Below are 288,358 nucleotides of genomic sequence, written 5' to 3' on the forward strand. Positions count from 1 at the left end.
GGGGACATTTTCCATGAAGAGCAGATGTTTAACAAAAACATTCTTTTAAATTCCATTCCTATACAAACCTTACTTTGCAGGACGCTTAGCTACGCACATACAAACATGGAGCTTTTTTTTCCAGCTTGCTCTTAAAGAATGGCATAGTCACAGGTTTAACTTCCACTCTTAGACCGACACAAATTGCTTTATCATTACTATTTTATTTTTACAATCATTCCAACCTAAAATTTCCTCTCAGCAGTGTGGCTTTTTATTAGCCTTTTGAAAACATCGGGTCAGAAAATTCAAACTATAAAGCAGCCATTACTTGATTATTGATGCTAACCCTTTGATAGGTCTGGGGAAGTCAGGTATATTATGTCTGGGCCTTTGAACATTTTTCCTTTTCATTTCAGCAAGCAATAACATCAGAGACATCAAGCTAATCCTTTCAGTTTCTAATCAGTGTTGCGGATACATTTGTTTCGGAGACTGAGCCTCTCTGCAGCTATTGAGAATTTCAAGTTGAAACGTTAATGATTATAAAAATGTCACTGAGATGACATAGTGCCCCTTTCTGCTGCCTACAGTTTTGCAGGAAAACAAAGTTACTGGAAGTAGCACTTGTTCATTCGCAGAGGCAATCAGCACTGGTGCAGGCACGTTCCGCAGCAGAGCAGGGAATCTTGGCATACAGGGGGATTTCCTGAGCTAGGCAAACCCTCGGGGAGCGCAGAGACCCGCCAGGAGCTGGCAGTTCTGGCGAGGGAGGGCGTGCAGGGAGGACGCCTCTCGGAAGGAGGGGCATTCCAATGGCCAAGTGGGAGGCTTGAAGTACACATAACCCAGCAACCGGGCACCGTTCTGTGACCTTTGGCACAGGTCAAGAGCACTCATCCTACCTGACCCTCAAGGCAGAATGGTGGGCGCTCATCTGAGAGCAAAGGCTGCAACTCTGGCTGGGGGGTCTGCACCATCCACCCCCGCAGCGGCCAATGCTTCCACCCAGATGGAGCTGCTGAAGGGAGAGGCTGCAGAACAGACCTCAGACTTGCAGTAAGTGCCTGGGCCTTTCTCCTGGGGCAGGGCCAGGCAGCAGACCTGCCTGCAAAAGGTGTGCCCAGGTGGGGGACTTCCTGCAGCAGGTGGCTGAGCCACAGGAGGCGGTGAGAAGGCCACGTCACATCAGGGAGGCTGAGAAGGAGTGAGATAGCTGGTTCCTAGAGCAGTCTGAGTGGACCCACAGCCCATGGCCAAACAGCCAAAAACTCCCCCACTGGCACACACAGAAGGGAGGGGGACCAATAATGCAGAAGAATGGATGGCTGCAACAGCAAGAACCAGGAGGAAGAGACTTCCCCCAAAGCCTAAGGTGCCCTTGCAGAACCGCTTCACTGCTCTGCAGACTGAAGAGGAAAGACCCATCACACCAGGAGAGATGCTGGAGCTGAGTAAGGCAGCCCGATCTGCTCCCCATATAACAACCAGCACAACTAAGAAAAGGCAATGGGTGACAGTAGTAGGCAACTCCCTTCTGAGATGTATAGAGACACCCATTTGCCAACCTGATGCACTCTCTAGAGAGGTGCGTTGCTTACCAGGGGCTCTTATCAGGGATGTCACTGAGAGACTACCAAGCCTCGTACAGTCCAGTGACTGTTATCCCCTGCTGTTGTTTCACGTGGCACCAGTGGTACAGCCAGGAGCAGCCTGAGGAGCATCAAGAAGGAGTACAGAGCCCTGGGAGCGGTGGTAAGGGACTCTGGAGTGCAGGTAGCTTTTTCACCAATCCTCCCGGTCAAAAAGAAGGGGTTTGAAAGGGCCAGTCTGAATCTGGTGAATCAACAAATGGTTACAGGACTGGTGCCACAGCCAGAGGTTTGGTTACTTAGACCATGGGACTCGCTTTGAGAAACCTGGTCTGCTGGGGGCTGATGAGGTCCATCTGTCAGAGAAGGGGAAGAGCATCTTCAGCCATAGGCTCACGAAGCTGGTGAAGAGGGCTTTAAACTAAAGTTGCCAGGGGAGGGGAACCTCAGTCCATCCCACTCCTACCAGTTTGATGCCAGTGTCAGCAATAGATGCCCAGAGCCTGGAGAAGGATCACAGGGCAGCAGGAGAGCACCTGAAAAGGAGTACAGAGGAATTCCAGCCACTCCAGCCAGTAACTCAGCTTCGTCGAGGGCCCAACTTAAATGCCTCTATGCAAATGAACATAGCATGGGGAACAAACAAGAGGAGTTACAGACGTGTGCACACCTGCAGGGCTATGATGGTACTGGCATCATGGAGATGTAGTGAGATGGCTTGTATGACTGGAGTGTTGGAATGGAAGGACACAGGCTCTTTAGGAAGGACAGGCAGGGGAGATGAGGAGGGGGTGTCGCCCTCGATGTCAATGATCAGATGGAGTGCATGGAGCTCTGCATGGGGATGGATGAGGAGCTGACCGAGAGCTCATGGGTCAGGATTAAAGGGAGGGCAGGGACAGGTTTCAAAGTTAAATGCAGAGTTATGGAAATGTAGATCCCAAAACCCATTATAAAATCCAGCATTTTCATCTGTAATCTGTGTTGCTAAAAATATTTTTTTTTGAAAGTTTTATTAATCACCTCAGCCATCAAAACCAGCAGCAAAACTTTCTTTACAATTCTAATACAAATTAATAGAGGGAACGCCTGCAAGGACTTGTTAAGGTGATTTATATCCATCCAGCAAAACCAATATCGCACCATCACACTTTTTTATAAAAAATTGCCATGCACCACTATGCGACCTAGAAGAATGTCCAGCAAAAGCTGAAAAAATAGTGAGGGTTATCTGCCATATCACAGCTCATTTTGATATATCAAGATTGGTTAAATTCTTAAACTAAATCTCATGCTTCAGAGTTTAGAAACTTTTAAAAGTTTCTAACAGCATTAATTGATATACTTCTAAATAACCAAGTCCTCTTCGTATCATTCATTTCATTATATTTCGTGAACCAGTGGTGTTGAAACTCATTATTTATGAAAGTGCAAGTCACATACAATTCTATTAAAATCAATGGGCATTGGTGTTTCATTCCCTTCCACTCTACGCTATACACACTGTACAGCAGAAACTGTTTTCATTTTGCCTCTTCTCTTTCTAGATGGGTGGTGTGTTCATTTGGTCACCAGATTTGGACTTTCCCATCATGTCTATAAAAAGACTTCAGACTTCTTCAGACTTTTAATGGTTGGACTGGATGATCTTAAAGGTCTTTTCCAACCTAAACGGTTCTATGATTCTATGATTCTCAACAGAATACTCGTTTTTATTTCCCAGCTTTTCTTGCAGTAATTGCAAATGAATATGGGTGCACAAATCTGAGAATCATATTGATTCTGTGCGGTGACGTTTGTCATTGGCAGAAGTTTGCTGTGGATCTAATCACAAGTTCTTCTTCTCTAAGTAGAGGCAGGGCCCATTTCCCAAGCCTCCTTGGAAAAGCACAAGACACACAGGCTGGATCTTTCTGGATTCATGCTTGGATCTCTCACTTTTCTGACTTAAACACAGACCTTGTATTTCTCCTGAGGTGGCTACTGTTGGATAGCTTTTTATGCCAGTACCTTGTTCCTGCATTCCTGAAACAGTATATTTCAATTAGGTAAATATATGCATATATTGACCAACTTTGTTCCTAGACCGTTTTGAGGATATTATTTACAGCCTTTCATTGTTTCAGCTTATGAATTCCAGCCTTTTAAAATATTTGCCTTTTTTTGATTAATACGGAATTTCAGTATTAACATGTAGTTTATTCTTTTCTAAACACAGAAAAACTTCTTCAACAATCTCTATTAACTAAAGTTTCCAAAATAATGTTTACTTTCTCATCTTTGCAGTGAAATTAAAAGCCAGTACTAACACAAGCGATAGTTTGCCAATAAATGCAAACTACTTTGGCCTTTCCTGGTCCTTCTAAGACAGCTGACTCCTAGAATAAATGACAGTAGCATTTTCAAAGATGCTAAATTATTCTGATCCTACTGAAGCAGATACTGTCTGGCATGAAGGATCCTGGAACTGGTGAATCTGAACAGACAGGAATAACTGAGTGAGCAGAATTCACTGTTAAAACTGTGATAAAGAGCTTAAGATAAAAGGAGAGATTTATATTGAAATAGAAGCTTACAGTAGCAGATCAGTTTAATTTACTCTGCCACATAGTAAGCAAAAAGGCATGTAAAAGGTGGGTAGACAGATTTGACTTGTAAATCAATATTCTGTTGATCTCTGGCCACAAAACAATACATCTCTGCAGTGCAGGGCAAAAGTAAAGGGGAATTTAATGTCAAATCAGTTAACCACAATCTGAAATTGAAAAAGCATGCAGTATTGATAATGACTGTTAGCACAAGTTCCTCTTATTAAGTGATATCATCCAGTTCATTCATTGCAATGTATTAATTACACAGTGCAGTCAGCTTGATCTCCTAGGCTAATCAACTGCAGCAGTGTCTCCACCATTCTGTTTAGTGCTACATTTTCTTAGCTCAGTGTGAACTTCTTAGAGAAAATTAATTTCAGCTATCTACTATAAGCTCTCTTTATCTACACAACTCACATTTTGGAGGGAACACAACTGTTCGTGAAATAACTGTAGGCACAATACCATCGTTATGTTAATCTACTTCAAAATTCCATTTGGAAACCATCTTTATTTGTCATGTCTCCAGACAACAATCAGTAGACTTTAAAACACGTATACATTCAGTGTTTTGTTTTGTTGTTTGGTTTGGTTTTTTTTTTTTTTTAACAAAAAAGGTGTGCAGCAAAGGGGAGGATAGTAAAAAGGGGAAAAGGGGAGGAAACAGGTAATTAAGCTCTTCCAAGAGCAGGATATTTTTTCAGGACCAGATATGGACACAGCATGTATATTAAATTGATAATGGCAACTATTAAAAAAACACTATGAAATGGTACTAAAAGAATAACTGTTTGAAATTATAGCAATATTCCAATACACTAACATTATTCTTACTTCTGGGTATCCCCTCAAGTAGTTGAAAACTGATCCCTCATTTAACAAAATTCACACCTAGCCAGTTCTCTCCTGATCCTTTGTAGTTTTACCACAAATTGCTCACATGACTAGTTCAAGTACTTTTTTTGTTCCATATCAGAGCACAAACAAGACTTCTCAGTATTCCTCATGAAACGGGGGGAGACAAACAGATACACTGACCACCTTGGACTGGGATTTATCCCACTTAATTTCAGGCAGCTACCTGAGCTACCTGATCAAGTATCACTGAGGTTCCAATACAACCATGAGACACGGGGTCGCCTCCCCATGCAGCCATAAATCAGACCTCATGATATCAGTTCAGTGCAAGGGAGACCCTCTCTAGAGCCACATCCACTTGGATGAATTTGGAACAAAACACCTTCACTGCATCACAGCCACTGCTCTAAACCTAAGCCAGGTAACATCAAGACTCTTGAGGAGGTGGGACACCTCAGGAGATGTCTGCTGTGAAGCTAGTCACTCAAGGCTGTCCCTGTAAACACATAGAAAAGGGCATATTTTAGGGTGTGGTTCATCTGTTCTATTTTAGCTGCCTACTTTAGGATGAGGCAAGCTAAATCTCAGAAGCTCCTGCTTCTCTCCACTGACTACAAAAGCAGGTTCAACAAACAACTTAGGTGTAAACAGCTGTATAAGAAATATGTATTTGGTCAGATAAAGGCACTGCCTCCTCCTTTCACCACCTCCTCATGTGTCATCCTGCACCTGACTGCAACTTCTCAAGAGAAGTTTTTCCCTATCATGTCCTCTTCTTTTTATTAAAGGACCAGTTATTTAACTGCCACCTTTGTCATTACTGATCCTTAACACCTCTTGAAATAGACAGGACAGGGGAAAAAAAAATATTATTTCACACTGGCTAGGAATTCAGGAAGACTTTTTGTATCAGTTAAATGTGTTTCATGTTTCAAAACTCCTCCAGATGCATCAGTTAGATGAGTCTTTAGAGATTAATGAAAAGTTCTTAACCCACAACTAACTTGTTGTTTACATATATAATCCATTTTGAGGAATAAACGTGAAACAGAGCCACAGATAGGATACTTGAAATTTGCAGTGGAAGACCACTGGAAAGGAAAAAAAAGAAAACAGACAATGTAAGCACATAAAAGGGCAGTACTGTCAATTAGAAATCATTTTTTAATGCACAATGCTTTCAATGTAAATAAAAGAGTCACACGACAAAGGCATACTGGATCAGCTAGTAAAGAGGATATGTACATATATGTAGCTTCATGGAGAGAGGTGGAGAAAAAGGATTGTTGAGCTTTCATCATGATCTGCCATTATTAAGTGGACAGAATTATTTTAAGATACTTACCAATTTTGGCAAAACTCTTCCTGAATGAATCACTGCACTAGAAATCAGGGAAGAACTATTTAATCAAGGTCACTAGCCCAAATGCAGGTAAAACCCCAAATCAGTAATTTCTAAACTGAAGCATATTGATTAGCCAAAAATGAAGTTAATTAGTTGTGAATTAATTACTACTGAAATGAAATTAATGCTACTGAGTGCCTGCAAGACAGGAATATTCTTAAGTACATCTTGCTAGCACAGTGATAACATGAGCCTATTCCCACTTCAGAGGCACTTACAGCTGAGCTCTGCAGGGCATCCTTTTTTTACCCAGTTGCCTTCATCAAAGGAGATGCTGAATGTATGAATACCTCCTCCAAAGTGCCAGAGAAAATGTTACCGGGTGGGTTCTGGAGTCAAAGAGTGACAGAATTAATGAGAGAGACAGAAAAATGCATTAGACAAGTAATCAGGTTACTCAGCCAGCTCTCAGCAGAGACAATGCCAAATGAACTGTTTTACACCAACTCTTGGGTGGATAGTCTGTAGTGATTAGCTCATCAGTGGTTACAGGCAACGTAGTCTTCAAAGCAGCTACACCCATACCTCTGCCAAAGGGACTTTTGAGTCAGACATACACAGGGGATGATCTGGTCACAGAAGAAACAGCCAGAACAAACAGTTCAAATTAAAAACCTTGTCCAACATTTCAGTTTTAGACTAAATCTCATTGTTTTTATTACTTCCAGTTTTTTTCCTTTGGGGTCACACTGTGAGCTGAAGACATCAAAAAATGTGGATGGTTCAAATGTTCAATAAAACTAAATGATGGACAGTAGATTTCTGTTCTCCCAACTGCGTACCAAACTATTAAAACATTTGGGGTTAGATTCTAGGCTGCTGTAAATCTGAATAGCTCTACTTAATCCCATAGAGGTGTACCCACTTACACCTGTAAAACAATCTGACCTTCTTCAGTGATGAGAGTTTGCCTGCATATCATTCAGGTCAGAAGCACTTGCCTGTATTTTCTTGGTTTCTGCCTTTTAATGGCTGCACTTTGCCCTTTTAGCCAGAGGGAGTTAGCAAATGAACTCAGAGAAATATTTTTTTTTTTTTTTAATATGAATCATGTTTATGTCCCATCAGTCCAGCAACACTTCCTTTTACACTAATGGGCCATTAAAATCTGTGTTAGAGGATCACTAATCTTTCAAGAGGTTAGCACATAGCTCATCCAATTCTAACACTTCCATGACAGAAGTGGGAATTTGGGAACAAAGCATTTTTTATTAAGAAGAGAAGGAAATGCACATGCAAAGAGAAATGCATTGTCAAGACTTGGGAGTGCCCATGTTGTTATTTCAGATATTTATACTGGAATAAAAGCTTTCACTCTGACCCCATTCTTTCCACTGTTTTGCCCTGCAATGACATCAGTCTTCTGACATGATTACAGTCTTAAAAATGCACAGTATTATAAGGTCAAAGATGGGGCAGAGAAGCAAATGTTAATAGCAGTGACCCATCACAACAGCACCTTGTAAGAGGCATCTGCTGTGTATCTGCCAGTCAATGGGCATGCACAGAGGGAGGCCCACTTTGGCAGAATCAGAAAAGCCCAGGTCATCAAGTGATGCCTGGCAGACTTAGGTAGCAAAGCTAGTGCTCAGACACTGCAGCCTGAGTCTTAGCCACCAGGGAGAAAAATCTCTCTAGTGCAAACACAAAGCTCAGAGAGGTTATACAGTCCAAGTGTCCAACAAGGGGAATGCACGTGCCTTCAGCAGTTACAGCAGCGTGCAGTGAGAAAATTGAATCCTCTGCAGAGATAAATGTGGAATGCACCCTTGCCTTCAGCAGAAGAAAGGGAGTTTTGGTCTCCTGACCTCTCTTTGTGTTAACACCTGTTTGTGCCCTCAGTGACCTCAGCACACATATTTATCAACAGCCAGTGAAAAGCCAGCCTCCAGGTCACAGCATCCCACATCAAGTCATAGGCACTGAAACCTTCTTTCTCAATAGCAATCATTGCTGCTTCAGCTACATCTCATCCTTTGAGATGGACCTTTACATTCTAGCCCATCTGTGAGACTAACTGGAATTATTCACAATATACAAAAGGGTTTGGGACACCCAGCCATGCAGCACATAATATAAGAAAATTGAAAATCAAATAGGCTTACCAACAACTCCCTGCTCTCTTCAGTAACCTGTCAGCACCGCTACACTGCAGCGACAGCAACAGGAAATAATGGGATGCTGTCTGCTCTGTGCAGTGCTGGGACCCAATAAAATAGTACTTCCTTTGTGGTACCAGAGAAGCTACCTAGACCACAGAGATGAATTCTCTAAAGGGCCTGCAAAACATTAGAAGCCTCTTTCTGAGACATTTGGAAAAACACCGAAAAATAATTTAGTGATCTCCTGCTGCCTGTAGCTGACACACAACTTGGTGAGCTCTGCAGACCTACGTAGAACAGAAGCATCTGTATGTTTCCTGCAACTGCTATTGCAGCCTGCCTGTACCACTGTAGAAAAGTAACAAAACACACACTGAATAGGAAAATTGACTGTGGTGGTTATGGAGATTAATGTATTATACATGGTATTCTCCCATAAACTTTCATCTCACACATTATCCCTTAGTAGATCATGGTTTTCGCAGTGGTCCAGTCATTACTCAAAGTTCTTTGTAAAATCACGTCCAGTAATCTGCTCTGATTAGCATATCAAGAGTGTTCAAAATAGGAATGGTTTTGACTGGATGGTGAGCTCTCCTCCTCAGTTCCCAAACTACCTGAGTGCAACTTATTGCAGACACTCATCAGTAGTAACTGGATCCCAAAACTCTCTGTAATTTTATGGCACGGACTGATTTATGCAGAAGCAAAATAAACCTCTTTCTGTTATAGAATAGAGACAAAAAACATCACTTCAAAAGCTCCTGCATGCACTTTCTATATGGGCATGGCAGTGAACAGTGAGGTAGAAAGGAGCATCTGTCCTGCTGCCATCTCTCAGTTTTGATGGGTAAGGAAATTCGAAATACAAGAACAGTAAATAGATCAAAAGTCCCAGAAACTCATGAAGAAGAAAGGATGAGAAGATTTATCTCGGAGAAAGAAAGAAGCAAGATGGGGTTATAATAAAGCCTATAAAATCAAAGTGGGATAAAAGAGGGTGGATTATGCTTTCTGGTTCAGAGAACAGTGTCTTCAAACCTGTGGAGAGCACATCTTTCCTCACCGTGCAGCCAGGACACCCGAGAGAAGAGACCAGGGCTTCAGAGACCCCTTTTTATCCGTGTGTAGGACATAGCAACAGCACACTGCCTCCACCTCCAAGTAAAACCACAAGTCATTCTTTCTGCAAAGGGACATTAAATGAATACACATTCATATTGGGAACCAGTCCTTTGAAGTAGTTGCCCAGTTGCTGTGGCTACATTATATTGCTGCTGAACAGCTCTAGTGAATCTTTGCCAGGTGCCCAAAACAAGGAAAAGAATTTGAAAAAAGCACCAACAAAATAAAATAAAATAAACCTTCAACACTGAGCAGGTGCCAAAGCATTTTTTCTATCTTTTCATAAGAGACAAACAAGACTACTTTGCAAACAGAAACACCTTCCGTTTCTTGGTTTCTGCAAAAATATTCTCCACAAAGCAAGCAGAAACTTCAGCCATTTCTTATCAGTAACTGGAGCTGGCTAAATCATTCAAAGAACACCTGTTTTAAAAGCATCCTACACCATACTGTAGATTTCAGTGAAAAAAGTATTAAAAAATTCAGTAACAGCTAGATGTCTAAGACATTATAAAGCTAAGGAGAAACCTATGAGGGGAGACAACTGGCTGCGGTTTAATACTGTAGTTAATTTTGTCAAACCAGCTGGCCACTTTGTTTGACACACATTCTACTAGATATTGAGGCACAGCCTTCCCAGCATTCAGATGAATATAGTTCTGATAAGTATCAAAGGATTATTTAAGTGTATTTAACTCTAGCTGGCATTACTGTTGGAAGACTTTATGTTCACTGCATCCCTATGACTGCAACAATGATAAATCATTTGACTATCTGTTCCTCATTAAGCAATGGTTCAAATGCTATTCTTGCTCCTAGACTTCAAACACTACCAAAAATTTTAGGAAATTAATGCCAAAAAACCTTTAAAAATGGGATGGGGGGGATGGAGGAGGGGGAAGCAACCTAGGTGTAATCTGTCTAGAATAAAGACAGATGTGGTGACAGATGTGGTGAGCGGGTAACAGTTTACAGTATCAATTGTCTGTCAAGTGTAAATCTATATGCGCTATGTTCAGACTGCAGTTAAGGAAATTTAAGATTAACTATTAAGAATACACTTGTAACTGCAAGAGTAGCTTTTAGTGAAATATAAGCATCAAGAGACCCTCTTTCCTCCCCACAAAGAAAGAAATCATGACCCTTATATTACATTTGAGATGGTTTAGAATGCCTAAAGCAGTTTTTCTGTGAATTCAGCAAATGGACTAAAGGAGACCCACAGCTGCTTCAAGCCCAGACATCACTATTTACTCACCTACCTCACCTATTGGGACTGTTGCGGAAGAGGCTGGGCCTGTATTTGATGTACTGGCACAATACAGAAAATATTCCAGTTTACAAAAAGTCATTAGATGTTTATCAGAAGCATGTGACAAGCAGACTTGAGATGCATGCAATAAATTAGCAGTCATTACATATGAATGGAGTTAAAGCCAGAACAAACTATATGATCACCCAATTCAACCTCCTATATAATGCTTCCTATAATTCTTCTTCCAATTATTTACCTGAAAGAAACACATCCACCAAGAAAGCATCCAGACTAATATCCAAAAAGACGAAGAACCCACCACTCCTCATGGCAGTTTGCCCCAGCCACTCACCTCTTCTGTGGTCAGAAACACAAACCTTTAAATGAAGCTGTCTTTCATTCACAGCCTCTGGTTCTTGCCTCTTCCCTGAATCACTGATGTTGATCATCCTCTGAAGGTGCTTCCTTGTCACTGTTTGTTTTGAAACCATGAGTTACATCCTGTCATCACCTGCTTAACTCCTGCCACGTGTTTGAAATTGGAATTTAACAGTGAACACAGGTGTTCAGTTTTGCTCAAGAGCAAGCCACTGGGAGACAGACCTTCAGAGCTCTGGGCAAACGCACCATCAGGGCTCCCTGAGGGAAGGAGCTCTGAAATCCTTAAGCTGTGACCAGCAGCGCTGAAGGCTGTGCCTGGAGTTTTGTTTGTGTGGCTCCCTAAGACTGGGCAACTGCTGCACTACCAGTCAGTTGCCCGAATCAAGGCTGTTCTGTGGAACTCATCACTTGACAAATACTTAGGTGTTTCTACTGAAACCAAACAGCATAAGGCTTCAGCCGTGTTCCACAGTGTACAAGTTGAAGCTTTTCTTCTTTGCCAGCATTGGCTCAAAGCTTCTTGGCAGCAAGTAAATTCAGTTTGGCATTTTCCCCAAAGACAAAAGACTGGAGCCAAACAACAGTCAGAGTAGCAATGGAAGGAGAATGAGAGAGAAGGGACGAAGCCGAGACAGAATCAAGGACAGAAACCTGGAGAGCCATACTCACTGCTTTGGACGTGGAGGAGCAGATGAATATGGTGATATCAGAAAATTCTCCTTTCAGGAAGCATTACAACTCCAAGGCCTTTCCAACAGTAAGAAAAGGAAGGTGGTTAACGATTTTCATAGCTCTGGCACAAGTTAAGTAAACAGTTGTGCCATGGCTCTTATCCCACCCATGGCTGACAACTGCTGTAAGCTACTACCTACTTTGACTGTATTCAGAGGTACTCCTAGCAATTGAAACGTGTATGGTGTTGATGTTCACCCCAAAGAAGAATCCATACAGGGCTCCAAGCTGTGTCCCACTGGAATATAAAGACAGGCCCTTGCCCTAGGAAAGTTTCAAACACAAAAACAGATTAATTACTTCCCAGGTCTTCCCAAGCCTGAAAAGAAACTCTGAGGTCATCAGATGTATCCCCTCCTATTACAAACATCAGAAAACACTTTTCATATTTGAGGACCATCTCTGGACCAAAAGCAGTTTTGTTCCTTCTCTTTCTCCCCCAATATATTTATATATAGCACTCCCAGGTCCTCTAATCTCTTGTTTTACTGGAATAAAAAATATGCTGGTTTAGTAACTTAAAAATTTTGCTGTCTCTGCTGAAGTACTTCCCTCAGTGACTCCTACTATCTTTTTTGTCTTATTCAGTTTATTCTGTGATCAATTTACATATGATAGTCAATCTCCTTCTCAGCTGCTTGAACCTGTGGTTCACTTTTGCAAAGAATACACCAGGTAGTATATGATACTGTACGGTTACAAAAAAAGAAGACACACTGCCCTTGAGCACCATGCAATGTCATTCAGAGAGATAATAAAAACAAATGGGAACCTACCTTCTCCACAAAATGAGAGTTGTTTTAAAATTAATCTGTGATGAAGTTTCAGTCATATCAACTCAAGCACACTCACACTTCCCAGTTTTGACTTTGCCAGCTAACTTTTCTAGTGACTCTTTACATGCTGGGTCACTGATAAGACTAAAGTCATCTCAACTTAGTAGGTGTGCACACAGATGAAGTACATAGGGGCATACTGACTGTGGTGAGGGATGTTAATAATAGTATGCATTCATAAAAAGAACACAAAGCATTGTGGCTCTCTAGCCTAACTTCTAAAGGTGCCACCTAATGGCAAAAACATCCAGAGCAGAAAATCTTCCTGTAGATCTCCCAAGAACAACATTCTTCTCTTTCCTTTTTCTTGAATTACAGGAATAAAATGACCCCATGACAATAAAGGTTTCAAAGAAGTAAAAAGCTGCATAAGTGAATTTTCCAAAAGAAACTAAGATGCCTAAATTTCACATAATTTCATTTGAAACGATCTTCCTGTTATCTTTTGAAAAATCTTACCCATTATCAGTCTACCCAAAGCTGTACAGCAAGGAAATACCTGAACTGTTCCTTAACTTAGGCCTCAAATATAAACTATTTTTCACACCGTGAAGAGAGATACTGCTCTTAAAGTAATCCACTAGCTTTCCTGTGAATTCTCTCACTTTTATAAGGGAGCCCAACTGGCAGAGTACATATGTTCCTGTTGAAGATGTCCCTTATGGGACATCTGCTCTCTCTAGTTGACGTTACCTCCGCTGTCACAAGATCTATACACTATCTCAGTAACCTGTGTGTGTAGTTACACAGAATTTTTTGTTACTATTAAGCCAGACAGGTGGCTACAAAAAAAACCCTGAAGTTAATTACTCATTTTCTATTTTTATAACTTGTGGTTCTGACTCACCTGCCCCCAAAAGCAAAGGCCCTTAGGCTAAAGCCCAAGGGACTTCTACAAGCTGCTGCCAGTTTATACCCACTGCAGACTGGACATATGCCTTGCACATCCTTTGTCTGGAACAGGTTCTTTGATTTGAAGAGACACAGGAAAGGGTTTCCTGGAAACAACACACACTCTCTGCACTCCTTTTTCTTGCTATGAATAAACAAAAGGCTTGCTAAAGAGCAGTAGCATGATGCAACTAAGGAAAACATCTTCGCTTCAAATGGAAAAAATTATTTCCTGTGGTGGACACCAAGCGCTCTCATTTGTGTTATGTTCTGCAGGAAAACACTGACTGTGCCTAGACTTGAACATTATATAGGAAGAACTCTGACTTTCAAAATAACTCCTTTATTAAGACTGATTAAATCCTGAGAAGTTATTTTAAACACTTTGGCCAGAGAGGCAAAATTATTTGAGACTAGGTCATGTTTTTGAGAAGCAGATGCCTGCTGGAGCTGACTAAACCTCATTCATTTCTTCAGCAAGACCTAGAGCAAGCTAAAGGGGACACAACACCTTGTGCCACAGATGAAGAAGAGGAAAGAAATCACAGACCCATCCTTGGCTGGAGCCATCCTGCTTCCTCAGCCTGGGAGAAAGCCCACAGGGAAGTTGGGTCTCACCTGGCTGTGGATCACTTGATGAATGCCCAGTACCACACAGAGAATGTTCTGAGTGCAGGAACTTCAGCTGTGTCACATTAAGGTATGGGACACTTGACAACACCAGTACTTGTCTAGAACAGCAAATCCTAAAATCAATCACGTGCTTCCAGGCACACAAGATGTCTGGTATCTAATTTCCACTGAGACACCACAGTACTGGTGGCGTACTGAGTTTGGACACTCAAAACATACCAAGGAGTTCCTTAATTTTAGTTTGTCACGTCAGTAATCTTTCAGTTACCACAGGCACATTAGACAGCTATGAACAGAAAGCAAAGGGTTTGATCCATCCTGACCTGATGTCCTTGAATTGTTCTGTATTGGGGCACCTCCTGCTCCGGGTAAAACCCCTACAAAGATCCCTATTAACTAGCAGCTGCACGCAAAGAAATATTGCAAAGGGGAGCGACACCACTGTCACCGAACCTTCAGGAAGAGCAGTCCCCCACCTTTCTGTAAACACGAAGTCTATAAAGGGCTTCAGGCCTTAAAAGCCAGGCCTTACTACAACATGTCTTTTACAATAGCAAAACTCTGAGTTACTAGATAAAACAGTACAAGAATAGAGGGGATATAAACAACCCTTACCTCCCATCAATAACATCCTTTCCTCCAGGGTTCTCTCAGCTCAGCAGCTTCCCCTCTTGCAACAACTGACACAGTTGGCCATCTTCAAAACCCACAGAGAATATGTCTTTCCTCCCATCATGTCTGAGGTCTAGCTCCATGCTTAATGTTTGTCCCCTCTGCAAGCTCTCCATCACCGTTATATTGCCTGAAGAGGGAAAGTGGCTTCCCAGGGCTCCTGCAGATTGTGCTAACTGAGCGTGATGCCCTGACCATGCTCAGTTGCTCTCGGGGAAGAACTTCTCCCACCTGGGACTTCATCTGGTTTGGAGAGCAGCATCCAGGACCAGGTAAATGAGTAGATTTCCTCTCTTTCCCCTAGCTACATCCTGGAAAAAAAAAAAAAAAATGAAAAAAGGAGAGTGGCAGTGAAGCAATGTATTGGGTTTACATAGCAAGGTGTGGGCAGTGGGGGAGCTGCAGGGGCCTCTGTGTGGAGAGGCTGGGGCTGCCCGGTGCCACAGAGAAACGGTCCCAGCTGGCTCCAACAGACCCACTGCAGGGCACAGCTGAGCCCGCAGCCAAGATGGCGTTACCTCTGGGAAAACGTGTTTAAACTGCATGGTGGTGTGAGGAGAAAAAGTGTGAGAAACAACTGTATGATGAGCAGGGTCAGAGAAGAAAGGGGTGGAGAAGGTGCTCCAGGGTGCTCCAGGTGCTGGAGTGGAGATTCCTCTGCAGTCCAGAGAGACACCACGGTGGAGCTGATATCCACACTGAAGCTCAGGGAGAGACCACGGTGGAGCAGGTATTCTGCATCACTTTTTGAAGGCTGCATATGCAGGGTAATTGTAGCAAATTCTGAGCAGCCACTTCTTTTAATGGAGTTAAGTGTTTTGCATTGGTCAATGGTTTTCATTAAGACCAGCTCTAGTTCAGCATAAAACAGGCAAAGTGTTAGCCTGAACCATAACAGAAACAGATAGAATAACTAAAGATGGCATAAGTATGTATGACAAAGGGTCCCTTATATCGCTCACAGTCTGCTGGGATGATACACGTCACTGAACTTCACCCTTCCATGCTTATAGCTGAGTTATGCTCAACACTCACTTCATAGACAGTAGAGAAAAAAAAGCTCTTCTAAGATATGATTCATTTCATCCTAAAACAATGTCTGAAGCAGGTCAAATGAATGATCCCTAAAAGCACCTGTTTCTCTCCATTGGCTAAAAAGGAAGCCTAACTCAGAAGGTGAGAAATTTGCCTTGCACGTACTGAAAAGAGATAAGGTGAGTCTCAACTCTAACGACTGCTTGGTCCATTCTGTGCTGGTTTACCAGTACTTCTAACAGATGTATAATGCAATACATTCAGCATCTCTAGTACAACCCACAAAATGAGCATTTGTACTACACTAGGTCATAAAAGGTGTGGTCCACTGAAATGTTTTGCAAAAACGAAACAGACTTCAGAGTTTATCATGTGACTCACAAACACTCAATGGCCTGTGAAGAAGACCTGCACACCTATTGAGGCATTTAGTACAAGTAGGATATTAAAATATGAAAATATTGATCAGTAAGGGAAAATACATTCAGAAGTCAAACAAGGACTGAGTAACCCCAGCTTGGTACCGCAGAAATACAAGACATCAGCTTCGCAGACAGTACCACAATTGAAACTGAGTGATCAGGCATTCCTAATGTGATTAAGTGACCCGAGTTCACGGTTTTTGAAAAGTAATTGAGTTGAGTCAAAACATGATTTGAGTGGTTTTGGTACCTTATGCATCACAGGTCAGTAAATCATCACTCATGAGAGGTACCTTAACCCTGAACTGTATGGGATTTGAATCGGGTTTCAACTCTGAGGAAGGACTTTGTTTCAAAATGAATTCAAAACTCTCTGCACTGTTTCCGTCCTTAGAATCTACCATGACCTGGGGAAGTTACCAAGATATTATTAAGATACCAGCATTGTCTTATCATCATTTACTTAGATTTATGATTTTCTAAGAATTTCATAGACTCATAGAACCATAGAATACCAAGTTGGAAGGGACTTCAAGGATCATCTGGTCCGAACTTTCTTGGCAAAAGCACAGTCTAGACAAGATGGCCCAGCACCCTGTCCAGCTGAATCTTAAAATTGTCCAATGTTGGGGAATCCACCACTTCCCTGGGGAGATTATTCCAATGGCTCATTGTTCTCATTGTGAAAATTTGAATTTTTTTTTAAAAAAAACACTTTATAATAAATTATTGGGAAAAATCTTTAGTAAATTTTGGGTTTGATGCAATATATGGTATTATTTAAATCAAAAAATTCCAAATAGGAAAAATATGCATCTGTATGTGAATCTATAGGGAATTCCATGGCTAATGGATGTTTTCTAGGAGAAAACAGGTAGGGCAGTGAAATGTTTTCCTTTGATGGCCTCAGGTGAGTGTTGCCAGAGACAGAGCACAGAATGTCCCAGCTGTGCACTTGACAACAAACAACCTCATGGTGAGGTCTGCATGGAGCCCATGTAACCACAGGCTGACCTCTGCCTCCCACCTCATCCCACTGACCCAAGGACATGGCTCTTGGCTCACACCCCACGTGTTTTCACACTGCTCTGTGATTGGCTGGTTTCCATGTTTTGAAAGCATCATACCCACATGATCTCAGAGCAGCCTCTAATTGCCTCCCCACTTCCTTCCCGTAAGGAAGACACAGGTACACTTTCTATAAGTTTCTCTCTAAAGATATCTGTATTTTTACCTATAGACATGTGTAAAGACCTAGAAATTGAATGCAATAAAGACAATAAGGAAAAGGCCCAGGAGGTTTCCCCAAAAAGACCACACAAAGCAGAAGAACCATCCAATGGCTGATGAATGAGAAGATTTTATTTCAAGATCAGTTTCAGAGCGAGAGGGAGGGTGGCACGGAGCTCCCCTTGTCCACGGCTGTGGGGAGCCTCCAGCTGCCTGTGGGACCATGGGGCAGTGCAGACTGGGGCTGCGTGTGCTTCCTTGTCCTTAGGTCAATGGCTTTGTCGAAAGCCGCCGAAATCTCTGGCTGAGTGGCTGCAGAGGGAGGGGACGGGAGCGCGCCATGGTCTGGTCCTGTCCCTGTCTGGGCCTGTGGCTGTAAAAAGCAGGAAAACAAGCCAAGGGGCAGCCAGCCTGGCTCAGCATGGGCAACCCCTGCCCGGGGCTCTACCAGGCTCTAAACACCTTAACTTTGTGTCAGTGTCCATGCAGGAGGTAGCAAATCTCCCTGACTGTGGCCGAGGACAGGACTGCACCATGGTCTGGTCCTGTCCCTGTCTGGGCCTGCGGCTGTAAAAGGCAGGAAAACAAGCCAAGGGGCAGCCAGCCTGGCTCAGCATGGGCAACCCCTGCCCAGGGCTCTGCCAGGCTCTAAACACCTTAACTTTGTGTCAGCGTCCCTGCAGAAGGTCACGAATCTCCCTGACTGTGGCCGAAGACAGGACTGTGCTATGGTCTGGTCTGGTCCTGTCCCTGTCTGGGCCTGCAGCTGTAAAAGGCAGGAAAACAAGCCAAGGGGCAGCCAGCCTGGCTCAGCAACCCCTGCCCGGGGCTCTGCCAGGCTCTAAACACCTTAACTTTGTGTCAGCATCCCTGCAGAAGGTCGTGAATCTCCCTGACTGTGGCCGAGGACAGGACTGCGCCATGGTCTGGTCCTGTCCTTGCGTGAGCCTCCGGCCCTGGAAGACAAAGGAGGAGCAGCCGCCATCTGTTGCGCCATGGGCAACCCCTGCCTCCCTGCCTGGGCCCTGCAGCCCTGCCCGCCCCTCCCTGCCCTCCTCCCTGCCCTCTCGCCTCGGCCCTCGCTCACCCGCCCGCTCGCCTCCAGTCTGGGCCGGCTCACCGCGCAGCCCCTTCTACACCCGTCCTGGGCGGCCATGTCACCAGCCCCTGTGACATGGCCGCCACCAACGTTCTGCCCGCTGTGACACCACCACCGCAGCCTGGGGGGAGCCAGGGCTGACGGAAGGCCCAGCTCTGGGCCGCCCAGGGAGAAAGTGCCATCGCTCTTCAGCCTTGTTACATGCAGCGGGATGGACAAACCCCATACCTCCAGCACACTGGGAAAACAGCCAACATGGCGAGCCCGCTGTCACTCCTGCCTGTGTGGGGACAGCCTCTCACTTCGGGCTGCGGTCACCTCACAGCCCCTCAGCGTCCTGTCCCGCCCCACCTCCCCTGGGCCTCCTCCTTGCTGTCAGGGCCAGGGCAGGGCGAGGTGGAGCTCAGCATGAGGGCGCAGACAAGTAAACGTGGTGTCTAAACACCCGGGAGCTGTTCAGGGGTTTAACACACTGACCTAGCGCCACTTGGGCTGTCTTACAGCCCAGTACCCTATGGATACACGTGAAGCTGGCAGACAGGACACGGGACCTGGGAACAATGCCCTGAATGCTCATTTTAGTCCCAGCTGTAACACCTAGAAGTCCGCTGGCTCCATGCAGGGACAGCTGGCTCGCCCCCGGCTGCGGGAGCAGGGCTCCGGTGTCTGGAAGCAGGCTCCGCAGTGTCCCTGCAGGTGCTGCGAGGGGCCTCGCCCGGCCTGCAGCCGCTGCAGCAGGGCAGGGCAGGGCTGGCGTGGACGCCGCACCGCGCTGCTCTGCTCTGCCTGGGGGTCTCAGGCACCCCACGGCCTCCCAAATGGCACTGGGTACTCATCTGCTAGGAGCAGAACACCCTGTACAGATCAATTCATGTGCTTGAAGTGAGGTCAGTAGTGCACTTCAGATATCCTAAGGGTCCTGATCCAAAAAGGCCGCTTCAGAGACCTCCCATGGATCCTGTGTCATACATGGCAGCTCTGTGTGGACGTCTTGGGGAGTCTGCAATATGGTTCTACATAAATGTTTAGACTTTTTGAACGCTTTCCTACATTTAGACTTCTAAATTTGGTTGTAAATAATATGCTGCTGACAGGTGTCACGAGAGACTTGATTCTGTGCTCTGGTGGTTGCGACCATCTGAACTGTTTCGGAACGGTGTCAGAATGGGGTGAACCCACTCCTGGAAGTGCTGGTTTCCTGTGGTACTTTAGCACTAGCTATGACCCTGTATTCTCCGAGTAGAGCATTTTATCTCACAAGTTATAAGTGTATGAATGGATGTTGAATTGCTTATTACAGAATTCCTGTATTTTAGTAAATCCTGAAAACAGAGTGACTGTATTGGATTATATTCAGTATGGATCGTATTCAGTTAAAGGACAATGACAAAATGTTGTTCAGTACACAGTCCTACAAATTGGTTTTTTGCATGGTACTCATCCCTATCCAAAGCTAGTGTACCTGTTTTCTTCTTTGGTATTTCTGTGATGACTGTCAAAATTATACAACTTCATAGACTTTATAATCACCTTACAAGGTAAGACAGTACTAATTTTAGTCCCAGGGACAGATGGGATCTTTAGGCACAGAAAGTTAAAAGTGTCTGCAAATTTGGGGTGCCCAGTCTGAGAATCTTAAGGACTGGTTTTGCAGGTCTCCTAACACAGTATTTTCACTCATCTTACACTGACTTGGATTTTGTAACATTTTTTTACCAACAAAATCCTTAAGGACTGGTATTTGTCTCCTTTCACCACAGGCAATTACACTACAGATACATTTATAGAGATTTCTGTCTCTATAGATAGGTAGACAATTAAGTCAGTGGAGAGTAATCAGTACTTCTATGGCAGATGACCCCTTCAATTAAGATAAATAGCAACATTAAATGTTCCTGTTTCTCTCCATTGACTGTAACAGGAGTCTAATGTAACCAGTCCTAAGAAGAAAGGATGCCTCTTTAGCATCACAGCCTGGTGGTTGTGAAGCAAATTTCGTTCCCTCACTGCATGAACTTTTCCACTTCCCAAAGCTTTGATCCTGTAGGCTACCGTTTCACACACTCACACAAGAGAAGGAAGTTCTGAATGTCACCAGGGCTATTTATGAAGTCTGCATGAGATATTTGTTGGATGACACATACAAACAGTAGCCTCAAAAGCCTTTTTTTTTTTTTGTAATTTATCATTCTGTATTCTGCCCTAACATGACTCTGAGTACCAAATAGTAAAAATACATCAGTACCATCTTTATAGCTCTCCTGGGTTCTTGTACCGTGATGCAACACCCTTTATTAGGATAAAATCTGAGCAGGAAGGGAACATGTCACGACTTTAATATGAACAGATTTCCTCTCTGCTTTATTCTGAAAAACTGTGCTTTCACACAGCAGCAAGGTGAATGGAAAGGTCAATAAAAATAAGCAATAGATTGCTTCTCAGACTTGCCAAAGCTACTGTTCTCCCCTTATCATGCCCTTGCCTTAAGAGAACTTTCCAGGAACCTATTCCAGGTTTTCGAAGCCAGATTCCACACACAGAGATTTAACAGAAAATGTAAGGTGTATGTCAATGTGTTTTAGCTAGTACCTTTGGTCCCAGAAGATTTGACTTTTTTTTCTATGATCTCTTTTCAAACATCACCATTTCGATTATCTAAATCCAAGTTCCTTAGATTGTCTTACACATGTCAAACAAACACTTTTTTTTTTTTCCCCCAGTATATATAATATGTTATTCCTCAGGCACCAAGCAAGTCTAGGACCCCTTCTTCCTTTTACATGGCACAGAGTATGTTACTGTTCATGGTGCAGGTCTTACCTGTTCCCACCTCTCCCATGTATCTTGGCAGAGAGGTCCCTGCATAGCCTGCTTCCCTGCTGCCTGGCATCTGTTCCCTTGCACAGGCACATCAGGCTAGCAATCACAGTCTGTACCCTCTAGCAAAAGAAAGCCTCATCCCAAACAGCATTTAAGCTAAATACAAAAGAGATTTAGAGATGGTGCATAGGAAATAATATCATTCCCATATTACAGAAGTCCACTTTTTTAATGCACCCTACTTGGGCGCATCTTGACATGGGTCACAAAAATTTCTTGTGAAACCCATTAGGTGCTAAAGCCTTCTGTCCTGGAGTGAGCCACTTTGCAACATTTCCAATTAAGATCTTACCATCTAATTAATGTACAACATCAGTAGCACAAAATAGTCCTCTTCACCATCATTACAAACACTTTGTGACCAATTACTTGCAATTCATTTCATGCAGGCTTATGAGAGGATGTTGGCAGATATATTTGGTAGTCGACCTTGATATGGAGGCTGAAGACACCAAAAATGATGGGAAGGAACGGGGGAAAGGGGAATAGAGAGATAAGCATCAAGTGAGAAAGAAAGGTGTGAAAACAGGTAGTATGTAAACCAAGGAAGAAATTAGGGTCATTCTTTTTTCATACCCTTGCCCCACAAATGCATTTCCTTCTTTGTAGGACAATGTAAGACAGTCCATGAAAAGCTTCTAGCAATAGAAATAATTAATAATTTCTACTTTCCTAGTATCTAGTTCCCTATTATTCACTGTTCCACCCTATTCCCTACTGAGCTGGCACATCACTGCAGGCCAGAATTATATAGGCAATCAGAAAGATTGTATTGTCCCTCTATTCATTAAACTCTTTTGGGATACTTAAATTCTCTTTCATTGAGTTTCTTACTCTTTCCTGCCAGAAGGTTCTAACTTATTAAGGGGAAAACCAAGACAGCACAATGCTAATTCATTGCATTAGTAAGTGTCATCCAAATATCATTTCTTCTTCTCTAGCAATTAATCTGTGCCACTGAAATACTCCTGAAAGTTTTTCTCCCGGTTTTAATATAAGTAGTGTTTGAAAGGGCACTACTATATAACAAAAGAAATACCTGATTAACACCCAGTGGTGTATTGCAGTGTCCCAGTTTCCAGTAAGGAATTAATCCTGTTGTTCCTACTGCTTCTGTGTTATCTGGCACCATGAATAACTATCCTTCTGTAAAGTGACTGTTCTGACTAATCAGAATTCTCCAGTCAACAATTTTGGTTAAGTAAGTAAATCTATAGATATCGTGACCTCTTTTTAATATGTTCAATAATTTCAACAGTATTTCCAGATTCATATGTTGTGTAGAAATCAGCTTTGTGGTTATAAAGACTGCAAGAGGAAGGCAGACTTTCCTGTGACTCTCATTTCCATTTCTCCAGAGCAAACTGTTTGCTCAGTGGCATTGTAAAGAACGTAAGTGATGAAGGTCAGGTGAGATGGAGAGGAGAGAATGCAACTGATTAGTTCTGGCATCGTGGCTTCCAATGCAAAGCTTTTTTAAGAAGATCCAACTGGTTTCATTTCACTATAGAAATAAGATGTTTTTGCCTTTTGATCTATATTATTGGCTGAGAAAGCATAAATGACCACAGAGCTATATGTATTCTATCTTACTCTTCAATATTTCATTTCAGAGTAATATCTTTGTTAGTTTTTCAGCATTACTGAAAATCCCCCAAAAACATCTGAAATGGATATTGTTGGTTTTCTTTATTTGTTTAGTTGCTTAGAATTTGACTAATTCGTTAGTCATACATCTTGCTAGAGCACTATCACAGATTTTTAAAGCAAGCAGTTCTACCTGACACAATACCAATGCTAAGAAAACCATCTCACTGGAAGTCATTCAATATTTGGTCAGAGTGATTTCAGTTATTGGGATGCATTCATTCTGATGATGACTTCTTTGTAAATACAACCTGGAGAGCAACTTTGCAGAAAAAAAGCAAAACAGAAATCAAGTTTCTTAGTTAATCAAAGGGCTAAGCTTCTACTAAGGAAGGGACTGGGATCAGCTGATGAAATAAGCCGGCATTCACAGAACTTACTCAGCTCTAACGTCTCTGTAATGTCTCTCCCACCATCTCACAGCTGGATCCAGTGCCCATCACTGAGGTTCAAGGTACGGCATTAATTAATTTGTGTTTTCACAGTCCTTATTGCAAGCACTCTGTCTTTCATTAACAGCTCTTCTAACTCAGCATTGACATAGTTTCTGCTCTTATATACATGGTTAAGGTATCTCATAAGCTTTACAAATCTTGATGGGTCTTTTCAGGAATCCAGTAACACGTGGTGTCCTTCAAGGGTCTGTACTGGGGATACTGGTGGATGAAAAATTGGACATGAGCTGGCAATGTGCACTCATGGCCCAGAAAGCCAACCGTACCCTGGGCTGCATCAAAAGCAGCATGGCCAGCAGGTCAAGGGAGGTGATTCTGCCCCTCTACTCTGCTCTGGTGAGACCCCACCTGCAGTGCTGCGTCCAGCTCTGGGGCCCTCAGCACAAGAAGGACACGGACCTGTTGGAGCGGGTCCAGAGGAGGGCCACAAAAATAATCTGAGGGCTGGAGCACCTCTCCTACAAGATCAGCCTCAGAGAATTGGGGTTGTTCAGCCAGGAGAACAGAAGGCTCAGGGGAGACCTTATTGTGGCCCTTCAATACATAAAAAGGAGCTTATAAGAAAGATGCAGAGAGGCTTTTTACCAAGGCCTGTAGTGACAGGCCAAGGGGCAATGGTTTTAAACTGAAAAGAGGGTAGGTTTAGATTGGACCTAAAGATGAAATGTCCTATGATGAGGGTGGTGAGACACTGGAACAGGTTGCCCAGAGAGATGCCCTTTCACTGGAAATGTTGAAAGTCAGGTTGGACGGGGCTTTGAGCAACCTGATCTAGTGAAAGATGTCCCTGCCCATGGCAGGGGGATTGGACTAGATGGTTTTTGAAGGTCCCTTCCAACCCAAATCATCCTATGATTCTATGACATGAAATCTAGGGCTTGATCACGTTTTATGGATGCAGCTGTGCAATGCAAAGCACAGTGTGTCAGTGCTAACCTGGCCTGTCTTTGAGCACATGGGATGTGACCACATCTCTATGTGGAGATCCATTGTATTGGGTCTGTCTGAGATGGAGTTCATCTTCCCAATAGCAGCCCTCAGAATGCTGTGCTTTTTGTTGTTAGCTAGAAGGGTGTTGATAACACACGAGTGTTTTGGCTACTGCTGAGCAGTGCTCGCACAGCATAAAGGCTGTCTCTCCGACTTTTCCCCCCCACCTCACGAGTAGGCTGGGGGTGGGCAAGATCTCGGGAGGGGACATAGCTAGGAGAGCTGACCCAAACTGACCAAAGGGATATTCCATACCATATGACGTTGTCTCAGCAATAAAAGCTAAGAGAAAGGAGGAGGAAGGGGGAACATTGGTTATTTATGTTTGTCTTCCGGAGCAACTGCTATGTGTACCGAAGCCCTGCTTCCCAGGAAGTGGCTGGACATTGCCTGCTGATGAGTAGTAGTGAATAAAATCTTTGTTCCCGTTTTTTTGCTTCCGCTCACAGCCTTTGCTTTTGCTTTTTTTTTTTTAATTAAACTGCCTTTATCTTGACCCACAAGGATTTTGGTTTTTTTTTTAATTTTTTCCATCTCATTTTCTCCCCACCTGTCCTGCTGAGAAGGGAAGTGATAGAGCGACTTGGTGGCACCTGGCATCCAGCCACGGTCAAACCCAACTCATTCATTTAGAACTTTTAGTACAAAATTGTACATAATGCTGTCTAGCTTCCTCTCAGAAGATGTAAATGTCACTGCTGCCACAGGCGGAATGGATTTAGTCTTGAAAGTCCTAAGCAATAGTTTCTAGAGAAAGCCTATGCTTTCTTGGATGCTCAAACTAGGAGTCCTTCTGCTCATCTCAGTGTGAGGGTTTGACCTGGCAGAAGTGGGAAGTTTTGAGGACACACATTCTGAACCAAGTTTCACACAAAGTTAAAAAAAGTTCCAGAATATGAAAGGGAAAGGTTAGAGCTGTGCCTACTACAGAAATCTGGATTACTGTTCATACTGTAATAACTCTTTCAGTAACAAAATAGAACTCTGGCCCTTCCATTGATATTTGAGCTTTGGTTACCACTAGGCAAAACCCATGGACATTCCAGGTCCTGCCCGGAACTTACTTGCCTATCTCAGACAAAGTGAAGCAGCTTCACTAAAGTAGCTGGTTGAGTGCCCTATCCAGGAATACCTCTAATAGGTAAGCAACTGCTACAGTTCCCTCACATGGAGGAATAAACTGAAGCTGGAAGTGTTTTACACATGCCAGATGAGTACAATAATCTCATAATCATTGAATAAAAGTATGTTGAGCAGTTCTTCAGTCATGTTTTGTGAGAGAAATTTGAGTGAGGCACTTAACTTCAGGAGATGTTTTAAGATTTTAAGTCCATTTCTTCAGTGCGGAGAAAGTTTCCTAAATCCTTGGGGAAGAAGGGTATAGTTTAAAACACACTCCCCTCTTTAGGGGAGCGGAAATCACATTCTTGCTTTCCATAGGCAGGTTCCTGATCAGATAGGCTTTTGCAGATCCCTTTTCCACCAATCACTACATCTGAGTATTGATCTTCAATGGAGATCTACCAAATATATGGAAAATACAAACATGGCAACTGAAATTCATAACTACTGGAGTCACAGACTGAATAGAGACATTGGTTCACAGCTGTTCACAATTTTCCTGTCACTTCTCCCTTCTGCCCCACAGATGCCAACCAACCTTTCCTTTCACACAGTCTGTTTTTTCTCTGGTATACAAATTATATCCACATCAAGTGTTCCTAGCTGGAATTTAGCTTGATATTTGCTGTGTTTCTCCTAGAGAAAGGCTTGTTCCTCTGAAAGCTTGTCTGCTTTTAGCTGTATACATACATACGTATATACACACAAGCTAGGCAAATAAAAATATTGCTTATTCCCACAAACTTTGTTTCTCTTTTGTATGAGTATCCATATACCTAATCTAGGATTTTGCTAAGTATTCCTGTGCAAAAATGTATGTGCTGCATCCTCTTTTTGCTAGAGAATTGAAACAAAGGCTATATTACTTTACGCAGTGGTGTTTCCAGATCATGGTTCTCAGAGTGATTAATTTTCAAGCTGACCCCGTATCAGGGTGTATTTTTGTTTCCTTGGAGTTCTGGTTTCTGCACAAAGGGAAACTGTGGTGCAGACAGGAACCCTCTGTGCTCTGGATGCTCTGTGGATTTAGCATGAGGGTGACTGTCCTGGTTTCGGCTGGGATAGAGTTAATTTTCTTCCTAGTAGCAGGCACAGTGCTGTGTTTTGGATTTAGTAGGAGAAGAATGTTGATAACACACTGATGGTTTAGTTGTTGCTAAGTACTGCTTATGCTAGTCAAGGACTTTTCAGCTTCCCATGCTCTGCCAGGTACACAAGAAACTGGGAGGGGGCACAGCCAGAACAGTGGATCCAAACTGACCAAAGGGCTATTCCATACCATATGACATCATGCTCAGTATATAAACTGGGGGGGGTTGGCCAGGGAGCAGCAATCACTGCTCGGGAACTGTCTGGGTATCGGTCGTCGGGTGGTGAGCAATTGCATTGTGCATCACTTGCTTTGTATATCATTATTATTATTATCATTATTATACTGTTACTATTAGCATTACTATTTTACTTTATTTCAATTATTAAACTGTTCTTATCTCAACCCAGGAGTGTTTCTCACTCTTACTCCTCCGATTCTCTCCCCCATCCCATCGGGGTAGGGGGAGTGAGCGAGCGGCTGCGTGGTGCTTAGTTGCTGGCTGGGGCCATGGCTGGACCCATGAATTTATACATTGACATAGTTTTGTTTTCTGTTTTGTTCTCAAATAATTTCCTACTAAGTCCCAGGATTTGATCTGTTGGGTTCTTCTGTTTGTTTGGTTGGTTGTTTTGCCATCTGGTAGGTACTGAGCACATTTTTTCATTGATCTATCTCTCATAACCTCAAGTCTCACTCATGTAGCATTAATGGTCACCTCGGAGCCTGTCATTTTGTACACGAAGCTGACAGTCTTTCTCCTCACATGCAGCACTTGACATTTATCTAGACTGAATTTCATCTTTCATTTTATTGCTCACTCAGTCTCATAAGTTCCCTATGTAGTTTTTCATAGTGATCTCCTGTCTTTTTTATTTTGAATCACTTCATATCACCAACAGACTTTATCACCTCAGAGCTCACTCTCTTTTCCAGGTCACTTATGAATATGCTGTCTGGAGAACAAATGTATGCTGTATAGAGAAGAGCTCTTAGTGGAAGGCACTGTGAACGCTTCAACACTTTGACTTTAGTACAAAAGCATCCACCTGAGAATTTTGTGGTAGAAGTGCCTGTCAAATGCTAATGGATGGACGACTTTGCAAGCCCTCATTTGGATGTTCCCTATGGAGACAGGTGCAGCAGACTGCAACAATCCAGGCAAGAGAAAGGGTTTCCAGATAGACACATCAGAGGAGATAAGGAAATAGTAATTCCCACATAATGTGGGAAGGATTGATCAATATTATGACTGCGTACAGCTATATTTAAATGCTGTGCCCATAATTTGTTAGGGTTAGGAAGATTCTCTGGCCACTACTCTAAAGGCCAGAGTCATATGCATTGCCATCTTGTTCCAGATGTTTGTTTGAAAGTAGGTTTTTCCATTCTTTGAACTGTTTTCATTGGGGATTAGTTTGGGTTTGGTGTTGTTATCCTGCTATCCCATTGCTTTAAATCAGGTAATACAAATCTGGAAGTAAAATGCATGTGTCATACTGAAATGGAGTTATTATTGCATGGAATTATTATAAAAGGGCATCTTCCTTATCATCAGGGAGATGAAATGTCTTTGAAAAGAAATCAGTCATCAGCTAAATGTGTAATTCAAAGCAGAGCTGCACCAGCTAACAGGGCAAACGTAAACTTTGTCTCTGTAAGCAAGACAGTAGCAAATAAGAAGGTGATTTTTCCTCTCTGTCTGGAGATGACAGGACTACTCAGGAAAGACCACTAATGTCTTCATTTAAAAACATATGCTGGAAAATTGGAAGGTATCAGAGGTCACAAGAATGTTATGAAAACCTACATCATAGTAAAAGAAGAAACTCATGTTAAAAAAAAAAAAGACTAAGAAGTAATTTGAAAATGACAATATGCAGAATCTAAAAAAAATCAAAACTAGAATTGATGCTTGAAGTGAAATAATTGACTGTTGGGTCAGATGGATGTGATGGATTCTATTACTTCAGATATTTCAGTTGTGAGTAGGTATTTTTGTACAAGGACAATCTAACTGAAAGAGAAGTTACATTCCTGTTATGCAAGCTGTTTTGTAGTTGATACTGCCTTTGTCATGCTTTGGGCTTTAAAATGTACAAATATATAAACTCAGCTTCAGACATAGGAGTAATTGTATACAAACTAACGTTTATGGAGAGAAGTTCAACTGGTCAGAATATATATTGATTAAAATTATTTTTAGCAGCAAAAAGATAATTATACTGCATATACGGGCTCTATAAAGTGGCAAGGTATTCACAGTCCTTTGTTTCTACGTCTCTGTGGTCAAACTGCAAAATCATCTTCTCATAATAGCGTGAAGCTCTCTACCCATTTCAATCACCTGTTTGAGAAATGGTTGCACATTAGTATGAGCCTTTATGCCAGAATTTTAATATCTAAGAATAATTTTCTGCACAGTGTTAACTGTCAGGTATACTCCAAGTCAGAAATACCTTGGGCACAACAGAGAAGCAATGATTAGTGGGGCTTTCTTACTTCTGCTCTCAACTCAAGCACTAGTATTTTCATCTTCTGATCAGATGGCAAGATACAGTTGTTACTGAAGAACTAGATTTGAAGGACTGCAATTGGTCTTAGTGTAATGACTTATCTAATTAGTAACTGAGAACTTCATCTCCTATTATCCTTTACTTTTTCAGTATTCCATAGACATAAATAATCCTCTTCCTGATGGCTGAGTTTGAACCCAGCAGTCCCAGAACCAACACTGCAGTATCTTTCCCAGTGATCTGATGTAAAAGACTTGTTCCACCTAAATGCTTTATCATTGTAGCTTTAAATATTTTGGTACAATTTCATAATTTTATAATTAGTCCATTAACTCTTGTGTTGTATGATATATTTCTCTTGAGAAGACTTTTATCCCGAGGGATTTTGATATTTGTGTTAATAGAACAGAAGCATTATGCGTAAGTTTTTCCTTGATCTTTAGAATTTCACTGAGAAGTGCCATTTGGGAATGCATTGATTAGTTTTAATCACAGAGTTGGATCATTAAATAACATGTATCTAGCATAAACAATTATTTTACCCCTTGACTATTTTATGCAGGTCTTGAATAAAGAATAATTTCACACTAAAAAATAATTAGGACACCAAAGGTAATGTATTTACCACACAAAGACAACTGACTACATTTTTCATTGCTGCTATTAGTACCTGCAACAACACTTCAGCTCTTATTTTTGCTTGTGAGTTTTAATGTATGTAATATCTACTGTGCTAGGTCATCACCATGGCTCTCCTTTTGATACCACAAAGCAATCATGCACATGATTAAAGCTCTGTGCTTCATGCTTCAGGACATCCAAGGGCTTTCACTGTTACACGTATTACAGTACTACGTTTCAGTGATTCCATTTACTTGCAGGCTTAGGTGTTGCCAAATCACAGCCTTTTTTCCTATATGCAATAAATATTGACATCCTCTGTCAGTTATTCCCAACAAGTCATGCAGCTAGTAGTAGTAAAAATAAGATCCAAAATACATATAACAATGTGATTCCATGGGAGAATATTGGTGTTTAAAAAACACCCCTCAAGCTCAGTGTGCATCAATAAACAGAATGAAATTTCCATGTGATTTGCTAGGAAACAATTTAAGTCACAATTTTCAGGGAGGTTTATTTTTATGATGAGGGTAAACTTGATTAAAGAAAGTAACTCTGTGATTAAAAGTGCTTAAAAATGACTGATTGGATGTTTTGCCCCAGAATCCGTGCTGTGGAGTGGTGTCTTAGTGAAGCACTATGAATGAATTCAGTTTTCTAGAGGTAGGTATCTGGTGCCATTTGAAATGCCTTTGGTATCGTGCTAGGCCTTCACATGCTACTGCAGAAGGGCACAGCTCTTCTACAAGTCCTGAATGGTACCAGTCAGCACCAATGGATTCTCTAGAACATCTCCAATCTTACATTTTGATAACTGAATCATACCACATATGGTCCAAATAATTAAAAAATATGGTGTGACATCCAGAGCACCTTCTGCATCACTACCATTTCTGTGCTGCTGAGCTGTTAAGAGCATGAGGTCAGCTGAGTGCCAAGGAGAGCCTCACACCTCTTCGACAAACTCCTCCAGCCTTTGTAGCCCTGCCTGCTCCCAGGCGTACAGAAGAGATGCTCCATTGATTACTCTGTCAATGGGGCAAGGTGCAGCTTTGGGAGTTAAAGAATCACACAGAATGATCCAACCCATAGAATCATAGAATAGTTTGGGTTGGAAGGAACCTTCAAAGACCATCTAGTCCAATCCCCCTGCCATGGGCAGAGACATCTTTCACTAGATCAGGTTGCTCAAAACCCCATCCAACCTGATTTTCAACATTTCCAATGACGGGGCATCCACAACTTTTCTGGGCAACCTGTTCCAGTGTCTCACCACCCTCATCATAGGACATTTCATCTTTAGGTCCAATCTAAACCTACCCTCTTTTCAGTTTAAAACCATTGCCCCTTGGCCTGTCACTACAGGCCTTGGTAAAAAGCCTCTCTGCATCTTTCTTATAAGCTCCTTTTTATGTATTGAAGGGCCACAATAAGGTCTCCCCTGAGCCTTCTGTTCTCCTGGCTGAACAACCCCAATTCTCTGAGGCTGATCTCGTAGGAGAGGTGCTCCAGCCCTCAGATTATTTTTGTGGCCCTCCTCTGGACCCGCTCCAACAGGTCCGTGTCCTTCTTGTGCTGAGGGCTCCAGAGCTGGACGCAGCACTGCAGGTGGGGTCTCACCAGAGCAGAGTAGAGGGGCAGAATCACCTCCCTTGACCTGCTGGCCATGCTGCTTTTGATGCAGCCCAGGGTACGGTTGGCTTTCTGGGCCATGAGTGCACATTGCCAGCTCATGTCCAGCTTTTCATCCACCAGTATCCCCAAGTCCTTCTCCTCGGGGCTGCTCTCAATCCCTTCATCCCTACAGCCTGTATTGATACTGGGGGGTTGCCCCGACCCAGGTGCAGGACCTTGCATTTGGCCTTGGCATGTACTGGACTGCAGAGAAAATGCTCTGCTGCCATCACTGCTCGCTAGTGATTATGCTTAACAAGAGAGCAAACTAGATAGATGAACTGAAAAAAAATGGACACAGTTAAATAGATGGTAACAAGCTATAGCGATATTTTAATTTAAAAATGCCTAGAAAATAAACTATTGGACTTAGATATTTACTTGTCTTCATTGTTCATCTTACTATTTTTTTTTTCATAATTTTGTAATATATATTGGCTCAGTATAAAGATTATGTATCTGCAAAACACTGTGCATCACCTGATTACCTGTTCATGAACTTGGAAAAGGATAATTTTTTCTCCTCACTGGAAGTCTTTTGGATTTGAAAAGATAATAGTTAAAATTCTGTACATGCTCTCTCTTCCCTTTCTGCAGCAGTGGCAATGAAGAAATTGTTCTGTAAAACACCTTCCACTATTTAAGAAACTTGTCTTTTGCACTTCACTTGATAACTTTTCCTTTCCTATGTAATCCTTGTTCTTTTGCTTGTAAAGCATGATAATGTAAAATTATTCAAGTAATTACAAAAACAGCATCTTTATTTTCTACGTCCTGTCTTATTTTTGTATTTTAGAGGTAATAGGGTACCTTTTTAAATATAGCTAAGTTAATGGATAAAATCTGTAGTAACTTATGTTATGAACTACATTTGATATGTTTCTGGGAAATGCTTTAGCCACGATGTTGTTGCAAAAAAGGAAAGCTAGTACTTCCTCTTCTCCTTTTGTATGAATACAGTGATCATTGGGTTTGATGCTGTGCATGACTCTGTAGGTCCTCTTGAGATGAGCTAAAGGCACCCCCACTGGGCTGGGCCACTTACGAGTATGGATTGTGGGAATGCCTGCTTTCTGGAAAGGGTTTCTTAATGAGTTGGAAGCCAAATCTTTCAGCACCCACAGAAGATTGACGTGTGTCTGGTCTTGCCCAGGATGAGAACACAAAGCATCTGCCAAACCCTACTGTTAAGACAGATGGGATTAGGGTCTGCATTTCTGCACTTGAATGTCTAAACTCCACCCAACCCTGGGGAGGTGTCCAAATCTTTCGTAGATTTGAGCATTAATATTCCCATATATCAGTTCCAACTGAAAAATGATCAGATTCTTCTCTTAGAACCCCCATATTCCATCAGAACCCCCTGAAACCAGTGGCCAAAAATTGTGCATGGGGTACAATACTGGCCTGATGCAATTCATAAAAAATGACAACAGGGATGGATTTCTGACAGCAGTGAGGCAGCCCAAAAGCTTGGATCTTGACAGTGACATCAATCAACCATGAAAAAAATGGAAGTTACCGGTTTTTACCACATAGCAAATCTAAAAGAGCACCTGGTAGATTTTCAGAGGAATTTGGAGTTGGCGTAGCTCTTTGCAAATAATCCATTTTTAGTCACTACAACTTTTTTTTTTTTGGTGGAATAGCACTCTAAATACATTTTCAAAACCTTCATATTCTTTAAGACAACTATATTAGTTCAACCTTTTAAAATTTACTTTTTTCTTAGCCAATTGCAGACAGCAGACCTCTAGCAAATCTATTGACTGCACCTTTGGTTTAGGCTGGTGCTATTTGTTGATGCTCAGTCAAGACAGGTAGAAAAATATTCAGCATCATTCATGAATTTTGATAATTCCCATTTAATACGCAGCATCTTAAATCCAATGCATAAGAAAGTGAGAAAAACAACTAAAATGAATAGACAAATCACCTGGCCCAATCTCTAAGAATAAACAATGATAAAGTTTCAAAAATATCTTGAAAGTCTACTGAAACATGGCTTTTTATATGCCACTGTATAAAGGCCTTTGCATACTTACGGTAACATAAAACAATAATAACTTACAAACTACAATGAAAAAATGCACTGTGGCATTATAGGTTGTAATCGTAAATGTTAAAATTCATACTTTCTCTTCACATAACAGTACCATATATATCTGAAGAAGAAGAAGTATTTATTTATACTATTTTTTAACATTTTTCTTAGTAGACATTGCTCAAAATTATTTTTTTCTTCATTTATTTTTCACCCCAATATTTTCTGGGGTTTTTGTTGGGTTTTTTTAATGTTGGTTTACACCATCGGTGTTATAATATTCTGAGAAGTTGGGACACAGAGCAAAGCACTATTAAAACCTTTTAGTAAGATTTCCCTCTTTTATGCCACAGTGACTCATTAGCATTCCCATTCAGCAAAACAATTAAGTGGGTGCCTAAACTTAGGCTTGTAAGGGGCTTCAATTTGAAGATGGATGCTGCAGAGTTTAAAATAAAGCTCAAGACATTTTTCAGATTCGGGGCCTCATTAGTTTCACCATATTTGAGGTATGCTGTATCAAAGCGCCACACAAGAGCACCCAGCAGCAGTGTAATCACAGCCACCTGAGAAGTCTGTAAATAATGGCAATGCTTTTTATTAGTCCAAATAGTATAGCTGGAAAAGTAGGAAAGATGAAGAAGGGCCTTTACATACAATCCTTTACGACTTGCCAGTGTTGCAGAATTTCTGCCTCCCTTGAGTGGGTAAGTAGTGAGAAAACTAAAGGTGACTTGGATATCATTTAATGGGATGGAAGCTCCTACAGCCCAGGAGCTAATGTTAGCTGAGTAATATGTATGAATTCCTTTTACAAGCGACATTTGGCTTTTCTTTGCCTATGCAGAAAGTTTCAAAATTTGTACTATAAAATTGTCTTATGCTTCTTGTAGAATTTATACTACTATGAATGCAATTTTGCATTCAATGATAAGATGCTTTGCAACTGAGGTAATTTGTAAGATCTGTTATAAAGCTACAAACAGAAACAGATTTTAGTATCTTTCCTATTTCTGTTTTGCTGCAAATAAAGTGAATTTTGCCATCTCTAACCTTTGGTAGTGTCTTCCTGCTGTCATCCATAAAGCAAAGACAGCTGCACAGGACAGTTCCATATTCTCTAACAATACAGATTACCAATTCATTGTATAAAAGACTGAAAAATAACCCCCAACAACTAACAAGTCACAATAAACCCTAGCAGCAAGATGAGCTTTGGAAAAATCTCACTTACACATTAAGGACTGGGATTGTAACTATTTATACATCATCTATCTTGACTTCTAAGAGACACCTGTGTACTGAATCTGAGGGAGAGCACAATTAACATTATTAAATTGCACATTGTTGAAGCTTTATATGATACATAGGCAACTTTATAAAAAATTGTTGAACGTAGAGGACTAGAATTTAAAAGTCTTCTAGGCACTAGCTCTTCTACTGATGTGCCTTCTCATCCATTTATCACCTTTGAAGTTGCATGTACCAGCCCTTAAAGTGGCTGTCCTGAACTCTGCCTAACTCACAGAGCCCTGAGAATTTAATAAATAATATATCCAAAGTAGATTCCTATCTTTGGATAGCAAGTGTTTGATAGATGAATATGACTTGATTAGGAAAGGACTAGAGCACACGAGGCTAAGAATTAGGTGCCCCAATACCTTTAAAAATCTGTCCCCTGCAGTATATGTGTATTTAAATTCAGATACTTGCTTATATACTGTCTGAGACTGGGACAGTGATGGTTTTGCTAAGCATGGCAATGCCATTTCCAAAAAACCCAGTCATGCTAAACTGTATAGAAGGAGGGAGTAAGGAACCTCTACTTCATGAACAGCAATTCAGTTTTAGTTTCTTACATTGTTCTATTTTTCATTATACATCCCATTTGATACTAAATCTGAGCTACTTCTAAATAGAAATATTTTCTAAAAGACTGGTTCCATCCACTAAGTTTTTTATCCCATTTCAGGGCAGGAGTTGGGTCTAACTATCTTCTGCAGTCCTTTTGCCCTATTTTTTTGGACGCCTACCCTGTCTTCAAAGAATTTTCACTTCAGTTTTGCATACTAATAGCAGATGAATTGATTCATGAACTAAATCAACCATCTGACTCAAAAGAGAGCCAAATTCTTCACCCTTTTAAATCTTGAATAAAAAACTAAGTGTGCGGCAAATTTCTCCATGGAAAATACTGCAAAAGCTATGTTGTGAGAAAGAAGGAAAGAACATTTATGTTCAGTGGGTCTTCCAGAGTTTGCAATGACATCCTCTTTCTGTGCTAGTGGGAAAAGCTTGAGATGATACTATATATTAAATTTTGAAGAGTTCCTGCTGGATCATGCTGCTGCTCTGTGACTTATCAATCAAGAACACAATAGGTCATAATTTTTAAGAAATTGTCATGATGGGAGAACTTCTCACTTTGGTATTTATTAATGGCTTTTCTTCTGAATATGGAAGCATGCATATACATTTAATATTCTTTGCTCCAATTCAAACTGTTTCACTATTTGCTCAATTCAGACACGAATAAGGGCAGAAATAAATGTAATCCCAAAGTCCCAAAACCAGGTATCAATTCACTGTAACTAAAACTGGAACACACTGCAGATCTTATAACTTCCAGTCTGATTACTAGACTATTAGGCACAATTTCCCATTATGTAATTAATTTAATCTTGCTTCGTATTTCCCAAAAAGAGAGTAAGAACATTTTTGACAAAGAGCATTTCACATTTACACATACTAGGAATTACCATAGGAATGAATCACACTATGATTAGGATTAGGTTTTGTCTAAAGCTCCAGGCACAGCAGATAAAAGGCTGTAGTTGTAATACTTGCTGCTATGCAATATGAAAGATTTATTTCATGCCACAATAGTCCTTACCTCTTACACAATAAGCACCATCTCCTGATCATACTGCCTCACCCTCCTATAGCCATGAAATAATTTAACACAGCGGTATTCTCTTGTCCCCATCATTCTGTGGGATTATACCCTGTGTAATTCCAATTAATTGTTCTTTTGGTTTGGGTTTGGTTTAGAATCTGTTTTAAACCTTGATATTCTCATTACTCATGAATCATCCAGTGCTTTCTGTTTGCTCCTGAATTCTTAGCTTCAGTATATTGGGTGGCAATGAGTTACACTGGTAGCTCCCTTTCCTATGTACTTTTTTTTAGTATCAGCTTTATTGTTCACACGTCTGCAGCTATGCTTGCTTTGGCATCTCTGAAAGTCCTGCATATTTGGAGTCAAACTCTGAAAATTCTCACCAGAGCATGAGATTAGGAATCTACAGGTTGGGGACTGAATAAATTATACACATGAGCATTATATTCTTCTCCTGTACATAATAATGCTACAAGCATAAGAGAGAAAGTAGCTTATTAATGTCATCTGAAGTCTAAGAGTTTCAAGAGATAGTCCAATCTCGTATCATATTCTAGTCCTCTTTTATGTTGAACAGACTGTCTTCTCTGATGTAATGCTGCCAATCTGCCCTTTCCATTTTCTCTTACGGCCAGACTAATTTTTATGTATTTCATGCCCTTTGGGTCTAAATCTGCTTAGTAGTACTCAGAAGCCAAGTTTCTAGGTGCCTTTGAAATGCTAGAGAAGAGAAAGCTGGACAGATTGTCCAGGGTTCCATTTACCTTGTATCTATTTTAAAAGAACATTAAATCAAAGATTTAAAGCACCCTTGTTAATTACTACTTGCTATAGTTAATTATAGGACAAGATGGCAAAGTAGCCTACTGAGTCATTTGGATAGACCTTGCAAAGATTTGATCTTCTGCGATGCTATGTCTTGAATTTCAAGTTGAACAGAAAATTCAAATCTATGATCTGCATTAGTTAAACACTGCAGCCTTTGGGTTCAGGACTAATACCTGTGTACACAGGATAATCATCTCCAGCCTTCTAAGAATTTTGTGAATGCTAACTAGTTACTGTTTATATAACTTTTCAGAAACACACAGTGCTATGCGACTGGCCAGTTATAGGATAGAAGACCCAATAGCTACAGTATGGGTTATGGAAACAGAGAATTTAATTCCCTACTTTATCACATACTCTCTGTGTGATACAAAGCAAGTTATCTCATCTCAGTAATGGCATCTGTACTGAACCTAAGCTGCCTGGTCACAGCAATGTCACATGCTCATATACTCTGGAGACCTGGTTCCAGGCATCTACCTTGTCCTTGTAAGCAACCAGAATGAGGACTTACTAAAAATCCCACCTTCCTTGTAAATGGTAAATCAGTCCCTTCTAAGATGAATCTTGGGCTCTCTTGCATGCACGATATTAGTCCTGTGACGTCACTGCAAAGGCAGGCAAGAAATACGAAAATGGCCAGACACCTGCTGCTGGGGTGGATCTGCTGTCACTGCAGATAAAGGTGCCTTTGGATGCACTTTACAATGCGGAAGGTACTAGAGATTTTCCTACTGTGTGCAGCAGCTGGCTTACCCTAAACCTGTCCCGTGGTGGAGTCACCATCCCTGGAAGCGTTCAAAAAATGGGTAGACGTGGCACTTTGGGACATGGTTTAGTCTAGTCTACCCTTGATTGGTTTAGTGTGGACTTGGTAGTGTAGGTTAATGGTTGGACTGGATGATCTTAAAGGTCTTTTCCAACCTAAACAGTTCTATGATTCTATGATTCTATAACATGGTCAATTGGTGAATCTGCTTTCAAAAAACAGTGTACACGGACCCTATGTTTTCCAGTTCTCCTTCTGCAAAACGACGGCGGATTATAATTAATAATGCCTAACAGAGGTGTTACGGAGATGAACGTGTTTTGAAAATGGCTCAGATACTATTTTAGATGGGGACTATAAGTATATGTTACTGATTGTAATTGCATCAGTTCCATGTAGTATATTACATAAAATACACTAAAGGCATGATAATTCATTATTATTTTTAGTACTAATAAAAAATAACTATAGACAATTATCTGTAAATATCAATATTTGCATAATGATCCAAGAGGAAATCTAATACTTCTGAAATGCATCCAGATGGTGTCATTTCTAAAACATTCAGATAATAATCCTTATAGTTGGTAGAATCAGATCTCCAGCTTCTATATGTATGTTCTCCAGTACTTACAACCCTAAAAACATAAACACCAAAATCATAATCTTGATTACAAAAAGAATATACTAAACTGTCTTTTTGCATTCACTTGGACAGCTGGGGTCCAGCTGGGTTCATCCATGAAAGCCTTTCCATATGCAAAAAGATTAGGTCTTAGAGTAATAAAAGATGAATCACTGATAATTCCATGAACTAAAGACAGGAGAGGATGGCTACAAGGTCTTAATGTTAAGTTGGTGATGGGCATCTGGCTGATCAGATAATAAATCCACAAAAACAAAGTTTGCAAGGCCCTGCTCTTTAGCAAATATTTAATTTATCAATGTTAACCTTACATAGGGGCCTATTACTAATCACATTAGTTCAACTGACTATGAACTAGCCACACAATTTTGGCTAAGGGAATGGTAATGCACTGTGCTGAATATGGTTGCTCTATTATCCAAGGATTAATTGCCTAATTGACAGAACACTGAAAAGAGCAAAAAACCCATCCTTTTGGTTTGGTTGGGATTTGGATTAAATACTAAAAATATATGTATTGAAGAAATGGGTTATATATGATTTTGTTTTGGTCCATAATTAAATTGAATTTTGTATTTCTTCCTCTGTAGATCACTGCTGATATTTTATAGCAGGATACCAAAGAACTACTTTTATTCTATGTTTTTTAGAGCAGAGCTCATTTTGCAGCAGACGACACATGAAGAAAGAGCTGGACCATGTAAAGGCAATCAAATATAACCACAACACAGGAGTTTTCAGTTGTCTAGGGATAGCTTTTTTCCTTTAATCTAAAGTAAGTGATATACATTATGAGCCTTCTAATGAAGATGAAAACATAACGATCCCCAGTATAAAACCAAGTTGCTTTTCAATTACATTAAAGCTCATTATAAATTCATCTCTTCTACAACATGTTTTACAGAAATCAAAAAGCTTCATGAGAAAGCTTTATGGGAACATGATGATGGCACAGTGTTCTGATTCTGAATCACATCCTTTTCTTTAATGAATCAAATATAGAGTGGAAAATACGAAGTAAAATACCGAGAAAAAATTAAGGCACTAAAAATAAGTTCAGCTAAGTACTAAATAGGAGTAAAATGAATCAAACCTTTAAATGTCATCTTATTAAGTAGCTGAATGCCATGCAACAACTGCCTTAACCAAAAAGAGTAGAGAAAATATCAGAAAGGGCAAGCATGGAGATCTCAATATTTGGAAAGCTTGCCCTTTGTACCTTTTACACTGCAAACGTGAGGGATGAAGGGGCAACACTCAAAGGCTAAGAATACAGTCTCTCAGCACATAAAGAGCAAAGGGATAATGAGAATGCAAAAGATGACAGCACTTGGATAAAAGCCAGTCATACAAAGATATCAGCACAGAATAATAGAAGAGACTGGCAGACATCCCAAATCAATTAAGGAAGATTACTACAGCATAGGCCAATATACTTGCCTTCAGAAAGCCTAAGATGTGTATAACAAAGTTCCAGCATAGCTACAAAAAAGGGAATAAAATGTGAATTTGGGGATGTAGGAGGAAAATTAAGGCAATGTTAACTATAAATCAAAGGAAGCCACAAATGTATTGTGATTTCATTAAATCTGTTTGACACCTCAGTATGACCTACACAGGGTCTCAAATCACTGATTGTAGACTGTACCTAAGACAGTAATTCAGTGGGTGTGGAACATACTGAGACACTTCATCCTGCAACCAGGTAGACTGTCACTTGAGGTTCAGTACTCCTGGAAAGATACAAATTGGTCTAAGCTCCCAAGACCTTAATCTAGTCAAAGTGTGAGGTATTCTTACCAAACCAGGCATGTCTAACATGATGGATTTCCATTTTTTAAATGAATAATGTTTAATGGAGACTAACAAAAAAAACCTACAAATAAACTCCTGCTCATAAATCAGTTCTGGTTGTAAATAAGCACAAGGCCATTTCCATCACTCCCTCAGGAAGGGAAAAATTATCACCTTGGGTACCTTAAAACTCAGGATGAAAGTGAAGTAACCCATAAATGCTGTGCATGGTAGTTCAATATACGTTAATAATTGGTTATTTGGGCTACAGCTAATAATCACTTACTTGGACTACAGCTGATGGCTGGCAATCACATTGAGACTGTATCTGAAAATACACATCAATTGACAGGAAGTAAAGCTATTAAAATCATCTACTGTTCAACTTTTATGAATAACAAACTAACATTCCTGATTCAGTTCTTTAAACCACAGCTCCTTCCACTGCAATTACGGACTGAATTCCAAGCTAAGAAAGTACATCTTCCTTGGATTCAATTTCTTCATGTTCTCAAATATGTAATATAAGAACAGTGCTTCTCATTTTTCATCTAAATATATGTTTACACTATTTAAAGTCTAACAGACTTAGAAGGGAATTGTCAGGCAAACAGAAATTGTCCCTTATGCTTAATTTGCTTTTTCTTCTGTGCCTTCTGCAACAGAATTTAGAAGAATGCATTATTATTCCTTCTGTAGCGAGCTATTATCCTTATTTTGTTTATGAAAACACTAAGAAAATACGATACAAAAATGGTCAGACTGTAAATCATAGATTGGCTACCTCCCTCACAGTCACAAAGCTAGGTTACTGGACCTGAGTTCCTTTTCATCACTGACTAGATCTGACGATGAACATAAAATAGGGTCTCTCTCTTCTGCAAATATATTAGAAGACAGTGTGTGTGTGCAGGTGCGTACACAAATTACTCTAACAGTAAATAACCAGTACTGTGTGGATAGGTAGAAGTGTCAGCTGTAAGAATACAGTCAAGATAAGCACGTAACTTCCCATACAGAATCTTACACCAACACCGTTTTCAATTACTTAAATAAATTCATTCTCTGTTAAAACTGTGAGGCTTCATCAGAAAACATTGTTTAAATGCTTTCGTAAAATCTGCAGTAAACCTCTTTTATCTCTTTTTATCCAAGAAAGAGCCTGACCATTTTGCCCTCTACAAATTGTTCTTTTCAGATCTCAGTGACTCAGCTGATTTTGTTCCAGATTAGTTTACTTTGAGAACTGACTGAAGACCACAGCAGCAGATTCTGTAGTCCTGAAGTTTTAAGCAAGGATATGTCTTTCATAGGTAAATGTTTGTAGGTTTCTTTATTGGAGTCTTTTTAGATTTGCACCACCACCATGATGCGCTCAGTCTAAAACAGCTGTCTGTTTATAGCAGTCAGTGTGTGGCATGTCACTTTTTGGACATGTGGATTTGCACAGGGTAAATTCAGATGTCAGACTGCTAAAGAAAATTCATTCCCACTTCCACTGACTTTTGATATAGGGCAGCTGCCATTATAGCCATACAAACAGCAGATCTCTCCAAAACATCTAACACAGTGAGTAATCCCACAGTCCTTATTTAAACTGAGGGTGGGGAATGCTGTAATGCAAATATGCCTAATCATGTGCTGAACTGGTCAGTGTTAATGGAATGACTAAAAAGTTCATGGTCCATTTCTCCTCTCCCTTCCCAAGCAAATTTGCAACAGCAATAGACATACAATTGTAATGCCTGGATATCTACTTTGGCTGCAGATGATGCAACTCTTCTGAAAATCATGTTTCCAAAATTAGTAGGCAATTTTGGAAACACAGGTCTAAATCCGTTTTCTGGTGTCCTGCAGTAAACTAAATCAAGTCAGGCTTAGAATTCATGTCTCCAAAGCCCATTTCCAATATGTTAGATGTTAATGCCCTGCCTAGGAAGGTCACCAAATTCTCATACACTGTTCAGTGGGTTCATAACAGCTAATAAGAAACTACATGATCTACCCCTGCTTAATGGAAGTTTCCATTGCGATACAGCCAGAGTGAGCCTACAGCAGAGCCTCTAATGCCTGATCCTGCTGACTTCCACCATCGTGGGCAGCTTCTGAGCAAGCAAAGTGCAGATGAAAGGAAGTTAGGAAGGGAAGGAAATGATAGCTAATGCTGTTTGGTGAGACTGAAATACTTCTTGTTGCTCATACAATATCCCTAGGACTGACACCAGGAGGACACATGAAAGATGCCTTGTAAGTTTAATGTAAACTGTGTCTGAGGAACAGTGAATGAAGAGGTACAATCACCTCCTGCCAGACACTGCAGTCCCTGACATGTTTTAAGTGACAATATCGCAGAAACAGTTTTTAGTGCTTAGTCAAGGCCCTTTTCCTCATACACAAGTCTGTAACATCAACATGCAAAGTCATTGCCCTACGTGCAATGGTACAGTGCAGCTTTGCCAGGAAGAATCAGGGAGAAAATTTTATTAGACATTTTAGCTTAATGAGTTAAACACTGACTTGGACTGCCATTTGTTACCTGGTAGTTTTGTGTGATGTGACATTGGACAAATAATTTTAACCTGTGTTTTCCCTATCTCTACCGTGTAAATGTTAACAAACACCTAGCTAGCTTCCAGAGAAAGGCTCTGATGATTGGGCCATTTTTGTAAAAACTTTTGAAAATGCAATGTCCTTACTCACTCCAGAGGAATGCTGAACAAAGGACCAGAGCTGAGGCACACACAGGCTTACAGGGCTGCCATGCAAGCTCTGTTGCCTGCCACAGAACCAAGAAAGGCTAAAAGTTTCTCAGGGAGAGCTGGTAAAACCACCTATTATTAATTTGCCCTCCTTTCCTACTATAAGACTCTCTTTTCAAACTTTAACTGTTTGAACTGAAATGCAACATTCCCAGTGCCTGCCTCAGGCTCATGTCTTTTCATTGCCAGAGAATAACTATTATACTGCTATTAAGATTACCATGCCAAGCTTTCAAAAGGCATTCTGTGCAACCTTAATTTGGTCCCTTGTGCATATCTATTATGAAGCCAACTAACAAATAACATGATTGGAGACTATTTTTTTCTCAGAGCGTCTCTGCCTCATTCAGCGCCCAAAATGGAAGTCATCGCAGAAGGCAGGATTCACCTGCCCTGCCTTCAGATATCTGCAGCCCTGATGTCTACACCTGAACTAGTTAGTCACTTTGGGCTTCCCTTAGCATCACTGAAAAAAGAAACAGGCACTTCCAGGGTGCAACTCAGCTTATTCTTAGATAAGACATCTAAAACACATGAACCCTGTTCAAAAACTGCCAATTTTTGTCTATGTTACAGACATATCTATGGTTAGATGCAGGATTTTATTTGGCAGAATATATACTGTGGTGCGTTGACACTGGCTGGATGCCAAGTGCCCACCAAAGCCGCTCTACCACTCCCCTCCTCAGCTGGACAGGGGAAAGAAAATATAATGAAAGGCTCATGGGTTGGGATAAGGACAGGAGGAGAACATTCACCAATTACCATCATGGGCAAAACAGACTTAACTTGGGGAAAATCAGTTTAATTTAATACCAGTCAAATCACAGTAGGATAATGAGAAATAAAAACAAAATCTTAAAACACCTTCCCCCCACCCCTCCCTTCTTCCCAGGTTCAACTTCACTCCCAGTTTTCTCTACCTCCTCCCCCTGAGTGGCACAGGGGGACAGGGAATGGGGGTTGTGGTCAGTTCACCACACGTTGTCTCTGCCGCTCCTTCCTCCTCAGGGAAGGACTCCTCACGCTCTTCCTCTGCTCCAGCATGGACTCCTCTCTCTCCACGCGTCCACAGCTCCTGCCAGGAGCCTGCTCCAGCGCGGGCTTCCCATGGGGTCACAGCCTCCTTCGGGCACATCCACCTGCTCTGGCGTGGGGTCCTCCCCGGGCTGCAGGTGGATATCTGCTCCACCGTGGACCTCCATGGGTGCAGGGGCACAGCCTGCCTCACCATGGTCTGCACCACAGGCTGCGAGGGAATCTCTGCTCCGGTGCCTGGAGCACCTCCTCCCCTCCTTCTTCACTGACCTTGGTGTCTGCAGGGCTGTTGCTCTCACATATTCTCATTCCTCTCTCCAGCTGCAATTGCACCAGTTTTTTTTTCCCCCTTCTTAAATACATTATCCCAGAGGCGCTCCCAGTGTCACTGATGGGCTCGGCCTTGGCCAGCAGTGGGTGCATCTTGGAGCCAGCTGGCATTGGCTCTATCGGACACGGGGGAAGCTTCTAGCAGCTTCTCACAGAAGCCACCCCTGTAGCCCCCCTGCTACCAAAACCTTGCCATGCAAACCCAATACATATACCAGGCATTTAATTTGGGTGCTACAGTGTAGTACGACATCATCCCCTTTCTCAAATGGGATCTGAGTGCAGAAAGGTTAAGGTAGATAGTTTCCACTGGTTTTAGATACTAAGATTTATAATGCTTAGCATTATATAGTACTACACATATTCAAGAAACAACTTCTGTTAACTTCAAATATAATTATGTGTGCTCTGCACTTCTTCAAGTCAGACCCTACTGTCTCCAGCTGGGCATCCAGAAAATGAGAAACATAGCACTAGAGACCAGCTGTGAGAAGTCTGGTTTACGTCATCTGTGTAGCAACACAAACAGGCGGGTGTAGAAACCCTTTCACGACACTCAGCTCCCTTAGGGATTCAGTTTTCTTTCCCATCCACCTCCTGCCCCACTCACTTCATAACTTTCAACTCTGGAACAAATGAAGTAAAGGTTCTACAGACTATCTCCCTTTGTACTGTAAAATCATGATTCATCTCCTCCATTATGTGTACTGAATCCTCTGAAAAAACTAGTTTGCACACCTAATAATTAAAGTGTATGTCCTACATATGTAAAAGGAGGCTGAATTAAGGTTCACAAAGCATTTTATTTCTGCAATTTTCTAATTCCTGATTGCTGTGATTGTTCAGGTTGAAATTCATCTGGTGTCTGCATCAGATTTAGCCTTCTAAGTTTTGTTTACCCTTCTAAGTTTTGTTTTCTAAGTCTAAGTTTAGAGCAGATTATTCCTACACTTGTTAATACAGTACATCAGTACTTTGAAATGCCCACAATGACTGTAGGTGTGCACAAATCTTTCTTTTGTTTGTCTTTTTTCAGTGCATGTTTTTACCTTGTTCTGCTGTTCCAGAGGTTCTCTGGAGAGACCTTGGTATTTAATTTAGAAAGCACTTCTGAATGAAAATGGAGCTAGATGAATGACAAAATATATTTTATTGTACATGCCACTTCCTAGGAATGCATTGAATTAGTATGCTTTGTTGGGTTCTCCCCCAGGAGGCTGATTTAGTCTAATGATAGTGCAAGGTCATTAGCACAGTATCAGCATAAATTCTGCTTAACCAATGCCAGGTGGTTAACTAGTTTATGTTAATGTGTTGTGTGCACAAAACTGTGAACTCAACTCCTCCATATGACAATGTGATCCGAAGAAAGAGTTGGGCAGCCTGAATGTATTCCCACTAATTTGGAACCAGAGATAAATCATTCTCACTGCTACCCCTAAGATAAGCTGAAGACTCTCATGCATTGCCATCTAAAGCGGATTGAAAAGAATTTTTTCTTAACAAGCTGATTTACAAACCACATATATTTAAAAGAAACAAATTAAAATATGCTTAATGTACTTTCTCCAATACTTACAAATCAACTCCATTTGAAAATCTGGCTGCTTATATACTGTACTCTGTTGTATATGGGTTCTATTTTCAATATCATGTACAATTACCTTCCCTGAAAAAAATGAACTATAAGCACAGAGTACATTTTAAGTTATACAAGGCTGAGCGCACGGTTCTGCATCTGGGTCAGGGCAACCCCCCCGTATCAATACAGGCTGGGGGATGAAGGGATTGAGAGCAGCCCCGAGGAGAAGGACTTGGAGATACTGGTGGATGAAAAATTGGACATGAGCTGGCAATGTGCACTCATGGCCCAGAAAGCCAACCGTACCCTGGGCTGCAGGTCGAGGGAGGTGATTCTGCCCCTCTACTCTGCTCTGGTGAGACCCCACCTGCAGTGCTGCGTCCAGCTCTGGGGTCCTCAGCACAAGAAGGACATGGACCTGCTGGAGCGGGTCCAGAGGAGGGCCACAAAAATGATCCGAGGGCTGGAGCACCTCTCCTACGAGGCCAGGCTGAGAGAGTTGGGGTTGTTCAGCCAGAAGAACAGAAGGCTCAGGGGAGAACTTATTGCGGCCCTTCAATACATAAAAAGGAGCTTATAAGAAAGATGCAGAGAGGCTTTTTACCAAGGCCTGTAGTGACAGGCCAAGGGGCAATGGTTTTAAACTGAAAAGAGGGTAGGTTTAGATTGGACCTAAGGATGAAATGTCCTATGATGAGGGTGGTGAGACACTGGAACAGGTTGCCCAGAAAAGTTGTGGATGCCCCATCATTGGAAATGTTGAAAATCAGGTTGGATGGGGCTTTGAGCAACCTGATCTAGTGAAAGATGTCCCTGCCCATGGCAGGGGGATCGGACTAGATGGTCTTTGAAGGTCCATTCCAACCCAAACCATTGTATAATTTTATGATTCTATGATACAAGCTTTGGGAGGCAGAGTTTTGAGCCTCAGTGTTTTGCATTTCTGACCCTTAGGTTCTGGACTTTTCCACTTAACAGTGTCCAGTTATTGATTCTCAAATTACTGAAAAGGCCTCATTTTGCTATACCTGTGAAATATAAGCATGTCAAGAGGAAGTATGACAAGTTTGCTTTCCAAGCACAAAACCACACACAGTACTAAGATGGTCAGCAATGGAAAAGTGGTTCTCCATTGTGCGTTGTACATTTTTTACTGCAAGCCAGAAATTTCCTTATTTGTAAAATGGTGTTGGAAAATTTTTGAGTGGGAAAGAAGAACAGAAAAAAATGAGGCTGAGGTTTTTGGATAATTGATTTAGTAAGTATCTGCATTGCACATGTGCAAGCAGACCTCAAAGAGGAATGATATTACCCATGAAGAAAAGAAAAAAAAAAAAAAGTGCAGTCATGGCTCAGCAGTTTTGAAACACTGTTGACAAGATGAGTAAGTGGTGTTCTGTAAAACGGAAGACAAAGGATGAAAGGCAAGCTGTAACTCAGGAGGATGCAACTCAGAAGGAGAAGGAAAAATTTTACATAACTAGAAGGTTCAGTCCTTATAAAATCCTGAAAATATTACAATAAACTTCTGATGATCTAGATGGCTGAATAGAAGATTTTGTATAGGACGCATGTATATGATGGCTGCTCAGAACTTCAACTCTCAGGAAGTTGAAGGGGAATCTTTAATCAACAAAGGAAGACATTCGATCTCTTACATATCTTCTTAACTGAGCACTAACTGCAAAATACTAGATGACAAGAAGTTCATGTGCCATCTTTGTGGTGCCAAGACACAGGTTACTGCTCTGAGGGTTCAGCATCGAGGTGCATTTCAGTCTTTACAACATTGCTCAGATGATACGTTCACAAGTTGTTCACAAGATAATAATTTACAGAATTTGGGAGTGTTCCCATGCTGAAAATGTGCTGGAGAAGGAAAATGCTCAAATTAAGAGAAGGAAAATGCTTCCTGTTCTAGAGGAGAGAACACAGAATAGTACAGAGGAAATATCTGGGCAGGATAACTCACAGAGGAACCTACAGCATACTGTTCTCTGTCTTACTAAAACTGGATGCTTTATTTCTTAAGTAGTAGCTACAATGTACAGACAGAAAACATGAATTATCATAAGAAATTTCAGTCTGAAACCTCTGATCCTAGAGATCTCAGGCTACCAGTAATAAAACATTCCTAGAATTTCTCTAAAATTCTAGGTCACAGTTTTCTAACTCAAGTATATTATATCCAAGACAAACAAAATCTGACCTCATTTTGACAGGTGCAAAGGAATTGATCACAGGAATAACAAGAGTGGTTGGGTAGAAGTTACTGTGGCCTGAGGACAGCTGTTTTGCAAAGTTCAGAGCAGTAGGTTCAGATTACTTGTATCCAAGTATTTTAAGATCCTGATAAACCGTTACTGTTCATACACAGTACAAGATCCAGAGGGGAAAAAATAGTCCTTAATCACTTGAGTTACTTAACATTGATGGTGGGCAATTCTCTGTCTCAAGATACTGTTAAATTGAGTTTCTTCCTATTCTAAAATCAAGTTTTGATCCTTTTTTTCTAAAAGATACCATGCTAACTCTTGAGAAATCAAAGCAGGAGGTCAGAGAGCAAAACACTTTGGCTTATTTATGCAAGACGTCAAACTATATCAGGTCAGAAAGGTCTGTTCTATCCTTTATGAACCTGGGAACTGGGATACAGAAGAAATGTACTCTTTTTTGAAGGTATAATTTTCTTATTAAGAAAAACTTATGAGAAAGCATAGCCCATTATTTTTAAACCTGAATTTAACTCTAAATGCTTGTTCTACTGGTATCAATGGGGGAAAAAATCCTACTTAGCCTCAGGGGGCAACATTTCTTCTTTCATTGTGATTTATATTCATTTTTTGAAAGCATGACTCTGAATATTGCATGCACACTCTATGTCAATTGGCCCTGTCACTAGGTACCAGTGGGAGAGTCTGAGTGATATAGCAGTTTCTCAAAATGTAATAAATGAATGTGTTCAGCTTGGGACATCCTTTTCTTCTCCCTCCCTATGTGTGTGTCAGTGGTGCAATATTTGTCTCTTAACACTTGCAGTGGAGAACTAGCCAAAAGTTACATGCAGCCAGCAAAAGTCATTTAAGAGTTGGGAAGGGAAGCAGGTGTATGTTGAAAGGGAGAAGGGTACAGCATCCTGTAGCAGTGAAGACACAAGAGGGAAAACCAGAAGACTGAATAAATCAAAGCTGCCTGCAACTGTTCTCAAGAATGAGCCAGACAAGCCAGCACGCACAGCTGGCTGCTGGAGGAGGACGAACAGCAGCACCAGTTGCAGGTCTGTGGCCCAGATCTAATGCTCAGAGTGTTTTAACATGAGTTCCCATGAAACAATGCCAAGTTTGTAGTGATATCAGGCAGCAGCGCTTGGGCTTGTGTTTGATAATCTCAACACCTAAAGTGATCGGTTTCACTGGGGATTTTCTCTGCATGTTGTTGAACTGCTGCCTGTAACTCAGTAAATCTGGGCCACGGATCACTGTGCTGCACTTTTCTTGGTGTCTTGGAGCCTCTGGGGTATGGTGATTATCTTAGCAACACATGACTCTGTCCCTCTTTTCTAATTCCAGACATATAATGGCTTTAGTCTACCTTTTCCTTGCATTCTTTTGGTCTGCCATCATGGTTACATTCATTTAATTAAGACGTGTATTTTAGCAATTGTGAGATGTTTCTCCATCCTACTGTATGCACCTCTGCTCATTCTCAAATCATTCACAGATTATAAACTGGGGGATGGGGTCATTGCCATCACTTGCCTGTCCTCCTGTATAACAGAAATCACAGTGCTGCCCTGAATTAATCCCTGGAGGTACTTTTTTTAAGTTGTCATTTTCCAATAATCTGCAGAACCACTTAGAAATTTCATCTGTGGCTTGTACTACAGTACATATGAACATGCTTTTCTCTGTCACCTTTACAAACCTTTTCAAAGTGATCAATAGACCCCAAGAGTTCCTAAGTACAGTTTGAAACCACTTGACTGGTTTGAGGAAAACATCAAATCTTGCCTTTCAAATTTTCAGTGATGAAGAATATACAACTTTGATACTTTCATGGCTTCCCACACTGAAAAGTATGCCTTTTATTTCTAATCTTAATCTGTACCACTCCAACTTTCTCCTTGATATGTCATTGTCCACTAGACAGAATACTCTTCTAGAATCAATATCCTACCTCTGCGAGGTAGCTGTGACACCTCTGAGTTTCTCCTTAACAAGCTAAATGACTCGTGATTTTTAAGCTTCACCTGAATGGCATGTCTCTCAACCTCTAACCAATCCTGTGGTTTTCCTCTCAGTGTTTTTCATTTTATCATGGTCCTTTTTCAGACTATATTCACAGAAACTTGATGCAGCAGCCTAATAATAACAGAAGAAAGCATAATGCCCCTACTCTAACTGATATTCCCCTCTATAAATAAATAAATATCCAAGGATCCCAGTGATAATGCACAAAGATCTTGGGTTTTGCTACTCAATCACCATATTTCCAATGTTCTGAGGGGTGGACACACAGCACATCTGTACCCATGGACAAAGTGTATGACACTAGAGCATCTCCCAGCCAAAAACAGAGAAGGCTATAACCCATTGACTTCCTTGATAATCCACCCCCATAATTTTTTCTGCATCAGTGCTTTCTAGGATTAACTACTTTATCCAGTAACTCTAAATGTATTTGTTCCCTATGCTCTCTCTATAGTCAGTGGAGAGAAAATGGACCTTCCAGAAAACAATTTATCCCATCCCAGCACAACTGCCTAAAACTGCTGGGCTACAGTGCCCTCTGATGGGTGTCCAATTCTCTCCACAAACAATGAGAACCGATGTGACTGGCTTAGACCAGGCACTTTCAGAAGACTAAAATGAGGTGGGTGCCACAGGCACTAGGTAGTGCTGCCATTGGCTATTTTAAACCATAAGCTATGCCAGGATTCAGCTTTACAGTTCTACCCCATATCTACATGTCTATCTCCATGTAACACCATTACTATAAATCAGCCTATTAATCCCCCAAGGTTTTTGTCATCTGCAAATGTCATGAGTAATGACTGCATTTTTCCCAGGCCATTGTTGGAAATGCAAATCAACACAGAAGCAAAAATTAGCTTAAGTGGGTCTCTCTTGCAAAGAATCCATTTAATAATGTTTTCCTTTTTATTAAACATTTTTAAACTTGTCATTTAATGAGTTTTGAAAACATTTAGTATGCATGACTTTCATTTCATATGATTTAAATTGTGTGATACCAAGTCAAATGCCTTATGAAAGCTGTAATTTGATGCTATTCTGTTTGTCAACCAGATTTCCAAGTTAGCATGATAAGATTTTCCAGGTTGATTAGCATTAATGATATTATTTTTCTTTTGATTTGTATTAATTGAGCCTCATATGAACTGTTACATTATTTTATCAGGATCTCAGTCAGGTTGACAGATTTGTAATTACCTAGGTCATCACACTTCTACATCAGTAAGTTTTTTATTTTTATGCAGTAACCATGATTTGCTGTAGGTCTTCATATAGAAATCATCTGATGTTTTAAATTATCCCAAATCCTTAGAATACAGATTAGCCAATGTACTAGAATGATCTCCAGAAAGTGAAGATCCAGTGATCTGCTTATAGAACTGTCTGAGCATAATCCAAACTTCTCAGCCTTTCACATGGGGTTCTGTGACACCTTATTGTAAAGATACTGTTTTGTTTTGTAGTGTGTTTAGTGCTTTTTAAAGTGAATTCAGAAGGTGTAGCAACAGTCATTGAAATGCAGGCTTTTTTACAAAGGTCTACCAATGCATGCCAGTCTTGCTGCTCTATCCCAAAATCTTTCTGTACACCTGCACATCAAATGGAAAAATCTGGGATTTTTTGATACTGGGACTAAAATAAATATCTGATAATTGATAGAGCTAGGCCTCTGTTTGGAACTCCACAGTAATATTCCCTGGCTGTTTTCTGACCTGAGAAAAAGACTCATCCCTTCTGCTACAAAAATATTTTTGGCTTTAGAACAAAGATGGCAGCATTCCATGCTTTGCACAGGGAGGAACAGAAATGTACCGTGAGTGTGTGACAGGAGTTACACACAGTTCCTCTTGATCAAAGCCATTGGTGGTGCAATCCACTTGCCTGTTTTCATGACACTCTGATTTATGAGGCCCCATGCTGTTTTGCTTGAGAGTTCTCTAAGCAGCAAGTACGTCTGCTGCAGAAACAGGGATTTTATCTTATGTGCCACAGCAGTATGTACTCTTTTTAAAACGAAAAAACAAAAAATGCAGAGAAAACCTCAGTTCTGTGCCCTGGTCTGCTTGAGGAAGTTTAAACTTAGTCTGTATCAAGTCAGGGAGTACATCAGCCAAACAGCTGTGGAGTGTTTTAGGCCGAAGCCTGTTTCCACTCTTGTGTCAAAGCTAGACCTGTGCAGCCTGGGAGGCATCGGGCCAGAAAGACACCACATAACTCTAGCTCCAGACCCAGCTCTTGAGAAGATGTATGAAGTTTATATGAGAAAATGTATAGGGGTAAAGCTGGGCACAGAAAGAGGAACAGCCTTGGAAACTGTGCCCTTTCTTGACTGAATTCTCTAACTGCTCAGATACCATCAAAACAGCTTTTGTCTGACTTCTGGGTGGAGGATAATCTGTCCTTCCTTCCCCTCCTCCCCCAGCACCTTAAAACAGCCACTGCACGCCTCCACAGGGAAGCAACTACGGGTTCTAGCTCCCTAAGTCTGAGAGAGAACGAGGGCCTGAGGGCACTGAGAAAGGAAAGACTTCAACAAGGGGTTGCAGTAAAGGTCAGGGTATTGACCACCTCCTTTTATCCTAAAAGGTGCCTGTACTCAGAAGAGAGCTAGGTAGAAGCAATCCTATTGATGCCTTCTGCCAGTTCCTTGTAATTGGAAAGAGGCAGTCACATTGACTGGATGAACAGAAGACATCTTCAGAGCTCCCTCTATCTTCATTTGCTGTATGTCCTCCATTTGACCTTCTGCTTCTGTTAGGATGATTGGCTTGGCCACGTTCCCTCTGTTTGCCCAGTTTCTCCCTGGAAATGGGCACCTAAAATACAGGCACATCTGCTCACAAATGAAGCACTGTTGGAGCCTTTCCATGATCTACCACATGGGAGCAGGATTAGGTTCACTGTCGGTTTGGGGGAACATCAAAAGGATAAAGAACCATGAATTATGCGTAACAGAACTGCACCCCACTGGTTCCTTAAGACATACAAGATGTTTCAGTCCCATTGTCATCCTAACGTGCTCTTGGAGAAAATGTTTCATAAAGGCAGAGGCAGTCCTCCGAGTGTCCGATATTCCCGATAACACCGCTGTACCGACATTCTTTTTGTACTAGTGAGGTGGTGTTTCATGTCGTTAAAGGTCCGGCAGCATGTTACAATTTGTTAGAGTGGCTAAGACTATATGAAATGCCTTAAGAAATAAACTGAGTAGGTAAGAAGTTATTAGAGAACTGTTAAAACCTGCTAGCTTTTTGTACGCCTTCAATTATTTTCCTTGCAGCTAATGGAAGGGGGGAAAAAAAGAAAGAAAAGAGTATTAAAACAGCAATCTAATCACAGTCCTCACATACCTTTGGTTTAGACCTAAACTCTTCCAAGCAATAATACAATCTTTTAATACCAGACCCAACTTAATGAGGCTCTAAATTAGCAGGAATTAACTTTTTATGAAAAGCTCTGGACGGGGCTTGGCATGACGGAAGAGCCCGTATATTTCTCCCAGGGACAACTGCGGGTTTTCTTCAGCCACCGCGTTTTTCACCAGTTGTCCCACGCAGCCTCCTCGCCCGCCCTGGTGCAGCTCAGCGATTCGAGCCCCTCCAGCCCAGGGCACAACCTGCTGCGGCCCGAGGTGGCGGACACGCGGGTGCGCGGCCCCTCTGCTGGCGGGGAGCCCGGGGCACCCGGCTGCCCCCCGGGCCCTCCCGCCGGAGCCCCGCGCTCCCGGCTGGGCAGGCTCCCGCCGCCGCGGGGCCGGCCCCCCTCGCACCACCCCTCCTGCCCGGGCTGCAGACGGCGCGGCCGGCAGCTGAGGGAGGGCGCGGGCACGGCTCCCTGCCTCCCCCCGCCGGCCGCTGCCGCCCGCCTCCCTCCCTGCCTGCCTGCCTCCCCGCCGGGCCGCCCCTTCCCCGGGCCGCCTCTCCCCCCGGCCCCGCCGCGGAGCGCGGGGCGCTCCCGCCGCTCCAGACGCCAGCGGCGGCTCCTGCCGAGCGGAGCGAGCGGCGCGGCTGCGGCAGCGGCAGCCCCCCGCCTGCGACGCGGGGCACGGCGCTGCCGGCCGAGGGGCGGGGGCGGCCGGCCGGCCCGACCCAGCCCGGGGCTTTCTCACCTTTGCCGCGTTTGGCCGGCCCCAGAGGCGCAGCAGAAAGTTCGGCGTGCAGGAAGTTTGGGGGCAGCTGGGAGAGTAACTGCGACTGCTCTTTCGGGTGGTGTGGGTTTTTTTTTGGTTTTGGAGAGGGTTTGTGCCTTTTTTTTCCCTCTGCATGCAACTCCCCCAAACAGTCAAGCAACCCGCAACAACAACAAACACAAAGGCCGGGAGAGGGGAGAGGACACGAGCGAGGGAAGCACCCTTGGTGGGGAGAGCCGGCTTTCTTTGCAGAGACACGGTCCCGTTCACAGCGGATCCCAATGCAACTGCTCATCCTCCTCCTCCTCTACGCTGTCGTCTGTGCGAACTTTTGCAGCCGTCAGGGCACCACTGCCCCAGCCCAGGGCGGATCTATAAAAGCCTTGCGGTCCTCGAATATCAGGCGAGATGGTAAGTGTCCCTCTGTCTTCTTTATTCCCAAGGGCTGCATTTGCAGAGGAAGCCCCGAGCCCGGAGCGCGCCCCGGGGACTGCCGCCCCCCCTTCCCCGGGAGCGGGGGAGCCACGTCCCCAGAGGCCGGCGGGGTCAGCCGGGGCGCGGCAGCCGGTCCCCGGAGGCCGGCGGGGGTCAGCCCGGCGGCGTGCGGCCAGGTGGCGGGAGGGAGCTGCGGGCGGAGGGGGCGGCTCTGCCCGGCGGCTGCTCCTCCGGGCGGTCGCAAGGCTTCCCCGTCCCCTCCGGCCTGCGGGCGGCACCTCGCCCGGCCCCGGCTGCCGCGGAGGGCCCCGCCCGGCGCCCCTCGGCACCCCCGGTCCGTGTGTCCCCCCGGTCCGTGTGTCCCCCCGGTCCGTGTGTCCCCGCCGTCCGTGTGTCCCCCCGGTCCGTGTGTCCCCCCGTGTGCCGACGCCGGGGCCCCGCTGGGGCCGTGTGGGGCGGGCGAGGCGGGCACGCGGGCAGCGGCCCTTGGGCCTCAGGGCGGGGCGCGGGCGGCGCCGCCGTCGCCTGAGGGGAGCTCGGCGGGAGCGCGGCCCCTCTCCAGGCCCCGCTGCGGCCTTTCGGCCCGTGTGGCTCCCGTAGCGGCCCTCGGGGTGCCGGGCTCCCAGCGGAGGGCTGCCTTGGCGGGAGGGTCTGGCCCCAGGGCTCCGCAGTGCCCCGCGAGGACTGGCCTCGGCCCCTGCGCCGGCCGCAGCGGGGAGCCCAGTGATGGCGAGCACCAAGCAGGGCGGCTGCGGCCTTTCGGACACGGCCCGCCTGGTAGGGAGGGTGGTTTCGGTCTTAGTGTTTGAACTCTGGCGTGTTTCCCGCTGCGAGCCGCCGGCAGAGGATATCCTCGACAGCTGAGGAGCTGTCGAGGGTCTGCAGTGCAGCTGCGTGGAACGCAAGTGCCTCAAGCGAGCTGTCAGCCATGTGCTGCGGCCCCGTGGTGAATGAATGCGGAGGCTGCATAAAAACAGCACCACTGAAATTCACCTTTGGAATCCACTTGTTCGTGATTAAAGATAAAGAAAACCAGGTCTTTTCGTTTGGGAAGGATGATGAGCTTCTCACTGGGGAACAGCCTGTTGCGTTCCAACTTCATGCAGGAGGACCTGCTTTTGCACGTCGCAGTGTACCTTCTTGCGGAGCAAAATGTAAGATGTTCTCCCTGAAAATGAACAGAGTTAAGTTCTGCAAGTTAACGTCTTTTAGTTGCCAGAATTTATATATTTTATAAACCCTTTTTAAAAACCCGGTCACTTGAGCCGTTTCCAAGATTGTACTCTGTATTTGCCAGTGTTTATTTTTCAGCATGCATACAATGTGTGTAATGGGTATACAGTTTTGTTTCAACTTTGGAGCCATATTGAACTTAGTAGTATGCCTTTCCTAGTGACTGAAAGAAGGCATAGAGAAGGTGAAAAGGCTTTTTCTTAGAACTGAGGTAGCGAGTTTGGAAACAAGACAGAATTGCAGCTCCTTCTGTCTCAGAAGTCAGATTTAATCTAAGAATAAATGTATGTGTTTGTAATAAAAGCATCCATCCGTTATTTCTGTTTCATCCTTTAAAACTATTGTGTAGTGTATTAAGCTTCATGACTTGTTAGCCTGCCATCTTAAACTCATAGAAGAACTGAGACCATCTCTGAACTAAGCTAAGCCAGCTTCCTCCCAAGTCAAACTCCAAACAAGGTTTTTTCATGGAAAACTGCAGTGATTTACTTAGAACTTCAGAATGTGTTTTACTCTGATCTTCTCTGTAGAGTCAGTGAAGAAATCAGTAACCCCGAATATAAATAAAGTTTTCAGCTTACTGGCAGTGTGACGGGTGTTTTACTCCACAAAAGTCTTCCTGTGGTGAAATTGCTTCTTGGAGTGATGAAGAGAACAAGCCTATGTGAAATCATTAGTTAATTCCTCTTTTCCTAGTTGTCGTCATTTAATGTTGTGATTAATCTTTGTACCTTTAAAATTACCTTCCACAGCTTGTAGTGGCTCAAACTTTCTGGGTACTGGGGTGGACTGGTACTGGGGCTGTTTGAAAGCGACAGATCTATATGAAGTGACATGCTGCCTGTGACCCTCCCTGGGTCATATGCTAGTCAGACCTGCAGCCTACAGACGCAGGCTGAAACACACCCACGCCGAAGTCAGACATCTCTGCAGTCCTTTAGCTGATGTTATCCATGTACTGAGGAGGTAACACATTTTTAGGAAGACCGCATGCAGACCCCTACCACGCTGCAGCCTTGCTCTCTCCTTGTGCTTGGGAATTCTCTTGCTTTTTCTCTGCAAAGGACGGTATGTTCTGGTATGGCCGGTGGAGCTGGACATCAGGTCACATGGTCTAAAGCACATGAGCTGCTGATGGGCCTGATTTTACTCAAATGAACCAAACTGTTGCTTGAGTTTGTTGACTAAAGGTCTGTATTTGTGCAGCCAAAGGTTATGAGCTGTATTCCAAATGTTGCATGCATGTGACGAGCTCACAAGCAAAGTGTTTAGACCATAGTTGGCTGTAGGCCACTAGAAGTATTTCTGTCTTTCATAATTTTCAGTGGTGTTTGTGTCTTGTTTTGGTCTGAAGCGCTGATACGGAATAGCATTAAAGACATGTGGGTTGCATTGCTGAGTGAGACAGTATTTTTTGCTTTGTAAATATTTGCAGACATGATAATGGGGAATAGGATCTAAGAGCACACAATACACTGGGGGTAATATGTTCCAACAGTCTCTCTCAAAACGCACAGCAGGGATAAAAACTAATTTAATAATATGTCCTGGGTTGATGATCATAATTATTATGTTGTGGAATTAAGAGAGATACTGAAGGGGAAGCAAGGTCTGTTCAGCTCTTTAAAAAAATATTGTACCTTGGCAAGTCCAAGACCACCTGCACATTTTAGTAAAAAAGAAAACAATCCTTTGGATTCCAGTTTTCTGTTACCTCTGAGCAGGATTAACTGGTGATACTGCATACACAGAGCTTTAATATTGAGGCCTGGTCTTGCTTCTGGCCAACACAAACCTTTGCACTGTGCGTGATTTGAGATTGTCTTTCTTCTTTTAGGCTAGAAGAGGTTGGCTTGTTTGTAATTGCTGCTACTTAAGACTGAGGTTGCTCTGGGAAGAAATCTATAGATGAGATGAAGGGCAGCACATACCAGAAAAGTGCTATTTAATGACTACCAAACCTAACCGGACTGCACTTCCTGCTGAAGTTACTAAGAATATAAATAACCTGCTTACAAGACATCCTCTTGTCCTAGTGGAAGGACAGGCATTGATGACTCAGATGTCCAGTGTAGCACTAATCAATTTTTAAAGTAGTCTGGAGATGCCAGTTACATTTATAGGATATGTAGTGGTATTTACTTAAAGTGTTCATTAATGCCATTACCTGTTAAATCCTTTGAAGTTTGTCAGAATAACACACAGAGGGCTTCCAGATGCTTCCATTGTTCTCTTTGCCTCAGTTTCCCACTTTGCAGTATGCAAGTTTTGTTTCTGCTATTTTGGTTGTTTATGTGTACTTGGAGATGAAAAGTGGAGATGAAAAGTGCTGAGTAGTATTTACCGTATGGTGTCTAACTGAAACATCAGTTGCTCGTTCTTAGCTGTTACTGAACAAACATCTGTGTGAATGCTCAGTCTAGGAAAGTATGCCTAGTCTGTGTGCTCAGACTAAGCATCACTATACATATTTTAAACTTTAAAATACAAAGTTGAAAGAAAAGGCAGAACATGCAACATAGTGTCAAATCATTTCAGTATGTAAACAACTGAAAGCCATAGAATTAGTATCTTCTGATGTATATTTGAAACCATAACATCAGACGACTTGAGATAAGTTTCTGGGCTCTTATGGTTTTCATTTTGAATACAAAAAATCAGGAATTTCCAAACTTGAGTTTGCTTGTGCACCACCAAAATACAAAGATAAATTGTACTTTACCATTCTGGGGAACTGGCAACAGCTTTTGGCTTTTTGATGGCCTGTCCAAAGGGATGTGGGTCATTAACTCTACCCTCCCCTTCCCTGTGTTGGCCTGTGCCTAAGCACCAGGAAAAGCATCTGATGATTTGGGCAGTATTCTCTCACGAAATAGGTGTTAACTTTCTGCTCTTGGGAAAAGACATAATTGGGTTTTTTTTCATACCACGCTGAAATGGCTCTTGTATCACTAGTGGTATAGGAAGCTCAGTTTTGGAATGCACTTACTGAGTTCTTTTATATTAGGCTTGCGTATGTGTTTTTTTAAAGGACTCTGCTAACATAAAATTGTGTCAACTGGAAAATAGCTAAAATAAATTTGTTTTTATAAGCTTTATTTTCCTGATTGTTTTTTTAGGTTTTGTAAAAAAAAAAAAAATGTGTATTTCAGGCTTCATCAGATTTAAAAAAAACCACCTTAGTAGTTTACCTGTAGTAATGCACTTTGGTCTACAATTGTTTAACTTTGATGATGTCTCTTATCTTTATAATTAACTGTTTGGACTGAAGCATCAAAGGATGTTGCATGAGAATTCCAAGCCTGACTCAGCAGCAAGCAGCATGGAGGAAGTCTCCAAAGGAGCTTTGAAACATATTTTATCAGGCAGATGTATATCGTATAGTGGAAGTCACTTCACTTACAAACTCTCCAGCCAGTCTCTCAACGCTTCTTGTTTCTTTTTTTTTTAAATGTATTTGTATAAAATGTAATTAGGCCAGCCAATTCTTAAAAGGCTTGCAGAGAAAACTTGATAATTTTATTGCTTTGATTCTTGGAAACTGAACACTGCTGAAAATTCTAAAATAATGTTTTTTTTCATTGTGATCCCACAGAGAGGTGGTGTTTTATAAAACATCCTTGGAATAGGCATAAATAGGAAACTCACAGGGAATCATTAGTGCAATAACATTCTTCATGTCCTTAACTTTGAGCATCTTTATAATTCGATTAAAGTCAAGGGGCTGAGTCCTACAGGATTGTGCGATAACAAAGCTGGAATAGCTTACATGTAAGTGAGACAATGCTGAGTAAAACTAACTATATCTTACGATGAAGCAAGAGTACAAGTATTTGCAAAATTTGTTAAATATTCTGTTAAAATAAAAAAAAACCCATATGTATCATAGGCATGAATAATATGTACATGTATACACAGAATAAATATATATTGTATCTTTTACATATTATCTAGTGTAGGATATTGTATATGCACATATATAATACATAAATCAGAGGACGCAAGTGCAGGAAAATGAGAATAAACACACTTAATATAATTGTTTCCAAATTAGCATTAAAATCATAAAAATATTGTACCCAGGGAATATTTTTTAGAATACTAAAAAGAAACTCCCAGGTTTAATGTAACTTTTTGAAGTCCTAGTTGAACAATGAACTGTTAGACAAATACTTGAGCCTGACTTTTCGAGGTAGTTAAGATCCTCTTTACATGATATTGTTAGCTATGTGATTTATGGAATTTGGGTTGAAAGCAACAGTTATGTTTAAAAATGTTTGTCAGTTTTCCAGGTTGCGAGTGGAAGTTCTGAAAGTAATTTACATGTTATTAAAATTTTTATTAAGTAAAAAGGAATTTATAGGGAAGAGGATTATTGAAGGCAGAAATTCTTTCAACAAATAATATACAAATTCACTACATTACATTTCTGGCTCTCTTTTAGACTGTGTGTAAATATTACATAAAAGGAACAGATCTGCAAAATGTTATTTATACAGCAAGAAACTCCTTTGGGGAACAGTAAATTAGAAGGAGAGGGAATGGCTTTCATTTCTTACCTCTAATAATAGTATATATACAAAAGGTGCAGCAGAAGTTTGGATGTTTTATACTCCAGTCTTTTCATATGGATAGTCTTGCTTAAATTAAAATGTATCTGCAGCAAATTACAGACTGATCTCTTTAACAGCAAATAAAATATCTTACAGGACTATCTCTGAACACAGGAGAAATAGGCAGCTGCCTGCAATATCAGAGGCCAAAATGACTTCAAAATGTCCATCTCCTTGTTGCCTCCGGAGCAATAATGATCACCTCCGGAGGTTCCTTCCAGCCTCAACCATTCTGTAACGGGATCTACTGCAGCTGATGGAGGGGTGGCGATGGGTGGAACACATCCTACCTCAGAAGCAGTGGTTGCCTTCCCCGTCCTGTCCGTTCCGCTTTCCCTCTTTCCCACTCTTACCCCTTTTCCCATAGGGAGCAGTAGCAGGATCATGAAGTCTGGTTCTCCCACAGCTCTGGGCCCAGTTGTGTCCTTTCTCCTTGCTTTCCTCCTCCATTCCTCATGTAGCAACATCCAGTTTTGCCTATCCAGCTGAGAAACCTTGAGTTAACTCTCAATGTTCATAGCGTGTTCCCCACCCTAGAGAAGGGCTGTCTGCCCCTGCCTGCTCTGGCTTTTGTGGACCTGCAGGGATTTGACACTAGGATATTAAATGAGTCCTAAGGAATACCATGAAGGCTCTGTATTGGTGTTCTCTGTAGTAAGAATTCGCCCGCTAATGCAGGAAAATTGAGTAGTGCTCCTTTTAGTTAGTTGATTAAAGCTGTATTCAAGAATTGCCTCCAAAAATCCTGCTATTATATTTATGAGGTTGATTATACTACATTTTGGATAAAAGAGACCACTTATATCACTGCTTCTGGTGAGGATCTCTTGGCTAAAATACTGAATTGTGTTAGGTTACTTGGCAGTTTGTTTCAAATTAATTTCCTGTTTACAAAGCTAAGGAAATATCCTGTTTACAATGTCAAACTGGCTATATTTTCTTTTGGGAGTTTGGGTTTGGCTCTAATATTTTTGGTAGTGAAGAAATCCTACATGATCTCAAGCTTCCTATTGTACTTGAGTAATCTTCGTTTCATGCTTCCTTTTTGATCTGTGTCCCACGCTGCGAAGGCCAAGATCCCATATTTCTGCTTTGGCAGTCAGAGCTCTGCAGACTTGGAGATGGTGCAGGAGGACACACTTACCTTCTGGACAAACTTCCTGCCAATGTATTTTAGCCCTGCTGCGCATTGTGACTTGATGATGTTAGGCTCTGTAGAAATATTTATTAAACATTAGGTCCATGAAAAACTTGAAAAGTAGCTGTCTTGTTCTTTGTTGCACTGAAATCAATGACAAAAATTCCATCAGCTCTTACTGCAGCAGGGTCTGGCTCACAGTTTACATGAATTAATACAGGATATAAGAAAAGGCTTAGGAATTCGGTGATGAGTTTGTTATAGAATTACGGAATCATTTACGTTGGAAAAGACCTTTAAGATCATCAAGTCCAACCGTAAACCTAAGACTGACATGTCCACCACTAAACCATGTCCTTAAACAACACATCTGCACGTCTTTTAAATACCTCCAGGGATGGGGACTCAACCATTTCCCTGGACAGCCTGTTCCAATGCTTGAGAACACTTTCAATGAAGAAGTATTTCCTGATATCCAATCTAAACCTCCCCTGGAGCAACTTGAGGCCATTTCCTCTTGTCCCATCGCTTGTTACTTGGGAGAAGAGACCAACGCCCACCTCACTACACCCTCCTTTCAGGTAGTTGTAGAGAGCGATAAGGTCTCCCCTCAGCCTCCTTTTCTCCAGGCTAAACAACCCCAGTTCCCTCAGCCGCTCCTCATAAGGCCTGTGCTCCAGACCCTTCACCAGCTTTGTTGCCCTTCTCTGAACACGCTCCAGCACCTCAATGTCTTTCTTGTACCGAGGGGCTAAGCTTTACAATACTCACAGTTAAGGTATTCTGTTAGCGTCCATGCACTGAAAAAAAACCCAAATCAGGGTAACTGATGTAGTCACAGATTGTGTAGCAAAAGTTCAGAGCAAAACCTCATGGGTTCAATGTATCGAGCTGCGTTTTCTCCTATACTGACAATCTTCTGTGTCATCCACAGGGTATGCTACAATAGACTTTAGCTGCACTACATTCCTAAACAAGAGATTAAGGAAACCTGTCAGTATTTTTCAATATCTTGCATTGTTTCTGTTTGTTTTTTAGTTTTAAAGAGGCTCCAAGTGTAACATGGGTGGGATTTTGTTATTGTTTCTTCTTGGATCAGTTGCAGAAGATTGTTCTCATAGTTGTATTTCTAATCTAACGTGACTCACAGTAAAAGTGGATTGAGGATAAAGCAGAGACCCAGACTGGTTAGAGAGAAGGAATAAAAATAGTTACACAGAATGTTGATTACCAGAAGTACTCTGGAATTTGGAAACCTTTATGTACCATTGTGCCCTTAATTCTTCAACCAGGAATTTGCTTGAAAGATAAATCCTTTGCTTTAGCAAACCAGTGACAGATGTGTTGCATGAAAATGGCAAGTAGGTGGTAATAATGCCTTTAGATTCTGTGTGCAAATGGACCAACAGAGCTTCTTAATCCCAATGTCTCAGCAGAGATAAACACTGATAGGAATGATTTCACTAACACATCCAGATGTCAGTATAAGGGTTTAAGACCTTATCACAGAAGCCTACAGAGAATTGCTACTTTGAAATCAATAGAAAGCCCCAAAGTTAGGGTACTTTTTCTTTTCCTGGATCAGGTTGTAAGCCTGTTCTCTTGCTGCTGTAAGTTGCCTTCACGATGCTGTGTTAGGTTGCTGAATGTTTGGAAGTCAGCACAGGGGGATGCTGGTTTGCTTCACTGCTGTCCATATGGTGTGACCTGGGGCTCCCAAACCCCCATGCCTGCATGTATTGCCATTGTTCTGGTAGGGTGGCTATGTAGTTGTGAGAAAGGGAAAGATGTTCTTTGCTCCTTCCATCCTCATAATGGCAGAGGACAGTTGCCTGGGTAGACCTGGTTTTATTTTTGTTTCTAATTAACATTTGTCAGCCAGGAGAGCTTAATGACATGGTATGCGTTTCTCACCGATTCCCATCGTTCATTAGATCTTGGAAAGTGGAAGCCAAAGTTAACCTCTTCTTCTAAGCAAGAGATAAAATTCTTGCATCATATAGTAGCAATGTGGCTGCTCCTAGTATATATGTGTTCTGCTTTTACGTAATTAGCACCTCCAAAGTCAGTTCTCTGATGGTGCACACCACTTTTACTGCACAGTGCACTGAGAGTATCTTGAGTGGTGCCTCTGAGAAATGGACGCAGAGACAACCCCACCTTTGCATTACCCTTGAGTGATGCCGAGGTGTCTTGGGTCTGTCCTTAGACCTGCATGGCAGAGCCAGGTTTTGATGTTACATCGCCATCCCCATACATACAGCCTGCCTCCCAACAGACTTCAAGACATGAGTAATTCCCTTGGCCAGATGTCAACATGGAAACAAGCATCACTCCAGAAAAGCAACTTGTTTGCACCACAGAGGAACCTCATGCCATGCTCTAGTGCACATCTGAGGACTGGTCCTGGACCTGTGTTGTTCCCACAGTGGCAAGCAGAGGAGGATGAGAAATGGGCCAGTGTGGCTGTTCAGCCTGCTCTTTTCCCAGTCCCCTAACTGGTCACAGCACATGTAGTAGGCCTTCACTGGGCAGTGCTCATGCATCTGATGACATTTTTCTGTGGACAGTAACACTATATGGTAATACCTTCTGTTTCACTGTAGGGGTCAAGCCCTGGCAGCTTGGAGAGGCAGAAGTGCCACTCATAGCAGTCATTACATGTGGGCAAAGACTGGAGATCCTTACCAGGGTGCAGCCATCCTTCAAATGCTGTGGCTTTGCTGCCTGTGCTGTCCCACCTCCTGTCTACTTTCCTGCTCAGAGTTGCCATCGTTTCTGCAGGCTCAGAGCTGTGTGACATACTGAGGTAAAATAACAGGGCGCGTGGACAACCATTTTTGACGAACAGAGACTCATACAAAGCAACAGTGTGATGTCCTGCATAGAAATCAAATATCTTGGCTCTCACGTGTTTGCCTGAAAATAACTCCTGTGGCGTGGGAGTTAAATAGCAGTCTCCCATCCAAAGAAACCCCAGAACAAAACAGGGAAAGCTGTCATCCTGTTTTTGTTTCTTTGCACGCTCCTTGGAGTTGGTTTCATCTAGTGCATAAGGAAATAGAGGAAGGCCATGAAGAAGAAATCATGATGACTTGATATGTCAGTTCAGTTTATTTTTTTGAAGAATGACTTTAAAGGCTTTTTTATCAATACATGCAGGATATTTTTCAAGGCTTGCAGGTGCTACCTTTTATTTTTGTACAAGGATCTTGTCTCAGGATTTCTCTCCACAGCCTTACAATGACAATGCCGTTCCCTGATGCCACTGCTATGCTTTGTGCCATCATTAACTTTTACGGGACCTAAAGTCAAGCCTTGTCAGGCAGACTGCTTTTCAGCTTACCTTAGGCAAGCCATTAAGGAAAAAAAGTGTCACCTGGGTTTTTTTTAGCAGAAGAGAGACAGAGACAGAATGTATTCCTATATATGCTTTTGCAATGAAGTGATTGCAAATTTAAGTACACATCGTTGTAGTTTTGACAGTGTATTTCTAGCACTTCATTTCAAGAAGGTCTTCAAAGTTGATTGACCAAACCAGAACAGAAATACCCAGAGCTGCCTTGTTTCTTTCTAGAGAGGATAGCCAGCCTGGTCACCTAATGTGGCTTCTGCTTCCCTTCTCTTTCTGTGGGTAGGAGACAAGCGTTTCCTTTACTTATTTATTATAAATCAGTAGTGTCAATTTTTTATTTTTATTTTACATTTACTGTGGCTAAAGCAAAGGCTAAACTTAAGAGACAAACCAGCATGAACTTCACAGTATTATCATTATTTTGTTGGCTTGAAGCTTTTGCCAGTTTAAAATTTCTTAGAATTACCAGATAAAATAGAGGATCCGATGCCAGCGTGTGAATCCAGGCAGTTCTGTAAATTGGTTTTGACAGAGGTTCTTACCCGTGCAGCAGCAGCTGGCACAGCTTTTCAGAGAGCGTGAGTGAGCTGCTGAAAGAGCTGACTAGAAGAAATCCAGGGAGTTCCCACAGCTGAACTTCTGTAAGAAAGCTACATGCCACATCCAAGAGACAGTGTGCTTACTTATGATGGATACTGAGAAAGAGTTCATACCCGTGATGATTGCTGAATGATTTCACATGGTGTGCCCATTTTTTTTCCTGCACATATGCACCATTTCTGTTAAAAAGTTGGTAAATTTTGACTTCTCGATGCTGACATCTGAGGCTGATGCTGACTACTGAAGTACCTGCTCCATGTCTTGCTGATGGACATGGAAGGGCATCGCCTTGTTCCAGTGTGTGCTGGATGGGGGTCCCTCCTGCCTCCTCCCCTCTGCCTGAAGAACAGAAGCCACAGCTTAGCCTGTCCCAGCAAACAATCTGATATATTGCCAAATGTGACTTTTTGCAGTTTCTCCATGTGGTACTGCAGCTTTTGCTAAGAGAAACAGATGATGTGTTCAGTCTCTGTATTCCTGACTGAGCTGCATGGAAGAGCCAGTCCATGTGCACCTCATGTGAGGCATATCTTCTGTGTCATTTTGTGTCAATGTGTGCCATTTTCACTTCCTGCAGAAGATGGACGCTGGGTGTAGATCCTGTCCTCACCTTACTCCCAAGACTGGGAATAATGTGGTTTTAAATATTGTGTGATTGTGCTCAAATTTGTACAAAAATAATTTACTGTAATTGTGACCTTATTAATGTAGTGTGATTTCAGCTGCTCTTCACCTCTTACTAATGACTGGTAAATAAAATGCTAATCTATCTGGTGTTCAGATGACTTAATTAGCACCTAATTTCCGCACTACACTGAATCTAATCTGACCATTTTTAGACATCTTTGCTGAGAGGAATCAAACTGTAATGAAGCTGTTAATGCTACTGTAGTTTGAGTGAGGTCCTTGTTTCCAGTATTAACTGGTATTACTAGATTCATACTCTATGGATTCATATTTGACTTTGAGAATAGAAGAGAAGGAATAGAACTGGTTGAACTATGTAGAAAACAATTACGGCTTTTCTCCCCTGTGGCTGGCCAGGAAGAAAGGAATATTGAAGAAAACCTGAGGGGCAGCATCTTCATGTGTGCTTTCCTCTAGATCTGGTAGCTGGAGACCATTCTGTATGCAAAGAACTGTATGCTTGAGGAATCTTGAGAGAAAACAGTTTCTAGCATTGTGTCTCATAAATCCATCATGATCACTCAGTACACACTGGGGCAGCAGCTGATACCATCTAACTTTAAGCATGTAAATTATGAGTTATTCTTTTATAAGCTGTGTTATCCTCTAGTGGTTACTGTCTCTCCCTGTGATTATTCTGGCAACTTGAAAACTCATATGTAATAACTACAGTTCAGGAAGCTTCGGTTGCCCTCCCTGTGCGGAAATCCTCTGCCGCAAAGGTGGTTCAGGCTTGCATTCATGCTGCCACTGATGGGGGTGTTAAGTGGAGGTCTTGTGGCTTCTTTGGACAGGTTTCTCGTTTCCAGTGCTCTCAAGGATCTAGTTTTGAGAGCATAACCATATTCTGTAACCTTTTCCTGCATCCTCTTTTTCTAAGAGAGAAACAGTGGTGCCTGGTCTGTGTGATTCTGTGTGTGCATGTATCTGTGTGTGTAGCAGCTAGTCTATCTATGGAAAAGTAATCAAATGCCTTGCAGTATTACTTGATTCTAGTGTAATTATCTGTGTTTCCATAGAGCATTCTAAAGATAATATGCAGCCTCTATGCTGTAACATTTGTGTTTCCTTCCTTCTGCTCTTCTGCCAGAATAATTTCAGAATAATCCTTTTCTACTTGCGTCTGCTTTGAAAAGAATCCCTGCTATGGACCAAATGACATTATCAGCCAGTGAGAAGGTTTCTGTGTCACTTATAGTTAGGATTTCTCTCCGGTAAGTGCAAAGTGTTATAAATTTATTTAGTTCCACTATCCCTGGTTGTATGCATGGGATCTAAGCTGATGCTCATCTCAGATTATGTGGGACCTAACTCCAATTCATGTGTCCAAATGATACAATTTTGTTAACAGGCCCTACGTATCTTCTATATAAACTCTATACACGACTTTTTATTGTTCTGATAGACATGGAAGAGCAGATCACGCTTTTTTGCTTCTACAGTTTTGGAGCTGTCTGGACATAAAACTTTTATACTGCAGTAATAAATGTGTTGTTCTCATCTATAATCGTGTTCTATATTTCAATGCAAATCTTTCTAATCCTATGTTGTTTTGAAGAATTGATGTCATATGATCTTGATGAAATTAATAGCATTGTGAAGGTCTATTTACTTTTTGTATTGCTTACATCTATTGCATTGCAAACTGAATGCTGGTGGGGCTGCTTTGCTCGGAGACTATTCTGCAGAAGTCTTCATAAAATCTGCAAATTTTTCTATGTGATTAGTTTTTGAGGGAGTTTTTTCTTAGATGTAGGGCTCAGTTGTGTAAGAAAAGCATTTTTAATCAAAAATGCATGCTTTCTAGTTTGAAAAAGAAACCCATTTGAAATCATGACAGCTTATTTGAAGATGTGAGCAAAATGTAATACTTTGCAAGATATAACGTGTGGTATTGGATAACTGTAAAATGCTGTTTCATTGAGAGCTGTCAAATTCTACTACATGAAATATTGCTGTTTTCTTAATTATGTATGGAATTGAAGAACTATTTTTATCTCTTGAGGTCGGCTCAAGTTTTGCAACCATACCACAGTAGGATGTAGTTCATTAAATACCTGTATTTTCTATATTTACAGTAGATTGAATGCTGGTATTGGCATTTTTTTCAAAATCTGAGACTTCAATTGCTGCTGTACAGAAATTTAACTTTCATTGTTCTTGGTTTCAATTTACCTGGAAGTGTACAGTGAATATTCTTTTTTTCATTTTGTTTAGTTCACTTAAAATTGAGAAATCAGTTTTGGCTTACCAAAACCCACAAAACAAACAGAACACAAACAGAATGATTCGTTTTCTCTTTCAGTCCATAAGTAAAAAACAACTACAAGTGTATGAAGTCATCATTGCAGAGAAAAACAAAATACAAATAGGAACATACCTGCACAGGTGCTTTCAAAAAGATTTAAATTTTCACTTCATTTTATTTTGGAGCCCGTGAATCATTTCAGAAATATGGCTGCTATTGTGTGAATAGGAACAATGGGACTTCATTAATAGGCAGTATTTCCTTTATTTACCAAGTCAGACTTGAATGCAAAACATGTTATGGTACTTATTTTTCTGATGCTTTCAACACAATTAAGGTAATTTTATTTAACTAAGAGCTATTTAAAATGCTGGAATATGCACATTTTAATTGAATTTTTATTTCTATCCAAATGCAGCTTGATGCAAATCTCAGTCAAAACAATCATTTTCTTTATTATGAATATGTTTTCTGACATCTTAAAAAAATCATAAAATTCAGGATATGCAATAAATATATGGTGACACAAAGTAGCTTTGAATATTATTAGATGTAGTTAATCTTCCTGGGGAGCAGAAAGAATTACCTGATCTTGTGCTAAGTTATATTTATTTACAGACTAATATGTTCTTATTGTTTGTGTCTTTAAATATTCTTTTGAAACAAAGAAGTCTGAAAAGTAAAAATGAAAACTCAGATTAAAATTAAAGATATAAAACTAGGTTTCCCACTAGTAGCTTTAAATCCCAGCTGAAATCTCAGATGTGGATCAATCCGTCTTCCCAACTCCACAGTAGATCAGAAAACATCATGAAACCAGTCTCTTTATCTCAGGTCCTGGATGCAGGCCTTTGAAAAGTGTGTGTGTATATGTACATACGTACATCTGTATGTACGTACTGTTTGCCTTGTGCTTAAGGGATTCTTTTACATTTAGATTCAGTCTACCTTATTGTGTGTTTAAATGAGGCAGAAATGTAACTGATAGAGAAAAAAGTTCATTTTACCAAACTTTGGTGGTTTGAAAAATGGGGCATTTGTTAAAGCTTCCCTTATAATTGAGGGGGAGAGAAAAGCACTTGCAGAAAACCATTCATCCCATTTGTTTTAGATGTCTGGCTTCAGGTGGGATGAATTACCTTCTGCATGTGCCTTGTTTTTGCACTCAATACAGAGCAAGTCTGGGGCCACTAGGTCAGAGCATAGCAAGCTCAGAGAAGTACCTAAAAATACTCCAGTTTTTATCGCTGTCTGAGAAATGTGAGTTGGGTCTTCTTGCTCTCTTCAAATTGCTGCATCTTTAGGATGAGATTAAAGATTTCTTTAGAGTGATGAACAATGGCATTATACTAGTTATTTCTGACTAGCAAGTGATATCAGTATGTCACTCTGGGAGTGTAAGCTTCAAGAATAACATTCTCTACCACTGCTTGTGGAAGTTTTACACTGCTGTTGGAATAAGAGCAGGTTTAAGATTAGATTTGGCTTCCCTTTTTTTTCAGGAGCACAGGCGGTTATTAAATAGACTTAGACCAGCACATATTTGTGCAATATCTTGGGTAGCATTTTTTATATGTACACAGGTCAACTGAGATTATGTACCACCCCTGCCAGCTGTTTTAGACCTCATAATGGCACTAGGCTCTGACTCATGGAGAATGAATTTGTCACAGTTTTCTCGCAGGGACTGAAATCACTGCCTGTAAGGAAGCAGCTCTCGGCAACGCCTGGTTGAAGGTACACAGTCATGAAAGTTGAGTCAGAGGTTGCTGCAGAGTTGGAAGCACTAGGGGGAAAAGGGGTTGGTTGAATGTCAACTCCCAAACTGCCAAGAACATCATTAATCTTATTGTGGTAGCGTTCCTAGGAAGATACCTTTGGGTGCGGGCTGGCTATATGAACGTGTAAGTGCAAACATTAATCTGCACTTTTTGAGCCCATTACCTGTCTACTTTCTGAATCTTTGCAGTTGTGTTCATCTCACTGCTCAGCTGAAGCCTCTTTCCCTTCTCCCTCTCTTGCCGCATCCTGACTGAACCCAGACATAATGCTGACTGAGAGACCTGTGCCTGCAGATCTCCTCCCTGGCCCTGTAGCTGTAGTGCATGTGGTCGCTGACTTCTACATGTCTTCCAGCACCTCAAACTGCGTAATGGGAGATGTTAGATGGCTGTATACCAGTCACATATTGTAAGATACTGTTTTCCCCTGTTGATCAGCAGATGTAAAAGCAAAGAAAAAATAATCCGACACGTATTTAGAATGTTTTAAAATGTATTTTCTTGCTTAAAATAAACCTATCTAAATGCAGATATAAAATGTCTAAATTTTACTGTGTTAAGGCCTAAACTTTATTTAATATATTGAATTCAAATAAAATGTAATTCTTTGGACAGCAGAGGTAATGCAACCTGATCTCTTAAGGCTTTGTACCTCATTGGTAGGCTGTGCTGTGAAATGTGAGCTGCATTTGAAACTCTTCCCAGTGTTAAGGCATACAGTAATGTTCTCCCTCTGGATTGCCAGCAGACCAATGAGGATGAGGCTCATGCTGCTTCCCTACTCCCAGGGAGGCATTAATACAGTCTCTCTCCTCTCTGTTTCCCTGCCTGTCTTCAGAAAACTAACAGAAGTATAATACCTTTGAGGCTTTTATCCTCAATTTAGCCAACAGGTTTAATAGTTATTAGCGAAGCTCACAAATGGGAATAAAGGCATAGAGCAAATTCACACTGGTGATGTTATTGAGTGCTGAAGTATTGAAAAATAGATTTTGTGTATACCTAGAAGTCCATTTATGGAAGCACTACAACATGGAATCAGGCCTAATTGCTGCCAAGCTCTCATCCCACTGGAGCGTGGGATAAAGCCAGCAGTAACTTCAATGGGAATAGAGTATTGAGAGCTTTCAGAAATCCCTATCCAGTCATATTTTTATTTGTCAGAGAGTTATGAGTATTTCATATAGTAGAATGTAAATACATAAAGGAAGAAAGTCAGAGTCATAGGAAGTAGGTAATTTCTCTTCTTGAAAAAGAAGAGAAAAGGAATATCTCTTCTTGAAAATTGTAATAGTCAGAAGAAGTCAATGAAAGCAAGAGTCCTGAGAGATTCTGTGCCATTAAGAATGGACATAAGGTGTGTATATCTAACTTGCCAGTAAGGTAGTTAATGTGTAATTCCTGTCTGAAAGTAGAACATATGCATAACACATATCCTAGATATGTGTTATGAGATCACAGACTGCATGGGAGAAGTAGAGAGGTAAATCACATTTTGGATATTACACCGGGATTTATATCTCTGTAGGAACACCATGAGTCTATAAGGTTTGTTTAGCATTATGGAATGGCTCTGAATCCAAAACAATTGCAACTAGAAACTGAGTATTTTCTGGACATCCAAATACTGTTACTGGTTCACACATACTGCATTTACAATACAAATAAAACACCATAGCTCAGTGTGCACCATTTCGTCCTTTTCAAGAAAAGATCCCAGCACATTCCTATGCAGCCCTTTACATCATTTCCTTCCAACCACTGGTGTTAAAAAAAGTATTTGCAAGCTTGGACTTTTGTGCCCACAAGTAACTTGTAGTTTAAATGGTATAATTATTAATCAGTTTTCTTTTTAAAGTTAATCTTGAAAAGCTTTAGATTCTGATACACTGAAAATCCAAACCTGAGGAAATGCAGACATGTCCAGTGGGGACTTTAAGTCTTGCTTCTTTGGCTTACAGGTGTGAGGCATCTTTTATTTCGGTAAACAAACTGCACAAAAAATGATGTAAGAGCTAGTGAATATAAATGCAGAGGTGAGAGGGTGTATAAATAACACAGTACAGAAAAGCTCAGATGGGATTCTTTCTTTGACCCTCTTTGAGAATAGATGATGGAACCCAATTTAACTGAAAACCGGTGTTTCTGTAGAGGTCTTGTAAGGATTTATCTACACAATAAATTCACTTGTGAAAGTTCAAGTGGTAGAAGTCCTGATTTAGAATATTTCTAAAGGGTATTTGATTGCATCTAATGTGAGACAAATGGTTTAATAAGTTTAGAGCAATGCTAAAACACTTCTGGATTTGACCATAGGCCCTGGAAGATAATGACATTGTTACCATTGTTTCCAGTGTGCAGAACTTGGCCCTGAATGAAATTGAATAGAAACTATCATTAAATGAACTGAATGTTTCTAGGGCTATGAATCCAAATAGAATTTTAAAAATCTATAATCAAAAAGATGTTTTCTTTTGTTGTCTAATATTTTATTTTATGTTACATATTGATAAACTGACCCTTGCTAATAGGCAGATGTTCCAAGTTGGTTTGTTTCCTGTTCCCTTCTGGAATGCAGAACTAGCATGCTGGTGTCGAGTTTTAGCACATGAATGCTATACTGCTGTACAAGCTGTGGCAGCATATTAACAGTGGTTAAAAACTAACAGAGAGGACACATAAATTAGGGTTTGGGTGCTAAGTTATTAAAATGCTTTTCTGAGTGACAGTAAGTTGTTTTGTGAGCTGTGAACCAGCAAAGATTGGTTTCTTAAGGGTTTTTAATCTCTATGGTGAGAGCCAGTATGGATTATCTGATGCCTGATAAGAGTGCTCCCATTCTGCAACTTTGTTCTGAGTGGTGTCATTAACAGAATTCATTTTTCTAGCTGGCCTCCTGTTTTCTCTTAACTTGTAGAAATACTATATCTTGCAACCTCTCTTCCTATCTTAGATTGGTTCCAATTAGCTCCAAGGTTAAAAATCCAGTAGTGGGGATTGACAAGCAGACATGTAGACTTAGTGTGTTCACATAGGAAACCAACTCTAAAACTCTGTTTGCTTGTAAATGTGCTGACTCGATATAAGATCACTTTGTATATTGAATGTTATTGTGCATGCTTCACGTACAGTCTAAGTATTAAATTATAGCTCACCAAGTACAAGTCTCACATTCTTAAAAATACTACAACAGTTTGATGAAAAATGTATATGAAGAATATATATGAAGAATTTATGTGCAAACAGTTTAAAGGCCAGTCTCATGCCTGTATAAAGGACTAGCTCTGTCTATTTACCATGGTCCTTTGCAGATAGTGGAGATAATGTTGGTATCTTTGAAATATCAGGCATATGCAACCCATTTGGGGTGGTTAAAGCTTTGAACCTCTTGGATTTTATGTTGGCTTAAGTGGACGAAAGTAGGCAAGACCATTTGACTCTCATGATTTACTGGGTATTAAATACTTAGCAGAATTCTCCATCAGAGTGTGTCCCACCTGCCAACACCCATTTTTGAACCTCTTCTTTTCAAGAGCCTTACTTTTTGGCCCTGAATCAAGGCAACACTCAAACATGTACTTCCATCCCACTGACTCCAGTAGCATTAAGCTTCTTTGTGTCCATGCATGTACATTGTAAACAAAGGTCTGGTTGCAAAAGTTATATGAACCAGTTGCCTAAAGGTGAAAATCTGCTTCCAAGACACACTGTCAAATCTTCATACTTGGGAGATCACAGAGTGTGCTGCTACGTGCCAGCAACTGGAGCTAAGGGGGCTCTTGGCAAAAGTTTTGTGTGGCTGCAGGGTGGAACATGACCGATATCTGCATTTGTTCAGAAAAACCTAATATGTTTGGCATTATTAATCTTTGGGGTTTTTTTTTCTATTGAGAGGTGCATTGTGATCTAAGAATGAATAAGGCTAACATAAATTGTACAATAAAAGAAGCATGAATACTTTTTTAGGGTGGAAAGACTTTGAGGAATCTTTCTCTTACACTGAGGCCTACTTACGCTCCATCTGTATATTATCATTATTCCCATTGTGGTTGCTGATCACCGTGTGGATGTTGAGTTGAAAGACTGATCTCACCATCTGTCTCAGCTCTGAACGAAGGCTCCATTTTTTGAGTCTTCAAGACCTTTCTCTTTTTTCATGCCACTGTAGCTTGAATGATTTCAGCAGAAGTAAGATGCTACAGAGGAATGGCCTGATACGTTAGGCCTGTAATGCTGACAGTGGCCTTTCAAAGAATGCCATTGTGGTGGACTTAAACGGTATTTTTATAAATACAGGTTTATTTATCCCAGGGTAGTTACTCTGCAAGAGGAATTCCTGCAGAACTTGTAAGCAAGTTTTAGACCAGAAGAAACCACTAGATTTGGTCTGGCATTCTTCATTAAGCAGACCATAATGTTTCTCCACATGATTACTTCATTGTAGTGACACATTTCCGATTAGAGCAAATTTTTGTTTCATTACTTAAAAATCCTAAACACTTGAACTTGCTAGAATCCGTTGTTAAGTTATTCCACTGGTTCAGAGTTTAATTTGATCTCATTTTAAGTCTGAATTTGTCTAGACTTGTCTTTGAACTGTAGCAGCTTGCTGTGCCTCAAAAATAAATATTTGCAATAATGGCAATGGGAACAGAAGATGTGTACTGGCTGAGAAAATTTTCAATATGTGAATTTACTCTACTGTGAAAGATTACTCGCAGCTTTTTAAGGCAATAAGCCAAGCTTGTTTTTTATGTCAGTTTTATACAGCTTTGTCACCTATGTGGCTGACGAGAATTCAGATTTTTCAAGATAACTTTGTACTTTATTAATAAACTTTAAAATATGATGTAACATGAAATCAAATACCCCTGCTATACCTATGTGAGGTATATATCCCAGGATGATTTCCAGACTCAGAGCAGCGTATGATCTGCTGGTGAGAAGCATAATCATAACACAGCTACTTCGCCAAAAGTACATACTTCGCTTTATATCTTGGACCCTCCAGTGAAGGTTGTTAACTATGAACAAAATTTTTCCTCTTGCCACTTTGCTGGGTCTGTTCCTTTCCATTTGGGAGAACTGTGGAATGATCTATTTTCCAGCTGGTAAAAGGGGTACCTGTATCTCCTGTCTTCCATCTGCTAAGGTGTGCTGTGTTCCCTCCAACTTCTGCTCCCCTCTGTCCTCCTTACTGCTGAAGAAAATCTCACATAAAACTTTGGAAGTGTGGACCTTTATGATTCATGCTTATCAGTCTCCAGAAACCTGGATTGCTGTGGGACAGTAGCAGATCTACTGTTGTTTAAGCCATGGGTTCTGGAGGACATGATTTTATGTGTAAAGCCTTTTTTCCTTTTCTCCTATCATGAACAGAACTCTGTAAGTTTATTTTGGGGAGTATCTGCATAGGACCTCTCTCTCCAGTGTGGTCATCCTCCGGGTTTGGTGTGCCTTCATGAGTCATGGTTAGCCCCACGTGTAACCACTCTGTGAGCCATTGGCTCTTGCTTAACAGAAGCTTGGGGTTGTGGTATAGAATCATAGGATCATAGAATCTTTCAGGTTGGAAGAGACCTTTAAGATCATCAAGTCCAACTATTAACCTAACACTACCAAGTCCACCACTAAACCAATTAAGGGTAGAGTAATAATTAATTTCATGTTTCCCGGCTTGGTGGCTGCATTATTTTTTAATGAAAGTAAAACTAGGAATCATTAAGGTTGGAAAGGAACTCTAAGATCATCAGTGCAACCATCAGCCCAACACCACCATGTCCACTAAACCATGTCCCAGAGTGCTACGTCTACACGTTTTTTGAATGCTTCCAGGGATGGTGACTCCACCACCTCTCTGGGCAGCCTGTTCCAATGCTTGACCACCCTTTCCGTGAAGAAATTCTTCCTACTATCCAATCTAAACCTCCCCTGGCGCAGCTTGATCCCATTTCCTCTCGTCCTATCGCTAACTACTTGGGAGAAGAGCCCAACACCCACCTCACTACAACCTCCTTTCAGGGAGTTGTAGAGAGCGATAAGGTCTCCCCTCAGCCTCCTCTTCTCCAGACTAAACAACCCCAGTTCCCTCAGCCGCTCCTCATAAACCTGTGCTCTAGACCCTTCACCAGCTTTGTTGCCCTTCTCTGGACACGCTCCAGCACCTCAATGTCTTTCTTGTAGTGAGGGGCCCAAAACTGGACACAGTATTCCAGGTGTGGCCTCACCAGTGCCGAGTACAGGGGGACGATCACTTCCCTAGTCCTGCTGGCCACCCGATTCTTGATACAAGCCAGGATGTTGTTCTTGAAGAAGGACATTATGAACTTAACTGGAAATTGTATTAATGTATTGTTTTAATGAAGCTTTCAAAGAACAAGAAAATACTTCAGAAAGGTTGAGACTCCTGCAGATTCTGGGAAGAGTGAATATCAAATAGTTTCTCAAAAAAAGAGTAGATTGTGGAGGTGGCAAGCTTTCTGGTGGGAGAGTATTTCCAGTGTTGCCTAACATGCCAGTGACATGGTGAAGCTTTTGGCAGAGAACTGTCTGTATGCAATGTTAAATATGCTGGAAAATACTAGCATGTGTTATCAATTAGTGGTTACAGGAGAAATGCTGATAACATAATATGCCAGAAAGGATGAAAAATAGAAAGTGAGATCATCTTGTTTACAGGGAGATTAAGTGGAATGCAGACTTGCAGAGGGTTCAAAGGCACATACATGCATGGGTGTTCCCTGAAGCTGCATTACAGCTGGTTTGTTTTTTTTTTTTGTCCTCGTTGAAGAATGTCCCACTGAAGTGGAGCAGAGTTGGTGACACCTTTGGATTCATCTCATTTAATCATTAAAGCAGTGTCTGTGTGAAGCTGGTCATCTGGGTTCTGTCTGTAGGCAATGAACAATGACAGGCTCATCCCGACAAGGCTTTACCCCACTTCAGACTCATGTTAAGGCAAGGTGATATTAATCCCCTCTGATCTCCTATTTTTTTTGGCTAACCTTCTGACTGTCCTGTAGGACTGGTTTTGCACAACAGCAGTTTGCATCTCCTTAACTATTAGCATTTCAGAGCACGCTAGCTGTTTCTTAATTTCCATTCAGTGAAAAACTTTGGTTAGGGCATTTCCTTGATCGATGACTTGTCTTCTTCTTGTTTTCCTTATTTTATTTGCCCTAGTCCCTGGGGAGTGTATATTAGTTGACATTACTTTTTCTACTTTATTTCTGTCTTTTTGTAAATTAATATGCTAGGTCATGTGTTGCTCTGAAGAGCTTGTAGCACTTCCTAAATGTTGCACAACTGGGACCAAAAATGGCCAAGATGGAGGAGAGCATGGAAAAGTGAAAGCTACCACGAGCTGTCAATTTCTGTGTTTGTGTCTTGTTGCTAGAGAGAAGTTAATAAACTTAATATATCATAGAAAAGTCTGAGAAAGGACAGAGAGTAGAGGCTGCATGAGAAATGAAGAAGAAATGGGAATCAAAAATATTTACTGAGAGCCTGCTTCCCCCCAAAAAAATAAGATTAATGAGATTAAATTTGCCTTTCCTTGTAATTTAGCAGAAGTGACTCCAGTGCCTTAACTTGCACAGCACAGGCCAGAGAAAATCATGCAGCAAAAGTGGGTTAATGTGAGCGGTAGCTGAGGCTGCACAGTGGAATGCAGGGACTCCAGTAGGTATGATCATGAGTGACCTCACTGCTTTTTTCCTTTAAAAGTTCTGGCTCCTCGTCGTGCAGTCTGGCAGCTTCCTCAAATAGATGATATTTTTTGTGTGGCAATGGGTAAGTATATGAGAGACAGGTATTGTGAAATAAAATTTGGTATTGTGAAATAAAATTTATCTGTGTTTGGTGCAATGCTTACTTGAGGTTAAACCAACAGTGAAGCTGCCTGGAAAAACTATAATGTCTTCTTTGTATATTAGCATAAAATTAAGCTTTCTGTGTATGTCACGTGTATTTTAGAAATATTTTGAGAGAGTTTAAAAAAGTCTAGTGTCATTTTTTATGTATTCCCAGTTGCAAAACCAACAGCATTAAGCTGAATGAATAATAGGCAGGGGAAAAATGAAACACCATCATCACTTTCCATAATTCATTATTGTCATTTCATTAATCAGATGAATCAGTTGAGAAATGTCAACTGGACAGTTCTCTTCTGTTTTAATGTTGTCATGCAGATACTGAAATATAAGATAGGAGTGAAGCAGTGGACAAAGCACATGTCAATATAATGTTTAGACTTCAACATCATGGATTTTTTCTTTTTTAATATTACATATTTATACAAAAGCTGATCTTAGAAATTTTATAGATGTCTTGGGAAAAAATGAACCAGTTCTATTTTCTGTATTGTTATGCACTATAAATAGGTTGGACTAATTTATGAGTTATAGTAAATAAGTTAATGACCCTTTTCATTGATAAAGCATAAAGAAGTTGTACTAATAATAACTAAGCAAATAAACAGGAGTGGTTTTTGAGACCACATGATGAAAAGAGCAACCCTTGGATTAGGCAGTTCAGCAACTGGAGCCTTTTTTTACTTAATATCATCATCATCATCATCATCATCATCATCATCATCATCATCATCATGGTTTTTTGTTTTGTGTTTTTTTTCTTCCAACTGTCTCTAATTTAGGTGTCCCTTTTACTACATTCAGTTTATCTCTGCCCTTGTCGTCACTGTCCTCATGCATTCTTTGTGTCCATTCCTCACCCACTCCTGTGTTTCTCTTTCCTTTACTTCCTCACAAGAGCTACATTGCAATGTCAATGGATGAAACAGAGTTGGATAAAAGTAAGTCTTTTATCTTTTTTTCCCAAGGAGAATGAACTGACCTTTCATTTAGAGGTGTCTTAGTTGCTGGTCTACTACCATTCTGTAGTATGGATATATTTCTTTCCAAGTACTAATGGTAATAGCAAGTGGCAACATTGTGCAGAAGGTCCCAGAGGTCAGCAGGCAATGAGCTGGGGAGGGAGGAACAGCCTGTGCTGCAGCTGGGCTTGGCAAGAGAGAAGCAGCATCGGGAACAGAGCAGGAGCGTAGGGGAGCTCCTTTACATACAGTGCACAGGAGATGTATGTTAGACCTGTCTATCAGCAGCTTGAGATGCCAGCTCCAGTCATTGTCAGGGCTGGGGGGATCTCTGCTGGCCAGAGGATTTGCTTCTACCCCCTGTTTCGTACAGTCTAATACTTGTGTGCTAGGAAATTTCACTGAAGGTAGGTTTGGTTTCAAATACTCCAAGTTCACTAAGTGGCTGCTGCAGCAACACTCGTTCTGTGAGTGATAGATGTGCCTTTTGACATCAGTCAGTGACACTGCAGCCATTCAATTCTCTTCTTTCCTTTTGCATACAGGAGGGGAAATTTCAGTGTCTCAGGGATGAATGCGAACATTTCTCTGTCTTATCCTTATTGATTTCCTGTTATAACTTGTGGCATAATAGTGATAATAGCTTGAGCACACTGTTTTTCTGAGCAATAAACCATGTGATAAACTACTGGTCCTTTTGTCTCTTAATTTGCCCTGTTGGCAGTCACATTAAGCCTTTTTACATAGCACAGTGATAGTTTTATTACTTTGTTCAATTAAAACAGCAGACAACCTGAATGAAGGATGGAGGTACTAATGTAGTTCACATCTGATGCCCAGCAAATCTGATGTCCAGAACTGGATATTGATTCTTCCACACACAGCATCAGCTTTGGGTCTGTGCTTGGTCATTCCAGCCCTTGTGACTACAGAGGAAACCCAGACATTTAATTTAGACTGGATAGGTAGCTTCAGATGGCTCATCCCAGCAAGTGAGCCCATTTCTCCTTGACTGCAGGGACTGCATTTGTGTCTACCCAATGTAATTTTGGACTACCTTGATTATGCATTGCCGCCAGCGTAAGTACAGAGCTCAGGATAGGTGGGTAGGCTTGCTCAAGGAGCTGGGTAAATGCTTTGGTAGTTAGTTCATCCTAAGTTTTATGCTGCTGCACCTGTACTGTTAAGCTACCAGATTTAGGTAGTTTAAAGATAATGCAGTGGTTTCCATGAACTGCTGTTGCTGCAGACCGTAGTATGGTCACGTCGACGTTCTTCAGTCTCTGAGATGACATCCATCTGGAAAATACTGCATATGCAATATCTCATCTCTGGAAGTTTGTGACACCTGGCTTGTATCCATATAAACTTAATATCGTGTCTTTGTACTTTGTAAAAGCTGAGTAGAATTGGCTATGTCATCAGTTATTCCATCTCAGCCTCAAGGCTGTACTGTTTTAATATGGTATTTTAATACAGAGGTTTTTTTTTAAAATGTCGGGTCGCTGTACTAGAAGCTGTAACAGCTACCTTTTTGTATAAGTTCCTAAAGAAATAGGGTTTTTAATAAATATTTTTCTTTTGGGTTTGTTAAATGAGACCAATTGATGATATGTAGCATATTTCATGTTTAAGACATATAAAACATTGCCCAATTAGTTGCCTCAAACTGGTTGCAAGTTGGTGACTGCAGGACGAGAACGGAGGCCAAATGCCTTGCCCAGGGCCATAAAAGGGGTCAGTGCCTAATACAAAGTAGTTCCTGGCTTTCCTGCTGCAGTCTCTTGCATGCAGAGAGGTTATTTTCAGTTGTGCAAAGGCTGCAATAACAGAAGTGTTGGACAAAAGAATATAAAAATCAGAGGAAATCTAGAGACACTTTCTCTGCTACACTCTTCCAACTTTCAGTAATCAATACTATAGAGACTTGCTAAACCATAGTTTGCATCCAAAGCATCATATTTTACTGCTTGTGATGAATCCATCCTCTACAAATGTCTAATCCTTTTTTGAACTCTTAAACCATTAGCCTCTTCTATATCCTGCAACAGGGAGCTCCATGAGGTAATTACATGCTGTATGGAAACTATTTCATTTTGCTGGCTGTAAATGTGCTGCTTGTATTCCACAATAGCCATTTTCTTCACTGGAATGCAGCTTCCATCCTGTCCCTGTGCAGAGGGTGTGAGGTGTTGGAGAGCAGGGCTTGGGGTGCCTGGCTGTGCTTGTGCACATGGTGACCATCCTTCTGCCTCTCATAGGCCAAATGGTACACGACTGGAGTGGCTGGTCTCGCTACTTGAGATTCCCTGGCTATAAGAAAGTAAAGGAATATCCTTTTCATTTTAATGTCAACCTAACCATTTCTTGGCCTGCTTGCTTTCAGCAGAAAAAGCTGTCAGTGGCACTTTTGCTCACTTTCTGGAAAGAAACTATTCAATGAAGTGTCTGACCTTCTCCACAACCTCTGTGTTGCAAACATGCCGTTCCCTTTTCAGGCTAGGAATGAAAAAGCATTTAATCCTTAAAACCATCAGACAGTTATTTCAGTTAGTTTTAATTAACCCCCCCTAAACCTACTTACTCCTGCTAATTAAGAAAGAGAAAATTAAAATCACATATAAACAATCTTTAATACACAACCAATTGTACTTTTTATGGTGGATAGCGATAGTACACAAGTTGAGGATTAATATCCGTTGAGATCTGAATAGTTTCTATTGTTTCTTTTTAATACCAGATTATGGTGTGTGTGTCTGGTATTGTGTTTTAATGCTGGACTGGTTTCTTTCCTTTAGCCGCCACGAGAGAAACAAGCGGGGAGGGGGCTGCGTTCTTTGTTAAACCCACTGTGACTTTGGTGCGTACCGCAGAGCCGATGCAGGTCCTTGTGTCCTAATGGATCCCTCCAGCAGGAGATGGACCTTGCAAATACGGCAGTGTCATCTCTGCAGGACAGTGGCTTCCCAGGTCTGCCAGCATTGCTCCGAATTGCTCAACAGCACTAAAATAAAATTTTCAAGGTCTTTCCTTGTTGTTCACTTTCTAGGTGGAGTTCCCTTTTGTCTGAGGATGACATTTTTCCTCATTCCTCTTGATTGCTCATTGGAGACCTTCCCCCATGCCTTCCCACAGCAGCTACACACAATAGCGTGTCTATGCAGCTCAGCTCGTGCTTTTCAGGATACAAGATTTCCCTTTTCTGTCCTCCTTACAGAAATGGGAGGGAAGGTGGCAGGTGCTTCATCTCTTTACTCTGCCGCGCAGCTAGCCAGCTGTTTGTGGAGAACATTTCACCTTTTGAAAAGATCTAACAGTGGAGGGAAAAATGTCATCATGAGACCTTTCAAGTGTTTTTGGACCACCACTGGGCTAACAGATGAGGATCTACAATTCTATAGGTATAAAATGCCTGCTGAAAACTCATGTAACTTTTAATAGAAAATAAGAAAAAAATGTATGTCATATTTGGACCATAGTCTACACTAAAAAGGTGCATACCTGTTGTATTTCATATGTGATAGGTCAAAACACTAATAGAAAGTTTAACACTGTCTAATAAATCCTATGGCTTTTTAGGGTAATTCCTCTTAAACTCCTAACTTTTCTATAAATCCTAGATGTGGAATACCTTTTCTGTAGGACTCCTCTCCTACAGCCTGGCTTGCTTTGTAGTATTTTTGTTATGGTGCACTGATTATCCACGGTGCTACTTCATGGCACATCCCCCAGTGACTTTTTCCCTACCCCAAAGACTAAATTCTGCCTTAAGATGATGATTCTTAATGAGATAATTGATGATCTTGTCCTGGGATGGAGCTTGGCCTCAGGAGGTACTGCTTTGTCAAGCTCCCAGCTGGGAGGAGCAGCTTGGGTGTTGGCGAGGGATGGCTCCACACCCACCAGAAATAGCAGCAAAGGCCCAGGAATGTTGTTTGTGTCTGTAAAACTCCTTGTGCTTAAGACACACAGGGCCACCCTGGAAGAAGTAAACCAGATAAACAAAATAGCTAACTCCTGCTGTGCCTTGGGAAGCCAAGATGCTTCAGCGGCTTCTGTTGCCTCACTGAGGACCTGGGAATTAAGGCAGCGTGTTCCTTGAGGCAGCGTGGGGAGGCAGGGAAGGGTTGGGACTGTCCAAGATGCCAGATTTTGTGGTTGTGACCATCTCTCTGCACTGGGAGCCAGGGGGATGTGATGAACCACTCGTCCTCCTCCTGACCACCCAAACAGAGGTGGGCACCCAAGTGCATGGGGAGCAGTGGGGTGCGTCGGCACCGCTCCTCTCCTCTGCAGCATCTCAGGAATAGCAGAGTCTTGCTGTAGTCGTGTGCTGTGGAGTAAAACCTCTTGTTTTTCTTTTTTGGCATGAAGCATTGAAGTACAGAAGGTTGTTTATACAGGTAAGGCCCTGAATAATTTATATTTTATGCTGGAAATAAAGTATGCCAGCATTGTTTGAGCATTTGTGTCCTACCGCCGATAACAGTAACTGTCGCTGCTGTTTCTTTCCCTGCAGTGCTGAAGGGGTTGGGATTTTCTGGTGCCAAACCATGCAATTCAGGCAGACTTTCTGTCTGTCACAACAGTAGTCTTTTTCTTGTGCCCAAACAATGTTTGACATGACCAAACTTCATTTATATATTCAAGTTTTTATGAAGTGGCATCTTTGAAGAAAACTGTTTTGAGTGTCTCAAGACATTGAATCACTGCAGACAGCAGCCATGCACTCCAGCAAGGGAGTCTGCCAGTCCTTCATTTCCAGCACAACATTCAGAGAAATGCTGGTGCAGCGAGTGAAATGCAGCTGTTCAAGGAGATGCGCCCAGGAGGCTGCTAGCTACGTCGCAGCATTCAAAGCTTCCCCGGTGATGGTACTTTATCTTTCTTGTGCAGTAATACAGCAGAGCTAAAAAATGACTGCATAACTGCGTGTCAGGTGATTTTTTTGTTTGTTTTGTTTTTTCTTCTGGATACAAATTAAGCAGCATAAATTTGTCTTCTCAGAGTAATAAAGGGCCTGTGATAGTTTAAATTTACAGCTTGAAGAATTTTAATGGAAAGCAAATACTGCAGTAACCTGATCTCTAAAGGAGGAATCCTTCACACTGACTTCCCTCATTTTCTGCTTTTTTACCTAGGTGAGGTTATTTTTCCTTAGTCCTAGTTCATGTACAGATTTGAATCTGCTTTTAAAAGAGCAGTGAAGCAGTCTTGAACACCTCCTCCTGCCTCCTTGTTGATTTTAGTACTAACTTTTCAGTCAGTTTCACTTAAGTATATGGCATTTTCTGTAATCAGAAGTGCTCTCTAAACCTTAGCTCGATCACTTTTCTTGCATGGCTGCAACGAAGGTGGGGAATCATTTCAGAAACAAAAATGAAGGTAAAAAGTCTCCTGGCCAATATGCAGGTCATAGAAAGCCTGTGACTGCTAGAGTTCAGGTTGGTGTCAGAGCAGGGCTTTGATGTCAGGAGTACTACACTCATGTGTTGAGCATGAGATCTACACAGCTGACCCTTGTCTTACACTTTGCAGTAGCTAAACCTGCTCCTCATGCATTTGCAGCGCAGAGCTGCGGCCTCTCTGCCTTGCTAGGACTCTGTTGGTCAAATGCAGCTTGATCTGCAGTCTCTGCACCTAGCTCTCCCTGCTCAAGGACTAAGCAGAGAGGCTCTAGGGTTGTGCTGCAGTTGCCCTCTCTTCATACAAGACACCTTCCCCAGCAGCAGTTTTGCTCCATAAGCAAAGCCCTCCCCTTCTGCAAGCTATCAGGTGGCAACTTGCAATTAGCATCTCTTTTGCGACCCAGAAACACCAGGTTCATTCACATCCGTGATCTGTATGTTTTTATAAAAGAAACAAACAAAAAGGAATAATGCAGCTCTCCCTGGATAATAATTTTCTCCTACTTGTTCGAGTCCCAACTTGTGTAAGGAGAAAACATCAGAATAACTGAAAAGTGTTCAAAAGCAGCATTCTTGAAGTGTTATTTGAGTCAGAACTACCTTATATATGTGGAATATACTTTGCCTTTAGATATTTTTTTTCGGCAAGTTTTATAACTTAAAATAAAGTGATTAATTAAACAAAAGAACTTTGCAATTAATGGCTTGATCTGTTTATTTCTGATAGCTGCTTTCAAGGTTTTAGAACTGCAGTGCTCATCCTCTCACCCTGTGGTTTTATTCACAAGATGAAATTAGAAAGCATCTGTCTCTGAAGCTTTTTGGTCTGTTTTTTTCCTCAACTCTTAGTTGGTTTCAACTTGGAATGAATTATTCAGTGAACCAAAAATATTTAAATAAACTGTCAAGAAAGATAGATTATCTCTGTATTTGCAGAAGAGACTAGTGCTATCAGAATCTGTTTTAGCACTTCTTATTCTAGGTGCTTAACCAGTGTCTTCCATTTAACTTGTGACTAATAAACCACTTTAGGTATTTGACTTGTTTTAACACTTTGACAACAAGCATGTACTGTTTCAATTATTTGGTGTAAGTAAAACAGTATTAATATTTTATGTTTTAATAGATACAATTATTTTCAATTTGACTTTAAATAGGTTTATTAGAGACAGATGCATTCAAATGCAATAGCATCACTTAAACAAATAGTGCTTAGGTTTTATTTGGTCTCTTCTTAATTGATCCTTACCCACCTGTAGTTGGCCAAGAGGCATTCTGGAGAGCCAGGGTCCATCAATTTCTGTTTTTTAGGCCACAGACAGCTGAAGCTTGTGCAGAGGCATGAGATCCCTAAGCACTCATTCAGTTGCCAGTGATCTTTTTTTTCACCAAGCAGGCTTTTTTATTTAGATCTGGTCTTCACTGGAGACTTTCCTAGAATGAGATTAGGGGGGCAATAGATGGAAACCATGTGTTCTTGGCTGTCTGCCCCATGCATGTCCATGTTACCATCTCCTGCATTATTTGCAGTATCCACACATAACTTCAGCCAACCTTTATGAGGCTTTAAAATTGTTCTGTTTCAGGGATTCTGTAGCAACTTCACTTTTTCTTATGGCACATGAAAACTACTCCTCTGAAACTATGTATTCTACAAAGTCGTCTGCATGAGTGCTTGTTCAAGGTAGCTTTTTACCCTTTCTTCTGCATTTGTGGGCATAGAAAAGAGAGTTTCTCTGTCTTGTGGTCTACATTCTGGATGCCCCCATGTCTTTTGCCATTTCTTCCTCTTTTGTTTTGTACTATGTGGCATTCTTTCTTCTGCAATACGTTGCTGAGGAGCCCAGATGTTTGTCAGGAATGGTTGTGTTGTCAGAGTCCCTGCAAAACAGCTGAGCTGGGAAAACAATAGTTGAATAAGTTGGATGGGTTGAGCAAACATTTAATGAGGATCAAGGGAGCAGAGGAGTGAGGCTATAAGGAGCTCCTAAAGTACTGCATTTCCCCTCTGGCTCTCATCTCCATAGCTTTGCTTGGTACAAAAGAGCTGAAGCTGTCTGCCTTCTAGCATTTGAACAGAGCAAATTATAGCAGCTGATTCTTATCCCTGACACAGTCTGCGTATGCTCTCCTGTCAGCATAGAAGTGCCACAAACATGCTGCAGTGGAGCAAGGAGAGCAATCCCCTGACACAGGAACAACACAGGCCAGGAATCCAGTAGCTTTGTCACATCCCCACCACAGACCCCACCATGAAATTCAGAGTGCGAGCTCCCATTCACTACTACGGGAATTCCTGACCTCAGCTGAAGCCAGGGTTTGGCCTGAACTGATGCAGACCATTTTTAGAATCATAGAATCATAGCATGCTTTGGGTTGGAAGGGACCTTTAGAGGCCATCTAGCCCAACCCCCCTGCAGTGAGCAGGGACAGCTTTAACCAGATCAGGTTGCTCAGAGCCCCGTCCAACCTCACCTTGAATGTTGCCAGGGATGGGGCCTCCACTGCCTCTCTGGGCAACCTGTTCCAGTGCTTCACCACCCTCATTGTAAAAAATTTCTTTCTTATGTCTAGTCTAAATCTATTCTTCTTTAGTTTAAATCCATTATTCCTTGTCCTGTCACAACGGGCCTTGCTAAAAAGATTGCCCCAATCCTTCCTATAGGCCCCCTTTAAGTACTGAAAGGACTTTATTTTAGCTTTGTTTTGGCAGCTGTTTTGGAGCTTGCAATTGTCTTGAACTAGGAAAGAAGGTACATGAAAAATGACACACTGGTTGGAATTTATGTCATCCAACTTTATTCATTTAAAAGTAAACACATCCCATTCCAAGATGCAGAGCGTGAATTTGCCAGGGCAGCCTCTCTTTGCTGGCTACAGAAAAAGCCTTGAGGTGACAGAGTTTCCTCTGCTTTAGATCACTATACTTGGATGAACCCCACCTTGGGTAACATAACATGTATTTATTTTCTACTTCTTTGGAGGAGAGAGGAGAGAAAATTTACTCTGTGGGTTCAAGCTGGTACCTGTCTTGGACTCGGTGGGCAGAGAGGGCAGGAGTGGTCCGTTCCCCTCTGGGAGAGTTTTGGGCCAGAGGTGGTTGCATGACACAAACCAGACAGTTCAGTCTTTCTGATCAGAAAGCATCAGCAACCAAGTTAAGTGTCAGCTTCACCTTCTTTTTCTGGAATTTGTTACTTAGAAATCCTGGGTCTTTGCAACAGCCTGCATTCCTCTCTATCTCTATGTTGACTTCATTGTGGCTTTTCTTGTTGAGAAACTTTATTGATGATCTTTCCGTTTCCAAACCTATGAGCAAACAGTGGCCAAAATATCTGTGTCAAATCTTGTTTAGCCGCAAAACTGCCAGCTTTCTCATCCTGGTTGATCTGGAAGCTCCAACGTTTCCACCTCTGTCATACGTCCCGGCTGCCACGCCGGCTGCTGAGGTCTCTGCTGGGGTCTGTGCCAGACCCAAACCTCGCTGGTGGTTGGCAGCTTCTCCTCTGACACATGGAGCCAATCTCTGCCTCCAGACTCAAGCCCAGCGAGACTGAGAATGAGGAGAGCTCAGCTCAAGGGCAAGGGGTGAATTTCCTTTGCCTGGAGGAGGTTTTTTGGGATTTTTTTTACAAGCAGCATACCACTTGCATCTTTCAGTCCCTGGATGATACCGGATAGTTGCAGTAAGTGAAACTACAGAAGTGGCCAGAGTTACGAGAAGCCTGTATAAAGCAAAACAGTATCGAGTTGTGGTACTTTGCCAGAATGCGTTAGGCACAGATTTTATAAAGCCTTCTTGTCTGCTAAGCCGATGTAAAAGATGAAAGGGGGGGTGACTGCAAGGTCAGGTACCAGGCTGGAGGTTTATTCCAGCTGAGAGGCAGCAATTACAGCCTGTCTGTAGGCAGAAAGGAGTGCCAGGCCATTCAAAAGCTTTATGAACAACCTCAGCTTGTTCTCAGAAGAATATATGTTAAGACTTCTGTTTATTTTTCATTACGTTCATGAAATGAGAGATTCATCACATCTCAGTAAATAGTTGTAGCAAGTAGAGTGTCTTTGGGTCTTCTTGCTTAAATATATAGAGCTAAATATGTATATAGAATCATAGAATCATAGAATCGTTTAGGTTGGAAAAGACCTTTAAGATCATCCAGTCCAACCATTAACCTAACATTACCAAGTCCACACTAAACCAATCAAGGGTAGACTAGACTAAACCATTCCCAAAGTGCCACGTCTACCCGTTTTTTGAATGCTTCCAGGGATGGTGACTCCACCACCTCTCTGGGCAGCCTGTTCCAATGCTTGACCACCCTTTCCGTGAAGAAATTCTTCCTAATTTCCAACCTAAACCTCCCCTGGCGCAGCTTGAGCCCATTTCCTCTTGTCCTATTGCTAACTACTTGGGAGAAGAGCCCAGCACCCACCTCACTACAACCTCCTTTCAGGGAGTTGTAGAGAGCGATAAGGTCTCCCCTCAGCCTCCTCTTCCCCAGACTAAACAACCCCAGTTCCCTCAGCCGCTCCTCATAAGACTTGTGCTCCAGACTCTTCCCCAGCTTTGTTGCCCTTCTCTGAACACTCTGAACACATATATACAGATATAAGAAAGCTGGCACTGATGCAAGGCACTTTCCAGTCCTCTGATAACCTGATCATTGGGCTCTCTCTCAGCCTGAGATGGCTGTGCTAGTCTTACAGGCCTCTTCTTTCACACTTAGGGTCAAGTAAGTGACCTTTATTCATATGAACAACTCTTACTGTAAGGGAGTGGCCTCCTTGACATCATGTGAACTGAGAGTATTTGGAGGAAACAACAGAGGAAACTGCAGGATTGTATTGGTGCCATTGACATCCATTACCTACAGTACAAAAATACTGGTGTTGGTAGCAGACTGGATCAGGGGTCATAGTCCGTTGTTCAGACATTTTTTCACGTTAGCAGTTGGGAGAGGAAACATTGCAGAGAGGAGACACAGTAAAGCAACCTTGGATAAACAGGGAACAGTGAAACTGACTTGAGGTGTAAGGGTCACTTTTGAGGACCATGCACTCCCTTTTTGTTGAGTGGCTGGTGTACCCCACCTCCCTCCATGGCTTTCCTTAACGTAGTTATGGAGTGGTTGCTGAATGACCCATGTTTCTAAGAAGTCAGAGCTGCAAATGCTCCTGTAGGGCTGGTCCATTCCTCATGGAGTGGCCCAAGTGATTGCTCTGGGACACCCACCAGCCAGCCCTAGGTGTCTGCTGTGCTTTGGGGTCCCTTTGTGATGGGTGCCAGATCACTCTCCTGGTCAGACTGGGATCCGTCTGTCTCTGGAGATTATAAAATTAAGCATCTAGCCTAGGGAAAACTTCTGTAAACTTCCTCCACACTCAATGGAAAGAGCTACCTGCCTCTGTAGGGCAGTTCATCCACTCGTACAGGTGGTACCTCTGGTAGGTGGTGTGAACTGTCACTGGGCATTTCTGGTGCTCTGGTGACAGCAAGGGAAGCTTCAGCTTGATTTCATAGGACTAGGGCTGGGTCTCAATTCTCTGTAAAATGACAAGAATAAAGCTGGGTTCTGGCAAGGATGTGAGAGTATGGCTGTATGGGTGGTGTAGAGCAATGATTTAGATACTTCCTTGCACAGCCATATTTAAGAGCTGCTGGTTCCAGAGGTACATAAACAGGTTCCTTTCCTTTGGATTTCACCAAGTGCTAAGTGAACCAATGTTAAAACATATTCAGTTTTCTTTCATTTTTGAACACCGGTAAGATTTTCATTGTTTAAGGAATTAAATGTTTAAAAGATTTTATTTGTAACTTAGTCTGTTAATAAGGAAGGGGGAGAGATGTTATCGTTAAGTTTTGTTTGCTTCAAGATCTTTTTGTCCCATTTTTATATAGGAAATATTCAAAAGTGCCTTACTATTTTTGTAGTAACTATTAATGTTACTTTAATGGTTAGCTGTGCACAAGAAGAAATTGCACCTACTGTGCAAAATTGTTATTCTGAAGCAAAATCCCAGTGTACTTAGTAACTAATTTGTGGAATTTACACATTTAGAAGGCTGTTTATTTACATGTTATTTTATAAAAAGAAATATTTCCCACTTACTAGAATAAAAAACCCCTAACTTGTTTTTATCATGAGGAAAAGAGGAGTTAAAGGTTATAAATATACATTTATAGCAAAGCTATGTTAGATATGGGGTAGTAAAAATTGACTGTCTTATTGGAGTCTGAAATTCTATAGCTGCATGTAAAAATGTGTGCTAGAACTTGGATATCTGGCTAATGCAGTGGATTTTCAAAAGCATTGTGATTGTTCAAAAAATCTAAATGTTTGAAATATTTTAAATATCTGCATTATATTATAGTGGAAATAACTTGCATTTTATAACTGAGACTCTGCCAATGTCTCCTCTGCAAGTGTTCTGTTTTACATTCCCAAACACATGCCAGACTTCAACCACAATACCAATGTTCTTTTATCCTTAACATGTAGTCACGCTATTCAAATATGTACATAACTTTTAAAAATGAGCTAGCTTGTGCCATAGCTTTTGACACTTCAGACAGAGTACCCATCTCAGTCAGCATTTAGGCAGTAGACTGTAAATAAGGTGAGACCTTTTTGTTCTCTCATAGTGTAGATTTAGCCATTATAAGGCAAAAGATGCCAGACATAGACTGGAAATCAAAATATGGTTCCATATTAATTGCCTGTGAGTTCTTTCTCCTTCCTCATCAAAAACTTCAGGAGGCTTGAATTCCTGATATGAGTTCCTCTTTCTCATCTTAAACTGATAATTATGGGGGAATCAGGGGAGCGCTAGTTCTGTAATAATAGTTTGCTCTAAATTTTATGCAGATGGCAAATAAAACCCAGAGGAGGTTTGAAGCTGGTAAATACTAGGTCTGAATAAGAAAAGTGGAAGAGTCTGATGGCTGCTTGGAAAAGAACATTTTAAACCTCTGCTTCCCCTACAACTTCCATTGGAATTCTTATTGGCCAATTCTCTGTGCAATGTTATTAATGAGAGCTATTTTGGGGACTGTTGGAGGATTTTCTTCTCTCATTAGTATAAAACAATGCCATATGATGTGGTAATAGCCCTCTTGTAGCACAGACCTGAATCTTCTGTTGCAATAGTAATCCCTTGCCTTACAGGAGTTCTGTGAGGATACGTGCATTAAAGATTTTACAATACTATGGTAGTGCTGGGCACAGGAATACCATGGATACGTGCTTACAGAAACCTATTGGGGCTGAAATTTCAGGTCAGGATGTTCTTGTTCAGTTGTTGCTCTTATATGGACTATGTTCCTGCACAGATATTATTATAAAATGCATTAAATACATAATTAGATATTCAGCTTTTTGGTGGATTTGGAGGTGGTGGGATTTTGTCCTTTTGAAGAAGTTGAGTCCATCTGGGTTGTACAGCAAGTAGCTTGGAGGCATTCATATCCCTGGGCTAGGATTCTCTTACTTTTTCCTCATTCTTAATATACTAAAAGGGATTTTGTATAGATCAACTTACTCTGAAGGTGGTGGGTTTCTTTCTGAATATCCATAGTCAGTTTTTAAAAGGCCATTCCTATGCACCCACTAACATGTTTTTCTTTCTTCTGGAGCAGGGTGATTTTTGTCTTCTCTACTGGGAATATGGGGCACTCCTGGTACAAAGGCAGGGTGAGCCAAAATTCTCAGACCACACTCCTATCCCTCACCCAGTCATTTAGAAAACCTCATCAGGGATAAGTTTCTTAGGATTGAATTAATAGCAAATGGAATCCAGTTTGGCTTGTAGGAAGCCTCACACAAAGCAAATATTTTCTGGGCTGTTCCTACTTTTTCCTGCCAGAATATCTGCTGAATCCACCAAAATTAGTCTCTTTACCAGGCCTCCATGCTTTGTTTGATGTCAGATCTTCTAAAGAGAAAGTTAAAATTTATTTTCCTGTAGTTTTGTATAATGACCTAACTACAACAGTCCTTTAAAAACAAATAACGGTGTTTGGTGCCAAGAGTAAATGTACCTTTTAGGTTGAGATAATCTCAGTGCCTGGCATATGGGGTATTGTCGCTGTGTAACAGAGTGCATTGCAACAGGCCCAGGCTGGTTTTATGCCATCAAAGTAACTTGACTGATACATTCATCTGCAAGGTTTTGGTGTGAACTAAGCAAATTATAGTAGAAGGTCATGAAATCCAGCAGCTGTAAGTTAGGCTTCTGTTTGAAGCTTGAGAGCAGATGAAGCAGTTGAAGCAAGCAAAAGCATTCCTATGTTGTAGTTTCTCATGTCATTGATCTTAGTTTAGCTGGTAATTGCTTTTAATGCACTGAAGATCCCCTCATTTTTTTCTTCAGTCTCATATAATGTTCAATATTACAGTGTTCATCTCCCAAAATTTCACTGGTACTTTTGCGGGGCATCGTAGCTGAGCATCGTATTGAACTAGTATATCATTTCCTCATTGATGATATTTTTTAGAAAGTGAAGCTGTTATGTGAAAGAAGGTAATTCGGTTTTCTCTGATCACAATCACAAAACATTTAGCAATTTTAAAAATGTCTTGAAACCAATAGAAATTATGGCTTTTATTTTAGAAGAAGCTTTTGCAATGTTAAAGGGACAATGCCAGCTTGAAGTCTCTGTTTCAGTAAGGTGGTTCACCTTTTACTGCTGGTAGCAATACACGTTTTAATCCTGTAGGAATGTGGTTTGTAAGTTGGTTACATTCTGCAAATAGACTGAAGGAATCAAAGAAAAGGATCAGTCCCCAGTCACAGGTCTGGTCACTGGTTCCTGCACAGGAGAATAATGTTTCTGTGCTCATGTTCCTGCTACAATAGAGAGAAGGTCAATAGGGTGCAAAATTTCTCAATAAGAAAAAGTAAAAGCTGTTTTGCTGAAGTGTGTGAAACAAGCTGACAGGAAAATGTACCCAGGTTTTATTAGACCTCCTCAACTTCAAATATACCTACAAACAGACCTTCTAGTTTTACTATGCCAACTGACTGCTTCTGGGCTCTGATTTGTATACTACATGACATGTCTGGAGGAGTTACAAGCTCTTGAAATGCGAATGGTTTGGTCTTTGTTATGTGTGTATGTATTGAGGGGTGGAGGTAATGAAATTGCAGGTTGACCTTTCGATGTAGCAGCCCTAGCAATTGCTGCTATAATAATCATCCTCCTTTCAATTCCATGGGAGAATGGAAATTACAGTTCTACAGATTGCTTCTAATTTTATGTGTGAGCTTGTTTAGAGCCATGTATCACTAAAGAGTGTGTTGTCTCCTCATTGTGGCTTTTAAACAGCCTGTACCATGCCATGCCCACTGTATTTGATGGTGTATAAAGCTGGATGCAGCCTGACCAGATCAAGCCATCATCACATGTGCATCCTTGCATCAGCCAAACCGAGTTGCTCCACTCCTCTGCCCACAACAAGAGGTGGTGGTGAACACTGCTGCTTTTCCCAGTGGGGATGAGCACTGGCCAGGTATGGAGTGGGGCTGCCTTCTGTAAGGATTGTTCCCTACCACCCTCAAAAGCACTGTGGTGACCTGAAATTAATTAGCTGTTGCTGACATGATGTGGCTCTGTGTTGTTCAAAGGCACGATGGTACCTTTAGGGGCACAGGTATCTTTAGGAACAGTTTCTGACCTGGCGTGGTTTTGATTTGGTTTAGTTTGGTTTGGTTTGATTGGGTTTTTGTGTTTGTTTGGTTTTCATGTTTGGAGTATGGAGAGAGGGTGTGCTGGTTGGTTATGGTGACAAGAGAAGTCGGTGTCCCTCTGTGGCACTAATTCAAGAGATACCTTTTATGCACATACCGGGTTTAATGTCTTAGCACCTTGCCTGAATCAGTGAACTGGTCTTCTCCAGAGGTGTATAACCTCAGTGAGCACAATCCAGGGCTTTTTGCAAAGTCCTTATTCAAGCAATAGCCCCATGACCTTTCTGTGAACTTTTTGCCCAAGTGAAGTTGTGTTAAAACAGCATAATGACTCCAGGAAGGGTCAGAGCGCCGGTGGGCACGCATGGGGGGCAACGGGGTTGAAGGAGGGCTTGGGGCTGTGCTGTGACTGGGACTGCACTGTATGAAAACGTGAAGGCAGAATCTTTAATGTGATGGGATTAGGGAACAGAAGGATGTGAGTGGATTTTAGGAGGGGTCAAAGATGGGGTCAGAGAGTCAGCCATGGGAGACAACTTCCAGCAGAAGTTAGCAGTAGGATAGAAAAAAAGTAATGAATATTTTATAAGATTGAAAGTTATGGGAGTGGTGCTGCATCATGGGCAAGGCATAGCAGTGCTGACGTTACCATGTGCTTCACCTCAGAGGCCTCAACCTGAATGATTATGGGCATTGAATTATCTTTGTGCTCCTAGAATTGATCGCAGCGGATCCAGGAGATAGCGTATTTGGATGGTATCAGGAGAAAGGTTGCATCGCTACCCATGCATGTTGCCAGTTTAAATACAGGCAAAAGCAGTTAGTCAACTTTTGCGGGGTTTTTTTTTTTTTAAGTTTCAGGTTATTTTTCTTCTCTCAGCTTCTCACAGTGTTCATCTATCTATATCCACCTTAAGACTCCTGAATTCAAAAGAGCAGAAGTGGGCTTTGTGTCCCTGGTATGTAATGAGCGTGTTTGTAACAGAGATGGCCATTTCTAAGAGGAATCCTAGGGAATAGTTCTTCCCATACCCTAAAAAAACAAAAGCAAATTCATACCAAAAAAAAAAAAGGAATGTACAGAGGGATGTACAGGAGTCAGAAGATCAGAGTGAAATTTGGCTCCAGTGACATTACTGGTAAAACTTTTTGGATTACCACGGAGCCAGGGTTGCAGCTTTGGATTTCATTTCCATCACTGCCATTAAATGTGCTGCCAGTTCCCCCTGTGTAAAATGAACACCGTGACACTTTCCCATCATTGTACCGTGCTGCAGGGGTCACTGGAAGGAAAGTCCACACTAAATCTGGGTACTTACTTGGTTTACAAAGTATTGTTTTATTACTGGCTTATCATGGGGTAGAAAGTGTGGGGAGGTTTCCCAGCTGTTTCCAGACACCTCCTGTGTACGCTCTCCCCTTCCTGACAGCTGAGGCCACGTCACCCTGTCTGCCATACCGGTTGTCCTGCCAAACAAGACCGATAGCCACAAAGTGCTCAACATCTTCAGTGTGTGGCATTAATTCCCCATCTGTCTGGCATCTTGCAGCTTTTAGAGATGGGAAGCTTCCCCGCAGGGTAGAAAATATTCCCTGGAGCTGTGGATCCTAGGGGATTAGGGGGGCTAATATGAGACCCCTAGCTGGAGAGGTTATTTACATCTCAGGCAGGCCTTTTGATTTGTTACAGAAATGCATGGTTTTTGAAGTGGCTTTTCTGATGTAGCTTGTCTTCATTTATGTTGTTCTAAGTTATTGTCCCTCAAAGTTTTTGAAGCAGCTGTTTATCATTGTGGAAATATATCTCCAGTTGAGAAGAGCAGATGGGAGCCTCACTTCAGACTTCATGGGGAATTAGCTTTGTGAACCTGTCTTATAAGCAAGCTGGATTTAGGACCTGGAGTTTTCCTTTGCTTTGGAAACAATATTGTGCGTTCAGCTGGAGTACTACCCTGTCTAGAAGGAGTAAGGCTAGCACAGTAATTTCTATACATGGGTGTGGTTATCATACAGTGGGTGCATAGAATCTGTGCATCAAATACATTTTCTCTGATTTTCAGTGACCAACATGTTCTCTCTTGCGTCAGTTAAGTTACTAACTACATTTTAATATGAATTCTGATGTCTCTTCTGCCTAATATTGTGTATGTCTATGCATATAGGTATATTTGCAGATATCTGTGAAAAATTGCATTATAATTTTGCATTGATAAAGGACATAGTAAAGTAAAATTAACCTGGAAAATTGACTTGAGAGGGCAGGAGACTGCTAGTAAAAGTTATTAACAGTCTATTGGTAGAGAAAAAATTTATGCCTCTTCTTATTTATAGGATTCTTGCTATTTACAGGATTCAGTTAAAGCACTAGTGGTGCTTAAACAACATGATGTGTCAAAGAGGAGAGTACATAAGGAAGGAACATGCAGGACTGGAAGAGGCTTGCCAGATTGGCAGCTCTGTCCCTGCAGTCTCCCTGCATGCGTGGTTGCACTGCAGGGTGGCTGCAGCTGTGCACATGCCAGAGAAGCTGGGCATCGCACCTGGGCAGGGAGGCGGCGCCCTCGCACCTGGAGCGGGAAGGTGGGGAATTAGGTGGCATAGGACCGTGATACTAGGAACAAGGCATTTCATCACTAATGCTGTTAGGAGGCATTTGTGGAGATGCGCTTGTGCAGAGTGATCTTGGCAGCTGGGTCCATTCTGTGCTATTCCAGAGAGGGCCGCCCCCCGTCCCTCCACCTTAAAGACCACCCGCTCCTCTAACAGCGTCTGCCTATCTTCACCCACCCTACACAAGCACCTGCCTTCCCCACCACCCCAGGGCAGCAGCAACCTACTCCTACCTTTTCCCTACTTAGGTAGGCTTCTCACCCCACTGGCAACCAAGGATTACTCCCTCCCTCCCCCAGAAATAGCAACCTCTTCCCATCTGCTCCCTCTGAGCCAGCCAGCAGAGCCCGGAGGCCCGCGAGCCAGCGCGGGAGGAGGCGTTTGGCTGCTCAGCCAGCCATTCTTTGTGCTGCCCAGGGAAAAGGCAGCAGGATGAATGGAGGCACTGGGTTTGACTCGCCGGCTGCCAACTGGGCCATGCTGCTTTAGCACATTCCAGCCATGAATAGTGTAAAATGATATACCAGGAGTACAGATGTGGTTTGCTCGCTGGCGCTTTGCTTCCCAACATTCCTGGTACATGCAGCATGGACATCACTCCTTTATTCTTTCCCTTTGATTGAAAAATGATGAATAAGGGATAACTGCTTTTCTGCTGTGTAGGGACTTGGGTCAATTCTCTTTCTCAGCTGAAGAACAGAGGTTGTGGTACAACTTCCAGGCAGTTAGAAATGCACAGTAATGCCTGTCTGTAAAGGCATCTGCTACTCTACTTGTGTAGACTGCTTGTGTATATGCAAGCATGTATGCATTTTTTGCTGTTGTGCTCCTAAAATGCCATGTATTTTCACACTGTAGGAAGCAAAGTGTGAGGATACTAGGAAAAACAGAATCAGAGTCACAGAATCACAGAATAGTTGAGGTCAGAAGGCACCTCTGGAGATCATCTAGTCCAACCTCCCTGCTCAAAGCAGGGTCAACTAAGCAGGTTTCCCAGGGCTATGCCCAGCTGGATTTTTAGTATCTCCAAGAATAAGACTCCACAACCTCTGTGAGCAATTTGTTCCAGTGTTTGACCATCCTTAAGAATAAAAACCATTTTTTATTATGTTTAAGTGACCTTCCATGCATTTCAACTTGTGCCCATTGCCTCTTTTACTCTCTCACAGCCTCTCCTCATATGACAGATGCTTCAAAACTTTAATCATCTTTGTGGCCCTTTGCTGCACTGTCTCCAATATGTCCGTGTCTCCCTTGTACTAAGAAGCCCAGAACTGGACACGGCACTCAAGGTGTGGCCTCACCAGTTCTGAGCAGAGGGGAAAGGTCACCTCCCTAGACCTGCGGGCAATGCAACCCAGGAGGCTGTTGGCCTTCTTTGCCACAGGGACACATTTCTGGCTCATGTTCAACTTGGTGTTCACCAGAACCCCCTTGTCTGCAGAGCTGCTTTCATAGAATCATAGAATCGTTTAGGTTGGAAAAGACCTTTAAGATCATCCAGTCCAACCATTATTTTTTTTTTCCCCCCAAAATGTAAAGGGGTTATTTTATTATTGATTCAGAGGTTAGACAAGGCACCATTGGATCTAAAAAGAAATGCAAAAAACCCAATTAAGTGTTATTTTTGCAGTCAATTAAGAAAGTCTCTTTTGCATTTCTTCAGAATTGTGCGAATTCCAGCTTGGCCAAGATAACAGAAAAGCCACCCCATTACCAAGTAAGGCAGGCTTGGACTAGAGCCGCAGCCCCTCTGTTCAGCAGCAGAGAACAAGTCTATGGGGCCGGATGGGATCCACCTGAGAGTATTGAGGGAGCTGGCAGAGGAGCTTGCAAAGCCACTTTCCATCATCTATCAGCAGTCCTGGTTAACAGGGGAGGTCCCTGATGAGTGGAGGCTTGCCAGCGTGACGCCCATCTACAAGAAGGGCCGGAAGGAGGATCTGGGGAACTACAGGCCTGTCAGCCTGACCTCAGTGCCAGGAAAGATTATGGAGCGGTTCATATTGAGTGCGCACAACAGGCATGTGCAGGTCAACCAGGGGATCAGGCCCAGTCAGCATGGGTTCATGAAAGGCAGGTCCTGCTCGACCAACCTGATCTCCTTCTATGACCTGGTGACCTGCCTGGTGGATTTCCAGCTGGTTGATCCCAGCCTATCCTGGTGCTTGGGGTTATTCCTTTGCAGGTGCAAGACTTGGCATTTCCCTTTGTTGAACTTCATGAGGTCCTTGTCAGCCTGTTTCTCCGTCCTCTTGAGGTCCCTCTGAATGGCAGCACACCCATCTGGTATATCAGCCACTCCTCCCAATTTTGTATCATCTGCAAACTTGCTGAGGGTGCACTCCATCCCATTGTCCACGTAATTAATGAGGATGCTAAACAGTATTTAATAGGTCTCAGTATCAACCTATGGGGTGCACCACTAGTGACTGGCCTTCCAGCTGCATTTCATGCCACTGACCACAACACTCTGAGCCTGACAGTTTTCAGTCCATCTTGCTTTCCACTTATCTAGTCTATACTTCGTAAGTTTGTCAATACAAAATGCAATGAATACCTCAGTTGTTTCCATGTCCTTTGTCACCAGGTCCCCATTCCCATTCAGCAGCAGGCTTGCATTTTCCCTAGTCTTCCTTTTGCTGCAGATACACTTGTGGAAGCTCTTGTTGTTGCCCATCACATCCCTCACCAGATTAAACTCCAGATGGGCTTTGGTTTTCCCAACCCCATCCCTGCATGCTCATACTGTTTCTACATTTCTCCTGTCCCTGCTTCCACCTCTTGTATGCTTCTTTTTTATGTTTGAGTTCAGTCAGCAGCTCCTTACTCATCCATGAAGGCTGCCTGCCACCCATGCTTGACTTCCTGCTTTTAGGGATGGACTAATCTTGAGCTTGGAGGAGGTGATGCTTGAAAATCAACCAGCTCTTGGACCCCTCTTTGCTCCAGGATGGTATCCCATAGGGTTCTTCCAAACAGATCCCCAAACAGGCCAAAGTCTGCTTTCTTGGAAGGCCAGGGCTGTGATCCTACTGTTTGCCTTGTTCCATCCTCTCAGGAACCTGAACTCCGCTATTCTGTGGTCCTGCAGCCACGGCTGCCCCCAGCCTTCACATCCCTTATCAGTCCTTCCTTGTTTATGAATATTAGGTCCAGCAGAGCTGGACACAACTGGAAAAGCCTCAAACACGGGAGTTTTAAAGCCTACCTGTGAAATGAGTTAAACTTTCTTGAGCCATTGGTAGCTTTTATTTATTATATTCATTTTTTTTTCTCTCTTGAATGAAAGTTCACATTGCCGTTCCCCACAAATCTTGGTCCAGGAAGTTTGTACTGTGACCTGCTCTGCTTTTGTAGGTGCCATTGTATGATCACTCCTTCTCTGATCCACTGTTATCCTATAATTCTATGCAGTGGCAGAGCCACAATATAGTTACTCCTGGCCAAAATTTTTAAGAACATTTGGAGACAATGGAGCTTTGAATGTGGAACATGCAAGCACCATTCTTTCTGAAAAGCCTTTTTAAAGACATGCCAAAATTAAGGACATAATGAAAATAGTATTTTTGTTCCCTCACATTTCAGGGAGGTTAGGTTGGTTCTGTTGACTTTTGTGTGTGCTTGTCATGCAGATCTCATTCTGGTCTTTTACCTGTAATAGAATGGGCATATGCCGCCTTGAAATTTGGCTTTGGGAAGAGGCGTTGGTACAGAAATGCCTCAAGTCTTGTGTCTGATGTTGCTTTTACCAGGTTTAGTTCCACTTTCTTTCCTAGAGCTGCATTCTCTGCCAAGGACAAGTTGGTGCTTGGCTTTTAGGTTTTTCAGAAAATGCTGGTGGTGATATAATCAGTTCCTTACTGTCAGTGTGTCAATTCTCAGTTGGCTAGCACAGTAATAGATTAAAAACTTAAGTGGGTGGAAAACCAGCTTTAATTAATTAAGATGGCTCATAATTATTTCTAATGTTACTGTTCTCTGAGGACATAGATAGTCACCCATGAATATGCTGCATTAGTTTGAAAAAGACTAATTTCTCCAAAATGGAAAGAAGTTTTTATATAAAAAGTTAACCAGTAACAGCCTATTTAGATATTTCTGTATATTCCTTTTATCACAAGTGGGTGTTGTTAGCATGGTACATAAATGATGGGTTTCACTAAATAACATAATCCAGCCTTTTTCTGCATCTGCCTGAATTCAGGGATCTCAGTTGAGTGGCCTAGGTGTAGCTGGGGACAATATTTGCCCCAGGATACATTCAGGTAAGTAAATTTTTTATTGATAAGAAGCTGTGTAGACCATAGTGCAACACTAAACGTTTATTTTATTCAGTATCATCCCTTTTCCCCAGGGCATTTTTATAACTATCCAAACTTTTGATCACAGTCTTTGTACATGATCAAATTCACTTTCTGTCTCTAGAGGCTACAGAGACTAAAAATCTGATATCTCTTAGAAAATTAAGCTTCAGCATTTATCTTTAGTTATCTCTTTCTAGATCTGTGGCACTCCCTTTGGTGAGTACTTGCCAGGAATGCTTTTCATGGGTATTTATAGCACTATTTCATTTGTAAACTAAATCTTTTTTGATAGACTTTGGCTTTTGGGCTCATTTTTATTCCATATCTCTATTTGGGTCATACAAGACCTCTGACATGCAGTAATCCACTGGAATGAGAGAAGAAGGTTCAGTTTACTGTAGGTTTACACAAGGCTTGGGGCTTTATGCAAGTTTTGGGATATAATTCAAACAACTTTTTTCAGTGTCATTATTGTTCAAGCCTTCCAGATCTTTCATAATGTATTCTGGTAATTCTTGGCTTCATAATATATTGATCATATAAATTATCTGACTAAGCAAACCATCAGGATGAAAATGAAGATTAAGTGCGTGAAATATTGGAAGTGCGTCAGTGGGAATGTTTCTTTAAGCTGTGTATGTAGATCATAAGTCTCAAAACAGGAGGAGAAAGAAATAACTGACAGCTCATCTATCTATGCATACTCCCTTGTGTCAAGGCCTCTGATCCAGAACATTGGGTTGCTCAGATAATAGTTTTAGTCAACAAAGGCTGACCAGTAAGGGAGTTCAAAGTTTGTTTTGTAAGTTGTGTTGTCCTTTTGATGATCTGCTTTCTGTTGTGTACATGATGCCTGATGTGACTTTCCAAATGTGGGCAATTTCCCAGCACTAGTTACTTGGAAATGTTCTTATCTTGAAGAAATAAATAGGAATGTTAGATGTTGCTTGTACATCATACCTGAGGACCTCCCCCTGTCCATCCTACTGACCAAGACTATATCCCTCTCTCACCCAAAAGCAAGCATATGCTTTCTCGCTTTCCTGTGAGAAAATATCAGCAAATGTATAAGAGTCCACTACATAACTGCAAATTTATCTTCTTTCAGAGTCCTAAGCTTTAGTCAAAGTAATGACTTCACAAAATTCCTAGTGTTTGTCATCCCATTTCTATGTAGTTGTAAGCCCTGGGAAGTCTCTCTAGCTGATAGCCTCATCCCATTCATTTGGCCTTTTTTTTTAATTTTATTTTTCACCTCTTGACTTGAATTTGAGCAGATCTAGGCCAAAAAGATTGTTTTACATGGTAATTTGGTAAATAACGCTACTTAATAACCTGAATAACTTAAGGGGTGAAAGAGGTGAGCCTGTTTTTTGTTTTCTTCCTTCAGCTGATTCATGTTGTTTTTCATTCCTCTTTCCCTATTTCATTATCCTCCCTTCTTCATTTCTGAACTTGCGATAGTTACAATAAATATGCAAAAAAGAGCCCCTCATTGCAAATGCTGCTGAGATTGCAGCTGTCTTAGAAATACCTGTGGTAACTTTCAAGCAGCTGCAATATTCGGCATGCTGTGCTGTGCTCTGTGTTATGATAGCTACCCTGCTATCAATACTGAGATAGGTAATTTAAAGATAGCTCAAATATGGTCCCTTGAACTCTAGTGACTGGAGTGTTGACTGTGAATAAGTACTCTGATTACACTGTGAATAAGTATTCTATATAATATATGGGGTATACCCAATGAGATAATGGAAAATGGAAAAGGAAGACTGCTTTTCTTGGTTTGCAAGTATTCAGTTTGAATGCAGGAAATGAAAAAGGTGAGGACGATTATGGGAGGGAGGGGCAGGACACCATCATGATAAGGATCACTGTGCTTGTTTCTTCTTGTGATAGGGCAGCATTAAAATTCTGAGCATCACAGCAGCACGCGTGGCATTGGTGCCTTCCAGGAGCAAGCAAATACAATTTAACAGCGCCTACATTTGTCAGCAGATCGTGCCGTTGGGAAGGAAGGGGGAGTCCACATGAAAGCTATTTGCATTTCTGCACTGTCTTAGGGTTCCAGAATAGCGTATTGTCCGCAATTATTTCCTTTAGAGTCGATCCAGTGAACTTTCCTCCACTTTTGCCATCCCACATCTGTTTTGTTAGACAGCTGTAACTGGTTTAGAGTCATCATAATAAAAAAGAAACCTTTTTTTCTTTCAAAGCAATCTGTAGTTTGGCAGGGAATGAAATGGCCACTTCAGCACTGGTGACAGAAAAGTCTGCCTTTAATTGACAGAAATAGCTTTCTCCAGAATCTCGTTCAGGCACAGTATCTGAGAATATGTATGCCCTGGAATACCCTGGGGGTTAGCATGCAGCATAGAAATACCATTTAATCTTTTATACTTCGTAGTTGTCTTTTCTGTGTTTCTCTGTGAATTCTCCTCCCTCTTCTGCTGTAATACTTCATTCAAGTTCATGTATTGCTATGCTGCAATGCTGTATTGCAATTTCTCTTTCTTTCCTTAATCTTTTGCAATAAAGCACTTGATTTTTTTTAGAAATTATTTGAGTTTCTCTGCTAGTATTTTTTCCGGGACTATTTTCTCCTATTATGAACAAAAACTCTGTGGAATAGGGTGCTTTTACAAACCAAGAAATTCCAGAGGCTCACATCTGACCTGCAGCAACTTCAGGTCTACTGAAATAACTTTGGGGAGCAAAATGTTACTTGACGAAGTAAACAGAGTCAGCACAGACACTGAATGCTCTCTTCCTACTCTCAAACCAATGCAGAAAACAGAGGCAAAACACATTTCACCATTTTTGTCATTCATCGTGAAATATTTTTCAAACCTCTAGTGCCTTCTGAAGCTGCACTCAGCCCTTAGTAAGAGACAGCGTGGAGTCACCTCTGGGCAGTGAGGATGGCAAATTTCTGCAGCAATCTTCCTCTACAGCCATTCTTCCTCCTTCTCTTTTTTCCACAAGTTAACATCAAATTATTCAGCAGGGAATTTACAAGCCATAAAACTGCGTTATTCAGTTATGAAGTAACAACCTCATCACCATGACTGGAGCAAGTGCTCATAAAAGCCAGAGTCAGATTTATAAGCAGAGGAATTGCCAGCTATGTCTAACATATGGTTCACAGTGACAGACTTGCCGGTTTCTGTCACCCAATAAGGTAAAATTCTGGTTAGGTATATTGTCAATAGTCTTTCTTTGTAAATGATTAAGCAGGTTAAAAACAAAGTCAGGCATTTCATATGGACCACTTAGGTTGGGGAGAAAGCATTGTTCCCTTGGATGTGTTTTTCTACATTGCAAAGGAACTTTGAGGTTCTTTGTAGTTTTTCCTGAAAACAGCCCTGATGCAGAAAGTTGCTATTCTTTCATGTCACACTGGTCACTGTCCCATGGGTAGTTTAACAATTTTCTCCTCTTTTGACACTCCTTCAACACAACACCCAAGTGGTATGTTCACACTGTGGGTATAGTAGAGGAGTAGCGACTCGGCTGGTCTGCCTTTGAAAGGGCCAGATGCACATTGCTTTGCTTTTTGGGTAATTGTTGTCTCTATTTTTTGAAAGACAGAGGCCACATTTCCCTTTTTCTGTTTCTTCAGGAGCTCACCAGATCTACACGATCTTTCAAAACTAATTACCAGTGGCTCAGAAAGTTCATTTATTCCCCTCTCACTTGAGGCTGTATTTCATAGCATGTATTAGTGGCCTGCAAAATATTAATGAAGACATTAAGCTGTTTTTTTCCTTGCAGGAGTATGAAAAAGGGTGAAAGACACTGAGATCCCATATATCACCCACACATATATATAGCTGGAGAGTAATCACACTGATTATTTTTAATATTTTAGGAACTGCTCTGAGGCAGAAAAATTGTTAGTCTGGAGCCCATTATTATGAACAAGCTGTAACAGAGATGTTGAGAGGTCTTTCACATTACTTCAGAACAGCTGTTGCCCATTAACCGTGCCAGGACCCTCTAATATTGCAGAAGGTTTTAAAAGGCATTTAAAGATCATTAAAAGATTAGGCATTTAAAGATCATTTAGAAGGCGTTGAAACTCACCTGCATGACCCTGGAGACCTTGCTAGGTCCATGGCTGTCTGCATGGATACTTCTTCTGTTTTACACATTAGCCCTATACTGTTTCAGTAGTCATGAAATTATGATGTCTGTAATTTAAAACATTGAGACTTCATGTTAATATTGGTATAATTCCTATCATTACATCTGGTTACATGAAATCCCTTAGCTCATGGAGGAGTGGGATGTTGTCTCATTCTTTGCTGAAGTGATGATCTGGTGACGCAAGTCAGCAGCAGTTTAGACAGAGACCGTATCCATATCTGCTCCTGTTTACTGTGATTTCCCGTCTGTTTATTCTCTATTATTTGCAATTATTTATCTCAAAATTAAGGAAATACAAATTTGGCTGTGCCGATTTTGTAACAATGTTGTTCAAAGTCCAATTCCAGACCATTACGAAAATCATGTAATTGTGAGCGTAACATTGTACAGCACAAGATTACAAACAAGAATATTTCCAGGAAAAACACTCAATACGTAATGAACTTAGCAAAGTTAATAGTTCCTGACATTAATGTTTGGCTGAAGGTCAGAGTGACATGAGTCTGGTTTGAGTGAGGGATGTTTTGTGTTTCGTCAGACGCCTGGTGTGGCACCAGCACGTTGATGCTGCTTGTGTGTTTGTGTACTGCTAATAATTTAATTCTGAGGTTGCACAGAGCGTTGCAGTGTGGGAGTGATGCTGAATTATGTTTCAAAATGAAACAAGATGTGGAACATAAAAGGGGGAGTGGAAGCAACTCTTCAGCAGGGGGCTTCAGAGGCGGGAGCTGCGAGACAAGGACAGGGCAGTGCTCTGTACTTCTCAGGAGCGTTGTGAGACCATTGCCCATGGTCACTTGGAAGTCGTCTGGGTATTTGTTTTGTACTCCTCTTGATGAATGCTTGAAAAAAATGGCACAACAGTCTCTTCTTCTAACTGCTTCTAACCTTCCCTCCAAGGAATGCCTTTTGAATAGTGATCTCACAAAGATGCTTTAACACATAAAAGTTATGGTATTTAAAAAAAAAAAAAAAAAAAGAACAACTGTGTGAAAACATATTAAGGCAGTGACATGCGTAAAAAATATCATGTTAAGTCAAAAACATTCCTTACCAATTCAACATGAAAATGTGGTGATATTTGAAGGAGCTGAAACATTACTTTGATGCTTAGGAGTATCCCGTAAGTGCTATGATAGCCCTGGAAACAAGAAAATGTTGCTGAACATCTGAAGAGAAATGGCAAGCTGTACACCTTTCATTGTACATTATAACTTAGCAATTTTTATTTAAGAAAGGATGACAAAGTCTTTTGTAACCCTGTTGGGCAGTATTATCACTCAGTGGTTCCAAATTACTCCAGTAGTCTGTGTGGGCTTTGTGATTATTAATCATTGATTAGGATTAATTAGGATTGTACAATTCCATAGATATCGTAGCACTCCAGCGAAGGGCAGAATAAATACATAAGGAGGTCGTTGGCGCAAAGCGGATCTGTGGCAGGTACATGGCGGGCATTTGCAAGGGTGGAAGCTAAAGCTTGTTGCCTTTTGTACAAATTAATGAATGTGGTGTGGGCATGGGCCCTGCTGGGTGTGAGTATAATAAAGGGTAATGATGCATGCTATTAGAAACTGAAATTAATTAAGCATAGACAGACTTCTATGTCTGCTGCAGCAGACTGCTGTGGGCTTGGGTGTGCCCTGTCCTGTGGGGTGCGTGTGATCTTCCTGAGCCACACCAGCATCGGTGGGACTGCAGGGAAGGCTGCAGGCACTACCAGCAGACCCTCTTTCCAAGAAAATTGGCAGGATCCTTGGAACTGGGAGCTCAAATTCCTCTTTCCCCCATCCAAAATTCCAGGTAGATGCTGAACACATATCTCACTAATTCAAGCATTTGGCTCTGTCATTAATTTTTTAAAATGTTTATGGCATATGTTTATGGCATTTGTTTATTTTTGTTAGTCTCTCAAAGCACTTACCTAAAAGATGATTCTATGGTATAAATTTTCTATTGATTTTGTTGTGGCCTCCATTTCAAATAAGACAATTCCTACTTATTTCTTCCTGTAAAAATTGCTCAGAAGTCAGTTTTATGCTGGCACATCAGAAAATGAGACCAGTTGTACTTCAGAACAACACTTCAAAGATTTTATTGATTTTTGTTTTTTCAGAGGAATGTTTCATCAAGGGCTTTCACTGAAGTTCTTTCTTCAACACTTCTTGTGATATACAGCGCTCTAAAAAGGCAAAATGTTGTCTTCTTAAGTGATTGACCTTCTAGGACAAAGACATCAGTGACTGAAGAGTTTCAAAACCAGAATAAGTTGAGACTGAAATATATTAGCTAGTAATGCAGATTTTTCTGCTTATAGCATTTAGAAGTACACCCTTGCAGGGAGCAAAATATAAAAGCAGTTTTCAGTTAAAGATGTCTTCTCCGAGAGTATCTGTGTTCACCTTCTCTTTTCTCTGTATGTGTGGATGTGTGCACATTTTAATCAATTTTAATAGAGAAATCTGAATGTCATGATGTGATAAGCATTCCATGTTGGTCCTATTTTTTAAAAACAAAACTCAGGTAATTATTTTGTGAGATTATTTTATCAGGTGTAATTAATATAATGTGTAAATTTTATACAAAATTACACTCATGAGTATGTGGAAGTGCTCTCAGTGTCCTATGTGTTTATGGGTAGAGAGAAGGGTGGGAGGGAGCAAAGAAGGTTGAGAGGAACAAACGGTGTACTGTGAGATACAAGATAAAGGTTTTACTGTGAGTCTTTCAGGGTCTGGCTGTATTACTAGAGATGAGCCATGACACAGCTATGCACTTTTCCCAGAGGAGTGCTGATAAACCCTTGTGTCACACCAAAGCAGAGGGGGTCCATGGTAGAGATGGATCAGGGAAGCTCCTTGAGAAACATTTATAGTGCTCTTAAAAAAAATCTGTAGGATTATTAATCATATCCATCTGCCTTTAAAGCTAGAGTCAATTCACTACCATGGCCTGGAGTTTATGCTTTTAATTCTGTGCTTGGAGTGAGAGCTCACATGCTGACCACCCTGCCTCTGGGGAGGACCGGCAGCCGCCGCTGCTCAGCACGCTCCAGGGCTGGCACACCACCGCCCATGCAGTGGGATGTGTTTTGGGAGGAAGGATCGGCTCAGCTCAGCTCCACCCACAGTCCCATTGAGCAGCCTTAGGAATAGCATCTCTTACGAAGACCTCATTCATCTCTCTTTTTTTTTTTTTTAAGATTAATGACTGTGCTACACTTTGACAGCTTGAGATGAGTTTTTCCAAGATGGATATCTGTCCTAAGCCATACTATTTTAATTATTTTGTTTGGGAAAATGGTGACCAGAAAATTTCAGGCATTTCTGGGAATAAAACAGGGGAAGAAAATGTTTGTTTTCTGATCTTGATAAATGTGTTGACTTTGTTTGAGTGGCTGTAATTCCTCTATGTTTTGATGGAGACCTGAAATTTGTCAGGGGATGGTTGGTGGAGGGGATGAGAGATTGAATTTACGGTAAGAAAGTGCTTTTTGATGTGCTCCTCCTACATTTGTCTGAGTGAGAAGTTGTGTGTTTGTCCATGCTCAGTGGATACTCCACGGAGCTCCTGCGAGTGCAGCCACATGGAGCATGTCCTGGTGGAGGCTGAAGAAGACTTTCCCTGCGGTTGCACCAGAGCCTCCATGGACCAGCCCAGGGAATATAGGGTAGCGTGTGCTTTCCATGACATCCCTGCTGACTGAGTGGTGTAGCAGGTTGCCGATTTGTGTAAAGGAGGCAGCATATTGACCAGTGCACACGAGGAGGAAGGGACTGCTCAGGAGGGAGACCTACACTCTGCTCCTCCATCTCAAAGCATCTCAAAGGGTGATGTGCATCCTGGTTTCAGGTATGTTGTCTCTGGCACATCAGCTGGAGTGTGCATCCATACATTGTTGGCTACTGCAGCACTGGGGGTCTCTGGTTCACGCCTCTCAGATTCCTGACTCCTGGGTTGTACCCACAATACCCAAACTTGGCAGCATAAAGTTGGAAATCACATTCCTGACATTAAACCCAGCCAGCAGTGGTCACTATCAGCAGGGGTCTTCTTTTCGTGTGTGCCCCGTTTGGATCTGTTTCTGACCTGTGTAAGTGCTTAGTGATTTTATCTGCAGCTGGATGTTCGAGGGCGAGGCAACTGATATACAGCCCTGGAGAGACATTTTAGATGAACTAGGCACTTTGTCTCATGAAACTGAAATGTATGCAGATGGCGTTTTTTCTTACATAAAGGGTGGTCACATGGTGTGGGGGCTGGCAGTCCCATTCATCCTTGTTAAAAAAGGGACAATCAGCCAAGGTTTGTTGTGGTCCCACAGCAGCACCAAATGGTGGCAGGGGAAAAAAAAAAATCAATTCCTACTCTTTTTAACCTTTTTTCCTCTTAAGCTGTGCTGGTTTGGGGAGGGTTTGGGTAAGGAACAAGGAGAAAGAAATACCTGCAATATCCAAACTTGCGCTAATAGCTGAGAACAAGCAGTCAAACCTTCTGGTTTTTGAAAAGGAGGCAGAAACAACACATTTCTACAAAATCAGGTGAAGTTGTCAGTATTGTCAAATCTTGCAGCCTGTAACAGCTAACGTCAAGTCTGTAGGAGGCATGAGCGCTGTGTTTCTGATTTCAAGTTAGCCGAGGGGTAGAAAAGAAGGCAAAACATGGGGTCTTGTCCAGAAGAAAAGGAAGAATAGTGAATCTTTCAAAAATATTTTCCCCCACAGTTAGGAGGGACCAAAGTGCTCCCAAGCCAGTTTAGCTCTCTGCCTCTCAGTAAAAATTAATACAAACCATTCGCTTCAAGTCATGTACGAGAAGTCCCCGTTAACTCCAGAGCGGGCAGCGTATTGACCGCAGGGCAGGCAGACCAGGAGGCTGATCCCTTTTTTCTTAAATCCGACTTGTTGTCATAGAGGCAATGTTAAATTCCAGGAGCTGGTTAAAACTTGTGGCAGGCAGTCCCCAAGATCCTCAGCGCTGTTGGTGAGACCTGGTACCGTCACTGTCGTTGTCTGGACCGAGATACCCAGCTATGGCAAGGGACACTGCAGTTAGGAAGTCACCACAGGTTGTTGGACCTTGCCCAAGTGTGAGCAGGTCCTCAGTGGACGGGGGCAGGTGGTCTCCAGAGTCCCTGGCAAGAAGCTGGAGAAAGGAATAGCACCATACCCTTGCCTGCTGGCTCCTACTCCAAGGTGGGCATTAGCATACCAAAGGATGGGCCTCCTAAAGTGAGACAATTCAGCTGTCCCTGCCAGCAGATAAGCATCTTAATTAATCCTGAATCCACTGAATGTAAATGGAGCCTGTGTCACAGGTTTAGTGAGACATCTTACTTTCAGGCAGCTAAAGACATGACCCTCTTCAGCATGTTCATGTCTGTGCTGGTTTTGGCTGGGATAGAGTTAATTTTTTCCACAGTAGGTTGTGTGGGGCTATGGTTTGGATTTGTGCTGGAAATGGTGTTGATAATACAGAGATGTTTTAGTACTGCTGAGCAGTGCTTACACAGAGGCAAAGCCTTTTCTGCTTCTCACCTCAACCCACCAGCGAGTAGGCTGGGGGTGCACAAGAAGTTGGGAGGGGACACAGCTGGGACAGCTGACCCCAACTGACCAAAGGGATATTCCATACCATATGATGTCATGCTTGGCATATAAAGCTACGGGAAGAACCCAGCCCATGAGTTTTCTCACTTTTACTCTTCTGATTCTCTCCCCCATCGCATTGGGAGGGAGGGAGGGGGCAGCTGTGTGGTGCTTAGCTGCCAGCTGGGGTTAAACCACAACACCATCCCAATCCTGAATTTGTTCAGGTCACATTCCCCAAAGAAAAAACAGTCTTATCCTCTGCCATCAATACAGTTGGGCATCTTCTTTGTCCTGACAGCTGCATGAATGAATAAGAAGAGAACATTACCCCAAGCAGATGGAGTCCAACACAAGCAATGGCAGGCTAAATTTACAGACTGTTGAGAGCAGCCCTGCAGAGAAGGACTTGGGGGTACTGGTGGATGAAAAGCTGGACGCAAGCCAATGAGGTGCGCTTGCAGCCCAGAAGGCCAACCACATCCTGGGCTGCATCAAAAGCAGCGTGGCCAGCAGGTCAAGGGAGGTGATTCTGCCCCTCTGCTCTGCTCAGACCTCACCTGCAGTGCTGTGTCCAGTTCTGGGGCCCTCAGCACAGGAAGGACATGGACCTGTTGGATCAGGTCCAGAGGAGGGCCACAAAAATGATCTGAGGGCTGGAGCACCTCTCCTATGAAGAAAGGCTGAGAGAGTTGGGGTTGTTCAGCCTGGAGAAGAGAAGGCTCAGGGGATACTTTATTGTGGCCCTTCAATATATATGGGGGGCTTATAAGACGGAGAGAGACTTTTACCGAGGCCTGTAGTGACAGGGCAAGGGGCAATGGTTTTAAACTGAAAGAGGGTGGATTTAGATTGGATGTAAGAAAGAAATTTTTTACAATGAGGGTGGTGAGATGCTGGAATAGGTTGCCTATAGAAGTTGTGGATGCCCCATCATTGGAAGTGTTCGAGGTCAGGTTGAATGGGGCTTTGAGCAACCTGATCTAGTGAAAGATGTCCCTGCCCATGGCAGGGGGATCGGACTAGATGATCTTTGTGGGTCCTTTCCAACCCAAACTCTTCTATGATTCTAAAAGAAGTTAGCATGATAACCAGCAGCTGGAGTGACCCGACCAGTTTAAGTTTTCATAGGTATTATATGCAGGAAAATGTAAGGAAGTATAAATAAGCTCCTCAGGGGCTGATAGGAAGGTGCCTCTTTGAAAGTTAGATATCAAACTAACTATGGTGGTCATAGACTGCAGGTCATAGGTCATGATGACTATAGTCATCAACAGTTTGATAGCATGTAAGAAATTATGACTGAGCCATAATAAATTATACATGCTTTGAAAGTCAGGACAAGTATCTTATATTTGATGTGGCAGAGCAGAGTGGGTCAGTAAGTGACATATAGACATGGTCATATGGTCAAAGGCATATGCCTTGGAAATTATTTCTGCAGGAGGTTTCGGGATGGATATGAATGGTGCACAAGTCCATGTGATACAGGTAGAGATGACAGCTTAGGCTGCATTTCAGCTGTACAGATGGCTGTGAAAGTCTGTATCCTGTTATCCAGAGAGAATCGATATGGCTTATGCATGGCATAACAAATACAGGATCTGGAGTGAGAAAATGCTGCCAGCACTATAGGCCAGAGACATGGTAACAGGACCACAGTAAATGAGATGGAAGGGACTACCTGTTTCTTTTTTCTCCATGTCAGTATATATTTTGTCATAGACATCTGACTTTAGTGGATACAGCGAAGCTCAGCATTTGTCAGCTATTAATTGAAGTGAATTATCCCAGGTTCGGAGTAAGCTTTGATGTCTCGCTACCTGGCAGTGACAGTTTCTTAATGGCTGCTCTTGGGTTACGTGAAAAAGTACACAGAGAAGCATGTGAACATTGTGAGAAGGTCAGGTTTGGTGATTTACTCCGTTTTCTTTCTGTTTAGTATTGCAGAATATCAGTGTTTTCAGTCCTCAGAAATGTGATGCTTGTACAAGGTTTGTGGCTGTCACATAGGTAAGGAGCTTGGGACTCTGTTAGCTTGGCACACTGTCGACTCTGCAACTTACTCCTGACCAAGGGAAAGCTGGCAAACAAGGAATTTCAGACTCTTGCCCCTGAAAACTATGAGCATGGCCTTTTAAAATAAATGATTGTCACATGTTTGGTTTTAAGGCACCTCTAAAGGACTTACATGAGTAATAAAACTTAAAGTCATTTTTATTAGAGTTCTACCTTTGGAACAAAGCAAGGCTTCTATAAAGGTCATATTTGTTCCTGAAATCAGAAAACCGAATCCCCTTCTTAGGGGTGTTTCTTACCTTGGAAAATCTTTTTCTTGTGCTGTAGCTCTTAATAATTCTTTTAAAGATGCTCTTTTTTTGCTGACTATAGTGTATCAGAGCTCTCTGACCTGAAGCCAACATACTGTTCAGCTCCACTATGGAGTCTTGTTTGCTTTGTGTGCATGTGGACGTGGGTGTGCAGGACCGCATACTTCCGCCAAGATGGCTTTGTCAGCTTAGTGTCCTGACCTGGGCTCTAGACCTCAGGACCCAGAGCAAACCAAATGAGTCGTGAGTGGCAGAGTGCCATCATGCCTTGGTCCATCGCAGGGCTGGCAGAACTATATGCAGGCCTTGCACAAGCAGGGCACAAGCTACAGTTACAGTATAGCCCATTACTTTGGGTTTTGACAACTGAATGCACACAACCTTATCTTTGCTAGGACAGATAATTCTGAGAGGGGAGGGAGTGAATTTTGCATATATTATTCATGCTTGTTAGAAAACAAAGAGAATGCTATGACGCTTGTCTTCTCCCAGGCGTTTAGGTCCTTGTGTAACTTCAGAGACGTGAGTGGTTGCACCAAGTGCTGTTGAGGGACTTCAGATCCCTTCTGCAAATGGCAGGAACTCTCTTCACCTCAGTCTCTGCCTGAAGGATAGATGAAGCCCTATGAATAGCTGCCTCTCAAGGTCAAAAATGCTGCTTATTAAATACAAACTTGTGAAAACATCTATTTAAAATAAAATATTTTCCATGCTGTATTTCTGACTAAGTGTGATCTGAATGTCTTCAGAATCTCAAGGAGTAGCTGCTGGGTCCCGTAGCAGTTTTCTCTGACTCACATTATAAAGCCAAGGTGCTGCTGTGAATGAAAAATCTACACGATCTCTGGAATTCTTCTTTTATAGGGTAAGAGAAAACTATCTCCCCTATAATTGAACTATACATATCTGTCTTCTAAATTGGAATTTATTGCTTTATTTATTTAAAATGGAAGGTTTGGAGGGAAAAAAAAAAAAACAAAAAACCCCAAACATTCCCCTGCTTATAGTAATGGACATTGCTGGTTTAAGACATTTTCTAGATTGCACAAACATTTGCAATGTTGCCACCAAACTGGCAGTTAGATTATTCATTCTCACCCTCCTTTCTTGACCTAATGTTGCAATTGTCTTTTTACAGTAAGGTGACCCTTCTTTTTTTCTAGATGTAGGTTCCATGTGAAGGGTACATTAAAACTGCCTATGACAGAAAGATTGGATAATATTGTGTTAGCAACTGTTTCTTCTATACGCATTGACCTTTTCCATCAACTGAATGAGCATTGACAAATGTGCTCCTTCAGTTGTTTAGGATTCAGAGTGGGATAAATTGATAAAATTGTTCATCTATTTTTCTATTTTTTCGATATGTGTGTACTTTCAAAGCAGGGTGTGGGAAATGTGGTTGGGATCCATAACGAATGGTGACAAGTAATAATCGTCATATCTGTCAAATGCGTAAATATGCTGTCAGCCTGGATAAAGCTGAAGAAAAGATGTTGACCACTTTGCTATATAATAATTTCTGGGAAAAGACAGGGTTAGAAATTAATACATCTGGGAGCTCCTTTCTCCGCATTCCTTTTCCATTCAGTATTTTGCTGATTTGAAAGATTGCTAGTTTAAATACCATGTACAGTCCCTGAGATCTGGTTACATCCTATTCAGCCAACAAGAGCTACTAATCCTTCTCAGAGTGCAGCTTTGACACAGCATTTGGAGAATTAAATTCATGTCTGAATTTAATGGAGAAAGAATGCCATTACTTTCTTGATGGCATTTTAATTATTTTTGCTCATTATCCCTAGAGGCATCTCGACAAAATCTGATTCATGAACATTTACTCCATATTGCTGCTGGAGTCAAGCTGGGAGACATCTTTGTGTTTAGTTATTAATATTTCCCTGTAAGCAGCCGAAGTGCCATACCTCTTTCCCATACATAGGTATTGGTTACCACAAATATATGTGTATAGACACACGTACATACATATACACATTTTATCAGTTATCTCCTGATATCTGATCTTCACATTTAAGGTTTAGAAAAGGGAATTTTGTCATCATCTGGTTCCCACAGATCTCCCCGATCCCTCTTATTAAGACACTCAGTCTGAAGCTGAGCGTGGGGCTGGCCTTCGAAAGTGCTCACCATGAGCTCTTGCCCTGGCTAAGGTCAGGTGCTTGCTGCTCCTGTTAGGTTGTTCTACCCATTCTGCCACTGTCTTACTGCATGATCTTGAACAGGTCAGTTAAATGCTGCAGGCGTAATGTCTTTGGGACCTGTTTGCTGGAGTGGTCTACAGGTCTCTGACAAATGCTGTGGGATAAGGTTAGTAAGGGGAAAGGCAGAGATAACAGAATAAAGTATAAATCAGCTCAGAAGTTGAGCAAGCAAGAGAGAGACAGTAGGAAACCAATCTTCATTTGTTCTGTTCACAGAACCGTTGTTTCTAACCTAATACATGTTGGCTTTGGGCTATAGCCTGTATCCTGCCGCAAGTCATAATGGATGTTCATGATGCTCCCTTCTGGTTTTATCATCTGTGAGCTGTTTGTCTGACAATAACGTATTTGCTGATTCTTGGATACATATCAAGATCTATTCCTTGCCCCATTTTTCTTCTTATTTCCTTTTTTGTTTTACGACATTGTGAGTATGACCTGTTGATTTGGGTTTGGTATGATTAGGTTATTGATTAGGTAGTTAACTGCTGCCCGTTATCCCAAAACTGCTCTGAAATGTCTTCAGTGAGCTTTTGAGAAGAGCTTTACTTCTTTTCCTCAAGCCATTTTATCCCTTCTTCAGCCATGGACTTTCTGAATGAGAATAGTCCTGCATCCCCCCAAGACCTGTCCGGGTAATACTGTAATGTGCATTAGCACCTTTAGGAACTAAGAGACCTGAATAGTAAGTCTGATTTTCTCTCCATCCCTTATCCCTTTTCCTTTATAATAGTATTCACCAGCTTTTGCATCAGTGAAGGATGTAAAACACAGGTAAACAACTTAATACTGGTCTAAGTTTTGTTTGCTACTAGATTGTTCTCTACAGAAATCCTTTCTCTTTGAGAAGTTATTTATCTCAGTACTCCATAAAGGTGGTTAATTGTCACAAAAATAATTTTTAATCACAATTGTTAATTTTTATTTCTGGAAATTTAGTATTATGCAAAGGCTTTGCTGAAGCAGACCACGTTGGAGAGAGTGCATCCGGGTTTGGATATTGAGACCTTGGGACCCTAATCAGTGCTGACTCTCTTTCTCTAATATAATTGCAATATCCAGACATGGAAAAGATCATAAAAAATGTTGCAGAAGAGCATGATTTTTATCAGAAAAATTATCTGAATCATTTGAATCCAGTCACAGAATGCAAATACTTGTAAGGCAATGCCACGCATACGATTTTCACATTTTGGTCATGGAGTTAAGACAACCAAAATAGCACTGCCCCTGGTTTCTTCCTAGCAGGAATGAATGTGTATTGCTGTCATGGTTTAGCCCCAGCCAGCAACTAAGCACCACGCAGCCGCTCGCTCACTCCCCCTACCCTGATGGGATGGGGGAGAGAATCGGAGGAGTAAGAGTGAGAAACACTCCTGGGTTGAGATAAGAACAGTTTAATAATTGAAATAAAGTAAAATAATAATGATAATAGTAACAAAATAATAATAATAATAATAATAATAACAACAACAACAATATACAAAGCAAGTGATGCACAATGCTCACCACCCGCCGACCAATACCCAGACAGTTCCCGAGCAGCGATCGCTGCTCCCCGGCCAACCCCCCCCAGTTTCTATACTGAGCATGATGCCATATGGTATGGAATAGCCCTTTGGTCAGCTTGGATCAACTGTTCTGGCTGTGCCCCCTCCCAGTTTCTTGTGCGCCTGGCAGAGCATGGGAAGCTGAAAAGTCCTTGACTAGCATAAGCAGTACTTAGCAACAACTAAAAACATCAGCGTGTTATCAACATTCTTCTCCTACTAAATCCAAAACACAGCACTGTGCCTGCTACTAGGAAGAAAATTAACTCTATCCCAGCCAAAACCAGGACAATTGCGTAAAACATTGCATCCTGAAGAGTAAGAAGTCCTTGCTCTTAGATTGTGCATAATGCTTACACAACATCAGTAATTTTTGGTAATATGAGTTATGTCTGCTGCTTTTCTTTCATTTCTTTGCCTGTATTTTGGTATTTTTTTTTAAAAGAAAACTTCGGAAGTTTTTTAAAGAAAAGCAGTTTCAGAGATTAATATAGGTTTTTAGCAACCACTTTCTAGTGGTAAACCCTCCACAAAAATGGGAAAAATGGTGAAATACAAGTGATTGATGATTAATGCTGGAGGAGTTTGTTCCTTTATGGCTTTGATGAAAAGGTCTATTGAAAACACAACTTTATAAATAATAATTGAATCTTTATATTCAAGTTCAGATGTCACTTTATACGAAAAGCTTCATCATTTTTTCTTCCTCCCTTTCTCCAACTACTTTTGCACTGATTTTGCCATAAATACAGCCCCATTTTTCACCATTTTTCTTTCAGAGGAATCAAAGTCAAAAGTCGATTGCATCCGTATTGTTGCCACTGCTGGAATGTATTTTTTTTTCAACATTTTAAGCGTGTGCTGCTACCTCTGAATGGACACAGATTGCTGAACAATAGTAAAATAATGCAGAGAAATCTTCAGTCTCTCAGTATATTGAAAATACTAGCTTTCTTCTGCCTTTAAAGATTAATAGTTTTGCTGGGACATGTTCAACTCCTTTGATGTTTAAATATTAGATGCTACAGCTCTTTCAGACAACATTAAACAGAAGGGATACTTCAGTTCAAATCTTGATGGTTGGCAAGATTGTCTCGCTAATATGTACACCAGCTGAAAGGACCTTGTGCACCTTTGCCTGATTCTCACACTAAAACACTGGGTCCAGAGAGTATGAGTGTATATTGCTTGCATTTTAAATGTGCTTCACAGTCATGGTTTTGGGTTTTTATTTGATTTTTTTTTGGCATCTTTTTTTGATTCTGTCACAAACCCAAGGGAGTCTTTGCATTGACTTCAGTAGCATTTGAACTGGGCACATAGGAGTCTGAAAAACACAGTTACTTTGCCAAGGAGTTGTTTTCCTTGATCTGTTTGGCCAGACATTGATTTTGGTCCCCCATGTGCTCTGAATGCAATTTGGAATTAATGTCTGCTTTTATTAGAGGGCAGCTTTTAAGGCAGGGAGCAGTGTCATGTCTTCCCTAAGCATTTTTATAGAACAGCAGCATCAGCTGCTAGAAGACCTTTGCAATCTGTGTATGTTAATTACTGCTAAAAAGTGCTCGGAATAAAGTAGGTATGATTCTATTTAATTCCATTTAAGTTTCCTTAAAAACTGGGGTCCAGCTCTGACATCTTATTTGCATGCAGGAAGGAAGCCCGTTGTTTAAGTCAGGAGTGTTTTGGCCCTTCTCCATCTACCTCAAAGCGTTTCACTTCCAGGAGACCATCTCTGGTCCCAGTAGTCTGGTGAGTGAATTTCATCTGCCCTTCCTGCACCCCCAAGTCCCTCATAAGAAGGAGTAGGGATCTCAAAAAATCCACTTCTAAATCTCACCAATGGGACTCAGCCACAAAGAAGAGAGGGCCAATGAAAATACTTTGTGCCCAAAGCCAATTCAGCCAGTCTAATTAAAGAATTTTACCTTTTCTTGCAAACTTTCGTTTCTACCCTCAGACCACATAGCATTTTTCTACTGGCAATCACTAGACATATAATTAGTAATGAATGTGCAGCAACTGTTGCTTTTTATATATTCTTCTATCACTTATCATTGTTGCAGTGATCTGTTTTTAATGCTTCTTCTCCACTTCTTTTCCTATCCTGCCACTTACCACGACAGCTTTTGCAGAAGGGCTTTGCGTAACCATATGGTGTCTAGCTCAGGAAACGCCTTGAATCCTGAGGACTACAAGTCACTGCCGTAATACATTTTAAGAGCAACAGCCATGTTATAAAGAGACATCTTGTCGCTGAAGGTGTCCCCAGGCAATTGTAGCATGCTCCTTTGCCAACCCCGGAGGAAGACTTCCAAGAAGCTGTGGGCACATATGTCCTAGATCTTACACTGCACAGCAGAAACTGGCACCAGGGATTTTTCTGAGCATTGTGTATCTATGGTTAAGTTAGGTGCAAAAACCTTGTGTAGACCTTTATATGTTTGAAGTGAGGGGGTAAATTGAGAAATGTGTTGCCTATCATTGTGACCAATGATACACAAACAGTCTGGTGGTTTTCTTTGTGTGTTTGTGGAAGGAGGCGGGGGGGGAAGAGAATGGTGGCTCACACAGCAGATGATGTGAATGATCAACATGTTAACTAGTGTAGCAAAATCCCATCTGTTTATATGGTTTACATCTTTCCCAACCATGAAAAAGGGATAGGGAGAAAAGAAGCACAGAAACAAAATCCAGCATGAATGAAAAATTGGAGCCCAATCCTGTTACTGATGAAAGTAATGCAGCTTCAAGGAGAATAAGATCATGTCCTAAGAGGGAGGCTACATGAACCTCTACAAATACCATCCTCCCCTAATTCTGCTTGGCAAGAACAGTAGGGGCTTTTCTCTCCAGATTTCTGTTTTTTCATTTGGAATGTGCTTAAGACCCTGGGTGTCTTCTGTAATAATCAATTCCCTTTTTAATGACAAGCAGGATCTAGAATAAAGAATATTAAAACAAGGCAGTCTTTCATAATAACTAATTGCAACTTGATTGTGGTATGAGTTTTTTCAGTTTCTGTGTGCTGGGTTTCTTTTATTCATGCTGGCAGTGGCAGTGAGGGGGATAATAAAACATTTTGAGATCCAAGCCTATTCTGATAATTGTATTACTTTGCAAAAATATGAACACACTTCCTGCTCACTTGTGCTGTGAGCAGATTCTGTGCAATAATAGTGCCCTGCCTGCCTTGCTTCTTTCTGTAGTTTCTGCAAATGAAGTAGCTGAAGTAGCTTTAATTCTGAATGAAGCAATGTTTATGGTTTCTTTAATCACTGTTTACTTCCAGTAAGAGAGCTTTTTCAAGTAATGGGCGTAAATCATATTCTTCTATCAAGCAGTTTAAACATTAAGAAAACTATGTAGAAAACTATTACAATTTAATCATAGATGTGCTCATTTGGGTGGGGGGGATCATGAGGCATGTGTGCAGAATCTTAGCTGTCTATGCAGATTTTCAAAAAATGGCTGTGAATATATAGTTCTGCATGCACAGAAGTTCAAACTATCAACCTTTTGACTTCTATCACAGTATGCAGTGCTCCATGGCATGCCTGATGAAAACCTGTTGTAATCTGCCAGAAAATGCCTATTAACTCTTACAGACATGGGATCAGGAGTAATTTGTGCTCAGTCAGTCTGTGTTTGGGACCTCCTGGATGTGGGCTGTGGCAGAACGTGGAGGGTAGAGCCCTGCAGAAGGTGCGGTGCTCCCAGGCACCTAAGAAGAGAGGCAGACGTTTTATGGAGTGCACTGGTGGAGTTCAGAAGTACAATTCGGCCAGAATTGTAGTACAAATATGATGCCTAAGTGGTATTTTGGAACTAGACCCAATTTGGGGTACAAAGAATATGAGTAATGACAAATGTATTGATTCTCCTCATAAAGCAATCCCGTGTCCAGTCCCTCTGAAATGTAAATTTTGTCTGAATCCCAAGATAATTTAGATTCCCTGGGTGATATCTATTCAGTACGTAGTTTCCTAGGACTACAGTCTGTTTCCCATTATATTTGTCAATACCTGCCATAACAGAGTCTTGGTCTTAGTCTGCTGGAAGTTACTGTATATTAACAATATTGCTGCTACTACAATGATGCTAATAATTTATAGCTCTAACATGTCTCTTGTCTTTTTGAGCAGCCGAGACACTTGAGCAGCCCTACTCTTATCTGCCACTGTTGAATTCGGAGAGTAATACTACCTTTAATGTCCTTCCACTAACCTTAGATATTTATGGTAACATCAAATGCTTTGATGGTCTTTGCCTCTTGCTCCTTTAGTTTCTGAGAGAAAATACAGTCTGCAGGTTTCCTCGTAATCAGCTGTATATTATGTTCTGGTAGGAAGTCATTCTCTGCAAACTTTTTTCCTCTCTAATAGTTGGTTTAGCTTGTGAGTTCTTGTCTTTTTGGTGGAGAAAAAAATTAATCCCTACATCCATGCTGTACATTCTCAACTAAGAAAATAAATCCTCAATATTTTAATTTCTCTTTTCATTGTTTATCTTGTTTCAAGCCTGCAGTTGGCTTGAATTTTTGTCCTTTAATATTCCTTTTAACAAAGTGCTGTTGCCAATGTGCTTTTTTTGGAACCAGCTAATCCAAACTTTTTCTTTTTTTTTAGCTGACTCCTTCTGCCCTTGGATTTCTTGGCTAATTGTTACAGTACACAAAGACTGATAATTCTGCATCTTGACATAAACAGCAACCTGTATTTGGAGAATGTGAAGAACTCGGCACATATCTAATTGATTCATAGGCTTTTAATGACTAGTTGGCATTTCTTTCAGGACTTGCTTCTTAAAAGCAGTCTTTGTATGGCCATATGGAAATATTTTCAGATGAGTCAAGGAGGGGAGGAAAAAAAAAGTCAAATACCATGCCCAGGAATCTGCTATTGACAGAATTTTAGGTGAATTTTGAATTAAGGGCCTGAAACTATCTACATGTTTATGTCAGTAACGCAATGTTAAAGGGATTACATTAGTTTTAAAAAATTCACAAATGGTATAGCATCTAAGTAATTTTATAAATGGTAAACTATGCATTTTAATGTCAAACTCTTACTTCAACATCTGTGTTCTAGCTCTGCGTGCAGTAGTGGAAATTTTGTTCAAAAGGTGTGCCCAAGAAAGGAGAACACATAACAGGAATTACGTTGCCTGGTGAAGGCATTGATCATTGCATTCTGGTAAAGGGCTGAGTGTTTTCCTTTGCTCTCTGGTAATGGCAGGGAGCTCAGAGGTCTTGCTCCTGCTGGCTGAAGAGCAGGTAGCTTCACTGCACGCTTGCTGCTCAGCCCCAGCTCCAGGACTGTAAATCCATTTTAGTCATCTGAACAAAACTGATTTGCACCAGTTGATGAGCTGATGTTCTCTTGAGTCATATGAGAGTCCCCAGTACAGGTGGGTGAGACTTTCAAGGGTGCCTTACTGACCCCAGCAAGTTATAACCCCACTAAAAATGTGAAAAGTAGTGAATGAAATTCACAAATTTGGCTGAATTCAGCCATTACTTTTATTTCCAGAAGACAATTCAGAAATGACAAAAAAAAATTGATATATTGTCTTTTAATATTTGTTTAGAAATACATGAAAATAAAATGTTTTCCTTTGGATCAAACAGCTCATCCCATAAATAGGAATCTTCCCCTCCCCAATTCAATCTGTGAATGAAAAACATCCATTATTTCTTCAACTTTAATTAATAGGTCAGAGAGGCACATCTTGAATTTTCCCTGATACCACTATGAGCTGATTTAGTTCAGTTTCTCATGAGTTCAGTGTATCACTGCATTTACTGCTCCTGCTCCTTCTCAGAGTCTGCATCCTGCTCTTAGAATTTTCTCTTCCCCTTTTCATCTGCTGCTCTGGTCAGATCCTCAGCTGGTGTATTCTGCAGAACAAACCACCCATAACCCAGGAGGAAGCAGTTAACAACCTGCTACACGACCTGGACACTCACAAGTCTATGGGGCCGGATGGGATCCACCTGAGAGTACTGAGGGAGCTTTATCATTTATCAGCAGTCCTGGTTAACAGAGGAGGTCCGAGATGACTGGAGGCTTGCCAATGTGATGCCCATCTACAGAAAGGGCCTGAGGAGGATCCAGGGAATTACAGGTCTGACAGCCTGACCTCGGTACTGGGGAGGATTATGGAGCGGTTCATCTTGAGTATGCTCAACAGGCATGTGCAGGTCAACCAGGGGATCAGGCCCAGCCAGCATGGCTTCATGAAAGGCAGGTCCTGCTTGACCAACCTGATCTCCTTCTATGGCCTCGTGACCCGCCTGGTGGATGAAGGAAAGGCTGTGGATGTCATCTACCTAGACTTTTAGTAAAGCCGTTAACACCATCTCCCACAGCATTCTCCTAGGGAAGCTGGCAGCTCATGGCTTGGACGGGCATTCTCTTTGCTGGGTAAAAAACTGGCTGGATAGCTGAGCCCAGAGAGTTGTAGTGAATGGAGTTAAGTCCAGTTGGTGACTGGTCACAAGCAGTGTTCCGAAGAGCTCAGTTTTGGGGCCAGTCTTGTTTAATATCTTTATTGATGATCTGGATGAGGGGATTGAGTGCACCCTCAGTAAGTTTGCAGATGACACCAAATTGGGCTGGAGTGTCAATCTGCTCGAGGGTAGGAAGGCTCTACGGAGGGATTTGAGCAGTCTGGATTGATGGGCCAAGGCCAACTGTATGAGGTTTAACAAGGCCAAGTGCCGGGTCCTGCACTTGGGTCACAACAACCCCATGCAACGCTACAGGCTTGGGGAAGAGTGGCTGGAAAGCTGCCTGGCTGAAAAGGACCTGGGGGTGTTGATTGACAGCGAGCTGAACATGAGCCAGCAGTGTGCCCAGGTGGCCAAGGCAGCCAACAGCATCCTGGCTTGTATCAGGAATAGCGTGGCCAGCAGGAGCAGGGAGGTGATTGTGCCCCTGTACTCGGCGCTGGTGAGGCCGCACCTGGAATACTGTGTCCAGTTTTGGGCCCCTCACTACAAGAAAGACATTGAGGTGCTGGAACGTGTTCAGAGAAGGGCAACAGAGCTGGTGAAGGGTCTGGAGAGCAAGTCTTAGAAGGAGTGGCTGAGGGAAGTGAGGTTGTTTAGCCTGGAGAAGAGGAGGCTGAGGGGAGACCTTATCGCTCTCTACAACTACCTGAAAGGAGGTTGTAGTGAGGTGGGAGTTGGTCTCTTCTCCCATGTGGTTAGCGATAGGACAAGAGGAAATGGGCTCAAGCTGTGCCAGGGGAGGTTTAGTTTGGAAATTAGGAAAAATTTCTTTACAGAAAGGGTGGTGAAGCATTGGAAGAGGCTTCCCAGAGAGGTGGTGGAGTCCCCATGCCTGGAAGTGTTCAAAAAACGGGTAGATGTGGCACTTGGGGACATGGTTTAGTGGGCATGGTGGTGTCGGGTTGATGGTTGGACTGGATGATCTTAAAGGTCATTTCCAACCTTAATGATTCTCTTCTCTTCTCTTCTCTTCTCTTCTCTTCTCTTCTCTTCTCTTCTCTTCTCTTCTCTTCTCTTCTCTTCTCTTCTCTTCTCTTCTCTTCTCTTCTCTTCTCTTCTCTTCTCTTCTCTTCTCTTCTAAATAGCTGTGATCACTGTAAGGATGCTGCTGATTTATGCAAGTGATCTGGTTCCAGGTTGTCTTACGGCTTTATGAAAATAGATTTGGCAAGCAAGCTTTGTCTGTAAATGTCTGATCTGAGTTTATTAGCATCCTAATATGCCTCAGACAAGTGTTTTTTAAGCATGTTTTGATTTTATTTCTTAGAATTTTATGTTTATTCTTTCTTTATTACTTAAATGCTGCATTGAAGAAACAAATTGTCCATTGAGATGGGTTTAGTGGAGCATTTGTTTCTTTCTTGACAGAATGGTTCTCTGCATCCATTAAAAAGTAGGAACAAAAAAGAAAGGCATTTTATTTAAAGCTTTATGTATGAAATAACCAAGTAAATGTGTATGAGGGTAGACTTGAATTGGCAGGTGGGGGATTACCAGTCCCTTAATTAAAGCAAATGAATCAGGAAGACTCACGGCTTTTACCTTGCAGCTGTGTATCAGACAAACCACCAGCAGGCTGCAACCTGCAGGTCTGCTGGGATTTCAGGTTTTCCTGTTGATTTTTGGGAACACTGCTGCTTTCTGCCAGTGCGTGCCAGTGCTGACCATACTGCACCCAGGCACAGAGGGAGGGAGGACTGCCTTCTCCTTGCCAAATATCTGCTGCACAAGTCTTTGTAGTGTTTGCTCATGTCAGTGTGGGTTTGAAAAGTAGGCACAGACCTGTAATTTGGAAAGGGAGCGTGGATGCAGGCAGCCCATGCCATAGCACGCCCCATGCCATCCATAGCCCATGTTGCTTTTGGGGAGCACCGCGAGGGCAACAGCTCCGAAACACTGCCGCACATCTTGTGCACTGAAAGGGCAAGGACTGCGTTAGCAAATCTGGCATGTGGGAAGGAGGTGGGGTGAAACCACTATGTGCAATTGCTCCAGTGCTCCTGCAGCTTCCCTGAGCTGGAGTCTGTTCCCCTCCCCTGTTGCTGTAGCTGAGTCCAGCTTCTCACCGGTCCCTGCAGCTGCCCAGCTTCAGCTGCAAGCAGAGAGGAGACATGGCTGAGCATGGAGCGAATCAGTATTTGCAATAGCTCATGAGGTTTACGATGCAGGAAGTCCGTTTTAGTAACAAATCAGAAGTGAAGGTTTGAGAAAGATGGAGCTGTTGTGAGATGCAGAGCACCCTGAGAATGCAAAAGAAAAAAAAGATAGCCACTTTCAATCAAGTAAATCAATACAGAGGCCAGCAACTGATAGGACAGTAGTGCAGAGCTATTGCTACTACTAATAAAACACTACTTACGCTACTCACAACCGATTTTAGTAACACACGGTGCAGCTGTTATTTACCAAAGATGTCAGTTATTTAATTATAGTTTATACTAGAAGATAGTCAAGGTCATAGTTGTGGTATTTTCTTAATTACAGTCTATGCTATAACAAACCCCAGAACATTTCACCCTAGGGAACCCAAAAATGGTTGTTGCCATTCCATCGTATGGAGTACTCGAGTGTCTGCTGTAAAGTAGGACTTCTGAAGTCTCTAAATCAAGAAAGGTTTAAAATTTTGTCCTTTGATGGACTGTTCTTCCATGGTTTCCATGAAAGAGACTGAGATAAACTCAGCAGGAATGACTGAAGCAGGTTGGAAGGGCAAACAACCAACAACAACAAAAAAAAAGTCTCTGAAATTCTTTCCAAAAAAACGAAACCAGAAAAATACAATTTTGACACCAAATTTGTCATTAATCCTGTTTTCATATCTGTTCTGCCAAGCTGAATTTTTTGCTTTTCTTTCTTGTGTCAAGCACATGAACTTTAACATTTTTCCTCTTTTGGGCAAGGGTTCAACCTGGCAAGAGTGAAGTGGTTTGTAACTGTTATTTTCTGAGCTTTAAATGCAATAAAAGAACATATATTATTCCTCATTTTTTGCTGGAAACTGACCAAGGCATAGTTTTAGGCAGTACTGTGGTGAATTTATTTTTCTTTTCTTGGTGGCGTACTTGGTAATATCTGGTTCAAGGTTGCTGAAGCTAATAAAAAAACCCTGGCATCATATATTCTGTTCTTGTAATGAGTAGAGATGGACTGATGCTATTTTTTTTTTTTTTTGTCTTACTGGACTGTAATACTAGATGCCATGAAGATATGCAGAGCTAACTGAGTAGAAGTCACTTGTTTGGGTAGTCCAAAGAGTGCCAAGGTAGCCTTCTGCATTTCAAGCATTAGTGTGGAAAAAAGATTTCTTAGGAAATGGTGCAGTATGTCCCTGTCTCCATTCAATAGCTCTGGTATGGGGTGTACTCAAAATTAAATGATATGAGAGTACTGTGTTTATTGGACTTTCTCACCCTTTTTATCTCAGTCACATAAGCCTCTTATTGGGCTCCTCTCCAGCCAAACAGCTGCTCGGAGCTGTTAAATAGTCGACGCGCAGCTGTGCCTTTCTAGTGGACAGGACCTCAGTGTGTGATGTTCATCTAGATGTGCAACATCAATACCACCACAGAGCTGGGGTGAGACAGAAGTGAAATAGTCCCCTTTGACTTCCCCAGCCAACACAGATGGAGGGTGGACCTTCTCACCACAGGGCTGCCCAGAGGCTGCAAGCCTTGGTGGCCTGGCATTGGTCTCCACGTGCTGGGTCCCACATTCTCCCAGGGACCTACTCTGGTCATGCCTGAGCCAAGCATCAAAGTCCCATCTGGTGTCCAGCCACATGCATACCACCATTGTGTGCTTCTCTGCTTTTTTGATACGCAATCTAGATCAAGAGGAGTAAGGCACAGCCTGAGATTTCTCCCTTAAATCTTCTGCCCTGACATCTACAGGCATTTCTCCACAGTATTTTGTTTTCAGCAAGGTAGAGGCAAACTGAGTTCGGTTGGTTCACCGTGCTTCTCTAGAAGCTTTAAGGTGAGAGGGTGCTGGTGCTATCTGCTGGTTAATGTTACGTTATTTCATGTGTCTTCTGAAAGCTGGAGGAGTGAAATGTGCTGCTTCATGTTCCTGCTGGCAAGATCTGGAGCCAAAGCTGGCTGAATTTATCATTTGAATTGCTCAATTCTTCTTCTGTCAAATGTTTCACTGAATCCACAGTCAAAGGACAACTTTGAATTTGGGCTTTACCTCCAGTGTGATTACACTGGGGACTCCAGTTTTCTGTTTAAAAGTGAGAGTTTACTGAAGGCCCATGAAACTGAAGGATTATTTAATTACTTTTTGATTTGCCAACAGCATATTCAGCTCTGTTCAGAACATAAAGGTATATAATGTCTGTTCCCCATGGAGTCGTAGCAGAGCCCTGAATATCGTTTCCTCCGAACAGGTTTCAATGTGTTTTCATCTGCTTGTGCAGTATCTGTTGTGGCTCTAACTTAAACTTAAGAGCAGGGAAACCTATTATGAAAGGTTTGAGAACATCTGCAGCAGAAGGTCCCAGTTCTGCTCTGATCACATGTTTTTCAGCTGAAATTGTGTGGGATGAAATGTTGTTTAATGGGTGAAATGGACAGAAAACCTTTCTCTCAGGAAGAAAACCTCCATGCACATCTTCATTTTATTGCAAACTAATTTGCTAGAAAAGGAGGAACTAACCTCCTGATTTGTTTTAATTATTGTTATTATTTGCAGTTTTCCCATCCCATTTAAGGAGCTTCCAGGTAAAGAACAAAACCTGGTTTTCTAAGGGCATTGCCTCATGAGGGCTTTGGAGTAGAAGTCTGGAAAGATATATTTAATTCTTCGTCCCATCACTGTTTTACTGAATGGTACATATATATATAATGTTTCTTTAGTTCTTCCATCCTTTATCTTGTAAACTGTAAACCTTTCAGAGAACAGGTTATCTCTCGCTTTGTTTCCATGGTGCACAACACAACGTTGATCAGAATTTCCAGACACCACAAAGTTAACGATGAACATGTTAGGATCACATAGACAGAGAGCAAAACCAATGTGACATCCACTGTTAAACAGAGAACTAATGCAATGGTCTTCTGACCTTGGAATTACCTTTACCTGTGCATGTCTTTACACTGCTTTTTTACATTTTTTGTCATTTATGTGACATTACACTTCACGTTGCCCCTCCGGTATTGGGCACTACAGTGAGGAAACAGTAAGAGAACAAAGTTTTGCACTAGATGGCTTGACTCATGCGGTAAGTATCACGAAATGACTGGTAAATTCCACGATTGGAACTAAAAACAACGTGATTCTCATCACTTGACGTCCTTACCCTCACTGCAGACCTGTGACCAGCCAGCCATACACGAAGCCCTGTACCACTGGGGCTGAGTGCAGGTGGGATGGCTGCAGCAAGGGCTGCATGGGGCAGCAGTACAAGTTGAGCTTGAATGGTTGCTTAGCTTGACAACTTCTTAGGCTCTTCTTTTTTTGTCAAACAGCCCCACATGACCTAGAAGGAATGTTTCTAATCACTTCCTCTTGGTAACCAGCCAAACAGCTGTTTTTCCAGAAAGGACTTGGGAAGCTGAGACGTGTAAATCGAGCCTTTGGAGCCAAGTCCATTTCCAGTTTTGGTTTCGGCTTACAGGGATCAGGACGTGACTGTGCTGGTGTGCGAGATTGTTGCTGCATGTGGCACAGCAGCTCCTGAGCTTGTGGGCTGTGCTGATGTACACCAGCATCATCTTCCCAGCCACTGGTCCTTATATGTTGGCAGTGTATGAGCTCTCCTGCTCTTTTCACCACATGTAGTTTCGTTCTTTGGTACAGGACTAAGGAAATCTCTAGATGATCCTTTGGTGCAAGGTCGTAACAATAAAAGAAGGCCACAGCCAAGAATTTTATGAGTGTGTCTGGAAACTTTGTTAAATTGCAGTATCTATCCACATGACAGGTCTGCAGCATTCTGATGCCAAACCTCCAGAGAAAATCCTAAGCACTTACAGGAAAGATCCTATGCACTTGAAGTACTCAGTACCTTCAGTATGTATGACTTTCCAGACTGGGGAAATGTTGTTTCTCAACATAGGGTTTTTATCTAAATGATGGAAAGCTGTCCCTGTGGCCCTACTTCTGTTCTGCCACCATGCTGGGAAAAGACCTCAATGTCTACTGCCCTCTTTGCTCCAGTGCTGTGGTTTCCAGCAGAAGAAAACTGAGGCATGGGGACAAAAAGGGAGCTGTGATGTGCTCTGGTCTAAACTGTCAGAGACCCAGGACAGCGTGCCTTGGAGTAGAAAGTAGAAATGCTGCTGGATTTTTACTTTGTGGCTAAGTCTTGGGTTCTGGTCCCTGCTCCAAGAACTGCTTATGCATTTTACCTCTAACCATTTCTTGGAAAATGGACAACCCATCTTTGAAGCAGCATCCAGAAACCATCCATCCCTTGAGAGGAGGCAGAAGTGGTCTGAATTCTCTCAAGCAAATAGAAGAATCACAACACAGGCTCCTATTTCCTTGGAACAGATTTAGCTGTTAGGCTACTACAGAAAAAGGAAAGGACTACCAACAATCATACTTTAATACAGTGAGATCTCCCTATGTTTTGGGTTTTTTTTAAAGATCTAGGTAACTTTAAGGTGCTTAGGTCTTTAATGCACCTGTCTTAAAGAGACTGAAATATTTCCACAAGCTTTTATTTTGTGCAATCAGTTGATATACGAACCCTAAGAGACTAAAAGCATGCCCATGGCAAACTCAGTCCAAGGAGACGATGTCTGCCAGAATACTATTGCCAGACTTTCCATTATAAGAAGTGACCTTTCACGCCCTTCCAGAGATTTCAGATCTTCAGTACTGACACAGAGGTTAAGGAAGCTCACGTTACAAGAGAAAATTGTCTTCATTTGTCTTTGAAACAGCTTCTCCTTTTACTGCCTAATATTCTAATGTACGACCTGCCACTCAGTAATTGCTTGTCCATCTCCTACAATATGTTTAGTGTGAGAAGCCTTTCCCCCTTTGACTGGATTTTCTCTTTCCTTTTATCCAGATTTTTTTTCTTTAAGGAAATTCCACATCTTTTTGAGTCTCAGGAGTGCTTGATTGAAACAGTTTCTAAAACAATATCTTAAAACAAATTATCCTTTAAGTCTTGAGCCATGCCAGACTTCTGAGGCAAAAAGTCCTTGCTTGGTCATAGAAATTTGAAAAATAATGAAGGGAAAATGAAAAAGGAGTATATTTTCATTGTACCAGGAGGATTTGAAGGAAGCTTCCCACAAAGGTCTGCTTATTTGAAGCCACTGCCTAAACAGGAAGATTTGGAGTGCCTAAGTCCCCAATGCACTAGTGCTTTGCAAAACAATGTGAGCCAAAGTCCAGTGTTGATATTCAGTTGTGTCTGTAATTGGTATCGTCTTGTCCAAGGCACTACACGAGTTTGTTATGTACCAGCCTTCTCATGGAGGTGTCGGTGCTCACTGCAAACTTCTGCTTCAGTTATCAAGTTTCCCTTAAGCTCTTTGCAGCACCAGTAGAGTCATTTTGCTCTTTATTTTTTTCTCACGGTTGCTCAAGGTTTTATGTATTTTTATTCTCATGATCATGGGGTTATTTGCATTAATCTTATTGCACATTATTAGAGCTACGCATTCTTGATATACACATTTTCCTTTTTCATACTTAATTATGGAATCCCAAGAGAAAAATACATTCAGTTTGCTGTTGGTTTAAGAATCCCACAGAGAGATGCATTGCAACACTACCACCCATGAATGAACTAGCAGTTAACAAAGTTTTTTATGTGTTGGCCTAACATATGTTACTTTTCCATAAACACTTTTGCTTTAATATAAGACATTCAGCATGTTCTTTCATGTAGTACAAAATCTCTATCAAGAAGTCAAATAAAGGCAAGTAATAGAAGTCACTGCAAAAAGCAAACATCACAAAGTTTGATATCCCCATAAAAATAAGTAAGGAGTTGTTTTCTTGGTATTCATCTGTGGAAGTCTGAGCAAGGCACCCACCAAAGGGGACAAAGGAGAGTCACAGCCTTTATCCCACCAAAATGCAGTCCATCCTGTTCTTCATTTTGGGACTGTTTCTTTAATACTGCATTCAAAATGCAGTTATGATGGTGACCGTTCCACAGTACAAATAATATTATTAAATGCAAATAAAGTAATGCTTATTATAGTGAGAAGCATTGTAACAGGCTGTCTCTATGAATTATATGCCTGGACTTACTTCTCAATTGCCCACAATATTCTCACGAGTGGTCTTTGCTGAGGTCCTGTTCAACTGAACATTGACCATGTAATGCCAAGGCTTGTGGGTTGCTCTGCACGGAACCACAGACAGACTATTAACTAGTCTGTTATAAAATGAATGATGGCTCTGAAATGAATTCTGATGGCTGGGGTTTTTTTTTGTTGTCTGACACCTTCTGTACTGATATTCTGCACTGGCTGATTTTGCTTCTACAGCTCAATTTTTCATTGCTTTGATATATCCTATATAGATATAAAATATATTATTCTAGCAAAGATCTCCACACAGCTCAGGGATTCAGAGGGAGCTGTGTGAGTGCATGTGAGGTCTGAATTTGGCTGAACATGGACACAGCATCTTTTGATATCGATTCAGTGACAGAACAGGTCATGCTTTGGATTTGAACTCTGATGATGCCTGGAGTATCTTTCATGCTCCTGATAAAAAGAAAGGGCCTGTTGATAAGAGAAGGAGCGGGTACCTGGAGCTGCTTCTTTGAAGTTCAGTGGCAAGCCAGCCAACCAAACTGAGAGTCTTTCATCAACTCCAGTGGGGTTGGGGTCCACTTAATTGCTCAGTTGCTGGGTGACAAGTAACACATAGGGTGGTGTTAAAATGCTGCTCTCTTATTTGGGTCTTGATCCAGCAAAATCCTTAAGTATGATCTTAACTACAAGTTAGTTTGTAGTCTCCTTGAAATAAATGGGACTATTGAAGTTGTGTAAAGCTGAAAGCATCCTGAAGTAATGCTTTGGACTAGATCCACTGGCACAGTATACTCTTACTTATGCATCCTTACACCAGAATGACTGTTTTCTCAGCTTAGTGCCTCCGTAAGAGACAATTTACAATTTTTAGCCTGGCCAAGGTTGTGCTATTCTTGTTGCATTACTGGCAATCCCAACCCTTTCCCTCCCTTGGTCTGCCTTTTTGGAGAACTGCTGGCGAATCATGGTGGGAGCAGATCTGACCTAGGTGTGTTAGGCTGCTGTCCTTAAAAAGACAAGAGATGTCTAAGACAGGTACTACTACATAGTAGTATTTTCTTCATTAGAGAGCAGAAATGTGATGTTGTGTTCACTGACTAGGGTTCATTTTATAGTTTATATTCACAAAAAAAAGTATCATTTTTTTAACAAGGTAAATGACCTTACAGTTTTATATTTTCCCAACAGCTGTGACCAGCTATGGAATACACTATATTGACCATGAACTCTGTCATCTTTTCCTCTGATTTACACAGAACCTTATGGATAACAAATAAAGATTCTCCTTATTGCAGGAGGGTGGAGGAATAAAAAAAAGCCAATGAGTATCTGAACAGGCTGCCATAAATACAGCTTGCTTGGCATGCCTGTCCCCGAGATGAACTGATTTGTGGCCTGGATTCAAAAATGTTTTACTGTTCTTTGCTTCTCACTCTGTGGATTCAGCTATTTAGATCAGGCTAATTTTCAGCTGAAGGAACTGAAGAGCTATTATTCTCCCCGAAGGTTATCTTGTTTGTTTGAAAATTGGTGGCAAACCATTGACCGCTGTATTTGTTTCAAAGAGAGCAGCCATGGGGGAGGAGGGTTATATCTGGAAAACTCCCACGTGCAAACTCCCAAGGTCCTTTACTGAAATAACAAATAGTTTCATGAGTGGTAAAATGAACTTCACATGGTTTCCAGCAACTCTCTCCTCAGCTGTAGCAGGGGATGAGCTCATCAGGTTTTGCTCTGTGGGATTTAAGAGGGTATATTTCTTGTCATAAAACATGTCAGAATATGGCATCATTTCAACCTCTACCACTGTATCAAAGCTGTTGAGGTTGGCCAACCAGGTCTACAAGGGGAAGAAAGACAGAAGCAAACTTATACACAGGACAACACCTTAGGAGGTGAGGCTAAAATTCCAGAAACCTTAGAAAAGTGGAGCTAAGTATTCTACATTATTGGTTAGGTCCTTAGACAAGGTCATTCTCTGAATTCTTGTTCTTTCTGAAGGAATTGACACTTAGGGACTCTCCTTGCTCAATGGATATCTGAGAACAGATGTCAGATTAGGTATTAGCAACCAGTAATTGCCTTTTGGGTTTTGGTTTCTTTTTTTTTTTTTTTAATTTTAGTGAAGGAATTCATTGTCTGTTGAATGATGATAATAAAAGCGAACTTCTTTTTTGTAGTACGTATGTCATGACTGACAGTAGCTTTAGCAAGAATGTGTCGATACATTGCTAAAGCTTGCAAGGAAATGCAGGCATCCAGAGCAAACGCAGGATTAAATTTGTGTTCTGAATCTTGCTGCTCATGCAGTATGGCATTAGGAGAACGTACCCTGGCTGGGAAGGAGAGACATTGGATGTGCTGGGCACCCACAGTGGGGAAAGTCTTGAGACAAGCACAGTTTTCTGAATATTGAGCTGAACTTCCCAGTTCCCAGTTTGACACCCAGCTGCTCTCCATGAAGTGGGCGGAAGGCAAGCATTTCTGAAAATGTAGGTGCTTTGAAACCTTAAATGGGAGCTTCTCTAACTTGGACAGCTGGGCTATCTTGTGTACCATTATGTTTAAAATTAGTGGTTGGGAAAGAATTAAGAAGAAAAGAAAAGAGAGATTAGTTCAGATAAATAAAATATAGAGCAAGCTGCTTCCCAGACAGTTGAGACTCTGCAGGGAATTGCCTCACTGCGAAGGATGTCTCCCAGCTTCCTTCCCACTCATCTTCCTTATGAGATAGTTTCCCTCCCCTAGTGCAAGGATATCTTTGTAGCTGCTGCCATCTAGAATATCCTCCTTCTGTGAATTGCTTAAATGCCCTTTTTGCCTTTTGACTTAACACCTACTTTTATTCACTGTGAAATGATTTTATACGCTTTTTAGTAAATGTGACAGGCAGTGTATTACCCACTGTCGTCTTTTTATTTACTCCCATAAAGCATTATGGAATACAGTTAGTATGTGACATTCAGGACACTGTATAGTACTGCATTGTATTGCATTGCAACATGGGACAGTTCAGTGCCTTGAAAGAGGCACTGCCTTTTCCTTTGCCTACATCTGTTCTCAAGTGGGGTTTTTTTCCTGACTTTCCCTCTGGCCAGTATCTGGTTTCCACGAGTTGCCCCAGTGTATCTGATGAGGACAATGCTTGTCTGCTTGGGAAGGTCTTGTCATTTTAGTCTCACATCTTAGTTGCTGCAAGAAGTACAGGAGTTGCTCATATCTCTTCAAGCTGTTTCCCAGATGCTTGATGATTCGTGAGGGGCCAACCTCCAGAGACCGAGTTTGGGTTGACTGTGTTCCCATGTCTGTCTAAACCAGGTAACTCTGCAAAATCCCACTGAAAATCCCCTTAGAATACTCTGCTGCTTTTGGTTCCAGTCCTGGCTACATCACTTCAGATTGTAATTTAGCATGTGGGGAGAGAGGTAAGACGGAATCACGCTGTTTCAGAGCTCCTGAAGTGTCTGCTCCAGTGTCAGGTGAAGGCTCTGAGTGGCTTTGCATTTCATCCCATGTGAGTTATAGAAACAGTATTTATGGCCATTCTTGTCAAACATACTTTCTTCCTTTGTGGAAAAGGCATATCTTATTCTATAATATTTTTATATCCCCTATTTTGCTATACTGAGCATTGTCTCCCCATGCTTCTCTCCAGCCTTTCCTCTATAATTACTTTATAATTACTGCATCTACCATGATAGAAATAACAAGTCACTGTGCTTTGATTTTTAAGCTTTTTAACACGTGCATCTTTATTTCTCCATTTACTTTTTCAACTTGGATAGTGCGGAACTGAGCCAGCCATTACATTTCAGCACTGATCTTGGTCAGCTGTGATTCACTTGCTGGCAGAGCACCCCAGTCTGCAGGATTCAGAGTTTAAGTTAAATGAAAAGCCATGACAGAGCCTATCTTCTTGGGGTACAAGAACACTGGTAACATACTTTCTCAGTGGTGTGCTGAGTAAAGGGCACAGATTTTTTGTTGGAGCTCATATATATGAGTACATTTAAAAGATACTGCTCCTAGCACTCTAATCTCAGTGGCTGACAACTCCAGAATAAAGCCTGTACTAGGACTGGCTGGGAAGAGGGAACCTTTCCCTCAAAAGCATCAACCACATTGAACCACACAGTGAAATGTGTGCTGATAGAGGGAATATGGCAAGAGTTTTCTGTCTGAGAAAGAAGAGCAAAGCACTCTCATGTATAGGATGAGTTCTGCCATGTTTTACTGCAGTAACTTTTGTTCTGACTTAGGGAATGGTTGTTTCATTCAAAAGTGCAGAATTGCTTTCATCAAAACTTTTATTTTTTTATCCCTTTTCTTGGACATTTTGGACATAGTGCTGTGAAATACTTTGTCCTCTTGGGAGTAGTGGGTGTTTTCAGAGTCCAAAGGTCCTCAGCATTTCAGTAGGAATTCAGTAGTGTTGGCTGGACATTTTGTTTCACTCCAGATTAGGGGAAAAAAACCAGTGGTGTCTGTCTTTTTTTTCCCCCCAGAAAAAAAGGAATAAAATAAAATAGAAAACAGACTTGAGTGTAGATGTTCCTGATGAAAATTGCAACAAAAGTGATAGGTGGGTGGTCTTTATTTTCACTGAATTGTCACTTTTCCAGTGCAAATAGTTTGGTCAAAACAGAACAAAACAAAACAAAACTGGCTAGATCTGCGCTTCATGAGCTATGGAGTCAGGGCTGCATTTGCTTAGAAAAGGTGGCTCAGGGTGTGAGAACACTTTATCATGAATGAATGCATCTTAGAAAGATGTCACAGATAGATCTTTGGAGATAGTTTTTACAGGAGACCTAGACTTTTATCTTCTAAGTTTCAGGTTGTTTGGAAGCTAGAATTATTACCCTGTCAGAAGGGTACAATGAACTGTTGACACACAACCACACTTTGCTTACAGCTATGTGCAGGGAGGTATTTACAGCCAGGAACCAGTGAAAAGCAACCTGAAAAATAGATGTACTTACCATGAAGTTTGTACCATTTCTCTGGGTTCCTGTTTTCCATGAGCATTTATGAAACAAATATATTTCTTTTATATAAAGAGCTTAGAAAGCTTCAGTCAACCATCAGATTTTATTTTAAGAGAGAAAACTTTGATTACTGTGTGTGACAGATGGCTGTGGCTGGTTGCTTACTTTTGGTTTTGTGTTTCCAACATTCATAGAGTGGCTTGGTGGGAGAAATTTGCTCTTCCTCAGTAGCCAAATTCAGGAGAAGGCACCAGTTTTATATTTCTGTTGCTTGTAGTGGAACTGGAGGTTGACCTGACATTCAGCAGCGTACTGGGGGTGATGTTCAGTTCAAGATCAGGACACCGGAGTTTAGGTGTTGACATGAAAGCAAGTGTCCAAGTTCATGTAGTAAGTAGAAGTTTGGTCAATGCAGTTGGGTGACTGACTCAGGACCTGTCCAGGTTTAGGTCCCGCTGGCTACGTTGAGAAGGGGCTCAGCATGCCCATGCGCAGGTGGCTCTGTGAGACAGCACAGCTTCCATGGGACTTTTGCTGGGGGCTGCTGGATATGCTGCTGGACCTCCCTGTCCTCGTGGAGGCCAGGCAGGAAACCGTACTATGTCTGAAATGGTATTAGAAATCTCTCTCTGAGGAACTGAACTGAGCCCTGGATGGGCTCCACCACATGGGAAACACAGATAGCTCTCTCACAGGTGGAGGCTCGGATCTGAGTGTCTTAACTGGGAACTTCTGATCCTTGAAATTTCACCACACTGAAGCTGTCAATGCACAAAAAAAGCATTGTTTGCAGTTCTTTGATGCTGGCAGCCAAATTCCAGTATCAGTAACAGCTGGACAATGCTAAGTGCATGGTGCAACTGAGAAGACATTTTGACTTTGAGAGAGCTGGGTCTTGCCACAGTTCCTGTTATCCTTGGAGCTAGGGATTTACAGCAGCTGAGGCTTTACCTCAGTATAAGTAAACTTTAAGAACAATTGAGTATTTGCTGCAGCAGAACTTGTGGAATTTTAATTAAGTAAAGACTTGTCTATTTGTCTTGAAGTTACGCAATAAGGCAGTTGGTGGGACAGTTTCTGACTTCAGTTACATCGGTGTAAGCGTGGAGTAGCTATTTGTGTTAATGATCCATTGACAGTAAATGATTCACACCATATAAATAAAATCAAAATGTGACTTAACACATGCTTCTGGGAGGAAATACTTAAGCACAATAAACAAACTTGGACTCACTCACAGGCACTTTCCTGCAGCTTTTTATTGCTGCTTTTGTTTAGAGGGCATCTCTCCCCAGAGCACCACATTTGGGAAGCAGGGCTCTTTACCTTTTTACTTCACTCTGTCTCACTTTGTTGTTCTCAAGCTTGCAGCTTTTATTAAAGTTTAAATTCTGTTTTAAAACTAAAATGGTGAGAAGGAAATTATATAATGGATATCAATGTAAAAGTAATGCTATATTTATCATAAAATAAAGAGTCTATATAGTTGAGTACTGTTGTTCTTATTGTTTATAGGGGGTTGAATTAAGAGAAAATACACTGTACTTCCTATTTAATAATAACTGCTCCTAGACCCAACTTTTATAGACTTTAAACGCAAATAATTTGTGCTGTGTTATAAACTGTTGTGTTTTTTGCCTTCCTGTAACTGGAACAACATACTAATTTCTACAAGTTGTGACTACTAACAGAGAGCAATCACCTCACAGACTTGTACCGAAAAGAAGAGACCATCAGCGTGGCAGGGAATGGCTGCATCCACAGTCCTCGCTTCCCCAGCAGTTACCCCAGGAACCTCCTGCTGACATGGCGGCTCCACTCCCCGGAGAGCACCAGGATCCAGCTGGCTTTTGATAATCAGTTTGGACTGGAGGAGCCTGAAAATGATATCTGCAGGTGAGTGGCAAGTGGAAGTTTGCAAGGGGCTCCTTAATACCACCTTTGAGCTTAAGGATGTGGCCACTGGCATGAGACTGCAAACCAAAACCTGGGTATCTCGGGCCGGGTCTAGGATGGCCCTGCTTGGAGGACAGACCTCCAAGGGTCCCTTCCAACCCAAATTGGTCTTTGAGTTTGTAAGTAAACTGAGCTGTCCGGGACCTGAAGCAGTTTTGGCAGGTTTTAGTCCTATAATATTTTAAGCACAAGGCACTTGTACGCTCAAATCCAGCTACCTGACCACTCAGGCACCGCTTCAATAGGATTTTGTCCTCTGTTACCTCTGTCATGTTTCAGCCAGGCAAAAAACATCTTTTTCAGTAGGTGGAAGGCTCTGGGAGGTGTGAGTGAATAGGTATGTGTTTATATTGGGGTGTGAGGGACAGATAAAAATGCATTGAAAAATATAACTATGTTCTTCAAATTATTTGGTTATCTTTATTGTTACTCTTGACTGGTACAGTTTCTTTTAAAACCTTTAAATATAGGTCCACAAACAGTGTACTCTACATACTGATATATCTAATAAAGTATACTCTACTATATCCCAGTTGCTTTGGTTTCCCCTTTTAAGCAAAAGTGACCATAAGTTCGTTTGATCTGGCTAATTAACCCAGGTAGATAAACTGCTCTGCATTAGCAGAGCACAGAGGCGAATCTTGCCAACATTCATGAAAACAGTAAATCCATGGAGTTTTTTGTTTGTATTTCTTTTATTCAGCTATCTGTTCTGCGGGAGAGAGCAGGCTCAGGATTCCCGTGCGCTCTGAAAGGCAGATTGCTGTGATGCTACTTACATAAACCGCTCAAGTCTCAGCTTCCAGCTCTCTGCCTGATCATGTTGTTACTTACACCTTATCTATGCAGAGAACTGGGTTGTTAGGATTTCTGCACACCCAGCCTCTGCTTATCTTATCTTCTTTGTCAGTTAATTTGCATTTATAGGGTTTGGCAGCTCTGAGGGGTTTCACAGGGTGGATTTTTTTTTTCTTCTTTTGCTTTGTTCATTTTCTACATACCAATAGAGAGAACCATTTGCTTTCCATTTAATAATAGAAGAATGAAGCCTGAAGCTGGCTCTCCTTCCCTGCGCCTTGATGGTCTTGGCAGCTGCTGCTCTGCTCTGGTGCTGTTGGAGATCAGCAGCGGAGTCAGTAATGGCAGTTACCTCCCAGCACTGCAAACGCTTTCCCAGATTGAGAGCCTAATGCATACAGAAGCGGCCTGTTAATATTTACATAGTGGATAAACTGTGGCTGACCTTAAACCACTGCAACTTTGAAACAGAGGGCTAATTTACTGTGGAAAAATAGATGAAGTATTCTCTGTCAAGAGCCATTAAAGGTGGTGGCACGGTGAGGGGAAGTCAAGCTGTTACCGGTAGTATGGGTTTGGACCTGTCTTGGAAGACAGTCTGCCTGCTTTCTCCAGAGCAGCTAGTTTAGGATGCAGAGAGAAGCAAAGACCTTCCATCATCCATAGTGTCTATAGAAGCTGGAGAAATGTCACATTCTTTTCTGCAATAAAGCTTTCCCTGGCGTTCCTGGAAGACCTTTATTTGCCATAGTATTACTTCTAGAGTGAGGAATTTCTTGGGCAGACAGCTCGTGATGGCTTTAAGCCTGTTAAGTACTGTGTGCATAGTTGGATTTTTTGCTAATGCTCAATATGTTTTTCAAAACTAGATCCTTTCTGCAACTCCAGTCCCTGACGATCCCTGCAGTGCTGCTTTAGAGAGACGGCTAGGAGTGTTTTAATTGAAATGAATGCTGAGAGCTGAGCATGTGCTTGAATGCTGTGCATATTGGACGAGTAATTCAGGACCACTGCACCTTCCCTTCCTTTTGTACTTGCTTTTGACCTTAGGCTTTTTTTCCAGAAATTTCTAGTGTTTTCTTTTAATTTTTCATTAATGCTAATTATTGTAATTTGCATGCTATTACCTGAACTGATTGAAATTCATTCAGGCTGAGGAATGAAGAGGTATACTTTAGCAAGGCTGTTTCAGAAGGACAGGAAATATTCAAGGATTTACAGAATTTTCTAGAAGTTCCTTTAGCATTTCCACAGGCACTTGATAAGAGATGATTCTGAAATGCAATTAAATGGATGCACAGAAACAACCAAGACTGCACCTACTTCCATGATCATTGCAGCAAAGCCTCTGCTGTTGAAAGCAAAAATAATCCCTGAAAGCCCATGGATTTGCCGCATTTTTGCTAGCGGTTAGTCTGGCTACCGGCCTCAAAAAGTAGAGGCTGGTCAGGGCAATTTTCACCAAAGCCTACAAGATCATCTTATGCTGAAAACTCTGCAACCCCTTAATGTTACGATCAGCGTTCAGTGGCTGTCGTGCTGCCCGGGGGACGGTGGTAGGTACTCACGCGGGCAGCGGGGAGCTCTGCCTGGGTACCACGTCCATCACCATGGGGCAGTGGGAGCAGAGGATGGTGGACAGAGCCTGAGACAAGTTTACCTCTGTCTGGAACTCAACTTTGTAGTGTTATAAAAAAATGCATGTTTCAGCAGAGTTTGGGCAGATTTAAGTGATTTGGTTGCGGCGAATCTGTTATTTTCTGTTCTGTGCAATTTGGGGTGGGTGAATATAAAAGCAGCAGTGCTGGTATTCTCAAGCCACACAGTACTTGTGTTTTTTTCACATGGGCTCTCAGCAGAAGAAGGGAAGCAGGTCTGTTATTTACAGAGCTATTCAGCTCCCACAACTGCGTAGGGAGGCGGGTGCCTGGCCCACAGACCCGGGGGTGGGGAGCAGCACATTTCTAGTAAGAATCAGTTAACAGTCTTAAACTCCCTCTTTGGAGGGAGCACATGCTTTGATAATAAAAACCTTTCTGGTAAAGACCTCCAAAGTTTTAGTGCTTAACTGTACTGTGGGGATGGCAGTTCTCCCCATCTCTCATTGCCTGCACTCAACCTGCCCCTCTTGTCAATCACCTGTGCCTTGCTGGCTGTAATTTATGGGGCCTAATTCTGCCTCCTCAGATATTGAGGGGCTGTTTTTCTCATAGACATAGTGAGATCAGGACTTTATTCTCTGCCTTCCTTATTCTCCAGCTCAAGAAATGAACTCAATAAATGACCCAAGCCAGCAAATACGCGGGCTGCGGCAGTAAGTGCTGTCACTGTGTGCTCTCGTCCCTGTGGTTTAGTGTCTGCTGCTCCTGGCAGAGCCTTCATTGGGCTGTGGCACAGGTGCCTGGTCAAGGTGTGACCTTGCACAGGGAAAGAAAGACGTGCTGTTGCTTGGCCCCTGGTGACAGCACCCAGGTGAAGAGCGGAGGAGTCCCTGCTGCGGCATGCAGAGTGCCAGCCTGCCCTTTTCTGGTTGAAAGCTTGATACGAGTCTTTCCAAACCATCTAGCAGGAGCACCATACCTCCTACAAAGGAGGTCCTAAAACGCACCTTTCAGCAGCATGCACCAATGCTGTGTCCCTCCAGCATCTCCCTTTGCTCCTGGCATGGCAGCAGCCCAGCTCCAGCCCTCTGACAGGCTCAGCAGGCAGGAGCCAGTGGCTGCTGCTGCAGGGAGTTAGGGGACCACCAGAAAGTGCACAAGGGCTTGCAGCTGCTCAGCTTGGGCAGCCTGCCTTAAATAATATTTTATCAAGTCTCTAAATTATTTATCTGCCACATGAAACACAGTGTGTATGTTTACTGTGTGCTAAGCACAGGCAAGTGCTTCTCTTTGCTATTTTAATTGGTAGAATTGCTATTTTTATTGGTAGAAAATACTGTCTGGCATGTTCCAAGCACCCAAAAATCCGCCATTTGAGCACTTAGGCAGTAGCTTGCGGCTTAGTGTATTTTGTGCTACACGAGCATGTCCACCATTTGTAATATTTAGTCTGATGTTTTGCAGTGGAGAATGGGGGACAGTTGTCTTTCTGTCTCCAGCTGTGCTCCTGTTTATTTGCCACCATCTTCTGTAACCAGAGTTAGCAAAAACTAATCCTTCAAACTGGTTCCCAGGTATGACTTTGTGGAAGTGGAGGATGTGTCAGAGACCAGTACGGTTATACGAGGACGGTGGTGTGGACACAAGGAAGTACCTCCAAGAATAACATCAAGAACAAATCAGATAAAGATAACCTTCAAATCTGATGACTACTTTGTGGCTAAACCTGGATTCAAGATTTGTTACTCCCTTGTGGTAAGTCATCTAGCTGTGTCATGGGTGAGAGACAGATTGTAGTGTAAAAGAGCATCAGTACTTGAAGACTGGATGGTGTAGCTAAATGCATTGGATCAAAACACTGATTGACTGAAAGTATTTTTCATTCCAGCAACTACATTAATACAGATCAAAGTATTTTTGACATCCTGTCATTAAATATAAAATAAAGTCCAGGCCAAGATTTACACTAGTAACATGTTTCAGAAGCACTAACACTTTCTGCACTGCGGCTGCACTGCCAGTGCTTTGACAGAAGCTGCAGAAATAGCAAAGCAATGGCTGCTCTATGAACTCCTTTTTTATGTTCATTTGAGGTCACATAAAAATACCTTGAAGGGTTATGGCTGTGATTCTGAGTTAAATGCGGAGTAGTTTATTCTACATGTGATAAAATTCTACATGCAAGACAATGTGCTAAGGCTCAGGCTGTGTTTTTAACCACGTGCAAACATACCTCTTTGTATATGCAGTGGCATTAGCAGTGTATCATGTACTGTTTCAATGAGATGAAAAGCTCTTTTTTATTTTGGTTTTGTCTTTAGGGAGCAGGAATGCTCATTACTTTAAGTAGATTTTGATAGAAATATGTATTCCTTTGTATTGTCCTGATTAATATTATAATGCTTTTGGTGCAGTGTAGCTCGAAAGAGGCAGATTTTGCAAACACTCAGGAAATGGTAAGCATTAATTTATTATACTGTCATCATTATATTTTCATATCCATCGCACTTCTTATTCCCTTTTTATTCAATCCACTGTTACTTAACAAGAATAAGACAGCCTGGAATAGCAATAATGTTAATGCTGTAACAGGAGACATTCACTGTTTGAGTCATTTCACTTCAACCTCTCAGCTTTGCATGCATGTATGCCTATGTAAGCTAAAAAGGGTCCATAAACAGGACATTGTCAAGACAGCTCTAAAGCTATAAAGATTGTGCTCCCTTGCGTTTAAATTGTTAGGCTTCTAGTGGAGTAAGGCATTGCACTGTGAGTAAATCTTGAGCTCTAATTTACTCTAATTTGAAGGTAATCTACTAAAACTAAAATTTAGGCAGAACAGTCTATGAAAGACCACTGGGCATAAAAATGAGACAGTGAAGCAGCCTCTCTTTACACTGCTCATATTTCAATGCAGCCACAAAAACTCTGCTGCATTTAGCAAGCTTTATTCCAGACCACGTACAGCTAGTCTGATAGTATTAAGCTTTCCCAAAATGAATGTTATCACTCAAAACACAGGACTCTCTGCACTAGAAAGCTCAAAAAAGGCTACTGTATTTATCTAATGTCAAAACTATGAGTAAACAGAGAATTTTACAGTCTAGCAAATCTATTCAGAGGAATACTCTCGAAGTGCACCCTCTGAATGAAATACTATTTAATTTCTGAGAAGAGGACTGTACAGGTGATTAGTGGCATTTGCGAGATGGGGATGATATGTACTTAGCTGGTCTTCAGATTCCAAACCGTCCAACCTAAAACCGCAGGATAAATATACAGCAGAGTCAGCCCTTATTCGATAGTCCCAACAGTTGCTTAGAGCTCAGTTCATAGATATGCTGAGCACTGCTGACCCCTGAAGGTTGAACTCATTGTGCGTTTCTAGACGGCAAACCAAGGAGCATTAATGAAGCATGTGAAAACATATGGTATTTTGTATCAGATGAAATGAAAGACCTTTGCATTGCTTTTTTTCTTTCCTTTGTAACCTTCTCCAAGACAAGGCTACTTCTGGGGGCTTTCTTGGAAAATGGTGTGCAAGATAATTTGCAAATCTTTAACTCCCTTTTTTTTTTCTTGAATTTGGAGTTTGGATCTGCATGGCAGTTGTTTATTTGTATACCAGAGTCTGATTGATAATTTTCCAGAGAAAATTGAAGCAAGCGATTTGGAGAGTTCCCTTGAGTTTATTGATCAGCTGCATCTCCTGAGTGTGGTGCCAGAATGGCTGGATGAATTTTTCCCCGTTACACATGCAGCCAAACAGCCTCACAGCCTTGCTCTCTGGCCTTCTCTTTTATGAATCTTCAAGGAAGTCAGTTAAGTTCACTTCATTTGATGCAGATCAAGTTTTTACTTAGTTCAGCACTCTGGATGAGGCACAAATGAGGCACCACAGAGCTTAGCAGAAACATACTTCATTATCTTCATGTGCTTGTGTTTTTGCATTAACTTTACATTTCAGTACCATTTAGAGAAACAAACAGGGATTATTTTTCTAGAGAAGACATAAATTAGACTTGTATCGATGAAAATCATGTTTGCCCTTGTAAAACAAGGCATGCAAAGTAAGCAGCCCATGTAAGATGGAGGGCCTCAGTCACACAGGATGGTTGGATTAAGAATTCAAGGTGACTCTGGAAAATTAGACTTGAAAAAATACAAGGATGATCTTTAACAGGACAAGGTTGAAAGCCATATGGATGTATGGGAGTAATTAACTGTCCCAGTATAAGATAAAGGACAATGGGCAAGGGAGCAGATCTGTGAAATAAAGTCTGAGCATCTGAACACAGCATTTAGCAACCTTTGCTTGCCATGCTGGCAAAGGCTCCCTCCACCTTCTTCCTCATCCTCCATCTCTCCCTGTGTCCTCTGCCTTTTGGCACCTCTGCCTCTGCCCTCCCCTCTGAGTCAGAGGGACTAGGAAGGCTGGAGGGGGAGCAGCAAGGGTGGTTTTGGAGAGAAGGGGCAGATCCAACATGTTGCTGCCTGTTGCCTGATCCGCTCTTCCCCCATGATGCCATCGGACTCCCTGGGGGTGGGAGCTCTAGGTGGAGCTGACTCCAGGAGCTGATTAGTGACTTGGGTGTGCCCCACCATTTATCCCAAGTTGAATAAGAGTCAAAAGTGTTGTAATGTGGCTGGAAAAAGTCACTCCTACTCTGTGCTGTCTGCGATGGTGCAGAAGTAGGCAAGTATGTGCAGCTGGTGGCTGGTGTCTATGGACACTTCACGCTCAAAGCCCCCAGTTGTAGCTGTGCAGATTGTTGGCTTAGCCTGAGTATCCACACAGAGAAATGTCTCCCTCGAAACTCTTTAAAAATTGTCTTTTCCTTCAAGCTTCACAGACCTAGAGCAAAAGTGGTCTGGAGCAAGCCCTGGACAGCCATTAGGCATGAGCCTCACTTAGCTGCAAATTTGTTTGAAATTCATCCATGCCATTATCACTTAAAGTGCTTATTTCTGAAACATTCCTATTTTTTTTTACTTTCCTTGATTGAGTTGCCTTAGAAACTTTAATTGGCAGCATAGAAGGCACTGAGGCATTCCAGTCTTTTTTTTGTCATGCATTATGTAATTTCTTACTCTAAGGACATAGTGTTTCACAACAAACAATGTAGAAATATGTGATACAGAGGAAGATAAGTCATCTTAGGTAACTTACACAGTTGTTGGAGGGGAGGTAGGCACTGTCAGGAGAGAGGCCCCTGGGTTGCACATCTTAAAGTAGGTGATGTGAATATTCCATATTGCCACAAATGTAAAATTTCATTCCACTGCTGCTTGCAGTGCAGTTACCTCAACTGAGGGATCTTGCATGTAGCAAGTAAGTATTCAGTAATTACTAAAAATACTACATCAATTATTTTGAGATGTAGGAATGTAAATTAAGTTATACTGTTACACATGGAAATAATCTTTGCTTGATTGAAGTAATTTTATACAATCCCCTTTTTCCTTCTGAAGTGAATTTTTTCTGATGTCCTAATTTGAGAAGGGAATGTTAACAAGCTTGATCCCCAAGTTTTACAAGTACATTGGCATGGACATTTACTAAAATTATCTAGGAACTCATTCAGGAATGTGTTCCAACAATAAAGGTGAATGTTTTGAATTAAAATTCCTGACCCTGCATCTAATTTCATTTTAATGAGATGACTAGAAAATGTTGGATTCCATTTGCTAATTAAAACCACTATTTTAAGTTTATTACAAAAGGCACGTATTTGTTATACGGTTATAACAGTAAATTGTTATTGCCTTACTAATTGTTTCATTAATCCTAAATGCAATCCGTATTTAGGAACTTCGACTAAAATCATTATTGGAAACAAGGGCTTCAAGAAAGCTTGGAACATATGTACGTGTATATGTACAAATATGCATATATACAAAGATGTAAGGTTAAAAAATGTTTATTTACATATACATCTTTTTAGATATATATTCAAATATATATATGCTTTTACCTATCTTTTCTTTTTAATACAATTCGTGACTAGGAAACATCACATGTCACTAAGAGCAATCTTTACTTCTTTGGGAATTGTAAACCAACAATGGTGGACATGTGGTGCTAAGCAGGAGAACATAAGTGCATTTGTACCAGGATAAACTTACGTTTATCAAAATGTGTATCAATGTGTTAGATCACAAGTAATTTTTGCTTGTTTGAAATGACATTTCTTGAATGAAGGAGCCATAAAGAGATTAATGGATTGGGGTGGGGGGAACTTTGGGTTTTGATCCATCATGTGGAATTTTACAGAGAACTCGCTTTCCACTAAACATCCAGTCACCACCACTCATATGATCAAAAAAAGAACATCGGTCACAAAGTGGGGAAAGACACCACAGGCTGTCTAATAAAATTTAATTGCTTGCCCATGCAAAAAATGTTGACCAGTCAAAGTTAGTTCAAATACTAGACTTAAACTCTTTGATACCTGTCTGTTAACATCTCAAGAAAACACCAGAAATTCAAAGCACAATCAGAAAATGAAAATAGGCAGAATAAGAACCTGGTCCTGATACTTGTACTCACAAACAATCACTCTGAATTAAGCAACTGGCTCCCTGCACTTTAGCAGATTCATTTGTGCAAGTAATGCAGCACCAGGCTGCAGGTTTTTTTTAAATAAGTCAATAAATAAACTTCCTTGTAAGAGTTAACATGATTGCAAAAAGATTCAACCACCAGTGTGAATACAGATCCACAAAGACCATAAAGCATGATTAATTCTTTATCAGTGGCCACAGAGCTGAATCCAGCCCAGGAGCTGCATGAGCTTTTGCTGCTGTGCTTCTGTTTTAGCTTGTCACTTTTTTCACAGAATAGACATTTCATTTCTGTCTCTAAGACAAAATATTCTGCCTGAAAACCCATATAATATATCTCATGTGACAACAGGCATGATAATGGTGCATGAATACCTTCCCTGCTTTTAGATAATCCACAGAAGGAATCCCAGTAAATTGCTGCGGGTACAGAATGAGAGGAATCGGGGGGGCAGTGGGGGGTGATGGGGTGGGCAGGGAATGTCTTGGTTAATAAAGTGGTGGAACATGAAATAAGTCTCGCAATGAAGAAGCAAGAACTTACATGTGGAAGCTTTATCAGTTGTTCTTCTGCTACTCTTTCTCTGATTTCAGTTTTGATTGCCTGTCTATGCTAGACAGCAAAGATTTTTTATAAATACTACCCATGTGCAAAACTCATAACAATCTATATGATGAAACTTCTATTTTCTAAGTTCTGGCAGAAAACTATTTTCTGTGGTTTTGCTCAAGGCATACCATCCTCATAAAATTATCAGCCAGAGGCTCATCTTTCAGGACAAAAGTAATTAAGTCCTTTCTAATTAGATAAAATTTGCTCAAAATCTTTAACATTCCTTCCCAACTTTACATAAGCAGAGAATTTAAGAGATTATCTATGCACTTTTTTTTTTTTTAACTTTGGAAGGTGTTAAAAAGTTTTAAAAAGCAACATAAAATGACAGCATCTTAAAAAGAGAGATTGTGCCTCAGTGCATCTTGAGACATGGAGCTTCTCAGAGTAATTTTATATGGGGAGGAGCAATGCTTTCCATTTAATGAAGATTCCTGAGAGTCCAGCAAGCCTCGATCTGCTGCTTAATTCATCTCACAGACCTAATCTGTCCTTCAGCAGGGTTTGATGAAGAAACAAACGTGGTGTAGTAGACAAGCCAAGCAGTGTGGTAGGCAGGCACCTTCCAGTTCTCCCAGCACTCAGAGCAGAACAAAAGATAGTGAAGGATACAACAGAAGCAAAACTGGGGGTCAGATAGCTCAGCAATCAGGAAGCTAACATACCTGGGTTGAGAATGCATGCCTGGGTGAGCCGTTTCACAGGCAGCATTGACTGCTCTGGGGGCAGCTGAAGTTCCTAATTGAAAGATTCATTCCAACATTTGCATCTAACCAAGACCTATTTCTCCTTCCAGGTCCTATCACACCTTCCAAAACCCCAAACCTTTACTGCCTACCTCCTATGTCTTGCCTGCCCCATCTCCTCTGATGGAAAACCTTGCAGGTTTTCAGGCCTGTGACCCACCAGCTGAATGCAGTGTTTGAGTCAGAGGGAGCCTGGGGGCTGTGGCCAAAGCTATGACCTGATGTGGCCCAAGAGTTGACAGTCACTTGTCCCAGGCTGCATCTTCTCCCATTTTTCCCTAGATTGTGGTCTAATGTAGTAATTCTGTTGGCAGGTCTCTTCTGAAGGTCTGATGCCTCTTCCATGTTTACTCCTATTGTCCCAGACACAAGGATTGGTCCCAATTCTTCTACTGTGTGACTCTCTGAATTTTAAATTTTGTTAGGAGTCTGCCTGTCTTGTGTCCTAATTTCTAAACCCATTTCTAAGTCAGATATGATATTGATAAGAGAGTGATGAACAAAAGTACGTTTCAGGGAGAAGAGGAATCACCTACCAGCTTGGCATCAGAGGATGCTACAAGTACTAGAGGGAAGGACTAATACAGGATCATCCAGGAATGGCAATGAAACAGTGGCAGCAGCAAAGGCAAGGGAGGAGAGTTATGTATAGTCCAAGTTCAGAAATGAGGTAACTGGGGGCAAGGCAATGTGAAAGAGGCAAGTCCACAGAGAGAGAGAAGGCAGCAGAAATGCCAAAAGGCAATGGTCAGAGAGGCAGAAGATGACCCAAACAACTAAAGATTCTTGAAAGCTGAAAGGAAAAATAAAAAAGCCAAAGGACAGAGAGGGTGTGACTGACAATATCAAACTTAGCAGATATATCATGAAAGATGAGGAAGAAGAAGCCTTCCATCTTCACCAGGAATATGTCCAAGTCTCACTTGTTCATTACAGTAGTTTCATTTGGACTGAAGAAAGGTGAATGGCAATTAAGGAAACATTTTTAACAAGGGAATGAAGAGAAGGAGGGATTTGTGTAAACCAGAGGAGTTGTGGCAGCATGGTCAGAAGGAAAGGATGCAGATGTGTTGGAGATTTTAAACAGTGGACCTGAAATAGGAAAAAACTGGGTCTAGGAGAGGAGGAAAGGCAGATGTGGATCAGGTAGAAAGGAGGGCAAAAGTAGGGCCATATCAGTACATCAGCCTTTTTTGGCAAAACCTCTGACTGCTCCTCAAGGAGCAGTAGGGCTGGGTTTGGGGATGTATCAAAAGTAAAAAGAGTCAGATGGGAACATGGGTGAGGAACTGAGTTATGGCCAGGGAAATTACAGACTTTCTGGCAAGGAAGATACCGAAACTAGAAGCAGCGGGACCCAGTAAGCACACAGAAGCTCCTGGAAGCTGTCAGACTTCAACTGATAAAACAATTGTTTTAATCAGAAAGGAAAATAGACCTCAGTGTCTGTGTTTTCCCAGCTGCAAGCATGTGTGCTCAGCAGTTTTGTTGTTTGAACAGCATGGTAGAGAACTGGCCATTTGCTCTCCTCTGTCCCTGATTTGTTGACAGCTCAGTTAAAGTGTGACTCCTTTGCAGGACGTTGTCATCAATCTGTCTTAACATAACAGCAATCCTGTTGAAGTCCAATTCCTGTTGAAAACACTACATCTTTAATCAAATAGTGCACTGTTTGAGAATTCGCCAAACTTATGGTGATGGCCAAGGACAAGAAAATGTAGCACTTCATATCTTCAAAGGATTATACAAACACAAGTGTGTTATTTTCAAATCCAGTATCATGTCCCAAATAGTTGACTCTAACAAGACTTAGAGGCATTGTTCATTTAGGACAGCTTTAGATTTTGAAGGACTGCATTTCCTGCTGGCAATACTTAACCTGTTTTAAGAATCCCTGAGGAAGTCAGTGACCCAAAGAGGAAATTCCTACTTTTCCAAGGTAAGTTAGAGATACAAAGACAAAACCAGAAAAAGACCATAATGTGCAGTACAAGAGGGTTACCCACGTTAGACAAAAAATCCCATAGTTTATTCTTTGTAGAAACTCGACAGCCTTATTCAGCATCAACATGATTTCTTGCAAAATACAGCAGAAGAAAATTGGAAGATGCAAATTCCAAGAAGCTTGCAACCATATTAGTGATGAGATCAAACAACTGCATAGCATGTAGGAATAGCAGATAAGGGCTGCAGGAATGTTGCAGTTGTTGGGAGGTATGTAATACTGGCAGAATAGTGACTTTGGTTTTTTTGATTAAATTAAGTGAACCCCAGTCTCATAGCAACTGGCCATGATCTTGCCACTGTACTTGACTAAGCGAGGGGATGTGTGAAGATTCATGGTGCATTGTCTGCCCCTTCAGCCTGCGTGCCTGTGTTGCTTCCCAGTTCATAATCAGTTTCTACTCCTGACATAGCTGGATACATAAAAAAATTCTATATGAAAGCTAATCTTTTCCCTGTTCTTCAAATGTCATTTAGAGTCAAGCAATCTCTGTTAAATAAAAATACAAGTAGTACACTCCAAGTAGACTTCCAGCGAGACAGAGTTCATGAATTACTGGTCAGTGGCAAAATTGTGCTATTGGACAAGTAGGAAATGAAACCCATCCCCAAACTTGTTGGAAAAAGCTTAAGTAACCATTGATAATTAGAGAAATAAATAATGATTCCTAGCAGTCTGGAAGTCTTGTGAATGACTGGTGGTTAAAAAAAGGATGGAGGATATTCAAGATATTTTCATATTAAAACTACTCTGGGAAAATCAATTAGTTTTAAAAAGGATTTATGATTTCAGGCTTTCTTTAGAGCTTGCAAGTCTTAAAATCAGTAATGCTACTTACCACATATGTTGGACAGCTTTTTCAGGTATCCATAAAGCAATTTTCTTAATTAACATTAGGCATGTATAGGTAGCAGAAAGTTAGGCTGGATCCAGCACTGAAAATTGTAATGCATGAAATTAAAGGTTACATTTTCTGTGCCATGATAAGCATAACCTGGGAGAGGGTAAAGGCGATCCTGTTCCCTGACTTTGCTTCCCATGTCTGTGTAACCAAACAGAAAATACCAATAGCTTGGGCATGGTATTTCGACACTGCAATAGGAACAGGCCAATAGCAGTCTCAATATAGTTCCTGTTAGAAAACATGGAAAGACCTTGTAGCTAATTTGGCTGCTTAGAGTTGACCATTAGGAGGGCACCAGAAGGAGAGGTGGGAAATACAGTAGCAAACTGGACATGCCACGACCACCCCATCAGTGCTGCTGGTAGATGTGTGTGCCTCTCTGTGTGTACACTAAAGAGGAAGGCTAAATCCAACCATTCTCACCTAAGTTCACTCTAAACCACACATCAGTGTGTATGAACATGAGGTGAGTTTACACTGGCAAACTTTTTAATGGCACTCATTAACCTGTCCATCACATGAGCTGTTTGGTTGAACAGTGGGACTATTTTAGATTGTTGACTTGAGGACATAATGCTGTCTCTGTAAATCCATGTTCTATCCTTTAATTCCACTTTAGCAACAGTTGAAGAGTGTTAGCATGTGGAATGATGATAATATATGAAGAACTTACCTTTTATTTTGGTTTGGTAACTCTGGAGGGTGTTTCATAGAAATCTAGTTAGAGATGACAAATTTGTAGGGGGAATAGAGATGCCATATTTGATTCTGTGAAAAGGTTAACTAGGCACTAAAGTTGTATTACAATGCTGCAAAGAGGTGTCAATTTACTCCTGGTGCCTCAGTGTGGCAAGGCTGGTCCCTCCTACCACCATGGCTGCAGTGGAAGAGGAAATGGCCTGTTCTTCCCAAGCCCTGTTCCTGTTGAGCAGCCTCTTCTTTAGATTTTCCATGAAAGCTGAAGGTGCAGCTTAACTTTAATGTGTGCCAACTGTGTTGGAGAAGAGTAGGAAGTCAGTCTGCTTTCAGGATTTTCTTCTGACAGACTTCCAGAGGAAGTGACTGGTGAATCGAAACATGCTAGACCTCCAACTTGCACCGAGGATCTTGTGAAAACCCATCCCAGCAGGTGTTGGTTGCAAGTTGCCTTTTAAATCAAAACAAGAATTGCGTGTCTTCACAGTCTTGTGGAGAGGTGGGCTCCTAGGCTCAACTTCACATATGGTATTCCACCAATACTATTTATCTGACCATGTGTCAATGTTATCTTACAAAGCCTGGCAGCACAATCCTGCTCTTGTACTCATCTAGCCCAAGTTTGGGTTGCAGGGTCTGTTTCATCCTTAGCACTGTTCAATGTTTTTGTCATTTTTGGCAAGCCAAGGAAAACAATACATTGTGTATAATACATGCTTAATTTTTTACAGAATAAATCTTTGCCTTGTTTGTTGCAACAGCTGTAACTGCTGGAAAATACTTACAGCCCTGGATCAAATGATACTGATTGTTTTAAGATTTCCGAGTCTAATTTAGGGGGGGGGGTTTAGGCTTTTTCTTGTTCAGTAATGTGTAATGCAGCAAAACATAGAATCTGATAATTTAACAATGTGAGGTCATTCAGCCCATTTTTTCTCTAAGGACAAGAATTTTCTGTATTGTAAATTTATTGGCTGTTCATCTGGTATAATTTTTAAATATAACAAGCATAGGAGCATACCTCACAGGAGATTAAACCATAGACTAATAAATCACTGTCAGAAAGACATTTTTGCTTTGATAATCAGTTTTAATTTTCCTTTTTTTAATGCCATACCCATTGCCTGAATTTGTATTCCTTCCTAATTTATGATAAAGAAGTCTGTTCTTTTTGTCGTGGGTGTTTATCTGCTTCAGATATTTGCAGAGTGCTCTCACACTTCTTTGCTTATTGCTTAGTCAAGCAATGATGTCCATATTTAGGTTTTAATCTTTCTCAAAAATTCAGGCTATCCAATCCCCACAGAGCTTTTTATGTTCTTTTCAAAACTTCCCCATGTTTTCCCAGCTTTTTATAATGTCTCTGTGTTAGCGAAGGAGCTGAAGCTGGTGGTTCAAGTGTCACGGGGTTGTGTATGGGTGGAGGGTCACCTGCCACGTACCCTGCTTAGGCAGGTCTGTATGGCAGTGGCCAGCTTGATTGCCCTAACACTGGGAATGTGTCTTTTAATGTGTTTTCCTCTGTCAGGTCAGTCTGTCTTCGAGCTCCCAAGTTTCCTAGGGTCCTCCCTCTGCTCAGCATGTAATTTAGGAACACATTAGGTTGCATTTTTCCAGGGTGAACTTTCCCCTTGCTGGGTTGTAATAATATTTGTGATTTTCCCACATCCTCGGTGAAGATGGCTGTGCCCACTGTTACATTGCCTGCAGGTTTGGACACAGCATGGTGCCCTTAAGGAGGGCACTGGCCTCGCAGCCACAGCTCCGGGCCAGACTCCACCACTGCCTGCCCTGATGCCTTCCCACATCCTCAGGTCTTCCCACCTCGAAGACAGGCACAACAAGCCTTTGTAAAATGCCACGAGATTAACTTCTGAAAGATGCTACAGAGGCACACTGTGTTGTTCCTGCTTGCAGTCTGGGACACTGTGCCAGCAGGGTGGGCTGTGTGGCCAAACTGAGACTGATGAACAAAGGGGTTTGTCTGCTACACTCTTTTATTTGGATGCTTGCTTTTTCTGTGCCTGCCAGACTTACCTGAGGTCCTCTCTAGTTTAAGAAATTGTATGGTTACAAAATGGAGAACAGCAATTTGAAACCAGGAAGATGAAACAGCAAAAATCAGCTTCAGACCATGCCAAGCCACTTCCAACTGGTTTGGTGGGTGGGAGAAGGCTGGTAGCTATTCTCATTCCTCCCCTCCTCCTTGGGCTGCATCATAACTGGAGCCCTTGGGATCTCTACACTTCCTTCACAATTCTTAGTCTTATTTTGAGTCTGCAGTTTCAGGCACAGGTCATCAGAGAAGGTCCTTCTTCCATGCTGGAGAAGCTGGTGTGCTTGCAGGCTGGGACTGTTCTTTGCTCAGCACATTGCTTCTAGCTTCAGTGACCTTCATGCTATACACCACATTTTCAGACAGTCATGGTGCTGTATAAATCTGATTTGTATTTTCTATGCATACATCATTATTAAATTTACAACCTTCTGTTTTTCTCTGAGCACTTGATAAAGTCCATGCATGTCTTCATAATAACACAGATGACAGATAGGTCACAGAGTGTTTCTGTTTTTCCCTTACACATGCATATTCACACACACAACTTTTATTAGTTGCAGGGTTCCTGTCACTTTAGACTTGATAGGATAAATCTTACCAGAAGATTTTGGGCTAAATGACACTTACATAAAATAAGCCCCTGCCTGGTGCTGAGCTTTGTGCTACTGAACTGAACACCTCCTCAAACCCAGTGCCTGGGTTGTTGCCATAATCCTTTGCCTACAACGCCCGCTCTATTTTTCAACCCACACATTTCTCTCCATGCTGAACTGATTTTGAACATACATGCCATGCCAAAAAAAAAATCTATTACATTTCCTATCTCTTGTAATACCAAGAAAAATGCAGTTCTGTTTTCCTTGATTGTCAGTTTGATGACCAGTCAGTGCTTAATTAGAGAAGGTCTGAGCCTGTAACTACACAGGGTCAGATTTTGGAACTCATCTGCAGCACTGGAAGCTAAAAATAACTTTTAGATCTGTGGAATTTGTGTATCTTGTTGGCAGATAATTCTCAGCAGAATCAAATAACATCCAATTTTTCTGTGACCCTTGACAACAGGGTTTTTTTTCATTTTAATAGTTTTTGGGGGGGAAATATTTTAATTGTACAAATTGATGTTTTGTGGCAGACAAAACTTATTTTCCAGGTCCCCTTCTTTTCTTAAGCTGCAGAGGCCTTTTTTTTAATAATACTTCTGATCTTGGCAGCTATAAAGATATAAAAATGCTTCCTTTTAATCAATATTTGTGTCCTGATGTATTTCTTTGTTGACGTGTGCTAAAACATACTCTAATGAAAGTTTCCCTCGGACTGTAGGAATTGGGCACCGTGTTGTCTCTTTGCATGGTCATGATTCTAGGCACCGTTGTCCAACCATTGGTCATGTAATGAAACATAAATACAAGCTCTTGCAGGATCAGACCCTCTAATAAAGAAGTCTGTGTATCCCAGATTGTCAGCAAAGACTTAAACAGGCTGGATGTGAGCCAAAGGATAGGTACAAGGTTGTCTGCACTCTTACATTCTTAGCATGGCTAGTTTGGGGCCAGCATGGGCCTTGGGCTGTTTCCAGTGTGCAGTCTGTTGTGGCCACTTTGTTTTGCAGGGTAATAGTTATGTCCTAGGACATAAGTCATACCATGTCTGATCAATCGCTACATCATTTTATTTACTAATACAGATACAGCCCAAAAGTTTGTACATGGAGGTCGGTCTTTCATTTTGTTGTCACTGCTTGACAGCACCGTGAGTGACAGAGTTAACAGCATCTGTGAGCCCTGGGGTTTAAAATTTGCAGACTCGTGCGTAATTTTAAAAGGCAATCTTATCTTTGAGAAAAAAAAATAAAAAGAACAAGCAAACCCCTAAACTTGGGAAAACAGCCTAGAAAGAATGAGGCTAATTTTCAACTGCTGTAAGGCAGGGTGAAACAACCACCTTTGGGCCACAAAAATTTGTCTCACACCCAGGTCTGGCCAATAAACTTGAAACAAAAGAATGCTTGGAAGAACCTGGACACTATGAGGACAGGTAGTCTGACTGCTCTGTATGGTTTGTATTGCATGCTGAAGAGGCTGCTAGTAATGGAAATAGGCTGCTGAAAACTTTGCTTTCTCTATAGGTGAACAGAAATTGGGAATACTGTGTAGGTACCCATATCGAAACCAAACAGAAAACAATTGCTGCTTTTACACATGAGGTGAAACTTTTGCACCTGACTGGAAATGAGATCCTTATTTCAAAATGTGCATGGTACTACATGTCTGTATTAGCTCTGAGCCGCCTGTCCTCTAGGCAGGCATGATGAACACAAGGTCTTATGTGCTTATGATCATGGTTAGCAAAGAACCTGGATATATCAGTCATATTCTTATTCATGCCTTCCACCCCTTTTTTGCATATGCATGAGTTTATACAGAAAAACTGGTATTACTAAGCTCTGAAGGGAGAAAAAAATAGAGCAGTCAAGGCAGATAATATAAGGCAGCAGAAAATAGGACGCTCTGCTCCCTATATATTTATCTCCATCAGAAATATGTGAATGTAAATATTCTGCTTTCCCACCTTAGCAGCAACTTTGTGTGCTGGCATTGCTAGCTCAGTGCTGGTTCACATACATTTTCCAGGTGCATTAAGAAATAGGTTAAAAGCAGAGAAAACACTTGCAATGCCAGCAGCTGAAATCTGGAGGCTTGCACGGCTGCTGGTCTTCTGGTGGTGCAGTGGCTGCCCAGGAGGGTTTGTCATCCTGAACAAAGATGGGCAGGGTGGCCAGGAGGGCTGTATTAAAACCAGCAGTAAAAACTAACAGGCTGTAGGTTTGGTACATTAAAAATGCTGTCTGCTGTTCAGGAAAGACTCAGAGTTTTTGAACCACAGATCAAAGTCTTTCTGCTGGAGGATGCAAGAGCGCTCTCCCTGTGTTTTCTCCCCATAAGCCTGCATTGCTGATGGAGATGGACAGCCTAAAAACCTGTCCTGCTCAGACCAGCACTGTGAAGCCAGGATGGCATGGGTTTGGTGCCACCTTGGTGTCTTCATAGATGGGGTATGAAGCTACCTCCTGCAATTTTTATTGAGACTGACATCACACCCAGGTAGGGTAAAACTAACTGGCTGTGCCTGTTGTTTGGAGAATACCCATCTTTGGTTTCCAAAGAAGCTGCCTGCACCCACAGACCTCACTCTCTTCTGAGCACGACTCTGTCCAGCACCTGTGGGAAGGTGCTGAAGACATGCAGATGTTCACACACCCCCACCGGTGAGGAGAGGCCCCACCTCTGCTCATGGTGCCCTGGGAGGCAGTGACTTGTGTTGGTGTGGTATCCCCTTGGTGATTTGTGGTGGTGTGGTATATCCCCTTGGTATGGGGAGAGCATCTCCCCACGCCCTGGGGGAGATCTCTGTGTGTGCAGGCATAAGTCACCCTGCATGCCATGCCACCATGTCATATTGCAGATTATTTTCATGTTTTTCTTCTTTGCTTAGCCCAAGCTCTTGGCACAAGTTCCTTTCTGACTCCTTGTGTGCCATCAAATAGTTTATGGCTTGCACCTTTTTCTCCATTTACATTCTTCTAAATGAAAGCTTATTTTTCTTTCCTGACTCTGCTTCTGACCTCTGGTAGTCCCAGCATATTTCTTTGGATTAAAACGTCTTTCTTTTTTTTTTCCTCCCAACTTTAATTTTTTTTTTCCCCAGCTTCGACTTCTGCAACATTTTCCAGCTCATTAGTATAAAACTGAAATAAACTGTTCCTCTTGATTTTCATTGCTTGAAAAATATTTAGCCTATTATAATTCTACAGACATCCTTAGTCTATTTGGTTATGCTTGTATTTAGTCAGAATTTAAATAAAATGTGTCACACACTAATTCTGACCCAGTACACACCTCCCTGGTCCTGAGATCATGGTCTCGCTTTGGTGTTTAGAAGGATTTCCCAGGCTGGTTTTTGGTAAGCTGATCCCAAAACTGATGATGTGGTTTAGTCAGATTGTTTACAAAAATGTGGCAAATGTAACCTGTTTTCTTTTTACCATTCATAGTGTTACTTATAATTGATATTTGTAAGAATAATGCATAGGAGAAATGAGAAGCATGACTGTTCCTAAGGTACTTGCATTTAGCTTTAACAGCAATGGCATTTTTTAGGAATAGATCTGGGGCTGGAAGTCCAGTCTGAATAGTTTTCTTTTCCTTAGTGTAGCTGTTTGATGAAAATCAAGTTAAAAGAAATTCCCAATAAGCAGTATCCCGTGCTGTTTGCAATAAATCAACTGCTTTTGATCCCATCAAAAACCTGGAAAAGCTAGGAGAGAATGGTTCTTGTATTCTTCAGAGATTATGTATTGTGCTATTTTTGTGATTATTGTTATCATCTTAGAAAGTTTGTATAGCAGTCCTTTTTTGTTGTCCTAGAAAACGCAATGCCTTCCAGTCAAAGCAGGAGGGTGAACAAATTGTTTTGCTTTGCATTATCTGTGAAACATAACACATGCTCCTGGTGCATGCTTACTGCAGAATTAAGCGGCATCCTCTGGGAGAGAGCTCAAAAACAAATGGATCCTTCACAAAAAATCAATAGGCTGGGATTGCTGCTCGGACAGCTAATGTCCCTTACCGGTACCTTTTTACATTGTGTCCTCAGCTTTGGAATTAAATCTGCTTAGGTCCATTAGAGTTTTTCATTATTATTATTATTCCTCCCATGTTTCTCCCAAATCACATCTGAAAATGTGAGCATGCATGTCAGAGCACTTAGCAGATCCTCCTAGTAGAACGATGGAAAACTTGGAATATTAAATGAAATTAGGCTCTATTTGTTAATGATTATTTTCCACTGATTATAGAACGTGTTTAAATCGATAAAAAATAGGTAGAAACCCAAGTGGAAAGAAGACAGAAAATTAATAGCTAGCTCCTAGGAGCTTTTCCTTCATTAATATTTTTCCTTCTACCCCTAGTACTGGGGCCTCTCAGTACATTCCTGTTTGGTATGAGTCACACCAAGAAGGAGGACCTGAAATAACCAGCTGTCACTGCCTTCTGTTGACTCTGAAAGACTTTTTTGCCCACCTGGACACTGCCGGGCGAGTGAAGTGTCAGCTTTTTCAGTTTTGCTCAGGGCAATTTCGCCTATTACCAGGGAGGCTGCTTCCAAAAACCTGTCAGTCAGCGTGGCAGAAGTTCACCAAAGTCCTCTCAAGGGCACCGGACTCTGACCTGAGAGTGAGGTTTTGGTTCCTGGGGTCACTCCTCCCAAGCTCTTTTCTACCTGGCAGCTCCCTGACACCATTTTGATGTGCAGCATCGCACTGACCAGGACCCCTCTTGATGTCAGCTCCCCACTGCCCTGGCAGAGCCAGCATGGGGCATGACAGGGGGACCAGCAAGCTCTGCAGAATGGGCCGACACCATGATCCAGGTGTGCTTAGACACTGAACCAAGGTGAGCAAGGAGCCCAGTTGCCTTCAGCACCCTCCACTGTCACTGCCAAGAGATGGGCACTGCAGACCATAAGGCACGAAGTCACTGCTGAAAGCAAGTCTCCCTTTCTATACAGCAGTAATATAAAGGGAGGAGGGAGCAGCTGCAGTCTTAGCTTAACGCACCTGGCTTGCATCCCTAGAGAGCGATAAGGTGAGCCAGGGCTTAGATGGAAATGGTGAATGCAGTGGAAGTCTATAACATCAATGGCAGGAGAGTGGCCAGGGCAACTGCACGCTCATTAGTCTGACCTAGAAAGTTTACGGGGCCCTTATCAGCAGAGAAGATGGTTAAAGATACAGGAAACTAGAAAAAAACCCCATGTCTCTCTATCAAAGGAGCTCACGCCAGACTGGAGGATAGTCTGGAGAGGAAGGAAATGCTGTATAGCAAATCTAATTGGACTTCAGAGGAGCATCTCACCTGGTGCTACGCAGGAAACCATAACTTATGCTGGAGGAGATGGCAATTAATAAAAGAGCCACGAGGCAGTCAAAGGGGAGACAGTGTCCTGGAATGCAAAAGGGAGTATCCAGCCAGGGAGAGCTCACTAATGGGAGTTTCTAAAGTGTTGGTCTTATGATCAGTTTTATTTTCGGGATTTTTTAGGAACCAGAGCACAACCTGTCAGAGTAGCATTTTAATGGCTTTTGCAGCACACACAGAGCTGAAGTGCATTGCTCATGAATGGCAAAATCAGAGTATTGGAGAGGAGAACTGAGTCACCTTCAGCATTGGAGAATTGATTTGCAGTGAAATGCAACAGCCCAAAAAGAGCAAAGAGGTCACTCATGTAGAGACTAATAACAAAAACATTTGCTCTTAAATGGCATCTCACAGGTTAGCAAACAGGGGAGGAGAAAGTTTCTGGGTATACTAGGCATAGGACCAATGAGGCAGTAGTTGCATCTTTTCTGGAGTACTTTGTACAGTTTTGGTCCCCATAGTATGGAGCAACCACATCTTTCTTGGACTGTGTTCAGGGAACAGGTACAGGACAGTTGGGGGAAAAGAGGACATTTCTTACTGAGAGCCAGGACAACTTGGCTTGCTTAGTGTAATAAAATGGATGCTGAGAGGAGATATAACATCTCTTCAGAAGTACTGCAGGAAGCAAACTCAGGAGAGGAAGAAAAGGACAAAGCTGGCACTTACATAAGTGCAATAAAGATAAATTTAGCTTGGAAACAGCCAACCAGTCTGAGGGTTTTGGAAGTGACAACCTGCAAGAGCCTTTCAAGTTTCGTGTCCCAGTGTTTAATTGCAGAAGTGAAATTTGCCATTCAGCTAAAAATGGCAAAGGAGGGATTGCAGAGTATTTACAATGAATGTTGGTTGACCTGTATTTTGTTTACAATTGCTTAACTGTAGTATGCACCAGAGTAACTATTAGCAAACAAAATCCCTTCTACTTGGAGATATAAGGACAGGCCTCTGTGACAAATAGAAAAATTAAAGGTAATGCACAATTTGCACAGCCCGCAGTGAAGTCCTGTGCACTCTCTTGTGGGTATGTGCATCAAACAGGGTGCTCATGGACAATGTAGTGTTAGACAACATCTGATTTTTCAAAGGCATAGCTATCGTCTCATTTGAGTAAGTATTATCTGACCTTTTAGAGATATCATTTAAATGTCAATGTCTTGGGCACTCTTATAATATGCACCCAGCAATGCATAATTCCAAAACTAGGTGAAGGATGAAGAGAAGTATTGACCAAACATAAATGTTATTAAATATATTTTTCTGCTTCAGTTTTACTTCAACTTTTCATAAATAAATGTATCAAACTGCAGTTAACTTAAATCATTATTACAGCCTTAAACTTTTGAAATTTTAAGTATCTTGTGCTTCCTGCTCAGTTAGAGCTAGTAAATGTGTCAGAACAAATCAAGAGTGATTTTATATGTCATTTTGCACCAGTATTAACTTAGTCATAAATGATAAGGTTGTAGCTACTGATATGTAGTGGCAATTGGGCTTCAGAAACTCAATTTACTCAATTTAAAGGGCAAGAATCATACTATCACATTTGGGATCAGACACTTTGGTAGCTGTCTGGCCTTTTGTTACTTACTTTCAAATACTGGTGTCATGGATGGCCTGCCTTTATGGTACTACACCAAAAAATAGAAAGGAAAATTCAATATGGTTAAAGTTATTTGTTCATTTCTTACCTGTTCCAGTAATAGTTGTTGTTAGTGGTAAAATATGCTTGTACTTCCAGTTTGAGTATTAGTGCCTTCAGATTACAGCCACCTGATTTTGTTAAATGCTTGCACTGCTAGATAAAAGAGCTTGTTAACATTGGGAACGGCCTCTTGTAGCTAACTACAGGTTGTTATCTGGAGAGACAAGGTTAAGGTACCTCTAACCTTCTTGAAACACACTGGCCTCCATTTAGTGTTTCATGATTTCCAGATTACAAATAATCATTGTTGCATGGTTTCCAAATTCAGGGTCTTTTATTTTAAAGCCTGGTCACCAGAACTGAACAGAGCAGTGGTTTGGCCTTTACTGTAGGTAAGAAGAATGCAGCCTCTGACTTCCTAGTGAGTATCCTGCTGTAGGAAAACGGGTATCTTTCAGCAGCCTTAGGACAAGTGGTAATAAATATCATTCTGATATGAAAATGAAACCTAGCAATGTGATGGATTGAAAGTGTAGTAAAAGAAAAAGATACTTCAAAGTGTACATCTCTATACATTTGTTTATCTTTAATAATAGAAAATGGAGTGTACTAAAATGCCACATGAGAAATTATAATTGGTCAGTGGAAGTGTACAAACTTGAGTATTTATCACAGCATTTTTTTAAATGGAACTATGACTTTTCTTTTGCCTCTTACTTACCTAACACTGTTGCTGTTACACAGCGTGTTCTGACGTTGGGTTTTATTTGCTCGAAATACCTGTTGCTTTGTGTAGAAAATGTCATATCTATAATTCAATGTTCAGAGAAAATATTGGTAGTATTGCTTGTTACAGGGAAAAAAAGCAAGACCTTATTTCCAGATTATTGTAATTTATTATTACTAACCACAAGTTTATCTGCTTATCAGCTACTTGTCTGCAAACAGCTCTGAATGCAATAGATGCATGTTGACTACTGTTCAAAAATAGCTATCATTGAGTGTCCTTTTATTAATTTAGATGTTAGGATAATTTCATCTCTTTTTCTTCCAAGTTATAACTTACCCTAGGTTTTCCTTACAGACCTTCCAGTGTCCTAGTCCCTAGTTCGTGTGTTCCAGTGAGGGATTCCAACTTCTTTTTGTTTCTGCCCTGGACCTCTTTGAACATGCCCCATTTCACCTCTGGTTTGTTTTTGCAGAATCTCCTTTGTGCCTCAGTACATCCCTTAGGCCTGTTCCTCTGCAAACTTCTAGAAGCTGCATCTCTGTTTTATAGTTTATAGCTATGGCATCTAAATACCATAAATGAGGTGACCACAGGCAAAGCCCAACACATTCATCTTCTCTGTGTTTGTTTTTCCTTAGTTTGTTTCTTTCTTCTGCTTTCTCATGTTTACTTGCCACAAGAACATGCCTGCATTTTTACCTTTCCCCCTTCACTTCTCTTCCACACCCATGACAAGGTCATAGTAGAGAAGGTTGCTCCTTCAGGAGAGGACCTTATTCAACTTGGTAGGCCCTAAATGTCAGTCTAGGATGCTGTCTGGGCTCTTCTTAACCACAACTCTTTTGTGAACCCTTCCTGCTCCCTGAAGTGAAGAGCATCACCTCAGCTTTTGTTAGCCATAGTTTATAGTTGTTTTGGCAGATAAACAATCTTTTACCAAACCTAATCCAATTACCCCAAGGACCTGCAGATTAGGAGAAAGAGTTCAGAGAGGAGCTTAATAGAGATACGGGGCTGCTTCTTTTCACTGAAGAGAGCTGCCAGTGTGTTGTGCCCATCTTGTGGCAGTTATTGCCTATCCCAGGCATCATGCCTCATAGATGTCAAGCACGAAGGTGACAAAAGATGGAACTACAGTGGTAAAGTATGTAAAAATGAAGAATCACAGAAATATTAGAAAGTGTTTCTTGCTTTTAATTTGAGGACCAGGCAGTAATTCAGCATGGCTGGGAGGACTCACATGTTTTGCCATATTTGTGGTAGAGTGAAGTGAGTCATGGACAACATGCTTCTCAAACTGGCAAGCTTCCCAGCCTCATCCCTTCTGTCTTCCTGATGCCTCCCTGTTCCTACTGACCCTGCCAAACGCCATGGCTTGAACCCAGCAAAGCCTGTGCTGCTGCAGGACATGGACCCCCAGGCTGCAAACAATCTTCCTCAGCAACCAGTGCTATCTGGCTCTGCAGTCTCATGTATCCTTGACAGCAGTGATTTTGCCTCTTGATCTCTACTTGTGAAAGCCCTAGGTGAAACACAGAGTATTCCCCATGACTCCTTGTCACTTATTGGAGATCAGTGGTGGGAGACAGGCTATAGACAAAGTCAGTGTGCAAAGGAGTGAGTAGCTTATCTTTGTCTGAAACAGAGCCAAGAACAATGTATCAATGTCCACATATATTTAACTCTAAGGACTGACTCAGGATTTGTCGTGCTGAGGTGTAATTTTAGAAGTTGAGATATGGAAGTCGTTTTTCTTCAATAAAAGTAGCTGCTGTCAGAAGGTGGTTGATAGCCCTGTTGCTTTGCCTGTATTTTTGCTGCTTGTAGAACAGTTAATGCGGTGCTTTGCTGAAGTCTCATATAATGTTGTTATGTCACCATGACACATATGTGAAAATAAAAGCACTGTTGTCAGGGTAATGTAGTCAAATTATTACCACCCTGTTTTTCCAGTATTCAGTTAAAAAAGATGAGGTTTTTTTATGTCTTAACTAAAAGTTTTAATGTCATTTTAAGTAATGGAGAAAACAATAGCCAAGTGATCATATGCAAATTCATATAAACAAGGTACTATAAATTGAATAGATAGCACTGAAAATAGATTTGTCCTTCAGGTTCTGCTAGCGACAATGGTGAGAAAGGAGGAGAGGGTTTTGTAATGATGAGAACCACTTTGATATTATTACTTGAAATAGCTACAAGCAGAAGCCATAGGTAATAATAATCTTCAAACTACAGAGGTTGAAAGCTCCAAGAAGCCAAGAATGACTGCAGCTGCCTTGAGTGGTGGTGGAACAAAGCCATATAGTTGTGAATAGTTTATGCAGATGAAATATAATCACAGAGTCAAAATGTGCAGTCATCAGGTTTGAGATCCAAGAAGCAGGTGGTACACGTCTATCTCAGGATTTTGGAGGGGTTCCCTGGCATCAACCATCTCAAAGAATCATAGACTAAAGAAACAGTTCTGATGTCTACAATTAGATAACACAAGGGGACCGTCACTTCAAACACAAAATTATTCCTTGTCTACAGTCTTCTCCAGACATTCAATGAGGCAGATTGTTCCTGTTTTAAAATAATGCCTCAGAACTCAATGCCACTTTTTTCTGGAAGTGCTAAATGGAAGCTAATGACAGGGAGGAAATGATTTCCAGGTTTTGCAACTGGCAACCACTACCAGAGGACCCATGAGCTTTTCAGAGCCATTTTTATGTACTTTAAAATCGTGGCTCGTCAAGAACTGGGCAACCAAACGTGTAGAGAATGTGGCCAAGGTAGCCCACTGCTCCTGAATTATTTATGACCTGATCATAGCATTTGCAGATCTCTTTACTGTTTATAAAAAAAACCCTGCATTAAAAATTTCACCACTAATGTTTTGCTTGTGTATTCCTAGAAGAAAATTACTTTAATTATTAATGTTTTAATAGCCCTGCCGTTTCAGTGGCCATTTAGTGACACTATAGTGTGATGGGTTTTCTTAACTTCTACTAATCTTAAGTACTGAGGAAATCACTAGTTTTGCTGCCGCAAATTTGAGAGAAAGGAACATTTTAAGGAAGAAGAAACAGTAACAATATTGAATAAACAATCTTGCGACTTGTGGGACATTTGAATATTTTTCTATAGCAAATGAAATACATTAAAATACCGTGTATATCAAGTCTGGATCTGAAAGCAGCTCTGTTCCTTCTTGACTAAAGGATAATTTTATTGATGAATTAGCAGATTATGTGATCAATTTTCTCTTTTGCATTCCTAAGAAATAACTCAATATATGCATATATGTATGGTCCAATGTAGGATTAAGCCTAGAGAGCATCCGCTGAGCAGCTACCCTTCCATTTTCCTTTTCAGTTGCAAACTTAAAAAATGCGTAGCAGATACTGAGTCGGTGTAAAATGGTGAGCCCAGGCATTGATCCATCTTCTTTAAATCCTTTCATTATAAATTATGTTATTAGAAATTAAAATCTTGGTATGCTGTCACTTCAGTCCACTTTCCTTACCTGCCTATTCATGCCTATCATTAGCTATTCACTGCATGTGTGTGTTTAATAACCATTCAGTAATGCTGCCTTTTTTTCAATTTTTCATGGTTTAATCATCCCAGTTGGAAAAGAGTAAAACTGCCATAAGATTAAAGAAATGGCTTCTTCATTATTTAAGTAATGATTGCCTATCACTCATCAGACAAGTGGATTGGGATTCAGGTGACCACATGTCAATATCTACAATTTCGACATGTCAATATCTACAATCTGTATCTATGCTAGTCCTCCCAGGCTACCTTTATAGACAATGGAGATAAAAAAGATAGATCAGACGGTTTGCACCCTAAAAATGCTAATTTTAGTTGACTGTAAACAGAAACAAGAGTGACTAGAGTAGATGTTTGCTTTGTAGATGTCCAAAGGTAGATGAAATAAATCCCATGCCTGTGCTCAATTTAATCATAAATGCCCAGGGGTTTTGTGCAGTGACACTTCTAATGTGAATGTACTGTGGCTGTGTTTTTTGATGTAAAGGACATCGTGCCATTCAGTGCTCTGCACAGATGAGGAAGTCCTGTTCAACACAAGCACCAAAAGCAGTACAGTCATGTTAGGACTACATTTCAAATTGATTGGATTACCCTGTTTTTCACCTTGGCTAGGTCGTACCAGTGTATTAGCATGTCCACATTCTTTCCAGAATGGATCAGTTTGGGGAACAGCATTAATACTCTGATTGTAGACATACAGAGGTGGTGTTCAGTATTTATGTTGGAAGATAAATGTAATGGCCTTGATCAGATTAGGTCCTGCTATGCAAAGCTTATTACAAATAATAATAATACTACCTATCCTTGCCTTGGCAAGCTTACAAGGAGACAGTTTATAAACAATGAAAAGGGAGGAACCTGAATGCAAATAGCATTATTTAGGAATGACACATGGCAAGGGCTTCTTGCATTAAAGAGGGTTGAAAAAGGTGACAGATGTTGAATTCTGAGACATTTTTTAGGTTCTGCAGTTAATTTAGGACATTGCCTTAATGGTGATTTTTGCTGTGGGTTTTTCCCCTTAGGATGATTTCCAGCATGCAGCCTCAGAAACCAACTGGGAGTCAGTCACAAGCTCTGTCTCAGTAAGTAATTTGTTACTGTTTTGCCCATGGATGGATTGATAGGATGACTTGAATCAAACTCACTGAAATGGCACCTGCACAGAGGAACCATGTATTCACCTTTGGCAGAGGATGAAATAAGTGTTTATCCAACTCATACTGCAGTCAACTAGTGTGTTTTTAAAGAGAAAAGATTCAGGATATGCCATCAGCTGTTGTAACCACATGAGATAGCCATTGGGAAACATTTCTTGCTTTCAAACTCATCCTGCCAAGATTAAAGTACAAGAAGTAAACTCCTTACAATTTTTCAATTGTAAATGCCTTGACCTAAGTAGAGGACTATACTTAAAACAGGCTGGCAGGAAAATGGATCTAGCTTTTAATTATCAATACTGAGATTTTTTTAAGTGTTTGTAATAAAATATTATATCCAAAGTCTCCATGTTCAGCAGTGCAATGTGATTTGAAAAAAAAAAAAAAAAGAAAACAAGTAATCCAGTATAAAATTTTATTTTTCTCTTCATTACATTTGATTTGTGTCATTGGCCAAAAATCTGTCCCCTCTTTCGTTTCCCAAGTAAAGTTAAATTCTAGGGAATGGCAATGTAGCATCAGAATTTGTAATATGGGCAGTCCTCTTCTGTGTGCTCTGCTGGCTGGTCAGCACCATGTCACAGCTCTTAAAACTCCTCTTAAAAATGAGACGAGGAAAATGCTTAAAGCAGACTTGAGACCAGTGCTTGGAGCATTCATGGAAGAGGATTTAGTGATGGCACCTTTGTTAAAGTAGCTGCCAGGAGTTGCCAGTGGAGGAGCAGTAAATAAAATGCAGGTAAATTCAACTGGTTAGTGTCCAAGCCAGGCAGCGAGTAGAGAAAAATTTCTGTATTGCCAAAATTAGAAGAGGTTAAGTCAATCTCACTTGTGTTTAGCCTTGAGTTTGCAAATGACACTTGCCCTTCATGATGTGATGCATTGATAGCCTTTACCTAGTTGTGCTGAAAGTCCTGAGTAGTAATATTAGCAGGGCTGAGACCTACTGGATGTGCCAAGCAGGAGATGCTAAAACACTGTTTTGGTGAAAGACATAAACTCATTTTTCATTATAATATGGGGTTGGGAAAAAAATCTATGTGGTAGAATATTTTCTTTAAAAATAATGGTGGGCTGATGTTTGAAAATACAAGTCTAGGGCTCCCTCATCAGGTAACTATGAAAATGAGATCAAGTAGATGGTAAATGCCATGTTAGTTATCCTCCTTAACATCATAAGGAACACAATACACCAAACAATAATCCAGTATTCTTTTCTTATTGAAAAAAAATTTATTTATCTTTCACATCTATTTGTTTCTGAAAAGTTGTTGTTAATGTGTTACAGAGAGGGAACTTCAGTACAAATATTACAGGTAGCAAGCTGATGCCTAAGGCCACATGGAAATCTACAGCTAAACCAGAAGCAGAATTCCAGTTTCACTGGTTTTCCCATGCCATCCCCTATCTAATAGAACATACCTTCCTCCACTGGGCATGCATTGCACCCACTAGCCCTTTCTTATCCTCAGGGAAAATAAGGTAGAGAGGTTGAGTAATTTTTCCCAAAGGCAACGAGGAGAAAGTCTGAGGACATGTGAATTCTTCAGAAGAGAAAGGTTCAGGGATTCTGGTGTGGTCCTGAGGGGCAGAAGGACAAACTCAGACCTGACAGTTGCTGACAAGATGGCATACTGTTCTGCTGATACTCAGCATGGCAGATCTAAGTTTTGCCCCAAAAACCCACAGGCAACCCAAAGACTCGTTTTTAGGATCTTGGTACATTACAACTCTCAGAATGAAAATTTTGAGGGTGAGTAAATTTATTCTTCCTTTTCTGATGTCATATCACAGAACCATATTTTTTGGGTTTGCATTTTTTTTCTCAAAAGCTAAACCCAATACTTCAGCCCTTAAATCAGCACTGCAAACCCAGAAAAAAAAAGAAACAAAATTCCATTATTTTTGAAGTAATGTTATGACCAATAAACAACTGTGATGCACATTGAACTGCCTGTCAACGTCACAATGGAGATAGAAAATATAAAAGAACGGGGGAATAGAAATTAAGGGTAAAAGCACTGACAAAAAAGATACCTTTGTGTCCCATGAAATTAAAAATGCGTTCAGTGCTTTTAAGAAATGTAGAAGAGGTACATAATATGGAAAATCTTTGCTCTTCACTGCTTCTTGCATTTCACTCTTCCTCGTGCCCTCTCTTTGGATGTGATCTCAGAAGCCAGATTATGATGAGCACAAGCTCTTCTAAAGCTAGCGCCTTGTTCTTGGCAGGACAAAAGAGAGGCAGTTGGGTTGGCAGCTTTGAAGTTGCTTTTGGGCCTGTCACATGATGTTGCTGCCAGTAGGTTATCTGAGCTCTTGAAATAATTCCTCTTAACTTGGCTGTCACTGAGAAAAAGTTAACCTTTCTTCTGTGTGTGAACAACAGTCACCGAGGCGAAGGGCTCCGGAGCGGACGCTCGTGCCGGGGCACCCTTGCTGAGGCGGCAAAAACTGCAGGGAGAGAGGGGGCAGCCCAGCCCCCAGCCTAGAGCGGGGAAGAGCGGGAAAGGGCGAGCTGCTGACGTGCGGCAGCTCTGGCGCAGCGTGGGCAGGGCCAGGAGTGACGGCAGCCAAACCCCCCACCTATAAAAGCAGCCCCCAGGGAGCGCGGCGACCAGGACATGGTGCGTCCATTTGCACGTCAGTTCGCGTGGGGAAGGCCGAGTGCCCCTGCTCCTGGTTCCAAAGGGAAACTCAGGCAGTGGTCATCGTCCTCCCAGGAGAACACCTGGCAGCTATGGTCACCACCCACCCGAAAGCCTCCGCCAGAAGGAATGCGGCGACCCAGACGGAGCTCCCGCACAAACACACAGCCGTCCAGGTCGCCGGCTGCAGGGAGTGCCTGAGCCTGTCGCTTGTACTGCAGGGCAGCGGAGACGGCAAATGTCTTCGCTGTGAGCAGGTGGATGATCTGCTCAGCCTGGTGGCAGAGCTGAAGGAGGAGGTGGAAAGGCTGAGGAGTATCAGGGAGTGCGAGAGGGAGATAGACTGGTGGAGCCGCACCCTGCCGTCCCTGGGGCCAGGGCAGCAGGCGGAGGCCCCACAAGGAGCGGAGGATCCCCTGCCCTCTTGCCGGCAAGCAGAAGGAGGGGATCCAAGAGATGGGGGGGAATGGAAACAGGTCCCTGCCCGGGGAGGCAGGCGAATCCCCTCCCGGCCTCCCTCACCTTCCCAGTTGCCCCTACACAACAGATATGGGGCTCTGGGAGTTGAGGGCCAGGCAAGCGGGGAGGGAGGTGAAGGCGAAGGTCCAGCCAGGGGGTTGCCAAGGGCCAGTCAGTCAACCCCACGGATTACGACTGCCCCTGTTAAGAAAAAAAGGAGGGTAACTGTGGTGGGTGATTCCCTCCTGCGGGGAACTGAGGGCCCAATCTGCCACCTGGACCCATCCCACAGGAAAGTCTGCTGCCTCGCTGGGGCCCAGGTTAGGGACATTACTAGGAAACTCCCCAACCTTGTGACGCCCTCCAGTTATTACCCGTTGCTGGTTGTACAGGTGGGCAGTGGTGCGATTACACATAGAAGTCCTAAAGCAATGAAGAGGGACGTCAGGGCACTGGGGCAATTAGTCACAGGATCGGGAGCACAGGTAGTGTTTTCCGCAATCCCGTCAGTGGCAGCTAAGAGTGCTGAAAGGAATGGGAAAACTCACCTGATTAACAAGTGGCTCAGACGCTGGTGCCAGCGGTGCAATTTTGGGTGTTTCGATCACGGGGAGGTTTACACGGCACCGGGCATGCTGGTGGCTGATGGAGATCGGCTGTCTCCAAAGGGGAAAAGGATCCTCGCCCATGAGTTGGTGGGACTCATTGAGAGGGCTTTAAACTAGGTTTGAAGGGGGAAGGGGATATAAACGGGCCCACTAGTGAGGAGCCCAGGGGCAGCATGGCAACATTGGGGGTGAAATCGATAGACCAGCTCAAGTACATCTACACCAATGCACGTAGCATGGGCAACAAACAGGAGGAGCTGGAAGCCCTTGTGCAGCCCGATAGCTATGACATAGTCACCATCACAGAAACATGGTGGGACGACTCTCATGACTGGAGCACTGCACTGGATGGCTATAAGCTCTTCAGAAGGGATAGGCAGAGAAGGAGAGGCGGTGGGGTGGCTCTGTAAGTTAGGGAGTGTTTTGACTGTATAGAGCTCAACAGCGGTGATGACAAGGTCGAGTGCTTATGGGTAAGGATGAGGGGGAAGGCCAACAAGGTGGATGTCCTGTTGGGAGTCTGCTATAGACCACCCAACCAGGATGTAGAGGTAGATGAAGCATTCTATAAGCGGCTGGCAGAAGTCTCGCAATCGCTAGCCCTTGTTCTTGTGGGTGACTTCAACTTGCCAGACATCTGCTGGAAATACAACACAGCAGAGAGGAAACAGTCTCAAAAGTTCCTAGAGTGTGTGGAGGATAACTTTCTGACGCAGCTGGTAAGCGAGCCTAGCAGGGGAGGTGCCTCACTTGACCTGCTGTTTACTAACAGAGAAGGGCTTGTGGGAAACGTCGTGGTCAGAGGCCGTCTTGGGCTTAGCGACCACGATATGATAAAGTTCTTGATTCTGGGTGATGCCAAGCGGAGGGGCAGCAAAACTGTTACTATGGACTTCCGGAGGGCAGACTTTGGCCTCTTCAGGACCCTGGTTGGGAAAGTCCCTTGGGAGGCAGTCCTGAAGGACAAAGGGGTCCAGGAAGGCTGGGCCTTCTTCAAGAAGGAAGTCTTAAGGGCGCAGGAGCGGGCTGTCCCCGTGTGCCGTAAGACCAACCAGCGGGGAAGACGACCGGCCTGGCTGAATAGGGAGCTTTTGCGGGGACTCAGGGAAAAAAAGAGACTCTACTGCCTTTGGAAGAAGGGGCGGGCAACTCAGGAGGAGCACAGGGATCTTGTTAGGTCATGCAGGGAGGAAATTAGGGAAGCAAAAGCCCAGCAAGAAGTTAATCTGGCCAATGCTGTAAAAGATAATAAAAAATGTTTTTCTAAGTACATCAGCAATAAAGGAGAGCCAAGGAGGATCTCCATCCCTTGCTGGATGTGGGGGAGGAACATTGTCACCGAGGACAAGGAAAAGGCTGAGGTATTTAACGCCGCCTTTGCCTCTGTGTTTAACAGCCAGACCGGTCATCCCCAGGGTACTCAGGCCCCTGAGCTAGAGGATAGGGATGGGGACCAGAATGGAGCCCTCATAGTCCAGGAGGAAGCAGTTAATGACCTGCTATGCCACCTGGATGCTCACAAGTCTATGGGTCCAGATGGGATCTACCGGAGAGTACTGAGGTAGCTGGCAGAGGAGCTTGCCAAGCCACTTTCCATCATCTATCAGCAGTCCTGGTTAACAGGGGAGGTCCCTGATGAGTGGAGGCTTGCCAATGTGACGCCCATCTACAAGAAGGGCTGGAAGGAGGACCCGGGATACTACAGGCCTGTCAGCCTGACCTTGGTGCCGGGAAAGATTATGGTGACCCGCCTGGTAGATGATGGAAAAGCTGTGGATGTCATTTACCTGGACTTTAGCAAAGCTTTTGACACCATCTCCCATAATAATCTCCTTGGGAAGCTAGCAGCTCATGGCTTGGACGGGCATAGTCTTCGCTGGGTAAAAACCTGGTTGGGTGGCCGAGCCCAGAGAGTAGTAGTGAATGGAGTTAAGTCCAGTTGGCAGCTGGTCACGAGCGCTGTTCCCCAGGGCTCTGTTTTGGGGCCAGCCTTGTTTAATATCTTTATCAATGATCTGGATGAGGGGATTGAGTGCACTCTCAGTAAGTTTGCAGATGACACCAAGTTGGGTGGGAGTGTCGATCTGCTGGAGGGTAGGATGGCCCTGCAGAGGGACCTGGACAGGCTGGACCGATGGACCCAGGCCAACTGTATGAGGTTTAACAAGGCCAAGTGCTGGGTCCTGCACTTGGGTCACAACAACCCCGTGCAACGCTACAGGCTTGGGGAAGAGTGGCTGGAAAGCTGCCTGGCAGAAAAGGACCTGGGGGTGTTGATTGACAGCGAGCTGAACATGAGCCAGCAGTGTGCCCAGGTGGCCAAGGCAGCCAACAGCATCCTGGCTTCTATCAGGAATAGTGTGGCCAGCAGGAGCAGGGAGGTGATTGTGCCCCTGTACTCAGCACTGGTGAGGCCGCACCTTGAATACTGTGTCCAGTTTTGGGCCCCTCACTACAAGAAAGACATTGAGGTGCTGGAGCGTGTTCAGAGAAGGGCAACAAGGCTGGTGAAGGGTCTGGAGCACAGGCCTTATGAGGAGTGGCTGAGGGAAGTGAGGTTGTTTAGCCTGGAGAAGAGGAGGCTGAGGGGAGACCTTATCGCTGTCTACAACTACCTGAAAGGAGGTTGTAGTGAGGTGGGTGTTGGTCTCTTCTCCCAAGTATCTAGCGATAGACTGAGGGGAAATGGGCTCAAGCTGCGCCAGGGGAGGTTTAGGTTGGAAATTAGGAAAAATTTATTCACGGAAAGGGTAGTCAAGCACTGGAACAGGCTGCCCAGAGAGATGGTGGAGTCCCCAGCCCTGGAAGTGTTCAAAAAATGGGTAGATGTGGCACTTTGGGACATGGTTTAGTGTAGTCTACCCTTGATTGGTTTAGTGTGAACTTGGTAGTGTAGGTTAATGGATGGACTGGATGATCTTAAAAAAAAATCTTTTCCAATCTAAACGATTCTATGATTCTAAGGTTGCACAAATCTCTTGAGTAGGAGCTTTTATATGAAAAGAAAATGGGGAATCCCTGCTGCCTAGATGAGTTTGAAATGCCCTGCAAATTCACAGCTGACCTGCAGTTCTGTAATGAAATGCATGTTTGAACACATGAAAAAAACCGCTCGCATCATCTAAGCCTCACACCTATGGCCTGATTTTTATACTGCTGTTTCTTCAGCATCCTTGCACCATCTCCCTCACTTTTGAAATGTAGTCGGGGACTGACATTTCACTGTTGGGCTACAGTCAGAGATGAGCCATGAGCTCCACTGAGCTCTCTTCAATAAGCAAGTAGCATTTGGGTGCATTTTTCTTTTGAACCTCAATAACCTGCATGATACCCGCCTACAGCACAGTCTTTCCTGCAGCATTGTTTTAGGTCATGACGCTGTGTTCACTTTGCTGGTGTGAGGTTTTCATCTCCTGGGGCTCCCGTCTCTCTGACAGTCTCTATTCCAAGCCACTTAGAAGTCAGGAGAGATGCGCTGAGGTATGCTTTCCCTTTCAGTGGGTCATGAATTTTTACAGCCATCTGCACTGTGTCTTATTTAGCACTACATTGTAGAGGCATTGCAGTCACAAGTGGGTCCTCTGAAACTTCTTGTGCTGTTGGTGATGAGCAGTAAAGTGCAGCTATGCCTTCTTGACGGCAATATTTTAATGTTTTCTATTTCTTCTGTTTCTTGTTTTTAATAATTTGGACTGTCCGTACTTTCAGCGAACATATGCAGTAAAATATAAAGGATTGTTAATTTTGTGATATAACTTACAGTTAAAGACAAAAGCTTTATTTTAAAAGACTTAAGTGTTTTAAAACTATTTTAGTAAGCATTGAAAGGCACAATCCTGCAAACAAATGAATAACTTTACTCAAATGAGTTGGCCTTTCCATTACTACCCAATGGAGTGAAGTTAATCACAAAGATTAATAGTTTAACATGTGCATTTACTTGGGAGATGAGGCAAAAAATTATTTTGGGGAGCTATTAATTTTAAATGGCATATTTCTGCTACATTACTTCAGAGCTGGGTTTCCATGAGAGAAGAGGGTTTCCAGGGGTTTTCCCCCAATGTTTTAATTTTTAAGACCAAAATCCAAACAGAATTCTTGTATTAGATTATGCTTCTTGTTAGACAAAATCAGTTATTTTGGTTGTGGTTCTTCACAAAGTAACAGATCTGCATTAATAGTTTTTCTTGCACATAGTTTACACATACTATGAGGCTTTGTGGTTGGAAAGGGGAAAAAATGATACCAAGGTAGTGAATATTGTGATTCTAAATAACTATTAAAAATGTTTTAAGTCCCCTCCAGTAAAAATGAAATTGCTGCAATCTTTCTGTCAAAGTCAAGTTGTGCCACAAGTTCAGTGGGAACCCAGTACGCTCAGAGAATGGTCCTTGGCCCTTCCTGGTTGGAAAGAATATTCTGTTTGATATTATGATATAGTTGTGAGAATATCACTATGTTGGTAATCCCAATATTCATTGTTACATTGCTGAGATCCAAATATCATGTTTTTTTGCGTTTGCTTAGCAACTCCTATTTTTGGTAAAAGGGTAGGAGAATTGTCATTCATTGGTATTTCATAACACATTTAATTCTTGGGAATAAAGGGCCATCTTTTCAAGTCTTTAACCAAGTCAAATTTGTTGTCCAAATTGACCAGGGAAAGAAAGACAATCTAGTGGACTTGTTGCCTTTGTCTTTCTCTGCTGTGGTTTCTTATTTGCCTATTATGGATTTACCAACAGAGCTGGTGGAGCTGTGAAGGCACCACCCCAGCACCACAAGGCACCTCTGTTCTGTGGTTGTGGCTATCACAGTGGTTTCAGAAGACATTTCCATTACATCTTTGTGTATGTGCAAACCGTTGTCCCCTTTGAGGAGTGGGTGTGCATGCCGACAGTCCAGCAGTGGCAGTGCTTCCACTCCCTGCATCTCCTCTGGGATTTGCTTGGGAGTTCCTTGATGTCTCTTCTCCTTGCAAAAGAAAACACAGGCATAACAAAGCCTGACCCAGCTAAGAACTTCAAAAGATGGCCCAAAGTAGCTGTTTCAGTCCATAATGAGACAAGTTTCTCAGTAACTGTTTTCAATTGTTTTAAGTGGTGCTGTAATTTATTCCAAGTGCACTGAGATGTATGTCACTCTTAGGGGGTATCCTATCCCTCTCCATCAGTGACTGACCCTACGCTCACGGCAGAAGCACTGGATCAGACCATTGCTGCATTCGACACGGTGGAGGATCTGCTCAAACACTTTAACCCAGACTCCTGGCAAGAAGATCTCGAGAATTTGTACACAGACAGTGGCCACCATTACCGAGGCAGGAGCTACCATGACAGGAAGTCCAAAGGTAGGAAAAGACACTCTATACATACTCTGGGACAAGACCAGGCTATTCCTTCACTCCTCACAGAAATGTCCATGGGTATGGTATCAGATTCTGGTGCCTGTGTTCCTGTTGGAACCACAGGGCAAACTACCACCTGTTAAAATCAGGGATAAGTCATTTAATCCTTAATCATTTTCTTACTGAGTAGGATCTCACCTGCGTAATCAGATTGAAAACTGCCCCTCATTATGCTGAATTCACAAATAAAAACATAGGCCCATGTGTAAAGGACAGATGGTTTTCAGCTTCACCCTCTTAAACATTGCTTTGTGTGTAAGGCATGGGGCTCCTAATTACCTGCACTATCATCCTCCTTTAAATACCCTGCTTAGGGATTGTTCTCTGTTGAGTGAGGAATAATCACTTTTATCACATTGTGCTTAGGGAAGCATCTGGTGCAGACACCTGTATGTGCAGCTGGTTTTTAGGATGTGAACATCTCACTGTTTTTCATTATGTTGGTGGGGAACATTATTATGTTTTAGCATCTTTGTCTGTAATTGAGCAAAGCACGCATTTCTGGGTTATGTTTCTTGTTTTCTTCTGTTAGTTCAAGTCATCCACCAAATGGTAAAGCAAAGGGTTGTTAAGCTAGTAGTACAAACACATAATGATAAAGAAACACTATTTAGAAGAGACAGTCATGCTCTGGGGTAACCATGCACCGAAGGGCCTGATGAAATTGCGCTTTCTGTGCAAGCACAGATCTAGGAGGTCTGTTAGGGTTCTCCAAGATGACAATTGCTGTAGTTTTCACAGAAGATCTGGAGTGAAATGCTTTATGTGAATTCTCTTCTTAATATTGTCTTCCATTTCCAAGATATGTATTCATATGCATTCTTCTTTATAACTTTATAAATATAATGCCCAAGTCACAGTTCTGATTCTGTGGAGTCTACAATTTATTTGCATCCCAAAACCCATCCCCACTATGTTAAGTGTGTGCTAAGCAGGCAGAGAGGATTATAATTCTATGTTTGTAACTTAACTTGCTATCAAATGATGCGGGTTTAATATGCTTTGATCTGGAAAAGGATATATATATAGGCTGCGTCTGTATTAGGAAAAATAGTGTCAAGGAGTGTTCCCAGGCCCTGAAATCCAATCATCATGTTGCTAATGTCAGCCTGATCTGTGCTTAGTTTTGGCCTAGGCCAAATGTCATTCTTGGAGGTCATTGCTGGGCAAAACCAGGAGCTGGCAGAGGCCAGCCGCCATTCATGGTGAGCAGTTTGCATGTGGCCACCCTGTCTTGGAGGGTAAGAGGTTTACGATAGGCATGTGGGCTGTCCCATGGCTGTTGACCTTTGTGCAGGAGAATGACCTCGGGCACATACAATGTATTAGTAGATATGCAGCCAACTAGGCCTACAGGTTCCAAGACATGTTGGCTGTCTGGTTTTGGGCTGAGCATTTCAAAGGAATCTGCGATAAAGCCCTGAGCACCCATCTGGTGAAAATTGAACCGCTTTACTTTGTTCCATTTTGGCACGTCAGAAATTTCAGGCAACCACAACAGCCCATGTTTTGAGAAAAACGTCACCTGACTGCTGCTGTATCACTTCTGAGATCAGTTTGATCTCATTTAGGAGTCTGTGAAACATGAGCTGTGTGTCCCTTATTCCCAGGCTGGATTTGGCATTGATAGACATGTATACAAAAGACTTAAAGGGTCTGTTTTGATTTTGATAGAAGCTGATTAGAAACCTGGATCCTGTACTGGTTCTGCTCTCCAGATTTCATCTGATTCTCAAATCATATTTGTTCTAGTAGCCCATACGTTTAAATGACCACACATATCTAAAATAGCATTTGCTGCTTTATTGATACTGATCATGTAGGCTACAGGTATCAATCCAATCTGGTAGTGCTCGGAAAATTCAGTGCATAAAGGTTTCTCTATTTAGTACAAATGTAATTCAGCTCCTTGTGTAACAAAACATTGTAAAAGACATAAAGAGTTTTTCAGTTACTATTTTAACACTTCATTTATTTTAATAGGGTTTTTTTGTTACTGTTTTGGTTACAGGAATAAGTTTTATAGTAATTTTTCTTTTGTCTTCAAACTAACAGCCAAATTCCCTGACTGTTAGCAGCCCTCTGGACAAAAGTACCTCACCACAATCAAATCATTAAAAAATTTCAGTTAAGAATTTTTATTTAGTCATAAGCTTTTGACAAGATTAAAGGTTTGTTCTCAGATCATGTCAGCTTGGGTTTTATTCTTTATCCTTAGTTAGAACAGCCCTGAAGCAGATTAGATCAATTTGATATAATCTCTGCCTCATCTTTCACAGCATTTTTAGAACTTGTCATATAAATGGTATAAATGAATCATTAATGATTTCACTCCTATCCAACTCTCTGCCCATACCAAATTGTGCCACGAAATTGAGCTTAAGAGGCCATGTTGCTGAATACCAATTCTGATAACAGGGCTATGTGATAAATGACATTTAAATAGCATGTTTTCTTAATTTGGCAATCAATAATCCACAAAGATAAGGATCAGGATCAAGGAAATAAGAAGTACAGTGTTTTAGCATAGCTGAAACTTGCAGAATCATGGAATAGATGAAGTGGGAAGATGCATCAAGAGGTTGTCTAGTCCAACCCCCCTGCTTAAGGCAGGGTCACCAACAGCAGGTTGCTTGGGACCATGTCCAGTCAAGTTTTGAATATCTCCAAGGATGGAGACTCCACAACCTCTCTGGGCAACCTGTGTCTGACCACCGTCGGGGAAAGAAAAAAAAAAAAAATTTTTTAACATTTAAATAAGTTTTTCTGTGTTACAATTTGTGTCCAATACCTCTTGTCCTTTCAAAGACTCTGGCTACATCTTCTTTACTCCATCCCATCATGTATTTATACACAGTTATAAGATTGATCCCTCCCTGGATACCTCCTGAGAGAACCTTAAAGATGAAGAGTGTGTTGATTAAATCTGTATGTATAACTCCATTCCATCTACAAAATCTGATCTCACACCTCTACAACACTGATGCAACTCTATTGAGTTAAATGCATTTCTTTCTATTTACACTGTTGAAGTGAGATATTGGTATCAGGTGTGTCTTGCTAATAACCACATGAAGTTTTAAATTTATTTCTACATATGTTCAGTGAGGTTTGCTGTTAACCACTCCAGTAGAAGTCAACTACAGAATCGCAGTGAAACCCAGACTGGAAGAAAAGGACAGAAAAAAAAGGGGAAGATAGACATTCACATTTTCAAAACCCTTAAATAAGAGGCGTTGTATAAGCTATAAACTGCAGTGTGCACCTCCTACATGCAACTATGACAAGCACGTTTCAAATAACCTTTGCAGCAGTTGTAAATATATTCAAAAAAATGTTTGTTAGCCATTGCTGCATTTTAGAAACTCTGAAAGTATGAATATTCAGCCTTAAGTTCATCATAGACTCCTCGGAAAAAAGCAGGTCATACCAAATAAAGTATATCCCTTAAAATAATTCCTTTTGCATTGCTGTAATATATTGTAGCTGACCTCAGTGTCATAGTAATTTGGCTATTACAAATATAAAGCACCTGTAGAAGGATATTACTGGTTATTGGGTTATTTAATACTGTTCTTAGCAAGAACACAGGTAGATATAAAAAAGAAAACAGCCATACTCTACAATTATGTTGAACTTCTAGACAAATAGGTCTCTATTCTTTTACAGAGTCATAAGGATCATTCAGACATGTTTGAAGGAAACTTCTTCATCCTACAGTTTAAATTTTGAAAGCATCGATGTATCTGCTTGATAATATTAAAAGAGCTCCTCAGAGACACTGTTGTAAACAGTTCCAACCATCAATTAAAAATCATTTAACTTTTCCCACATGCTTGTTTGCATTTATCTTTTGTTGTTCACTCTGAAGCTTTACATCCCATTGAAAAAGGCTTTATAATTTAAAAAGAAAAGACCTTTGCCTGTGAAATGTCTTGTGTACCAATGAAGAAAGAAAGAAAGAAAGGAGAAAGAAAAAGTTTGCTGTTTCTCATCATAGAAGTAGATCCAAATGTCTAAGGGATGGTACCTGGAGAAAGGGGTCATCTTTAAAAAGGAAGGGGTTTTTTTCACAAATAAACCTAGGAAGTCAGAACATGTGGATAGATACATTCTGGTAATTAACAAGACTACACACACCTCTGAGCTCATTTTCTTTTAGGGAAATACTATGAAAGAAGCCTTTGGCTATCAGAAGAAATTAATCAGGTGGGGCATTCTTACAATAACATCTGTCTGCAATGACAGCTTTACAAGTTAAATAAATAAACACTTGCTGGCATAGCCACACTGCTCTCTAGAAGGGGAGTGGCGAGATGAGACTCCAAGTCTTCATGGAATGTTTCTGCTGTCCATTGCCAAACAGGTTCCCAAGATCAGGCAAGTTTTGCCAGGTCCTTAACAATAGTTTTTAATTGTTACTACTTACATGGTCTAGCAAGAAGTTAAAATTTTAACTCAGGAATGTAATTTCTCAGGGGTTTGCAAACAGTGGCCAATAAATTACTGCAAACATCCATGTACTCTTCCTTGAAAGCTTCTGGGATGGCTGCCAGCAAGTTTCAGTGCACCAGACAGGGAGTGCAGGCATCACAAATGCTGAATGCCCGCTCATTCACAGCAAATGTGAATATTCCGAGTAGATGGAATACCTTCTCAAATAGCTGCTAATTTAAAGTATTCCCTGTGCTTAAACCCCACAATATTTCTTCCATCCTTCTTCAGTTGGAAGCCAAATTGTCTGTTGCATGCAAATTACACACATTCATTTCACAATCTAATTCAGATCTGCATCTGTACTCTTGTCCCTCCATGACAAATGAGATTTTCCCTTATGACATTATTGTTGGTCACTGCAGTGAAAGCTTTCCTTATTAAATGCTTTTTAAAAATGCTAGTGAAACTTGCAGCATATTATTTATCACTGGGATAAGCTGTTCAATTCCATTGATTTCAATGAAGCTATGTCCATTTACAACACTGATGGTTTGGGCTGGTTTTGCTACTGAACCCATACCACAGCTGATAATTGGCTTGCCAGTCTATAATAGGCCCATATATTGTGAACCTTGTTTGATGTGGACAGTTATAATCCCACTGAAATTCTGATCTCTCATTCCTCTAAAATAATAGTTGTTGTATTGAGGAAGTTTGTCTAGGCATTGTGATTCTGTAGTAAATCCAAATTGTAGCATCTTCTCCTCAGCTCCCACAAGAAAGACTTGGACAGATCCCAAAGTTTTCAGGTATATTTAACAAAGTGCTTGTTGTGGTACCATTAAGCATGTGCAGTGGAACAGTGTTTACCATCAGCCATATGTGTTGAAAACTAAAAGCCAGGGTTTGGTCAACATTCAGTATGGAGAAGAATAATTTCATCAGTTTGCCGTGGTTTAACCCCAGTCGGCAACCAAGCACCACACAGCTGCTTGCTCACTCTCCCTGCCCCAGTGGGATGGGGGAGAGAATCAGAAGAGTAAGAGTGAGAAAAACTCCTGGGTTGAGATAAGAACAGTTTAATAATTGAAATATAAAATAATATAAATAAACCAAAATAAAAATAATAATAATTTGTAATAAAAAGGAAAACAATGAGAAAACCCAGGAAAAACAAGTGATGCAACCACCCACCAACTGATGCCCAGCCAGTCCCCAAGCAGCAATCACTGCCCCCTGGCCAACTCCCCCCAGTTTATATACTGAGCATGACATCACATGGTATGGAATATCCCTTTAGCCAATTTGAATCAGCTGTCTTGCCTGTGCCTCCCTCTCAGCTTCTTGTGCACCTGGCAGAACATGGGAAGCTGAAAAAGTCATTGACTAGCATAAGCAGTACTTAGCAACAACTAAAACATCAGTGTATTAACACCATTATTCTCATACTAAATCCAAAACACAGCTACTAGGAAGAAAATTAACTCTATCCCAGACAAAACCAGGACACAGTGTCAATGCATTTAGGTGATTTAACCAGTGGAAGATGTGACTTTATCATATGTATGGGAGTACATTTTCCAACTCAAGTTCAACCACACCGTAGCCTCAGTCAGCTACAGCACTACTCGGAATGTCTTTGACTGCTTGGACAGTACCTCTACTCTACCTGACACAGCCCTGGCACACACCTTTATGCTAGTGGAGCATCAATGCTGGGGATAAAGGGTTCAATACATTCATAGGTCTCTCAGAAATTCCATGCTCTATAGGAGGAATTTTTTAAAGACAAGAGTCAAAATTAAAACAGCAGCACAACAACCTTTGTGACAAACTGTAAGCCACACATGAAAAGGGATGAGATTCAAACTAGAACTGAGCTCTGGATCCCTACTTGACACACAATACTCCAACCACACCGCAGTTCCATCCCTTGCTGATGCACAAAATAGGGGCAGGCTAACAATGCAGGCCCTTTTCATGAGTACATCTCTTGAGCTGCCAAAAAGAGCACAAGAGTTAGGAATTTTAGCAGAACTGGCACTGGTTTGCATGCCTTTGGCAGGAGGCCCAAGGAGATATAGATTTCTGCTTGACATCCAGGGAGGATGGTCAGTGGCTGGGAAGTCTCTGCACCCGTTCCCTGTATAGTGTGGGCAAGTCCCTTCAGTGAGAATTAGGTATTTTAGCATCTTTGAGGATCTGAGCTTTATAATCTGTCTACACACAGATGATTCTTAACATGGCCTGCCATCAGCATAGTCTGGTGCTGAGTGTCATGCTGAAATCTGTTTCCACACATCCACACTGCCTTCATAAAAGACCAATATCAGACTTTCAAACCTTATATATCCGTATGGATAGTGATGTCAATACCCTTTCAGGAAGGACAGCAGACATACAGGCATAGTGGCAGTTTAGTATCAATCATAGATTAATAGAATAATTTTGGTTACAAGGGTACTCTGTGGATCATCTCATCCAAACCTCTGCTCAGTGCAGGACAAACCTCGAAGTTGAATCAGGTTACTTAGGGCCTTCTCTAATTAAGTTTTGAATATTTCCAACTAGAGTGATTCCACAAGCTTTTGGATACCTTGTCCCAGTGTTTACACACCCCCATAGTGATAAGTTTTTCTTTAGAGCTCACTGAAATGTACCTTGCTGCAACTTGTGATTTTTGCCCCTTGTATTTTTGCTGTGCACATCCAAGAAGAGACTAGCTCCATCTGCCCTGTTGACCCTTTTAGATAGCTGGAGACAATTATTAGAACCCCCTTTAGTCTTCTTTCCAGACTGAACAAATCTGGTTCCCTCAGCCTCACTGTGGCTGTTTTGGACCAGCATATTCACCCTTCACTGAACTCCTAGTTTGTTCATCTTTCTCATCTGCTGGAGGGGGCTCAAAACTGGACACAGTACTCCAGATGCAGGTTCACAAGAGCTGAATGAAGGGGAGTATTCATGTCCCTCAACCTGCTGCCACATTCTTCCTAACGCAGCTCAGTGTGCAGCCTCTGTCACTGCCAGGCAAACAGCTGATTCATGTTCAACCTGCTGTCTACCAGGATGCCAAGGCTTTTTCGGCAAAGTTTCTGCTTAGTCAGTGTGTGCCCAGTTTGGCCTGATGCATGGGGTTATTCCATGTCAGGCGCAGGAATTTCCATTTGTCATCACTGAACCTCATGAGGTTCTTGCCAGCACATTTCTCCAGCCTGCTGAGGTCCTTCTGACCGGCAGCCCTGCAGCACGTGGACAGATTTCCCTAATGTGATGTCACTGACAAACTTGCTGAGGGTTCACATCATTCCATTGTTCAGATCATTAGTGAAGATCTTCAGCTGTATTGACCCCAACATTACCCCCTGAGGAACACTGCTAGTAACCATCCACAGTTATACTTGGAATTGCTGACCATTTTGCTCAAGCCTCTTGGACCTTCTGGTTATCTACTGAATTTGTAGTCCACCTATCCCATTATATCTCAGTGGTTTGACTGCAAGGATGCTATGGATCACTGTCAAAAATCAGCAGATGCCTGTGCTGCTTTCACCTCAGCCAGCAAGACAGTTGTCTCATCATAGCAGAGTCTCAGGTTGGTCCAGCACAATTTGCCCTTGGTAGATCTATTCTGGCTGTTCCCAGTCACCCTCTTGTCTTTCATGTGCCTAGACAATGCTTCTAGGAGGATTTACCCCTTAATTTTACCATTGGCTGAGGTTAGGCTGACTGGTCTGCACCTGCCTGAATCCATCTTGCCTTGCCTGTAGATGGCCTTGACATCGAATCATAGAAACATAGAATCATAGAATCATAGAATACCAGGTTGAAAGGGACCTCAAGGATGATGTGGTCCAAACTTTCTTGGCAAAAGCACAGTGTAGACAAGATAGCCCAGCATCCTGTCCAGCTGGATCTTAAAAGTGTTCAATGTTGGGGAATGCACCAGTTCCCTGGGGAGATTATTCCAATGGCTGATTGTTCTCATTGTGAAAAAAATTTCTTCTTGTGTCCAGTCGGAATGTCCTAGGAGTAATTTGGACCCGTAAGTGGTACCTGTGGTATCGGAACACTGTGGCAAGGTGGCTACCATCTCTCACGCCTCAGCTCTGATCCATGGTTAATGCATGGAAAAAAGTGTAAAATGTTCAGATATGCCAACGTTAGGGCCATGTATGAATTTGGAGCAAATAAAGTGTTAAAACCTAACAGACCACCTGTCTTTTTAAAATTAATCAGTGACCAGCAGCACAGGTTTTCTCTCCTCTCCATTCTTTAAGGCTGTCCCTTCTGAGTAAGACATGGTATTAGCTGCAGTCCCTGAATTCAATGATTACCTCTGATTAAGATCAATGTATGGTATGCACATGCCATAGCGCTATGTGAAGTGATGATGGATTTAAGCATAGGATTTAAGGGGGAGGAGTGGGCAAACGCTCTACCCCAAGTATCCAGCTTACTGCTCCAGTGCATCTTTTTATGTCTGCCTTGCCTTTAAATTGAATCTCTGTTGCAGACATTCTGTAATAATACTTTGAAGTTATTTGCATCCAGTCTACAGAACCTTTTAGTTCTAGTTTTAAATTAAGGACTCCAGTGGTTTCAGTCCTTGATAAGTAAAGCAGCAGGATTTCACACCAATCACACCAAGGCTCAGTTACATTTTAGTCACAGCAGTGAAGTGATGCATGAAACTGACTGTACTGTAAAATCTCATTGTTATATGGATGAGGAAATGGACTGGCTCCAGACAGTAAAACAATCCCAAGACAGGGAAAAATGCATATCAAAGCTTTCAGCAGAGAGAGTTGTTCAGAGCAAAATGTGTTCTTTTGTTAGGGGGCTGCAAACCATGGTCTAAAGCTAATTAGGCAATGGGAGCTGTTCTTGGGTGTCAGTGTGATACTACCAGAGTACAGTATATGCTGTTCACAGAAGGCATTGCATGCTCACCTTATCCCACCAAATGCTGAATTTCTGTAGAGCAGAGTGAAAAAGAGCATAGGTGTTTGCCTCCAGATGAATTTTTATGGAGGATGAGTTGTGTATCTCTTAAGCCCTTTATTTAGTCTTTCCTTCTCTGCTTGCAGTTATTTACTTTCACGATTTCAGCATCACTAAAGTAAGACCTTTCTGCTATTATATTTGTCCATTTCAGCCTGGACTCTGATACCTGAGATATGCCAAAGTGCAGAGAATTTACATCTTAACTGATAACTCTGGGATTTGGGGTCCTGAAAACTGCTAATGAGGATCAGAATGCCTTGAGCATGAAACCAAGGAGAATTCATGCAATTTTCCATTGGAAAATTTCCCATAGGCTTTTCAAAAATAGTTCATAATAGAAAAATACACTAAATAAAATGTATTTTGCTACTGGTTGATATCAAAATTCCAGAATAATGCATCCAGAAAAAGTTTTGAGCCCCCATTGAAAATACCAGTTCCTTCACACTGCATAGGGAAAAAATTATCCTAATTATCTGGTTATTCCCTCCTATGCTTCAAGTAAGTCAACAGCTCTCCACAGTACTGACTCAGCTACAGCCTAAGAGACCCTGCAAAAACTTCTGAAAGTCATCAAAACTAGGCTTTTGAAGGCTAGTGAGCAAAGCCTTCCCTCCAGTGAAAGCCCTTTGCCAGATCACCCCTTGCCATTTAAATTGAGCAGCTTAAGTACTGTAGCTAATATGTGTAACACTGTGATGGATATAATATGCTCTCTGCAGGAAAGCCTCACCACCCTGGTCTTTTAAATGTCGGTGCTTTACCTCTCTGCCAGTCTCGTTACAAAGACTCATTTCTGCATTGATAACACAGCAGTGATAATAGGTATGAGCTCAATGCAGGAAGGAGGACTGTTGAGCCTGAGGGGAAATTTCATCCGTGATAGAGCAAATTTTGTTCAGTCCCCTAGTCATCTTCTCCTGGACACAGATGTCAGTTCATATGACCTGGGTCTGGGCCCTCTTTAATGACCAGTTTGTTGCTGGAAGCTTTGTTTCTTGTGCTACCTCAGCAGGAGGCATTGCAATCACAAGCTGAATTAAGCCTTTGAACATTTTATTCTAACTCTGTCTAGAGATGCACCATCAGCAAATGCTGTCTTAGTCCACGGCCAGCCTGTCCCAACAGCAGCCTGCTCATATCAATAGCCATTCCCCTGGATTGCTGCCATGCCAGAGTGTGGAAGATCCAGGCTTTCCCCTCAAGAAATCTCATTACTCATGAAGGCAGAATATTCTCTGGCCTCTTCTTCCTTTGATTAATTTTTCCCTCATGTCAATAGCTGAAATGAACAATTGCCAGATACCTCTTTGCTTTATCAGTTAGCAAAGCTGATGGCAAAGGTCCTGATGAGAATGTTTAGAGGCAAGGGAAACACTTCCCTGCGAAAAGAATTAGCCTCAGAGCCTGCAATGAGAAGGGGTGGCTTTGGAGAATGACAGCAGAGAACAAAATATCGTCTTTTAAAACAAAGAAGTCGATGTTCTCTGGACTTCTGAGTCCTGGCTATGGACATTCGGAGTGTATTTTTCTCCCAGTGTGTGAGTACACCAGCAGCCCCATCGATTTTGTGGTTATATCAGGAGGATGATCTATAGCTTTTTGGAGAGATGCTAGCTCTCTGGAGAGAACCACTGAGATTTCATGGCGAGATGTATCACAATTGCTATAAAATTGCAATTTATCTGCTAAATTCTTTTTGACTGAGATAACACCTTGCCAGAAAAGTGAAGCTGCTATGATTTTCTATAATAGCACTCACAACATTTATGTACCCTTACTTCTTGCATATCTGCCTGGTGAATATCTCCAGGCCAGAATGTAAAGTTGCATGATATTTACAAATCACAGCTTATTCCACAATTTGCTTTGTGATGTTGACAAGGGCTGAGTAACAGAAGGTATGAAGCATTGTAGTATTCCTGTCTTTGTTGGACGTTTTCACATGTTTATAGTAAAGCACAAGCATAGGTGCACTCAGGACCAGAGGTGGTGTTGAACTATTAAACATGCCCACGAAAATCTGATGTGTTCACAAAAGCTAGACTATTATCTCAGATCTCCCTTTATCCGTTCCTTTTCTCCTGTTGATGTATCTGTTAGAAAATACTGTTTGGGATAGGAAGGGATTATATTTTGTCCACTGTGCCCTCCAGTCATTTTCTGGTTTTTTTGTTCAGCTTACTTTATATTTTGAATGTAATTTACTTGTCTTTTAAAAAAGAATGTTCATATAATTAGTGATTTGTCAGTGAGACACCGTGCTTGTGGTTTCCAGTTTTCCATTTTTTTCTGAAATTTGAAGATTTGAATCAAAAGAAAATGAATTCTTCAGTTTAAAGCTCAGTGGCTTCAAAATGCATTTTAATTTTCTTTCTGGTTCTCAGTTTCAATCCAGAGGACCTCACTTCTCAATACAAGTTCACATATCCTCCAATCCTGGATGCATTATTGAGCTTTTGAACACTTAGTTGGTGGACAGAATCCTAAGGAAAAGAAGAATGCAGAAAAGGAGGGAAAAAGAAATCAGAAGACTTCTACAGAAATAAAACTCATTAAATTTGTTACTTCTATCCATGTTACAATTGTGGAAAATGTATTTATGGAAGGTTGTTTTTTTGTTTTGTTTTAGCTTTACAAGCTAAGGCTGGAAACAGCACTTAAACTCACAATTGATAGTCTATAAGTTATTTTTATGGTTGGCTTTACTACTTGTTTATATGACACATCTCACAGAGATACCAGGCATTTAAACATCAACCAACTACTGGCATTCAATGAAGCTCATTAGTTTTAATTGTATTTATTTGTATGCCTATTATAGTAGCATTTACCAGCTGAAATTAATATTACCTAGATTGATTTCTCCATCAGTTGTCTAGACTCTATCCATAAGCAATACAGACAGGCAACTTGAGAAAGCAAGTCATGCCACCTGTCCTAAATGCCCTTCTGAGGAAGGGATGAATCACTTACCGAAGATGTTTCTTTTCTGATCACAGGAAGAGCCTTGTTTAAAGTGTTTGCCTTTTGTATACCTGCAGTTAGGCCAAAGGAATTGTGTCCATAACAAAAAAAACAGGAGCTCATCATCTATGTAAGCCAGGTATAAGCAGGGGAAGGAAGACAGTAGCGGAGGTGGAATCTCTTACCCAAGGATCCAGCAGATCAGTGACAGAGTAAATAAAATAACCAGTCTTCAGCTTTCAGGCCAATTTTTTAGTTCAAGCCTTTCCTTCTCCTTTTTAGTCAGTGTGAGCTCTGCTATGGGAGTCAGTGGGAACAGGATGAGAGCCTGGATGGCTGCCTGTAATGATTTAAAATTGGTGGGTTTATGTTTATCTGTTCAGAAATCACTGCTATACTTCACATATTTTCCAACCAGTGTCACATCACTTTGTGTTATTGGCTGCCTGGGGAGTTGTATAACAGAGAAGTGTCCCACTCAAAACTTGCTAATGAAACTTCTTTTGCATTGCAGTTGACCTGGACAGGTTGAATGATGATGTGAAACGTTACAGCTGCACTCCAAGAAACTACTCTGTCAATTTAAGGGAGGAACTGAAGCTGACAAATGCAGTTTTCTTCCCCCGCTGCCTCCTTGTCCAGCGCTGTGGAGGAAACTGTGGCTGCGGGACTTCGAACTGGAAATCCTGCATGTGCATGTCAGGGAAAACAGTGAAAAAATATCATGAGGTATTTTCACTCTTTTTTTCTTTGTTACTTCTTTTGGGTATTTATTGTTTACATGGATTCTGAAGGCTTTTCTCAGAGCTATGTGTACTGCTTATATAGATTATCATGTTATATTGATCATGCTATATCATGTTATATTATCATTATGCTATATGATGTTATGTTACCATTATCATGTTATATTATCATGCTTATGTTGGTGATCATGTTGGATCTGCAGTGCAAAAATCAATGGGCAAAAATCACTGACTGCAGTGACGTGTTGTAGGCAAAGATGATATCATTTGGGAGAGACCAGTGTTTAAGTGAATGCCCCCTGTGGTCACGACTCTTCCTGAGGTGAAGGATCTGCTTAGGCTTCCAGACAGGTTCAGGTAGCCTGAGAGTGGAGCCTAGACATTAGCATTGCTCTTGCTGTCCATGCTTAGATAGCAGCTTGGTGTCTTGCGGAGCAGCATTCACACCTTCCACTGCAGTAAGCCATAGAGAGACACACACCCACGGAGTCAACCTGCAAGAAGGCTTGATTTTAAATAAGTTTAATATTAATGTCTTTAATATCACATTACAATATATACATAGGAGCACAGCTTCAGGATACTGCAGTTTCTCTTTTTTCAGAACTTCTACTATTTTCTTGATGAACGTCTGCCTTTGGGATATACGGTAGATACAAACAATTGCCCAGCAATTTACATTTGGAAGTGGTGAATGAGCAGAGTGGAAGGAGGTTATATATGTGTTAGAAAGGGGTTTTAACAGGTATTTATGGGTAAGTTAATTTAGAAGAAGTTGGAGAGAACTTCTGCCACCTCTCTGTGTGGATGCTACCTCAGCATCCTGGTGAACTATGTCGCAAGAATGAGGCTTATATCGGACTGATTTTTCCCAGGAAAGGACTGATACAACCACTGGAAATACTCTTTTTAGTAACACAGAGACATGTGTTACTTGAGGCATTTGACTGTACTTCCTCTTGTTCCATGCTGTGTCTTTGAAAATTATGACCATGCTTGGAAATGACAATTAAGTCACTTGTAAACTCTCTTCCCTTCCAGATTTATTACCTGTAGGAAGCAGCTGAATCTTTCGGCCTTAGTTTTTTTCCCACTCAACAATTTTTTAGGAAGGCAAGATTTTTGCATAAGAATGAAATCCATCATATTTCTTTTCAATCCATTCAGAATACATTTACAGAGGAAAAAAACAAAGAAAGAGCATTTTATATTCTTGCCTCTCAATCAGTGTTTTCAGAACCACATGTGAACAATGTTCACTAAAATGAACATATCTAGGAAAGTTACTTGGTATTATTATATTATTTTATATGTTTATATAGAATATATATTATTTATTATTATATATTTTATATTATATTTTCTTATATTATATATTATTATAATATTTCAATTGTCTGAAAGTAGACATGCTGACTTAATTTCTGATGCATATCTCTTATAAGAGCCTGATTTGCCACTTGGCTTAAGTCTCAAATGAAAATGAACTTCATGGACTTTAAACCTGGATGTGGTATGGTCTCATACCATAAAGACATTAACTGGGGAAACCCTAGGGCTGCAACTGCAGACAGCTGTTGAAGGTCAGACATTTGCTCACTGTGAGCAGTGTGGTTACTCTTTTCCAAGGTTAAGAGATTTTTCTCACAATTAACTGCAGAACACAGCATACTCCACATCAGCTAGGACTAGAGAATAGTTAATTTATCTAATTCTAAGCAAGATGCCAGGGATGACCCTGGTAATTACAGAGTGAAAAGCTTTATCTCGGTGGTCAAAACGTTAATTGGAAAAAAAATTAATAGGTATAAAACACCTAGATGACTATGAGCTGATAAAATGAACTCAGAATGCTTTATGTATGAATAAATATTTATACAGCACCACAACATTGTACAAGAATGCTAAAAGACCTGGCACATCCTTCAGAGAGCAAATAGTCGACTAGACAAAATCAGACATGGATTAGAAGATGGTTAAGAGATAAAGAGCAAAGAGGTGGAAGAGTTGAGTAATTTTCTACATGGGAAGTGGCTACCTGTAGGTGCCCCCAGCACACGGATTAAGTGTTATTTCATGTATGATCTGGAGGGAGGTGAACAGAGTGGTGAAAAAATGACAGCTAGCACAGGAGATAACATAATTTAACAGCAGAGAAGACTGCGAGGGATTTCAGAAGGCCTATGTAACTATTTATAAATACAGTTTAGAAAAGCAGCAAGTATTAGGATGAGCAGTCTCGAATATTTATTCCTATAAAACTGGGTGTGTGAGGGGAGGAGGGGGAAATGAGGGGTAGAAGTTGGACTGAAGGTCAACTATTGAATCACTGTAAAGAGCTTCAGGAAAACAGTTTAGTGCAGTGGTGATGGGAAAAAAACAAGTGATAGTCTTCTTCAGGAATAGAGGTGAACAGGTGATAAACCAGCAAATATTTATTATGGCCTGGATAAATTGGTGGGGTACTTAACACTGGGTTTTGTCCATTGGTGCTTAGAAGGATACAGGTGGGAGTAGAAAAGATGCACAGAAGCAGAAAACATACGTCAAGAGAGATATAGGAGAAGATACACATCAAAAACATTTGTAAGGAAAGTGGCTCAAAAGTTTTGAATTATTTAATTTAGAAAAAAATGAGAGTAAGAGAGGATTCAGTGAAAGATAGAAAATAATGAATAGTACCTAAAGGAAAATTAGGTCTTCCTAAATAATCTTTTCCTTAAGAAAAGAACAAGTAGAGTCTGAGAGAGACTGAAAGGGAACTAATTTAAAATGATAAAAATGATTTTGAGTTTTTTGCACAGTAAATCTATATGGAATTTCAATGCTTAAATATGAGTGGTACATAATTCAGAAGGATTCTGAGAGAATTAGAAGTAAAATATAAACTAAAGAATCCTGCATCACATCTGTGTCAGAACTTAAGCCAACTATTAGCAATGCCTAGAAAAAAAACACCTGACTATAAGCATGTTATCAAGCACTTATTTTTTATCAGGTGTTTGGAAGCATCTGGTGCTGGGACACCGGAATATCACACTAACCAGGTATTGGTGACAACCAGGATGTCACGACATATGTCCACTGCAAATTAATCATTAAATTCATGAAATTCAATATTGACACTAATAAATCACTGCTAATTTATTTCACTAGTTCTTTGTTCTCTGAAAACCATATGAATTCAAGACAGCATTTCAGCTTTAACATTAAATGGCCTTTGTAAATTTAAATTTAAACTTAATCCCTTAGGGATGAATTAACAGCTCACTGAGCAGAAATTTAGCCAAGTGGCTCCCATTAACATGAGTGGAAGTCATGCAGATAAATTCACGTATGACATGCTAAAGATGTGTCCATTAATTTCAGTCCAAAATATTTTCCACTTTATTATTATTATTATTATTAGCCATGCACAGCTAATCAGTTTTATACGTTGTTCTCCTTCAACACTTAACTCTAATTTTATTGTCATTCAGAATTAATTGCATATATGTCCTGTGAAGGCACCAGAAGGCAGTAAAAGTGCTGAGGAAGGGCATCTCAACATTCCACTTCTAGAACCATGGAGCTGGTTTACTTTTTTCAAAGCGAATTTGAAACCCCCTAACCTTAACCAAAAAGCCTTTAGTTGCATAACAAAGGACAGAGCTTCACACTTTATGAAATCCCCAGTGCTGCTAATTTGGTTAAAAATCTCTGCCTTCTGCTGCAGGAGAATATAGGCCAGATTCAAACACAAGTCTCAATTAATTTGATTTACTTGCAAAAGACACCAGAAGGAAGTATATGGTAGTGGAGCAAAGAAGGTGTTGGTAGGAGCTGAACCTGAATCCTGCAGACCCCAGACCGCTTCTCTTGCCAGGCTGATTTTGCCTAACCACTGTCCTGGAGCTTCATCTACCGAGCTGGACCCACCAGAGCTACTTGTCCTGCACATGGATATGCTTGTCCTCAACAGTAAAAATGCAACTGGAGATCACTTCAAAGTTGTCTGGCATTTCTGAGCTACCCAGTATTTCTGTGTGAGAAAGACAGGCAGGCAAATTTTCCAAAAGCGATAGGCTCCTTTTTGGCTTTGTAGCCAGTGCCTTGCAGTGCCGGAGTAGCTGCATGCAGGCAGCTGTGGGGACACTGATGCCCAGAGCGTTTGTTGAGAGAGAGGCTTGTAGTCCAGAAAGATTTCAAGGTTATCTTCTCCTTATGCTCTTAATGGTTTTTAATTCCCCCTTAGCTCCTATTCAAAGCCTCTCACTGTACTCATCACTGAGCGCTCCCTCCTAGTATTGCAGGACTAATAGCTATCACGTGTAGCCTTTAATTTCCCCAAGCTGTGAGTGCTGCTCCAGTTCCCTGAACAGACTGTACAGCTCTTTCCTATCACGTCCAATTGTAAGAAATAATGCAACAGCGGGGAAAATGAGAAAATGAGAATGCCACGGTAAGGGGTATCTTTTTCTTTATTGCCCTGGGAAATGCTAATAATGAGATCTCGGGTCTTTTTTATAACCTGGAAGTTTGCCATAACTTTACCAAAATTCTCAGCAGTTTCCAGAAGTAAATGGGTTCATAAGTTGAGTAAACAGATAAGTTTTATGGGTGGGGTTTTTTTGCAGGAGTCTTGTGATGCTCTGTGGTTTTCCACAGCTTCTGGGTTTGCTGGAGACCAGAGCTTAAGGGCGAACACTCATGACTTAACCGCACAGTGTCACAAACACTGCAAACCAAACAGGCCAAGTGCTCCAGTGTCTCAAAACATCTCTCAGGCACAGTCTACCATAAGTGATACCGAGTTATGTCACAAGGGTCCGTGCAAGGGAAAGACAAAGCAATTCATGGAAATGCATGCAGCAACCGTAATCAAAGGCTCACATCTACCACTGTCTAACATGTTAAAAGGGAGCTGAATTGAAAATGTGTTTTCAATTGCAGTGCATTTCTTTGCAAATGCCTGGAGCTGCTATTTAGAGAGAGGGGGGCTCTGAACCTGGAGATCACCCAGCCCAGAGGAGGTGTGGAGGAACTCAGGCCAGGACTCAGTTCAGCTCGGGCTGCGGCTGTGCCATCCACCCAGCATGCACATACCTCAGAGAAACAAGAAATCAGTTTCCCCATCACATTGCTGGAACTGATGAGATGTGAAATGAGTTTCCGTGAGGAATAAATGCTCTTAAGGTAGCAACCAGAATTTGTCAGAGTGTATAAACCTCCACAAACACAGTGCTGAGCAACACAGCTGAAAGGCATATAAGGAAAAAAGCAAAGTGGTGAAAGCTGATTGCATCTTTCACCTACTTGTCTCTCCTGTAAAGACTGATGCATTTTTTACTGTCTATATCATGCTTCTTTCCCCCCACCCTTTTTGAAGCATTATACCTCCATTCAAGTTTCACGTTGACTGGAGCTTGTCTGGTGCCTTCACAGGACATGCATGCAATTAATTCTCAATGACAAGGTTTAGATTAGTGTTAGGGTGGCTATTTCATAACCTCTTGCTGCCCTGAGAGAGGTAGCAGGCACCTCAGAGTACCTACACAATACTAAGTATTTGCACAAGATGCTGGGGCATAGAAACAGCTTTAACGGGACCCAACTTCGTAAAGGGAAAACAAGACAGTAGGGAATATTGTTGGGGAGAAAAGAACAGGGGAGCAGGGGAGAAAGTAAAAAGGTGACATGGGACTTCAGTAAGACAGAGGCGTTGTTGCAATGGAGATAAGAAATGTAATTAATACAATCTGGTGTTGTGGGGGCTTTTTTTCTTTTTTTTCTTTCTTTTTTTTTTTCAGAGAAATTAGAAGCAAACCTTAAGGAGGCACTTGAGAGAGCAGACAATAATCCTCACCCTGTCTTTACACAGGGAAGCATAACTGGATAAAAATGATACAAATGCTGCTGATACAACAAAAGAAATTTGCTAGGGGATTAAAAAGAGCTGGTGTCATCAAACAAGTATGCAAGGAATATGGTCTGATTTTTGTATGTCCTGGAGTTGATAGTACATGTATAAAGTAAATAAAAGGTTGTAATGGTAATAAAGGCACAGAATTAACCTGACAAAAGAGTTAATGCATAGCAATATTATACAAGAAGTAGCAATGGGTTTTATTTGGAATGCAAATACAAAGAAACAGAATGAGTCAGAAATGACTGTTAGGTCACAGGATGAGCAGAGAGAGCACAGAGGTGCAGTGAGAGCAAAATGGTTCATTTTTTACTAGATGTCATTCAGAGAACTTTCATTTTCATCTGGAAGATAAGCAAGTGAGACATCCTGTGATACATGTGTGGACAGAGAGGCAATTTGGGAAGGGGGAACACCTGTATCTGGTCAGTGAAAAAGCAATAGCTGGAGCCATAATGTGTGACCAAAAGTAGATCACCAAAAGTGAGGGACTTGTTGATGTCACGTATGTCAAAAACATCATAGCTTTAGTGACTGTTTCAGATGCCTGAGTTTTAAGCCAATTAAATTTTTTTCCTATGTTTTCTATGTTAAAACCAGGTGTTTCTTATTCATACAAATAAAAAAATAGAATCAATAATTCCATCTATATTTAATAATCCCTTAGTTTGCTACCACTGATCAGCAAACGAACTCTTTTTTCTTGTTCCTGATATCCTATAATTATCTCTGGTAAGAAAGAATATGGCTTTGGGTCTGTGTCATTATTTTAGGCTATGTTCCTACTAGAATAAAGGTTCTTATGCTAAATTATGAACCATGTTCCCATAATGCTTGGTTTCTTATGCTCAGAGCACAGCTAAACTGTGTGTGACCTTTGGATTAGAAAACTTTCAAAAATTGCGGAGTAAGATTTTTCATCTGTATCAGAACTTGGATCTGTGTTGAATGTTTTGCACTTCTGATGCTTCCTCTTTCAAGAATCTCAGACAAATATAATTTGTTTTGCATGCTAGAATGATGGTATTTTTAGATGAGCAGGAGATCAGATAATGCTGCATAGCAGGATTTTAAAATAAGTTCTGCAAAGTACAAATTTCACTATCTAAAATAGCATCCAGAGTTGCTCTCCATCTCCATGTCACTGGAATATGAAGCTAACCAGATATTTGGTAAGCCATAGTCATGTTATTGATTATCTGTGGTGTTCTTAAGCTAAGAAAAAAAGAAGAGCTGATTTTTAAGTGAGGCTTCAGATTTCTATTGGTGTTTAAACTACTGGTCAAGGATTTAACAAAGAATGTTATTATTGTTCCTAATAAATAAAGTAAATGATAATAAGTAAAAAATGGCTATGAGCAACTGGATACCCCTTTTTTAAATTATTTTTAAGAAGTGTTGACTGGCTTTCCTGTTACTCTTTGCTTTTTATTAAAACAGAAATGAGCCATCATGGACTGTCATGGCTAAATGTTGCCTGACTTCAGAGGTAAATGAAACATGGCTAGGAATATGAGCAAATGCCGCAGGGAGTGGTTCACCTCATCTGGCTCTACCCAAGTAAAGCTGCGAGTCCAGCCTATTGGCTCCTTTCCTAGTTATCAGAGCTAACCCCACCAGAGGTGGGTGTTTCAGGTGGATCGTTCTCTGGAGTCACCTCTTTGTTGCTCCTTCTACTGGAGAAATGCCGGATATGGGTCAGGGTGAACAGGTTATCTCCAGCTGAGTCCTCTCCTCAGCAGTCATCACCACTCTGCTCTCCTCAGCCCCTGATCATGAAATGCTTTTACAGATCTGCTGAGATTAGAGGGGCCACTGGGCCATCAGCCCTGACCTCCTGTGCTTCACAGGCCACTGGAGAGCACCCTGCTGCCCCCAAAGCAAGACCCAAACTTGTACTGTATACCTTCTGGAAAGGCAGCTGTTTTCTGATGTCCTCAAACAGGCTGGGAACCTCATGGTTCCTTGGAGGGCTGTCCAGGCGATGAGTCGGCCTGACTTAAACAAGTGTGCCCTAATTCCATTTGAGTTTTCCCAGCTTCAGCTTCCAGACACTGGCTTTTGTGATGGCTTTGCTCTCTCATTTAAACAGTCCTTCAGAAGCTAGCATCCAAATTCAATGCATGATCAACAAGCAAGATTCCTGGCAGGGAAGTATATTTAAGCATTTTCTTTATATTTCCTTCACCACCGCCCCCAAGGAAAATTATGCATAGGCCACAGTCCTCTCACCTTGAAACCTCTCACATGCTCAGGCATATCTACAAAGTAAAATGCCATCCAGCATATTGGTGTGCTTCTATGGAGCTGTCTGCACAATAAATGCTACAAGGCCCTGATACCCTTTTTTGTATTGCCTATAAATGCCAAATCCAGCTCAGAAGCTAAGTCCTCTGTCTTGATTTTATTTTTATTGCTTTAATAGTTTTATGGCCGTAATTAACTCAGTGTTTGATGAGGGGGACCTGAACAGCTGAGGCACCACAATTTGATTAGTAGTGAGAGACATTGCTCCTTTAATTTAAAAACTGAAAGGTTATTCTTCTTTTTTGCCCACACAAAACAAACCTTTTGAGTATTCCAGACTTTCGTCACATCCATATTTTCTTACAGCTACTGATCCCATCAAAAAAGGAGCAATAAAGTGTCCTGAACAAAATTTCTTTGAACCGCTTTCGTTAATTCGGTAGTTCCTCACCTTTAAGGACCTGACCACATAATGAATAAACAGCACCTATTTTCAGAATAAAGAGTTTTCTTTCAGCTATGGTGGTCACCGTAAATGGCCTTACTTCCTGATTCTTTTCAATTCCCTTGTATAGCTGAAACTAAAACTAGTAGATGGAAGCTGGACGGAGAGCTTTGAACATCAGTTCTGTGATCAGCTATTAAAGCCGTCCAATTTCAGCTGTGTTCAAACACTGCTTTCCTGTCTCATCTGGGAAGTGCCTGCCAATTCATTTTTCTACTCTTATCAGCAAAGCCCATATACTGTGCTCATGTTTCTTAATATAAAACACAGGGAAAATCCCCAAGCTGTCAGGAGGTCTGTTAGCTTAAATACAGCCCACATCTTTGCTCTCATCCCATTGCATACTTTCTTTTGCTCTCAACTGAAAAAAGCAGATCTACCTACCCATGATCTTGGAAAGTGCCAATCATCTGAATTTGTCAGATTTTGATGAAAGGCTTCTTTAAATAAAGAATTTTATCATGGTTCAGCATCAGCTGCTGTACTTGATTTTAAAAGTATGTTTTCTTACAAAAAACATCTTTGAAGATGGTGTCTACTTTCAGCTCTGTAATAATCACAGCAACTTGATTGGGTTCAGTTCCTCTGTGTTTTGGAAGACAGTATGGTACAGGGAATTTTCCTGCTGTCCACAGGGATTTATTGCATATATTGAGGCATTCAATGTTTGAAATCAATTCAAATCCATTATAATTTTGTTGCTTTTAAAAAAAAAAAAAAGGCATCTGCATTTCTAACACAGAAAAGTAATAATATCTTCCCAACACATTAAGGCAGCATGTCTGTACCTTGCTTAGGCGCAGTCCTTCCTCTCAGTATTACGTAGGTTAAACATAAATTTTATCACAAAGGGAAGGACAAAGTAACAGACTGTATTCAGTGCTTATCACTTTCATTACATCCCACAGCCTTCCTATCCTCCAGCCATGGATGGCAGAGAATGAATGGTCTCATTCTAAAGGCTGCTCACCTGCCTGCCCTTCCCCACCTGCTCTGCACCGCATCTGTGGTTAACCTTCGGCGAGTCATTCGTGCTTACTCTTGGGGACTTTCTAATTTTGTTGAAATTGCTAATACTTTGTTGATCTGGTATGCAGCCCCTTATTCCCTCTCCTTCCCGAGACCAACTCAATCCTTGTGTGGTGTTGCCGTCAAAGTACAAAAAGTACTTTGTAAAAAAAGAGGATTATTAATTGAGTAACAGTATGTTCTGTTAGTTAGGGGACCTGTTATTCAGGGCAGAAGTGTGGGTGTTTCTGTGATTGAGACACTAAAGACATTTAGGTCCCACTCCCCACTTGACCAGTGGCTTTGGCAGGTGATAGACAAGACAGACTTCTCTCCATCTTTTGAAGAAGCAAGACAAATCTAGCTGATCTAGCAGTCACTTGGCCAAGCTAGCACGAGTCACAACAGCCTGCTAAGAGGTGAGATGTGTTAGCTCTAGTACCTTACCAGTGTGTGATTTCTGGACTCAAGTGCTTGAGGCCAGAGAACAGAACAGACCAACCTGCCTACACTGCCAGCTGTGGAGCTGTAGCCTTGCTTTCTCCGTGTCTTGCTCCCCATCAGTAAATAACTGATTTCAAAAGGGAAAGGGCCCTATAATGCCACGGGTAGTTTTTCTACAGATATGTTGCAGAGCCTTGATCAAATCAGTTTCAGGTTCTCCATCTATACAAGTTTGACAATGATGCATATCTTTCTGTGCAATGTGCTGTGAGATTTGGGAAGAAAAATGCTGTGGGAGAGTTAGTGTGTTCTTAGTCTTAACTCATTTGTTGTACCTAATCAGGCCAGAAATGGGAAATTAATATCGTTTTTGTTAAACTACTGTAGGCCTGTCAACAGCAAACTAATGAAACAAACCAGAGGATTTCCTCCCCTCAACCTGCACTGCCATGCTAGTGGGGGTATGAGCTCTTACACAGCAACTCAGCCTTGGGTGGTGGGCTTGCAAAATATGCCCCTGAAAACCACCATCCTCCTCAGCTTTTTCCAGTCTATGGTTTACATACTTACACAATCACTGAAGATTAGATAGGATGCAACATTATGGCTGTTTTCCACATATCCACAAGACCATTTTCAGGGAATCGTAGATTCATATAATAATATGGGTTGGTAGGCAGCTCTGGGGGTCATCTAGCCCAATCCTCCATTCAAAGCAGGGAGAATTTTAAAATTAGATGAGGTTGCTCAGGGCCTTGTCCTATTAATTTTGACTGACTCCAAGGTTTCTGCAACCTCTCTGGGCAACCTGCTCCAGTGTTTAACCACTCTCAGTATTTTCTTCCATATACCCAAATAGGATTTCTTTTGTTGCAACTTGTATTCGTTGCCTTTTTTTCTTCTTTATAACCTAAAACCCTCTTTTTAGGGGTCCTGGGGTTATCTTGCCTAGATAGAATTTTTTCAGAAGCCTCTTATATGATGTATACTTGCCTAGGAAATAATTGCTTGTTTGTTTGTTTCACATTATTCACAGTAAATTCTTAAGAAATTATTTAAATTGAGGCAGAGATTTTTAAGATAAGCCAACAAAAGTCAGATTCCAGAGAAACTTGATGGGATCTGGCACATACTTTGCACTAGCTCCATTCATCTCCTTCTGCTTCCCACAGGCATTTCATTTTTGGACCAATTCTAATGATACGTACTTCAGAAATTTCAAATTGCATAAAAAATGTTCCTTGTTCTTTAGAGCAGAAATATTATACAAGTGAGAGAAGGGGCAGAGCAATTAAAATATGTATGGGACTGCAAAGACGAGCCAAAGGAAACATGCTTGCTAATTCGCATGCAAAGGAACAACTCTTGACATGGTTAGGGAACTGCACGCTATAAAGATACCTGATGCAGGAAGTAATCCAATCTGTCAAAGCTCCAGAACAAACAGTACAGCAGGATGTCACAGGTGGAAAGAAAAAGCTGGAATTAAACCAAAAATGTGTCCAAATTAATGCTGGTCAGGGCCATTAAGGGCTGTTGGTGCCCTCAGGGACCCAACACTCTCATCCTCAAATCTCTAACAGCGTTTTTCTAATCAATGCATTTGTGTTGATCCTCCCAGGTGCTGAAATTTGTCCCTGAGGCTGGGCATCCCAGAAGAAAAGGCAGAACCAGGAACAACATGGCCTTAGTAGATATACAGCTGGATCACCATGAGCGTTGTGATTGTATCTGCAGTTCAAGACCACCCCGATAAAAAATAAATAAATGAATAAAAGAAAAAAACAAGACACACTAATTGCAGCTTACTGGACGTTTACATTTAAGCAGGATTGCTCTGAGGACCTTTACTCACTAATGATTTGAACTTGCTAGTAGCCTGCCTTTGCAATTAGCAAAAGTGATCGCTGTGTTTCAGCATAGCTGTGCTGATTAGTGCCATGGCAGCTGAACAGGTATATTATAGATTTATGTATCAGCATCCAAGAATATAGGATTACGGTTATCTGTAGCTAGATTCTGAGGGTTGAGATTTTCAAAGCTCACTTATAGTCCTTAGGCACACAGTGCCGACTGAAATTAAACACCAGTTGTGTAGGTATTTGTGGTAGCTGGCAATCAAATAGCATTGTGTTTCTGTTTCTCACTCACCAGTTCCTACCCTCAAATTCTGCTGCCATTTCTACCTGCTCAGCTCTCCTGACAGTCAGTAGGGTTTTGTGGGTATAGATGAAGAGAGAATTTGAACCTGTATGAGTGTAAAATGGTTTGTCCCACTCCGAGAGGGAACTTCCCAGTGTTACCACCCAACAGAGTGAGATATAATGAGGAAAATCTATCACTACATGAAATAACACACCAGTAAAGTCAAATCTCACTGTTTGTACTTGAGCAAATTGTGTGCTGAAATTAGTAGATGCTTTGCATAAGCCGGGACACTGGTGGTGGTAGGGGGTGTGGAGGCTGGTGCTTTTGCCACGGTGACTCCATGGGAGCCATTGCCCAGGCGCTTCTGCAAGAGGGGGCTCCCGCCAGGTCCCCAGCTAAATCCCTGTGGGCTGGAACTGATTGTGGTCTCTACCTACCTGGACTGGACTCCTGCCCCTTGCCCAGAGCTGCCCACAGTTGCCCAGGAGGAGTCCCCTCGACACAAAAAGGGAGAGACAGCCCTCCCCTTGCATCCTCCTCGCTGCAGTTCGAGGAGTGCCGTGTTTCCCCAAGCAGGCAATGAAGATAGGGCACTTGTTTGTTGAAAATATTGATTTGTTTTGCAGTTGTTACTGGGAAACAAAACTGTGCTTAAGATTTAATTATCGTTATTTGGTTTGGGGTTTGTTTGTTTGTTTGTTTGTTTTAAATATGGATTATTATAACTTCATCATATATGCATTAATCTTAGTTATCTGAGGTTAGTTGTCGCATTTCAGTTCTGTGTATTGCCATGGTTAAACTGTTGACAGTGAATTTCTTTTTGATTGCGTTTTGCTGAGGCATATTAACTCATTAAGCAATGTCTGTCTGTCATGGAAAATGTGCATCATTTATTAACTTCCAGAAGAATATTATTAAACGCCACCTCATAATAAAATAAGCACTTTAAAAGCTACAGCATAGCTTCCTATGCCTTTTAAAATATTATGAAAGTGCTCTAGCTGAAAAAGGAAAATAAATATATCCTTCCAAACTAACTTTAAAGATTTTAAAATGCTGCTCCAGAAGCGTAAAATACAGGCAGATTTAAGTCTGGCAAAGAATTGGAGTTTTGATCATGAATGTAACAGAGGGAATGGGGCGGCACATTTAATGGCTGATGTTTGATATTTAATAGCACACATAGGTTGTATCGATTCATCTTGTTTGTGTTGCCTCTTGTGTTTCTGTGTCTCTGAAAGAGCAAAGTAGTTTGACAGTAGTGCATTATAATTAGTGGAAACTGTCACGTGTTATAATATAATATTGAGAGCCTTTAAGCCAGTATGTTTTAGCAATCTACAATTTTGTTATAAAAGTGCCCTAATGTTCTGACTTACCCTCTTTATCAGCTCAAGCCTTTTATAAGTGCTCTTTCATAATTTTAGCAAAACTTTACTGAAAAACCCCTTAGAAATATTGTGTTACTTTCTTTCCTGTACTTTAACCTTTGAGATTCAAAATGTGTGGGGCTTTTATTATTTATATTAATTTTTCCTATCTGGCTACCAGATGTCTATTTAAAAATGCTCCTGAATGCTGACTTGGGAAGTGATTCATCATTTTTCAAAGCAACTCACGTTAAAAGAACAGCACCGTAACCAAAGATTGCCAGCTTTGTTTCATATTTCAGGACTATTTAAAGAAGACTTCAGTATTTTTCTGTCTCTAGCTTAATAAAAAGATTCACCCAGCCCTTCCATAATTTTTAGCTCATTTTCAAAGAAATTTGCATGCAAGACCTTGGCAGTACTGATTGGTTTTGAGACAGTGCACTCTAATGTATATTCCTGACTGAATTATGCCCAAATTATGCCTAGGGACTCTGGCCTTGTAGTTAGAATTAGTTGTAGGAAACATCAGTTTCATATGGCTTTATGCTATGAGTGGTCCTTTAATTCCCATTCCCCAGGGGAAAATGTGCACCAGGCATCCATTCTGCCTGGCGTCTCCCATGCACCTCTGCATGCTCGCCCAGTCTCCAACCCAAACAGACGTGTCTTGGCGGGGGCCTGTGTTTCTACACCTCCTAATTTTGGGGATCCAGCCTCATCTGGGAGCCTGAGTTACCCCTACAGGCAATGGGGAGGGAGGCTCTCCCAAAGTGTTCCTTAGACCCCAGGTTGAAATCGCCCAATATGGGAGCTCTTCTCTCTCTTTTGACTATGTAGGGAGATCAGAAATCTGATTTTAGCATGTAAGTGAGATACACAAAGGTAGATGGTATGAATACTCATTTTAAAGACTGAAGAGCTAATAGCTTAGCTAACTGAATTAGATACAGGCAGCAGTGGATGCCAGGGTCCAGCAGAAAAATTCAGCTGTAAAGTAAAAAGAGATTGGTATAATAGGGATTATCCTCTTGCTTAATGTTGGGTTTACTTTCTTAGAGGCTAAACTTGTCACAAAATTTAAAGTATTTCTCCTGGGACACTTAGTAATGAATGGAACCGTTCACTGCTTCATGCTGCTGTGTGCCATAAAGACAGTATGCTCCAGGCCAGCGCAGGAGATTAAGGATGGGCTTTATGTTGCAGTGTGGGAATGATAACATACATGTGAACTAAGCAAAGCTCCCAAAATCCCAAGCCCTGAGCTGCAATGACCCTGGTGAAGCCAAATACCAGCAAAACTTTTTATTTATTAGCAGAAATTGCAGAGATGTTTTTCCACACCTTTATTTTCTCTTTCGTCTATGTAATAATTGATACATTATTTACATATTGTTGTAACTTAAAAAGCAATGCTATTAAGAAAACTAATCGAGTTCATTTTTATTGATGGATTTGGAAGCCCCCCAAATAAATACATTTTCAAAGGAAACTCAGAAAGATTCCTAATTTCAAACCACTCACTAGCTTTTTATTTACTGTATTCTTGTGGGATAGAGCCTACTTTCTTGAGTGCAATCTATATATGTATTTTTTGTTATCTCAGTTAAATGCAGCTTTTCTAGCAGTATTTTTTACTTTATGCAGTATGTAATGTGTCTTATCTTGATGAAAAAATAAATACTGCTTTTGAAAGAAGATACTCTGAGTGATTATTCAGAATTCAGACGAACTAAAACTCGTGATTTACTGGAAGACATTTCCACAGCATGACACCATCCGTGCTAGATCTCCTTGTGAATTTTAGCAGTCATTCCCAGGAGCATCAGGGAAGTACCAGAGTGCAATTTTGGGATAGTCAGGTTTGAACCCCTGAGCTGGAAGGGCTGACAGCTTCCTTGCGAAGCAGCAGCAGCAGCATGACAGCAGCACAGCATTTCTGACAACCAGATTAGGGAGCTCCCCTGGGCTCGGTGCTGGTCTCAGCGCCTGTGGGCTTGGCTTGGCTCCAGCAGAGATGTCCTCACCTGTCCTACTGAAGCTGCTCCGTACTGGCAAAGGAGGCTCCTGCTAGAGTTCCACATCCCACCTGAACCAGGCCAGAGCTAAGCATCCAATTGCTGTGTGCAGGGCAGCTGGAGGAACCTAAAGCCTCTTGAGATGGGGAAATTTAATCTACCCTTGTGAGTTCAGGCATTTCCCCCAGCTTTGGCAGAAGCAAATTTTGTTGTGTTGCATCTGGAACATAACATTCATAGCTTTGATAACTAACTTTCCATTTAAGGTTCTTGTATTAAGTTAAAGCCTGCCTTAGGCCTTCACTGGATCTTGGACTGAATGACAGAAATTTTTGCCAAATTAATTCTTCAGTAGCTAGATGCCCTGTCTGATAAGGGAAATACGGATAGCGTACACTTCGGGGACCCAGCTTTGCAGCCTGTCCTCATGCATGTACACCTTGTTCTGTTCACTAATGCTGCTGACCTGGAACAGTCATCCATTCAGGTGAGCATATTTATCCACTTGGGTTTGGTTTTTGTTACTCAGAGAAAGAATTCATATATCTTTTCTTTTTTTTTTTTTTTTTCCTGAAAGAAAAAAGGCACTCAGAAGAGACATTTCCTAACTAAGGAAGCAGTTCTCTTGTGTACAGTGAGCAAGGACATGTTTCATGGGTGGAGGAGACATTTTTTGCCCTGCAGAAATGCACTGAATACACTGTGTCGACAGCAGCTCAGCAACTGCTAAGTGTCCAAGGATGGTGTAAAGTTCCTCCCATCTGGCATCACTAGGTACCTATATAACTAACGGCTAGCTAACATTATCCATTTGTCCTTGTGCTCTACATGAGTGACAGCTTTTGTAAATCTGCAACATGAAAAGTAGCTCTGTGTCTTCAGCTGAAAAAGTATATGGTTCCTGAGGTCATTCAGGAACTTTTTTGAAAAATAATGTGGTTTTTAAACATTCTTCTTCCCATTTTTGAAGAACACAGAATCTTCTTCTAGCTGATTTTAAGATCTATAACAGCTGTAAAAATGCTTCTCTGCAAATTTATTTAAGATTTCCCTTGCTCTTTTCTGGAGTGCATTGCCCAGTCACACTGCTGTAATGTGAATTCAGCAGATGTCCAATTTGTACTTATTTTCCCAAGGACTCCACTGCAGCAGCTAATGAAAATGCAAAAATTAGTATTCTGGTCTCTCGTTCTAGGAACTTTAACTTTGTTTATTGATAGTCTTGGTCAAATATGCTGAAATACATAACATTCATAATTTATTTGGTCGTTCATTGACGGGCCTTGAAAATCTGCCTTAAGTGTTTAAAGTGCAAATTCCATTTTGCATTTCTTTTCAGACTTCTTCAAGAAATGGGATTCCCAAAACAGAAAATATTCTTCCATAAATAGTAGGAAGGAAGTGTTCTAGGTTTTAGACTATCTTCTAAAATTGATTTGACTTAAGACTTGGTCTGAAATTCATTTATAGGTAGCAAAAATCATATTTGAAAACTGAATTTGTAAAACTTAGAAACTGAGTTTCAAAACCTCATTTATGTATTGCTTATAGAAAGTTGCTGAGGCACAGACATGCTTTAATAAAAATGGAAGTAGTTACGTAATAACAGTTACTCTATGAGATGCTCCAATTTCAAGCTGACAAAGGATTTCTGCTTCAGTTGAAAGAATTTCAGTTTCAGAACCAGTACAAAGAGAACAGGATAAAAAGAACTGGGTACCTTTAAAATATTTTGATATCAAGGATGGTGCCATAACAAAAAAAACCCTTAATTTCTGTTCATTGCATTTTTATTAGATAAGTAATAAGAGCAGACATCTTAACCTATTTGGTCTGTAGCTTGGAGAGTATCATCTCAAGTAGTGGATGCACTGAGATGAGCGCTCTCAGCTCAATCTAAAATCAGTTTACGCTCTCCAAGCAAAGGTGGTCCAGAGAACCACCCTTTGTATCAATACAGTTCTGTCAAATCTTTCTATCCACTGTCATAGTCATAGCCTTTTACCAAAGAAAGAATAAACTAATCAATTTGATTTGGTAATATGGTATTTCCACTTGTAGCTAGTGTATGAAGAAAGAGGATTCCCTCCTCACAAATGAAAAACTATTATCCATTGAAGAGTCACAGACTGGCTGAGGTGGGAAGGGCCCTCTGGAGATGGTCTTGTCCAACTCTCTGCTCAAAGCAGGGTCACCTACAGTAGGTTGCTCAGTCATGTCCGGCTGGGTTTTGAATGTCTCCAAGGATGCAGACTCCACTCTGTTACTAGACTTTATGTAAAGAAAAGGGGAGAGATTAATTTATTTTGATGAACTGGAAACAAGAGACAGAGAAAAGTCTAACAAAGTCTTGGACCTCCACTGAGCTGTGGCTCAGGGAAGACTCTCCAGTCTGTGGTGACCAGGCCCTTCTTCCTGCCAAGGTAGGCAGGATTTCGAGCTCCTAGCCCCAGACCCACCCAACAGTATCAGTAATGTGATAATTCCAAGACCAGACAGAGCCACGTATCTTATGTGGTGTGGGGAGAAGGGCCAAACACGTGTGCAGGAGGATTTTTCCACCCAAGGTGTAGTAAATGTCTGGTTCATTAATAAAACAGACACAACTTACTAGCTTACATGACTAAAGCATGTGGCTCGTCCCACACACACAGGAAGGAGCAGCACACCGGCACAGGAGGGAGCCCCAGTCACCTTATCAGACCAATGGACCCCCAACCCTCTCACCCCAGGCTGCCCTGGGGAGCCTCAGCCCGTGAGCCAGGGGACACCTTGTCACCACGAGGCAACGGGAGACGGTCCCCATCACCCCACAGACTGAGGGGTCACTGCCAGGGAGGTGGGGATCACTATGGGAGGGCAGGGAAAGGGTATTTCAAGACTTCACAGGGCTTATCATGGGATGTTCCAGGAGGGATGGGGAAAGGAAGGATCAAGGTGTTCTGGGGAGGAGCAAGTGGGAAAACAGTGGGATAAGGAGACAAAAGAGGCTGGTCCTGTGCAAGGCTGGTCTGTGCAACCTCCCTGGCCATGCCCTGTGTGTGACCAGCGCAGTCTGTCCTGGCCTCTCACTAAACCCCATTTCTAGCTGTTTTCCTGGGCAAGGGGTTCTGTCCTGTGTGCAAGGGTGTGTGGGGGTCTCAGTGACAGCCCTTGGAGTGGAACTGGGGGCCAGAGGCCTGTGTGTCCATGGTATCAGTGACTGGAGAGACCGAGTTGGCTACTGGAGGGACCAGAGGGTCCAGGCCAACTGCCTGAGGGTCTGGGGGTCAACTGAGACCCATGTGCACGTGTGTGTGTGTGTGTCTATGGGAATATGTGCTTGGCCCCGCTGCCGGCTGGATGTGGGCACACAAAGCTGCGGCAGCCTTGACTCCATCAGGCTGCCAGACTCAGCAACCACTAACACCGTTCAGCAAGCCATCACAGGGGAATCTTTCATAAATTGTGAAAAGATTGGAGACTGCAGTATTTTGCAGCTTCCAGATAGATTTTCTCATTAAGTCATAGGAAGGCAAATTGTCCAGCTTTACTGGAATATACAGGCTGGGCTGCAGCACAGCCCCCAGAGCATCCTCCCGAACTTGGAGAGCACCTGATGTAAAAGAGGCCTTCATTAAACCATTCTGGTACCTGACAGATGGCATTCATTGCAACGCTTACATCAAAATACCAACCCTTGGATTCTGTTGCTAATTTATTTCAAAAGGTCAGGCAAGGATTTGTATGCCCTCAAGGAATTGATTGCTTTATAGGAAGCTGCAGTTTCAGTATTCAAATAACCCCGCATAGGCAAAATGCTGCAATTTTCCCAGTTAAACTGTATCTGAACACCAATTACACAACTGATTATTAAATGAAGATAAGCCATGCAGGCTTCCATGAAGACTAATTGTTTTTTTTCAATTAAAATGAAGACACTTGGGTCCAAATTAAGACCCTGACAAGAAAAGGTAAGCAAATTAGTTTCACTGAGAAATGCAGCTACTGCATACCTGAAATCTTCAGGATTGAACAATGCAGGCTAAGTCAGCAATTTTAATAATCAAAATGAAAGTATCCCTTAAAAAGTCCTTCTACATAAAGATAATTCAAAGAGCAAATGAAAACTAGTCCTTGCATTTTAATATTACTAGCTGATTGCACTGAGCTCTGGCCAGCATCAAGTACTTTTTATTTTATGTGAGTTTATAAGTACTTTTGTCTGACAAGCATTTTAACAAGCTATGCAACTTTCACCAAATACTAAACTGCTTTCTTTGCCCTTCATAGCAGTGCCTATTGAAAAACAGAGACCAGAGAGTACTCCCTGCATAGAGCAGAGCTCACATGAACATGTAAATGTCTGCATTAAAAAAAAATCCAAAACCATGTTGAGAGTGATTTGCATATAAGCTGATGGAGTTTTCCTGTTGCTGGCATGGTTTCAAGACAACACTTTGCTTTTAGACTCCAAAATACAATGTTGTATATTCCTGTAGGACCCTACTGAATAATCAGCAATGGTTACATGTTGGCAAAGTAATAGCCCACCTACAAACTATGTTCATGGGGCATCTGCTAAGTGAACTGTTATTTCCATTGATGCCTCCCACCTTCTCCACTGCATTATGACCCTCTAAACTACAGTGTGTGATACCCAGTGACAATGGCCTTCAGGGGCATACAAGTAGACAATCTACAGCTGGTCTGATGAAAGAAGCAACCTGACATAGTACATTGTTTATCTTATAAAACTGAAGGCTGATGCACAATATCGATATTTACTCTCTAGTAAACCTGTACAAACTATATGACTATGTGGGTGCAGCATAAAATAGGCAAAAAGTTGCCCGTAATAAATGCAGGCTGGAAATTTAAAAAGACCATACCAAGGCCTGTAACTTGGAGAAAACTCATGGAGACTGCATGGTCCAGGAAAACCAAATTATCTGGGTGGTCCTTGAAAACTGCCAAGGACCTTATGAACTTTCCTGGCTGTAGAGCACCTGATATGGTACTGAATAACTGAGAAACTTCCTGTACGATAGTGTATGATGTATTACACTGAAGTCATGCGGTTTTCTTCTAGTCTCAGAAAGTTTTCCGAGTAATTTCTTTAACTGCATTTGGTTCCAAACAGTTGGTCCTCCTGATTTAATCTAAAATGGAACAATCCTGTGATCAAATACATCTTGCTAATATAGCTGTGTATGTATAAATATAGCTGTGTATGCATATATATAAATAAAATATATAATGCACATATATTTTTTCATATACATGTATATAAGCTTTTCCAGCTGTTTTAACTCCAAGTTAAAAAACAGCAAGAAAAAGTTTAACTCCTACTCCATCAAGATAAAATTCATCAGCAGGCAAAGAGAAATACTATTTTTACACTACAGCTAAGTTTTCTGTCTTTCCTTGAAAATTGCTAAAGGCTTTTAATACAAATACTTTGCAAGACCTTCTCATTTTTCTCCCAGTCTTCCTCTTCCAGACTTCCACTGCTCACACAGGAAATTTTGAGAAGTCTGCTCAGTGCTAATACAGTTACTGAAGGTTTTTAGTCATAGTTCATTGAAACTCTTCAGCTGAATTTCTTTTTATGAATTTTGCAGTTTTGCTTCTTCTGCACAAGTCTTGAAAGAATGCTAACAGCCATGCTTTGTCTTTTGGGTGTTTAAATCTACAAGACGTCAAAGAAATGTGCCTTTGATGGAGAAATTCAGTGCATAAGAAAAGAGGAAATGCTACATATACCTCTGCCAAGGTCTTTGAATTAGGCATTCCTGTTGACCTCAGAGATCTGTTAGAAGAGCCCTGAGGTCTTAACTGTCTCAACATACTAGCAAAACCTGAAGATCCTAGGGGAATGGTGAACTGCATGAAAGCCTGAACATCCTCCTTACCTCATTTCACTGACAAGGGGCAACACCTTGAGCTGTAACTCCTTGGAAAACCTTCTAGCACTATCATTTTCATCTAAGGTGATAACTATTCTTGGGTTCATAGGGCCACAACCTATGCAGAGAGGAAGACTTAAAACAGTTATCTGATATATACTACTTCAGCCTGCACTTGACAGAATGGGAAAAGACACACAGAGGATGAATGATGAACGTGAGCCTTCTTTCCTCTAAAAGCAGTAAGAAGGTTAGTCAGGCCTCAAGAACCTTTGCTTCAGTTTGATATTGTGATTGTCCATTATTTACCATTTATTGGCACTGGAAAATTAACTGGGTCTTTGGCCTGGAAACCTAGTAATGTTGAGATATGTGATAAGACAGGGGATTCCTCTGACTAAATGCACATCTCTGGCCCAGCCTACAACCCCTGAGAGTCACAGAAGAGAAAGAGGTCCATGCAGGGCAGCTTCCCTGACCGTAACACAAACATCTAAACCAGATCAGGTAAGGAGAACAGAGAGGAACAAGTGCTCCCTTGCCAAGATCATCCAATGGCCCAGTTCAGTGCAAGTGCTATGGCTGACCCATCCCAGGTTCAGTTCCTGATACATACAGCTAACTAGCAAGTGGTACCACAAGGAGCAGGGACTGGTGATGCACAGGGAGAGCAGCTCATACAAGGTAATACAGAAGGGTTAGTTTAAGTCTTGATTTTGTTGACGGTTGAAGGCTGGTCCCAGTAGGCACATTTGTAGATGGAAAGCTGAATTACTGGGTTGAGAAATCACTGGTAACTAAACATACCACTCCCTGGGCTTTAAAGATATGTCATCTGGATTTACTGTTCCTACTTGGTTATGTAAAGATTCCCCACCTCTTCCTTCTAACACAATGTTTTAACATGCTATAGTTACACAAGTTTGAACTCAAATATGATGTTAAATACAGTTATACATGTTAAATATGGTGTTGATATAGCACTTATAAGACCAGAATGCAGAGTTACTGGTATGCTTTGTAGACAGTAAGGTAATTTTAACCACAAGCACATTATTGCATTGCAAATAATTAATTTTCCTCATTGAAGAACATGAATGATACAATGCTATTTATTCACACTGCCTATTCCAAGGCAGTGTTTGCCAACTTTACTGACTATGATGGTTACGTCATCCGTTACTTCATGCTAAAATAAATTACAGATCTCTGCAAAGTCCTCTCCCCTATCTATTGGCAAACAATACTCTCCATTCACTTCCCAGTGATGACTGAATGGCAGGATGCAATGTAACAAAAAAGTCATGAAAACTGCAGAAAATGTAAACTTCCCGTCTATTAATTCTGAACTGTTAGGACAGGCTGAAGCAATGAGCAGTTATAAAGTACATTCCAACTAATAACAGGAAGACTACATTCCCATAAAAGAATTATTACAAGAGAATGTACAAGTGGTTGGGAAACCTACCATGCCTGAATGTTGTTTGAAATTCAGCTGAAATGGGTGGAGAAATGCAGAGGAAACTGTAAGAGTTCCTCTTTCCTCTGGGATGGATGGCAGATGGATTTAACACACTTGTAGAGTATTAATTCTTTTCAGGCATACAATGTCATATATCATGTCATTCATGGCATGGATCATTACAATTGTTTCTAGAGATCGTTCTATAGCAAAGCCCCAGCTCCCAAGCTTAGTTTGGGTACGAGCTCACAACTCATAGCTTGATATTTCTAACTGTTATTTCTAATCCAACACAACTGTTTTGCTCCACTTTTTTTCAGCTCCCCCCACATCAGGCAGTGTTCAGAAGCAAGATTTCATTTTACACCCATCTATTTTTTTTTCCCACTGGATTCACAAGTTAAGTGATTCTGGTCCACAAAGAAACAATTATTCTTTCTGTTGTAGTCCTGCTGATTACTTTACATTGGATCTTGAACACAAGAAAGATATTTTGGTGAAATGACAGGGCAAAACTCTCTGTGCAATTCAGAACAGCCATGCTTCACCTAAGCTAAAGTTTTCAGATTGTGCTGAGTATTTATTTACATACATCAATGTGATATCACCACAAGCTAGAAAAACGTTCTAAGTACCTGCATCCAAAAATGAATACAAATCAGGGTTTCAGTTCCCCAGCTTTCCTGATGTGTGATATTAGTTGGAAAAATAGTGAAACTTAGAAACTGTTGTGATATCCTTCCCACAAATATTTATATTCTGTAGAGGTTTTCCTCAGGGGGCGAAGATAAAATCTCACCCAAAACCATTTGTCTGAGAAAAACAGCTGAATTTTAAACAGGTTGATTTCCAACCTGCAAGCCCTTATCACACCTACTGTCCCTGCAGCGACCTTGGTCAGTGAAACCTCCTTCGCATTGGCCAGTGCTCACTCGTGAGCAAAAGGTGCCAATAAAAACTGCTGGAAAAGACTGAACTGTGGAGCACTCAGGGAAACTGCAGATATTGCAGAGGTAATGGCAGAAAACTAGCATTCACAAGATTTGATTTTTTTTTTCTTAAGTGACATAGAAGTTCTGATGCTGGTTTCAGAAATCAAAAAAAAAAAAAAAAAAGCAAACAAACCAAAATGAGATATTTATTTCACTGGAAGCTGTCTACTCTAGCTGATTACAAATTCCTAGTCACATTAATGGACAAAATGGATATTGAAAATCACCTTTGAAAAATCTGAATTTCTGTAGACTCCTAATATGTCTGGTGACAAGTGGAGTCCCTCAGGGGTCCATACTTCATCAGTGACATAGACAGTGGGATCAAGTGCACCCTCAGCAAATTTGCAGATGACACCAAGCTGAGTGGTGCGGCTGACATGCCAGGAGGACGAGATGTTATCCAAAGGGACCTGGACAGGCTGGAGAGGTGGGCCTGTGTGAACCTCATGAGGTTCAACAAGGCCGAATGCAAGGTCCTGCACCTGGGACGGGGCAACCCCCGATATCAATACAGGCTGGGGGATGAAGGGATTGAGAGCAGCCCTGTGGAGAAGGACTTGGGGGTACTGCTGGATGAAAAGCTGGACATGAGCCAACAATGTGCACTTGCAGCCCAGAAAGCCAACCGTATCCTGGGCTGCATCAAAAGAAGCGTGGCCAGCAGGTCGAGGGAGGTGATTCTGCCCCTCTGCTCTGCTCTGGTGAGACCCCACCTGCAGTACTGCATCCAGCTCTGGGGCCCTCAGCACAAGAAGGACATGGACCTGCTGGAGCGGGTCCAGAAGAGGGCCACCAAAATGATCCGAGGGCTGGAGCACCTCTCCTGCAAGGCCAGGCTGAGAGATGGGGTTGTTCAGCCTGGAGAAGAGAAGGCTGCGAGGAGACCTTACTGTGGCCTTCCAGTACTTAAAGGGGGCCTACAGGAAGGATGGGGAGAATCTTTTTAGCAAGGCCTGTTGTGACAGGACAAGGAATAATGGATTTACACCAAAGAAGAATAAATTTAGACTAGACATAAGAAAGAGATTTTTTACAGTGAGGGTGGTGAAGCACTGGAACAAGTTGCCCAGAGAGGTAGTGGAGGCCCCATCCCTGGCAACATTCAAGGTGAGCTTGGACGGGGCTCTGAGCAACCTGATCTGGTTAAAGCTGTCCCTGCTCACTGCAGGGGGGTTGGGCTAGATGACCTCTAAAGGTCTCCTCCAACTCAAAGCATTCTATGATTCTATGTTTCTATGTTTATTTACTCAATGTTGGGCCCACTGGAGTGTGTGATGCATCACTACAAAGCCTAAAGAAATAATTCAGTGAGATAACATATAGAGGTTGAGCAATATGAATTTCAGAAGAGATTTTAGGTTGAGGGAACCCATGGTGCAGTAAGCCTGATGGGAACTGTGTAAAGACTGAAAGCTGTGATGATTAACTCCCCATGACATTCAGGTAGCTCAGAGGGTAGACTTGATCTTATTAGTTGAGGAATGGGTCAAATAGCATGTTATAAATTATCTTTTTGCCCTCTCAGAAATCTTCTCTGTGCTTCTTACTGTGCTAAAGAAATCCTAGATTGCAGAGAAACAAATGCTAGAAGTCTTGCAGGAATTAAAGTGCAAAAGATACTGTGGCATCTTATTGCTAATGCTGCATTTCTTAGTAGCACTGGCAGCATGATAGAGAAGATAGAATTTAATTTAGTGCTGCTTTCAAACTGTAGAGAAACTCTGGATTAATTTTGTTTTGATCTAGTAAACAATTAGTTTCTAAACCCTAAAAGCAGTTTGTGCTATAGTTTATTTCTCAAAACTTTTTTTTAATTATACACATTAAGTATCATAAGTGAGCTTAAAAATATTACCTGTGCAATTTTTGAGACAGAAAACAACATTAGCCAGAAAGACCACTTGCAAGAATTGTTCCACAATGAGGTAGAAGTAGCAATACACTATTTATATACAGAGTATATAAAGCATCAAGGTTCTGCAGTTAAAAAGATTTTGGATTTAAGGTATAGCTTTAAAGCAAAAGAGAAGTGCTGGAGGGGTGGAAGGGTCCAAAAGCTGGAAGCTGAGAAGAATATTCATCATAAGCTGGAAAACAGGTTAATTTTGGTGCTGTTCATTCTGATTTGGTTTCATGGAACTGAGTCTGTCTAGAGGCTACAGCTTTAATCTCTGAATTTCAAAAAGACTTGTTTATGACTGAAATTCAGCAGAGCTTGTGTGTGCATGCTTAAGTTAATTTCTTGAAGGTAATGAGGTTTGGTAATGTTGTCACTTTGACTTAGGACAGTCTGTGCTTTATCCAAAATGCTAAGTTCCAGTGTCATTGATATCACTCTAGTGGACATTAGTTTCTTCTGCTTCACCTTCACTGTTGTTAGCACTTACATAGTCATGCAGTGAGCTAGACTGTGGAAGTATCTGGATGAAAATTAACCAAAAAGACAGAAAATCAGAATCAGCTCTCTGAGCTGGTAGGAACAGCTGGCTGGGGGAAGACAGGACCACCCTGTTCCCTGACAGCATAGTGCTGAGCTTGTTCAACTTTATAACCTTGCATTTGGAAGTAAATTTTTATATCAAATTTCTTAATTTTAATAATTAATTGTTTTAGCTAATTAGCTCAAGGTTATTGTGTACTGTTTACAGAAGGAAGGAAGGAAGGAAGAAAGTTGGTCAGAGGGAGAGGGACAGACATATGAAAAAAAAATCCAATGCTTAAAAAAAGAGGTGCAACTGCATGAAATTATGCAATTACATGGAACTGCAATGGCACAAAGTGAGACAATTTTGAACAACTGAGAAAATCCAGCAAGTTGAAAAAAGTAAGTGTTCAGAAAATGATCAACCTGGCTTTAACACCCATTTGATTACAGCTTTGTGATCCAAGCAATACCACCTGCAGTGAGGAACAATAGCCAGATCGGGCATTAGTGTTATTAATAAAATGTGATATTTTGTCTTGTTTGAGTGTTCATAGCAAAACATGTAGGCATTTAAATATGTAATTAAATGTTACCTGCCATCCCCTACTGGCTGCTCTGTAAATAGTGCCAATTTCTAGACAAATTTTCTTTGAGTAATGCTGTGCTGCAGGCAGCAAACAATTCTTAAAGCTCTGCAGTCAGAAGAAATATGCTGTAAATTTTACATAGTCTTTAAAAGAGGTAGAAACTTTAACGACCTTATTAGTTGCCAAAAGCATACATTACCACTTTGAATTTTGAGGCAGGACTCTGAACAGCTTGCCAGAGAAGAAATACCATCTGAGCAACCCATGCCAGAACCCTCCATAGAACCTACAGAATTTTACTACACGCAGGAGGGGTGTGTTTTATTGCCAATAAAAACATGATTTCATTAAGGAGCTTTATCATATGCAACATTACATAAACTATCTTTTTTTCACTGCACAAATTCCCATTGAGATCAATTGGGCAAGTGTCCAATTCCCAGACTAGGGATTCTCTGTAATAAACAGAATATGAAACAGCAGAAAAGAGTTGTATTTCAAATAAATTATGAGTTCTAGCTAGCATCTGGCATTGCCTTGTGAAGGATCTTGTTTCCCCACTGAAGGCCAAAGTCATGGTTCCATAGCCCGAAAAGGCGTCTGAATGCTCTCAGGAGTGTCTCAGGGCTCTTCCACCCCAGAACAATGCTGAGGATTGCAAAAGAAGTTCCACAGCAGAAGGAAAGTTTTCAGGGTAGCAGATCTCGAGTAACAGGAAATCTCTTTTCTGCTCATACTCCCTGAGAAAAAAGTAAGAGACTGTAAATAGTTAATGCTAATAATGGTATTGCACTGTATTTTTTTATATGCACCCCATTTTTCTTCCCATATAGTATATTTGACGCAATACCATCATGTATCTACCTAGATTCTGTTAATATCAGTGATTCAGGTTTTCTATTCATTTCTGTAGAATTATGAGAAATTAAAATACTGTGCATATGTTCTAATACTAAAATGACAGATATGTAAGTGGCTTATTTACTGTGATGGAATCAGTCTTGCCCAGCTGAGTAGAAGCTAAGTTCTTTTAATATTCTATGGATGATGTATTTTATTGAGTTCTGTCATCCCTCTAAAGATTCTTCCTTACTCCTTTCTGATTCTAACAAAGATTTTTCTTTTTGTCACCTGCAGTTTCAACTACTATTAGCTCTCTCTTTATTTTATAGTCTGGATGACAGTACTACATGTCTTTCCAGGCTGCGTTTTGATAATCTCTTGAGGTGTCCTCTCATCATGGCCATACAGGAGGAGGGAGGGATAGCTCTGACATTTGCAGACACTCTCATTTTTACAATGACCAAAATGAAGAACAGAGATGAATACAGCAAAGATGGATCTTCTAAATGGCTGCAAAGCATTAAGATGAGAAGTTTGACAGCAACAGGTGACATTTACTTGATCTGAGGTCAAGAAAATCAGTAACAGACAGTTTCCATTTCTGCATTCCATTGTAGAACACAAAGAAAGAACATATTTATTTAAATTATATTTAAGCATGGAAGTTGGGAATTTGCGTAAAACACAGGATCCCTCGATAATCAACAAGGGTGAGATTCAGTTGACCAGGTGTAGATGTCCATAATGTAAACCTCCAGAATTAAATCAAGGATAAGAACATCCTATATATAACCAAGGGAAGAAACAGGCAACCTAAAGCGGATTTCTACATTTAGTCAGAATAATTACGCCCAAAAAATGCTTATTTCCCTACATCAATTTTAACAGGATCCTTAGTATGTGCATTGTAGAACCCTAACAACAGGTGAGATGAATCCCACTGTAAGAGTCAAAAGGGCCTCTGAGGTAGGATGAAGTACCTGCTGGAGAAAGATGTGTGTGGCTGGAGGTGTGTTTCCCTGTGCCTATCTTCCTTGAATGAATTTAGTAGTAAAATATGGCTTCTGCCTTAGGCACCTATGTTAAGTATCTGACTTTAGAAATCAGTGCATTATTTGGAGACTGTACAAGCCATAAATTTCATAAATAATATGACATTTAATGACAAAAATGTAGTACCTAAGTCCATATTGAAATTATTTTTTTCTCTATTCTTTCAAAGTTACTGAGTTCACCCAGCTGTCTCTGTTTTCTGTGGAAGGCATATGTTCCCAGCACTGATATCTAAACCATCTTTATTTTGTTTTTAAGAGGTCCATTGAGGCTAAGAATATGCAGTGCCAACATAATCTGACATGTGAACAAACAACAAACTATTGAAAGGGAAATAATGTAAACCAGATACAATGGTGAATTCTCTGCAAGACTGTAAACATGATACCTTGCCCAGAGGTTAGGACTAAGGCAGTCTTGTTTAGCATCTTCATTGTTGACCTTATGCAGAGAAAAAGTAAAACGTTAGCAAATCTGTGAACAACACTGAATTGGAGGTGGAAGAAAGGAAGGGACTGTATAAAGACAGTACATTATAGAATCTCAGTCCAGAAGGACCGTGACAGGTTTGAGAACTGGGCCAGCAGAAATGACATGGAGTTCAGTAATGGGAAATGCAAATCTCTGTGCCCAGGTGGATTAACCCCATCCACCAGTACAAGCTGGGAAATGACTGGCTGAGTAGCAGCCATGCCTAAAATGACAAAGAGTTACTGTTGGCACCAGGCTGAACATCAGTCAACTATGTGCTCTCAGTGCAAATAATGCAAACTGCATCCTGAGATACCTTAGGGTGACTGTCATCAGCAGAAGAGAAGGTGGTGTGTCCCATCATTTACCACTGATGAGGCAACACCAGGAACCCTGTGTCCAGTTTTAGCCCCGCCTAGTTCAAGAAAAATATTGAGAAACTGGAGAGAGTCCAGTGGAGGACTACCAAGATGGTGAGGGACCTAGAGCTCATAGCCCATAAGGAAAGGCTGAGGAAGATGAGCTTGTTTAGTCTGGTGAAAAGGAAACTAAGGGAAAAGCTAATAGTTGTCAGCAGCTGCTTGAAGGAGACTTACAGAAGCAGCAGAGCGAAACTCTTCTTGGTAACAACAGATGGTGTAACAATGAGCAACAGTCACAGTTCCTGGCTTGAGACATTCTGCCTGCACATGAGGAAAATCTGTTTCACTATTACAGCAGTGTGGCCCTGGCACAGGCTGCCTGGAGGGGCTGTCAAATCTCCATCCCTGGGGGCTTTCAAGACTCAGCTCAGTAAAGCCATGCAGCCATCATCTAGTGTCAGCAATAGTCCTACTTTGAGCAAGAGGTTGGACAAGAGGACTCCAGAACTTCCTCCCAACCATTTAAGTGACTCTCTAAGACTTCCACATAGTCCTGATGCATAGGAAAAGTAGGAATGACTGAGGGCTTAATTTTCAGAAGTTTGTTAAGCAATTTCAAAACCTTTAAAAATTATACCAGTTATGAAAATGGTAATCAATTTGTATCCTCTTCCTCTTTTTCTACCTTGCTTCCCCCAGGACAGATCAACTGACAGATAAGATGCATAATGAGTGGAGTTCAGTTGCCTGAACACTGGTCTTCAGGATCACATTTCTCAGATGCTCTGCAGTATCATAGACACCTAGCTGGGACCAGCAGGTGTGAAACAAGGTCTACAGAGTCCCAAGCCCTACTGGGGAGGCAGCTTGAAACCTATATTTAGAAGACTGCATCCCACCCTATTAAGTCAAATAATTTATTGTAAATCTGATAAAGTGCAGTGCCAGCATGGCTAGAATAACATTTTGGTCAAACGTTTTTTGTTTAAAAGTGTCAGTTGTGACAAACGTTTAATGCTAGCATTAATTTGCTACTGCTGATTAAAACATAAAACTGTAATATCTCATTTAAAACCATTGGCAGGGTCTTAGCACACTTCCTTCAAGTATTTGTCATCACAGACTGAAAAGGATTTATGAATATCCTGTAGAGCACTACTACATTTAAACCACTATTTTCCTTTAACCCTGTAATCTGTGTGTTCAAGACCGGCACCACTGATTATAAATAACTGTCATCCAAATTACTAATTGTAATACTACACATTTGGGAAGAAGAGGAAGTTACAAGATTATCCGGGCAGGGTTATAATTTGCTGGTGTGCAACTCACAGAATTTGCAGGGCTGTTTAATTTAAACAGCCAAAGAAAAACAGAAGACAAGCATAGCTTTTTGTTTTCAAGATATTGTGTTGACAGTATGCTTCGGCAGTTTTGAGTGTTAAAAAGACTGGAGTTGCAACAGTTAAGACATAAAGAAAATATTTATTATGAAAGCCTCAAATTCACAATAAATTAGACAAATAGCTGTTATTATGTGCATGCTCCAGAGGGAAAAGGGATTTGAGAGTTGCCAAAGACACTGAGGAAACAGAGTGATTTAGCTAAGACATGGGGACTGCTGATATTTTCCATTATTAAATCCATGTTTAAACACCTGTACTATTTTTTCATAGAATCAAAGAATCATAGAATCATAGAATAGTTTGGGTTGGAAGGGACCTTTAAAGGTCATCTATTGCAACCCCCCTTCAATGAGCAGGGACATCTTCAACTAGAGCAGGTTGCTCAGTCCAACCTCACCTTGAATGTTTCTAGGGTTGGGGCATCTACCACCTCTCTGGGCAACCTGTTCCAGTGCTTCACCACCCTCATTGTAAAACATTTCTTCCTTAGATCTAGTCTGAATCTACTTTCTTTTAGTTTAAAACCATTACTCCTTGTCCTGTTGCAACAGGCCCTGCTAAAAAGTCTGTCCCCATCTTATAAGCCCTCATTAAGTGCTGAAAGGCAGCGATAAGGTCTCCTCACAGCCTTCTCTTCTCCAGGCTGAACAACCCCAACTCCCTCAGCCTTTCTTCATAGGAGAGGTGTTTCAGCCCTCGGATCATTTTTGTGGCCCTCCTCTGGACCCACTCCAGCAGGTCCATGTCTTTCCTGTACTGAGGGCTCCAGAGCTGGACACAGTACTGCAGATGAGGTCTTACCAGAGCAGAGTAGAGGGGAAGAATCACCTCCCTTGACCTGCTGGCCATGCTTCTTTTGATGAAGCCCAGGATACAGTTGGCTTTCTGGCCTGCAAGTGCACATTGCCAGATCATGTCCAGCTTTTCATCTACCAGTACCCCCAAGTCCTTCTCCGCAGGTCTCCGCAGGGCTGCTCTCAATCCCTTCATCCCCCAGCCCGTATTGATATTGGGGGTTGCCCCGCCCCAGGTGCAGGACCCTACACTTTGCCTTGTTGAACCTCATGAGGTTCACAGAGGCCCACTTCTTGAGCTTGTCCAGGTCCCTCTGGATGGCATCCTGTTCCTCAGGTGTGTTAACTGCACCACTCAGCTTTGCGTCATCTGTAAATTTGCTGAGGGTGCACTCAATCCCACTGTCTGTGTAATCAATGAAGATATTAAACAGTACCGGTCCCAACATGGACCCCTGAGGGACACCACTTGTCACCAGTCTCCATCTGGATATTAAGCCATTGACCACTACATTCTGGATGTGACCATCCAACCAATTCCTCATCCACCAAACAGTCCACCCAACAAATCCATATCTCTCCAATTTAGAGAGAAGGATGTTGTGGGGGACTGTGTCAAAGGCCTTACAGAAGTCCAGATAGAAGACATCCATAACTCTTCCCTTCTCCTCTGATGTAGTCCATCGCAGAAGGCCATTAGTTTGGTCAGGCAGGACTTGCCCTTGGTGAAGCCATGCTGGCTCTCTCAAATCACCTCCCTGTCCTCCATGTGCCTTAGCATAGCTTCTAGGAGGATCTGTTTCATGATCTTCCCAGGCACGGAGGTGAGGCTGACAGGTTGGTAGTTCCCAGGGTCCTCCTTTCTTCCCTTTTTAAAAATGGGTGAAATGTTTCCCTTTTTCCAGTCCCCAGGGACTTCACCTGACTGCCATGACTCTTCAAATATCGTGGAGAGTGGTTTGGCAACTACGTCAGCCAATTCCCTCAGGACTCTGGGATTCATCTTGTCAGGTCCCATAGGCTTATGCATGTTCAGGTTCCTCAGGGGGTCACAAACTTGATCTTGTCTTACAGTGGGAGGGACTTTGGTCCCCCAGTCCCCACCTTGCAGTCCATCCACTTGAGAAGTGTGGGAAAAGAGGTTGCCAGTGAAGAATGAGGCAAAGAATTTGTTGAGTACCTCAGCCTTCTCCTCATCCTTTGTTACCAGTTTGCCGGTCCTGCTCATCAGAAATACACTTTCTTTGACCTTTCTTTTCTGGCTGACATACCTGGAGAATCCCTTCTTATTATTTTTTGCATCCCTTGCCAAGTTCAGCTCCATCCACACCTTGTTCTTCCTGACCCCATCCCTACACAACTGGACAGCTCCCCTATACTCTTCCTGTCCCTGCTTCCACTGCCTGTGCATTTCCCTCTTGCCCTTCAGTTTGGCCAGCAGGTCTCAACTCAGCCATGCCAGTCTCTTGCCTTCCTTTCCTGCTTTCTTACACCCGGGGATCAAGAGCTCTTGTGCTCTATGAAAAGCATCCTTAAAGATCTGCCAGCTCTGTTCTGCTCCCTTGTCCCTGAGGGCAGTTTCCCAGGGGGTCTTATAGACTAATTCTTTGAACAGCTGGAATTTTGCTTTCCTAAAATTCAGGGTCCTGACCTTACTCTTCACCTGACCCATATCCCTCAGGACTGCGAACTCCACCAGTGCATGATCACTGCAGCCCAGGCTGCCTTCAGTCTTGACGTCACCAATTAGCTCTCTTGCGTTGGTGACCAACAGGTCCAGTATCGCATCCCCTCTGGTAGGCTGTGTATTATCTGGCTTAAGAAGTTATCCTCAATGCATTCCAGGAGTCTCTTGGATCGCCTACAGCTCACTGTGCTAATTCTTCAGCAGATGTTGGGGTGGTTGAAGTCCTCCAGAAGGATGAGGGCCTGTGAGCACAATGCCTCCTGTAGCTGGAGTAAGAAGGCTTTGTCAATAGGCTTCCCTTGATTGGGCAGCTTGTAGTAGACACCAACCACAAGGTTCCTTTTGTTGCCTTAGTTTCTAATTCTTACCCATAAGCTTTCAATCCGCTCATGGCTATTCTTCAGAGACAGCTTTTCACACTCTATCTATTTCTTGATGTAGAAGGCAATGTCTCTGCCCCTCCTTCCTTGCTTGTCCTTTCTGAACAGCTTGTGGGCATCGATAGCCACACTCCAGTCATGGGATTCAGTAACAGCAATTAGGTTGTGGCTTTCTAACAGCACAGTGGCTTTTAACTCCTGTTTGTTGCCCATGCTGCATGCATTGGTGTAAAGGCACTTCAGCTGGGCTGTCGACCGTGTCGTCTTCTTAGAGGAACACCGCTTAATTCCTTTGAGGTATTTCACTGATGTTTCCCTGTTGACTCCTATTACGTCAGAAGCCCCTGGCTGGTCTTCGTAAGACTTCAATTGTGCTGCAGTGTAGCCAGCACATCTCAGAGCAACAGGCTGAGGGCCCTCGCTAGCACCCTTTCCTTCTAAGCTTGGTGTGTCATCCCACAGCTTGTCACGGGCAAGCCTGATATTATCCCCCTCCCCCTTCAAGTCTAGTTTAAAGCTCTGTCAATGAGCCCCACTAGCTCATGAGCAAAGACCCTCTTCCTCCTTTGAGAAAGGTGAATTCCATCTGATGCCAGCAGGCCTGGTGCTGTGTAGGTGTGTAGGCCTATTGAAAAACCCAAAAACATGGTGGTGACACCAGCCACGGAGCCATATATTAATAGACCATCTGTGTCTGTTTCTTCCAATGTTGCTGCCCGCAACTGGAAGGAGAGAGGAAAAAATAACCTGTGCTCCAATCCTTACCAACCATCCCAAGGCCCTGAAGTCTCTTTTGATTGCCTTTGGACTACATGTTGCAGCTTCATCACCACCCACATGGAAGAGCAGTAATGGGTAACAGTCCGAGGGTTGTACCAGGCTAGGAAGTTTCCTAGTCATGTCCTTAACCCAGGCCCCAGGGAGGCAGCAGACTTCCCTAAGAGGAGTCTCTCTGGCATATTGGACCCTCTGTTCCCCTCAGAAGGGAGTCACTTACAACTATAACCCATGTTTTCTTCATGGAGGTGGTCACAATACAGGGGGTAGGCCTTTCTGACCTTGTCAATACCTCTGGTGTAGATGGGCCATCATCCATTGACTGGCCTTCCACATCCAGAGCCACATACCTGTTTTCCAGAGGCACCTGAGGACGTGAGGTGGGCAAGGAGGGGAATCACCTGCTGCCCCGAGCGTGGGCTTGCCTCCATTCATGCCTTTCCTTTAAGCTACTGCCTTCAGCCTGGCAGGGGGAGGATACAGGATCCCCTTGATCTTGGCTGTTTCTGTTCCTGTCTCAGGGAGACAGAAGAAGATATTCTCACTGAATTCAGGTCTTTGGTTTGACCAAGTCTTCACAGCATAATTTATTGGACCAAAATAACGTGAACATCAGTCCTGTTCAGTTTCATTGTCTGGACTCTGGAATGAGAACGCACAAAATGCACAACTCTATGGATGACTCCCAAAGACATTAAAAAGCTTAGGAAAGGTAAATATGACAGTGTATAAAGAGAGGAGATCTCAGACAGGGATACAAAAAATTAAATATCACACTTGAAACAGCAACACAAATACTTGAACCTGCGTACAATCACCAACCCAGTGTTTGCTTTTTAAAACTTCTCTTCCAAACTCCAGCAATGAAAAGCAGCTGCTAACTTTCAATGACCTTTAGTGACAGCACTCCCATCTTTAGGGAACTGAGATTGATTTTTCACAGCTACCAGTGTAAAGACCTTTTGCCTGGGAGCATACAATGATACCAAGGTCAGAAGATTTGAAGTCAGCAACTTTTACAGGGTTAGACTTCAGCTGTGTGGTGTTTACAGCTACCAATTAATGTCTGCCATTTTACGCCCTGGAGCCACCTGCAGTTTCAAAACAGATTAAGCAAAGTGGTCCTCTCAAGCTCATGGGGGCAATTCTCTCAAGTGAAGTATCAGACTCAAAGGAGTCTGGCAGGAGGTAATACATAAATCAAAGCTAATAATGAATTACCAGTGCATTTAGTGCTGGATCTGAAGTCTTTGCATGGTACAGCCAAAGTATGTGCTGTTCTCTTTGTTCCTAATACTGATGCTTTTTGGGGAAACTGGGCTTATGCAAAGGAGATAACGAAGTTGAACTGGCTGATGGATGGGCTTTTGAAGGGGGGGCAATTGTATTTCCTTTTTTAAGAATAATTTAGGGTCCCATTTCTCATTTTTTCTCAGGGTCCCACGCTGTCTGAAGCAATCCTTTGTCTTAGGTAGACAGTTTAAACATACCACGTACCTCCTCTCCACCACCATTTTTCCCACATATCTTGGAAATTCTGAGCCTGTTCTGCTGTGAAACTAGAGTATCATTCAGCCAGGCAAGAAGAAGATAACAGAAGAAAAATCTTGTATTGCACTGTACAAACCAATGCAGAGGAAGTGCTGCTCATACACAATATAATGAAACAGCCAAGAACACACAGAAGCAGTTTACTCCAGTAACACCCCTGTCTTGAAGCATAACCCTTTGGGTTTTATACAAAGCGGAGAACATGATTACTGTAATACACTTTGGGAATTTAGCCCCATTTTTCCTTCACCTGCTTTCAATCCTGTGCTGCATACTAGACTATCTGAAGGGGTGCATTGCCTCACACTTGAGAGCAAATATTGAGACCTTTCTATAAACTTCTAAGTGCTGAAGTCAAGATAGGACTAAATACCTTCAGGCTCTATTGTCAGTGAAAAGAAATTCTATTGAAAGAGAACTGGAAAGTAATTTATTGTATTCATCCTACCATATGATGTAAACCACTGTAGATGCAGCAATTAAGTGACTGAATAGAAATGAATAAATTAATTTACATATGAAATGTGGCTTCTGTAATTTTGTGAAGAGGCTCTAACTTAATGCCTTTAATAGTCTCCTGAAGATGTTGCACTGGGTAAGATGTTTATCCAAAGTGATCGACTGCCCAGTAGAAGCCTTTGAATTCAAAAGTGTTAAAGTGGCACACAAATCCATGTAGATATATTTTTAAAAATGAGTCTGCCAGCTGGAAAGAAGATGTAAATGGAGAGGCTGAGAGCTGCTAATTATTTGAACCATTTAAATAGTGGGAAGTGCTGGGCTGTGTATTTAACGGTTTTGCATTGTGCTAATCTCTGCTGGCAGCAGAGTCAATGAAAGCTCTACAGGGAGTCTGAACACAATGTGATTTTCCTAGCCAGATAAATCTTCCCCATCCCCACTATCCTTATTATCCTCCTGACAATGCATCTAACAATTGGAATAAAAGTGTAATCGAGATCTATGCTGCAGAGTGAATTTGCTCTGAAAACATTATGCAGGAGACAGCCACAAGTTTTGTATGAGTTGCATGCAGTTCTCATTGCTCTAGGGTAAGGGAGTCTCATCTAGAAAACAGGAATGTGCATCAGTCAGGAAACCGTTTGACTTCCAAATGCATTTCTGATTCCAATTCAGTAGCTGTAAGTGCTTTCCTGAAGAAAAAAAGAAATCCAATTCCTAAAAGCTGTGGGATTATCTCAGGTGTTTATTGCCTGTGTTCATCCTGATTGAAAACAAGAACAACAAAACCTGATCACAGGTATCATTTTGGATGAGAAGGGGAAATGAAATGGCAGAAACAAGAGGTAAGATAGACTGGATGAAAAATCACAATTTCCTCATAATCTTTCCATGTAGGCCACCAAATCTTGCCCCAAAGGCACTTGCTAAGATGATGACTATAAAAATATAAACCAAAAAAGGCCTTCCTGAATCACTCAACCCAGTCTCTTGGTATTGCATTCACCATATTATAAATTTCTTCTTGTTATCTTTAACAAACTCTACCTTAAATAGAGCTGGGTTTCTCTCCCCAGTTGGAGCAGCTTTGGAAAGCTCTACCAATGCTTCAGTCTTTAGATAATTAGAAAAATTCTTGTAAATTCTGTCCTATTTTTCTTTATAACTGCTTTATAACCAATTTTTTTTTTTCCTACCTGAAAAGTTTTAGAGTTCAAATAACTCTTATGCACCTTGGAGAAATATCACCCCATGTTTTTTACAACGGGTCAGCATCAGTCCCATTTGTTTACAACCTACCTTTAAACCATTATTCTGACTTATTAAAGTTTATCACAAACAGTTTTCTTTTCTATACACTGCACACACCAGTGAAGCAATTGGAGAGGGATTTGTTACATCCTCCTTCAAAGTCCCAACTCTTAACAAAGGAGTCTTTTCTGGATATCTTCTGGATATCTTCTCGATATATTTCTGCTGTTAATCTCATTTCCAAGTAAGAAAACTGTCATTTTGTCTAACTGATTCTAATACTTTAGGTATGACAATCTGTATTCAGGAAGGAAGGATATGAAAAAATTTCAGTGGCCTTACTGTCATCAGTGGTAGAGAAGACATGATCATTATGTTCTTCCTCTACATCTCCACAGTGCTCAGCATGGCTGAGACAGGTTACAGTGAGAAAAAATGGCCTGCCCTTAAGGTAAGCCTACTCCTTATGGATATCCAAAATCAGAAGAGCTTGTCCTTTTCAGAAAATAAACATTTGGTGAATTCGTGATGAAATAATGTACTAGACTGATCAAACATGTTAGATGCTAGGAATATGCAGACGACTCACACTGCCTTCATCAAGTACAGTCAAACCATTATGGCCCTGTACTTGGGTAAGACTGACTTATGAATGAAGACATCTGCACCAAAAAGCCCATAATACCAATGGAGCAGAAGTGAAGCTTCCAGTTGGTTAAGCTGAGAACTGCTCTTTGACTTCTCATTACCAGTAGGTTTGTGCGTCACTGCATGTGCAGTGTTACCCATCTTGAGTTCATTAGAAGACTTTGTGTCACCCACATGAGCAGTGAGTTTATTTTCATTAATTATTCCTATGTTACTTCCTCACTAGACAATAGCAAAATGTGAGCATGAACTTTCAGCATGTAGCAAATTCTAGCTAATAGAAGCCCCCGTAGTGTGACTGAGCCATGCCTGCTAACACAGCTACATCAGTCTGACTCTGTAGTCCACATTCTGGTTTCCCACTAAATTTCAAATCACTTTCAACATCTCTGCATATTTCCAAGATACTTCATGGCCTGAGCTCACAAAGTGTATCAAAAAACCAAACAGCTATCCATAAGCTTAGCAATAAAAGTCAGAATAAAGCATTTGTTGATAATTGTGTTCAGCTGGTACAATGTGACTCTATAATCAGGTTAAAGCTCAGACATTCCAGAGACTGAACTGTTTTGGAATCTCTCCTGAGACTTGAAATTCTTTTGAGTTTGTCCTAACATACATAAATAAGTGGGAACCTACACATTAAAAATGCAGACAAAAACCAAATGTTAAGAATTACTCAGAAAGCAACACAAAACAAGTTATGCCTTTGAATAAAACTGTGTTTCAACCATATCTAGACTGCTGGGTGCATTTCTGGTTCCTACAGCCCAAAAGGGATGCTGCAGAAATATTAAGGGTTCTGAGGATAATCTGGATAATGAGCAATGTGTTACTCTAGAGGACAAACCAAAGTTCCTGCCTGCTGGCTGAAGAGTTGTCTGTCCAGAAAACCTATGTCTAAGTGGGCAACTGATCCTGGACAGCACAGCAGCACCTTTGACCATTCAAAATCCCCTCAGAAGAGGTCTGCTTTGGAAGACTACTTATCAATCATGTTGCTTCCCAGAAAAAAGGAGAGCTTTTTTTTTCCTTCTCCTCAGGCTTTGGGGGTTTTGGGTCTTCTCTCTTCTCTTCTCTTCTCTTCTCTTCTCTTCTCTTCTCTTCTCTTCTCTTCTCTTCTCTTCTCTTCTCTTCTCTTCTCTTCTCTTCTCTTCTCTTCTCTTCTCTTCTCTTCTCTTCTCTTCTCTTCTCTTTCTCTTTCTCTTTCTCTTTCTCTTCTCTTTCTCTTCTCTTTCTCTTCTCTTCTCTTCCCTTCCCTTCCCTTCCCTTCCCTTCCCTTCCCTTCCCTTCCCTTCCCTTCCCTTCCCTTCCCTTCCCTTCCCTTCCCTTCCCTTCCCTTCCCTTCCCTTCCCTTCCCTTCCCTTCCCTTCCCTTCCCTTCCCTTCCCTTCCCTTCCCTTCCCTTCCCTTCCCCTTCCCTTCCCTTCCCTTCCCTTCCCTTCCCTTCCCTTCCCTCCCTTCCCCCTCCCCTCCCTTCCCTTCCCTTCCCTTCCCTTCCCTTCCCTTCCCTTCCCTTCCCTTCCCTTCCCTTCCCTTCCCTTCCCTTCCCTTCCCTTCCCTTCCCTTCCCTTCCCTTCCCTTCCCTTCCCTTCCCTTCCCTTCCCTTCCCTTCCCTTCCCTTCCCTTCCCTTCCCTTCCCTTCCCTTCCCTTCCCTTCCCTTCCCTTCCCTTCCCTTCCCTTCCCTTCCCTTCCCAGAATGTGCACTAAGTTTACCACACTAGCAGAACTGGGGGTATCCCACAAGAAGGCAAGTCAGATTGCTGCTGACAGAACTGATGTCCAGGAGGGAGCCTGACTGCTGCTTGTGCTTTTATCCAGTGACTTGAACACCAGCTTTTCCCTTCCCCCTTGACAGAGGATACTTCTGCACAAAGTCAGGACAACCGCCTGTGTTTAACAGTAGCTGTGAAGAATACCCTTCTGTCCTCTCTCCCTTCTCTTTGAAGGCCACTGCAGTACTATGACTGACAGCCCATGTGTTGGGGAGGTGTGAGAAGACCACTTCAGAAGAGGTTTGTGAGTAACAGTGTACAGAAGAGCATGTCAGCCTCAAAACACGTCTCCAAACGTATTTCTCTGCTGTTGATGCAGGTACTAAGGAGCACCCTTGTACTGTCCTAGCTCTCTTTGAACACAGCCAGTTGTTTCATCAATACTACAGAGGGGATTTCTACATTTTTTGGTAAAATGGGAGGGTCTATTCTTCTGTCTGCCTCTTGGAAATAATACAAGTAATTGGAAAAAGGTGAAAGTAGAGATAAGTGAATGTAAAGGAAAAAGTCATGCTGGTCAGTGGAGCCGGGGGTCTTTTCCTTGTGGGAAATAGGAATTCTTGTCTTGAATGATTTATAAACTAGGTTTCTCCACCCCAAATATTGGCCAGTCATACTCTACTCACCTGCTTTTGATTCCTTCAGTTGGATTAATTACCATGTAGATAACAAGAGTAAAGAAACAAATTTGGTCTGTACATCCCCCCTCACAGCCTCCTGGCCCCCACTCTGTTTCCAAGGTTTATGTAGGAAGATCCCGTCAACGGCACAGGTCTGCATCAAAGGTCACAATATTTCAGTGCACCAGCTGTAATGCTACACTGCAAGCTATCTCATTTGGTGAGATCACAGTACAATTAATTGCTACATTAAAACAGAATTTGCATAGGGGCACTTATGACATACCCATTAAAATCACATTAGTTCATCATGATTAACACTCTTTTACTGAGCACAGAACAAATTAATCTGTGGATGCTTTGTTATACCTGTGCCCAGAAAAGCAACTTGCAGAAGTAGATAGGGGACATGCATTGTTTCTGTCGTAAGATGACCATTCAACATTTGTTTCAAAACAGAGCAGGCGGAAAGCGAACCATGTCAAGACTCTGTGTAAACAAGAATGCAAGAAATTCATAATTCACAAGAATGGCCAAGCAACTCAAAACCACACTTACTTTCTCTATGACCAAAAGAGTAAAATCCAGGACTATTTACAAAAATTGTTGCATGACACTTTTCTTTTTAAACCAGTGATGCTAATTATTTTGAATTTGCTGAAAATCTTACTGTTCAGGCCAATGACAGAAGAGATCAATTGATGCTGAACACACAAATCCTTCACTCATTCAGGCAATGTTTAGATGTGATCCATTGGTGTGATAGTTTTGACTAAGCTTTGCACAGTGCAGCTCTTGAAAGTGAGGGGAAATGCAAAAAAATATAAGGTCTGTGCTGATTTTGGTTCCCACAGATCACAAGTGGCTTTAGCCAATGGGAAGGGAAGGGAAGGGAAGGGAAGGGAAGGGAAGGGAAGGGAAGGGAAGGGAAGGGAAGGGAAGGGAAGGGAAGGGAAGGGAAGGGGAAGGGAAGGGAAGGGAAGGGAAGGGAAGGGAAGGGAAGGGAAGGGAAGGGAAGGGAAGGGAAGGGAAGGGAAGGGAAGGGAAGGGAAGGGAAGGGAAGGGAAGGGAAGGGAAGGGAAGGGAATACTGCTGTGATATTAAGGATTACTAGTACAGGAAGGGTGTTCCCCAGTACAAGAGAGACATGAACATAGTGGGGTGAGTCCAGTGAAGGGCCACAAAGCTGATTTATGGCTTGGAGTATCTGTCTGTCCTGGTTTTGGCTGGGATAGAGTTAATTTTCTTCCTAGTAGCAGGAATAGCACTGTGTTTTGGATTTAGTAGGAGAAGAATGTTGATAACACACTGATGTTTTTAGTTGTTGCTAAGTACTGCTTATGCTAGTCAAGGACTTTTCAGCTTCCCATGCTCTGCCAGGTGCACAAGAAGCTGGGAGGGGGCACAGCCAGAATAGTTGATCCAAACTGACCAAAGGGCTATTCCATACCATATGGCATCATGCTCAATATATAAGCTCGGGGGAGTTTTCCAGGGGGAGCGATTGCTGCTCGGGAACTGTCTGGGTATCGGTCGGCTGGTGGTGAACAATTGCATCACGCATCACTTGCTTTGTGTATTATTATTATTATTATTATTATTATTATTATTATTATTATTATTATTGTTTTGTTATTATTATTTTGTTATTATTATTGTTATTATGTTACTTTATTTCAATTATTAAACTGTTGTTATCTCAATCCAGGAGTGTTTCTTACTCTTACTCCTCCGATTCTCTCCCCCACCCCACCGGGGCAGGGGGAGTGAGCAAGCGGCTGCATGGTGCTTAGTTGCTGTCTGGGGCTAAATCACGACACTGTCATACAAGGAAGGAGAGGCTGAGTGAGTTTGGACTGTTCAGCCTGGAGAAGAGAATGGAGAGCAGGAGACCGTATTGCTGTCTACAGTTACCCGATGTGAAGTTACAGAGAAGATGGAGCCAGCTTCTTCTCAGACCAGGATGGTATTTCATGCTCCAGATAGACAGACATTAGCTGGTTAAGCCTGAGCCAAAACTGACCCCCACAAAAGCACAAAAAGCTCTGCTAGCATCTAGCCAGCCCAGAAGGTCATCATCCTCTGCAGAAAATATTTCTTTGATGCCATTCAAATAGCTATGAAGAAAGATAAGGTCTCAATATTTTTCATTTTGTTACCTACTTGGTGCAAAATTGTTCAAGGCTACTGGTGGGAAAGTGTTGTTTCCTAGCTAAGCTACATTGTTTTCTCTCCAAACCAAAATCCTAAAGATTAGTTAAAAGGAAAAAAAAATACTATCAGGCTAAAATAAGTAGTACAGATCTCTATGGCTCAACACTGCAGGAAATCAATAGTGTTAAATACAAGGTAGTTTGTTCACCTCCAGATTTTTTAGTTACCTTAGTATTTCCTCACGCATATACTTTACAGCAGATTTTTGAACCGGTTGGCAATTGGGATCCTGAAGATTAACTTCCTGAATGTGGAGCAGAATATATTTCGATTAACATGTTGACATGTTAACAAAATGAAATTATTGGAGACAAGATATTCATAGTTGCTACAAAAGCCCATTGCAAAAATGCAAATGACAACAGTAGAATAAAAAGCAAGTTTAAACCACTCCCTGATCATACTTTGAGATATACGGCTAGGGAAATCATGCTCAATTTATTCATGGCAGGTATAAATAATTTGCATTGTTTCTTTGCATGGAACAAATTTCACCTTCTGTCTTCTTCACTAGCAAAGCAAGCATCATGTTGGCTTATAAATTTCACACAGTTGAAGAAGTAGTGAAGAGAACAACTCACAATTACCCATAACCTAAAATCCTAATCAACTTAAGAAAACACCTTAGTAAGAATATAATTACGTTCATAGAAGTTATGAATGAAAAGTAAAATCTGAATTCCCAAAATAAATAATTCCCAATTTCTTGGAAACAAACCCCCCACTATATTTAAGGTTATGAACTTGGACAAGAGATTATCACATACTCCTCGTTTTTCACAAAAAGCTACCTTTGAGCCTGGAGTTTCCTGTATTTGTCTCTGACAAGATGAGGATTTGGGGAGAGTTTGAGTTAAATTCCTTCAAGGTCATAAAAACTTTGTGGTTTGCTGTCATTGTTTGTTTTGTTAAATATTAACATTTTCCATTCATAAAGACCACTTTTAAACAGAAAAAAACCTTTCTACTCACAATGCTTCATTTGTTTCATGTTGAAGTTTAAAAGCCATAGACCAGTAAAATTCCCCTCTGTGACCATACCCTATTGAGTCAGCAGTAAATTCAGAGGCCCACCAGGCAAATACTGTCTCTTTTCTATGTTTCCACTGAAACTTAGTATACATAATTCATCTATATATAATGTAACATATAATGTAACAATATATTAGTGTATATAATAGAGCAGGATGCTTTCCTTTCTTAGTTTTCTTGGTTATATAATGTAACCATATATTGATATATATAATGCAGTAGGATGCTTTCCTTTCTTGGTTAGGTGCAGTAAATGAGGGTGGTTTTGATGTCTATGTTGTTGTGAATTTGCTAGTCCTTGGCTACACTGCCCCTGCTACAATTTTCTGATTCTCTTCCTTCTGATCACTGTGTAGTTTACGTGAGCTCTTTAAGAGCAGTTTTAGAATTTCAGTGCAAATTCTGAAAGCTGTTTTATTTATTCACCATAAAAAAATCAAATCTGCAAAATCTACAACCTGATTCACTTCCCATTTAAAAAATGGCATCTTCTATTAATGTTTCTGAAGGTATTTTGAACATTTTTCTCCATGTATTCAGAGAAAACTAGCAGGTTTTTTTCCCAAGTAATACCAAGCATGTGTTACTGTACAGCCATAGTCAAGCAATGCTCAGCCTTTATTTAATCTTATCTAGCAGTACATTCCTGGAAGATTTGGATGGACTGTATGTGCTTCTTCAGGAAGCTTCCGTGTAGAAAGTGGAAGGACAGTTGTTCAGGACAGATTTTTAAGGACAGGCTAAGGGCTTTTTTGGCTGAGAGCAATTTATTAGCCAGTCATTTTGTACTCGTAGCTACTAAAAGGCAGCAATGACATGTTCTAGGGCGGGGAAACCTCTGCTTCTTGGGATTGGCACACATTGCTGGCTAAAGAAATGGTGCAAAGCAAAAGATGCAGGTGAAGATCAAGTCACAGTCTGGAGAGTGCTGCAAACTGTGATTACTGTGCACAGGTCTGCATGCTTAAGCACCCATCAGACTTGACTCAACCCTCTTATCATGCACCAGCCATTGGATTTTGTAGCAGGAAAGTCCAGGACAGCTCAAGTGAAGCCGAGTTAACAGGGAGTTCCCAAATCACCTGCAAAGGGATCATGGGGAAGGATAGTGTGGTCTTCACTTTTTCACTCATAGGAGTAGGTCTAGCTCTAATGCTTTCTATGCTGCTTGCATCCTCAATTATGAGTGACGACAAAAACAGTGACGACCATTACGACAACTATCCCGTGAAATTACCATTTATTCCAAAGGCACAGTTCATATTTAAATGTCAAGCTTCTATTGAAATTCAGTGGGAAAACAAATGCCCAACTCTGGTTTGTGTGACTGAAAATATCCTCACAGAAAAGGAATTATCATCCTAAAATATTGTGGGTCTATAACTCTTGCTGCTGGTTTTTGTTTTAAACTAGGGTGTAGTTACTGCAACAGGCTTGTCATGTTACTCTCTGTCCCCTATGGGATGTGCCATCAGACAAACAGTGCACGTTAACAGACAGAGAATTGTCTCACCAACATCTACAAATAGCAAAGTGATAATGTTTTACAAATAACCAGAGTGAAAGAAATGCATTTGACTGCTCATTATATTAACATTCCTGTTAGAAATATGCCTCAGCTCTTAAAAAATCCCCAAGCGTATGCATGATTACAAAATATGCCATGGTATCAGTGTATTCTCCACAGCATAGTATATTGCCTGACAGCTAATGTGCTTTGCTGCACTGTTATTAGCTGTCTTGCTGCAATGCAGTATGTTACACAGAGTTACTCTGGTGTATACAACTCTGCTCAGCCTCTGAATTTGCAGAGTAAATGCTGATTCTCTTGAAATGGTAATAACATGATTTTCCAGTATGAGCCACAACAGCGATCATATAGTTAACAAAAGCTGTGCCTGTCAGCCAAATTGCATACTGAGCACAATTATTTGAGCCATTGATTAGACTATAGCATTTCCTCTTGAGATAACAATGATTAAAATTTATGCTGATAGATAACTTTAGGGTAGGATTGAAAACAGATATTTTTAAATGCACATGCAAGTCACACCTTGGAGGAGGACTTGCTGATAAGCCTGACAGTTTATCATTGCTGTAATAAGGAGAAATGAAAGCAGTGTCGATGTAAAACAGCAGCATCCGATGGACTGAAAACCAACACTAGGCAGCTCCTGTAAGATTTGTGCTCCTGTTCACCTGCAGATGGTCTGAGCACCTTTTATGTAAAATCAGCAGGCATAATGAGGCATTATTAGACACTCAGTGGGAGCCTCTGTCCTTGTTTTTCAGGGGAAAAGCTCCACTTGCTGAGCTGATGAAGCATTAGAGTACATTGGCCCCGATCTTCAGAGGTGTTCAGATAACTAACAGGTATTGATTTCAGTGAGCACTATGCATCTGGACACTAAGATACTAAATCACTGTCACTATATAGTGTCTCTGTCTATAAGGGTCATATACGGTCATCTAGTAATGAATCTGATTGTGCCCATCATGGTAACATCAGTACCACAAGCTAAGGTTTTATGACTACATAAGCTTCATCCCCGTCAGCCACTGGTGCGAAGCAGCACCTGCCTCTCCATAAAAGATGAGCAAAACCCAAGAATGTCACGATTTGCATTTGCTCAATTCACCCTGCTCTTAACCAGCTGTAAATTCATCTGTTCCGGTGCAAGCTCAGCAATGGAGGCCTCGTCTGTGCTGGCAGCACACGCTGCCCTGGCTGCTGGGTGTGGGTGGCCAAACCGTGGGGCTGGAGGCAGCACAGGGGTGGCTGGAGCGGCTGGCCGTGGGCCACAAAGCCCTCCTAACCTGAAACGCCGAGATCATCATGGAAACTCCCCAAATTAACAAAGCTGCAGAATTAACAAATCACCATGCCATTGCCAAACTGCACACATGTGCATAAAAAATGCAGACATGCACATGCACCCACTCAAGTTGCAGCAGTCAGCAGTACTCAGCACAGTTAGTCCCCATTACTCTACTGCAGGATGAGGATGGGAGATTAACCTTGCGCCACTTTTGCTAACCCATTTTAACCTTCTAAACGCTCAAAAATCTGGCAGACATGAGCAGTCATCATGAGGAAGTGAAGTGCTGAAATTCAGTTCACATTCCCCTTTGAAAAAAAAAAAATGCCTAAAGACTCTGAGACTGATGTATTTCTATTGTATTTTTTGTGAGCAACACTTTGGACCCAAACCCTTATCCTGTAACACGGTTCTGTGTGAATGCAAATACCCAAGGCTTTTACTTTAGGTGCTGTAATCTGTATATTGTTCTTAGCCTTGAGTAGCTATACCAGGAGAGAAGACAGACACCTCGCTGCCAGAGTAGAGAACGCTTCGGTGACCTGCTCCTATGGGATGTGCAGATCCAGGGAAACCAGGGCAAGGACTGCAAGCAGGACTGTGCTCTTCAGCAAAGCATTCTTAAAGACGTTGCGTCAAAAACCTGCAGGGTGGTAATAAATTACTCTAACTTATAAATGTTAAAGTCCATCTTATAAAGTGTGATGACCACATGAGGATACTTGGCTCCTGAGTATTCCCTTGCCTATGCACATAACTGTCTAAGTGCTGCAGTATTGCACCACTAAGTGGTAAGGTCACTAAGTGCATAAAAGACCTGTACCCTGTCCTGGTTTTGGCTGGGATAGAGTTAATTTTCTTCCTAGTAGCAGGCACAGTGCTGTGTTTTGGATTTAGTAGGAGAAAAATGTTGATAACACACTGATGTTTTTAGTTGTTGCTAAGTACTGCTTATGCTACTCAAGGACTTTTCAGCTTCCCATGCTCTGCCAGATGCACAAGAAACTGGGAGGGGGCACAGCCAGAAGAGTTGATCCAAACTGACCAAAGGGCTATTCCATACCATATGACGTCATGCTCCGTATATAAACTGGGGGGGGTTGGCTGGGGAGCAGTGATTGCTGCTGGGGAACTGTCCGGGTATCGGTCGGTGAGTGGTGAGCAATCGCATTGTGCATCACTTGCTTTGTATATTGTTATTATTATTATCATTATTATATTGTTATTATTATTATTTACCTTATTTCAATTATTAAACTGTTCTTATCTCAACCCAGGAGTGGTTTTTTCACTCTTACTCCTCCGATTCTCTCCCCCATCCCATCGGGGTAGGGGGAGTGAGCGAGCGGCTGCGTGGTGCTTAGTTGCTGGCTGGGGCTAAACCACAACAACCCCCTCCACATTTTCTATTTCATTGCTTGTCCAAGCAGCATGTGGCATCTTCCTGAGGGAGGAAAGACAGTCCCATTTTTCCTGTGCTGCACAGAAAGCCGGAGTGCCTCTCCCAGGTGCGATATTCTACGTACCAATAAGCTGAATATATTGCTTACTTGACCCTGGCTGCATTTGTCTTCAGGAGGATCTATTAATCAGCCCCTTCAGCTTGCTTTAGTTCATGGTTTAGATTGAAGAACAAAAGTTTCAAGACATGGGTCTGGATTTCTCCCGTCTCTGTAATTAAATAAGGCAAACCACAACAGGATAATCAAACAGCATGTCTAAGGGTATTGTTACAAGTTTGAAAAATAGTGCCCGGAAGAGATACAGAGCAATAACTGTGAATATGGAATGTCGAAGAGATGCTGTAGGGTCAGGATTTTCTTGTTGTGGGGGACAGATATTATCATTATGTTCTTTCTATGGGAAACCTGAGGAATGCAAAGATAAGGCAATATACCCACAGCATTGTGAGACCCCGAGAAACAGGAAACGACCTTTATTTTTAACACCTATTCTCACATCACTGAATGTCTACTGCCCATTAGACATCAATTACTAAAGTAAACCAGAATCCACAGGCCAAATCTCACATGTAACTGCTTGCTAGCTTTTGCTGCAATCTGGCCTCACTGGGAAAGAGATGTGGTGAGTCTTTGAACAAGCATCAAACAATGCACAAAATGTGTGTATAAAATGACCCTCTTGATCTTCTGTTTGGTGCTTGACAAGTGTTTCTTACAGAGGTGCATCCCAGCCGTCCACTGGTTCCTGCTCTATTTGTTTTATCTCTCTGTAGATTGTTTGTATTCTCCCCACATTGACTCTGTGGCTGAATTCATCCATCACAGCTATCCATCTTGCATGTCATTGATGTTGTTGCCATTCAGGCAACAAGACATGGCTAGAAATATGAAATATAAAAAGACCCTTTTCTCTCGAGGAAAAAAGAAACCGAAAATTGGTCATTGTGTAAGTCTGGCGTTTTCAGTCCCAGGAATCATTCCCTATTGTCTGGTGCAGAGGAAATTGTCACGTCTGTACAGGGTAGAAAAAAAATCTTTCATAAATGTCAAAGCTGCATAAAGGGCTTGACCCAAGAGTCACCCTCTAGGATTTCAGCTTTGTTTTCCAGTAATTACTGTCATTCTCAAGACAATTACTTGCACTTACAAAACAAAAGCAGAACATAGATAAGGAAATTACCATGACTTGGGTTTTCAATTTGTATACAAAAGACTAGAGTCAAATAGCCATAGCTTTCTCATGATTCAGTGTGAGGAAGTCAAGTCCCTGTGATCTGCTAGCACAACCCCCTGCAGATACACCTCCTCTAGGTGGGGTTCCCAGTGGCTTCACTGAGAACAGCTCTGTGATCCTGTTCCTGGAAACCAGGCAATTTCCTTATTCACCTAAACTGCCTGGCCTCACACCTCAGCCTAGATCATAGCCCAGTTCCAGTCCTCCAAGTACCAGATTTCTGCTCTCAGTAAAAAATAGTTTAAGGACAACTTACATAATTTAAAGTTTGATTTTATGTGAGGGGAGCGGAGTACTGACTTGTTACTGTTTTTTACAGGCGGGTGAAGCCACACATGATGTTAGGGGTTGCCAAGTCTTGCAGCCCAACAGAAGTGAGGCTTCCACATCTATTGAAGAGCAAGGCTGAACTGGTGTTCCTAGTAGGCACACACACAGAGAGCACATGTATACACGACATATACATCATATATACATATATGGCTGGCCACTCAGATCAACACAGAGAACACAGCACTCCAAAAGACACAAACACCACTAATGGCCTCATCCTGTCCTCCCTTCTGGCAGTTCAGGCTGAAGGTCCCTTGCTGGGGAATGCAATCGTTCCTGGTGGATTCCTCCAGCAGCTGAGCTCAGATACTCAGTCTGCCCAGCAGCTGCCCTGGGATCCCAGTCTGCCCAGTTACTGGCACCTGGACATACAAGCCCCTGCATCTGTAGCCCTGCTCCAGCTGCTGGTACTCTGGTGCACGCACACAGACACACAATCACACACACACACACATGCAGGTGGGTCTCAGTTGACCCCCAGACCCCACAGTCAACTGCCTGTTGGGCTGGGCCCTCTGGTCCCTCCAGTAGCCAACTCGGTCTCTCCAGTCACTGATACCATGGACACACAGGCCTCTGGCCCCCAGTTCCACTCCAAGGGCTGTCACTGAGACCCCCACACACCCTTGCACACAGGACAGAACCCCTTGCCCAGGAAAATAGCTAGAAATGGGATTTAGTGAGAGACCAGGACAGACTGCGCTGGTCACACATAAAGAGGCAGGTGCACTGACCAGCCCCTGCTTGCACAGGACCAGCCTCTTTTGTCTCCTTATCCCACTGTTCCCCCATTTGTTCCTCCCCAAACCACCTCGATCGTCCCTTTCCCCATCCTCCTTGGAAAATCCCGTAAATCCTGTGCAATCCTGAAATGCATTTCCCCTGCCCTCCCACAGTGATCCCCACCTCCCCGGCAGTGACCCCTCAGTCTGTGGGGTGATGGGGACCGCTCCTGTTGGCTCATGGTGACGGGTGTCTTGGTCCATGGCTGAGGCTTCCCAGAGCAGCCCAGGGGGTTGGGGCTTGTGTCTGTGATAGGGTCATTGGGGGCTCCCCTGTCCTTGTGCCCTGGGGTCCTTCTTGGTGGAGGACAAGCCTTTGAGGGCTCCTGTGATGCCCCAGGAGCAGCTGGTCTGGGTGTTGTTGGGGTCCCCCCCACTGGGGACTCCTCTGTGCATGGGGACCAGCTTCTTACCACATAACCTAAAACAAAAAAATCTTAAATGATTTGCTTAAGGCTACACATTTACAGTGGGTCAATTACTTCACTGAAAGCTTTCTGGTGTTTAGGTGTTTTTGAAAACTTAGCCTATTTTTAGTTACCAAAACCTAGATTGACAAAATGTAGATTTGAAAATACACATCTGAAGAAATTTATTTAAGTACTCATTTCCTAAAATGTGCTTTTGTGTTTAAGTGGGTTTCTTTGTAAAAATGCTACTCCAGATGAAATGTATTTCCTGTAATATCCTGAGTGTTTCTACCTACAGGACTGGTATGCAGTACCTAGGCAACTACAAACTTCACTTATGCATGAGCACTTTAAAAAGCCAAACTAACTGGTTGGGAATAAGTTGGCAAAAACGAATTCACTCTAATGTAGCTGAACTCTTAAGTAAACCATATCTTTATATTCCTTTAAGCTCATTTTAATAGGAAGTTATTCTTTTTATAATAATAAAATAGAATAGGGAGCTGCTAGCAGAATCATAATTTAGTTACGGAAAAAGCTTTATTACAAAGATCCAGTGAAGAAAGCTTTTTACTTAAACTGAAATGCTGTATTCCAAAACTTGTATCATAGTACATAATGCCACCAGAGAGAAATAAAACACATCTTAGCCTTGCAAAGAAGAATGATTGCAATGTTTGAATTGGTCATATAAAAAGTGATAGGCTCCCTATGGTCTGAGGCATTTAAGTTGCTTTGCTGAACAGCTAGGCTATTTTTAGAAACTAAGATACATTATTTATAATGCAAAGAATAATTCTGAAAAGTTTCTGATCCAAGATATATCTAAGTCACAGATGAGAAATCACAATTTGATAAGGCAGTATGACTTTAAAAAACACTTGGTCTTCAGAGCTTGTTTAGCTAAAGAAATGTCCACAGCACATATATAAAGAATAACATTACTTTCACATACTTGACCTCTTCCTCTTTTGTTTGTTTGTTTGTTTGTTTGTTTGTTTGTTTTCATTAGAAGTTCTTCTGCCTTATGCATTGATCTTGGCAGTTTCTATAATTACGCAAATTTAGTTTGTTGTAATATTTAGGCAGAGAACTGTTACAAACTCCAACAAGACCCTCAGTTTTTAAGGGCTATCTCCTCTATTCTACTCTGTGCCTTGAATTTTTCCTGGCACTATCATATTTTTCTTTCACGTTTCTTACCATTTCTGAAATTAGTCCATGCAGCTTATGGGAAGACCATCCTCTTACCTTCTGTTCTGCTCAAAATTTTACTATGGGCAGAGAGGCGAGAACACCATAGATGTGAAGACAAGAATTTCATAGTTAGTAGAGTTAATGTTTTAGCAGGCTAATAATCCCATTTATTTGCTTAGTAACAGCACTGTACACTACCAACCCAAATTAATACAGGAAAACCTCAATATCTGTTAAATATTTTATTTCTAAAAACCTTCTTGGTATCTCCTCCTTTTCTTCAGTGTTATGGTTCCCCTGCCAATGCTATTCTGGGTGCTAATGCTGACAGTCACTGTTTGGGAGTGTCAGTGTCCTGGGGTCTTTATACAGAGAAAGGCTGGGAGCAGAGGTGTCTTCCTCCTCTTCTCCAGGAGCGGCTGGATGGTTATCTTGATTGTCTTGAGGTCCACATGGGTTTATTTTTATATATTTTCTTATCCTTTTCTCTTAATTAATTCCAAGCTATTCAGTTTTTTTCTGTTCTCTTTGTAACATCAAAACCTAGCTTTTCCTGAACAAGATCTTTAGAGCAAGTCAGAAGTTTTCCCTCACTCCATGTTGTCCAGATGTTACCTTTTCTATGTAAACCATACATCTTTATACTTATCTTTGTGAAAAAGAGTATGGATTGTGGGATGTACACTTTCTTTCCAGCCCCAAATCATTGCTGGAGTTACATTTACATTCAGATCTCATCTTCTCTGCCCTTTTCCTTTTTCTTTTCCCACCTAAGTTTTCTTAATATAATCAGGGAATAAATTAAATCATAGTATCATAAAACTACTGGATGTACTAGAATTTAAGTAAATTATTAACATGTTGTTTGACACTTTGAATAAAACACTATGGTAATGCGATGTTCCAGTACTAGAAACTTGCCTTGCACTATGTAATTTGTAATTGGCAACCATACTTCATATATGCAAGGTATTTGGCTTAGGCCAGGAAGGGCAACAGCCATTACTTTTAAGTCTACTTAAATTTTAATATTATTTTAAAATTTATTTTTAAATTTAAAGTTGCAGTTGATTTTAAATCAGTAAGGATAAATGTTCCTTATCCCTGTTGTTCAGGGATACATAAAAGTGCCCTCACTGTTGAAAACACAAGTAGTTTTTACCCAGCCTTTTCATTTGCATTCTAGTATTTATCAAAGCTCCTGTCCCTCCATGATAGAACATTTTAACAGACCAATACAGGAATGAAATGAGTAACCAGACATTCATTATATTGGTCAGCAAGCTGCACGATCTTCCCTAAACTGGAAGGTGTCTGGGTCAGGGTTTGTTTTACACAGTGTCTATATAGTGGAAACCTGATTCCCCGCTAACTAACATTACATGGCTGTAAAGTACACAGTATCATCTGGTATAATCTCATTTCATCAATTTTGCACATGCCAAGGAAGCTGCAGATATTTATGTTAGGAAAGTTTAAAGATGTTTAAAAACTATTTCGGCTTGTCTTCACATCCTTTTGGTATTAAAGTCATGTGTCCTCATCACAAGTTCAATAAAGCCAGACTCAGAGAGCGCCATAAAACTTTCTGTAAATGATATGAAATACCTTTTGGTTCCACAAAATGTCATCTCTTAGTGCCCTGGTACTTAGGCTAGAAATGAAGAACGTGTATATCTCATATAGAAGTGGGAATCACTCCTACAATTTCATGAAGTTTCTGGTTTTAGCTCCATAAAAATGGGAACTGCAGGACCTTTACATTACAATTTTTTATACACTGGATGTTACCACAGGACTGAGTTTCATCCATCTTGCATCTAAAACAGGAATATGTTTGAGGACATGACACCATGGAGGGGGCAAACACCTGCCATCTTTCTTGTTACTTATTTTTGAAGATTTGTCACTACAGTTATGGACCACAACTTTTTTAAATGAGGCATGCTACAAACACAGAATGGAGTAACCATCTCTACCAATTACCTACCCAGTGTATCTATTCTAGTAAAATAAACAGGCAGAGGCCTAAGCCCTGCTCTGGAACCAGCCAGGGTTTGGTCACAAGCATGTTCCCTGGAATAGTTTTGGCCCAGACCTGCTAGTCCCCTCCCTGACCGTGTTCAGGCACAGTTTGGAGATGGCAAGCGTGAGGCAGTGTTTCCCAATGAATGGATGGGTGGATGGATGTATGGATGTATGGATGGATGGATGGATGGATGGATGGGAGAGGCTCCCCTGTTCTGACAGAGGAGAGCATTTAGCCATGCAGAGGTGAACCATGACATGTCCCCTGTCCTCTGGCCAAAGAACAGTCCCTGGCACATTTCACTAAGTAGCATGAAGACAGCCAGAGAGTTTAATCCTTCTTTTATTTAAATAAATAGCAGCCCCTAACCACTTAACATAGTTGAAAAGCTTGTTTCATGATTCTGCTCCACAAAAGTATAGATGTATTGCTAGTAGATACAGTCAGGTTAGACTCACACACATGCCTGCCTTTTCATGCTCCTGTGTACTTTTTCTATGTTTCACACATCCCCAGTATGGTAATGTTACTTCTGTTTTCCTCCACCATCCTCCATGCAAAACATAGCTGTGCAAGGGTTCCCAGAGCAGGAGTGCAGCAGGAGCATCTTTTAACTGGCGCTGTGCAAAAGCTGTCCTGGGCAGCAGTCTGCATCTGTCCACCCTGCCCAGCAATGTGGCCTGGCTTCAGCTTCACAGAAAGTTGACACGTTGGGGAAATGCTAAATTTGCTTACTTTTTGCCAATGAGTAATGACGGAGATCATGCAGGGAGAGTATCCTGAATTATTTTCCCTTGTTTATCATGAAGACACGTACATTCAGAATGGTTGCTATAAAGGATGTACACAAAATATGCATCTGTGTGTTGACGTGATGTGTGCAATATAAAATTTGTTACAGTGTAATTCAACAGAAAACCATTCTCTGTATTTAGATTTTTCCCATTTATTTTTGTCAAGACCATTTCCCAGTCTGAATCTCTTAACAGGTTACATCTATCTGCATATGTGCTTTCAATCACTATCATGCCTATGGTGCTTCATAAGCATTGAAAGGATTTATCCTAACAGCATTCTCTAAAACAGAGAGGCACTGCTATCCATATTCTATAAACAAGGCAATGAAGTGCAGTAGCTGCCACAGGACACTTAGGATGCCCATGATGAAGCTGTAAAATGATCCATGTCCTCTGAGTCCCAGCTGACATCCCAGGCCCTGGGAACACCCTCTCCACCAGCTCTACATTGTCCACCCTTGTGAGGATACAGGGAACAGTCCAGAGTGAAAAATACTGCTATCAACATTTAAATTTATGTCAGAGCAATAAGCAAAACAGAGAAATTCCTTAAACAGTGCTGTTTTAGCAAAACCTACACTAGGCTTGGCAAAACATGCATTAAATACACTTGCAAGTTTCTTTAGATTCTGCTGAATTGGATTTGTTAAAGAACAAAACTCTTACTTTTCCCATTACTTGCCTGCATTTTGAGCTGTCATTGCTGTGTTGCCACACAAGCTTTGAAGCACGTTCCCTGTGAACCCAGAATGGATTAAGCAAAGCTTTTAAATACTTGCCTGAAGTCAGTGGGATAATTTGAGGTGCAAAGCTGAGCAAGGTAAGTTCCCACAGGAACCGTAGGTTTCAGGGTCACCCTCCAACATCCACCGAAATTGGCAGGAATCTGTTCACTGGCTGCAGCAGGATTTGGTTCAAGTTCATTTTCGCTTTAGCTTGCAGAAGACATGAAATACAAACTAATAAACAAGGAAAATAGTTCAACCCTTTTTGCTCAAGCCAGTCAGCTCAGAAGGTCCATGCTCGTGGTGCATGGACATCCATTAGCACATGGTGCCATTCCTCTGCTAAGGGGGGAGTCTGCTCTTTCTGAGAAGTGGTGAAAACCCATGGAGCAGAAGTTAAGCTCAGGGACTGCCGGCAGTTGCAGAGGCAGCAAAGGCGCTGCAGATGCTGGAGTGCTGCAGCAGAGGTCTGTGTGCTGAGCTGGGCTACGAGGAGGCTGAAGAGGCCTGAAATGACAAAGTGAGCTGTCGTTTAAGAAGATGTATCATATCAATTATAGTAGAGCAAAAAGCTTGGCCCAGACCAGTGAAATATAAGACAAAGTGAAAGAAGGAAAACACATATCTGGTTCAAAGGAATATGAATGATCAAATGAAGACAGCTGCCACCTTACATCTCCCAGACTCATACTAATCCATCAGAAATTACTTGAGGTAATGCAGTTAACAAGATCTCTTTCAACAAGATCTCTTTCAACAAGATCTCTTTCAACAAGATCTCTTTCTCTTCCTCACACATGCATCTTGCGTTGCTTATTAAGTGTGAGAGAAGAAAAGGAAAGCCTAGCAAAGCTTCCGTTTGCTTAACTAAAAATAAAGGTCTGGTGCATGTATACCATGAAACAATCACCTTTCAGTTGCTGTTACCATGCTTTCCCACACTGCTCCATGCTGAGCAGGTCGCTCCATAGCAGCACACAGAGACCAGCACGGCACTTGCCTGCACCCGTGGCAGAGCATGGAGGGGAAGCTGCGGAGACAAGGGAAGCGGCACAGACGGTGTTAGTCACGCTGGGAGGCAGGCAGAGGAAACGGAGAAGGAACGGAAACAAACAAGCAAACCTAGCTCAAGGCTGAGCTGCGCCCAGAACAAAGGTCCAACTACAAAACAATTTATAGCGCTGTAAACAAGAAAGGAAAATATTCTGCAGAGGGAATGAGGGAAACAGCTGTGTCCATGGCCATGTTCTCACACCCTCCCAGCCAGCGACACCCCCTCAGTGGTGTTTGACAAGCATGCACCAAATTCCCCTGGCAGTGGCCAGGACCAAGGACACGTTACTTCCCAGCCTGCATCAGGACCTGTGCAAAACCTAGTGCAAGTCAACATGCATTGGTGCGCTTGACATGCATCTCAGCAACCACGCCAGTCTGCCTTGGGGCTCCACAACCGCTGTATTTCCCATTCCAGCTCACATGTTAAATGCTAAATAGAAAGAAGCAAACTTCATAGCGCTCTGGGTATCCTGTGGGTTTTGGTGATGAGCTCTTGGGGTTTGGAAGGCAAAAGTTGTTTAGTTCAGAAGGCATATGACAAAACTGTAGTCTGGACCATGAAAGAATGTATTCCCTTCCAAAGAGAGCACAAAGTATTCCCTGAATCCCAGTGAAAAAAACAGACTGAAATGTGAAATAATTTTGTCCCTAAGGCTGAGGATGTGGGTTTTCTGTGTCTGAAAAATAATTGTAATTTCTCATATAATGAGATAAACATACCTAAAGAATCTAAAACCATGGTTAAGGACAAAAAGCAATGACTGAATATCTTGGCTACAAGATGCCGCCCTAGAAATTGAACATTTTACACTTAGCATATTCTTCCAAAGTACCTGTAACTCAGCACTGCCAGCAGCAGACAGAACAGTCAGCAGACCTGATCCTGCTCACTGGTTCCCATGTTCAAGGCTGCTCACCTTCTGGGGTCATCTGGAGATTTCCAACTGGCTTCACAGCAGCCAAGTGTCACCACACACCACAGACAGTGCTGCTCTGCTGCAGAATCCACCTCAGGTCCAAGAATAAACCTGTAACATGTAGACTCATGCAATCGTCAAATCACCAGCAGAGTTCTTTGTAGAACCTACTTGACTGCTGTGTTCCAGTGCTTTTGAAAAAAAATGAGGTAATTTCAATTTCTTGCATCGACGTAAATCCCCCTTCTCCCTCAAAGGACATATTTTTCTTTCTGCTCTAGAGAAGTTTGTCTCCGTTCTGGGAAACTAGACACCCGTCCTATGGCAGCTATGGGTTTCAGGTCTCTCTGGAGACACATTAGACCATCTAAGCACCATTTCAGTCCTTAAGCCTTCTGCCCAGCTACAGCCTAACTTTACAGTAGTCTAGACCCTAAACTGACAGCAACACCCATTAGGTGCTTATGTTTATGTCTGTGCAGTTGTTCCAACCCACCAGCAATATGTCCCTGCTGAGCTGCTCAGAGCTCACATCACAGTCTCAGTGCCCCACTACCAACCCCATTTGAGGCTAAACATTGTCAGTGCCCTTCCTGTCCTCACAAAACACAGCCAAGTAAATCTCTTGGAGCAGGTTCAATCCAAGAGGTCAGTGGCTTGAGGCAGAGATTGGGGGGGATGTACACTCTGCTTTCCTTCTCTCTGGAAGTAGAGTATGCCCCAGCAGAGATCATGGGAAAGGAGGGAGGGCGCAGCCCACATCTATGGGCCACATTGGCAATAGTCCTTGAGGTCCTTCATGGTAAAGGGTTGACTGGGATCAAGCTCCAGCAGTCAAAGAGGATGCATTGACTGTGAATGCCAAGTGCAGCTGGGTATTCAGTACTTCTAAATGATAGGGATTCATGAGGGGTCCTCTCCTGTTAGCCTTATCACATTTAACTCACTCTTTTCTCTGAAAATTCCCTCCTTACATGCCTATACCTCCCTTGCATTGCACACTGGAGTCCACATGCTGTACTGAAGGTAGAGGGTTTTCCCAGCTGGCAGTAATAGCTGGTCACTGCAGCAGCTAAGGTTCTGATTGATTCTGTCAAAGGAAATGCACTAGAAATGATTATAATTATAATTCAACCCAAAAGGCTCAAAAATCAAGAAAAAGACAGCTAACTGTTGGAACTGCAACAGCCTGTACCTCAGTGCTGATGACTGTAAGAATGTTTTGCATTACTTTGGAGGGGGAAGAAGAGGGAAAAAAAAAAAAAAAAAAAAGAAAGAAAGGGAAAAGAAGACTGAATCTCAACCTGACATTTTAGTGTGATTTTCCTTGTGGTGAGGTCTACCGGGCTGTGAAAAGCCTCCCAAGGGAAGTGATGGCAGCTCCATCGATTGGGTAATGTAATTGCTGCAATTTGCACCTTTGGTAAATCCTGAGAACCTGTCTCTGACCTGAGTCCAATGCAGGATACGCCTTTCTAGAGAAAGCAGAATGTTTAATAAAGCTGCCAGAATATTTACTTAAGTTTTGCAGATTTAATGCCTCTAAGTTGAATGAGCATGCCATATGCTTGTAAGCCAAAGCATCCCTTTTATGTTTTGAACTAGAGCTATTCCCTGGAGTATGGGCGAACTTGTAAAACATTTTCTTTATTTTCAACCCCATAGCTGGTTTATTCTTCCTTTTTCCAGCCCCTCATTTAATTAGGTGTTAGACTCCTAAGTAAATCTTTGCTACACTTGTTCTTCCCATGTCTGGGATCATGGCAGCCAGTGCTCACCACTCAGCTTCTGATTTATACATTCAAGGTGGGGACAAACGAAATAATGCACAATGGTTGCTAATTTTGATCATAAAAATATTGTAGTCAACATCTGCCACCTGCCTATTCACATGTGTACACAGGAAAATTGTCAGAAACATTCAAAAGTAATCTACACAGTCATTTCAGCAAACCTCTTGGGGGATTAAAGAGTAACAGTGAGGATAATCATACCTGGATCTTAGCTAGCATATTTCTTCCATAGAACTTAAAGTGTTTTACAAAGTAGGTATCAGAAGCTCACAATTTAAAATGGAGAAACAAATGCATAGACTATTCTGTGATGTGCAGGGGATGTGAAGAGGGCGTACTGTGGGCCCTCATGCAAAAGTTGCTCATGTAAAAACAGATTTTGTATTTAGGATCTATTTTTCAGATCTCCTTTTCCAGAAATTAGCAATTTCCACCTGCTCTGGTAAACTATAAGCACAATGGCTTTACCGTCTCCACTCAAGACAGCACTGACTCACTGATTTTGAGCACCAACCAGCTTGTAGGAGTCTGGGCTGATCAGCTTCCAGGTGGCTGTGGAAATCTGCTTCTGAACTGGTAGACCTGTCTCACTGCAGGCTGACACTGAGAGGTAGCTTGTCCCTCATCCACTCTCGCACAGAAATCCTGGAGGTCCTGATGATAGCTGCAAGCCTGGTGTGGCCCCACTGCTCTGTAACTCCAAATGTCTGGTAAGCACAGGGGAATCCACAACCATCATAACTTCAGCCAGGCACCTCATACAAAAAGATGGCAGGTTACATGTAGCTGGATACACTGCAAAATTTGAGGACCGTGAGCTGATGTCAACACTCTCTTCACTTCATTATAAGCCCTGAATTTAAATTTTGCTACACAGTTTGCCTTGCTTCTGATACCTGGATGTGCTGTTGATTGTGATGCAAACAGTGGTGAAAAAAACATTTGTGTCTGAGTGGTTTGAGAACACTCCTGCTTAGGGTTTGTGAAAGCTTTTATGATTCAAAGCAGGACAATTCACTGAAGGGTACACCTGAGGACCCTGCAGCATACCCCCAGCCCAGAAGTCCTAGCAACTCGAGTTGTGAGAAGAGTGTAAGCATGAAAGCAACTGCAAAGAATTTGAGCGGTGTGTAGCTTGCAAGCATGAGCAGTTCTGCCTGGGTCAGGCTAATGAAAGCAAAGAAGTTTCTAAATTGATCTTTACTCTTCAGTGAATGAATACACCACATTTCACATTCAGACATACTGCATGCCCTCGCCTAATACTGTTCTCTGTGTTGATGTCCAAGATCTACCTCAAATTCAGTTTTGTTTTTTTTTTTTCCAGTTAAATCTACACAATCAGTTTAGACTAGTCAGGGTTAAGTACTGAACACTCCCAGTATACTGCAAACTACCTTTCTGTTTACCTGCCTGGCTCACCCTGGGATATGTCCCTGTGTAACTATGGGTGAGATCTGTACTGCACAAACAGTACAGCAAAACAAGAAAGCCCATTCTGCCCATACTTGTCTTTTGGTAACAAATGATAATACCTCTTTGACTGGCAAGATTCTGGCATGCTTTGTGTTACTGAAGATGGGACTTGGCTGATGTCATGCATCTTGAGTTGGGTGTCTAGTCCAAGCTGCTTTTCTGAGCTCCTTTATAGTCAGTGGAAAAAGACAAGTGCATCTAGAGAACACTTTGTGGTCTTTTGAATGGTCCTCCCTCTCTGTATCTACAGTGACTCCAAAGGAAACTGAGATTACCTGAAAAAAGATGCTTTGGACACCTGGAGTTAAGGGGGCTGACTTCCACCCACCTAGCTGACTGCCCACACAGTTTGTTCACACCTGCCCAATTCTTTGCTTGTGACCAGATCTGGGCTGAGAAGGGTCCTTACATTTCCCAGCTCTATTGGCTTTTCATGGCAAGGTTTTGGTAGCGAGCAGGGGTGGTTTCCATGAGAAGCTGCTAGAAGCTTCCCCTGTGTCTGACAGAGCCAATGCCACCTGGCTCCAAGATGAACCCGCCACTGGCCAAGGCCAAGCCCATCAACGACAGTGGTAGAGCCTCTCTGATAACATATTTAAGAAGGGAAAAAAAAAGAACAAACCACTGGGACACAAACTGCAGCCGGAGAGAGGAGACAGGATATGTGAGAGGAACAGCCCCCCAGACGCCAGGGTCAGTGAAGGAGGGTGAGGAGGTGCTCCAGGTGCGGGAGCAGAGATTCTCCTGCAGCCTGTGGTGAAGACCATGGTGAGGCAGGCTGTGCCCCTGCAGACCTTGGAGATCCACGATGGAGCAGATATCCACCCTGTGGAGGATCCCATGCCAGAGCAGGTGGATGTGCCCGAAGGAGGCTGTGACCCCATGGGAAGCACACACTGGAGCAGGCTCCTGGCAGGAGCTGTGGACCCATGGAGAGAGAGGAGCCCACACTGGAGCAGGTTTGCTGGCAGAGCTTGTGACCCCTTGGGGGACCCACACTGGAGCAGTCTGCTCCTGAAGAACTGCACCCTGTGGAAGGGACCCACACTGGAGCAGTTCATGAAGAACTATAGCCCGTGGGAAGGACCCACGTTGGACCAGTTCATGAAGGACTGTCTCCCATGGGAGGGACCCCATGCTGGAGCAGGGGAAGAGTGTGAGGAGTCCTCCCCTGAGGAGGAAGGAGCAGCAGAGTTGATGAGTGATGAACTGACCACAACTCCCATTCTCCATCCCCCTGCACTGCTGGAGGGGGAGGAGGTATAGAAAATCAGGGGTGAAGTTGTGCCAGGGAAGAAGGGAGGAGTGGGGAGAAGGTGTTTTAAGATTTAGTTTTTATTTCTCATTTTCCTACTGTGATTTGACTGGTAATAAATTAAACTGATTTTCCCCAAGTTGAGTCTGTTTTGCCTGTGATGGTAATTGCTGAGTGATCTCCCTGTCCTTATCTTGACCCATGAGCTTTTCATTATATTTTTCTCTCCTCTGTCCAGTTGAGAAGGGGAGTGATAGAGCAGCTTTGGTGAGCACTGGGGATCCAGCCAGGGTCAACCCACCACAGCAGCTGATTTTGCTTTTTCAGAACAAATCCTCAAAACTTCAAATATTTCTGAACAACAGGAGGGCATTTGGTTCCTGTACCGTGTTTGGTTCATTGCCCCACAACCACCCATGCTGAAGCTTGCTTACTGTACTTGAGCCAGGCAGGATCCTGCCTACTCTGGTTAGGTTTTTGAAGGCATTCCCGTCCATTTCTGAAGGATGAGGGAGAAAATTAATTTCTTCCATTATTAGCATTTTGAATCCTGATCTCTGTCCCCTGACCTCTAGTTAGATTAATCCACAGACAAAAGCAGCTGACCACACTATGTCAAGAGCACAGCTCTTCACAGATGAAGTCTAGTTCCACCTTGTGAAAATCACAGTCTTTCTTTGTGTTTTATTATTCCTCCCCAGACAGTTTCTTCCTTACTACCGTCAGAGGTCCAGATTCTGCTTACTTAAAGGGAAGTAAGGCAGGACTGTCTATGCCCTGAGCAGACTATCTTGAGCTTATCTCCATTTATATGTAAAGTAAACATGAATATAATCAGAACTGAATAGGGAAAACAAATAGAGAAAACTGACATTGTTTCTTTTGGTATCTTTCAATACTCAGGGGATTTTATAATTCTTTTTTCTAATTAACACTGCAGGATCAGGCTACAATTTTGCTACTTCAAAGCTTCTTCACTTACCACTCCACTGAATTTCTTTGTCTTTACTCAGAGACCCACAAAAGAGTAATAAATTATTTTCTCTCTGAGAACTGCATCAGCTCAGGACAGTTGATTTAATCACAGGTCTTGGTTCTTGCTGTGTTACTCTGGCTCTACACCAGCACTCTTGTGCTGATGACTTAGACACAAGCTTTCTGCATCCCCAACTTGTTTTGGTATTTGAGTTAATTTAGTGTTCAATGCACAGTTATGACAAAGACGAATACATGGCTGTGCTCATTGTCAGCTGTGACTGCCCTATGCTATTAATTTGAAGCAATATATTTTCTGAGCACAAAATATACTATTTAACTGGTTTTGTTTACTGTTAGGTTACCCCTTAACTGAACTCAGGATGTTTTTGTCTATAGAATCATAGAATCATAGAATTGTTTAGGTTGGAAAAGACCTTTAAGATCATCCAGTCCAACCATTAACCTACACCACCAAGTCCACACTAAACCAATCAAGGGTAGACTAGACTAAACCATGTCCCAGAGTGCCACGTCTACCCGTTTTTTGAACACTTCCAGGGATGGGGACACCACCACCTCTCTCGGCAGCCTGTTCCAATGCTTGACAACCCTTTCCATGAAGAAATTCTTCCTAATTTCCAAACTAAACCTCCCCTGGTGCAGCTTGAGCCCATTTCTTCTCGTCCTATCGCTAACCACATGGGAGAAGAAACCAATACCCACCGCACTACAACCTCCTTTCAGGGAGTTGTAGAGAGCGATAAGGTCTCCCCTCAGCCTCCTCTTCTCCAGGCTAAACAATCCCAGTTCCCTCAGCCGCTCCTCATAAGACCTGTGCTCCAGGCCCTTCACCAGCTCTGTTGCCCGTCTCTGAACACGCTCCAGCACCTCAATGTCTTTCTTGTATTGAGGGGCCCAAAACTGGACACAGTATTCCAGGTGCGGTCTCACCAGTGCCGAGTACAGGGGGACAATCACCTCCCTGCTCCTGCTGGCCACACCATTTCTGATACAAGCCAGGATGCTGTTGGCCTTCTTGACCACCTGGGCACACTGTTGGCTCATGTTCACCTGGCTGTCAATCAACACCCCCAGGTCCTTTTCTGCCAGGCAGCTTTCCAGCCACTCTTCCCCAAGCCTGTAGCGTTGCGTGGGGTTGTTGTGAGCCAAGTGCAGGACCCGACACTTGGCCTTGTTAACCCTCATACAGTTGGCCTGGGTCCATCGGTCCAGCCTGTCCAGGTCCCTCTGCAGGGCCATCCTACCCTCCAGCAGGTTGACACTCCCACCCAGTTTGGTGTCGTCTGCAAACTTTCTGAGGGTGCGCTAAATCCCCTCATCCAGATCATTGATAAAGATATTAAACAAGGCTGGCCCCAAAACAGAGCCCTGGACTCTATATTTTATGTCACTGGCATTTCATGTCCTTCTACACACATGTTCTTTTCCTAGGTAAATAAAGTTCTGAGCACTAGATGGGCCAATTTCAGTGGACACAGAATCACTGCTAATGCACTTGTTTTGGGTACCCAGGCTTAGCTCTGTAAAACATAGCCAGTTAATTACATGCAGTATAAATCCCCTCAACACTGATTATCTTGAGAAAAGGCCTTCAGAGTTGGCAATCCCTTAAAATGTAAGAGGGAACTACATGACATTTTTAAAAGCTCTCCTTTTTTGCCAATTTCCAGATGCCAGAAACATCCAGATGCTAGAGAAAGGATGTGATCAGGGAGTGATCAGGGAGACACATTAAAAAGGCGAACAAACAAAATGGAAGAAAGTGCAGATGATTGAGAATGGATAGGTCCAGCAGCAGCGTGCAGAAATGGCCTTGCAGCTCACTGACAGCCACATGAGCTGGAAGAGGAGTGAGCAAAGATAAATTAAAAATTAAGATTCAGCTAGTATTCACATTGCTCAAGAGATTGGCTTGTCTCAGATGCACTCACGTATTACAGTTAAGATCAGCATGGATCAGCAAGTGTTGGCACAAAGATTATTTTATTCTGCTTTTGAGTGGTAAAACTCTGTTGGAAGGATCATCCTTTGGCCTGTGTTAGCACAGAGCCTGGCACTGTGGGGTGTTGATGTATGGCAGGTATTATTTGAAGTTACTGCAATAACAGCAATTACAATAACAATGGCATGTTAGACTTCATGGACTATCTCAGTGCCCACCTCTGGCAGTGGTGGTAGACTAGAAGTCACACTTTTCTGCACAGACTATATAAATAAACCGTTTTACCACACACTTTCTCCTGCCCTTGTTGCAGGGCAGAAGGGAGTAACTGCTGTCTGCTTTTCTTCCTGCTTACAGCAAAAGTAACAAGAAATTTTGTAGCTGTATGTAACCTTCATTAGAAAGAGGCCTTCTGTTTCTTTTTACATGTGCTGAGAGTCACATCACTTGTTTTTAGGTATCTGTGAATTTAGAATCTAATGTAAGTTAATTACCTAGGACCCCTGAAAGACACAGAAAGAACTTCATCCTTTAAATGAACTGTCATCGGGCTTGATCTTGACTGACTTAATGGGTCGTGCCACCATACTACAAGGTTTCCAGATAATTCCCAGATCAGGGATCTGGGGGAATCCAGATGCACAAATTGCAGTGGAAAATCATGCTTGTAGATGATCTTGTAAAGTATAGATAGCTTGCAATTAACATTATTTAGTATGTATAGGGTATACTGTGTTAAATAGACTTGATTTCACAACATTATCCTATCAAGTTTATTTGTCAAATATCACATGTACAGGCAGAATTGAAACTGTAAAACAAGCAGGAAAATGACTTGTTGGACTAAGATTGTAAATAAGTAATTATTTGTGATGTTGTACTGAGTTAATGTGTCTTAGATTTTGCATTTTGATTGGACTTAGATTTTGCTATTTGGTTGTCCAAGAAAAAAATCCAAGCATAAAAATACCATCTTGCTGTTTCTGAATAGTGACAAGTTTCCCAGATATTGAGATCCTCCCACTAATCACTGTAAGAACACAGTGCTGTTCACCTCTAGACATCAATTTGCTTTATACCTTTGCGCTTTTACAAATCTTGGAACTGGAGATGCCTAGGGGTCTGTCCATGCACTGAGGCCCTGATGAAACCATGAACTGAAGTAATCTGGTCCTCCCATGGTGGGCTGCCTCTGCTGCCCACAGTCTGGCTCTGCTGGAGGGGACAGCAGTAGCTGCAGTGTTCACCCCCATCCTCCCAATCTGGTGCAATGCTGTGCTGTGTAGCACAGTGCCCCATCAACAGCACAGCTGCATTCACTTCTACACTTCCCTAGATATGTAATTTCAATGCTATATGGGTATCTTTGCATGACAGTGTGGCATTTTGCATGTCGACTTCCCTCAGCTGGAATCACCTCACGCACACCTGGCTTTGCACTGCTTTCCAAAAATTTGTATCTTCTTGCCCCTTTAACAGAATTTATGTAGTCAATATCTTCTTTCACAAAATATTTTGCTCACCAGCTTTTCATTGATTGTGTTAGTTTGGTGATGGTCAGAAGCTTTGTTCTCTCCTTTGCTTTCATTACTCTTACACAATCATGTCTTAACAGGGGGACTGACAAGAACAACAATCCCTAAGGAGAGTGTGAAGAGGCATGTGAGAATCCTGGTTACACAGCTGTGCATAGCACTCCTCATCACCAAAGCCGCCTGGACCTGGGAGAGCTGGGGTGACAGTCTGCTCCGTCCTCCCCACTTTGAGAGGTTATGGAGGGACGTGGCTCATTAATGTACCAGGTAACACAAAGTGTGCACATGTATCAGGGAGTTAAAAGTACCCAAGGTATTTCTTTGGCCCTGAGACCAACAAATGTGGACTAGCTTGTGTCCCCAGAGCAACCTCTCAACACTTCCAACATCGGGTGGCTGTATCCAGACAGCCCCTTGGAAATAGCCCTTGTGCCATATCCAGAAATAGTATAGGTGAGGGTAAACTGGCACGAATGAAAAGCATATCAGGGACCCTACTAACAGGTCAATTAAGCTCCTATGCCCACAAAGATTTTTTCATCACTATTTAATCCAAAGTCATTTGTGGTGGAGGAAGGGAAGGGGAGAGGTATCTGCTAAATTTTTGCACTTCCCATTATATTGGAGCTTCCTTTATCTTTACCCTGGAAGGAGCAAGCCTTGCGGTGCCTTGGCAACAGATATTTCCTTCTGGAAGCTGTTAGGGAGAAGTGGACTCCTACACATAGCTTAGCTACACTGAAAAATGCTGAAAGCCATTTCCATCCCCACCTGCTCTTTCTCTCAGTCTTCTGAGTTAGATCATACCCTGTGTGTTAGCCAACGCTGCATTCGTCCTCCCTGTGTCTGTGGAGGGCTCTGCAAACCCATATATGAGACATATGACATTCTCAGCAGCAGTAAGCTCTGGTGGTGTGAGTGTCTGAGCCTAGAACAAGTTGGTCAATATTCACTTTCAGAGACAGCTGCCTGACTTTGACTCACAGCAAATCATGTGTGTGTCCCTAAAAGTCATGTCGAAGGGAAGAATCATATATAGTCCTTAATAAGTAGCACTATCCCTTTCTATTTACTTCCAGTGTGCAGGGAATGAGACATTCTTTTTAAACCTGTGTCAGTCCCACCTTTTTGCCTTCTGTTTCAGTCTGGAAGGGTGCAGTGCTGACCTTTAATCCCTGAAGGAAATGTAAGTAGGAAATATTTAACATTTTGCAATCATAATAGAATTCTTCCTTATTGTTCAGATTCTGTGAACAAATCTGGAAGGACTTGAGGATCTAAATCACCCAAACACTTACTACACAATAGAGGTGAATCACAGTTTCCAGGCTCCAGGAGCTAACGCCTGTTCAGACTAATCCATTGATTTTGTGCATTGCTCACAAATAAAGCCTCTTTTTACCCCTCTCCCCTCAGAGCTTTTAAATCAGGCTTCTACATATGAAAAGCTTTTCTGATTCCTGTAATTTGTATGAGATGGATTCAGTGGGATTGTTTTTTCCTGTCTTTAATTACTTCCTCATCAGCTCAGTTCACAATGCTCCAAAAACACAGCAATAGTATCCTTCAGCATTTTACTTTATCTTCCTGTGAAAAGAAAAGCTCTGATCTGATTCTGCCCATGTCTGAAAAAGATGGTGGTTTATTTTACTGCTGCAGAATGACAGCATATGAATATAGAGACTTATCAAATAGTATTCACACATGAACAAGCAACTGCAAGTATTGGCACTGTCAAAGGAAAGCTGTCAGGGAAAGATCACTTTGTCATAAACCAAGAGAAGCTACAAGTCAAATTAGATGCTGAGCATATTGAACACACAGATAAATGGTTCTTTCCTTTTAAGAAACCTGATATCTCTATTTTTCGTATGCTAAAAACCACATGCCATTCAAATATTACATTTATAAATTATTTAAAATGATTAATAGATGTTAAGAGAACATTACAGGTCTAAGCTCTACATGTGCCAGATGGTTATAAGTACATCTGGTACATAAGTACCACGATAATTGGCAAACTATTGACCTGATAAGTCTGTAAAAATTTGTTATTATTGAAATACCTATTGATCATCCATTAAGCCCTTATACATTAATTTATATATGAAGGTTTAATAAAAAGCATAAAAAAGTGCCTCCTTTTCTACTCATGCAGTAATGATTCAGAACATAGCTCACAATGCTATTTAATAAATTTTACTATGGAGCAGTGTAGTACATGTTATGAGATGATTTGAAAAGAATGTAATATTGAGTATTTGTTTTGCAGAGCTGAAAAGGAAAACACAATATAGTGGTATTCACGTTGATTTTTCATTACTAAGAACTACACTGTGAGATCAGAGGAAAACTAGGAAGAGAGACTTTCTCCTTTATGGGTAATTCTATCACCTACTAGCAGAAATAGCACAAGACTTGGTCACCCCATTGTTCCTCACACCTGTACAAGGAACTTAAAAGCAATAAAAGACTTCTGGAAAACGCAAATAGAAATGTGTATTTGGAGGCACTATGCAGTCTCCAGCAGGGTGCTTTCCTTTACGTGTTTTGATATACCATTCAACTTTAGAGCCATCATAATATTTTGTGTTTGCTAGGCAGCTTTTATTCCAGAAACTCAAAGCCTGTTACAAACAGAACTACCCTTTCACAGTAGGCTGGATAATTATATATTGGCATTACTTTTTCACACACTGGCAAAGGAAAGCAGCACCTTGCTCAAAGTCACACAGATAGTTGAGAGAGGAGGGCTGCCCTGGGTATTTTGAGCAGTGATTCAGAGCAAAACTTCAGTAGATGTTTCAGCTACCAAATGTGCTTCATGCCAGTGAAGATCAGTAAAACACACTCCAGTTCGCTGAGCCTACCAAGCACGCTCCCATCCAGCCTCAGGACTGTCATGCCTCTTTTTCTCAGATGTGATGCAGATGTCAAAAGAAAGCAATTTCATCTCTCAGCTGCTGTTCCTACTGCATATTATTCCCTTTAATGATATGTCAGGCACAGCTACATCCTGAGGTCCTCAGACAATACCCAGCATGCCACTCACAGCCACACAGAAGAGAGAAATGCTACATGTCTGCAGATAGAGAAACGGTTAACTACTGTAATTTACATTTCACCCCTACGCCCAACAGATAAGATAATGGAATTTAAAAATTTGTTTGCATGGTTTAAGAAAAAGCAAATTTACAAGGGTTCCTAATTAGGCAAGAAGCTAGAGTTGCACAGATGTTTTCATCTGTTCTCATGCCATCAGAAAACATTGAAAAACCTCATCACAGAAATTGGAAGGTCATTTTTTAGTGTGCTTTATAATTATATAACAGAGAGCTCTTTGGAAAACAGCCCTTATTAATGAACCGTAAATAGACACCTCCCTGAGGGCATGTTAAAGCACATAGTACTGATTGTGGATGGGACACTGGTCAGATGGGATTCAAAAGTTCTCATATAAGCTCATAAAAAAAGCTCATAAAGTGCATGTTTATGCTTCAGTCTTTATTATAGCAATGCTTATGAGGGATGCATTGCGATACTTGTAATCTATTAAGTAAACCTGTATTCTAGACCTGAGCAAGATTCTATTCTTGATTCTGTGCAAGACAATGGGTCTGCAAAATGTAGATGAAAGACACATGTAAATCATTTGCATTTTTTAAAGTTCAGGAAGGCTCTTAAATGATTTTTGTTAAACTTTAGGTTAATGTTATTATCTATTAGATTTCTTTTTAAAGTGTATTACCGTAGTTCCATGGTTACAGCTCTTATGGATTCTTACTTCTGCTCTTGGACACATACATGCTGAAATAGCTAAATATCTCCATTGTCAAAAGGCCAGTAAACTGCCCAAGTCTCTCTGAGAGCCCTGGATTTCTGCATCAGTTCTGATTATGGCCTTCAGTGCTTAAAATTTGTTCTTAAACCTCTCCTCTGCCTGGCTAACAAGTCCCATTGAACTGTAAAGGACCTTTAGGTGTTTGGCATATTTCAAAATGTTGGTCTGCTTTTACCTAAATACTAATCACATATTTCAGACCAGATAATTGAAACTCACAGCACTCTGAAAAATACGGTTATCCTTATTTTGGGTTACTGAAGAATATCCAAAGCCAGGCAAAAAGCATGGCTAGCTGACAGTTTTCTCATACATATAGCTAAAAATGACACTTGCATCTTTTCCTTAACCACTCTTCCAACGTAAATCTTTTTCTGAGCCTTCTTTGTCAATCTTTGTCAATCAAAGCCAATCCATCTATCACTCTGAAAGACCAATGTTATATGCTGTGTAGGAGGCTTGCCTGTCTGCTGGAGATGTTCATACTGAGTGCCACTTTGCTCTACACTAAACAGTAGAACAAATTCTCTGCTGACAATATACACTGAGGGACTAATAAGTCATCTGAGTAAATGCCAATATCTTGAATTCAGATACATAGTGGCCTTAGACTCTTCTCATAATTGGTGAAGAAATTAGCATCTCCAGTGTTTCTGTGATGGATTTTATCCTGAGTAGACATCTAGAATTGACCAGCTGATGCACATCGCAGATTACCATTTCTCTCCAGTCATTATGAACACACTAAAGGGACCAACTCAGCTATAGCTGTTAGAAGTAGGGATATCTAAAGCTAGGTAAGATGAATCTCTCCTGTGCTTCTGATGAATGATGTAGAAAAGCCCAGGCAGCTCTCCTACAATGAATCAAAGCCTTGCAAGAGGGAGGTTAGTTGTCCAAGAGGGAGCTCCTTTGATCTTCTGCCTTTTAATAGAAAGCAATGAATATTCAGATGAAGAAGGCAGAAGACTCTATGTATAGCAATGTTATAAATACATGCAAGAATATGCTGGAGCATTGCAGAATAGGAGGACCATCATCAGTACATATTTTGGGTAGTGCTGCAAATTTTGTTGGAAAACATTTGTGATCCTCACAGACACACTTGACTAAGTAAACTACCTCTTCCTCAACACAATACTTGATCACAAAATATTTACAACGAGGACAAAAATGGGTTAACACAGGAGCTCCTGCATTAAGTAGTCTGGGAAATGCAAGTCAGGCTAAATGTTTTGTATGATCCTCTCTTAATAATCTCATACACCCTGGTGTTTAAAAAGCATGACTTAAGCCTACATATTCTGAGGGAACTCTTTGAAGAAACAAATATGACTCGAGTTTATATGTTTGCAATAATGAAATCTAAGAAACATTTTATCTGAAAAATTAAATTCATATGCAATCACTTGACTCCATCAGGTTATTCTTTTTATAACAATGCAGAATTATTTCAAATCCTCCAGTCTAAATAGCTGAACCACTTTTTTTGCCTTGGAATCAGAAAGACCATGAACTCAGGCATTTTGGAAAGCAACTAATATGCTTTTTGGTGTTATAAGGTCATAAATGTAACACATCCAACACTGTGAGAGCAGCCAAGTCAGGAAGTGTAAAAGAAATTTTTGGCATGAACCTTTTTACTATATTTGTATAAATATTATATTTCAGTGGCCACAATGTCTCTGTGCAATATGAGAACTTGTTTTGTTTATTTTGAAGCTGATGGGAAACTTAGGCAACGAAGTAACAGCCAATGGCAATATGAGAAGATTCCACAGACCTTGAAGACATCCCAAAAACTAGCCTTTACCTTGTTATGACTACAGCAGGATCTTAACATATTTAGCAATATGATACAAGTAAACATAATGCAAATGTGTACATGCAAATGAAACTTTTCTTATATAATAAACTGCTTAGGTCTTGCCAATATTTATGCTGGAGGGAACGTTTGGGAATATGCTATCCAGTAATGTGTATGAAGCTTACACAATTGGTTCCCAAACACATAATCCGTATATATATTTTAAGTAGGCCTTCCTTGAAAAAGTCCCTCAGATGTACAGATTTTACTTACTGGTAGTGACTGAAACAAGGGCAGTAAAAAAGAATTTCAAAGCTGAGTGTGGTTTACAGGCTTTACTTAGAGTGCCTGATGTGGCTTGCTGAAATAATCAAAACTATCTGCTGAGCCAGAGCTTCAAAAAACCTTGTCAGTGTTGTGTAAGAGCCAATGTGGACTCAAAATAGATTTTATGAAAGACAAGAAAATATAGAAAGGATTTTGAGCACTCTCAAACTGGATTTTAGTGCTAGAAAACAATCCACAATAATTTCTGTATCATCACATAATGAACTGAATTTTTATTTTAATTGCTGTTGGGTTATTATTTTACTGGAAAGGTCTATTCCATATATGCCACCACAGAGCTGTCTGTCTCAAGACTGAACAAAATTTTCTTGGCTAGGACAGTCTTATCCTGATGCTCTGAAATCCAGGTTGGCTCACTGTGTCAAATGTTATCATCAAATCCATAAAAAATGCTCAGATCTTTAGATACTGTCTTGGGTACACTTCCAGGAGTTTTCAAGCTGTAAAAATGGTGCTTGTTTTTCTGCACTTTATCCAGTGTAACATTACAATCCCAGAATTTTCTTTTCCACAAAAGCACCACTCAGCCCAGGACTTCTGTGAAGACCAAGCCAGCTACTGTCAGGTTCTACTTTCCCTTAAAGTGTTTTATGTGACTTACAGCTTATAAAGGATAGAGACACAACATTCATCAACAACAATCAGATAGACGTTAATGCAGTTATGTAGTTGGGAGGTTGCTGCCTGGATCAAATATCTAACCATCTTTCCAGGTTATGATGAAGAGCTGAACCCCATCTGCCCAGCTTGTCTAAAACTGCAACACGGTCCTCAAATAATGCACCTGTTTTACAATCACATCAACACAAAGGTACTGTCGTGGTTTAGCCCCAGCCAGCAACTAAGCACCACGCAGCCGCTCGCTCACTCCCCCTACCCCGATGGGATGGGGGAGAGAATTGGAGGAGTAAGAGTGAGAAACACTCCTGGGCTGAGATAAGAACAGTTTAATAATTGAAATAAAGTAAAATAGTAATGCTAATAGTAACAGTATAATAATGATAATAATAATAATGATACACGAAGCAAGTGATGCACAATGCAATTGCTCACCACCCGCCGACCGATACCCAGACAGTTCCCGAGCAGCGATCGCTGCTCCCCGGCCAACCCCCCCCAGTTTCTATACTGAGCATGACGTCATATGGTATGGAATAGCCCTTTGGTCAGTTTGGATCAACTATTCTGGCTGTGCCCCCTCCCAGTTTCTTGTGCGCCTGGCAGAGCATGGGAAGCTGAAAAAGTCCTTGACTAGCATAAGCAGTACTCAGCAACAACTACAAACATCAGCCTGTTATCAACATTCTTCTCCTACTAAATCCAAAACACAGCACTATGCCTGCTGCTAGGAAGAAAATTAACTCTATCCCAGCCGAAACCAGGACAGTATCCACCCCTTATTCTATACCATCTACGTCATGCACAGGCCCTCCCCTTTCCAATGTGTTCCAATTAATCACCACCACTTTCCCTATCTTGATATACACACAGATATCATTCCCTTCGTCTATGGCCCATCCCTCTAAAATGTCCATTGAGTTCATTTAGCCCATGACTTTGGGTTCCATCTGTCATCACAGTCTTTCAGAGCAGGACAGGTGGTGTGCAGTGTTGGACTGTTGCATGCTGAAGTCAGTTCTCATTCCAACATGGTTTCATCAAAGTTCATTTTCCTTAGGCTGGGCAATTCTTACTGCAATACCATTCATATGCGGCATATAGCAATCATAATATATAGTATTATATACTTAATATTAACCTACTATATTATTATATTAACATGCAGTTAAGAGATAACATATAGTTAAGAGATAACATACAGTATTATAAAGCAATTAATATTATACAATTCAGTTCATTGGCTATTTTCACCCAAAATCAGATTCCCTTGAGGTACACATTGGGCTTCCCCATCCTTTCGCATCACCCACCAAGTGCACCCAGGTCCTTGAGCAAAAGCAATCCCACGAATGGGTTTGCCTTTGCCAGAGGGGGAAGTAACCCAGACTGTCTTCCCCAGCATATTTTTCATGTGCACTACAGGAACTTTATCTCCTTCTACAGTACGTAGAAGTTTTGATTGGGCAGGGCCAGCTCGATTGGCAGATCCCCTGGTGTTGACTAACCAGGTGGCTTTTGCTAAATGCGTATCCCAATGTTTAAACGTCCCACCACCCATTGCTCTCAGGGTAGTCTTTAACAATCCATTGTATCGCTCAATTTTCCCGGAGGCTGGTGCATGGTAAGGGATGTGATATACCCACTCAATGCCGTGCTCTTTGGCCCAGGTGTCTATGAGGTTGTTTCGGAAATGAGTCCCGTTGTCTGACTCAATTCTTTCTGGGGTGCCATGTCGCCACAGGACTTGCTTTTCAAGGCCCAGGATGGTGTTCCGGGCGGTGGCATGGGGCACGGGATATGTTTCCAGCCATCCAGTGGTTGCTTCCACCATGGTGAGCACATAGCACTTGCCCTGGCGGGTCTGTGGGAGCGTGATGTAATCAATCTGCCAGGCCTCCCCATATTTATATTTTAGCCATCGTTCACTATACCCAAGGGGCTTGAACTGCTTGGCTTGCTTGATTGCAGCGCATGTTTCACACTCATGAATAACCTGTGCAATACTGTCCATAGTTAAGTCCACCCCTCGATCACGAGCCCATTTATACGTTGCATCCCTTCCTTGATGGCCTGAGGCATCATGGGCCCACCGAGCTATAAATAATTCACCCTTATGTTGCCAGTCCAAATCCACCTGAGCCACTTCAATTTTAGCAGCCTGATCTACTTGCTGGTTGTTTTGATGTTCTTCAGTGGCCCGACTCTTAGGTACATGAGCATCTACATGACGAACTTTTACAACCAGGTTCTCTACCCGGGCAGCAATATCTTGCCACAATGCGGCAGCCCAGATTGGTTTGCCTCTGCGCTGCCAGTTGCTCTGCTTCCATTGCTGCAGCCACCCCCACAGGGCATTTGCCACCATCCATGAGTCAGTATAGAGATAAAGGACTGGCCACTTTTCTCTTTCAGCAATATCTAAAGCCAGCTGGATGGCTTTCACCTCTGCAAACTGACTCGACTCCCCTTCTCCTTCAGCAGTTTCTGCGACTTGTCGTATAGGACTCCATACAGCAGCTTTCCACCTCCGATGCTTTCCCACAAGACGACAGGACCCATCAGTGAACAGGGCATATTGCTTTTCATTTTCTGGCAATTTATTATACAGTGGGGCCTCTTCAGCACGTGTCACCTCCTCCTCTGGTGATATTCTAATGTTTTTTCCTTCTGGCCAGTCCATGATCACTTCCAGGATTCCTGGGCGACTGGGGTTTCCTATTCGAGCCCGTTGTGTGATCAATGCAACCCACTTACTCCATGTAGCATCAGTTGCATGATGTGTAGAGGGGACCCTCCCTTTGAACATCCAGCCCAACACCGGCAGTCGGGGTGCCAGCAGGAGCTGTGCTTCAGTACCAACCACTTCTGAAGCAGCTCGAACCCCTTCATATGCTGCCAGTATCTCTTTCTCAGTTGGAGTGTAGCGGGCTTCGGATCCTCTGTATCCCCGACTCCAAAACCCTAGGGGTCGACCTCGAGTCTCCCCCGGTGCTTTCTGCCAGAGGCTCCAGGTAGGGCCATTCTCCCCGGCTGCGGTGTAGAGCACATTTTTAATATCCTGCCCTGCCCGGACTGGCCCAAGGGCTACTGCATGAACTATCTCACGTTTAATTTGTTCAAAGGCTTGTTGTTGCTCAGGGCCCCATTTGAATTCGTTCTTCTTCCGGGTCACTTGATAGAGAGGGCTTACGATCTGGCTGTAATTTGGAATATGCATTCTCCAAAACCCCACAACGCCTAAGAAAGCTTGTGTTTCCTTTTTGCTAGTTGGTGGGGACATAGCTGTTATTTTGTTGATCACATCCATTGGGATCTGACGACGTCCATCTTGCCATTTTATTCCTAAAAACTGGATCTCCTGTGCAGGCCCCTTGACCTTACTCTGTTTTATGGCAAAACCAGCCTTCAGAAGGATTTGGACTATTTTCTTTCCCTTCTCAAAAACTTCTTCTGCTGTATTGCCCCACACAATGATGTCATCAATGTACTGCAGATGTTCTGGAGCTTCACCCTGTTCCAGTGCTGTCTGGATCAGTCCATGGCAAATGGTGGGGCTGTGCTTCCACCCCTGGGGCAGTCGGTTCCAGGTGTACTGAACACCCCTCCAGGTAAAAGCAAACTGGGGTCTGCACTCTGCTGCCAAAGGGATGGATAAAAATGCATTAGCAATATCAATTGTGGCATACCACTTAGCTGCCTTTGACTCCAGTTCATATTGAAGTTCTAGCATGTCTGGCACGGCAGCACTCAGCGGCGGTGTAACTTCGTTCAGGCCACGATAGTCCACTGTTAGTCTCCACTCCCCATTAGACTTTCGCACTGGCCATATGGGACTGTTAAAGGGTGAGCGAGTCTTGCTGATCACTCCCTGGCTCTCCAGTCGACGAATCAGGTTATGGATGGGAATCAGGGAGTCTCGGTTGGTGCGATATTGCCGCCTGTGCACAGTTGTGGTAGCAATCGGCACCTGTTGTTCCTCAACCTTCAGCAACCCTACAATTGAAGGGTCCTCTGAGAGACCGGGCAAGGTGGACAACTGTTTAATTTCCTCTGTCTCCAAAGCAGCTATACCAAAAGCCCACCGGTACCCTTTTGGGTCCTTGAAATACCCTCTCCTGAGGTAGTCTATGCCAAGGATGCACGGAGCATCTGGGCCAGTCACAATGGGGTGCTTTTGCCACTCATTCCCAGTTAGGCTCACTTCAGCTTCCAGTACAGTGAGCTGTTGGGATCCCCCTGTCACTCCAGAAATACAAATGGGTTCTGCCCCTCTATAGTTTGATGGCATTAGCGTGCACTGTGCACCAGTGTCCACTAGAGCCTTATACTCCTGTGGGTCTGACGTTCCAGCCCATCGAATCCACACAGTCCAGTAAACCCGGTTGTCCCTTTCCTCCACCTGGCTGGAGGCAGGGCCCCTCTAACACTGGTCACAGTATTCGTTGTTCACTTCCTGTAAATGTGAATCAAAAGTCCCCTGATCAAGGTCGGAAGTAAAATTAGCCCTCTTACTCTGTCTCGGGAACTGCTCACTGGAAACTGGAGCTGCAATTTTCCTGGGAGAACCGCCTTTTCTAATAGTTTTTCCTTGCAATTCACGCACCCGTGCCTCTAAGGTTGAGGTGGGTTTTCCATCCCACTTTCTCATGTCCTCTCCATAATCACGCAGGTAAAACCACAGGGTGCCCCGTGGTGTGTATCCTCTATATCCTCTCTCTTGAGCATAGGGACGTTGACTCCTAATGGCTGAGACACTGGTCCGTGCAGGTGGGGAGTAGGACAGATCCTCTCTGAGTTGTTGGAACTCTTGGCATATTTTTTCAGACAGTTTTTCCACAGCCGAGACACAGGCCCGTAGGGAGGAAGAGAGCTTTTCTTCGTAGTCCCGGAGTTGTCTAGCCACTTCATCCACCGTTGGTGCCTCGTCGTCTTTCCAGGCTAGTATTGCCAACGAGTTGGAATACGATGCTGGTGCGCTCCGTACCACCTTCCGCCACATGGATTGTGTGCACCTGACTTCATCTGGGTCTTTGGTTAACCGCTCATCATTCAGGTCACTGTAAATCACCTCCAGCACGCCTAATTCCCTCAGGTACTGGATACCTTTCTCTACGGTGGTCCATTTGCTTGGGCGGTATAAAACATCCTCCTTGAAGGGATACCTTTCCTTCACGCTTGACAGAAGTCGCCTCCAGAGGCTGAGCGGTTTTGCCCCTTTTCCAATTGCTTTGTCAATGCCCCCTTCCCTGGAAAGGGATCCCAGCTGCTTGGCTTCCCTACCCTCTAAATCCAGGCTACTGGCCCCGTTACCCCAGCATCGGAGCAGCCAGGTGATGATGTGCTCGCCTGGATGACGACCAAAATCTTTTCGCATATCTCGCAGCTCACTCAGGGATAGGGATCGGGTGGTCACCATCTCATTTATGGGTTCTTCCTCCTCTGGTTCTCGTGATGGCCCTGGTTCATCTTCATCCCTTACTAAACGAACTGATTTCCTCGTGTATTTTTTCTTCTGTATAGGGGCAACTGATACCGGCGCAGGTTGGTTCTCTGGTTTAGCCACAGTGTCTGTCACTGGGGTTTGAGTAGCCGCAGTGCCCATGGCTGTGGCTGGAGTAGCCACAGTGCCTGGGGCAGGGGTTTGAGTAGCTGCAAGGCCTGTAGTGGGGGTTGGAGTAGCCGCAGGGCCTGTAGTGGGGGTTTGAGTAGCCACAGTGCTTGTTGTTTTGTCATCAGATCCAGAGACCTTCTCTTTCTTTTGAGGGTACTGATTAGCGTTGACCACGGCTCGATAGGCATGGGCCAGTCCCCAGCATGTTGCAATGATTTGTGTCTCTCTGGAGCTACCAGGGTGACAACATACTTCTTCCAAATACTTTACTAATTCTTCAGGATTCTGCACTTGTTCAGGGGTGAAGTTCCAAAACACTGGAGGTCCCCACTGCCCTAGGTACTTGCGCATACGATCCCACACACCCTGCCACTCATAACTATCCAGCCTTGGGGTAGATCTCTGGATGGTATTTTTAAACTGCTTACTGACCTTTATCAATATGGAAACAACATTCCCAAGAATTATCAATAGAAGTATCTTAACTGCCCAGGGGTGTTCAAGATACTGGAAAGTTGTTGTAATGAAGGAGGAAACATCATAGAAGAAAGCAGCAAAGGTGCCATTCTGTATTTCCTCCACAACAAGCCTCTCAGAGTAAGAAGTATAATTGCTAACTCTCTCTATGAGGTAGTACCCGAAGTACAGTAGTGACTTCTGTATGAAACCCAAATACCAAAGAATGCTCAAGGTCAGGGTTTTGATAAGGAGCCTCCCAAGCAAAAGATCATGAATCACTGCAGAGCATAGCACACTACACAAACTGACAGCAAGCTTTAACGCGTGCTGCAAAAAAAAAAAACATGGTGCAGATCAGAAGAACTAATATCGTGACCGGCAACTGTTAACAGACTCCTTAATACACTCTGATTAATCTGTTGTTATCTCAAGCCCCACGTTGGGCGCCAAAAAGGACTGTCGTGGTTTAGCCCCAGCCAGCAACTAAGCACCACGCAGCCGCTCGCTCACTCCCCCTACCCCGATGGGATGGGGGAGAGAATTGGAGGAGTAAGAGTGAGAAACACTCCTGGGCTGAGATAAGAACAGTTTAATAATTGAAATAAAGTAAAATAGTAATGCTAATAGTAACAGTATAATAATGATAATAATAATAATGATACACGAAGCAAGTGATGCACAATGCAATTGCTCACCACCCGCCGACCGATACCCAGACAGTTCCCGAGCAGCGATTGCTGCTCCCCGGCCAACCCCCCCCAGTTTATATACTGAGCATGACGTCATATGGTATGGAATAGCCCTTTGGTCAGTTTGGATCAACTATTCTGGCTGTGCCCCCTCCCAGTTTCTTGTGCGCCTGGCAGAGCATGGGAAGCTGAAAAAGTCCTTGACTAGCATAAGCAGTACTCAGCAACAACTACAAACATCAGCCTGTTATCAACATTCTTCTCCTACTAAATCCAAAACACAGCACTATGCCTGCTGTTAGGAAGAAAATTAACTCTATCCCAGCCGAAACCAGGACAGGTACTGAGCATGTAAATCTAAGAATTGACATACGTCTTCACAGTCTTTGATCTGTGTTCTTGACTAGTTCCCTATAAACAGTGCTTTTCCAGAAACTGCCTCCCTCTGTATATGTATCTTTATTGTCAGTCTATGCATGCAATTCATCAGCCTTGACACAAAACTATGGACTTTTCAAACAAAGTAACCTGATTTGGGCTCAACAACAAACTTCTGTAAGAGCCATCTTGCCACTGATTGAGTCTATGTTACCTAACACAATCTATGCTTCTTATTTAAGCAACTGTTAACCAAAACAACTTTTGCATCACTTAAACTAGGAATTTGATCAGGGCAAGAGAAGAACATATATGAAGTTTGGGGTTTTTTTCTAATACAATCATTCTTGGAAAGAGTTTCAGAAGCAGATGCAGCAGCTGTCAGCTTCAGACCAGCTCTTTATGATTTCCTGCTATGTAGTTTTTTCCAAAACTAGCCTCAACATTTGCTTTGCATCTGTTAGGCAATATTTGGGTTGACTTTTTGATGCAGCTTTGTGTTAAGTCCTGCAGTGACCCATCCAATAGTAATAATCACATATGCCAGAGGTTATTCCAACATAGCTTATATTGCTAAGGTAGCTTTGAAAAAAAACTTCTATGCATTTAAGATGTCTTTGTGGTGTTCAGCTATTGGAAAATACAACCAAGTTCACAAAGGACCATATAGTACTGCTGTTGGTACTGTCCATCCCATGAGGTCAGGGAGTTGTATCCTGACTTACACGTGCATCCAAGTATAAAAGTCTAAAGCTTTCAGGATACAGCTGATGAGGTCACTGAGCTCAGGGTAGTATCTTTCAATTTCCTCTGAGAAGTCTGTCATAGAAGACATCTAAATGGTTTTGATGGTTGCACAATGTTCTTGTAGAAAGAAGGAAACATATGCAACAGTCAATTATTGCTGCTTTCAGCAGATTACCAGGTTTAGCAGGAATCTCAGTATGTATGACAAAGCTAACATCAACCAGATTTTTCACAAGATAGTTATATACCACACTACACTACACCACACCATATTATACTCTACTTTTTGCCCTTTTGAGCATGTACAGTCATAAGTCCTTTTACATTTTCTGCTCTCAATTCTATTCCATCTTTAGAGTTCATTTTAAATTATCCCTCATTCTCCTAAGCATAAAAAATAAGGAATGCAGGTTTTTATTAAAGGTCTAAAAGCAAGGAAGCTTTTTCAGTAAAAATGGGATGTATGTAAGTTGATGATATCTGACAGGACTTTCTGAATGAGTATGGCTTACTGCAGTCTTCAGCCAAGAGAGGTTTTATCCATACAGTCATGTGAAAATTTTTGCAGGTAATCGAAATAAACATAGTGAAAGAACAGGAAAATTGCAAAATGTGTATCAGTGAAATTTAAGACTATAAAGACCACATAAGAAAAACAGAAAACAGTGGAATGAGAAATGAGCAGCTGGAGATTCAGAATAGCACCAGCTGATAGAGACAAACTAATAAAGGACAAGAGCAGTAATGACCAATAATGCAAAATGTTAATCAAGAAAATTTCCTAATGAAGATTCACCAAGAGCATTCTCAGATCAACTTAAAATCAGTAGTGGGGGGCAAAGGGTCAGTAGCTGACCTTGCATGAAATTTTTACAATGGAATGGAATGGAATAGAAAAGAAATTTCAGTTGGAAAGGACCTACGATGATCATCTAGTCCAACTGCCTGATCACTTCAGGGCTGACCAAAAGTTAGAGAGTGTTATTAATGGCATTGTCCAAATGTCTCTTAACCACTGACAGGCTTGGGGCATCAACCACCTTTCTAGGAAGCCTGTCCCAGTGTTTGACCACCCGCTCTGTAAAGAAATGCTTCCTAATGTCAAGTCTGAACCTCCCCTTATTTTTTGGTTTTGTTTCTTTTTAAATAAGGTCCAATACTATGCTTAATTTTTAAGGATTTCAAATCAATATGCATAATGATGACATTCTATGTGAAAGTTTACAGATGAAGAAGTTCTTAAAACAGCACTGTGCAGTACAAACTGAAAACAACGTGCAGATATTTTCAGACAGGAAAGCGAAGTTACTTGATATGTGTTTCTCAACATATCAGTGAAAGAGATTTAGATAAGAAAATCCTTATGATTTCCTGCTTTAAGTCCAATTTGACACTTCCATGCTCTCAGAAACAAGGTAGAGAGAGGATATATTGGGATAGGTACAGAAAACTATATTCTCACACAAGAGGTAATGGATAAGACAGTTTACAGAAGATATAGGGGAATGCTCAACATGGGTTGATGTCCCATCAAACCCTATTGACTTAACTGGTGTTGCAGAGGACGCCTGTCAGCACTGAGTGTGTTTCCTAGTTTCCACAGGCGCATTAGATTTCCTCTGAGTGAAGGAAAAAGGAGGATGAAGGGGTCTGTGTTAATGGAATACAAGTTTTACTTCTGATGCTTAAGACTTTCTAGCCACAGCCTCCTTTCAAACCATCACTAAAGGTATTAGCCAGTCAACAGTTTTCATTTGCATTGATCAGTTGACACAGTCTATTCTTAGGAGAATTAATCATTAAATTACATCCTAAGAGATACAGGAACAGCAAGCTCTGTGGTAATTTTATACTATTCTTAATTTTTCATATCTCCTAGGTGCTGGAGACTGTGTGCATGAGAGTATTCATGCATCACTTAGTAACGAGACCTATCTGAGTCGCAGAAAATTCCTTCTAATTTTCTATGTTCAGGTAGTGTGAGAGCTGCAAAATGCCAAACGATTGCTGCACAGCCAATTCTGCCTATGAATATATAAACATGTCCCATCAAAATCAAAGAAAATCTCTTTGCTTCATAAAAACTTTGGGCTCATTCTGATTTCCTTTTTCTCCAGTTTGAATTGAGAGTAATGCCAGTGAAATCATCACGTCAATGAAATCAAATATCCCACCCCAAAAGACCATGTCAAGCTATATTAATAATCATTCACTGGGAGATTAAATGGACCTATATAATAAAAACAACTAAAATAGTGTAGAAAATAATGGACATAGGCTGGCTATTCAGGTTCTTTGATAATAACAAACATTTCTGAAGTGTTATCGTCAAAAAACCTCTGATCATTTCATAAAAGCTGATACATAGGAGTCCCCTTTCCATGAAGGTTCAATAGACACTTCTAAAGTCAGCAGAAAGTCTTTCCAAGGCATGATCAACCCCTCATGTCTGTTTTAAAGATACTACATTGGATTGTATAAGTATTGCCCAGACTCTTTTAAGTTTCTAAGAGTTTTATGAACCAAAACACATTTGAGATCCTGGGCTACATTAATGTATATATTTAGATATAAAAATACAGTCTCATTTTTTAGAAAAGCTACAGAAGGGAATCATCCCTGATGAAGTTGCAGAGGAGTTCAAGGTGATAGAGAAGCTGTACGGATGAGGAAAAGAGGATACAGGGAGTGTGTGGAGTAGAGTTCTTGGTCCTATATTAGAATCATAGAACAACTTGGCCATAGCACAACTTAGAGGGAGGAGTTCACAAACACAAAGAGTAGCTAATCATCCACTGAGCTTCTTGTAATAGGAGTAGAGTTCTCATGAATCTCTCTTGAAAATTCATATTGCTCTGGCTGAGTAAATGTACAAATGGAGAGCATTTGCCTGTGACAAACACTATTCAGAAGCATTGAATTTTGCAGCTTAAAAACAAGTAGCATGGGGTTGTGTAACTCCGTGTTATTGGTGCACAAACTTTTCATTGCCATTAACCATAAACAGGCTCTATACATCAAGCTGTCTTAAGCTCTTTCTATCAAGCTGATCAGGTATTTCAACTCAAACCCATGACATAACAGGTTCATCACATGGCCAAAACATGAGAGCCCATGCTTTACCCATGTCTGAGGGCTTCTGAAGAAAAAAGACATCAGGGCCCAGGCTTATGCAGATGAATTTTTCTGGAAGGCTGGATCCAGTATCCTGAACAGAGGTTGACGTCTCCTGTACGCACTAAGAATTTCAACAATGGCTTTGTGGGTACAGTTTTGTGGGTCCTTTATATGAAAATGTTTGAAATTATTTGAGATCACTGGATATAAGGATGAAATATATAAGAGATAGTATAAATGTCAAAATGTAGCACTGGCTTTCTTGCCTTTTCTTGATTAGTGCAGTCACAATTTATTGTGGTTTTCTTTGTAAGCAACAAACACAAAGATCAGAGGGAGAGGAACACGAATTATGCAAAGCTTTGAAGTAATGTCCTTTCATGCAAAAATTCCATAGCTACAAATACATTTTTAAATAAGAAACTGAAGGTGAGGAAGGTAGTCTAAAACAACACATCCATAAGCTAAGCCCAGCCTGCTCACCTTCCCTGCTTTGCCAGCTCCACAAATTCATGGCTTACGACAGTTCTCTGTTCCAAAATTATGTTTGTACTTTCAAGTTTTGAGCTGTTAGAGCACAACAGATTAACCTGGGCAAAGGAATAACCTTGGTATTTTTCTGATAGACTTTGTTTCTGTTTGATAAGTTCCCAGGAACCATATGGCTGCAACTTTTGCCCTTCTTAGCTTTCCTTTCTGTGAATAACTGCATAATCTTAGCCTGCTCAAACACAGTTTAAAGTGGGTTAGTGGTGGTGTGTAAATCCTAAAGGTATATATGCCAGTTAAAGAATATTCAGTTATAGCTAGCTTGGCTATTAATTAAAAGTCAATTATCAGTTTTCATAGGATCCAAACAAAACAGAATAATAATTATGTTCTGAAGTCAGAAGGGAAAGCTACAACAATTGTTTCTGCTGATAGGTCTCTTCCCTTTTTCAGCAAAGAGGGACAATACAAAATTACCAGAGAAAAAAATGTACTGAACAATCTGCAAGGCAGGGGGCTATAGCTAGCTGGAAGAATGAGTTTCAGGTTAATAACTTAGCGGCATGAATAAAAAAAAAGTTAAAATGTTGCCTGCAATAGCTGCATTGAAAAAGGTACATTAACTCTTTGGGCATTTTCCAACATGCAATATGGAGAAAATTTAAGTTGGTGCAGGTCCAGTTAGTTAAGAGCCATTTTGTTCAGCCTCAGGTTTAGTTTTACCCTCACATTTTCTAATAACAAGAGCTGTTGAAAATTTTCAGTTTCCATGTGACAAGCCTTTGTTCAGTCATCCTGAAAGACCCATTGAAGAGTGAGCCAGACAGCCATTCCAGTATCATCTCTTCAGGCTTTCTGACCTCAGCCATCAGCCTGAAGTAAAGTTATCACATGAATGGAAGAAAAAGTGATAGACTGTCCCAGGAGTAAGCACTTAATTAGCCTAACTGATATTTTTAATTGTTCAGGGGCTCAGAGATAATATAGATTCTGCTATAATTCTACCCACCATTATTTCTCTTCCACCGAAGATGAGGGGCTCCAGTCCATTTCTTGTTGCTGTGCCAGCTCACTTGATTTGGGAAGAGAAATAGACTTCAGATCAAGCCTCAGCACGGATTTACTTGCCTCTAAGTTGGATATCATAGCACAAGTGTTTTAGATGACTGGCATCAATGGGAAACCTAAAGGTCACTTATTACAGAGAGAATACCTCAGAAAAGTAATCTGCAAAACCCAGGTAGTCAGCAGAAGCCATACTAAGCAAGACGAATTGCTTCACACAGGAATGTATCTGAATTTCCCTATTTCTTTAGGGCTACAAGACAGGCATCTTTTCATACAGTGTCCAGTACCCAAAACTCACTCCTACATTAACGACTTGCACATTGCTCCCACAGTTTTCTAAACATAGCTGGCAGGAGGTAGGACTTACGATGGCTGCCTGTATGTAAATGTGTAATGATTAGAAAGCTTAGGAAGCAGATTCAAAGGAGGAAATTTAACAATTTAGGTGGATCGTGGGCAAAGTTTTCTTCAATCCCAATTTCAGGAACTAAGATCCACCCCAATCCCAGTTCATTGGTCTATTCTGGTTGCATGCCTAGCCTTTCACCCCTAGAATAGGGGGCAGCCGGAATCCAGTGTCCAACCCCACAGAGAGGAACTCTTCCACTGAGTGGCCAGCAGCCAATTTCTTTTAGTCCTTACTGGTCCCAATTAACTGTCTTTGTAGACTTTGCTACAGTCCCTGCTGAGTCAGTTGTGCAATTATAACAGCTGAGCAATTTTAAAGTGATAGATGAGCCATAGGTTCCTTTGGAACTGAATGACACCTAAGTAACCATTAAGAGTGCCTGGGACACAGCCGGTAATGTCTGAATGACAGCAAGTTTGGCCATTACTGGTGACAGTTCCTATTGACAGTGACAGAGCTGAAAAGATGCATAAAAGCTGCTCAGTGGCTCATTGAAAGGCATCCCGTGGCTTCACTTTACAGAAGCTACCACTAAAAATAGCCTTTATTGGAAAACTAGCTGCCAGTCTTAATATAGAGAACCAGTCAAGGAGCTTCTCAGAAAGGCTCACAGCAGGGTAGGGGGATTTCCACTACTGCTCCCCATGCTGTTTTATAGCCAGGAATGTGGTCTTGTTTTGAAGTCGTGGCCAGTCAAGAAACTTCAATGGATTTTTAAATCATGTACAAATAAGAACAAAAGGTGCAAAAGAACATTTGTTTGTGAGGAAATACTATGCTGTTTCCCTGGGAAGAAAAGGAAAGTGGTATTGTCCCTCTGCAACAGAAAAGCTTCAGGGTACACACCTCCTCAGGCTGGATGACCTGCAGTCTTTAGATGTCACCTGTGCCCACTGAGCCAAAGAGAAATTCAGTTTGATAGTTTGATTCAAGTTTACTAGCAAGATATATAAGTTGAGAAGAAAAAATGTAAACAAAGACATCAAAACAGAATTTGCTTTGGATATATTTTAGTAACAAGGAAAGTCACTTGGGAGTGTCTTTCACTTTGCAGTTAGCATTTCCTGTATCTATTTGTCAAAACTGTTCATTTCTGCACCAAGAGCAGGGAGCTATGTATAAAGGCAGTGGATTTACATGGAATACCAAAGGAGCTTCAGCTGCTTCTTCACCCTGCCTTGTGGTACAAGGCAGCTTATATTTATAGAGTGAGAAATTCAAAGCTGGTAAAAAAGGTTACTTTTGTTTCCCATAAAATATGTATTATGGAATTTATTGCTATAAGGAGTTACTAACAGCCACTTATGAAGACCATTCAGTTATTAGACATCTAGTGAGACACATGGATTTCCATACTTCAGAGGCTAGAACAAGACCTCATCCTTTATGCTATTTTTCTTGTAGCCCTCTGCTAAAAGATTTTTTAGACATGTCTCTGGAGCACCTGCTATTTCCAGTCCATTGCCAGTACTGAACATACTGAACATACAAGTGTAGACTTGGAAATATGGGTTTGCAACTTCTTTACAGTTTCACAGGTTATAGGCATCAAAATGAAAAGATCGTCTTTGTCTAACCTGCTCTTATCTTGTGTTGGCTTCAAAGTTTCTTTTTTTTTCAGATTTTAGGCTGTCTCTTTCAGTTTCTGATATGTATATAATTTAACATAAAGTGAGTTTTATAGACAGTTTCAGCAGAAGCAAACAAGGCACATACTAACCTGAAATTGTAGTCAAAGCTCAAGAAGATTGAAGAAAAGACAAAAGGCTTCTATTCTCAACATCAAGTGCCAATTAGAGCTTCTACAACATGAACTATATTTTTGTGACTCACACTAGAAACAAAATTAAAAGTACAAAGTCAGCACACAGATCTGGGAAGGGAACAAGCTGTCAGCTAATATTTGTTCACAGACACAGATATCTCTTGGTGTAAAAATATTGTATTACAGTGTTAAACGTATTCTGTAAGTAGTTGTTAATCACATAGTTTGAGAGTTGCTTCTCTTGAAAGAAATAAAACTCTGCCATTCTCCCTCTGACTTCTTGTAGAGGCAAATCAAGTACTCTGGGTGCATCTTACTCAAGGAAATCTCTCAGTGAAGTCAAGTTTTGCCTGTGTAAGCAATTCTGAACTGAAAACTTAATAGTGCTCCAGTAGGACCTTGGAAGGGACCTCGGTATAACAAAATCTGCATACAAGTAAAAGTGCAGAACAACAGCACAGAGCAAATACATGTGAATAGCAGAGGCTTCATAAACTACAGCCAAATGGATTGATGATGAAATTTTGCAGTCCTTGGTTCATTTACATATTATCCAGTTTTTAGGACAAAGAAGTGCCTGACTACTAAGCACACCATTCATGACTCATAGGTACTTTATGTAAATATATAACTCATGGAAAAATGTGCTACTGAATGAAAGAATGGCATTGATCAGAATACTCCATTTGAAACTGAAAAATGCATACAGAAATCTCTCACCAAGTAAGCCAACCCATAATTGTCTACCCTACCTGGTTTGCCTTTCACTTCCTTTTATATTTTTAGCTTACTTCTCTGCACCTGAGAAATTAAAATTAACTCTACTGGAGTTAATTTCAGTGTCATTTAATAAACCAAACCATTATGATGCCAGGTACTGATCTCTGTTAGTTTTCTGCTAATATGAAATACTTTGTGCATGAAGCCTGGGGAATATTTAGTTTAAACAGGTTCAGATCTTTAAAAAGCAGATGACAGAACTCTTAATTTCTTTTCAATCAGACCCTGTGGACTAGAACTCAAGAAAACAGGGGAAGTGGATGAGAGAAGAGAGATACTTCTTTTATTTGTTCTTTTCCCAAAGATAGAAACAGAGGATTTGAGGCTGATTGACATGTTTGTTCAGACACAGGAAGCTGGGAAAAACAAAACAAAACAAACAAAAAAAAAAACCAAAACAAAACAAAGAAGTGATCTTACAGTTTCAGGTCTTTTTTTGAAATTCAACTTAAAAAAAGGAGGAAACACTGATAAAACAAAGGTAGCCTGTGGCTACTTTCCGTATTCCAATAGAAGAAAGATTTTGTGACCATTTTGTCTTTGTGAAGAATTTACCCTTTTGCATCCATGCATTGTGAACTAGGGATTGCAAGAACCAAGATTAAAAAGCAACTGCACAGAAATAGCTCCCTCCTTGACACTTTTTTCTAGCATTATGAGCAGGATTCACAGAAAAACTCACATAAAAAAGTGACAAATGCAGAAGTTTTAGAACACAATAGTGTTTCTGAGGCATCAAATTAACATGAGAAACAGCCACAAAAAATTACCAAAATCAAGAGTTCAATAAGATTATTTTTTTTCATAGCAAGTAGAATGAATTAAAAGGAATACATCCCTGAGTTGCACTAGGATAGTGTAAAATTTATGAGGGGACATAAATTTCCATGCTTCAAATATAAAATATAAACTATCTCAGGTTAGAAAAGACATTCCTCTGTGTAACAACTATCCTATTATTCTTTATTATGGGCTTGTGACTTCCTGTGAAGCATCTAGGTCTGGCCACTGGCAATGAAAGAAAGAAATTATTTTGCTTCATGTCTTCCAGCCCAAATACCTGTGAGTATTCATGAGGTTCTTCCCAAACATTGTTAGCACTCACTGACCTTCTGTGGCACACCCTGTAACATCTCCTCTGAAAGTTTCCTGTCCTCTGTTGTTTCCATAAAATCCTTGAGCACCTCAGGTGGGAAGGGATGAGGCAGATCCTATAAATTAGGAAATACTGCAGTAGGAAGTGTTACTTTACAATATCTGCACATGCCTGGGACATCCACAGTAACAGAAATAAAAATCTTACCAACCTTTTCAGAAGTACCACTAGGCATTTCAGCATTTAATAAAGTAGGCATCACCATTAATATTGCCATAGGCTGCCCTCCCATCCTGGCTGTATTGCAGGCAGGTGTGGCTTGAGAATAAGAATTTGCAAATGCAGAAAGGTCTGTAAGCTGGTTTGTTTAAGTTCAGAGTGAGAGCTTTAATGAAAGAAATAGGAGCCATTTTAATGTTACTTCCATCAATTCCAACACACTGCATTGCAGAAACCCTCAGACACAGCAAGGATGATACTTAGAACTTTCCCCTGCAGGCTTTAGATGCCTGAGCTACTGTGGTGGCTGCTAGGAGTAGTCTGAGGTATAGTTTCTGCAGCCCGGTATGAACTGTGAGACTGCTGACTGCTTTCAAGCTCCCACACCCAGCTGAACACAATGGCTGCATCCCTACTCCAAACTTTTGCCAGCCATCAGGGATGCCCTGGTTTCCCACCCATATGTCCTTGCATGTTGGTCTCCACAGAAAGGAAAATCAGGCACTCAGAAGGTGCAGCATGCTCTCACCAACCTGAGAAACACAAAAACATGTCCGAAGCATGCTGCAGGATATACGTCTACAGCTTAATTTAAACACAACCTATATCAAAAAGCATAAGAGAGGGATGAGAAACATGCTTAGGTTTCACACACTTCTGTTGATGGTAAAGAATCGGTATATTCACCAGATCTGTGCTCCATTTGTCACATGGAGTGGGAAATAGAGCCTTTCCCATGAAGTTTGACTCCTATTTTTATTTCTTCCACATCCTCATTCCAATCTCCGGAACTGAACATTTTGTGAAGGCATGTAATTCTGCTACCACTGAAGCAATTTCCACAGGAGTAAAATAGTCATCTCTAGCATAAATGCTGTTCCTGACAAATGTGAAGCCTTTTCTCCAAAACAAGGGGGCTAATTCCAAGGAATGGGTGAAGTTCTAAACATAAGGACTGATGTATTTTTCCCTAAGTCATAGTGACTGCTTATCTTGGATGAACCAGGACATTTTGGACAGAATGGTTAGAATTTAGCTTTACTCTAATTTTGCTTTAGCTTTGCCAAATTCTTCTTATAGTATGTTTCTGGTCATGCTTATCTTTCTAAGTACATTTTCCCATGAGTCATATTTCCCATAACTGTATTTCATTCATTATTATTGTATCTTTTCCAGTAAGTAAAGTCCCAGAACATATGGATAAACAAAAATTAATAAAGAAAATAAATGAAAAAGTAATGGTAAAGCCCACACATAAATACAAATTATTGTGAAATATTTAGTATTATTACACATATGAAACATATTTCCTGACTAGCTGAAGACAGCTGAAACTGTCTGTGTTCTTTCAGCTCATGAGTAATGGTCAATAACAGGTCCTGGAAATATATTTTTCCAGTCATGATACTTCACCGAATCCAAATTTAGAACAATGAACTTTATCAAATTTACTGATGACTTTACAGGAGAAAAATGCCATTTTTTCTTTTTCTATGGTCTTAATTTCATCTCTTCTTTAGAATTTTCATTTAGAAAAATAAGTGACTCATTAATTCAGTTAAAAAGTCCAAATTAGATATGTCAACACAGAAATACGAATATGGTGATCAATATATGTAGCAAGGTATAACTGATCAGATTTTACCTTTAAATGCACACAGGTATAGTGAATTTCAGTGATAGCTGCACATATACCAGGGCAAAACTTCTATTTTCACTTCTTGTTTTGGTGCATAGCAAGATGTATTGTTCCTTAATGTTTGCATTGATTTTGAACTCATCAATATTTAATTTCTTAGTTAATATGTATTGATTTCTGACAACAGAGATCAACTTCTGCTTCTTACTTGATATCTGGATCCAAATGAGGGTTCCCAAAGAAGGAAAGAGCAAGCCAAAAAAATAATAGGTACAAAATCATTATGAAGTAAATTTAAACAGGAAAAACTATTCACAGTAGACCCCTGGAGAAAGGGAAGCTTGTATAAGTCTTATGAAGAGAGACAGAATCCACTAAGATTGTGTAAAGGCACAATACAGAAGAAAGCAGAAGACATCACACCATGTTTTTAAATTTCAGAAGTTTTGGAACCTGGAATACTTGCTTTCTGGAAGAATTACTTAAGAAGATGATGACATTAATGACAACTGAACTGAAGCGGGAAGGCTCTGGTTAGGATTAATCTCCTGTATCCATGAACTTAAGGGATGAAACACTGTTTTATGGTGCCCACTTTCTCTCCATTAATCATTGAAGGAAAACAGTTTGAAATTAGTTGCCTGTAGCTGGGATTAATCCCAATCTGTGGTTACCCAGGCAGTAAATTTTAATAAAAACATCAATGTAAGAAAGCAATGGAACCCAAGTTTCCCTGTCCAGTGGTTTTGATCATATTAAAAATATGTTTATGCTATGTGTTTGTGTGTTACGTGTGTGTATGTATAAGTTTATCTTCAAACTGCTTTGAACTATCATTGACTGACTAGTTGCCTCATCTTCAAATGAACCCAAGCCTGTAATGACCAAAAAAAAACCCCAAAAAATGCTGATTTCATCCTCCTGCTCTTAATTTTCAGCCAGGATGGTAGGCTGTGGATGGCAGTCAAATGATTGATCACCATCAGACCCTGGAAAGTCTTGCAAGCCTAGTGAAGCCTTCTATGGGCAGTGAATTGCAAAAACATAGACAAAAGATATTTGTTGTTCAGCTGCAGTCAAAGTGGAAGCATTATATATGATTTTGCTCCCTCTTAAATGTTTAGAAGAAAAAACTATCATATCAATTGTGAGTGCTGGCTGTGACTAGTACTGACTGTTGAATATTGATCACTACATAGAAGCCCTGGGGTTTCACACAGTGCTAAGAAGGAGCTCTTTAATTCCTATAACAGTGCTCTGCTCCATTTTGTTTGTGCAGTCCAGAACAGGCCTTTTTGGAAATGCTGCTGTTCAGTGCAGACAGCATCACAAGGACTGAGAGCTGAGTTTTCTGGTTTGTATTTATGACTATGCCATTGAGTCTCTCATGAATCACCATTTCCTGACTTAGCCTCTCTAGTTGTAGATAAATAAGAAGGTAGACCGCAGAAGGAGTAAAAAACTAGCAAGAAGCTGAATACAAGGTAAACCCAAATGAATCAGAGCAATAATTATCCCCAAAATCAACCTGCCTGTTCACAGGTGGGTTGCTGGAGTGACATAATGCAATCATAGTCAGCTAAAACACTGGCATTGTTGGTTTCTGCCAGATTACCCATAGCAAATATCCATAATAGAAAGATTTCATAGAATCATAGTCATCTCAGTTGTAATAGCATGAGGCCCCCTATTCCAATGTCTCACTCGGAGTGGGTCTGTTGCCAACATGAGATCAGGGTCAATCATGGCTATGTCTAGCCTACTACTGAAAACCTCCAAGGATGGAAATTGTGCAATCTCCCTGGGTAATTTGTTGCAGTGTTGTGCTCTCCTCCTAATAAAAATGTTTTCCTATGATTTCCTAAAAGTGGAAGATTTGATTTGTTACATTTACTTAGTCTTAACAAGCCAGATCCAGAAAAAGCTAGTTGTATTGTAAGTGAGATATGGGTGAACTTTAGCTACTTAAATCCAAAATTATGCTTACTCTTGCAAGAGAACTAACAATGAAAAGAAGGGCAGCATTATGTCCCTCTGCAGTGCCTGCACTTAAAAGTATACTTAAAATGAAGATGCAGACCTATTTTCCATGACAAACTTAGAGCTATGAATCCCACATGGAGGGAATATGTCCTGCACTTTTAAACAAAGGGCTTAAGAAGCAAGATCTCAAGACTCATTCTTTGCCTCAGTATTTCCTGGAATTATTTCAGGTTGTTCCATATTCAGGATGCTTTTGCTTAATCCTAAAATATGGTTTGGGATTCCATTCCAAGGGCTACCACACCTAAAAAGTTTATCAACCTTCATTGACTATCATGCGGTCACTTCACTGAGGTACTACCGAGGAAAACAAACTTCATGCCAAATTCAGCTCAGTATTTTCCATGGGAAGGCAATGGTGAAAAGGGATGCCAAGATTTTAATGGGTATAATAAAAGTTTAAATGATAATGTTAGGCATGTCTTCCACAGGGACAGGTAATGAAATTTAATTATCAGTCTCATGCTTTGAGATCCTTTGATACCAAGCACTGTGTAACTGCAAATTAGAATGATTTCTTTACAAAATGTAATCAGTGAAATTCATTCCTTACCTAATTTTGGTAGGGTTATTCAGGGAATAAATTCTGCTGAATGTAAACCTGAATAATTATTTCATTGGCATTAGAAGATAAATAAACTTTCACTTGTAAGCTTCAAAGAATACTATGGTCTAAGTACCCTTGACAAAAACTGTACAAGAACCATCAACCATAATTTTTACATGTTATTCACAGATTTTCAGTCTTAAAATACATGGTAAATGAATTGATATTACCTTTTAATGATTTTTTTCCATTTCGTAGTATCCTCTCAATCCCGTCTATGGCAGGGAAGAATGCTGAAGGGAACGGGAAAACTCACCTGATTAACAGGTGGCTCAGAGGCTGGTGCCATCAGTGGAATTTTGGTTTTTTTGATCATGGGGAGGTTTACATGGCACTGGGCCTGCTGGCAGCTGATGGAGATCAGCTGTCTCCAAAGGGGAAAAGGATTCTCGCCCATGAGTTCGCAGGACTCATTGAGAGGGCTTTAAACTAGGTTCGAAGGGGGAAGGGAATATAACCAGGCTTGCTAGTGAGGAGCCCAGGGGCAGCATGGCAACATTGGGGGTGAAATCGATAGCCCACCTCAAGTGCATCTACACCAATGCACGCAGCATGGGCAACAAACAGGAGGAGCTGGAAGCTCCTGTCATGGTTGGAGGCCGCCTTGGGCTTAGCGACCATGATATGATAGAGTTCTTGATTCTTGGTGATGTAAAGAGGAGGGGCAGCACAACTGTTACCATGGACTTCCAGAGGGCAGACGTTGGCCTGTTCAGGACATTGGTTGGGAAAGTCCCTTGGGAGGCAGTCCTGAAGGACAAAGGGGTCCAGGAAGGCTGGGCCTTCTTCAAGGAGGAAGTCTTAAGGGCGCAGGAGCAGGCTGTCCCCATGGGCCTGAAGACTAACTGGCAGGGAAGATGACTGGCCTGGCTGAATAGGGAGCCTTTATGGGGACTCAGGGAAAAAAGGAGACTCTACCGCCATTGGAAGAAGGAGCGGTCAACTCAGGAAGAGTACAGGGATTTTGTTAGGTCATGCAGGGAGGAAATTAGAAAAGCAAAAACCCAGCTAGAACTCCGTCTGGCCACTGTTGTAAAAGATAATAAAAAATGTTTTTATAAGTACATCAGCAATAAAAGGAGAGCTAAGGAGAATCTCCATCCTTTGCTGGATGTGGGGGGGAACATTGTCACTGAGGACGAGGAAAAGGCTGAGGTACTTAATGGCTTCTTTGGCTCTGTCGTTAATAGCCAGACCAGTCATCCCCAGGGTACTCAGCCCCCTGAGCTAGAAGACAAGGACGGGGACCAGAATGGAGCCCTCATAATCCAGGAGGAAGCAGTTAACGACCTGCTATGCCACCTGGATGTTCACAAGTCTATGGGGCCAGATGGGATCTACCCAAGAGTATTAAGGGAGCTGGCAGAGGAGCTTGCCAAGCCACTTTCCATCATCTATCAGCAGTCCTGGTTAACAGGGGAGGTCCCTGATGACTGGAGGCTTGCCAATGTGACACCCATCTACAGGAAGGGCTGGAAGGAGCACCCAGGGAACTACAGGCCTGTCAGCCTGACCTTGGTGCAGGGAAAGATTGTGGAGAGGTTCATATTGAGTGAACTCAACAGGCAAGTGCAGATCAAGCATGTAATCAGGCCCAGTCACCATGGGTTCATGAAAGGCAGGTCCTGCTTGACCAACCTGATCTCCTTTTATGACCTGGTGACCCACATGGTGGATGAAGGAAAGGCTGTGGACATCATTTACCTGGACTTTAGCAAAGCCTTTGACACAGTCTCCCATAGTGTTCTCCTTGGGAAGCTGGCAGCTCATGGCTTGGATGGGCGTAGTCTTTGCTGGGTAAAAAACTGGTTGGGTGGCCGAGCCCAGAGAGTAGTGGTGAATGGAGTTAAGTCCAGGTGGTGGCCGGTCATGAGCGGTGTTCCCCAGGGCTCCATTTGGGGCCAGTATTATTCAATACCTTTATCAATGATCTGGATGAGGGGATTGAGTGCACCCTCAGTAAGTTTGCAGACGACAGCAAGTTGGGTGCAAGTGTCGATCTGCTGGAGGGTAGGATGGCCCTGCAGAGGGACCTGGACAGGCTGGACCGATGGGCCGAGGCCAACTGTATGAGGTTTAACAAGGCCAAGTGCCACATCCTGCACTTGGGTCACAACAACCCCATGCAGCACTACAGGCTTGGGGAAGAGTGGCTGGAAAGCTGTCTGGCCGAAAAGGACCTGTGGGTGTTGGTTGACAGCCGGCTGAACATGAGCCAGCAGTGTGCCCAGGTGGCCAAGAAGGCCAACAGCATCCTGGCTTGTGTCAGGAATAGTGTGGCCAGCAGGAGCAGGGAGGTGATTGTGCCCCTGTACTCGGTGCTGGTGAGTCCGCGCCTGGAATACTGTGTCCAGTTTTGGGCCCCTCACTACAAGAAAGACATTGAGGTGCTGGAGCGTGTTCAGAGAAGAGCAACAAAGCTGGTGAAGGGTGTGGAGCACAGGCCTTATGAGGAGCGGCTGAGGGAACTGGGATTGTTTAGCCTGGAGAAGAGGAGGTTGAGGGGAGACCTTATCGCTCTCTACAACTACCTGAAAGGAGGGTGTAGTGAGGTGGGTGTTGGTCACTTCTCCCAAGTATCTAGCGATAGCCTGAGGGGAAATGGGCTCAAGCTGCGCCAGGGGAGGTTTAGATTGGATATTAGGAAAAAATTCTTCACAGAAAGGGTAGTCAATCATTGGAACAGGCTGCCCAGAGAGGTGGTAGAGTCCCCATCCCTGGAAGTGTTCAAAAAACGTGTAGACGTGGCACTTGGGGACATGGTTTAGTGTAGTCTACCCTTGATTGGTTTAGTGGTGGACTTGGTAATGTGAGGTTAATGGTTGGACTGGATGATCTTAA

The 288,358-nt window shown here is 41.7% G+C and overlaps 1 protein-coding gene across 1 annotated transcript; it reads left to right on the plus strand.

The window, feature by feature from the left end:
* The first annotated feature begins 55,185 nt into the window (after positions 1-55,185).
* Positions 55,186-202,556, plus strand: PDGFD (platelet derived growth factor D). The gene is made up of 7 exons (XM_075726489.1): positions 55,186-55,315; positions 139,103-139,307; positions 143,341-143,521; positions 168,278-168,337; positions 177,276-177,477; positions 190,460-190,674; positions 202,422-202,556. Exons 1-7 carry the CDS (start codon positions 55,186-55,188, stop codon positions 202,554-202,556), a joined length of 1,128 nt encoding a protein of 375 aa, XP_075582604.1.
* The last annotated feature ends 85,802 nt before the right edge of the window (positions 202,557-288,358 follow it).

This window comes from Pelecanus crispus, chromosome 1 (genome assembly GCF_030463565.1).
Source record: "Pelecanus crispus isolate bPelCri1 chromosome 1, bPelCri1.pri, whole genome shotgun sequence".
In the NCBI taxonomy this organism is placed as follows: domain Eukaryota; kingdom Metazoa; phylum Chordata; class Aves; order Pelecaniformes; family Pelecanidae; genus Pelecanus; species Pelecanus crispus.

What these genes read in the sequence shown, in the direction of transcription:
- PDGFD (XM_075726489.1), top strand. Translation starts at nt 55,186, where the DNA reads ATGCAACTGCTCATCCTCCTCCTCCTCTACGCTGTCGTCTGTGCGAAC. An exon ending in CAGTCACAAGCTCTGTCTCA is followed by an intron (nt 168,338 to 177,275) that starts GTAAGTAATTTG and finishes TGTCACTCTTAG; the next exon opens with GGGGTATCCTATCCCTCTCC. An exon ending in CAGTGAAAAAATATCATGAG is followed by an intron (nt 190,675 to 202,421) that starts GTATTTTCACTC and finishes TGATCCTCCCAG; the next exon opens with GTGCTGAAATTTGTCCCTGA.